Below are 244,750 nucleotides of genomic sequence, written 5' to 3' on the forward strand. Positions count from 1 at the left end.
TGTTTGTGGAACAGCACACAGACCAAAACACCAAACGAAGTGCCTGGGATTTTGAGACATTTTCTAAGTCAATATGCAGACTTCATAATTTCTGAAGCAGTGTGCAAGTCCACTGCTAAGATGATAACACCCCCAAATAAAAGTTAAAGTAGCTCCACGGTGTGCAGCTTTTGTAAACTTAACTGAGAGGGGGAACAGTCTGCTGTCACAAAAACTAAATGTGGGCATGCACTTCACAAATGAAAAGAAGAATAATTTAGACACAAAAATTTCAAAACATTACCAAAAAAAATAGACTTACAGTACTTTTAGCTGTCTTGTTTCACTGTGGTGTTTGTTTAAACAGTATGTTCTGCTAAAAAAAAGGCCTCTCTCCTCTTTTGTCACGGAAGTAAACAAGCAAGATTTTCATGTTGTAAAGGAATCTCCGCACAACCAAAATCAGAACGGACTAAGGAATTAATCACCTTCCTGTATTCCTTTTCATACTGTTAAAGGCTTAATTTGTGATAATTTCTGTTTTCTGCACGATAAAGTTGTTTTCTAGAATTCTTTTTCAGGAAACACAGTAGTGTTTGAGCATGCAAAAGCAAATACTAGTACAAATTTCCAGCCTGTCCCTCCAAGAGGAGGCTGTACAAACATAGTCTAATCAAAAAGTAAAGCTAAATGTTAAGAAGAAACATTTCTGGCCAGAGGATAAAGTGAATTTCCCAAGGGCAGTCATTCACAACCACCTCATACTTTCAGTACAAAATCTTCAATGGCTCCTTCTCACATTCCTTCTGTTCAGTCTCCAGTAACTTGTCTGCTGCAATTCAGCCAGCTAAGCTGTCACAGGCCAAAGTTTCAACAGGAAGTGCAAAACAGTGCCCTTCAGAATAATCATCTGGAGAAGCATAAAATAAGAAAATCTGAGTAGGCAGGAATTACATGGAGAAGGACAGGGAGAGACAGGAGCTACAAAGTGCAGGCAGTGATGTGTTAGGAAAAAGGAAGGACACTAAATTTGATTGATGGTGTTTTTGTACACACAAAATAATATTTTCTTTATTAAAAGCTGAGGTTTTAACTGATCACTCTGTGCAGCTTGGGGTGCCATGCTTACTGGAAAAGGGGACCAAAGAAGGAGGCTGCAGGACAGTGAGACTTCTCAGAGATTTACAAATCATGATCCACAAGGAAAAACTGAAATAAAGCATTGTAACAGTTTTCAGACATCTAAAATTGCTTTTAACAATACAAACAAAACACATAATCAAGAGTTTGACTTATAGCAATCTCAGGGATTAGAACACAGTACCTGTAGCCATCATTCAGTATCCAGGAAGAGTTTCAACAGTTTTCTGTCAAGGACTGACAAAGACATAGGTGATCTTGGATTTGGGCAGAGTTGTCTGGCAGGTCACATTCCCTAGGTTCTCATTCAAGTGTCATTTCATCACTCTGTTATTGCAGAAGACCCACAGTTACCTACAGAAAGAAAAGAGAAATTTTAGGCTACAGGAAGAATGGTGAAAATCAGAAAACCAGGAAGACTATGGAGAAGCTGAACAAGGGGTGTTTAAAATTTTGCAGCAGAACAAATAATTAATTCCTCAACTCTGATTCAAAGAATTACAAGCATTTTGGATACTTTACTGGTTTTGGATACCTTACTGTTGCAGAGAGCTGGAGGAAATAAAAGTGTAACAAACTGGCTAGTGGTGAACTGTGGATAGAGTTCACTCCTAGCAAATTCAGGAAATATTTGAACACGGCAAAAAGTGAAGCTTCAATTAAAATTTAAAATTAAAATTTAAAACATAGATTTCTGTGTATTGACTAAGCACCACTTGTTGAAAGCCAGCCCAATTCTTGTGTCCCAAAGCCTGTCAGGAGGACATGTCAGCATGTCACACTCTACTCAAACACACCAGCTTTCCTGCAGGAACTGTCATTTCTTAGTATTCTGCTATTGGGAACGTCCCCACCCACTCTACTCACCCAATTTTTTACCTACTGACATCTTTTCTTACTGGCATTTCCTGAGGATATAAGAAGAGTGAGAATCAAAATAACTCAGCAGTAAAGCATCTGCTATAAATCACCTGAGAGAAACAAACCAGCCAGGAACATTTTTGGGTTATCTCCATATAATCTACTGCAACTAAAACCATTCCTGAGACACATGGCCTAATCCGCCTTTCAAAGCCTTCAGCAAATGAGATTCCCAGATAATCATTTTCAAATGTACAAAGTACATTTCCAGTTTGAAATAATTTCCTAATGTCTACTTTAAATCTCCAAGTCCATCACCTCTTGCTCTAGACCCACTGAACATAAAGAAAAACTTATTCCTTCTCTCTGCAGAGAAACATTTTACATTTTGAAAGATAATTACCGTTTTTCCCAACACCTTCCTTTCCTTCAGACTAAACAACCCCAATTCTTTCAATCTTTCCCCTTAGATCATGTTTTATAGGCCTCTGATCATTCTTGAAGTTGCCACTGTGGCAACATGTGGTACAAGGAGAAAAAGGAAAATCGATTCCTACACGGAATTCACCCAGAAACTGGGTGACAGAGGGTTTGTTTGAAGGGGTTACTTTTGTATGATGACTGCCTGCTTTGTTGCTTGCATGTTTTAGTGCCAAAATACACGTTCTTTCTGTTCTTTGTGGCTCACAGTGCAGGTGCCCCAGTGCACAGAATAGGCAGGCATTACAGTCCTTTCTGAAAAAACATTTTGGACCTGGGGAAAACCATTGTTATGGAAGGTAAGCTATGCTTGCCAGAAATGGAATACTTCTCTTTACCAAGATGGTATCTTTGGGATAAATTGATATAAGTGGCATATTTGTGATACCAGCATAATTTAGGCAGAAGCTTAAGTAATTTTTAGAAACATGAGTAAAATCCTGCATCACAAAGTACATTTCAGGGAAATATATTAGTTCCATAATTGCTTTCTAGTGCTGCATTCACTCTGTCCCAGAAAGCAATATGCAGTTGTAATATACACTGAGAAATGTCTATGGTTCAGCTAAAATCAACAAAACTAAAAATAATCATGTGCATTTTAGAAGATGCCATGTTCTTTATAACCAGATAAATTAATTCCACTGTTCCCATAATCAGATTCACATACATAATAGAAGAATGTAATTTACTTCCATTCTCCAGAGGTATACAAAGTCTTTTTTTTTCCCTTCCAGAAAAAGGTTTTAAAATTGTATTGTGTTCTGTTCGCCAACATTACCCAAGCAAACAGAGTTTTATCTCTGAACCTCTGGGTACCATGGCATGGAAAGATTGCACTCAGAAGTCAACTGGGCTTCTGTGTATGAACTGGGAAAACAATAATATCCAGAAGAAAGATAAGACATAATGAGAGATGATAAGTCCTGGGAAAATAAGCTTGATGGAAGAAAAGGAAGTGAAAAAACTTTTCCATGCTGAGGACAGAAAAGGTCTTTCAAAAACCTTTGTTAAGCATGACATATTAAACATATCCAAAATGTTGTTCAACAATAACATGAGCATGGATCACGTAAAATGGTGTTATCAAAGGGTCTTTCATCTAAAGTTAGGCAATTTATGACATAAATTTTGCAGAGGATCTCTTAACAAGAAGGACTTCTTATGTCCTCAGTGGATTTTAGATTTTTAGCACCAAAGGAAATAGATATTTCAGATAAATAGTTCATCATCCATCTCTGGCTACCTCATATGAGCCTTAAGAATACATCAATATGTCACTTGCCTCCTCTCATATCAAATGCCTGTAAAATAAAACTGCCTGTAAAATAAACTTGGTCTGCATAGTTTAAAACTCTTTTTTAAAAAAAAAATTCATTCTGTTTTGAAAGATAGATTTCACTCAGAAGATGCTAGCTGACAGAAGGTGGTGAGGACAGACCTGTGTATGACATCGTTGTATTGAAGTGTACCAGAACGTGAATTCTGTACACTGGCAAACTTCAGAACATCCTGATTTCTATTCTGACAACAGATTAAAGCCAACTCTTTAAATGTCCACAGGTGAGAAAAAGTTTCATTGACTTATGTTGCCACTTCTGTACTGATACTAGCCTGACACAAATTTCTGTATTTGCTTTATCTTTTCCATCTGCGTAGTATCTGTGCAGCCCTAAACTCCTACATGAATCTTTCTTCCTCTATAGGAGTATTTTAAGACACTAGAAAATCCCTTCTGACTATTATTTTTTCCCCAAACTAAGTAGAGGAAGTATAAACCAGACAGAACTGAAACAATCAGTTAAACTGCCCTGTGGTTCTGCTAAAACAAAGAAACCATACTCATAAATCACATCTTCGGAGGACCCATCCCTCTGCTTCCTTGTCCCCAGCCTGCAAAAATTGTGGTAGCAAAAGGAGTAGGTTCACAGCTACACCTCAGCATACACAGGGATATTAAAGGCATTTGTGAACACAACAATTTTTCAATTTTCCATCTCCTGGACCTTTGTACAACTTTTGAGCTGGTGGTGCAAAACCATTACTAATGACCTATCTGACATAACGGGAGTGAGTGGCTGGGAAAAGCAGTGCCTTCAACCACCCCCTACTTCAAAGAATCCAGGCATGACTGGTAGAGCTCTTCCCCTTTCAGAGCTCTCACAGGTGCAATCTGTCTTGTTGCAAGGCCAAACATGAACCTCTGCTTCCTCTTTGGTGTCTCTGAGTCCACCATGAAAAGCAGTTCTCTTCTGGCACTTGACAAGTCTGCATTTTTTAAAACATGCCCAGATTTAGAGCATCCTGTACCTACTAAGGGGAAAGTTTTAACTGGGCTTAGCAGCCATTCCTTCTGGAGATCTGCCTCAAGGTAAATAAATGCACCTATACCATGAGATACAGGAAATCCCACCTATGTCCTGACTGCATACCAGGATAAGACCAGTTTGCACTCTGATTTCCAAAGAAAGGCTATTTTGGCACGTCAGCTAGCGGGGAGGCACCACAGGTTTCCATAGGACCTCCTGACTGTAGAGGATCACAGCTGTGATCACAGCCTCACACCAAAGCACAGTGTGACCTGTGGTTTTTCACTGAACTACATCAATGTCACAGGCCCGAGCCTCAGAGAGAAAACAAAACACAAGATAACAGCTGAATAAATAAGGCTTTCTAGTTGCCTGTAATCTCATTCCCAATGGTGCCACTGCACAACTGGAAATACCAGTGACAACACCGGGGTTCCATCACCAGGTTCTCACAGCTCTGACATTGCCTTAACCTTGAAATCGTGACTGGGTGAGGCAGTGGTTCCCTGGATTCTCTCCAACAATTGCTTGCCTAATTCTATTAAACCAAACCAACAGACTCATAGGATAAACACCCAAATGAGCAAGCCATGTACAACAGTCATTATTTACAATGCACCATTGCAAAGCCTATCTTGAAAAACACTCAGAATCCTGCCCCATTTTCAGTTTCAGTTTCCTTGAAAAGCCTGAAACTGTGTCAGAACACCATAAATGGCAGCAATCACAGTCTTTACACCAGGGTTGTTTAACTTACCCATCGATAAGCAGCAAAACAAACCACCCTGAACAGCAATAAAATGAAATCTCCAAGAATGAACTCATAAGGATAATCAGCAAAAAGTCTGATCCCAGACTGAGGTCCACTAGCAAAGGTTGTGGAGCAAAATATGTCACTGTGAACAGTCCATAGATACTCTGACCCAGGATGGGAGGTCTGGAGCAAAGCAGGTCTGAGCTGCATCAGCAGAGAACTCGGTGATAAGCAGCAGCCATGCTACTTTACAGACTGGACTTTGCAGCTGCTGACATCTGCACCACATTTGCTCCACTTTAAAAAGTACCTAATTTTAAAATTGGATTTTAAAGTATTTTCTGTGATGTAAATCTGAAGGCCAAGGATGCATTTTGAGGAACTGAAGAACACTGATAGGTCCATCATACATTCCCCTCTGTGTGGGTCAGTGCTGGCACTCAAACACAGTGACACGGGCATTCGCCATCCTCAAATTTGCATTTATCAGTACTTACCTATACTTGTATCCAAGTATGAATACATTTTTATGAAGGAAAAAAAAAAAGGAGCTAAATATACGGCTTATTAGAGTACCTGCTCATCTCAAAAAACCTTTAGAAACGCAAAAGCCAAATGCCAGTTGCTGATTTTGCTCCACTCTGGGGTTCACCGCCCTGTGCCTACACTGACCGCTCCTCCCCTCACTCCAGCGACTAGCACAGGGAACCCCCTTCCCTGCCGCGGGGGAACCCTTGGGAAGGTCTCGCACAAACCTCGCACAAACCCCTCAGCCGGGGAGGGCCGGGTGGAGCGGGGGGTGCCGCTGCCGCCCCGTCCCGCCCCGCCGGGCCCGAGCGGCCGCCGGCTCCGCCATGCCCGGAACACAAACAAACACCGCGCTCGGGGGCGGAGCGAAGCGGCTCCCACCATTTTGGGGCCGGGGGAGCCCAGCAGGCAGCTGGGTTCCCCAGCCCGTCCCGTCCCGCCTCGTCCCGCCGGGGGCGGGGAGGGCTGTCCCCGCGGCGGGGCCGGGGGGCGCGAAGCCCAGCGAGGCCCCACGGCTGCTCCCCGGGCCCGGCGGGGAGGGGTGAGAGGAGGAGCCAGGGCGGCCCGTGCGACAAAGCCCAGTGCGCAGGGAGCTGGTGACCGGGAAGCAGAACCGCGCCGGGCAGACGCGGGGCGGGCGGACCCACCGGAGCCCGCTGCCCCACGGGGGGTGGGAGGCCCGTCCTGCCGCCCCCCCCGCTCGGGGGTCGGGGCGGCTGCGGAGCGGAGCGGGAGGCGGCCGGGCTGCTGCTGCTAAGCCGCTTAGGGCCGGGGCTGGCATGAGCCTCCCCGGCGGGGCGGCTGCGGGCTGCGCGCTGCGGCGGGGAGGCTGAGGGCGCGGATCCGCCGCCGGAGCGGGAGGAGGCGGAGGGGGGGCCGCGCTCCCCCCGGGAAGATGGGGAACTGCCTCAAGTCCCCCACCTCGGATGACATCTCACTGCTCCACGAGTCACAGTCGGACAGAGCTAGCTATGGAGACGGGGCTGAGCCGGATCAGGAGCCGCCGCCGCCATATCAGGTAGGGGAGGGGGCGGCAGCGGGGCCCCGCCGCGGCTGGCGGGGGTCGCGGGGCCGCTCGCCCGGGGCCCGGCCCGCACCGCCCCCGGGGCCGCCGCCTCCCCACAGCCGCCGCTCCGGCGCTGGGCGGCCCGAACCTCTCCCTTTCCGCCCGCACGTAGCGCGGGGGAAGCCGCTTTGTCTCGGCCGGTGCCGGCACTCCGGGCGGGCGGGAGGCGCGGTGCCGCCGGCGGGGCGGGGGGCGGGGGGCAGGGGCCGCCCGGCCGGGGCCGCGTCCTTTGTTGCCGCCGGCGGTGACATCACCGTCTGGCGCGGGGACGCTCCGGGACGGGGACCGCGGGCCCTGCCCGGGCTTTGTCCGGGCCCGCTCGCACCGCTCCCGTATTTTTAGCAGCATCTGATCCCGGCTAAGTAACTCCCCCAGCGCAAGGGATCCTGTTTCCCTCCGTCCTGTGGGGCACCGGCGGGGAAGTGTTTCTCATTGTTCGGTGGGGTCTTGTTTTTTTTCTGTCTCTGAGAGAATCTGTTAATTTACATCTTGATGACGAATCAGGGGGAAAGAAGGAAAAGGCCGGGTATTTGCTGTGATGGCTTTGCTGACAGCGGAGGATAACGCCGATGTGGAGGGGGGATGGCGTTGCTGTGAAAGCCTGCGCTTGGCCGCCTCTGGAAGGGATGGACACGGAAAGAGAACCTGAACTTGGGGTTGCACTTTTCTGCTCCCGGAGATCTCCGCCCCTGCCTACAGAAATGTGTATCGACCTAAACAAGCGGTCTATAGCACTGAAAAATGAAAAGGAAAACCATTCAGCGATAGACCTGCACATTCTGTTCAAGTTTTGAAAGTATTTTCCTATCTGGGATAAGAGCATACATTCCAGAGGGATCTGTAGAAACGGCAGCCGAGACACACATTCTGGGGAGGGGGAGGTGACTTGAGGAGAGCTGTATGTTTTCTAGGATGGGAGTCATTCCCTAATTGCAGACCTTGATGTATAATTAACAAAATTGCAGGAAGTATTTAACCGGACAGGCGTGTAATCTACAAATGCTTTAGCAAGTTCAAGAATTCCACCCTGGTAGGAGCCTTATAAGTGTTGAAGAGAAGCCCTACACGTAGCAGCCCTTGCTGGTGCCCTGAAGCTGCACTGATGTTTCTTGGCAGTGTGTGCCTGATTGTTTTGTTTGGGTGTGAAAACTGAATGTCACAATACATTCCGTGATACGAGGAATTTTTTTTTTCTGATTTCTGAGCTATGGCTGCTGAAGACCAGTAAATAGAAAGTGCTTGGTGGCAGATGAAGTTTTTTAAAGGTTGTGTTGTTCTAAATTAAGCCTTCCATGGTCCATGAGATTTAGAAATGCATTGTATTTTTGTCAAATCAGCATAAAAAGTTTAACTGTGCAATTTATTGCATTTTTATTTGTGGTTCTAGAAAGACTTGTGGAGGTTTTTTACTTCTTGTTCTTCCCTTTGAAAGCAACCTGTTAGCCCTTGTAAGAGTCACCAATCAGATATATGCCTTATGCAGACCTTCTAGTGTGGATGTTGGTGTAGATAACAACTCTTCCCCTGTTGTCAGATGTTTTAAATTTTTTTTTTCTTGATGAAGAACTTGTCTGTAAGTGTGGATGGTTGGCTGAGAACATGACAGACAGTAAAATAAATGAACCCACAGGTGTCTATTATCGAGTAAGTGTATTCATAGCAAACCTTCCCTCAGCTGAAGAGCTGTGCAGCATCAGGTGATGTGCCCACAGGCATTTGGCTGTGTCAAACATCACTGTCTGTCCTGAAAGCTCCTCCACTGATCCTGGCAGCTCCTAAAGATTCACCTTAGGGTATCCTTTAGCATCTCTTAGTCAAAATCAAAGCTACTCTTCCCACAGATTTCAAACCACAATGGTTTGTGACTTTAAAAATAAAATAGGCCTTACCTACAATATTATGCTGCATTTTGTGCACTTTGAGGTTGAGGGAATTTATAATTTTAAATGAATGTTTACAAGATAGAAAAAGCTCTAAATATGAACAATTGCTGATGCTCCAGTATTTGCTTTTGTGCTAGAGATAGGTCACTCATTTTAACTTTCAAGTGGCAGCTCAGAGTTAGTGTTACAAATGGGAAAATTGTGCCCTTGTTCCTGGTAATCACTTTCTTAAGTAATGTCTTAACCAGAGTTAGTGTATAATGTGTAGACATTAGGAATGAAAGCAAGGAAGAGGATAAAATAAGTTTGAAAACTTACTTGTGGCAGCTAGCCTTGAGAAACTGGAAGGTGAACAGTTTTAAAGCTGAAATTTCAGCTGCAAGTGGACATATTTTAGAAGAGAGTAAAATCTGATGTGTCTGTTGCTCTTGGGTTTGCACTTTGTCAACTTCCTGAATAGCTCTTGCAAGGTATGCAAACTAAGGGAAGGAGGTTTGTTGGGGGAAGATACACAGTTGTAGGAGAAGACTTCTGTGTTAATTTGACATTTAAAGTACTTTTTCATGTTCTGACAGGATTGTGGCATTCATGTGGGACTCTTGTTATGCCATAATTTTTATTTGCCTATCGATTTCCAACTGCAAAATGTACCCCCAGTAAAAATTGCAGTACAGTATGTCAAATTCCTTTGATCAGTGAGTGCTATTAACCTGGCTGTGTAAAATCCTACTTTCAGAAGTGAGGTTGAGAATTGGATTGACAGTATGGAAAGTTATAATAATGGGAATAGAATAACTTCCACTGAGAGGGTCTGCAAATACCTGTCTCTTGGTTTCTGTGACAGTAGCTGCTACCAGCTGCTGCAGAAAGGCCTCAGAGAGGAAGCATCATTTTCATTTTAAACAGGTATCTGAATTAATGAGAAAGTGTCCCATTAAAGCATCAGATATTTTCCACTGCATTGAGCTTAACCACTAACATGAGAAATAATGAAAACACACCAAAAAAGAGTGTGTTTTGATGGCAGGGAGGAAGGAAGTGATTTCAAGAGTGGACCAACATTTTCATAGACACGCTAATTTTGAATGCCTCCATTTTAGGACCCAGAAATTACAACTGCTTTTCTAAGTGTTAAGAACATGCAGCTCCATATTTAACCAGGGAATCTGTGATTAGGAAGGAGTTAGCTTTGGTTTTGTTTTTTTTTCTCAGGTCCTCAAAATCGAGTATGCTTTCAAGTTTGTTTTCCTTTTTGGTGTATGACTTCTTCACCATCTGTTGGCAGTATGCCTTCTGCTGTTTTTCCGTACAAGTTCACTGGGTTTTTTTCAGTTTCTCTTACTTCTGGTAGTTCTTTTCAAAGACTTTATTTTGCAGAACAGGTGTGTCCCTTTTCTTAATCCTTGTTTTATATTTCTGTTCTTAAATAATACCTTAATAGCTGTAGGAAATAATTTGCCATTTTATTCAATTTTGGAATTTTTACCCATTTAAGTACAAAATGCTTTACACCTTTTGTCCGTAAGTTTTTTGAAAGTATTACTGTGGACAAATACACTGCAGTCTTCTAAAAAAGATACATGACACTTGCTGAATGACTTAGCTAAAAGCATGAGAAATAAGCACAAGATCTTGGTGTTGATTCTAACCACATAAAAACTCATTTGATATGTTGACCTGACAGATAGACTAATAAAATATTTTACCCCGTTACCTGAAGAGCTCCAGAGCACCCTCTGGTTCTTCATACCACCTTGTGTTGTCTTACAGGCCCAGATAAAATGTTTCAGCAGATCTAGTGGATTTATTTTTTTTTTATTTGGAGGGATTAATTTTAAACCTTTTGGCCTGGATACTGATTTGATTTGGCTGTAGGCACAAAATGAGACGAGCGATCACAAACATGAGCTTGACCCAGTGCTGTGCTCCCGTAATCCTCCAAAAGCTGTTGAGGACAGCAGGTTTTGTAATTTAGGATGTCTCATGGCTTCTCTTAAAACTGAGGTTGCTGCAGTAGCCTCCTTGGGCCTCCTCTGAGCTGAGTGTCACCTGTACGTAGTGTACACATCCTCATCCCTCTGGCTTGGGTGCTTCATTCCAGCTGTTCCCAGTTCAGGGGGGTGGCACATCAGCCTGTCCTGGCTGTGCCACAGACCAGTGAGGAGCACAGCACAGTAGGTGCAGCCCTGGAGGTGCTGAAGAAGTTTGAACAGTCAGAGAATCTTCTTGAAAGAGTCCACTGCATTTCTGTGTGAACCTTGCCCTGTGGATGGGAGTGTTGGATGTTTTTTGCTCAAGAGAGAAACCAAGCCTTTGTTACACTCTCTTCATGCACACTTTCCTCGTGACTTAAGTAATTGTTACATTGGTGTTCTGATGCTATCTTTTCAAAGGCATAGTAATTAATATAATTAAATATTGCTAGCCAGATTAATTCTGATCTAAGAGTTGCACCCATTTATAGAAATGGCTGAACAAAAATACCCTTGGGCCCCAATAGAAATTATCATCTGCAAGTGCGTGTATTGTACAAGAAAAACTGAGGTAGTGTAACAGGGGAGGGGTTGTGCAAAGCTGCACTTGGTCTGTGTTGGAACACTATGAAAGGGGGAAAGATGAAGTGGAAAATGTTACATACAGAAAGCTATCCATGAAAAAAAGCAAACCAACTAGTAGGGTTACTTTTATAGATGAGAAAGCAATATATTTTAAAGTTGCATATGCATGTCTTGTCCTTTTTTCTGCTTATCCTCCACATCTTGGTGATGATGTGTATATATTATGGTTGAACTTGTGGATGTGAACTGAAATATCACTCCAGTCCACAATTCCTTAGTCTGGTGGAAACTTCAAAGGGCTTCAAACCCTTTGTTTTTGTTGCAGTGTTGCTGGTTGGTGCCTTCTGGCAGCAGTGCCCGAGGTGAAGATCAGCTGCAGTGAGGAGGAAAAGTGGTGGAGGAGCTGAAGTTGAGAGTTTGCTGCATGGATAAGAAATGGTAGCATAGCCAGTGATGTTTGGTGCTTCTCCTCAAGGATGAGATTGCTCGAGTGACCTTATGTAATTCATTCTCAGAAATGAAGAAGTCTTTTAGTAGCTTTCTGGAGTAACATTTTATCTGTGAAAGACCAAGCATTAAGTGATAGTCACTCCTGATAGTTATGATACAATTTAGACCCGCATTCATAAAAGCTGTAACTATTCCATGTTTTATGCTGCAGTTCTGGTATATCATATGTATGTGCAATGCAATAAGCCTTTTTTTTATATCAGGATAGGGCTACACAGTTCATTTTCCATACAGTAATCAAACATATGTTTTACTGAATGTCATTGTAGTAGTATTCAAGATTATTTGGTTAGTGAACAATATACCATGAACAATATACCACTTCTTATTCTTCCACAGCTGAAGAATTTAGCAGGTTGTCCAGAGAATTATATTTCTGGTTATGGGTTCTAGGTGAAAAGTTTCCTGAGTGTGCTAAGTCTAAACTTCCTTTCTAGACAACAGTTAGAAAAAACCTGCACCTGTATTTCCTGTCTCAATGAATATTGGTTTCAGCATAGACACTGGCTGTCTTTGATTTTGCTGGTGGAGCAGAGGGAGAAGAGAGAAAGGAAGACAGACCAGAAAGTAAAGGATACCAGATGGTATCACAGAGTTAGGTAACTTCTATCTTGAAAATACCCATTCATAAACAGTTTAAATTAATATTTTAATTAATATTGGTTGAATATTGTAATGCTTTATCTGCTTAAAATAGATTTTAAACTATAGTTGGTTAAAAATGTGTTAGGCATGGCTAGAGGTAGCGGGAAGAATATGCTGATGTTTGAGTTATCTGTGTTACCACCTTACTTATAAAATTAGAGCTGGTTTCTAGATTCACTGTTGTTGAGTTGGCAGTTGTTAAGGATCTGTTCCTAACCACTCTGACCAGAAGATTTTCCAAGGGGAATTCTGAAAAGAAGAGAATATGTTTATAATCACATTTAACAGAGTATTGCTTTCTGCTTCACACCGATTTCTGCAAGAAGTGTCTTAAGTTGGATCAAGATACTCTGCAGAGTCTGTCCCTGTCTGCCTGTGTCCGAGTTCATCACTTCAACAAAGGAGGGAGGCTCAGCTTAATGAGCACTTCTGCAGACCCTGTTAATGGCTGTAGTCAAACTGGTTGCAGAATGTAAGGCAAAGAAACTAAAAATAACACCTCTTGCTTGTGGCAGACTTGTGTCTTCCAGTCTTTGTGCTTGTCCTTATTTCTGCCTCCCCATATGCACAAAGTGAAACCTATTTGTATTTTGGAGGAGTAATAGTCTGTGGAATAGACTAAACCAAATCAGCCATGACTTTTCTATGAGCTAATGAAACAGTTCCTCAGAGACTGAAGAGTTACAAAATGAGCAGGTTTTTAGAGATGTCATGGTTGAGTAATAATAAAACCTTTTCAGGGGAAAAAGCTGAAGAGTCACTGTTCTCTTGACTCTGAAAGGCAAAGCAAGCTTCAATTTTGATTTGCAGCACAAGAAAAATTGGCTCTGACATTATGAAGGTCTCAGAAGCAGAGCCTTGTCTTGCCCCCTGAAAGTAGGATATGTTTTTGTAGAAGATGCTGTCTTGTCCTGCCCACCTCTTGAGGGACAGCCATAGCAGTGACCTGCCCCAGCTGAGCTAGAGTTGTGTAATTTCTTGCTGGGTAAAAGTGCACTTCAACCAAAAAAATTCCCAGCCCCAAGACTAAGCAAAATGCACCAAAAAAACCCCACTCTAGCAGCCCTAGGATAAGCTATCATCTTCCTTATTTAATGTCTTCTGTTCTGTTTGTAACTTTAGCAAGCCACTTAACTGGTCTGTGCTTTAGTTCCTTCACTGTAAAATGAGGAGTAAAGGAGTAATAAAGTTTATCTTTATTGTGGGCATGCTTAGTAATTTAATTCAAGTTTGTAAAGGGTTCAATGGTAATTTGATTTTAATAAAATAATGCTCCTCTATTACAAAAGGAACCTCTGCAGAAATTTATGACAAACCTGATGCTGTAGAGAGGGAGCTTTATCATAAGATCTGTTTAACGCAGTAGATAAGTCTCCTAAAATCTGTTTTGGAATCTGATAGTTCAGCATTTATTTGGCAGCCTGCATTCCAGATGCTTGATTAGTAGGAATGAAGAGTCTGTGGAGATGGTGATAAGAAATCTTTCCTAATCAGGGTGATGAATCTTGGCTATGTGGGAAGATCATGCATTCTTTTGGACAAGCCAACCCAAACATGCAATACCACCCTCCCTAAAATCTAGGACCACCATGCACTTAGGAAGCTCTTCTGTTTCCCGTATGTACCTCGGGTTCTGTGCTGTGATCAGCTGTTGCTGGCTGTACATCTGGAGTCAGTTTCTGACCCACGGAAAATAAACCACTTTTATGTTTTGAAGAGATAATGATCTGTGGAATGGACTAAAGCAAATCAGCCATGACTTTCCTATGAACTAATGAAACAATTTCCAAGAGACCGAACAGTTACAGAGGGCGATTATTTTATTTACCAGCCCCTCCATAGGAATCTGCCAACCACTCTGTTTCTCATCAGTGAAGAAGAAAGTCAGAATGCCGGTGGCATAAAAGCTGCTGGTCCAGGATCCACACACGGTGACACGGACAAAGAGCAGATGCGTGCAGCAACTACAGAAGGAGATAAAAGAACCATCCTTCAACCGCAGTTGCGTCAGCCAAATCACAACCAGCTGGGTTATTGCACTGGGCATTTCTGCTGATCCACCACAACGCTCACGCATGCTCTGTGCACGTTTGCACGCACACGTACCCTCTGTCAAAGGCTGGGCTGATTTTTGAGCCTTCTCGTCCTCCCTCTGTTTTTAGCCATTGGTTTAGTTGAGGGAAGATGTAGACCTGAGGTGCCCGGGGAAGGACTGAAACTGTTGGAAGGATGAGAGAAACTGTGACTCAGGAAATTTGGTTCCTCCCTTAGTGCCAGCATGCAGCGATGAATGTGCACACTCTTATCCTTGCAATACTGAAACCTGTTTCCCTCCATTGTATTTTGGACACTGGAGTGGCCTCTAACCTGCTTTTTGCTCAGAGGGAGCAATTTGTATTTCTAGAGGCAAGGTTCAGGAACATGCATGTAGTGCCCTGCCCTCCAAGGCCAAAAGCTCATGCAGGTTCAACTTCATCCCCAGTCAAAGACAAGTCTCAGCTGGCTGACAGGGCTGAGTTTCCCAGACTGTAGCTAGCCCACATGCCAGTAGAGTTTGGACTGCTGAGAGAGGTCCTAGAAGCATCAAGGAAACGCCTGCTTTATGACTAATAAAATTTAATGAAGCTGCTTGACTATCCAGTTGTAAGCAGAAAATGAGTCAGTCTGTGTTGGTTTGGACCAAAGCAAGGAATTTACCATCTTGCAGCCATGATTAAAACCATTACGTCTACCACATGCCACCAGTTTCTAATCTGTCATGGCAAAACTGCTTTAAAATAAAAAATCAGAATAGAGTATATCCCACAAATATGTTTTAACATAACTGCTCTCCATGTATAAATAGCTCTGTGCAGACTGTAAGGTATCCCTGTAGTTCTCACTACTTTCACTCTGTGTGGCTCTCCAGATGATTTGGGTACAAGCTCTAGCCAGAAGGAAATGGAGCAATATTTTTCTGTATTTATTCGCATAAGATGTATCTTGGTAGCAGGGATACAAATCTCTAACAACTCAGTGTGTGAGCTTTACAGAATTGGATGAGGTTGGGTGCTCTTGCCCTTTCTGTTTCAGAGCTGTGGGAGGCTTATTTAAGAGATCAAAGTGCATCAGATTCCATTATTTCAGTATCTGTGGGACAGTATAATGCATGAATACTCTGGGACGATGCCTGTGTCTGACTTTTATTCATCACTGTAATTAAAGCCAGAAACAGAGCTTGTTCTGTGCACTGAACGTTAATCACATTGTTTTATTAATACAGTTGTCGAAATCTTTAATTCAGACATCATATAATTTTGCAATATAGATTAAGACTAGTATTTATTTTGCCTGAATACATTAATTTTATTTCAAGTTCAGAAAGAGAAGAGGTTGCTCTCAGGTTTTGGACAAATGAGTGCAAGCATTGCTTGACTGCAGACGTACCAAACTGCTAAACTGGTTTGGTCTGTACTGTAGCTTAACAAAAAGCAGTGAACTGCTGTATTCAGTGGAAAATATATGAAAGGCTCAGCAAACTAGTGCTCTAAATTCAGTTTTAGTTAAGACACTGAAATTAATATTTTAACAGATGTAGACTTTATTTTATGCTCTGTAGTAATACTTGCTTAATTGCCATTGCCAGTTTCTGATGTTTTGGGATTTGCCTTGGTTGTTTTCTGTTTAAATATTATGATTTTTATTGCAGTTGCATCCATATATCTTCAGTTTAGCTTATGAAATATGACTAAGATGTTGCTTTAGTGTCTGCTTCATGGAGTTCTTTAATGTTGCATCTATATATTTGGAGACCTTGAGGCAGTTGTGGATTTTCCCATGGAGAATGGTGTCCTTGAAAGTATATTACTATTCTTGGAAGGGAACAGAATCAGTTTTAAAAATTCAAGCAAAAATACTTAACTTTAAATTAACTGTTAATTCTTTTCTTGGTTAATGCTTTTTCACCTCTCGGCTCCTGGCTCTCTGTGTCTCTGTGGGCTGTTTTGATTGTGCTCATAAGAGCTAATGAAATCCCCTAATACTGAAGTACAGGCCCACAACTCTACTTGACAATTTTTAGGGATCTGCTGATTGGAAGCTGGTGAGGAACACTGAGGTAGTGTTGCACTGAGGTTTGTCCCAGCTGAGGAAACTCTTCCTGCTGCCCTGGTGTCCCACTTTAACTGATGGCACCTTCATGTTGCTGCAGTGGCTGAGCTGGCCAGGTGCCCCAGTGGCTGGGCTGGGTTAGATGGTGGCTCTTTGCTGAAACCTGAGTGAGATGCTTGGTTATTCTCCCACCTGCCCTCAACTGGAGGTGGGAATGTGGTATTTAATCTGTTGGAGGGGATTCATATGATAGCTTGCCTGGAGCTGTGCTGGGTTGTGTGTAATCATTCCAGCCATCTGTAAGAATCACAAACAAGGTGCAGGGAGGATTTTACATTGTCTGAATATATAAAAACTCCCTGAAATTTCTGTGCCCTGAAGTTGTATTTGCTTTACTTTATGGCTAAACTACTGAAAGTGAGTTTACCAAAGAATGCTCATTCCTTCTGTAAATGTAGTGGGTTTCTCAGTTCAAAGTAGATGGAGTCAGGTATTCAAAGAGACAGTGTTTAATGGCAAGTTTTGTTTTTAAAAGTTCTTTAGGAAACATAAAAATACTATCCACACAAAATTTCATGCTCTAGGTAATCTTTTATCTCCTCTAGAAACTGTATTCTTGTTCAATGAGTAACCTGGTTTTTCCTGCCTCCCAGAAGAAGCAAGATGACCTAGATGTAGAGCTTCCTGGGGAAAAGTTCACCCTATATATAGCATCTCCTGAAGTGTCTTTATGTAGCTGTCATTTACTCTGAGCTGATGAGCTGAAAGAGGAAAGAGCTGAAGTTTTAGGCTGAGGTAGGAAAGAAGGGTGTTTTATCCCTCCTTTTTTGGGGGGGATCTATCTTAAGCTCATGTCACTGACTGGACTACAGCCAGGTGAAGGCCAGGTGTCCCAGCCTCCAGCTGTAACACTGAATTTCATGTCTCTGTGTCTCCTCAATGTGCTGTGGCTGAGAAACGACCAGCTACCTCTGTTAAAGGAGTGGATTGGATCCTGCCTTTGTGCCAGCAGGAGCTTCTGCACAGGACTCTGAACGTGATATCCTGGGGTCAGTGTGTTCTTTGCTCCAGTGAGATCATGCAGATGGAGACCCTTCCAAGCAACCCTGCTGGCACAGTGGTGTTTTTACTGGAAAGTAAAAACTGGGAAAATGGTAGTAACAACTACATAACAGATGCTACCAAACAGGCTGTTGGTGTTGAGGGATCAGGCAAGTGTTGCCACCTCAGGGTGATGAGTCAAATGGTGAAGTGTACTGCAGGCTGAGGGAAATCTGCCTGTCCTTTTGTCAGCATAAGGCTTTTTTTTTAGATACAGGAGAGTTTATCTGAGTGCATCAGCAATCTGAGTGATTTGGACTTCTGGGGAGCCTTTCTGGGGAGAGAAGGGTATTTTCCAAGTCCCTAAAGAGAGTGCCACTGCCTAAGGACACCACATACTTCTCTCCTGGGGCCTTCACGCTTGGGCCAGTGGCACTGGAACCCATCAGTGCTCCTGTGGTGGGCTGTGTACACCTCTGGCATGTGGAGAAAGCAGCAGCTGTGTTCATTTGACTTGATGGCAGGATCCTGCTCCAGAGCTTGAAAATAATGACTTCAACAGGCCCAGCTCAGGAATGAACACAGCCAGGGCCCAAGGAGAGGCTCAGAGGTTCTCTGTGTTTAGCAGATCCCTGGCTAAAACCAGGCAAAAATGTGGTGTGCCTTGTACTCAGTGTTGTATGTATAGATGTTTCTGGGACAAGGAGGTCTGATCTAACCCTCCACTGCTGCCAAAAAGGGGTTGTTTCACTTTTCCTTCCTGTTTTCCACATGGAGCCCTGTTCTCTGCAATCACTCCATGGTGGCTCTGGTGCTTGGTGGGTCAGCTCATACATTCAAGTGTCTGAAATGGGTTGTCTTATTCTTCTTCTGGGCAGATTAGTGAAATGAACTGACTTCCTGGTGAAGACTTGATTTATCAGCACTTTTTGCCACCTGTAGATTGCATTTTACTTAGGGATATGTATGGGAAGATCTAGAGGTGTCACGTTTTAGATGAGTGCTATTACTACCAAGTATTAGAGAAGTTTTGACTTTTCCATGTTGAAATAAAGGCTATACTTGGACTTTACTGTGTACCAGAGCATGCACAGGATGAGTATCTGATACTGGTTTGGGCTGTGAGTGCATTTGGGAATGGTCTGTGCGTGAAATGCAGTTTAAAGTTGCCATTTTTAACTTCAGCAGGGAGGTGATTTCAGTTGAAGGGATTTTACTGCTTCAGGACAAATGTCTGATGTGGACAAAGCCTTAATTCTTTATTTATTAAATATCATCTTTCTGGTTTAAAAAAAAAAAACAAAACCAGGAAAAAAAAAATAATCTAAGTTTGTCTACCACAACCACCTTTAAAGATTGAGTGCTTTTATTTGCTATTTTTCTTGCTAGAGAAGCTTCATTAACAGTTCATGAGTAGGCTTGGTAAGTGCAGGAGTGTCTGAACACTTTGACAGCCTGTTCATATTGTGCAGCAGACTGTGATGTCCCTTGGGACACAACTGACCCCCAGTAACATCATTGATCTGCTTCGTGGGTGCTGCTCTGCCTCTTTCTTCACACGAGCCTTCCAGTTATGACTCCATGGATGGTTTCCAAAGTCTGAATGTTGCTTGGCAAGCTTTGTCACTGCTGTTAGGAGTTTGATTACCTTTGTGCATATGTATGTAAGGACTGCCAGTGTCTGTGGCTTTTAATAAAACAACCTCCCTGTTGTCTAAAATGTTTAGAATTAAGAAATTATGTAAGTGTGCAAGAGAAGGAGCTAGGTTGGCTGCCTCAATTTGACTGTCTTATTTTATATGTTGTGTCTCCTTATTCTAGTTCGGCATCTTTCAGAGGAGGCCACTGGCTTCCTCTTGAAGCCAGTCTTACTTAAGGCAAATAAAGGGACAAAACCATGTTTCAAAAAATAAATTTGGGAAGCAAATCTTGCTGCTTCTTCATGCATCCACTCATGCAGCATTACCAATTCTTTTTGCTGGAGTAGTGCTGTGCTCTTATGTAGCTCAATCACCCTTGCTCAGAACCTTTCTGAGTTCAGAACTAGGAACACTGAATACAAGCATTAAATACGATCTTTACAGTTTTTTTGCATCTCATTAGCTATGTTGGGTCAGTTCTTGGCTTGGAAACCTACCAAAAAAGCCCTCAAAACCACAGGAGATGGGGCTGCTGGGGCAGAGAGGACATCCTTCCTTGTTGGTCACATTCCACATTGCCAGGGCTGTGGGGCACGGCAAAGCTGTAGAAATAATTTTCTGAATGAGACCACTAAGGTTCCTTGGATTATTTCACAGAATATGCTGGCCAGGTTTCAGTTTGAATACAGTTTTACAGCATTTCAGCTGGACAGAACGTAACTATTTAAATTAGAGCAGTAGCTACTGCCCTTTTTGCCTTAAAAAGACTTAAGTAATACAGCAAACTAAAGTGAGACAAATGCTATTTTAAATCCTAATTGCAGAGTGGTTACCAGCGGTACAGTGCCTGTAGATTGACACAGACTGCAATAATGCCATGTACACTTGTCACTGATGACCTTACATTTTGCTTGCCATGGGCCAAATCCTCATTTGTGGCACAGCTGCCTGGTGCTACTCAAGCAACACAAGTGTAACTTCCAGCTAGCATATGTTCAGCAGAGAAAACTTTATAAAGGTCTTTTGTTCAGCCCTGCCTTCATTCCTCCTTCTGCCTGTAGATTGTGCTGCAGGAGAAAGGGTTTGGCCCAGATTGTTTGTGTTCTGCTGTAGGTATTTTCCACCAGTGGGCTATCAAAACCTTCCCTGAGATCAAACAAGAATTCCTGATGGAAAATCATTTTGCCCAAAATTTTATTCTCACGTTTAAAACTTTGTTTTGTTAGTGTCTTAAACTTCCAAGTGAGCATGATACTGTTTGCTGACCTGGCTTCAACAAAATGAGGCTTGGATTTAATGAGCGTTATCTTTTGTATTTTATTTAAATTAGCATTGAGTTAAACATGACAAGCATTATTGCTAGTTTTTACACTGCATCAGAGATTATATTAATTTGGATAACAACTGTTTTCAGTACAGTCATGAAAATTGCATATTAGCAAGTGTGTGAATTGGACTGTTTTCTGGTGTCTGGACAAGGCGGTATATGGATAATTTTGCATATACTCAGTGAAGTTATTTTTTGCAGACCATGGATGATTTTGAAAGACACTGGTTAAGCTTTGCCCTGTTACCCCTACAGGGAGCCTCTTTTGATCAACCAAGAACTAAGGCTCAAGAAGCTTATTTCACAATTCTAGATTGTTTATGGCAAACTTGAACCTGTTATTCTTCTGCCAGGTAGGTCTCTAGTTGTTTCTCTAACATTCACACTCCTGATTTATTTAGAGATCCTATATCCCTTTCAGCCTTTGTTTTTCTGGGCTAATGCTTCTATTTTTATTTTGTTTATTAGCAGAGATGATATTCAAACAACTTGGTTTTCCTGAAAAACAAAATGTCTCATCTATAGTCAGTGAAACCAAACAAAAACAACAGTGAAAAAAAGAAAATATTAAAATAGGGCACGTGTTAAATGATGGAAGGAGCATTGAGTGACCTCTTGGGATCTTGCAGTGAATTTGTCATGGGGGCCCATAATAGAAGTTAGAGGCAGTATTTAACTCCAGATCTGCAGAATGTGCAGCTCCGAGGGGTAAGCACCTTTTCACATGCTGCTGCATGTTATCCTCTCTCACTGGGGTAAACCATTCTATAAAATGGAACACCAGGAGTGCAGCACTACATGGAATGATACAAACAAATTAGAACCAGGCCTGTAAGTTATTTCAAGGCCAAGTTCAGTATAAAGCTTCAGCAGAGTGGAGAAATTCTCTTTAACCAGATTTCTAGTCTGAAATTACTCTGCAGGGTACTTGCTTACAGTGTTCAGCAGACTTCATTTGATGAACACTGGACTCCTTTTTGCTAAAGTTCACCGAGAAGGCCATGCCCAATCTTTTTCTGCCCCCAAGGAAGAACACAGAGCTGCCCATCTCCCAGAAGGATCGACTTATTTTTGTTTCTACTGTGTGATTCAAAACATCAAGTGAAAGAACAAAAGATTGTGTGCTGCAGTAATTTCTACTCGTGTCTTTACTGCACTGGAGATTAATCTGTAAGAAAGTTGGTATCCCATTTAAAGACAGGAATTCAGGTTCATCTTGTTACCTTGGCTTGTTTGGTTCAGCAAATCTTTTGGTGTTCCCAGGGAAGCATGTTCCCTGACTTCATTTAACTGCAGCTGACTGTAAGGAGACAAAGTGAGTTTAGTCCTGAAGACTGGCAGGAGTGGCACTAAATGCCATCTGCTTCCCAAGTTACTCTGCTGCACCCACTGCCTCTTGGAGAGGTCTCCATTTGGGGGTCAAAGGGTGAGCTGACTAGAATGTCAGGAAAGATAACAAAAATGTTCCATGGTCTTTGAGTCATGATATTTCTGTTTATGAAGTTATAGTCTGAGCAACAAGCTGCTTTTTCTCTTGGAGCTTATCTAGGTATTACAGTTACCTCTGTAGTTACACCCTAATGACTCCCACAGTGACAAGACTAGATGTCTAGACTAAATGTCATAAATTAAACGTAAAGAACTTGCAGGTTTTCTTAGTTAGCTGTTTCTTAGATAGCTGTTTTGCTGGGGCTGTGTGTATTTTTTTTATCTCCAAAAAGTCTCAGTGTTACTCCATTCTGGCGTTCTGTTGTGACTGCAGTTTGTCTGTGCAAGTATAAACTGACAAAACTTATTTTAGTGAGCGTGTAGGTTGCAGCAGGACATGGTTATTCCACCCTAAACATTAATGCAGGAGAATACAGTGAGTACGAGTGTTTCTTTATATTTTCACAAAGCCTGAGACTGTTGGTAGTGTAATGTTAATGACATTGGGCTCTCATTTCTGGCTGAAGGGGACAACAAAAGTAGCATGAACCTCACCCAGAGTGGTGGAGTTACACTCCAGTGCAGGACCTGAGCTGTAACCTTGTATGTGTGTGTAAATGTTCTTGGTAAATTAGAGCTTTTAAATCTGCACAGACAAATTTTATATTTCCATGAGGCTTTCTCAACTCCAGCTGTGAAACTGCCTCCTGTGTATCACTGTATGTAGTGTTCAGGGTTTCTGGTGCTCCTCACACAATGTGAAAGATGGATTGTTGCGTACGGATGAGCTGAGGCTGGAAATCTCCAGGCTTTGCAGCTGCCCTCGTGTGGGTGTGTCGGGGTGAAATGGGGCTTTGTCTTCCAACCAGTCAGTCCATATTCAGAAAAATGACCTCTCTGTTTTCATATCCCTCCTCTCAAACAGTTTTCTGTTCTCCTGAGATTTTGTGGCAGCCTGAGCCATAATTCAGGCAAGTACTTAAGTAGGTGCTCAAGTGCCATGTCCCTGGTAGTATTTGAAATCCTTACTAAGTGTGCTGCTGGGGCTGTAGTGGTAGATTGGTAGATTTTACTGATCCATGCAGACAGCAGGAAGAATCCATTGTGGAAACTTCAAGTTTTCCTTCAGAAAGGCATTTGCATGTAAACAAAACCCTGTCTTCCATGACAGAGGGTGTAAACAGGGGAATGGGCTGACAAAATAGAGGTTTTTCTTCATCCCACTGGAGCTGAACAGGATGAAATGGGAGCTGCAGAGGCTGGGTTGGGCTCTGTGCTCCCCATCTCCCCCCTCACCCTTGCAATACCTTGGATCTGCTCCAGTTCCCCCTTCAAACCACCTACTCCAAAAGCACCTGTGCTGAAACGGACATGGGTATTTTTGGTATGAAACTAGGGCAGGCAAGATCCAAAGATGAGTGTAAAAAGCCTCACTACACCATAGATTGAAAAGGTTGATTAGCCAGGTGTTTGAATGTGCAGTTAGTGGTGGGGGGTTGTACCTTATTTATCTGTGAAGCTGAACATTTACAATTTGTCCTGCTTGCACCAGCAACTGGCTGTTTCATACATAGCAGTGAAATGAATCCTTGTTGTCTGGTGACACATTAAAGAGATGACCAGGTACCCACTGAACTGTGTCTGTGCATTTAAAACTTTAAAATAGTAGGAAAAACATGTTCTGGAAATATTTCACTTGTATAACCAATTCCTGAGAGAGCTATTTATGATTTCTCTACCTGTTCTTGGCACAGGCTTTTTTTCTGTTAGAAGAGGTTTGACAGTTGCATGAGATCACACTTGGATTGGTGCCCTGCGAGCTGAAAACGCAGAGTCATTGCTTGCGAGGACAAGACTTAGCTGGAAAAAATAGCAACATTGCCCTTGTGTTCACTGCTAATACTGCATCGAGAAGTGGAGCTCCATCAAGCTTTAGTGTGCCTTGATATTCATGCAGTCATTACTTGCTTATAAATAGAGAACTGCTTAAAAAAAAAACAGCAAACCAAGGAATTTAGAAATATTCATTTAATGCCTTGGACGTTCCTTTAAGATTAATAAATGACTGGATGAGATGAGCCAATAGGCTGACTCTGTGCCTCTAGCTATTTACAGCTGCTGCTTATTAACTCAGAGATGAAATAATTAATGTTATTATCAGATGAAATAATTAATGTTATTATCAAATTATGCTAAACAAATAGTCAGATCACATTTTTTGTGTGTGCTCATTCTCCCTGAAGCAGGAGATGGCAGCAAGTGGGTGCCTGGGGGAAGTGTTGGTGTCCACACTATGGAGCTGTGCCTCTTGTGCACAGCCCTGGCACCAACTCAAACCCCAGCTCCAGCCTCAAGATGTGGCTGAAATCACAGAAAACCCCAGTCTCCCAGGATCTGGTGGAAGGGAGGAGCTCTGGGTGGATGCTATGGACACCCTCTCCAAGCCCCCTCGCCAATGACACTGGGACAGCGGCGCACAGAGATTCAGACTGTGTTTGAGGTGCCCCAGCACCTCAGATGTGTACGTGAGCCACATCTGTCTGTGGCTTTCCAGCAGGCTGATGCAGAAACAGGTTTAAGAAAAAAGCTGTGGTTATGCTGTTGCAAAATGCAGCCTTGATGTATCCTTTAACTGGCCTCGGGAAGCCTCCTGGCTGCCTGTGCACAGTCCCCTGCTGCACTGAGGTTTCTCGCACACCTTGATCTTGGGGTATCCACTGTTCATTAGAAATTAAGACGCCAATAAGAAAATAAGAAGGCCTGTGGAGCTGATTGTACCATCAAACTGCCAAGGTGTGGCAGCTTTCTACTTGAGCAAGCATTCGTAACTGAGGATGGCTTTGTTAAAAAGGCAATTAAAATATTTCAAATGGAGTACAAAGTTACGATGCAGTGAAGTTTAACACAGATTCCTGGGTTTTGGAACAAACCCTGCCATCACAGGCTGCCTCACAGACACAGTCTCACAGCAGGTGCCCCACACCAGCAGTCTCTCTGCTGCAGGTTTTCCTGCTCTGTGGTTACACAGACCCAGCTCATCACCAGTCCCGTCTGCTTTTTGAAGCTCTTCTGCAATAGTGTGTGGACTGCTGCCCCTTTTCTTCCCCCAAGTCATTTATCCTTACTAGAGCAATCTGTTTTCTCTCCTTTCCTTATGCTGTGGCAGAGCTTTGTATGTCATGAGAGTCCTGCTCTCCTGAGTCTCCGTTTGCTGTGAAGCATGATGGAAAATTCTTCTGTCAGGTGTGGCAGAGATCTTGCTCTTCTGAGTCCCTGTTTACTGCCAGTCCTGACAGAAAAATGTTCATCAGGTTTCTGCTTGGCTTCCCTTGCTGGGGGAGCCCATTGATGGCCCATCTTCCTGGGCTGTGGCACAGCTTGGCCTCATCAGCTGAGCCCCAGTCAAGTGAAGGTCCCTGTCAGTTTGCAGAAGCATTCTCCTACCTTGCCTCTTCTGTGTATTTTGGTGAGGTAACTTTTCATTTCTCTATGAAAAGAACAACTGTGTCCTCTTTCAGACTTCTTTTCAGGGCTTGCTTACAACCGTGTGGCTACAAACAAGCAGTTTGTGTCGTGGCCTAGGATGGTGCATGAGGAGCAGATGATCTGAGGGAGCTGCTGCTGTGCCTGTTTGTTTTTGTTACTTGTGTTACCTCTTCCCTGAAGCTGAATTGATGCCTCACAGAGACCCTACATAAAGGTGATGTTCTCAGTCTAGCTGGGACTGTTGTGTCTGTTTTAGGAACCTGATGTAGGAGCACCTGAGCTCCTTGATAGGATGCTTTCAGATGTCTGTGGAAAGGAGCTTTAGGCAAGGCTATTAGACTTTAGGCAGGCTGTTACTGCATTCTGGAGTCCTCTTTGCCCAGGGAGGGTGCTTATCATGTTCAACAGTAACACTCAGCCTAGAGATGAAAATAATTCATCACTTGGTTTCTCCAATCTTTTGATATCCTACTCACTCTTTTTCTAAAATGCTTTCCTAGTTCTGCATATTTCTCTGCTATGTCTTATGATGTTCTCATTAGTTCACACTAGCAGCCTTAAATACACACCTATACATGTCTATTTACACACTGAAGTACAGCATTTATGCTGTATTTAAACCCGTATTTATGCCTCAGCAGCACTCCCCTGATGGACTGACTGCTCGTGCCTTCAGCTTATGTGCATTTTCGTGTTTGCTCCCTCGCTTGGCCCCTTGTCCCTTGTCTGTCCTCTTGGCTAATTAGAGCTGATTTCCATATTTTTGCTACCTTGTTCCTGAAGTCCTCAGAGGGGCTGTTTTGTTCTTAGAATTGCCATCGAACTGACCTAATTCTTGCCAGAAAATACATTCTAGCACTCTTTCTGTTTTTTAAGTGTTTGGAGTCAGATTTTCACAATTGGCTTGAGTCCCAACAGGGTCACTCCTCCCGTTTTCCTCTTGCGTGCCTGTTCCCAACTTTCCCAGCAGCTGCAGAGATCACACTGGCAGTGGCAGCGGCTTGTTTGCTTTCCACGAGGGGGAAGAGTCAGTCGGAGCAGTGTCCTTGGAGCCATTGCAAGGGACGTGGCAGGACCCACAGTCCTGAGGCAGTGCTGTTTTAGACCAGCTGGAGTCAGCTGTGCCCTAATCCCCAAATTCCCTGAAATGGCACCATAAGTAGGGACTGCGTGTGCTTACTCAGCTGCACTGAGTCTGTGGTTCAGTAGCAGTTCAGGGCACAGAGTGCACTGCTGTTCACTCTTAGTGCCTTACATTGCCCATCTGAATCCTTTATATCCTTGTATTCTTCCCTGGGACTGCCTGTCCAGTGATCCATACCCAGCCCTTCCTAGTGAGGACTTGCACACACTTGTCAGGGTGATGCAATGCTTTGGGATGGGAGCTTTGGGCCAGGCCCCTGTCTCGGGTGGCAGAAGCACGTGTGAGCTTAATGTACCCAGAGGTGAGTCAGAGCCTCGGGCTGGTTTGGGGTGTGCATGGGGATGGTGTCCAGGACAGATCCCACGTGTCTGTCCCTGATCCCACATCAGGGAGCAGGGCTGGGTGTGAGCAAAGTCTGTTTGCTGCTGTGCTCAGGGCCTGGCTCAGTGAGAGTCAAACTCTGTGTGTTCCCCAGCATGATCAATACTACCATTTTTAAGCACTTACCCCTTCAATTTATACTGTAAACAAGTTGTACTGACTGATATTTACCCTTTGCAGAAAGCCAAGGTGTCTAAAGGAAGTGTGAACGATTCCCCTATGTCTGTGTGGACTGTTTGTGTTCTGTCAGCTTTTCCATCATAGTTTCCCCCATCTCTTGTGCTTGAATGCAGCCTCCAACAAACTCATTGGCTCCATTCCTTTGTTTGGGGTGTTCTTTTTAATTTTTGCTTCCTGCTACCCAGCAGTTCCACAGCAGTAAGTGGGTGGTACATAGTAGGTTCATAGTACATAGAAAGGTTTACCTTTCTGCAGAGGAGACAGTCTGAGAGATTTGTTTTCAGCCTTTTCTATCTCAGAACTGTTTTCTTTGCCCCAAAACTTCAGGTTTTTATCTGCTGTTAAATCTCCTTCTCAGTTTTCCAACAGCCATCTCAGTTGAACCCGAAGTGCTGTGTTTAATGCAGCCATAGCACTGTAATAACTGTCTGCTCTTGTCAGGCCTAAGGAGGGGTTCCTGCAAAGAACCACTTGGCCTAAGTGAGAGAGAACATGTACCAATAACACAGGTGTGGGTTTTCTTATGGGGTAGGATGATCCACATTCACATGCTGTTCTTCCACCACCAGCTGCAGAATTGATTGCTGGTCCCTTCTGCTACATTTTCTCCCTACCCAGCTGCTTTGCTTTGTAGTCCCAGGGGTGTTCCAGTCTCAGGAGGCTGCATTTTGAGCCTGAGTATCCTTAATTTAATGTTTAGGTGCAACTCTTCTTTCCTGGCTTTTCTCACTGCAGCAGCCTGACAGAAAAGCATGAATTTTTATAAATTGTTTATGAATCTTTTCCTTCTCAACATAAAAAAAAAGCCTATTAAAATAAACATGCTGGGAGCTGTAACAAGAGGGCTTTGTTATCTCTCAGAAGTTGTGCCCTGATGCTGTAAGTTGAGCTGTCAGTGAGGCTGTTTGGAGGGATGGAATCAATTCTCTGGTGGGCAATTTACTGGTGTGGGACATGTTGGTGTATAAGTTACTGACTTTCCTGAAAAAATTCACACTCTGATGTTTGATGAGATCTCTGGAGAAAGGAACAGGGACACCTAAAACTGACACAAAGCTGGTGAACAAGAAATCAGCACTTGGAACCAAGTACTCAAGGTTGACGCCCTTGAGTCAGAGAAACCTGCTGTGCAGCCTGGAAATGTAAAAACTGGCTGTGTCAGGAGATTGTGCTTCCAGGGAGTAATTACTGCTTTTTAATTACAGCTTTTTCCCTACAACTCTTTCTTGCTAGTCTTTTGTATTTAGGTTTGCCTTGATGGTTAATCAAATTTCAGAGCAGGTGACTCTGCAGAGCTGCAGGTGATTCCCATCTGCCAGGTGAGGCTGGGTTTGCTCTGGCCAAGCTGCAAGGGCACTGCCAAGTGTTTGTCTTGGCAGTAGGTTGATGGTCTTTTTGGGTTTGTGTGACAGCACAGGGACAAAACTTGAAAGTCCTTTTCTCACAGCCCTTGTCACTGTCTAGGAAAACAGCAGGCAGGATACATCTACTTTGTACCTCCTCTCTCTGTCCCAGCCCTATTTTTGGTAGCAAAGCTGAGCTCAGGGGACAGGTGATATTTTAGGAGTTGGCAGTCAGGAGTCATTTTCTTTCATGGTTGCTAGTCTTTCTCAACATTTTAGATGCATTTATTTCCCAGTACTTTCGGTGGAATAATTGTGAAGAACGCACAAGACAGTTTTACAGTTTTGGTTACAGTGTGAATGAGGCTGTGCCATCTCTGCAGAACCACCGTGGCTTTCACCAAAAAACACTTCTCTGAAGTATGATCCGTGACTGAAAACAGGTGTTGCTTCTTAACTGGGGTCAACAACTGGACATACACAGCACAGGTCCTGCAGGTTCTTCTCCTGTGTGCAAACTGGTTCCTCAGTTATTTTATCAGTTACCAACCTATTTGCAGTGCCCAATTCCTACAATGCCAGAATTCTTAGTAAACTTTCCTTAGGAGCACCGTGGTGGGAAGTGTGTGTGCATGTGTATCTGATCTGTCTGTCCCAGATGTTCCCTCCAAAAAGGAGAGGGAAGAGGAGGAGATTTTTCTTTCAGAAGACCTTTTTAGCATTAAGTGCCCAGCTGTTGCAGTTATTCATACTGAGCGACTGACTAGTTGGAAGCAGAAATATAAAAAAAATGGGTAACAATTTCATTACATGATGTTTTATAGCAACTGCTTTTCACCTTTATAAATTAACTGCTCTCTTCTGTATGGCAGAAAAAGGCTTTTATAGTTGGCAGGCTGCTCATAATATTCTAAGCATTATTAAAGTAAGCTGTAGTTGTCATATAATGCACGTTGTAATGGCGCGTGGTTTTTTAATGTGTCTTGGGGGAGGATATTATTTCAGAATGTGTATTCACATATGGATGGAGTTTGAGATTTTTCACGCTGATCAGAATGACATTCACAGAAAAGGTCCCTGGATCATCATCCCAGCAAGTTCCTTGTGAGTAATGAAGTGGTGAGAAGAGAAAATTTCATCAAATTCAGCAGGAATTTTCGAAACAGACCTTGAAGAGCACAATTTATTTTTTTTTCTCACCTCCTGACTTTACATTTATAAACTGAGGTTGTTCATGTTTAGGTGAGTTATTTGGGCTCCCTGCTCTCCTTAGAGGTGAGAAAGCTGGGGAGCAGCCAGGCTGAGCTGTGTGTAGGGGTGATGAGTGCTGCAGTGGGGCTGCAGTGTGATGGGGGCTGGTGTGTGTGAGGCAGGGCAGCTGCCTGCAGACATCCTGTTCCAGGCAGGACATTTGCAAGTTGAAGGGATTTCAGAACAGAGCTGTGGGAACAGCTGGGGAAATGCAAATGGAACTGTTATATTTGCATTAATTAATTAGTCAACGACCACAAGGATGTAAGTGCTACAGCTACTGGTATTTAAAAAGTGTGAAAAAGATGTAGGATAAACATAGTTAGGGAGGTGTTTGTCTCCTCTGTCGGACTGAATTAACAGATACATGTTGATCTGGTGATAAAATGGAAATTAATATCCCAGGGTGAGACACGCAGAGAGCACTGGATTAGGTGAGGAAGAAAATTTAGAGATGGAAACAGGGCAAGCAGTGAGGCTTTAACTTCTGGAACTATTCAATGCTAGGAATTATCCATCTCACCTTTGAACATCCCGAAAGGATAATTTGGGCATGTTGGTGCAATTATAAAAACAACAAACAAACAAAAGCCCTGATAACATACTGCTGATATGTGGCGTAGAGTGATCTTAAAATAATCTTTATCCAGGGATTAAGAGTTTCTGATCTACCACTGACCTGTTTTCAGAGTACTACAAATTCATGGTACTTGCAAAAACAAGACAAAAAGGCTGTAAAACAAGAGAAAAGCAGATATACAGCAGCATAAGTAACTAAAGTAAGTTGCATTGATGAGGAAACTTCAAACTAAAAGCCATGTCTGGTCAAACCTCCTTTTTCTCGTCAAGAATGCAAAGTGTGCTTGGAAGTCTGTGTGTAGAAAGTTTCTGGGCCTTTTAGGCCATGTGTGAAAATGTTTATTTTCATTAGGAGTGAAAAATGCAGGCCTCCAGATGCCCTCTATGATTTTTTTTTTTTCCCCCTCAAAGGAGGAGGAGCTGGGGTGAGATGGAGACACAAACACTGATTTAGTCCTTGAGTCTGAATTAATGCTGCTGTTTTTAAGGGCTGAATAAACATTGTGAGTTATTTCTGTGCACAGAAAGCCAGGGAAACTTGTGCTGATACCACTGACTTTGTGAACAAAGAGAAAGTTGTGTTTCTCCAGGATTATGGACATCTGAGGTGTTTCATCATTACTAAATGCTTATGGGGAAAAAATAATTGACTAAAGCAAATTAAGTGCCAGAAAGTGATTTTTATTTCATTGCCTGACAGTAATATGTGGATTTGATTATTTGTTTTGGCCTCTTTTAGGGTTTTTTGCATGTAGTAATAGAGTTAGCATGAAATTTCATCTTAGTTTGAAGTGCCTTACATCTTTATCAAATTATAAATAACACAGACTTTCGCTAGAAGTTCAGTATTTTGTAATTTTGTCCGCAAAAACATTTTCCATAGTTGATAAGAGAAATGTGAGACACCAGAGCAATAAATTCATGCTTGTCTTTGGAGTAAAATAATAATTACTTGGGTAATACAATCTTTTTTATATACACACATGTCAGGGGGCACCTAGCTACAAATGTGAGCTGAGTGAAGTCTCGAGGTTCCCCTTGAACACCCACCCTGGAGGAGCAGGACCTTGGTCAGTGAAAGCAGCCTTTATAAACTGTGAAGGATTTGCAGAGGGGTGATAAACCCACACGGGACCGGCAGCTTGGAATCATTGTTGGATGTTTTAACTCCCAAAATTGCTGCAGAGATTGGGTGGTGGAGAAATCCAGGGCTGCAGCTGCCACGTGGCTGCGAGCGGGGCCAGCTGGGTTTGTGCCCAAGGGGCTGCCAGGGGGGCAGGAGCCCTGCTCCACTCAGGGCTGGATGGAGCTGGGGATGTCACTTTGCAGTCAGAGAAACCCGGCCTCTCACGTTCTCATGAATAAATAGTTTCAAATAGTTCTAGAATCATACAGGTATGAACACACCATTTTCTTTTTCCCTGTTGGAGGGGAGAGGGCTGGTTTGAAAGGGTCAGTGTCCGTGTACCCGATAATGTGACACTGCAACGTGTGTGGCTGTGTTCTCCATTTCCCTGGTACATTCATGTGCAGGGCTCTGTTTGGGCAGGCTTTTAATAGCAGTCGGGAGGGGAGATCAAAGTGCCACTGAACGCTCTGTTCAGTGCCTGGGTATCGAGTGGTCTCTGTGGTTTATTTACAGTAATTTGTTCTGCATTTTTCACAACCAACCCCAGCTCTCTGCATTCACCAGCGTGAGGACATCGTGCTGAAAGACGCCACCATTTTCACCCAGTTACTCCTCTGACAAGAGGTTCTTGTCTGGAATGTGAAACTGTAGAAGCCCCCAGCTGGCGACTATAAATTCCTGCCTTAATGGGCTGTGTCAGACACGTCGGGGTGGCTGTGCTGGAGGGAACCTGAGACGGGATGCCAAAGGGAGGAGTTTCCATCCAGTGCTGGCAGTGGGGAAAGCATTTGTGTGTTTGGCACGAGCTGGGGCCCGGGGGTCCCTCCAGCCCCTCTGCAGGGAAGGTGACACCCAGGGCAAAGGGGCGCTGCAATAATGCACAAGTGGCTTTCCCAGCTGCAGGGTCCCTCAGTGGTCACTCACAAGTGCCTGTAAAGGATGAGAACAAGAGAATGAGGTTTTGTTCTTGTCTGGCCTAGCACAGGTTTAAAAGTTGTGTTGATTTCCTCTCTAAAACTTAACCAAAGCAGCTGTTGATTGGGCAGTGTGTCTGTTGCTCACTTCAGAGTTGTCCAGATGTGACTGTTCTACCTCACGGCAGATTCTTACTTAGCTGTTGTTTCCTTTTGTTGTAACATTTTTGCTGAGATCATCAGTTTGCTGTTCTTCTGCTACAGATACTCAGCATCAGTTTTCCTTGCTACTTTCAGACGTTTTGAGGATTTCTTGGATGTTTTGTCCTCCTGTTTTTGCCTTTCGTTGAATTTCTGCGTTATCATCTGCAGCCATGGCTTAGGCCAGGGGAGCTGTGTTAAATACACTTCCCCTCCCCTCCTCCTGCCCACGTTGGCACCAGCTTGTGCTGTGCCTGTGGTTCATTGTAATGCTCCTCTTTTTTTCCTAGAAGTGAAGGAGGTAGCAGTAATGTCCTGCTATTGTTTTTAATAATCTGTTCAAAGAAGTGCAGCAACGCCCTGGGAAAAAAAGTTACTGATAGTTTGTGGTGTTAAGTTGTTGAAACATAAAACCAGGACCAGGCTCTGCTTCAAGCTGAAGTGTTCAGTGCAGAGGTTCTGCGGCATTTATCAGGGGAAAATGCTTTATTTTGCTGGTACCAAAGGCTGCAATCACTTTCTGAATACTGTTATATCTGACAGGCCAGCCCTAGGTTCAGCTACTGCTTTTCTCTGTCCAAATAATTATTAGAGAATACTTTAGATAATTTAAAACACTAAAAGGCAGCTGTTCTGAAAGAATTCTGTGATTCTGTGAAATATGGTTCAGAGTAGTCAGGAAATTAATCACTTTGAGAACCCCTGGCATGTTCTGTCTTTTGAACCTTCTCATAATTTCTCTGAGTTCTGCCAGGAAATCAGAGGGGGAAATCCTAGGACAGCTAAATTAAGAGCTGACTGTGAATTTCACCCCACAGCTGAATTGCCAGTGGCAGGCACTGTGTTCAGTGAAGAATTGCCAGGCAGACTTGCATTTGTAATTAGCATTTCTCGCAAACAAGGGCTTCTGCTGCTGGGTGGCACCAGTGAGAGGCTGCTCACTCCTGGGACAGCTTCCTCCTGGCCTTCCAGGAGTCTTGGCTGGCTGTCCACTTGCTGTGATTCCTGGTAGTGAAAGGAGAAGGGCTTTACTGGGTTTGACAAATGCAGTGTTACATGTGGGAGGTGACCTGTGCTGCCTCAGCTGCACACACCTGCCCTGGGCTCAGCTTGCACCAGTGTCCTCTGAAACAGCAAATTTGGCATTTGCCAAACAGATGATTCGGTGCATTGTGTGTCTGATGCAGCAGGTTTATTTTCAGACACATCTATAAGTTGAATTTTTTTTCTGCTGTTTAAGAAGAACCATTAAAATGGGTCTCTTGCAAAAATTTGTCTCCCTGTTAATAGCAGATTTATGGCTACTGGCCAATACTGTCCTAATAGTGTATCCTGTTCAAAATTGGTATTTATGTACCAAAAAATGCTTTAAAAGCAAGTCAAAAATACCATGTTAATATAAATGTTAGTAAAAATACCTGATCTAAAGTTCATTAATATTCAAAAGAAGCTCCTCAGAATGTGGTCGAGGAAGAACTGCATAATAGCTATAGGTTGCTTATGTTTTTTTTTAAAAGATATACCTCAAACATATCCATAGTTGAATCCAGCTTGGAAGGACTTCTAAAGTCATATTAGTGTATGAGAAGGAACATAAAACTTGGGTTACTTACTTAAGCTGTTGTTAGTTCTGTCCAGGTAACATTCTTTTAACACATGAAAATTAAATCCACAGTTCTAGATTTAAGCTTGTGTGGCCCAAAACAGTTCACATAAATTTTAATTATTGCAAAATAAATAAACCTTCCTCTCTGAAAATTTTGAGAGTAAGCAGTGTCCTTGTCTTTCTATAGAATTCTTCCTAAAAAGAAGAAAAAAACGTAGAATCCACTTTCAGTTGCAGGTACTGAAGCCCTTGCATTGCTCAGTTCTGTACCTTAGCACTTCACCAGGTGTCTGTAAGGTTTATTTGCCTGCTGGCTGGCTGGTGGAGTTTCTTGTCCATGTGTCTCCTGTATGAATAATTCCCGGAGATCAAAAGCTTTTGCAGAGAACAACCATGAGCAGGTCCTTGCTCAAATACTGCCCTCAATTCCCTATCCTGTTCTCATTATAATTAGAGCCCCAAAATGGCAAAGCGGGAGTGGGAGTTTGTACAAATATTTGTAGCACTGTGAATTGTACTGTGCTGTGGAAGGCTAGGAAAACCTCTGAGGTGGTTTTGAACAGAAACATTTTGCTTTCAGGAGCAGGTGCCTGTTCCTGTGTATCACCCCACGCCGAGCCAGACTCGCCTGGCCACGCAGCTGACGGAAGAGGAGCAGATCCGGATAGCGCAGCGGATCGGCCTCATCCAGCACCTTCCCAAAGGAGTCTACGACCCCGGCAGAGACGGCTCCGAGAAGAAGATCCGAGAGTAAGTCCTGGGGATTGAATGGATGTAGCTGTTGCCTTGGTTTGGGATGCTACCCTGGGAAACCTGACCTTGTCATCCTGGATTTGCCTTATTTTCAGGGATTGTAATTTAATGTAGCTTTTTTTTAAAAAAAAAATGAAGCCCTGCAGAAGGCTGATGTGCTGAGGAACATCCCTGCTGGGGGCAGGGGTTTGGAACTCTGTGGGCTCCAAGGTCCCTTTAACCCAAACCACTCTGTGCATCTGAGGCTCTTTCCTTTATCTAACACAAGGCTAACCCTCACAGAATCTACAAATACTAGAAGCATCCAGGAACAGATGTTACACTGTTTTTCATTCCAGGTTGGTAACAGCAGCTTAAATATTTTATTTTTTTCCCCTCCAGATGTGTCATTTGTATGATGGACTTTGTTTATGGGGACCCTATCCGATTTCTGCCGTGCATGCACATTTACCACCTGGACTGTATAGATGACTGGTTGATGAGATCCTTTACCTGTCCATCCTGCATGGAGCCAGTGGATGCAGCACTGCTTTCATCATATGAGACTAACTGAGCCAGGGTTTCTCTACTGAACCTTCAAGGAGACCATCCACTTCAATGGGTTTGATCCTTTTGTCATTCAGCCCAAAGAGCCAGGAATTAGGAATTAAGATCATGCACAAAGTATACATTTCCTAATAAATAAATAAATAAAAAAAATATTCCTGAATGGCTGCAAATATTGGAAAACATAGTATTTTAGAGACTATAGAAAAGTAGGTTGTTATTTTTAATGTAAAGCCTTGACCCACCATTGTCTTTTAATGTTTGTTCTTACACCCATATATAGGAATTGTGTAAAGTGTTACAGCAACTGTAAATGTTCAAACTGCGTGTATCCAATTTTATTAGCAGCAAGATAAGAGTATTTTTTTCTTAAATAAAGTAACCAGTTTTGTTCTGATTCTTTTCACAAGTCCTGGCATTTGGGTCAAGGCTTTATTGAAGTCTACATTTTATAACACTGGCACAAAGAAATAGTTTTAAGCTTGTTTGCACAGTTCTTTTTCTTTTTTTTTTCCTTTTTTTTTTTTTTTTCCATTGGAGATGGAATTCATTGCCTTAGGTCTTTTTAATAGTGTATTGTTATTGTTGGGCTGGCTCTATGCTTGAAAACCAGTTTATTTATAACCTGTTTAAAGTGCTATATTTTGTTTGCAGTTAGGAATATGCAGACTTCAAAGTGATCTCCTAGCTTGTAAGCAAACTGAGATGCATTATCCCTTTTCTACAAGTGATGCAGATTATGAAGATACGACACAAGTCCTGCAGTGAAACTGTGGTTTCATGGGGTTTTTTTATAACTTCCTTTGGTTTTGATGAAATAACAATCCTTAAACTTTAATGTGACTTTTAACTTGATCAGATTAAAAGTGGGCCAGATGAACAATAAATAGTTAAGCTGCCATAACTGAAAAAAAATACATTTGGAACTAATGTAGTATTAGCATTGATCACTTATTCTACTTTTTTTCCCTAAAAATGGTTGTCTTGGATCATAGCAAATGGATACTGCATCTCTCGTTCTTGTAGTTCTTAGGTTATCAGAAGTTAAGAATAAACATACTGTATCTCAGTCTCCTGTATTAAATGTATCTGTTGAGCCCTGCTGGCTGACACATCAGTCCACCAAACAGGAATGAACGCAGAGAGGAGAAAAATAGACTTTGTTCTGCACAGAAATGCAAAGTTTATTTAAACACAGAGTGTCAGGGTAGCAGTGGAGGGGCAAACAGTCTTGCTATAGCCAGAATGACACAGTTCCCTGATTTCTGTAGCAAACAGTATGTGCTTGTTAAGAGAGGCTCCAGCAAAGATTGTAGCTGTAAAGATCTTTTTCCACTTTGCATGATTTTTTCCTTTTTTCTTCTCCCCCACTCCCTTAATGTACCTACTGTGACTTCTGTGCATTCAGTGCCACCCTTAACCAGTGAGAAGCCCTGGTCTCATGAAATGAAACACAATCTCAAGTTAACCACAGCAAATTGGGGGATGTTCTTTGATTGTGTTTCAGCCATAGTTTAAGTTCTTGATACAACAAGTTCTTTAAGACCCATGTCCTTTGAGGACTTAGTGCATTTACAGTAGAGGAGAATAGTAATTCTGTGGGTTATGGATAATTGGTCAGCACAGTGGAGAGTCAGCGTTTGTTTATTATTCCTGCAGCTGACAGCACCCTGCTTCCTTAGAGAAGAACTCCAAGGAGCAGTCAAAGGGATCTGAAAACACTCTGCAGTTCTAGATTCACTCAAATGGCCACACATTATCTGGACACAACGTTTTGCTGAATTCATACATACCTAATTACATGGATCAAAATCTGGGAAGAGAGACGCAAAGTTGTGCAATATCATTGTTCCTTTTCATCATTCCATGTGTGTTCCTTTGTGTCCTGCTTTTTGTCTGTTTGTTTCAGGGGTTGGGGTTTTTTTTGTTTTGGTTTTTTTTTTTTTTTTTTGGTAAAACAATGTCCACATTAAGTATTCTTTTCTTTATCTTGTTAAAACTGGCAAATGAACAATTTGAAAAAAACAGTGTTTCCATGGTGGTATTAGTCTTTATTTATTACAAGACTTGATTAAGAAAGATTTAAAAGAAGTAGGAAGTGATGGGTTACTGAGCTGAATGCTTTCCTAGGCAGCTAACACCTGAGCAGCTGAACTTTTAGCACTGATATTCACTGGGCTAAGGGAAGAAATTACTTTTATTAAAATACTTGTTAAATAGCAAAAAGGTGTGAAGGGCTACAACTGGAGCTGATGACAAAAGAACATTACAAAAATTTTGAGATTTTAGCTTAAAGAGAAATGTGTAAATATAACAAATAAATCAAATTATTTTTCAAGTGTTTAGGTACAATACTGTTCTTCTAATTCAAAGAAGAATTGATCTAAATTGAATGCAAAATAATGTATAACCTGAATTTTAGCTAATTGTGGAACCAGATCTGTGCCTTATTTCTACCATCTATAAGATGGAGAGATATTTAGGAACCTTAGAGGTGTCTAACAAATTACTTGCACTTCAAACACATGAAGACAGTCCAGTGCAGCACAGCTGTTCCCAGCTGGAGTCTCCTGCAGCTGAGTGAGGGGAAGGAGTTGGCTCTGACTCACCTGGACCTGTTCACCCAAAGCCAGGGTGGGCAGGCCCATAGGAAAATGTCTGCAAAAAAACAAACCAGAAAGCCTCCTAGAGCCACTGTGTGCAAGTACCTGGGTTGGGAAGCTGTTGCTTTGAAGCATTTTCTTAGGGCCTGTGCAGTGTGATGGAAACACTGAGTGCAATGATGGCATTTGTAATTTTGGGCTGGAAATGGCACAGCAGCCCTGGCACAGACCCAGCAAGGCTGAGGGATCACCAGGCTCCATTTCAGCAGCACAAGGGACACCAAGTGTACCCACACAGCCCAGGTCAGTGTCACCACTGTCCCCTCCACAGCCAGAGCTGCCACAGAAACTGCAGGGAGGGAGGGCAGCGCTGCACCAGGAGGCACAGCAAGGACGTGCTTGGGTTCCACTTGCAGATTATGGTAGGAAGTGGATTTTGTCTCCTACAAGAGAGGGGAGCTCCCACAAACCTGAAACTTAGGTGCAATGACGAGTAAGAAATACTCAATTTTGTACAGACCTTCATGCTTAAAAATTCTTGCATGCTACAGGAATTACCACTTCAATAATTTTACATCTAGGGTTGGTAATCCTTATTACTTGTTGCCAGTTCATTATGTAAATCTGGGGGAGAATTATACATAAATAAACCCAGCCCAGAGCATTTCTTTCTAAGGAGCATGAGCCACATAAGGGTTTAAAAACTCCTCAGGTCTTGCAGCTTCCCAGGGCTGAAAGCAATTCTGTGTTTGGAAGGCTGACAGTCTCCCTTTCCAGTGGCAGAAGGGTACATTTCTGGGCTGAGGGATTATGAAATACCTGAATTTACTTCAGTTGCCACAGTTTCAGGACTTCGACATTTCCTGTCCTTGTGCAATTGTGGTAAAGATGAGAATTCCTTTGAGTCAGACTTCCAGTGAAATAAATAACAAGATGGCTGAAGCTAAACATACAGTGTCTCTCAGCAGTTAAACCCTGGATTAAAAGGACTCAGAAAAAATGTGGATGCTGGCTGATTACACAGTTTGTTACAGACACCACATTTTTTTAAAAAACATACATTCTAGTTGACAACCTATAAAACACATGAATAAAATCTGTTCAGAAGAACCCTTCTTGACTTAATACCCAGAATAAAAATTAGCTTCAAGGATTAACTTTTCCTTTTATATACTATTTAACTTTGAAGAATATAATTTATGCTAACCATCCTTTGCAGATTATCTTGCACTTAAACCTGTTCTGGGATAAGAGTTTGGGGCTTTGGAATTCTTGGTATGAAATGCAAAGTTAATGTTTTGTGATAAAGAGAACAGTCTAAATGTACTCTGCTAAAGCATCTTTTTGATTTAAGCAAAAGAAATAACTGTGTTTTCATGCTAGCAACTGATTCATTACAACATCCACTCTGCTCTGACACTTTGCTAAGTAAAAGCTGCGGAGAGCAGTTTATAATGAAGAAATCCTTTGTGCAAAGCCCTTTCTGTGTTCCCACAGCACCGAGGTATTTGCTTACTCAGCAAGAGGGGCCCAGCCACACGGAGCCTTCACAGAGAGCCCCCAGCCCTTCTCTGTCCTGGCTGGAAAACGGCAGAAACTTCATAAACCTGCTCATTGCAGCACCAACCCCTACAAAACATTTGCCTTTCTTACCAAGAAGGCATTTCAAGAGCTTTGCACACAGCAGTAAACATTGGATTCACCACACACACCACACGTGCCCCGGCTGCCCACACCAAGCACTTTCCCAGCCTCACTTTGCTCCCTTGCTGCACTTTTGCCAGGGTTCTCACTGCACCATGACAGACAAACTTCACCTTTTCAGCATCTTTTGCCCACGTTTCTGCCACGTTAGCAGGACCTGCCTGTGTAATCCAGGATTCACGCTGGGGAAGCAGATTGAGGGAGGCAGACGAGTCAAGAATTCAAAGGGGGAAAGGATGAATCACTCCAAAACTGTTTTTGAGCCATCCCAGGCATTGTCCCACTGAGGCAGAGCTCTGCTAGTCCAGAGTGAAAACTTAGGCCCTTCAAATCTAGAGCATAAAACTTAATTTTTATGAGGTTATGCCACTGAAGGGCTCTTGCTAGATTGCCTGTTTGCCTTGGGATTTCTTTTAGAAGGCTGCAAACTGCACAGTCCTGCAGTGTGATCTTACTGCAAACCATTAGTAAAGGCCTTTCACCTCTGCATTTCCCTCAGCCGTCATCAAAGCTTTCTTTTCTGTTTCAAGTATCTTGCCTTTTAAAAGTCCTGTCCTTTAAAAGCAGTTCTGAAAACTTCAAAAAGCTTTGGCTCCAGAACCTGTTACCACTGTGTGTGAGTATACATACATGGATGTTTTATGTATATTTATATATGCTTTTCTTTATGTATGTGTGTGTGTGACAGACCAGACAACAACAGAGCTGTAGCAAAGGCACTTTGCATGGAATTCCTGCTGTTCCTTAGAAATACCAACATTTATTTGCATCAGTGATGAGCCCAGCCAGCATCACAGAATGGAAACCTGACATGGGTATCCACAAACCATAAGAATGAAAGGAAACCAAATTTTTCACAATTGCATCAGTCATTGGAATAATCTCCCCAGGTAATGGTAGATCTCCCAACACTGGACATTTGTAAGATTCAGCTGGACAGGGTCACCTTGCCTAGCCTCTGCTTTTGGCAAGAACAGTTGGAACAGATGATCTTTGAGGTCCCTTCCAACCTGGAATTGTATCTACGACTGAAATACCAAAACTGTAACTGGCCCTGATGTTTGCTACTAAAAACCTCTACACCTGCAGAACCTTAGTGGTGGTGAGCAGTGCTGGGTACTGTACCCAGATGAAGATGACACTGAACACGAGCCATGTAATTCTAGGATCCTCTGGAGTTAACAGCCTTGCTTCACTCCTCAGAATGATTTACTGAACTCCACTGAGATACAGCTCCTGTTCCACATCTGCAGAGAGAGCAGAGGCAGCTGCAGGCATCTCACACCATCACCTTCCCCAGAACATCAGGGAAAGCACCACATCCACAAAGCTCCAGCTCCTCCTGGGACACAGCTGACACCAAGCATGGCCCTGAGGCTCCAGCACTGCAGACAAACATCCCACACAGCTCCAGCACCAAGGATGTTGTTCTTACCTTCACACCCTGTGTGCTGCAGGATAAAAGGAAGGGGAAGAAGAAAACAATCCAGAGTATTGCAGCTTCTGCCTATCTTCTCTTTCTACCACATCATTACATTACTTTTAGGCCACAGGCCTGAAACTGCTGTTCCTGTACTTCACTAGCACAAGATAACTTCTATTTGCCTTTTTAAAATTGAATCAGCCCATAAAAAGAGCGTGCAGGGGGTTATGACTACTCTGTTTTGTATTCTTTCTGTAAAATAGCCAAGGAGAGAGAAAGCAAGTAGATTTCCCTGCAATGCATAATTCTAAATAAACATTTTTTTCTGTGCTTAGCCAGCAATATAAATAAGTAAGTCCTGAGGTTTAAAAAAACCACAGAAGATAATGGAGCACAGCCCAGTCCTACTGTCATGACTGAATCTGAGCAAACACTGTGCAGAACTTTACCACAGTGCAATGCAGGTATTTATTAGCTGTGTTGCTATTCATAAATCTTGAAGACAGGGATTGACTGGGCATGTCCATAAAAGAAAGTACTTGGATTTATTTTTTTTAAACACCTGAAGCAAACCTAGATAGCATCTTTAAAAAATACTCTATGATGACAAATCATTCAATTAAAACACTTGCTGGTACATGCTTTGCACATAATCTGCCACCAAAATGTATTTGCAGAACATAATGAGAAAAGAAGCAATTTCATTTCTAGTCTGTTCAGGTTACCCAATCTCATTCATCAGTGATGTTGCCAACCATTACCCATTTTCCTGTAGAGCAGTAAACAACATGACTCACCTCTTTATCTTCTCTTCCTCCCAGAGGGGAATGGTGTTGAATATGTTGTTTTGGTCATTTCATATACATTTGCTTTGCTGCTGTGTTTTTGTGCTTGAGAGTGCAAAGAAATGCCTCTTGGAGGTGGAACTGGAGGCTGAATGTTGTATTTAAACTCCTGGGAGTGCTTTTTGTGTTCTGGGACTGACATGTAGGAAAGCCTTGTCTCACATGGAGAAGCATCACTTGATGCCTCTGTTGGGCCAGAGCACACAAGCTGTCAGCCTGTGAGCTTTTAGTCTTGGACCCAGACCACAGATAACTAAAAATACTAAAGCATTCAATACAGGATTTAATGCCAAAACCAGTGTGAGATGGGAGGAAATGCTTGATATGATCCTGTTCTACACTGCTGTATTTCATAAAATGCTGTTTCCTAAGCCAAGTTTTGAGGTGCAAACAGCCAGAGGCCAGGCACAGTCAGAAGGGGACCGTCCTTAAACTATCCATCCCTGACAGCACGTGTGAACTGTGGATGGCAACTGAACCACGTGTCAGTAAGCAAAGCAGGCTCCTCTGACACAGGTAGTGTTGAACAATCTAAAATGTGTTTCCAGATTACAGTAGTTCTGTATCATGTTTATGACCACCCAGAAAAGCTGTGTCCAGCTTCAGCTCCAGCCTAACACCCTCCACCCCACAGTTTGTATCTCATCTTGTGTGACCTACAAGAGCTGGGAGCTGATGCAGTTACACCTGACCAGACCTCAGCAGGAGCTGCTGGTTCTTCAGCCCTTCTCCTCCCTCAGTGCACTGAGACCTTGCACACAGGGATTCCACATAACAGAGCTCATGATAAAAGGAACACCCCTTTTACTGCCTCACCCTTCCTGCCAGCACCACTTTCAGGTGACAGCATTATCCCACGGGACACCACAGCTTCTGCTGCAGACATCCAGGAAACTGAGCAGGTATTTCTACCCCTCCTTGGTTACTGGCAGGAAAGCACTTAATAGTTTAAAACAATACATAGGAAAAAAAAAAAAAAAAAAGTTTGTAGGTTTTATGATAAAGGTCCTGCCAAGTGCAGAAAACTTTTCTGCTGTTTGAGTTAGTAATTTTTGTCTTTGGGTAACATCTCTGGCTTTGCTGAGGATGGGGAAGAGCTGATTGTTGTTGACTAAAGCAGCAGCTTGAAGTGAAGCAGCAGTTGTTGACTAAAGCTGGTGCACAGAGTGGGTTTCTCAAGCATTGCTCAGACAGTTCAGTGTCTGAATGCAGAAGGAACCACTCCTTCAGCAGCTGAGCTATGGACTATATCCATCGGCAGTCATACTTCCATTTCCTGAATATTGGGCCATGCTTCAGCCTCTGATGTGCAATTCAATGACAATATCTGCTATTTTCTGCTATAAGTGAGTACCCTGAGGTGAGAACTCAAACATCTGTGCTTCCCTCAATTCACTGCATTTGAGTCTCCAGACTGATGAAGCAATTTAGCAGCAGAGCTGCTCCAGGCACCAGGCACCAGCTTCTGGAGGAGCAATGGAAAAACCAGCCCAGCATCGACCTTCCAGCCCAGACTGACCCCATGGAGTTTGGATCTCTGCCATGGAAGAGCACCAAAATGAAGGAACTGATGAGCAGAATGATGTTGGGCAATTGCAAATGTAACATATCAAAAAACTTACACAGTGACAATGCACCAGCCCTTCCACTCATCTTTTCCTCCAGTGAATCCACACTATTACAGTCCATAAATCCTCATTGCATAAGGAAGGTGATTATTTGCTGTGGCTTGGGAGCCAAGGAGTCAGAGTGAAACATCCCAGTGAACTACAAAGCACCCAGCTGAAGCTGGAGATCAGGTCCACAGCGTGATTGGTACTGGTATTTGAGTAAAAATTACTGTGAAAATCTTAGGAAGGTTATGAAAACCTTAGGAAAATTTTGTGATTTTCATTGCTGCAAAGCATCAGGAAAGCTGACTGAGTATCACACAGTACATCCTTTGTGTGATGTATCTCAGATCAGGCAAAATTGAGTTGTGGGTGAAATTTCAAAGATGAAAAATGAATCTACACTCAGAAGGATTGTTCACTTTCTGCAAAGTACAATTTATGCTAATTTTCACATGGCATTGCCTGCTTAAAAGATGCTAAGGCTGCCAAAATACTTGAAAAGGACACAACTGGAAGAAGAGGCGTTATATGCATGAAGTAGAACAAGAAACTTTTTATTCTATACAAAGAATGACTGAATTTTTACACTGAAGTTTTGATGTGCAGCATGTAAATAGCATAACTGTTTATACTGAATTTTATCTGAATCGAGAAATATATCGGAACTGAATTTATCTGAGAAAGTCTTTAAACTTTAAAAAATGCATACTTTATCTATGATTTTTAACTTGCAAGGACTTTTATAAAGGATATCTATTTTTAAGACAATGCAAGTTCTCCTTGTTGAGGAACTGGTGGTTCTGTCTCCTTGCATATTAAACTACAGTTATAAAACAAATTTATTTCCTTTGAGGAGGCAAAAGCAGAGCTATAAACTGTCAATTTTCTCTTCTGCTGGGAACAATCACTTTAGAAAGGATATTCACTGTGAGGTACAGAGATATGAATCTTCCTGACAAACGTCTCCATTGGAGAAAAAGGGCTGTCAGAAGACCTCCCATCTCCACCCATCAGAATGGGTAATGGGGAAGAAGCTCTTTCAAAAGGGAGGTAGAAGTGTTCCCCAAAAGCCCAGAAGCATACAGACATGGAGCTAGCCTGGAGAACAGCAAACACGAGGCAAAGCTGTGGTACCACTGACTTCACCAGTTTTCCAGCAAAGCAGGAATTCCATGGCCCAGCTCATTGCTCTATTCTCAAAGCCCCTAGCACAGAAAATCTCCCAAAAGATCAATAAAGAGCAGAAAGATAAAGGGCTGTCCTTTGTGCTGAGGGAGCCTGCTCCAGCCTCAGCTTCCTCCCACAGGGAACATCAGCCTTGTACAACAGGGACATCTCAGCTTGGGAATGCTAAAAGCAGTCACTGTAGGAAGGGCTGGGCTGTCACAGTAACTCCTGAATCACTCCAGCCACTGCAGTGTTGCCATTTCCTAAATGACCTTCAAGGACTTGCGCTTTCACTTTGACATAAGCTTCGGATCATGTTCATTCTGACAAGAGGCATTTCCTCAGAACCTTCCATTGTCAAAGAAGTGATAGAGCTTTATGCTGTCACCACCTTTCCCCCTGGAATCCACAGTAAATTAATTCAGCTGCTACGAGCAGCAGACTTGACAGGAAAACCAAACTAAAGAAAAAGTCAAGGTACTTGCATAAGGGACACCATTTTTTTCACCAGCAGGTTTCTTACAGAAGCAAAAATGTGACTGGTAGAAGCTGGTAAAGAGAAGCTTTCTGTGCACAACTAGAAATGCCCAGGATCCAGAGCCCCTCCCTGCTGTGAGATTTTCTCACACCATTCCAACTAAGCAGGTACTGTGAAAAAGCAGTGCTTCCCTCTCAGCTGCTAGCAGTGTGGATCCAAACAAACATTTAGAACCAACTGAGATTAAATCCGGAAATCTTAAAGTTTTGCTGTTTGTTTTTTTTCAAATGTTCCCCTTTCACTAAGCAAGCTACAACATAATGTTGCAAATGCAAGAAAAAGGCACACGATTGAAAAATGAATTACACAGATGTAAGTATTCAAAAAGCCAGTGTTGGAAAAACAATATTTTTCAGGGTTATGGTTGGTTTGAGAATTTTTTTGCCATGTTATTACAATAGATTAATGTTTTATGCATCACCTTTGAAATTTTAAGTTATTTGGTTTTTCACTGACTTGAAAGAAAAGAAAAAATAATTCTAAAGTGTCAGTAATTTTCTGCACCAAAGTTTGCAACAAACAGAACATCAAAGAAGAAAAAGTTACGACACTGCCGAGGCTCCACAGTGCATTCCATTTTCTGGGCCGGATTTGGCTTGGTGCAGGGCAGCTTGAATTCTGAAATGTGTCCTTGTTTCCATGGAGTAATTCTTGTAGTTTTGTCTGAAACAAAAGATCCACTCCAATGAATATATATTTTAAAAACATTTCTAAGTTATCTTTGTATTACTGTTTTAAGCAAAACAGTAGACAGCAAAAAATCCTTTCTTCACAAACTCCTTTGTTGCCTACTCTAAAATACAAGGCATGTGTTCCTGGCCAAACAATGCAGCTCTTTGTTCTTTATTTGTAGTTCCACTGTCTGGCAATTACCAGAAAAATATAGCTTAATAAGAAATTGAATCTGGTCCACTCAATCAAAATATTGAGTCCATATTAATTATCTGTAACGTCCACTTAGTTTACATTCAGAAATTAGAAGAAATTTTCTCCCTCTCAAAATGTAACTGACAGATTTGAATACAAATATTTTCAGCTTTTTAAAAAATCATTTTAATAAGGCAGACTCAATGAACACCTCATTAAAGAGGAGGGGGAAAATAAAGAAAAAAGAGAGAAGGGCAGCTGTCCTGATCCAGAGGAGGGAAACACCCCATCTCCATCCTATGGTTGGTAACAATGTGAGAATTCTGCATGTAGGAATTGAAGGCAGACAATTTGCTGCTCCAGAGCTTGGAAAGAGAAAGTGGGCACACACCAGATTCCATATCAGCTTTTGAGGAGCAATTCACCATCCCAGGGAAAGACTGGCAGGATTTCCACCACACACATCTAGTGCCTAGCTCTGCACTGTCATCTGCCTGTAGTTCCCAGTAGTTCTGTCATGCTTTAAAGAGTTACTGGAAGATTCAAAGAACCTGTATTTTCATGGAAAAGCTTATGTAAAATAAAGAAAATTTGCCCCAGGACCACATAGAAATTACAGATCCTACTTAGTAGGAATTAACATGTCAGCTCCTACAGGATGGATACAGAATCCAGATACAAAAGAGGATTAGACCATACTAATTTACTTGTAGAAGACATTTGTCATCTTTACAGAAACATAACATTAAGTATTAAACTCTGTGTATCTTAACAGCATTTCAGTTTTAAATTCATAATTCAAACCAAGCATGGCAGTGTGGTATCTGTCCGTGGCAGTGCCAGTCTCTTGGTGAAAACAAGGAATTCCATGCCCATCCTACAGCAGCTTATAATTTTATGTATGCAACACCCAAGAGGCTGACTGAGAAAAGGAGGTGGCTGGGTTCTGCTGTGTGCTGATCTGAAACCCCTTGGAGTTTTTCTTTTAAATGAAATCGATTTTGTCATGCCGAGCCTGTATTTCTCATGAGTACACTGATATTCTTGTTTGTAGTTTACAGTCATACAAATAGAAATATTTCCATGCATGACCAAGCCAAAACTGTTTATCATCTCATCCCACTCTTTCTCCCAGAGCTGAGCATCCAAGCCAGCAGCAGGACATGGATTTAGGTCAGGCAAATCAAGCGTCATGCACCAGCCAAGCGCCTGCCTGCGCTCCTGCCAACTGCAAACTGAATTCTGCAGCCCCAACCCCACCAACACTCTGCTCTCCCTCTCGTGGCTGCTGAGACATTCAGTGTTTGTAGCTGAAAGCTCATAAACCCAGGGCATTTTAATGCCACAGGTGGAAATGTAAGAGCTGCACCGTTATTTATGACTGACTGAAACAAGGAGTTGTTTGTAATAAAGCGGGGGGGGGGGGGTGTTGTTGGTTTTGGGGGGGGGTTTTGGTTTGTTTTTTGGTTTGTTTGTTTTTTGAATGTCATTACAGTTCTCAAGAGTTCTTTGAGCACAGCAAGTCTGAGTAGCAGCTTTCATACACTGGGCACAGCATATTTTTCAAGGCTGCTGTCTGTTAAGCCAAACACCTTCTCCTGAGACACTCAGAGCTGACAGGGAAAGGTGCAATGGCCAAGCAGCAATGACAGAAGTTTCAGCTGGAATCAGCAGCTCCAAGTCACTCATTTGTAGATCTCTTGTTAAGAGAGATTTGGAAAAAGGAAATGAGGACAGGAGAGGTGTGTTTTGAGGAACATGAAGCCAATTGAAACATTTTCCACTACACTTTGCTAATGCAATTTTTGCTGCTCTTAATATCTTCCATGAGTCTACAGAGAACCAGGCTCAGAAGCACAGGAGATTAAGGACTGCAATATTTTAATTTTGTGCTGACAGGCTTTTGGCATAATCTTTAGTAGGTTTGATTTGCTACTCTGACTTGCAGAGCTGCCTGACTTGGACAAAAAGCAACATTAAAACTCTATCTGACCTCTCTTACCCAGGGGCAGGCATCGGTTTTGTAGCTGCTCACACCTGTGGCAGTGACTCTGCACATCTGGACTCATTCAGGATCCAGGCAGAGGTGAACTACCCTGCTGCTGCTGGATGCTTCAAGAGGGGGAGAGCTGTTTGGGTTGAATTTCCTCCCTCCCCATCACAGCCAAAATTTTGACTCAGCAGAGAAATAAAGGTTCAGAGGTAAACCCCATATTTTGTTAATTTTACAATAAAGAAATACACATGATCAAGTCCAACTTCCCACAAACCTACTGCTAGAACAATCAATCCCACAAACAGTAAAAGCAGGTGGTTTAGCTGCCTTGATGAAGATGAAACAATCAAAGATACCAAGTGTAACCTGAAGCATTATCTTAAATGTATTTCATCAAGGAAAGAAACAGGCACTGCTGGCCATCAATTTAAGTAATGCTATTTTAGCCATAACACAGAGCCTTGATTTAATTTAATACATCTTTTATATGAATAAGCAAATAGACTACAAAGATTATTAAATTTTGTTACACATGGATTATTTCTTGTGGAAGCCTTTGACATTCCTATTAAGATATTTAAATTTTTTGACTGAACAAATGTAACACCTACCACTGGAAAGGTCCAAAACAAAGCTAAGGCATGCACGCTCCCACTGGAAAAATGAAATGGGTTTCTATGATATTAATGAAATGATTCTGCTTCCTGCTAACCAGTAAAACACCAAACTGATCCATCAGACACCAACACAGGCTTTTCGCTTACTTTGCTTTTTCCAGAAGTTTTATTGCTTCTTCTCTTCTATCCTGGTCCAGATACAGTATCGCCAGCTCCAGCAAGGCATTTGGAATTAGATAATGGTCATATTTTATCTTCTTCTCACTGCATTGGAAAAGAAATAGCCTAGAGACCTTGAAATGATATCTTGTTTCCCTCATTTAACAGCTCCAAACACAAATAAATAGGAGATTACCTAAGATCAGAAGGAGCTATCAATCAATCTCTGTTACAACACTTGTCATGTTCTCTATCCAAAGCTCCCTTCTGGGTTATTAAATGTGTATTTTGCTTAAGCATTCTACACAGTATGTATAATCTCAGGATTAGAAAATAATGCCTTTATTATCAGGGAAGTGTTAGAAAAGATGACAATATCATGAGTTCTATCCATGTGAGCTGACAAAAGAGGTGCCATTCACCACATGATGTGCAGAAGTTCCCAGTGTAATCATGCTCCCACCTGTCTCTGCAGAGTGCATTTGGCTTTTTGGGTACAGCTTCTTCATGACTGGGAAGAGGAAGGGACAATAAAAGCTAAGTGGTATCTGAAAAATTTTGTGCACCTTCAGCTCCCCAAAAAGGAGAAAATACCTCAATAAAAATTTATTTAAAAATAAAAGTATAAACTGAAGATTTGAAATTCTTCAACACATGGCTAATAACAGTGGAAATTAAAACTGAAATACCTTGAAGCAAACACTAAAGATACTGCACTCCTTGCCCTTCTATTCATATCATGGTTGCATCTCCTCTTACTTGAAACTCAAGAGCTCTCCTACATGCCAGGTATGAAAACTTACTTTAAATAGATGTAATTAAAATGGTCTTCTGCTTCTGAGATCTTGCCCAAATGCTTGAAGCATAATCCCTTTAACAGCTTTATCACACACCGGTCATCTGCCAGTAGTTCTGTAGCTGCAGAAGGAAATAAATGGCACATTTTAGAAAACTCTACAACAGAGGAGACTTTTCTGCCTGTAGGGAAACTTCAAAGGTTAAGTGTTAGTACAGTCCATCTGCTGAAACACAGGAAAGAACTAATTGGTGAATTTAATTTAATGCAGAGACAAACACACATCAACCTTTCCATAAATTGATCCAACTTTGTCCAAAAATTGTTGGGCTGTTCTTTCTCTCCCTACTCCCACTGAACCACTATTTCAGAGTCTTACTGCTCTGACACATAAAAACTAATTTAAGGTTATTCGATCATTTTGTAAATACTGAAGTCCAGTTTACAGTATCTCAGCCCTTTGCCTTTATTGCCCTGTACAGCTCTTCTGCTTCCTGACATGGCCCATAGGCAAGAATGCTGTCAATTCTCTACCTTCATTTGGCTAAATAAAAATATGTGAAACTTCGCTATCTGTACATCGCATCTTACCATACCCTTCTTTGAAGTTTATGCTTCTGAGAGCCCAGAGTGTTACCCGTTTCACCTAGTTCAAAATCCTTACTATCAACACTTCTTCTCCATCAGAAAGTTTCTGCATAATACATATTAAGGAAAACATCTGGGTTTTTCATAGCTGATCCATACAGGCAGCTTACTCTTAAAAATTTACAGGCAAAATCTTCAGCTTGATTGCTCATTTCCAATTCATTAAATATGCCTGAAAACAGCAAGTCAATACCTTGCAGGTATTGAACAGGCAGCACTTTATATTGTTATCATTTTTAAAATATATCCCACTTTTCAATTAAATGTCCTCATAGTGTTCTACAAACATGAATCTGCTACAAATCCCTGCAAAATGCAACCTGAGCCACAATTTTCCAACTAAGAAAAAAGGGAACAGGGAAATACTTCACTTATTTAAAATGATGAAACAAAATGGGTGACAAGGTGAAAAGGTCAAAGGCCTTTTTCTAAGATGTCACCTTCACTAAAAATATTTTCCCATTCTCTTTTTCAATTAATTAAAAATAGATAGTTTTAGCCAGTCTTTCAAGCAACCCTTTCAAATCTTGTATAACTCACTGCACAGGAGTCCAAGGCCTTAGAAAAGACTGCAATGCAGTGTTTTAGCCTATATTCCTTTGTTAACAGGGGCTTGATCCTTTTGTAAGAAGGTTGTATATAATAGTAATAAGATCAAATATTGATCAAGGAAAAACTCTGAGAAATGCTGTGCAGAATGCTTGCACTCCCATAGGAACTGGGAAGGACTGACAAGAAATAAACACCGATTCAATTTTGCCATGGATAGCTAATTAAGAGACTGACAGAAAATGTGGTAACAGAGCCTGTTTCAGTTTAATCCCATATTGTGCTCGTTGAAAGGCCATCCCTGGTGTCCTGGATTTCTGCAGCACACTGGTGACATCAGAACACTCAGCCCAAAGGTCACGTCACAAACTGACAGCACTTTTAAAACAAAAAAACAACTCCTCTCCTATTTGTCCTTCAAAATTGAGGATAACAAAATCTGAGGATAACAAAGCTTCAGGATCCAGGTAATCAAGTCAATGAACATGATACTGATTTAGCAAAATAAACAGACCTTTATCACGTCATAAACCATTCCTAACACACATCTTTGGACGGAAAATCACTTGCATTATTGTAAGTTATTGCTATGTTAAAAGTAAAAAATATTCCTATCGGCTTAAACAGTTTATGGTTTCATTATCTATGTTCCTCCTGTGACCCAATTAACTTTACTAATGAGTGTGTCTCTATTCACAGATAAGATCCCTAGCTATCTCTAGCTATTAAAGTGTAAAATAACTGCTTAAAACCACTGGTTACCTGAACTTCTTGCCAATGCTTCTTCTGCTTCATTTAAAGTCTCTAGCATGCCTTCTGTTAAGTTTGGACATTTTCCAATTACAGCGTAGCCATTCCAGATATACATCATTTCCTGGGGTCAGGGAGAAATGACAGCACTGGATAAATGTAGTTGTCAAATACTTCAGTTTATCTCTGCATGATGAAAAAGTTACAGGTTCCTTAAATAAAGTCAATTTGTCAAAATGTATTTTCATTGCAACTGAAAACTTGTTACGCTGGTTTTCAGAAGAAATTAGCCCTGGAAGACACCTCAAGAGCTGCTTACTGCACACAATGCAAAGGAGATTGCTTGAACAGAATGCAAACATATTCTCACTTAGAGAAGAAGGCAAGTACCAACAAAACAGACTTAAAACATTCACAGCACATGTTAATTGTCCCTTCATTAAGGTCACCTCTTGTTTTTCAGTTCTATCCTAGCAAAGGCATTAATATCCATAAATATCTGCAATGTACTGCTTCCACAGGAAAAGTATGAAATCTCAGGACAGCAAAACAAACCAAAAATAAAACCAAACCCTTTAACCTTTAAGCCAAGTTTCAAACAGACAGAATTTTAAATCTGAACTGTAAACCTTTTACATTCCTCAGGTTTGTTTGATGTTCCCAAAGAAAGTAATTTCTTTATTATTCAACTGTCCTTAGGGTAAGTTTTATTAAAAACTACTGGCCGAATTCCTATTTGCTATTGTGGTTCTTAGAGTATATCACCAAATGTGCCCATTGCTACTACCAATCACTACGTGAAAGATTAAAATATTATATAGACTTACAAGTGGCCTTCATGACATATTATTTAATCATAAAATCACAGAACATCCTGAGATGGCAGGGACCCACCAGGACCATTGAGTCCAGCCCAATTGCACCCCAGGAATGCCATCCTGTGCCTGAGAGCGTTGTCTAAAAACTTCTTGAGTGCTGTCAGGCTAGTGCTGTGCCCATTCCCTGGGGAGCCTGGTCAGTACCCAACCACCCTCTGGGTGAAGAACCTTTACTTAATACCCAGCCTAAACCTTCCCTGACACAGCTTCATGTCATTCCCTCATGTCCTGTCACTGACCACCAGAGAGAACAGATCAGTGTCTGATATACTAGTTCTATTTATTTACATTATCTTATCTGCATGTGATAATTTAAAGCATTTAGATAAAATTTCTATATGGAAGAACTGAATTGTGGAACTACAGCAGAGAAAAAAAAAAAAGCAAAAAGAAAAAGCTCTCAGGCTAGAATAGCTGAAACAGCATGTTAACTCCAGTCACTGTTGCTTTCACCATCTGGTCTCTGTCGATTGGAAAACCTGTGCTGAGTTTACAGGGCCTGCTCCAGATTCATTAACATGGTTTTCAAACAGAAGTATTCAAATCACATTTATTCAAGCTAAACCTCTGAGCTAAGACTTGCTTAAGGACTCACTCTTTCCAGTAAGTCTCCTGATAATGAAAAGAAAAATCCTGGAGATGAGACTCTGTCCCCAGTTCCACATCCATTAAGCGCTTTTATCTGTTCAGCTGCGGCATCTGCTGCCTTGGAAACGCAACTGCACAGCAGCCAAGGACACAGTGCCCAGCCAGAGAGCCCCTGGTACAGAAACCTGCTCTGTCAAAATCCCATCAGTACAGCCCAGCCAAACCTCAGGTGTGTGCACTCCTTCCTCTCTGAAATCTGAAAGGCACATCAAAGTAATCTAATTATTTCTCACTTCAGTCTTACTAGTGGAACGTGGCCCCTGGTGAATACCCATGCTCTGCTGTAACAACTATTTCAGGAGGCACAGTGTCACGTACCCCTGGTAGGCTGGGGAGTGGTCTCCAAGAGGTTCTTCTTAATCTGGAATTTCCTTAAAGAGTATTTACTAATTATCCATCTCTTTCTTAAAAACACAACAGCTCAAAGCGCTGCGTTAACACTGTACTTGGCAAATCCCTGGACTTAAAGCCCTTTCATGTTCTTTTATCCATGTTCTTTGTAGACAGATTTTTCTAAGTGCAATGGGTGCCTCATGCAACTGCCCACAGGGAACAGGCCAGCATTACAGGGTTAAAAAAAATTTAAACAAAAACCCCAGCAGCCACAGTGGTTTTCTCACAGAGAGGCCAAAGGAATCAGTTGTTTCATCCCAGCACCCATGAGCTGCTCTGGAGAGCACCAAACTGCAAACACTCAGGGCACATTAAACAGCTCCTTACATGCAGTCCCCAAACCCTCCATTGTTTCCTTGACACCGACCCTCCTTGTACCTTATAGTCCTCTGTTAGCAAATGACACGACAGAAGAGACCCAGGGCAAAGTTCCTCCAAAGGGAACCAAAAGAAAGCTGTTGGGAGCACGCTATTCTATAGCTGGAATAATGAGTTACACATGCAACACATTTACGTGTCACAAACAGCTGGCTGGGTTCCCTGTGGCTGGTGCATGCCCCAGTTTTACAGCATTCCTCGCATTCATCTGGCTTCGCTTTGGGAACATTCCAGTCTCCTGCCAAGGTTTTACCTTAGAAACATGGAAAGATACTATTCCAATTATCTCAGGTTTATTTCTCTAAATTAAAAAAATGTTGAAAAGGAGGCATGTTTGGGTATTTCTAACTTACCAAAGGTGGGACAGGCAAAGGAACAGGGTTTGAAGAGAGATACCGTCGTGCTTTCCGAATTGCAAACTTTTCTGTGGGCAGAGATTTCCCCGCAATTTTCAGTTTCAGACTGGGAACAATCCTGAAAGTTTAAAGGAAAACTTAAGGAATTTTTTCCCTGTGAACCTCTGAGACGAAGACATTCAAACTTAAAAAAAAAAACAAAAAAAACCTAACAAAAATCAAACCAAGGAGAACTTAAAAAAGCTGTTGCACACTGGGCTATTGCTACCTCGGGGAAGCTGAGCAATACATACTCACAAAAGCTGTCTTTATGCAGGGCACGTTTATCTCTAGGCTTCCTCTTTAATCAAGCAGGAGGAGAGGGACTCTTCCCCACTGAAAGATTAAATTAGATGATGCACCTGACTTATAAAGGGCTCATCTCTCTTCACAGACTAAGAAAGAGGCAAACTAGCTTTTGTCTTTCCATTCTCCCAAAGCCTAAAACTATTTACTTCATAGTGGTTTCCAAATTAGGTGAAATCTGTTTATAATGATTACAAAAGACAGAGAAAACTTGGAAAAAGTACTGTAATTACATTAAAAAAAAAAATCTCATATAAAAATTGTAAACCCTAAAGTAACCAAATTCTCTTTGCCCCAGCAAGCCTTTTTGATTTTAAACATTAGACTACCACAGTGGGGTTATCTCACTGTGTTTATAATGCATAGATTCACATGCACATTAAATAATTTCTTACTTCCCTGAGACTCAGAACCCAAGAATCAAATTGTGCTGATGTTCCCACTAAGGAAGCACACAACTTGCAGCACAATCCATTGAAGGCTTTCACATCTTACATTCCATTTTGATTAAAGGAAGCAAGTGAAAAAGAATGTATTTACATGGAACAGCAGCAGCCACTGTATGGCCAGGAGAAATCTGCTGTCCGAACTCAGGGTCCACTTTAGTCTAAAAGATGTTGAACTCTGCAATTTCTTACCAATCCAATGCTATTTGCACGATTCTTCAAATCTGCATGATGAATAATTTCTCCTCTCTTCCCCCAACACTGTGACATGAAAAGATTGTAAATTGTTGTAACTGTGAGTTTGCAAATTTTACCTAAATAATTCAACTTCGCTGTCTCCAAAAGGACTGCAGTCATCTGGTCCAAACATACTGAGATAAGCAGCTTTCATGTAAATGTAAGTAGCCTGCAAATGCAATGAAGAATATCTAAACAGAAAAATAAATTTACATCACCTTTATTCATATAAAGCAAAAAACCATTTAGCAACCCCTTTATTTATATAAAATAAAAACCAGCAACATAAAGGGAAGAAGTTTCTGCTTTTGCTCACAGTCTTACAAAAACTTAAGTAAGAGATAAGTGTTTTAGAAAGTGAGCATAGAATATTGTTTTTAAATCATGTATGTGTTATTTTAGTATGCATTAGTTTATAGTTTGTGTCCAAATTCCAAGAAAAAAACCTCATACTTAAGTAAGTTTTTAATACTCTTAGGAACACATGCTAGAAAACCTAAGATAAGGTCATGCTCAGAGAAAAAACTCAATATTATACAGTCTCTGTGTCCCATCACCACTTGCTAACATATCCCAAATAGTAGGTTCTAGAAAACAGTCACTCCCTGGAGTTCAGGGGAGCAGACTTTGGCCTCTTCAGGGATCTAAGTGGTTGAGCACCATGAGATAAAGCCCTGGAGGGAAGAGGGGCCCATGAAATCTGGTTAATATTGAAGGATCAGCTCCTCCAAGCCCAGGAGCAATGCATCCTAAAAAAAGAGGAAGTCAGGCAAAAACTCCTGGAGGCCCATGTGGTGAAAAAGGATCTACTGGACAAACTCAAGACACAAAAAGGAAACCTACAGAGGGTGAAGGGAAGCACATATAGCCTGGGAGGAATATAGAGAAATTGAACAGCCAGGTTAAGAAAACTAAAGCCCTGATGTCTGGTCAGGGATGGAAAGAAGAAGAAGGAAAGACTCTATAGGTATGATGGCGATAAAAGGAACACTAGAGAAAATGTGGGCACTCTCTGGAAGAAAACAGGAGACAAGGCTACCCAGGATCTGGAGAAGGCTGAGGAACTCTGACTTTTTCTCCTCAGTCTTCACCATCAAGTGCCCCAGCCTCCCCGCCTCAGGAAGGGTCAAAGAAGGCAAAGGCAGAGAATGTGAGATGAACTGCCTAGGGCAGGAGAAGTTTGGGTTCAAGACCATCTAATGAACCTGAAGGTCCACAAGATCATGGATTCCGAGGGAAATGGTGAATGATGTTGCTAAGCCACTGCACATCATATCTGTGAAGTCAAGCCAGTCCAAGAAAATCCCCCTTAACTGGAATAGGGGAAACATAGCCACTATATGGAAAAAGGCAAAAAGGCAAGAGAAAGGGAGGAAAACTACCAGGTTTCTGGATTGAAGAGCTGCTCCCTTCCAGATGCACAGGGATAGGAGCCACTTCTAATTGTGTTTATTACCCTGGAGGCATCTCCATGGCTAACCTCATTCATCAGCACAAGAGCTTTTATCCACAGCATAATGAAAGAAATGGCAACTTGCACCATTAATTGCAATATTTGATGACACAACCAGTCAATACACAGCATCTCTAACAAGCTGCTCTTCCAGTTGGGCCCAAAAGATTTCTGCTTGCTCACCATCTGTTCAGATTTGAATGCTTGCAATTCACATCATTCTGTAGCACTCACAGCAGGCCAGGTTTTACTTTGCAGTCTGTACCTTCAAAGCTACAAAAAGTCAACTCAATTTGCCTGAAAGTTAATAGATGCTACAGGTCCTCCTGTTCTGCTGAACTTACCTTTGACCAAGTGTTTTCCTTGCTCAGCAGGTCTGCGTAGAAAAAAGCCATTTTCCACTGGCGCTTGTAGGTGAAGCACCACATCAGCTCCCAGTAGCACATGTGATGAAACTGCTTCCAGTACTGCTGAGCTTCGCAGCATTCCTCGTACCTATTGACTGCCTGCACACAGAGATTTCCAAACACTGCCTCAGTCAGGTGTAAATGCACAGACAGAGGAGCTGGAACACACACTGGGGCTCCAGGATCTGCCTGCATGGCCCTAGCAGCTTCCAAATTATTGACAGCCCAGTGTTTCCCAACATCTCTTGGCTACACAGAGATTCTTGGCTACACAGTCATCCTTGTGGTAGCAAGTTTACCCTGCCACAGAGCTCTGCATTCCTGAAAGTTATGTTTCTAAGCATACCCAAAATGAATGCTTGTGTCTCAGGAAATTAGGGAACTGAAGGCAGAGGACAGATGCACAGCTGACATTTATTGCTGCACTTCTATGGATTTCAAGGGAGCTACTGCCCAGAGCACCAGCTGATACTCTGGTCTCAGAGTATTTTGGACATGCTTTTCTCATCTTAATAATTTTTTCAAGTCTTTTATGACTCTCTGTTCACACTGAAGGCAAAGGATTACCACTGGGTCTCATTAAAGACACAATCTGCTGCAGGATGGAAAAAACAATGATAAAACTGTGTCATTAATCCTGGTGAACTAGATTATCACCAGAAATTGTGAGGAGTAGCAAAATGAGGTGGAGAAACAAGTTAGTCAAGGTAGTTTAGAAAATTCCTATTTGTAACTCAATAAACTACAAATTACACATAGGCCAAAGCCAAAGGAAGCATTAGCCATAAAGGAAACAACATTCCTGGAGGAATTTTTCTAAAGCCTTTGAAATTTACTTTCTCAAGAGAAAAATGATTACTTACCGCATCAATATTACCCTTTAGTGTTTCTATCCTGCCTGCAAAAAACAGGAATATGGCTCCCTGTAATAAATAATAATAAAAATACAAGTATTCTATAACAGTTTTCAATCTGACCATACACTCTAGATCTTTGATTTTTGGCACGAAAACATTAAATGATCACACCAAATAAATTATGATTCATTTTACCTTTGGATAGCGTGCCAAGTAAGGCTTAAGTAGTTTTTCTGCCTCCTCAACATTTCCTTTTCCTGTCCCTAGAATATGTAAAAATGCAAGTAATAAAAATAGTTAGAAAACAAAGCAGAAAAAAAAAAATAACAGGAATGCAAGTTACTGATTTTCAGTCCTCAACTGGCCAACATGCTGGCTCCTCTCTCCACTAAGTAAGCCACAAATACAAGTCAGTGCTGCACTAAGGCAGCAGCAGGAAGCCCTCAAAACATTGTGCTTCCTGACTTGAAAACTCAGGCACAGACAAACACATTTTGTAGAATGATTTAACAGGAGATAACACAGAAGTACACATTAGTGGGAAGCTGACACAAAAATCCAGTGTCAACAAAGTAATTATCACTTATAGCCATTATTTTAACTTCCCCAATAATGCACCTGGCTAAAACAGAGTTAGTTCTCACAACTTTCTTGGCCATCCTCAGAATCTCCCTTCTCACGTGGAAAACACACATCCATCTTAAAAACTAAAACACAGTCTTCAGTTATGGTCATTACTGATCATATGACCCACAAATGAGCTACATTTAACCTGGTTACAGACAAACAATTCACCAACAAATAGGTGACAGAATCATCTTTTCCCCCTTGTGTCCCACAAGAGCTAATCAAATCCAAGGGTTATTATAAGCAATCTTACCTAACACAAAGGTCATGAAAGTATGATAGCAAAGCAACAGCATGGTACACAGCACCGACCTAAAGCTGTACGATGATGCTCCTTCTTGAAGCTGCAGCAGACCATGTTCCTGTGCAAACAGAGGGAGGGGGACAAGGTGTTGGAAAAGAACCCGTGCTGTGTTTTGCTGGCTTAACTTCTGCAGGGTCAGCTGTGGGTTGCTCACTCGCCAAATTCCCCAAAAAGCACTGACAAATTCCTCAAAAGGCACTGATTGCTTATCCAGCAATCAAAGATAAAAATACATCTATTCATTTGTCTAAGTTTTTCATGGAGTTACTGCTTAGCCTGGAAAACACCCAGTGACAGAGCAGCAACTTAGGATGTATTACATGGTTAACATAAGGAAACAACTTATCACCATGACCCAAGTGCTGCTAAACATCATTCCAGAAACAAAACACGGGGTTTTGAAAAGCAAGGCAAAACCCACAAATCACCATTGTACAGTGTATTCTTCTTTGCTGTGGTTCACTGCACTGAAGAGTTAAAGGTATCAAGAAAATAAAATCTGCAACAAGCAGAGCAAAAGATACCAGGACAAAAAGACATTTTAAAGTATGCCAAGAACAAAAGGAGCTTTGCAATGATGTTGGCCCACTGCTACAAGTGGAAAAATATGATGAAAAGAAGAGTATTTCTGTTCCCTTTGGGAAGAACTAAAGCAATCAAGTATAACACCGTGTTCATAGTCGATGACAGCATGATGGATAACCAACTATAGGGATTCTAGTTCCTGAGGCAAGAGCACTTATCAGCCCATTCTAGGACTAGTTCCATGATATCAGCAGCAAGAATATAAATATGCAGATGTATCAAACAAGAGATCTGCCTACTTGCGAATATGCACAGTAAGATATCCACTGTGTGCTGGGACAAAATCTGTTTAAAAGTCACTCCGATACTGCAGGTCAAGGTCACTGGAACACGATGTGTGTGACTACAAGGACACCCTTTCAAATCAGCTACTCTATAAATAGGAACCCTGAGGGATGTCTATCAGAGGCACCAGGAAAGGCATTGGGGAGAGCCCTCAGAGCATGATCCCAGCACAGATTTACATCTTTTGTGTGTCCTTGTTGACTGAGGGGTGTTACACCACCACACCTTCATTGCTTACTGTGTAAACACTGAAGCCTGTAATCATATTCTCATTTTCCTCAGACATATATTTTTATTATTGCACTTAATAGTGCACTTAATTGTTTTCACATAAATACAGGGGGTTGTGATTTCTCTTTGTTTTTATTTTTAAAACCCAATGTATTACATTAATTACTGCTATAAGGAAAAATATGACTATATTTGCAGATCAATTATTATAACATCTAGTTGGGACAAAGTAATGAAAATACTGACTTGCATGTCACTACAAAAGAAATTAAAAGATAGTAAAATCATTACAGAAAATCAGTGACTTAATGGAAATCAAGTACTTAGCAAAATAAAACCAGTTTAATTTTCTGCTGAGAGAAGTTTGGCTGACACAAATAAGTAACAAAATATGATGTATTCAACATCTTCAAACTGCCTAGATGAAACCCAGAAATATTTGTATTTTTAAAAAGTAGCACTTCAAGGTAGAAGTAAAACAAAACATTCCATGGAATGAATTTTGGCAAAAAAATTCCAAAGTATATTTCCAAAGTACACTTTTTGCAATAAAAAAACCTTCAGGCTTGATATTTCACTTAGCCTTTACTGACACTAGGCCTTACAGCATTTAATATCTTTCATATTATATAAAAATATATATTTAATTAATATGAACAGCACTAAGAATGATTCAAACAGACTTTGTCATATAAAATAATGTAACCTTTGTCAAGTTGATCTCAATTATGTTTTAGTCTCAAAAGCATATTTGAGTGCAGTCAAACACAAAGTTATAATCTGTATGGACAAGGAATGAACCCACACCCACCTTACACAGGACTGCATCCTGGATAGCAGTAACTGGATTAAGAATAATGCCCAATCAGAAAAGGAGTGCAAATCTAAAACACCCTTAATTCTAAATTATTGAACTGAGTAGTTACACAGGCATAAGAAGCTCACTGAGCAAGTTAGTTCACTCTGTGGAATGTCCATAAGCCTATCTAGTCCAGCAGAGGTATTAAAAGCTGTTTACTTTTCACTCTGCCACCTGAATATCCCAAACTTTCTGTATTAAAGTAATAACAACCAATAGAAGACACAGTCTAAATAAAATAAATCTATTAGTTGTTATTAGCATTGCTCGTAGAATACATTGCAGCAAAGCTGCTTCTTCTCAAAAAATCTCTTTCCAACTGCTTCTCTTACAATGGGATATCCAGAAAATAGGAATATGAAGGGTGTCACTGGGAATCATGCTTTACATCCCACACTCCCTAGCTGGCCTCCTGAGGCTCCCTCTGTGCCTGGCTGAGGCAGAGGTTCTCCTCCAAGGAACAGTTTGGCACAGCAGCCTGGATCAGGCACATGAATCACTTTTCAAGCACCACCCTTTCTCCAGTGGGAGCCTACAGGGATTAGCCTACAATCCCCATCAGCCAAGGGAGTGCCAGGAGCTGGGCAATGCAAGGCTCTCCAGGATCAGACGGAGGATCTGGGAACCAAATCACAAGCACTTGAGCCTAAGGAGTAACTCTGCAAACACACTGCACTCACTTAGGGATTGGCACCAGTGAGTACATTATATTTAATTGTCAGGACACACCTTCTAACCATAAATGACCCATAACTATCTCCCACACCTATGTCACAACTGATAGAAGCAATCCCAGAACACCAGGAATGAGTATCCAAACATCTATTACAGGGCATTTTGCAACAATATAAAGCAGATGTCAAAGCAGTAAGTGTTCATCATTTTTCCAGAAAGATATTTTTGTAATTTCCCTAACTGACACTAACACATTTCAGTTTTATTTTCACACAAAACATAAACTGTTCTGAAGGATATAAAGAGGAGCACAGAGCAGACATGTTCCAGTGTGGTAACTCAGCATTCTGTGCAAGCTCCTCATGACATCTCACAGTCTAATTCCCAAGACTGTCACTACATTATATTATATCAGTATCTCATTGATTGAATTGGTGTCCCAAGACATCCAATGCTCTGTCATTCAGGACTCCCCACGTGAGCACCAGGGATTCCCACAGCAGTTGCACGATGAACAAGGTCAATTCTCAAAATCATTATCAGACAACACCGAGACTGGTTCATATTTATTTCAGCTGTTACTGACTAAAATCCATTGATTTTCCTGAAGCAAAAATAATTGGCTGTTATTTTAAAATAATTCTTTTTATTAGGGATCTTGACCATGAAAGCAAAGCAAGGTCATTTTTCATGTCCCATGGCCTGATCACATTGCTGCAGGTTTAGCAAAGAGGATGGATACTACTAATAGCTTTACAAAGAACTGACAAATTAAGCTGATAGACAGGGTATTTGAATGTACTCCATTAAACAATATTAGATTTAAGCTTCATTTAAAATTTGAAGAGCTCAAAATGCAATTCAAAAGAGATACTTAGTGAGAAACTGGAATTCAATTTATTAGAAATTGACACATCAAGAACATTCTTCAGCTTTGGAAAAAATGTCCTCCCACATTAAAAAAAAAAAAAAAGTATAATTTGAAAGAAATTGGTTCTATCTGACAGTTTTCCTGCCTTCCTGTGAAATCATGCTGTCATCTGACCCTCTGACAAATTGCACTTAACATATGGTAAGCTCATGTCAAACTGTTCTGCAGTTTAGCAGCACAGCATTTGTAATCACCTATAAAATAAGCACAAGAGTAAATATTAGCCTGGGACCTGGCAGAGGAGCCAGTGAGGAGGATTCAGGCTTCCAGGGAGACAGTGCAAGGAGTCTCCTGCTCTCACGTCACTGGGCACGTCACAGGTTAGTCCCAGTTTAACACCCAAGTGCAGATGGGACACACACTCCACCTACTGCCCAGTGAGGCTGCTGTGCTCCCCAGCACAGGGTGCCTGACACACCTCTGCCCACGAGGAACTTCTCTCAAAAGGGAGCAAAACTGCACAGAACTTCACTGCCCAAATGTGGGGCCTGTGCTACTAAACACAAATAAACCCATGATTTGACTAACGATGCAAAGGAAAGGAGCTTAAACAGTGTGAAGGGCACAGCTGGCACATCCTGGACTGGAAGGGAACAAACATGGCCACAGGCTACTTTTTATATTTTCTTGATCTTATCCCACCTACTATTTTGAGACTCCAGACTGCTGTTAAGTTGATCATGGTGTCCACAGTACCCACAAATGGCTTAGGAAGTGCTGGAGCTCTGGGCATGTCCTCATTTGCTGTTCCCCACGACATGACTCAGAGATGAGGAGAGTCCCCAGGGGAAAACCTGCTGGCTTTGAGGCACATTGGTATCATGGAGGATCACATGATGTAAATTTATATCCAGTTCTAATAAACACATGACCCACACCAAAATCCAGCTGTCCTGCAGTGCACTATAGCTCTCCCAGGTAAACAGCAAACAGCTCAAGGCACTAACCATGACTCTGCTGCACAATCTAATACTCAGAGTAAGCATTTAAAGGAAAAGACTGCAGCATCAAACACAGGTGTATGAAAAACTCCTGGACAAGTGCAGCACAGATGAACAAATTTTCCTCTCCTCCTCTGTCACTGTTTCTTTCACCCTCTAGACTCCTGTCTACTGTCTTGTTGCAAACTTTGGAAAACCACCAAGGAAAGGACTGCACATGCAATTGCAGTTTTGCTTTTGGCTTTAGGCACCTGACTCACAAATGTTATATGCAGAAAGACTTTTTTAGGATGTTAAAATAAATGGCTATCAATGAACTTTGATCAACATGTTTAAAATGTTCCTTTGTGTGGTGCGCAAACAACAGGGTTTTGCTCAAATTTATGGTAATCTAGGTCATGCTTCAGTGAGTTATTAAGGAACTGTAATAGGAGCTGACTCATCAACACAAATATCAGCCCACTTGCAGACATTCAAGATATCCCAGGGTCAAATGAAAACTCCATTGGAGGGACAATTTCCATCTGCAGGAGTAAGATGAGTGTTCACCAAAGTATTCTCAGAACTCTGCTCAGTACGTGAATTGCCTTTATGTTTCTAAGAGAATATTTTGCTTTAAATGCTCTGTTGTTGAAACTGACAGGAAGAACTATTTGATTTGTGCTGTGAAGTAGCTCCTGGTCAGCTCCTGGAAGTTTCTAAATTGTAATCCACACTCTGCTCCTTGCTTTTAAGTAAGACATTTTATTTTCCAATATAAGATCCTGTAAACCAGTAAAATGGTGATGACAGTCATTCACCTGCCATGTAAGGCTTCAGCTCTGATAAAAAAAAGACACTTTTTTCCCTTAAAACTTGTTTTGTAAATAGAAAGTATTATAAAAGAGTTAAAACTTAACTTATTCTCATGGCTTTTCTAGTGCTTGCATCAGACATTGACCTTACCCAGCATTTATGAAAAATGTGGCTAGTGGTTTAGGTTAAAGGGATCATGTTCTGCATCAAGTTTTCTTAACCCAGGAGCCCTGCTTTGAGTGAATCTTGTGTTCTGCTGGTAGAGAGACAAGGGCAGGTAAAAGGTAACAAGGCCAAGATACTCCCAACAATTCAGTATTCTTTTGAAACTGCAGATCCATAAAGCAGTAGCACAGCTCTTTCTCATCATCATGTGACTTTTCTGGTGCTCCATTACTGAACTTCTTTCCTCAAACAACATAGATCAGACTGGTTACTCTACAGGCAAAAAAGCACTCACTCCCTTAGGTAGGAGAATTTAGGTGCCACACTCAAATTTCCAGTTGCTATTAAAGCAGTAATGAAATAGATTTCCCCCCCACCCCATCATGCAAGAACCTGTCAAGAACATTCAAACCCCATAATGACAGTAACTACCAAGGAAGCTATATAGATATATTAAAGGCTAAGAATACACTTTTGGCTACAGATTTCTGAGTACAAGTCTGCATAAAAAGACCAGTAACTAAAACCTAAATATGTTGACATCCCTGTATTAGTAATTTCCTTTACCATGTTTCACAACTGTTTCAACACTGAACAATTGTATGAAAACCTTTCAAGAGCAATAGTTCAGACAAAAATATAAAACAAAACTGAGATGTATGAAGCATCAGTGCCACAGTGCACTTGTGTGATACCAGAGGGCTACAGCTAATGTGAGAAAGAGGAAAGAAACTCCTTTGTTTTTTAGTTTAAGAGTGAGGGGAATGTACCAATAATATTTAGTTCACATTTACCTTATTCCCAGAAAATCCAACAAACTCCAGTAATCTCAGAATCCGTGCAGGAAACATGGACAAGGTCTACAGAGAAAAATATAAGAGTTATGCAATAACAGACTTTCTGCCTTTCAGCTACCAATTGCCTCCTACCATTTTTCCAAGCACAATAAATGACTAATAAAATTACTAAAATCATCTCTATATGACAATTTTCAGGGTAAATGTATATACCTGCTATATTTTACATACAATTTAAACAGAAATATGTTTAATATAGGCACCTTGTGTCTCCAGGATGCCCTACACAGAAATGTGTACACAGCACATGCTTAGTAACTCCAGTAATTCTTGGATGTTCCAGAAATGCTGGGTTGATACCACACAGTCCATATTTGTTTTTTGTGCAGTAAATCTAATATTTGAGAATGTGCCAGACTCATTCAGAGCAACGCAAGCAAGAGGAAGCTCCAGGCACTTTCTGCAGCCCATTCCCTGAACAACCACATCATCCCTTGCCATCTCTGGGTCTGTGCCTCCCCAGGAACCATCCTGCACCATTTGCTCACCTGCTTTTCGGCCAGAACACAAGCAACAACAGCCAACAGTGGCTGGAGCAGCACCCCAAACTTCATTCATGTACCCCACCCCTTCCAACTGCCCTGTTAACAGCCTGGATCCTGGTAGTTTTCCAAGTGTCAGGTAAAGAATAAGTGGAATTTGACAAGCACAGGCAACTGGTGCTCCTGGGAAAGGCTTCTCCTGGCCCTCACACCACGTTGTGGGCAGCAATATCTTTATTTTAAAGTGTTATTATCTGATGTTCTCAGACCAGACACTGGGATCCTGCACTGTCAGAGCACATAACTAATTTTAACCACATGATCAGTATGATGTCAGTGGAACTTCTCAGGAATTCAAGTTAGGGTTGTTTTCAGGAGGTAGCAGCTCAGGATAAGAGTGTTGGTACATACCAGGTTAAATGCTCCAACTCCAAGTTTTACACCTCCCTCAAAATGAAGATGGTTCTCTCCTTTGACATAATGTGGGGACTGTATGAGACTGTCCAGCTCCCTGGAAATGCACAAGATTCTGTTAACATGATTAATTATGATTTAATAAGAAAGTAACCCCATTACCTTGAACTACAGAGTAGTTAAAAAGACACCAATTGGTCATCTCACTCAAGTGAGCAACATCTACATTTTGTTGGATCAACAAATCATTTCTGTCACATTACTATCATTAAATTAAATTAATTAAAAGCCATGGAATCCTGGAGAGGACTTCAGAGGACCTGTCAAACAGACACAGCCAATATTCAACCACATTTCAGCCTGAAAATGTTTCAAGGATGGCTGTTGGGAGCATCACCAAATTTTACTACTGCAAAAAAAGATGATAGGGCAGTGCACCAGACTTTAATTTAAATTAGCAAATTTGACTTGAGTTTCACTAATCCCTGAATTGAATGTTCAAAAGAATGTTTTGTTTTATATAGGAAAAGACAACTGTAATAAATATTCTAAAATGGGTAGATGTATCAGAAATTACTTTCACTCAGTTTTCTAACTTTTATAGGTCTCAGCTTTGAAGTGTCCCTTTATTTCCCACATAATCCAGCTCAGTTTTAAATGAATTTGCCTCCAAACCTTCTGTAGCTATGTGGTTTTTACACTATTGATTTTTTAAAATATATTGTTATTATATTAATAATATATTAATATTATATAATATTATTAATATTTTGTTAATTATTAGGAGAGGAAAAACATTGTTTTAATGGCAACATGCATTTGTGTTCAGGCTGTCACATTTTTATTGAATGGTGGTTCCTAACAACACTATTCCCTGTAAGTGCAGCCTATTGACCTACATTTAGAGTCACCTTCAAACCACACAAACATTGACACTGTCAGCTCTCTCCCTTCCAGTGGACTTCTGGAGAACCTGGACTTGTTGCTGTTTTGTGTCTGCTGGGCACAAGACACAATTTATAATTCTAAAATAAATAAAATATGATGTATATTTAGCCTTCACTTTTTACTGTGCTTCAGGTACTGGTATTAAATGCTCCAAAAAGCTGCAGTTGGAACTATTAAAAAATGCCATTTCATTATGCCTAATGTTTACAAGACCAGCAAATTGTGCTATGCAGACACAATGAACTGCACATCATTTAAAATGGTTTTCCTTTGACATGATTTCAAGGATATAGTACTTGAAGTAGGCAAACCTTGGGAATTAACAGAGCTAGGGTCCACTGTCTCCACAATCCAAATCAACCTTAATGTTAATGTCCTTTGTTGTGCAAAGGAAGAGTCTGTGTGGGCTGAGCAAATCTGCAGACGTGAGACCCATAATAAAGACTGAGTCAATACAACAGTGATGAATCTGTGAACTGGATAATTTCACCACCAGCACTTTTTCCTGATAGAGTGCACTTAATGACATCATCACTCTGACTCACCTGTAGGTTTGGTAACTGTTTCGGACTTTGATGCCTCCTTTTATGAAGCTGACCATATTCTCATCCTGTTGGAATGGAAACACATTAGCAGTATGAATTTGTAAGCATTACAAAGGCCTTTTTTCTTCTTAAGATTAATACACACCTGGAACATAACCAGCATGACATAGACAATATAAGCCTCTAAGATATAATACATGGATTTAGGATTTCCTTTCTGTATTAACATTTTTTTACTCTGTTTAGACACAAGCATTTTATTTTAATGCTTTCTGTAATCAGTTTAACCCTTGTCACCTTTGAACCATCGCAATTTGCATTAATGAACATAGGACTCAGCTAATAGATGACACCTAAGGTACATGCATTTGTGGCTCTTTCAAAAAACAGCTTTCTCTCATTTGTCCTTGAGTGTAGTTAAGATATATCTGGTGCTGAGCCAGAAAATGTTCACAAGTAAACTGCCTGTCCTTAAGAGTCTGCAGAATACAGTCATATCCTAAGAGTGAAGCAGGGTCAGTAAAATTATGCAGGATATGTTCTTTCTGGTTTGAATATTCATATATATATTTGAGATCCATACTAGGAAGATAACATGTTACATGAAAAGCTATAACAAACTGAGAAATTACAGAAAAAATATCTGGGGGACCATTAGTTAGGGGATATTAATTTCATAACTTTTTGGAGGCATTTTCTTGCCTCACTTATATAATCTGTCATTCTGGTTTGTTTTGATTTCTGCTGTTACTTAAAGACAGAGAGTCTACATGTGTTTTAACAGAAGATACCATCACAGAAAAATCATAAGAGGGCATTGTGGAGAAAATAGCGTGGATGTGATTAATTAATTAGATGTACTAAGTACAGCATATTGGGGGGTGCAGCACATCCAACTATGTATAAAGGTTCAGTTATATTTTCCTTTGAACAGAAAGCGGAACAAGGAAGAAAGATGGTTTTAAAACATTAACACTCAGAATGATACCAACAACAGGGATAACCAATGTGAGAATTTTTCAGCCCTTGAAAAATGCTGAGACCACATTTCATTGGTTTTGGTAATTTTTCTAAGCATCAAAACTAACCTACATCAGTAGCTGATGGAACCAAGTGTCTCTGTTAAATTTTTTAAACTAGTTCATGTGTTCATGAAAAATTAAACACAGAAAAGAACATGAAGCAAAGAGATCTTTGCAAAAGAGGACAAGAAATGGTTTTTGTACTCGTAAATCTCATGTTTCTATAAACATGTTCATAAACAGATATCTGTGAAAATAGTGCTTAAAACCAAGAGACACAGCTTTAAAATGCTCCTTTTCTATGGACAGAGAAGTCTCTATCTATAACAGAGAAGTTCTCAAATGTGTTCCTTCCATAGTTTAAGCTCTCACCCAAACTGCCCCCAGTGCTAGAGGCTACTCATCCCAAAGGAAAATGGAAACGGGTAGCTACACTTTGGTCATTTCAAAGTCCATCAGCAGCATTCTAGAAACTACTAGAAGCTCCTCTGATTAAGGGTGTTGCTATGAAGCAATGGTTTCTAACAGAGGGACTTAGCAGATGGCTGAAGAAGGTTACACGGTTCATAAACTGTTGTAAGCAACATAAATCAGAGCCCACCTGGCAACTCCCAAACACTATAAAACCACCACCTGCATTCCATTTCCTATCAGCATCCTTGAGCCAAGAAGCAGGAGCCTTTTTCTGACTGTGGCTGTTATTATCCCCTCGATAGATGAAGAGGCCCACTTTCATAGAGCAAGTGCAGCCAAATCAAGAAGAAAAATCAGTTATTTCAGCTGTGACTAACAATTTAAATTGCATTCTGGAGCCCTAGCAAGCACTGCTAATGTTGCTCCATCAAACAAATTAAGCTTCATTAGGACAGACAGATAAAATCCAAAGAAGAGGGAGAGCTCCCCTTTGTTAAAGACAGACAGCTCTGTTAAGGAGAAAGCATGTGTGGAGCCTAATGTGTAGGCCATAATTGCTGTTCAAGAACAAACCAGTGAGAAAGCAGCCTTGAGAAAGCAAACACCAGCCAGACCCAAACAAAAGTCTTGCTTGTATTCCAGCACAGCTTCAATGAACATCCCATCTTTTTATTTTCTTTTTTTTAATCTGATGTCCCAACACATTTGAAAATTGGTGCTTGCTGCAGTTACATTTCACACATCCAAAAGGGAGTGCGGAGGGGTGTCATAGGACACTCAGCATTATGTGTGTTGAGGTAAGTATTTTTTAATAATCCTGAGGGAAAATTAAGCATTCTAATATCTGATGAGATAGCCCAGATAAAACCCAGACTTGATCCAGATGAAAGATGCATTAGGTCAAACTATAGCCTGCTACCAGTCCATTTAGGAAAAGAAACCTCTATGGTGTTTTTTCCCCCCAAGAGCCATGCAGGAATTCATACCTGGAGGAATGTGAGCGCTGCTCTCTGAAGTAAACATTCAGCATAACAAATTTCTGCATGGATTTCCTCTAATGTCACATAGAGAGAAGAAAACAAATCAATCAGTCAAAAAGTAATTAAAAAACACTTAGCCCATTAATGTAAGAATAAGATCACAGAGCTCAAACTGAGAAAAATATTTTCCACATTTGCTGTGGTATTTCAGTTCTAGACTACTGATGTAACTCCAAACAGAAATGACACATAGCTACAGAAACTTAGCAGGAATTTTTCTGGTGCTTTCCATAAATGCCTGGATCTAGAACCCTTACAGAAATTTCAACATTCCTTTCTAGATATTTCTTTACCCAGCAAATTCTGGGAGTGCTGAGTCAAAAAGCAACAAGACCAGTGATTTTGGATTGGTTACACAGCAATGGTCAAAACACTGACATTTGGTCCAGCAAATGCCAGATCAGTGATTTTGTCAGTGAATTCACAGTTTGCAAGCACATATTGAGTGAACAATTCTACAGGATTTAAACTGCATAAATAAAGGAAAACATTACATAAGTGAAAGATGTTACCTTCAGTGAAGTGTTCAAGGCTTTGCCTATGCACAAGGTTGTTGATAGAGTCAGCTACAGTAGATTTCTTCCTAAATCTGAAAAAAGTTATTTTGGTCATCCTGAAGAAGAAGCATCAAAACAGAGAACTGTATCTTTCAGCTGGCCACCCACACAGTCGCTACATGTCTCCAGAGCTCACTACCCCCCTGTCATCTCACCACACACAAACTTCAGCACAGTCCATAGAGAACTTAGTCAACATGGTCCTCCTGGGATCTGTCTCTTACCCTTCATGTGCAGAAATCTGTCTTGATGAAGGACAGGTATAAGGGGGTGTTTTGATTTATTTTGTGTGCGTATGGGTGAATGTGGGTGCAAAAGTGGGAGCACAGTTGACTCAGACAGACAACTGCAGTACAACCATCACCCATGGGATATTCTACAGTGTTTGAACATTGTAAACAACTTCCAGACACTGCAGAACCAGGACTACAGGTAGGACAAATTCTAATTGACAAGAAAAATCAGATATTGCAGTAAATTTAAGTTTTCAAGACTAGACTGCTGAACACCCTCATTTATGTGCTATGACCCCACACTGAGCAGGAGGCTGGTGACCTCCTGATGCCACTTCCAACCTCAGTTTTCCTGTGATTTCTGTAAGATTTCATTTCCTTTTGTATCCCGTAGTCCTTCACTATTTTCCCATGAAGGAACTATTTACTGACTGAATTGCTCTATTCTTACCTTTGACAGGTGGCTTGAGCTTCCTTCATTGTGTTCCCTGCATTCAGTATGTCCTGAGGATCAAATGTCATCATAGCTTGCATCTCCAGTATGGTGGCATAAGTCAGGGCATGATACATGCTGTCTTTAGTTCTGCAGGAAAACACAAGGTGAAAAGCACAGCTGACTTGATTGGATTACTGCTTTTAAAAAGCAAATACAAATCCAATTCTAGAAATACATCAACCTCATGAGAACAAGGGCTAAATGAACTGGAAATCGAACACAAAGGACATACAAAATAATCGAGAAACAGTGACAGACTGAGATTTGTACAAGAAATCATGTCTACAGTTCTACATACTCTGCTAAAATGTATCAATTCTGAGCTGAGGATAGATATTTAACAAACATAAAGCACAGGAATTAACCTCATGGCTCACCATTCAGAAACAATAGAATCATGGTGGGGTTTATTTTGGTGGGGTTTTTTTATTATCCAATGAATGCTACAACATATGACACAAATCCAGCTGATATTCTTCTAACTTGGGACAGTTACTCAGTACAAGCTCAAGGAGATAAGTAACCCAATACTATAACCATGGCCAAAATAGAATCTTCTTGAAATAGATCTTCCCACCAGAAGCATTAGAGTCTGTATCAAAAACTACAGCTTTTTTCTCCTCTCCCCTTCTGCCAACCTCCACCCCAATCTGTTCAATATTATTCTGTAGGGTTTCAGACAGTGCCACTTTGGCAGAAAGTAAAAAACATTGGCATTAGTGCAAGGAAAACAATTAATTCCTATGTGCAGCCATTGCTGGCACCTTTCCTCTGACAGGAAAGAGGGTTTATATATTGCACACATTTAGAGCATTTACCTGTCTGGTGTAATTCTCTGCAAGTGAATCAAAGTATCTTCAGGCACAGAGGTCTAATAAGGATGACTTGAGAAATATGTTGAAGGACAAGCTCAGATAAATTCCTGACACAGAAACTCTCTGTAGACCTTGCTAATCCACCCCTGACAAATAGCACTTAAGACAAATACTGTTAAGTAGCAGCAATTGCTATTTCAATTGTTTACACTCTAGAACAGATCAGATAGCTATATATGGCACGGAATATTCAAAAATACTTGCAGTCAAACAAGGATATCCTTTCAAAACCTCCACCCTCAACACACCTGTTCTTGATGTGTTTACTTCAGGTGCTTTTTTTCTTTTTCTTCCAAGGAAAAAGTGGTGCACCAACAACGTGCTCTTGACAAAGACAGGGCTGCATTTAGAGGAGTGTTGCTGCCAGCAGGGTGAGAGAGGGGCTCCTTCCCCTCTGCACAACACTGGTGAGGCCCCAGCTGGAGCGCTGTGCCCAGTTCTGGGCTCCTCAGTGCATGCACACACTCAAGAGCAGGGTGGTGAGGATGGTTAAGGGATTGGAACATCTCTCCTATGAGGAAAGGCCAAGAGAGCTGGGGCTGTTCTGGTGGGAGAAGAGAAAGCTCAGGGGGTTCCTATAACATATAGAAATACCTGAGGGGAAGAAACAAAGAGGACAGAGACAGGCTCTTTTCACTGGTGCTCAGGGACAGGATCAGAAGCAACGGGAACAACATGAAGCACAGGAGGCTCTGGCTAAACATCAGGAAACGTTTTTTTACTACCACGCAGTGGCACACATCTTGAAAAGCTGTAGAGTCTGTATCCTTGGAGACTTTCAAAATGGCCCTGCTAGAGCACATGACTTTCTGAGGAGCCCTCCAATCTCATCTCCTCTTATTCTGTAGGGGTTTTTTTTAGGAGAAAAGCCAGACTTTAAAGACACCTCAATCCATATGATTTCTCACCCCAGAAATACACTTGCCTCCCTAAGTTTTGGTGTCTGGACTGAATTGAAAGAAAATTTAATGGATAATTTTAGCTCACCCTATATTAATCAGTGATCTAATAATTCACTGTGGTGACTTGGGCCTGGTGCTTCCCACTCCTCACACAGATGATAAAGGGCTTCTGTTTCCAACACACAGGGCACAGAGCAGGATGGCTACACTGCAGGAATTTGCAAGGCACATCTTTAAACTTCGCTGCAGTCTGTGCTCTGCAGCTGCCCTTAATTCCTACTTGCCCTCACCATCTAAACCAATCTAGCAGAAAAGCTGTTTTGGGAAATATCCTGGTGCCAGAAGTGCTATAAGCCCCAGACTATGCTACCATCCATCTCATTTGCAAGCTAAGAAGAACAGAGAATAGAGAAATTAGTTTAAAATCCAGTGGAGTTAGGAAAGCTCTTTCTTGGCCTCATAGATCATTATTCTTTCATTAGACTGATAATGTAAAGTAGAAAATATGAACACACTAAAATGCCAATCTGATTAAGTGTTTCTGTTCATTAGATAATTCATCAGCCACACTGGGTGCAGAAAAACACACTCCATCTTGTATTTACTAAACTAAAACCTTTCCAGAGGCTCAAAAGCACAGGGAAGTGACTGAAATAGCACCCTTTCAAAATTGTAGAAACTTGCTTTCTAAAGCAAAGCAGATAAATATTGAATTCACTGCTCTAAAAGGAAAATTGGTACTTTTCACATACATGTGGTGAAGAGGGATTTCCCTCTCCAATAATTTGTTTCTGAAACCAAACCACCCCTTCCCTAATCAATGGTTTCATCTATTTTACTCCTAATATTTAAAAGAGATGATAATTAATGTCTGCCATTAGCCAACTGGTATTTAGCAACATTCAAATTTGTTCTTTTTAAGGGGTGGGGATGCTGGCAGAAGCACAATTTAACTACGCTATTTGTATTAATCAGTCAATTGAAGTTGCCAGCTACATCCTGGCATACTGCCAGGAATTTTAAGGCCTGGGTTTCATATGGATGGATACAGAATGAAACTTGTTATCTTTTTACTTTTCTTCTTTTGATTCCTCAGCAGCAATTTCCTCAGGACATTGTTGGAGTTAACAAGCCTGTATGACATCAGTGCAACTAATATTGTGATTAATGACTTATCCCAGTAGTTGGTATCACATGACTGAGTAAGAGGATTATAAGCAGTATCTTTGGGCACTTATGGAGTTCTGCCACATGCCTCTTCTCCAACTATGGTGCAATCATTATCTTGCAGCACTGCCCTTTCTCGGAGTTGTTGCAGAACTCTTTTATTCCTGCTCTAAAACAAGTGCTTAAGTGAGGACAGTCATAGCTTTCCAGCTCAGGTATGAAAATCAAAAAGCTTGACTTGGTTTCACCTCAGAATTAACCCAGGGCTAGTAATCTTTTGTGAAAAATAGTACTCAAATTTTTTTTCTGTAGATCCTTTAAAGTAATCCAGCAGACAGGACATGCATTCCTAAATTACAGAAACCTCAGGCTCAAGTCCATATGTTGATTTAGTATCAAGATGCTTCCAACACTTAAAACAAATCCAACAGCACGGAGTGAGAAAGATCCTCCACAGATCAGTGAACAGTCTGTTCATCCAGGGGGACTCAAGAGTGAGAGGCCAATGCCCAAATCAAACCTGCAGCAGGAGAATGTGGTCACGAGGGGCCTGGAGGCTTTAGTTCCCAGGTTCCACCCAATGGCCAAACAACCCACTACACCCATGGCAGAGGTTTTCACAGAAATGCTCATATCTGATGAACCAACATTTTCTGATAAAACCCCTTTTCCTGCAAGACTCCCCAGTAGCAATAAGTTAACAACCAGCAACAACCTCTCCAGTCAGCCACCATCACAGCTCCCTTGCTACCACAAGCCACCAGGATGGTCCAAGACAAAAATCTGTGCTTCAACAAGAGAATCCCTGAGCCTTTTTTAATCAAAGTACTTTTCCAAAATTCAGAATCTGCTAAGTTCTTCCAGCAAAGAGGTAAAACCAACAATTTAGTTAGGTTTTGGTAGCAATTAATTTATTTACAAAGACTGTAAAAGTTGTGTTCTTCCAGACCTCAGGTATAAAAATAAAAACTCCCTAGAAATAACAATGTTGCTCTTGTTCATGGCATTCCTTACAATAAACAGCTAACCCAAGCTTTGAGCAACATATTTATCCAAGCACCTTCTAGAGCTTCATTCTACCTGGGTGTGCTTCCCCCAGTTCTCCCACCATTCTCCATTTGACAATCACACCTGACCTTTGGGAGATCAGCTCCCAGGGAAAGCTTTCAAAGCACAGTCATTCTAGAGTTAATATTCCACCAAACACCCAGTACTTGTTGGAGGCTATTTTCAGAATAAAATCAACTGCCTGGGACAAATCATTGTCTTATTCTTCCTTTAATATTGCAAGCAGCAACACATGTGGTGCACCTCATCCAATGGTCCAGATAAATTCATAACAGAATTATCTTATTTACCATCCTCCCAACGGATCTGATATCAGCAACTTATCAGGTGATTATGCCATGTTTTCCTTCAGGATAATTATTAAAATATTACACATTTGTCTTGGGAAGGTAAGGGGACATGTCACCCGAATCAACTCTTAATTTATTACTGTCTGTTTGCAATTACACAAGGGCTAAAATCCAGTCAGCATTTAATGGATTTACTGCATGTCTCAGGGCTGAGAAGGAAGATGAGATTTTTTTTCCTTGCTCCAGTGACTGGACAGTTTCAGTGTTATGCCTGGTAACAGTTAGCACATTACATATTGAAAATCTCTGCTGTGCTTGGAGACTGAACTTTAGGAATTTCTTAAGAGTTCTTAGATGCCATCCGAATACTCCATATAAAAGATAAATTTAATTAAACTTATTGTAGAAGGCACAAGATAATCAGAAACCAGTATTATACAGCAATTGGTAATAATAATGAAAACTGACTCTAAAAGCCAAAAGGTAGTTCAGGACAAGAAAAGTTAAATAACATGAGTCAAAAACACCAGATGTATTTTTTCTATGAAATGAGATCTCATCTTTATAATGGATTTGCTTTTCTTTATGATGGATTTGCTTTTCTAACAGGAAAAAAAAGAGCTTTACCTCAACACAAGTCTAGACACCATCCTCAGATATTTATTTTTAAGCTAGGAAAGCTCTTTGGATTTTAAGCCTCACACATTGTGCCAAATCTGCTCTCAGTTTCACATGGTACAAATTAGTTGAAAATACCCTTATTGTGGAAGCCAAATATGAGTAATTTAGTGAATCTGCATTGCTGTAATACAGAGCAGAGTATCTCCTACAGCAGAAGCATTAAAGTCGCAAAAATCTAAGATATTAAATTCTTCACAAGCATGTAGAAATTGAAAAGTATTTATCTAAACACTTGTAGCATGTTTATGGACTGTGAAAACTAATTTCAAATCTCAGCACACCAAAAGGGAACAGTGAGGAACTGGTGGCTCTGAAAGAAATAACTCAGTACTACCACATGTGCCCACTCCACAACTCTTCTCATTCCTAAAGAGATGGAGTGTGTCCATAATGGATTTCATCTGGGGGGAAATTCAGCATCCTGTTTCTTCATTGCACTCACAAAGATCATAAGTCTCTATTTGCCTCCCTGCCAAAGGCAACAGGAATAAGGGCCTCCTCATAACAACAGGCTAACATGAAAAATCAGTTTCAAAATGGTTTTGCAGTATGGAATAGAGTCAGGTACAAAAACAGAGTATCAGCTCACGAAATATGTTCTGCAGAGCCCAACAAAAGCTGAATGAAAACCATATGCAATAGAAGAAAAACGGATTTACGTACCCATAGCCTCACTAGCTTTTGCAGTGTTTTGGAAACCTGCTGCAATAAAATATCCCCTTATTTTATGCTAAGCACTGAGTGAGCCTTCCCAGATGGGCACGGAGGCTTTATTGTCAGGATTTAATGAAAACACAGTTATTCTTCTTACCATTTTTATTATATCTTCTAATGATATATGAACACTAAACGACTTTGCTGTGAATAAACCCGGCATTATAAATACAGCTGATGCTACAATTTATCATTAATGTCTTTCCCAGAGTGTACTTACACGGCTAAGCTACAGATTCTGGCATCAAATATGAGGCTGATACCTCAGCAAAGGAGATATGTAGTATTCATTGTGGTTACCCGTGATACATATCAAATACACACCATGAATTTTACTCGTTTCATATTCCAGTGTCCTAAAAGAAGGCATGATGCTATTTGCTGGTGGCTCAAAAACAAATGGAGCAAATTGGGTGGGTGGGGGAGAAATTTAAGTTAACCACAGACTTCAACAAGCCAAGAACACAGGTAACTTCAGGACAGGGTATGACAGATCACAGACATTGTAAAGACACAACAATTTTTAGGAACTATTTAATGAACTCACTGCCTGTAGCAGGGCCACTCATTAGAAGTTGAGCTGCAACATAATTAGGAAACAGAGTATATGACCACAACACTGAATTGCAAAATAAGCTGTGAGAAAGTTTCTACAAGTGGTTACAGCAACAAAGAAAGAATTCATACCTAATGTTCCTCAAACCTTCAGTTCATGGTCAGTTGCTCATTTAGACACAAAATTGTAATTATTCAGGTTCTCACAGTGTGCAGAAAAATATGGGAAAGGAGACAAAAAAAAATGTGACAGAAGATGCTTTTTACTCTTCCAGGAGGAAGAATCTCACATATTGTGCTACAGATGAGGAGTTATTTCTTTGGACATCAACACTATAATTTTAGAAGACAGATAAGTGCTCTTAACAAGATTTACTAACACAAGTGTAAAGCACTTATCTGTCTTTCCCAAAACTTAACACACTAACTTACCACTCCCTTCTGAACCAAAACCATACAGACTTATCAACTATTAAAAGAGAACTGAGCTGTCTGGTCAAAATCTCCTGAGAGATGGTGAAGCAAAGAAAAATAGAGAGAAAGTAGGAAATCTTATCAACTTACTTCGCTTGTAAAGAAGCCAAAGCATCTGAGAACTTGTTGTTAAGAAATAAATCCAGAGCTGCCATACATTCACGCAGTGCCACGTTGAGGTCTGACGTAGATGACCTGCCAGAAGAGATAATAAACTCAGCACATCTGTTCTCCTTCTACCAGTGCATTCCTGCTGCATTTGAACCCCCCTTCCTCAATTCTAAATTTATTCCCTTGCATAACCTGCTATTTTTTCTCTAGTGATTGCAAAAGGTGAAAGTGACTCCTATTATGTTTGTGGATTTGGATTTTTGGGGTTTTTTTAACTATGCTTTCACCAAGGAATATGTAAAAAGCAACTGAAGTCTTTCATTTTCTGAAACAAAAGAGACAAACTGCATGTACTTTACATAAGAACCTGGACATGCAGAATTTGCCACGTGGGAGCACAGCAATTTGATGAGCTCAGGCAGCAGAAGCACAGAAGCACTGGGTGACAATGCACATCTCATAGTAAGGCTGCCAGACTCCAGCTGGTGACATCATGATTGTGTTATCACTTTGAGGATGAGACATTGTCAATCTACATCAGAATATTATACCAACTGCTGCTGGAACATCTGCCTTCATTCAGCTCATGTTCAGAGCAGTGCCTGAGCAACAAACCACTACAAACTCACAGGTGGGGTAAAATTTCCCATTGTGGATATTTGTAGGAACATCACTGTTCCTAGGAAGTGCTACTGCACCCAAAGAAACCTACTGTGATATCTCAAAGTCAGAAGACTCTCAGTGACTTACCCTAGCTGTACTTTTCTACTTTACAATATGCAGCTGTCAGCCTGACCTGTCACAAGGCTTCTCAGCTGGTCTTTAGGATACTGGCAACAGGATAACACAGACCAGCTGAGTTAGTTTGGCCCAAGTTCATCACCAGCAGAACTGCTGGACAAAAAAAAAAATCCACAAAAGAAACAACAAAGCCTTGCACTAATAAAGTTAAGGTCACCTAGCCAGTGTTAGGACAGTTGAAACATCTGCATCTAAAGATCAAAGAGCTGCACTGCTCTAATATATTGTATACAAGCATGTACAAAACATCCTCCAACAAAACACAAATAAATCCTCACCATGTTCCTGATTCTGAACAGCTCTAACTAATGTGATCTATCTTGTGACTTAGAGACTGTGTTAGTTCCTTAAAAAGTGGCACGACACAGAATGCTGAAAGGAAAACCAGAAAGCAGAGTCCTGATAACATCTTAAGGAAAAGGCAGGGGAGCACAGCACAAGCAGATAGCATCAGTAATAACCACCCACTGCAGCAGTGGTTTGGTTTTGGTTTTAGGAATAATGACTGCAAAGAAATAAAGAGTATAATTACATATACGAAAAGCAGGACTTTAAATTTAAGAGAAACATTATGTGACACTATGTTTCTAGTGGCTTTGTTATCACAGCTTCAGATACACTGCAAATCCTTTTGCACCCAAGACACTCCGTGAGTGCTTTGCAAGCATTGATTAACCAAGTTTTGGCATCCGTCTCATACAAAATGCAATATAATGTCTGTCTATCCTGAGCTATTCTGAGCCCTTCTTAATAATTAAAACATAGTCAATTATTGCTTATTGTATTAAAACGCCTACCTTCCTGTTTTTAAATCTGTGTGTCTGAACCAAGTAACATATTTAACACAAATCAAGCACATCTTCACCCGTTTTAAAATATTTAGACTACTAGTATTTTACATGTTTTTTTTGTTAGTTCATTTCTTGTCATGCAGGAGAATTACCCCGTTCAATACAAATCAACCTTTTCAAAATATTCCTTTGAAACAGAAAGATGACAAAGAATAAAACCACTGCTGAAGCTCAAAGCAGAAATAAGATACAATAATCACTTGGCATCTTTTCTGGAATAACAATTAATGACACAGTGCTACCCAGAGCAGCAGCAGAAACACAAGCTGCGTGTTTCCCTCATACTCCAAGGAAACCTGCCTCAGGATGTAGCTCCCAAGTCGAGGCTTTAAGACCCGGGCAAAATACACACCTCACATAAATGCTACAAACCATCACTTGTCACTGTTAACAAAAGGGCAGAAATACTTGAAACTCGAGGGTGCTCAGCATTTTAGCGAACTGATTAGTCATGCTTCAGTGGGCTGCAGATCCCTCCCGCTTCCAACAGCAGCATCAAAACTGCCTCTAAGCCAAACGTAAAATGCTGTGTGCTGCTACTCACCTCTCTGCTGAGTCTCCTGCGTGTTCTGACATAGTCATTGTAAGCCCACTCAGCTTTTAGGCTCGAACATCAGCAGCAGCCAGTGCTCCTGAGCCAGCTGCGAGTGACAGCCCCGCTGGGAGCGCAGGGCAGCGCCCGCCTGCGGCACCACACTGTGCGATCGGGCACCGCCACGGGAACGGGAGCACAGCTAATTCACCGGCCACATCCTACAAACCAGCCATTTGGAAGCCAGCCCGTGGCACACCGGGTTCTTGTGCCACCGGATCCAAATACAGCTGGATACCTCGAATGTAGGAGGGGCTGGCGGCTGCCAGCCTGTCTCTGATCTACAGACCTGTCTGGAATGAGCAGCAGCATCAGCCACCTTTTCTTCTGTCCAGACCAGGCAGAAGCCAAATACCCTTGTAATTACAGAGCCGAAACAACAAGAATTACTGCGTGTGGCCGTGGCCCACATCAGAAACCTGCGAACCAGAACGGAGAGCCAAACGAGAGCAGCTGACAGGCGGCACTCAGGCAGTAATTGCTGCAAATGTGAGAAGCACACAGGCGAGAGGCACGAGCAAGTGCTTCTTCCCAGCAAGGATTCTCCACAAAACGGGCTCCAATCCAGAAGCCAAACTGCTGCTTTTTGTTAGTTCCTGTACTTTTGGGAGGAACTGAGACTTTACATGCTCTTTGTAACAATCTCTCTTTAATGCCATGGAAAATGAGGCGAGTTGGCACTAACAATTTAATCAGTGGAGTGAGCTCATCTGGCTGGTTTTGCCCAAAATGAAACAGTGTATTCCCCTGAAATGCTTTGCTGGCGCCTCAGTTGTACCAGCCCTGTACACAACTACAAGAAGCATTACCAGTCCTTCCACTTATTATGAGAGGTGGACCATGGAAATTGATCAGCCATGATCTACTTACATAAATTAGTTTCTCCAAGAGCATCTAATCAGAAATTATCTGTTTGCTAGATTACACAAAGCAGTACCACTAATGAAGACATACACTGCTGAAGAAGGACCCAAAAATGATAAACCAGCTAAGGACAATTCCAGGAAGATACTCTTAATCCATTAACATACCTGATTAAATCTCTTGCTGGTTTTATGGCATCCTGTACAGGAAAAGCTTGTGCTGCATTTGGTACAAAAATTACTGTAATACATCCCCAGGCTGCCCCAATAATGACTCCATTATATGTTCCTAACAGCATTGTGTACCTGGGCCACAGCAGGAGACAAAAGACATTACTGGGTTTTTTTCCCCTAGTTGGGAATAACTACTGGTTACAATTTAAAATTAACTGGCTGCTTCCAAGGTAGGATCCCAGGATACTCTGAAAAGATTTTTCATCATTCTCACTAGCTGTTTGTACAGTCTCTCATTAATACTGAATTCTCCAAATAGCCCTTAAAGTCCTGTATATGGTGAAAGCTCTGGCTGTCTCTGCCAAGTTCTTCAAGACTTGATTTGGCAGGTTTTATTTGAATACCACTTCTCTAGAAACAATTATATGCTCAGACAACCTTTGGTATGCAACCTCTCCTTCCCCACATATATGTATGTTTTCTTGTAACTAAAGAAAACAAATCTAAAAAAATCAAATCTGAAATATTTCCACATTTAGGCCATTTCCCTGCTGGTTTTACAAGGTTCTTTCCTTTTTTGCTTTTGGGCAGCAGGTTTTGCAAGGGCAGTCATATGGTTCTCCTTGTGGTTTTGTTATTTATGAAATCGTTGTTCTCTGCCCCAGGGACCATGAGTGGGGTTGCTTCACAAATCACAACCACAGTATATCCTGGGAGTTGCAGTAAGAACTGCTGTCAACAGCAGTATCAGACAAAATGAATAAGCAGAAATAAGCAAAACTAAAATCCAAAATATTAATGAAGAGGAAAGCATAATATAAAAAATAAATTATGTTTTCCGTGGACAAAAGGAAAGAGACATGCAATTTTTGAGCATGGGAGTTATGATATTTATGCATAATTTTATTTCACTGTGTGCATGATGTTGACTGGTTTCTTACTATGAGTCTGCAGTGCATAAGCTTTGTCATTTGTCACTGGGTTTTACAGACTTCTTCAATTAAAAAAACATCTTGAACTTTATACTGTGCAAAATGCTAAACCTCAGTAATTATCAGAACTTTACAAAAAAAGGTAAGTCTGAGGTTTGTGCCTTTGTAGTAATGCTTTTAATAGTAATTCAAGAGCTCCTTCAGTACTGTGAAACATTAAAAGCAAGTTAAATCAGTCATATCCTAAAATATGGATGCATTTCTCTGCCAAATCTACCTTATCTGCATAAGTCAGCTGAGGTTGTGCGCATGGGTGACTTCATTTGAAGGAGAATAAAATACAGAGTCAAACGCCACTTAAGCTTCACCAATGTTAACACTTCAACTATTCACAGATGTGAGGAGCCTCACAAAGCACATTTCAAAGGTCTCAGTTTCAGTGTTAAGGAAACTTCCTTGTCTAACCATCCAGGAGCCACACTCCCATCACCTGAGCTGGGACCAAAGCCCCTTCACAGCTGCACATCCCACACTCACAGAGAGACAGGCTCCACCTCAGGTTTCCTATAACAGTCTCAGATATCCCAATCCTTAAAATTATTTTATCTTGGTGCAATAGCAAAATAACAGCTCGAGCTGGTGCCTCCAAGAAGGGACACGGAACAAAGGAATCCCTGGGCTTTTATCCCCTCATGGTCTAAACAGGAAAAAGTCTGGGGTTCTTCAGCCCCTGCTGTGTCCCCAAGCGTCCCTCCCTGTGCCTTTTCTTGTGCAAAGGGTCAGCAGTTCACATCCCATGTACTGTCACTGACACCAGAGTGTCTTTCCCACTGCCTGTTTTCAAAAAGATACAGAAATATAGAAATTCTAGCCATGACACCATTTTCTGTTCTAATGCTGGATAATCACAGGGACATGAGGAGATATCAGGGCACACCTGGGGTTACCTCCTTTAGCCTTTTCCAGTTCTCCAGGTAATTCCTAAATCCACTAGTACTTCTGTGAGCAACACTGCTTTACAAGTTGTGAGCCTGAAAAAAATCTCAACATTCAAAGAAAACAAAAAGCACATCACTTGGGAAGAATTCTTTTCTTCTGCAAGCATTTCCAAACCCACATGAGATCAGAAGTAATCTTGGATGAAAAGAACAAATAAGCAATTCTCACAATAATTTGTTACTATTCAGTTTTCAGACAATACAGAAATGTCTTCATAATTCAAAAGCATATAAGTTAATGCAAGAAAATTAATTCTCTCATATCCCTTCCTGTTCTATGTGCCAAGCTGTTAATACCTCAGCATTTATCTTTCTGTGTTCTTGAACACTTTTCTGGCCCATGTCTAAGACTCCTTGGTGCTGCAGAAATGCCATTATTTCAACAACAAAGCAACTGGAAAGGTTTCAATAGTCGTGTTCTCCAAATATTCTGCATAGAGACACAACAGTGATACAGTTCTGGAATTCAGGCTATCATAGTATTTCAAGCTGTACATGGAGTATGACACCATTTATTTTTGAGGTTAATTCAGCTCTCAAATCACTGAGTTATTGATGCCTCAGCACCGTCGAAGGTCTTTTAAAAAGCCTTTCTGTTCCAGCAAAGGCTCACAAATCAAAGGGATGTGGCAAAGCAGTCCAGTGAGCAGCACAAAGACCAGAAAATTGGCAGACTCGTGTTCTGCCCTTGGTCCCACCATGTTTAACTTGGACCAAGCAGGATCTAGTTTGCATTAGGCTCACAGTTCTCATCCTGTATTTGAATGGGCAAACAATGCAATAAATTCATTAAGATAGGTTTGTCCAGACAAATAAAATGCACTGGTGTAATTTCTACCATTCCCTTTCCTTGTTGTGCTGCCATGACTGCTCAGAGGACAAAATGCGCCACTGTGGGTCAGCACTCCCAGTCAGTAGAACTGCCTGCATCAGACAGAATGAAAATATATGTATAAAGACACACAATCCAGTCTGGCATATTACAAAAATAAGCCCAAACATCCTGCAACATCACTGATCTATCAGAATATACCAAAAAAAGTTACCTCACACAGGATCAACAATGAAATAAAAGAAATATATTCAGCATTACAGAAATTAAGATGATTGCTGCAATTAGGAGTAAATTTTCATCATAAACCAGGCCAAGTAATATTTAGCACCCTTTAACAGTTCTTCTTTTTAAATTCAGATGATCTACAATCTTTGTCACTTTGAAGGTAACGTGTGATTGATATCATTGCTTTTGGGGTTCTTAAGGGTCTTCAGACAACCCTATAATAATAACCCACTTGCTCTTTTTTCCAAGTCCGCTCACTTTTCAGTTTTACTGCCTCTGGTCCACCTGCACTTCTGACATAGATACTCTCAACTTTTAAAGGTCTAATTCTCATCTCACAGGTGAGAATAAAACTCACCTAAAACTAATGAGGGAAAAAAAAGTCAGCAAGAGCTGCACTAGACCACTACCATACAATGGTATTGAGCACATTTAGGTACCCAGCAAACAGACAGATAAAGCTTGAAGCAAAATGCAAACTCACTTTGCTGTGCTCATGGTAAGAAGCCAGACAAAATCTGTGAGATTTGTGTTCCTAAGGCCTGCAAGGTCAGGGTAGAGATCTGTATTACTTCTGAAATCAGACTTGGTGAGAACTTTGGAAGGGATGTCAGGAAATTCCCCCTTTTGTCTGGATTCTTCACTTCCCAGCAGTGATGCAGGCTGAGTGGTAGGCAGCAAGCAAGTTACCTGGGCATGCATGTTTCTTCAGCCGTTTGTGAAGTCTGCTTTGTACTGGTTTATGCTGACTTACACTTCTTTTCTTTTACACTTCAGTGTGGTGACCAACATAGAAGGGACAAAATACACATTCTGTCCCATAAAGCATTTTCCTGCAGTACTTCATGTGAGTTGAAATTTTTCTTTGTTCAGTTACATTTCATCTACTTGGGTTTGGGTTGGTTTCTTTTCTTTTTGTTTTTTGTGTTTTTTTAAAAAATTAAATCTAAGCAAAGCATTTTCAAAATAAATTATTCTGTAACATGTTTTGTTGCAACTTTTTTTAAAAAAAATCATGCTTTTGTTTTCATTCCACTGCTGAACAGTATCTTAGGCTGTCATGAAAATAACATATAGGAGTGACACAAAATACTTGAACGAATAGGGGATTGCTGCTTTGCCTTTAATCATTGCTTTACATAACATTCTAGACTATTTTTCCCTGAGAGCTTCCAACAACCTGACTTTATTCTTCAGAAGTCATCTGTAAAGCGTACTTCACCATACATTGACCAATAACAATGCCATTTTTTCTCCAATTAAATAAAAATTCAAGCATGGCACTTCAGTACACCTTTACAGCTCTCCTGAACCTGCCCACTGAATCAATACTCAAGAACAGAAAAAGAAGTACCAGTAGCAAGTTGTCTTGGCACTCAGCATTGCCAAAGCCACTTTGAAGAGTTATTCTTTGGCACAACGTCTTCAAGAAGAAAATAGTTATTATTCTCTCCATTTCAGAGTGCAAAACCACTAAGCAAATTACCCGAGGAGAAAAAACAAATGAAAACCAAAATAAGTGAGGTTGATGTTGAACTCGGATTCAGTTAGTCTGGGATCTTTCTGTCAGTTTTTCCCTTTCTGACAGGAAACAAGGATTGGTAAAAAGTAAAAGCTTTAATGCAGATGCAGTGAGAAGATTTCATCAGTTCAGGATGGCAATTTTAGTTAGAAAGAAATGTAAAATGACATCCAAACTCAGTGCTGCATTCTGTTTGATACATCTGAGGTTCCAGACATTGAGTCAAGTATATCTGAATGACCATCCTAAGACTGAGACTTTCTTCTGACAATTTCTTTTTTACAACAGATGACTGAAAGCTTTATTATCAAGTTGAAGACAATAGCTGAAAATCTCCAAAATGGGAGATAATTTTTCGTCACCTCAAAAACCTCTTTACTTTTCAGTTCAAATCATTCCGCTAGATCATTTTTTCTTCCAACCATGATCTGATAATCTCAATCTATTCCCAAAACATACATGATACCTAAAGAAACCACAAATTCAAATCTGTGGAAACACTCTCTGGAAGCCTCATTTGGGTTTTAAAGGAGTGATTTAAGTAAAATATGAACAACAACAGGAAATAGTAATCTTTTCCCACAAACTAGCTAAAATCCTGACATACGCTTTTCAACACTTTGTAGCACAGTACTGGAAACATCTGAATCCCTTTAGATCCCAGTGCAGTGTCACCCTGAGATGGGAGAGCTGGTTCCAGCAGATGGAGCTCCAGAAAGGCAATGAAGAGCCAGCACCAAGTGCTCCAGCAGCTTCAGTAACACAGATCTTTGGGACAAGCTGCCCAACCTGGCAAAATTCACCCAGCTCCTTCTTGCTTCTAAACATTTTCACACACACTGTTACCCACATTCAGAACTTCCTGAAGAACAATATAACTGCAGTCCCCCAGCCTGCTGCTATTGTCAGTACAAACACAGCACCTGGAGGTCATTTAATGATATAATTTAACAACATTATTACAAACACACAGCCCACCTTTCCAGCCTGGAGTTTAAAAATATTTTTAAAGTTGCTGAGCCATCTTTTAAAGAATTATCAAGACAGAAAATGGCACAGAATCATAGAATGGTCATGGCTGGAAAGGACCTTGTTATCTCATTCTGAACCCATGCTGTGGGCAGACACACCTTCCTGTACGCAAAGTTCTTCAGAACCCCATCCAACCCAGTTCTTCCAGGTAGGGGTTATATATATGAATACTAATAGGTCATTTTTGATCATTAGCAAGTCTAGCACTCTGGATTTTTAAATCCCACAGGGCTTTGATGCTTAAAATGCCACTAGAACACCTCCTTTGGTCTCTAAAATAACTCTAACATTAATATCAATGCTGCCAAAAACCAGCACTATTGTACGTCTTATATAATCTAGAGTTCAGGAAATGCTTTTTTTCCATCATTTCTTCAGCAGAAACAAAGTCTCAGGTAAATATTTGCTTCTTTTCAACTTTAAGATAAAGGGGAAGTGTGCAGCCAGAGAAAGAGAGAGCACACCACTGCTCCAAACACTCTATGAAGAACCATGAATAGAGCCATTGCCACTCTTCTAAGCAACAGTTTGCTGACCTCTCCAACAACTCCACTCTCAAAAGCTTCTACTCCTGCATAGATTATAAAGCAGATTATTATAAATGTCTTGTGTCAAATACAGAGCCCACAAGCCAACCTTTAATGCAGCCACGTCTAAAATTTAACACGCCGTCATCATGGAGGAAGAATGCTATTTGCAGACTGATTCAGCTTTTAAAGAAACAATTCTCTCACACACACGCAATGGAAGTTTATGTATTTTAGGGGCAGTGGGAGTACACACCTGGAATGGGGAAAGTTATCCACCTGCAGCTCGTTCTTGAGGGTGAGCAAGAAGGTATTGAGTTACAGAGTAATGAAACGTCAGCGTTTCACTGTCAAGGTGTGTTGCAAGCTGTACAAACAGGAGCTCAAGCAAAAGGACCTGGTCTTCCACGCTCTTCAGCAACCCTTTGAAGCCCAAAAGCAATTTGCATACAACTACTGAAGGGCTGCTGCGCAGGTATGTAATTAGCCCAAGCTAATGCTCTTGTCTAAGAAAAAAGAAAACCCCCTCAAAGTGCAAGAACCAGTTTGTGCCCGCGCAGAGGCTGCGCTGGGGTGGCTCAGCCGGCAGAGATGGGCACAGCCCCAGCCCACAGCTGGGTCAGGCCGGTGGCCAGAGCGGTCCGCAGGGTGGCCCGGTCCCGGTCTGGGCGGTCCCGGCCTGGGCAGCCCCTGCCCACGGGCCGCAGGCGGCTCCGGCCCCAGCCCCGGGGGCCGAGCCGCCCTCGGCGGCTGCAGCACCCCGCGGGCGGCGAGCCCCGAGCCCCCCCCCCCCCACCCCGTCCCGCGGCCGGACCCTCCGCTCCGGCCGGCGCCGCCACGGCCGCTCCCGGCCCCTCCTCCCACCCGGAACGGAGCATCCCCAGAGCCCGGCGGGGGCGGGGCTGCCCCCGGCGACCCCCGGCCCGGCCCCCCGGCCCGCCCCAGCCGCGTACCGGGCGCCGGCGCTGCCGGCCGGGCGGGCGTCCATGGAGGCGTCGCGACGGGCAGGGCTGAGGGGAGGGCGGCGAGCAGGGCTGAGGGCAGCGCGGGAGGGCGACGGGCAGGGCTGGCGCTGCTGCTGCTGCTCCCCGGCGGCCGCCGCAGCCGCCTCGCATGGTGTGTGCGGAGCGGCGGCAGCCGGAGCCTCGGCGCATGTTCGGGCAGGGCCGGGCCGGGCCGGGCCGAGGGGCCGCCCCCGCAGGTGAGCGGCTGCGGCAACGCCCGCCCTCCGCCGGCGGAGGGGGTGGGAATGGAATGGGATAGGATGGGATGAGATGGAAGGGGATGGGATGATGCCCCGGGGTTTCTGTCCCACCCAGCGCTAGGGCGGGACCCGGGCGTGTCGCTCCGCACCGGCGCGAAACGCTCCGGGAACCGCTGAGAGGAGCGCGGGCATCGCTTCTGTGTGCTGGAATTAGAGTCACTAATTACTCTCCAGAAAAAACATGAGGAAAGCACAATTCGTACTTCGCCAAGTTTTCAATTAGCTGCACTCTGCACCTGCTGCCAAGGCAGGGCTTGCCAGGGTGCAGCCGTCTACCCCCAGCACAGGGGTCAGCGAGTTGTACCACAGGAGTAACACCCCACAGGGCTCACACCTCAGAGGGACCAGGTTATGACCAAATCACATAAATAAATAATTAGATCTAAATAAAGAAATTCTTTAATTTGTTCATTTACATAAAATTCACAAACAAAATAAATATTTTAAATTTTAACTTGTCTCTTCCATTAGAGAAAACCAAACCCATTGAAACTGCAAACAGAAAATGCAAGACTGAAAAAAAAAAAAATCATTATTTTGGCTATTATCTGTACTATAATCATAACAATCACGCAGCTACAGGGTTACGGGGATAACAGCTCAGAAGAGATTAACAAAAGAAAGGAGCCTGTGGAAGGAAATGCACAAGGCAAAGGAAGGCAAAGGTATACGTGGCCAAGGGAGTGGCAGGACAAACAGAAGGACTGGGTTGACATAAAGAAACAATGGGCACATTAACGGGAACAGTGGGTGTATAAGGTTAAAAAAAGAAAGAATTTATTAGCTGCACACCGACAATGTGGCTCGTGATGTGAGGAACAAGGGGTGGGTGGCAGGACGGGCTCACGCTCCAGTGCTCGCGGAGCAGCTGCTCCCAGGGAAGAGCCAGACATTCAGTGATTGAAGGATGATTCCCTCTTCTGACACCAGCCAAGAAGTCATGATTGTCTCCACTAAATCAAACATTTTAGCTCAGTGAGGGATAGCATGAGGAGTTGTGACAAGCACCTTCCCAGAGCTATTTTGGTACAAATGCAAGCTCATGTTTTCCAGCATAAAATACCTGTTTACACACATTCCATTTTCTGAATTGTGAGGCTCATACATTCCAGCTCACAGCATTCACAATGAAGCCAATTTCCTGTGTAGTTCTGCACTTCAGCCCATTGTCAGTAGCCAGTTATAGCTAACTTAAAGAACATTTTTATTAATAATCACCCCAGAATATACTCCAAATTGCTTTTTACAACTTTTAGAATTATATGTTGTAGAGACAAAGTTGAAAAAGCTAAAAAAAGGACAAATTTGCTCCTCTGAGCATAGTATTGTATGTTAGAGAACAGTTATGGTTTTAGTATCTGACAGTAAAATAAAATATTTTTAGTTAAATGGATAGCATATTAAGGAAAATTATAGAATTTAAATATATGAGTTTAATACTCAACAAGTACTTTACCTGTAGTTTTCAGGATTCAGGATCAACTGAGTTATTTATTCAGTAGAAGTTATTACTGAATGGGTGCCCAAAATGAGATTCACACTTCAAAATCCTCAGAACTGTTCAAGACCCAAGGACCCTAATTCTAAAAATAAGGAGGTATTAACAGACCTTCAGTAAGTATTAAAAAAATCCTACAAAGATTTTACCTAAAAACCCACTGAGTCTTTTAGAATTACTTTTTTTTTGTATAAGTGACCACACCTGTTCATGTAGGACCTCAAGAGAGACTGCATTCTATGGAAAAAAAATCCTTAGGACCTTCTGGCTTTGAATACAAACATTTCAATGCTACATAGTCTCCACAGGATAAACAATTAGTCAGGCCACACAGGAAAATCAGTTTGTGTATGATCAGATGAGTATGGCATGTGTAAACCTGAGACAGCTGACAATCTGCAGACAGTGTTACAGGATCTCTTGCTGGAATAGACCTCTGAAGCCAAAAGTAAGAATTTCTCCCTGTATTACCAACAAACTAAATCCTCAAGTATCTTGTTTAAAACAACACTTGTGTTAAATTCTTAATTTATTTCCAGATATTTGTATAGTCCTGTATAGGACTGCAACTGGCTGCTTATACCAACAGAGAAAACACCTCATAACATCACTCCTATCTACAGGATAATAAAGTAAAATGGGATAAAATTCCTTTTACCCTGCACAAGGTTGTCTTTCCAGATTAGAGCAGTTATGTAATAACTATGAGACCTGTTATCACTTACAGAACAGGAAAAGGCTTAGCATTAAGTGGTTTGTCCATACTCACTTATTAAATCAGCAAAAGATAACTAGAAACAACATCCTGACCTCTTGAACACACATCCAAACAATGCAGCATTTTCCCCCTCTATCAGCAGATCACCTGCTCTAAAAACTAACGCTCTTTGTTTTCAGTAAAAATAAAAGTTGCAGGCAGCTCCAGATGTCTCCATTTTAGCATCACAGGAATTCTGAAATATTCTGAGCAAGGAATGGGAACGCAGCTGGTGTTATTTATGTGTTTTACTATTCATGGTTCTTTAAAGAGCTTGTGGATGAAAATTACTTCTGTTTCAGGATATTACTGACTGATAGCTTGTCAGCTGATGAATTACAAGTTCCTTCCCACGTTTTCTGGAATAACATTATGCTGTCTTCCCTCCCTTTCTCTTTACTTCTGTGCCTTTCCTAATTTAAGCCTTAGAGGTCCCTGCAAACACAACTCTGCAGAGAATTCAAGAGTTCAGTAACACTCATATGGGCAACTAAATTCCACTCTACCTTCCACAAAAGATCAAAAAAGATTTTTCATTAGGGAAAATCACTGTCCTCTTCCTTCTTGTAAGAAAATATGGATGCATCTGAAAGCTAGTCTTCATTTTCACTCTAGTTAACAAAGGAATTAAATTCAAGAGCATTCACTGACATGATACAGAATTCCATAACAAGAAAACATAGGACTTTAGCTGCCAATATTTTGAACAAATACTTTACTTTCCTAATCTTACCCTCCATTATCTAAATCCAGTATCATCTAAATTACCATTCTGTCAGTTCTGCAAAAACAAAAACATGAGGTTGCACATCAATGCACACAATGCCTTTGAAGATTCAGGCTAAAGCACAACTAAAACACTCCAATACTGAAGTCATAGATTTGCTAAATATTCAAATTCTGAAACAGCCAATTTAAACTTAAGTATGTAAATGAAACTGCTGAAAAGTTACTGGGGAAATAACACAAGGCAACACAATTCTGCCACTGGATTCTATTTCTGTGAAGGTGAGCCATGGCAGGTATGTCAGGTGGCAAAGGCCACAGACCAGTTGGGACACCTCACACTGCATTACATTCACACAATGCTTTACATCTCACAGGACCCTCTTGAAAAAACAGGCAAACAGTTCACATTTATGTACTTAAACTTTATTTCTTCATAATTACAGGCTATTGTTAGAATTTTTAAACAAAAGGGAAGTCTATAAATAGAGGCTAATCCCACCTGAACAAGTTGTTTAAAAAAAACAAACAAACAAACAGTTAAAACTTCATAAAGTAATGCCTTTTAGCTCACAGCAGTGGTTTGTTGGTAGTCTGAGTAAAAGTCCTATAGTCAGAGTCAGTAACATGAAATGTAACATCAAATGACTCAAAACTTTAAATTCCATAAAGGAAAGCAGGAATATATATATAATATATACATATAATATTGTGTTGGTCCACTGAGTATACATTTTTAACAAAAGATAAGACACTATGTAATCCAGTTAAGCATATGATTTGTAAGATTAGTGTACGCTCATTACAAAGATGTATAAGTTATAATTATTTAATACTTGCAAAATATTAAGTTACTTTTCTTTTGAGCAGGTGTTTAAATGCTCATCTCCCAGTGCAAAAGAAAACCATCCCAGTCAGCTTACTAATTTTTTCCTGAAAAATTGAAAACCTTCAAACTCATGCAACAGCAGCATTGACAGATAATGGGAAGAGCTTAAACGTACTGAAGCATGGCTGAGTTCTCCCCCTTTGCCCCAGTGCAGTGTATTGAAACACTTCAATTTCCTCAAAAGAAATACCACAGGTTAAAAGTGCAAGAAAAAAACCCTTCTAGATGTTTATGCTGCTGCCATCCATTTTTCTTAGATAGGGCAAAAGATTATTCTTTTTGGAATTATTTTAATGAAACTGATTTTCCAAATAGAATTCACTCAAAATGAACAATAAGTTATTTTCATTAAGTTATTTTCATTAACATTCTATCAATCCTACTCTGACTCAGTGACCATTCAGAAATCATTCAGTTTAAGGTGCAACTATCAGTTGGCATTCAATAAATTACATATACAGAAAACAACTGTGGTTAAAAAAAAAATAGAAATCAGACTACCTGTTTTTTCTTTCTATTCTCAATCCTATTTCAAATGGAACTCATTAACTTGCCAGTTCAGCTGCATATTTCACAGGCAAAAGTGGCTCAAATAGCAGTGGGGTCTCACAATTTGACAGTCACCTTAGCCAACAGCAAATGCACATGAATGTTCAGCTTAATTGCTTTATAAAACAAAATAACAGGTCTGTCTTAAAACCTATGATCATGCAGGAAAATCAATAAAGGTTTCAGAAAGACATACTCTTTCTGACGGAGACTCCATGAAGAACATGTTAAATTCAACATAAAATCTTCAGCGAGGAGAAAAAGAATCTATATGCATACATATAAAATAAAGCACTCCACAACTCTGGCATTACTAAAACCCGTTCAGAAGGATAAAAGATTTCCAGTGACTAACTGCTTGATGGGAGACAGTCAGCCATGACAGAAGAATTGCTGTGTTCACTTTATGCTCAATTACCAACTGCTGATAGATTACAGTCAAACCCCAATCTCTGTATCTGCATTTTAAACTGATTTGCTTTCAGCTGGGAAAAGTACTTTGCTCTCCTGAAAACTTGAGAGAAATTGACTGCTAAACTTAACAATTATTCAAACAATAACCAAAAGGGTTGAATTTAGCAGAAACATTCACATCACTTTCAGAAATTTAAAACCTTTTATAGTTTCTTGTATATATGCATTTTCTGATTAACATTTAAATAGGTTAGGTACTCAGGAAAAGGGACAAAACAGTTTACGTCAGATAAAATCTTATTCTAAACTTCATGCTTCTGATATTTCAGATTTACTGAGTGCAATAGCCAGTTCCAAGTCTTCTTGCTCTTGCTGTTTTAGTCTTGCCAATCTTTCTTTTTCTTCTCTCTCACTTTCTCTCTTAGCCCATTCAATCATGTCTTCCTCAGTAGAATACTGCATGTTTAAATGACAAAATAAAACAGATTAATAATACAGAATAATAATATAAAATTAATAATATTATTGTCCAAACACTCAGTTTAAGGAACAATTAGTTTTTCAATAATTGTACATATTCTAGTCTTCAAATATTACTTGTTTTGTAGTTGTAATAGACTAAATTGGCTTAGTCTAAGGTTCAACTACAAAGAAGCACACCGAAGCCATCAAATTGATGTATTTTAATGAAATATGCCATGTTTCAAATTTCAGTATTAAGTATATTCAAATAAGTATATTCAGTATGTTCAAAAACATTACTGAGCAGAAAGTGCTATAATTTAAATACAGTTTTATTTTGGATAAACACCAGTCTATGTGAGAAAAACTTTGAATAAATCAGGAGAACATTTTGCAAAGCACACTCCCATTCACACTGTAGGCCATCCTGATTTATCCTGCTTTCATTAGGGATAACTTTTCCAGGTGAAAATGACTGCAAAAATTTAGCTGTAGACTGACTGTTCCTGAATGTGTAGATGAAAAATATTGCTGCCAAGAATCAAATATAGTAAGGGTAACTGCAGGGTTAGAAGGCTGGCAGTAATACAGAAAAAGGTCAGCATGATATGAGAGGGGAAAGAAAAAGAACAGATTATTTCCATGTAGATTGATGAGAACTGATTGTGAACTAAATACCTCTGGTACAATGATTATAAATCAAAGACAGCTAAGGGTATTATCTTAAATAAAATACAAAAGGTTATGCTAAAGTTTCTTCCTAACAAACATGCAGAAAAATTAAGAGGTAAGTGAAGCTCCTGTCCTCATGGATGTCTCAGCATTAACTGGAAGGGCAAGAGACTCCAGGTCTCTGCTTTGAGCTGCTTCTTTGGGAAATAAAAGCAGAAACATCTAAATTGAATCCACAGTGCACTCAGTATTTTCAGTAATTGCAGCTGGAAAAGAATACAATTTCCTTCATGAAGATAATAAACATTTTTGCCACTCCTCCAAACCGGCTTCTCGGTCCCCCTAACTACTACCATGGATGGATAATCACATTTTAGAAGTTACCATGCTCCAAGACACACCAATCAGTGCAGGTCTACTTTGAGAACCTGACAATCCTTAGTTTACTTCAATCAAGCATGTAGTTTATTAGGCCTGAACAGAAAAGGAGCACTATGGTCAAGATACTGTAAATGCAAACTGCATTTAACAGGTATCAGGCTTGAAAGTGAGGTGGTGCCTTTCAAAACTTCTATTTGCAAAAGCTCAAAAGAAAAAGAAAATATATAGGCATGCACAAACCTTTAGATTTGCTTCTACTGCTTGGACACCACGACTTCTATGAAATGAATTCTGGTTATAAAGAGACACTTACTATTTTACTTCACTGTGCCTAAGTCTGGAATTTACTAACCATTCAAAACTCGTCAAAATATTTCATTAACATACACTGTTATGAGGCTGTTTATCAGTTTTCAGTACATTAAAATTATGACCAAACCGTTCAGTGATAGTTAAATTGAAATAATATTTTGGTTTATTTTTAATTGTGTAGTTAACAGTGTGCTTGTTATAGATCTAAATTTATAAATTTATATCTGCTGCACACACTGATAAAATGGATAATCCCTAGAATACAGATATTTTTAAAATTCTCTCCTTTAAAAGCTAGGAGGCCTCCATGAAAAAAAGGCATAAAACCAATGCAATTTAAACATTAACTACAACATTCCGCAGCATTTTTTTTTAGGACAGCCTCAGCTGTAAACTAAATGTAAACATTGTTTTAACAGTGCAATATCCCTTTCGTACATGGGATATGTTTTAATAATTTAAATTGGACTGAAGACTTCAGTGTGAACATTTCAAAGCTGCCGTTATACTGAAACAAATGTAAAAAGTGTTTACTCACAGTACTGAAGTTTGCAAAATTGTTGGGGTCAGCCTCTTTACTGATGCTGGTGGGAGCAAATGGATCACAGAATAGATCTGCTTCTTGTTCTTTGGGAATGTCTGGGGTGGGGAAAGGCTGAAATGGATCGCTCGACTTAAAGGAATCTGAAGAGTCTATTTGATTGATAGGTCTTTTCCCTTAGATTAAAATGAATTTAAAATGAATTTAAGATAGCAAGTAATAACATGCCAAAACTAGTAAAAAAAAAAAAAAACATTCAAAAGCTACTTGGAATGCAACCTCTTCCCACAAACTAGTGGAGCTGTAGTTTCAGAGGAAGGGTTGCCAATTTGAAAAATGAGGTTACAGCCCACACTTTCTGAAAGGGTAATCAGGTAAAAAGGAACACATGTATGTTAATGAGTCAGGAATACCACTGTGTATTAATTAACTATTTTGGAAAGAGAATTTCTAACAGTTTTGAGCACCTATTCTGTTGGCACAGTATCGTTTTCTGGTTATCAACTGTCTTTGATCATTCCAGCAAGGCTCTTTTATTATTTCTTTGGATCAACTTAACACAATTTTATTCAGAGATCAGAAATCCATTACATTTATAAGTTTTCAAAACACCACGTCCTCTCCCTATGCTAAGACCAGGAATTTCTGCAGTTTAAAACAAGGAGTATGATAACAAGCAATCACAAGCTGAGCTGTTTTGCTAATTCTTGCCTAAGTAGCTGCAAATAAACCGAATCAGGGACAAACCCCCACTTATTTAGTTGGGTTTTTTTCAGCTAAACCCCAGTCAACTTTCAACACTGTTGAGGACATTAACCAAAGACTTCCAAGAACAGCTGAGCTCAATTTCATCCCACCACTTCCTCTGTATGTTACTGTTTACACAGGAGGTTTCAGGGCAATTTCTAGAATTCTACTACCACATTCTGCAAGTGGTTCCATAATTGCAGTGGTTGTATTTTAAAACTTACTTCTGTTTCCATTTCAGATTAAAACTACAGAATTGAACAAAGGTGCTTATTATTTCACATACCACTATTGAAAATTAGTCTAAAATTACTTCATAAGAGTAAAAGAGACTCTCATCTGGCAGTGATTTAAAGATTTGGAGAACATCCCCTGGGAAACATATGATTTACTTAGACACTTCCCAGGTAATCCTGCCATCTCTCTCACTGATGATGTTCTATCCATGTATCACTGATGATATTGTGCTGCTCCATCCCTGGAAGTGTTCAAGACCAGATTAGATGGGACCTGCTCTAGTGAAAGCTGTCCCTGCCTGTGGCAGGGAATGATCTTTAAGGTCCCTTTTAACCCAAAACATTCTGTGATTCTACAATTCTGTTACTTGTAAATAATGCCTGCCTGTTTCCTGAAAAATGTGGGAGAAGCAACTCCAAATGACAATCGGGGAATTTCATTTCTGCATGAGAAGGGTTAATAACTGTAAGAATATGAAATACACAATCACCAAATTTTCCCCAAAATCAAGAAATGGGGGTAGAGAGGCAACAGAATTCAGAGACAACAGCCCTTCCACACAGTTTCAGTAGAGAAAAGAATTAAAAGAAAGATTTTTGGGTACTTCTTTGAAAAAGCATTCCATTGTTTCAAATCAGACCAAGGAAGTCATTACAAATAATTACATTTAAGTACCTCAAGTTTTATTTCCATTAGGAAAATAATTAATTTGGAACGGTTATCAATATAACCACATTTTTAACTGTGCATATCAAAACCACACATTTTTTTCTAATCATCTGTTGCTAAGGATGCTGCTGTTCTACCCCTAGAAGCCTGCCTTCCAGAAGTGCACCATGTCACAGCCACTCCCATACAATCAAGTGAGAAATCCTTTTTATATTTAAATAAGGACCAACATCAAACATTCAAATTATCATCACTTGCCATGTCAGCTGTTTTACTGCTATTTACAAAGGAAATTTTTACTTGCAAGGCATTAACATGAACCAGATCTCACACCAACATTAGGAACTAAACAGCTGAGTTGAAACTTCATATGAGCACTCCTGTATCTACTGTGTTCCCCTTCTTTTGAGGAAAGGATGAATACTCGTTTAAGTTTCATGCCACAGTTTCTCAAAGCACCTTAAGACTCATCCATATAGTGCAACAGTGAAACAAATGACGCAGTAGAGTTTTTAAAGACAATGAAACAGAAGACAGAAATTTTTAAAGGAATACTAGAAATACATCCTATGTTTGCAAAAGTAAATTGAGAGAAATACACCTGATGTCTGCAAAAACAAATTGAGAGTGAGGAGTCTGTTGTAATATGGTCTTGTTGCAACCACAAGAAGATGTTGTTATGCATGATAATCATGGCCTTTTTTGATAAGCAGAGAGGACTGTGGAACATGCCAGAAACTCCTCTATCACTGAGGAGAGAAGAGCCCAGGGAACTTGGGTTTATTATTGTTACTGCTACAAACCTCTGGCAAGGCCACCTAGAAAAAGTTAACCTGAAAACCTAAGGCAGTTCTTTAGCCCTATTTAATTCATTTTGCATTAAACCTGTGTTTGCAATGTATAAAGCACACTAAATTCTCAGTTTAAGCATAATTTAGTTTAAGATTCACAGTATAGCACAATAGTAACCATTTAATTTGCAGCTATGCTGTGTTCTTGCACACATTTGTAACAAGTCTTTTTTCCTGTTTTCTAAATCCTTTGTCTCTTCAAATTCGGATCCCAAACACCATGCAAAACTTAACTCTGAAGAAATGACCAAGAGATCAGGAATGAACTTGTTTGACATCTTGCTCATTCATTTTAAATTCAGACCCTTTACCCTCCCCTCATAATTCCTGTCCCTCTGCCAACATGAAGCAGCTGATTGTTACCACATCTCAGTGTCAGCTCTTACCGGGCGGTGGTGGGCAGGGCCTGGTGGGAGTTCCTGTCTTAGGGGGCAGTGCAGGAGGAACATCCTCATTTTTAGCTGGTGGTTCCTCAAATAAGTTTTTAGTTATGGTGACACTGCTGACAGAGCCTGATGTGGAAGAGCTAAAGGGATCCTCATTGTTGGCCTTCAACAAAGAAAACAGCAACACACACATTTTCAGTGCAGTGTTACCAGACATTCTCTTCAATAACACAGTATTCAATCAGAACTGAAAGTTTACACTAAGACTCCAGAAAAGACTTCTGTTTGTTTTTACACATATCCACACACTCCAGAAGACTGAACAGGAAGAAAAATCAGGAATGGCTACTGTGCACAGCACTATAAAGTTGAAAGCAGTTAAAGATGCAAAAGTTAATACTTTTGCTGCTAAACTCAGCAAATTTAAAAATAAATAAACAAATTGCAGTATCACTGAAAATAGAGAGAAAATACTTATCAGGCTGAAAAAATGACATAGCATTATTCACAGAATTGCAGGATAATTTTCTATCAAGAACTCTTTTTCAAGCAAGTCAGCCATTACGAATGTTTAGTTGTGGCAAAACTGTAATGAAACTGAGTAAGCTTTGTCTTGTCACAGCAGTTTCATGCATTTTCTGTGAGTAGCAGCAGTTCCATATTACCTTCGAAAGAGTGCTGAAGTCAGCAAAGCCACCTTCAAAGGATTCACTTCCAAACAGGGAGGTAAAGGGATCTGCAGCTAAAAAAACACAAATCAGGCAAAGAATAAGATTAAAAGTTAAATATGAAGGACTGAAAAAAAAATTCCCACTATTATTACTAAATAGTAATAATATGCTGTCAATTCCCACTATTATTACTAAATAGCAACTATTACGTATTTTGCAACATAAACTAATTCAAGTGAAGTATTTCATGAGGTGAGCACTTGAAGTTATTACGTAGTTTTTTCAAAAACTCTAAGTGTCAACTTCCAATTAAGAATAATAAATCTCCTAAACACGAAGTATTTCAATAGAAATACTGGTATGTTTTCCTACATAAAAAAAAAGTTAAATTCCACTGAAAGTATCAAATAACCATACTACTGGAAATGTTCTAGTGAGATACGTGTATGTATACACACAGAGGTGTTTTTTTGTGTGCATACACCCATAAATATACATATACAGACATATTTATGGAGATATATATATATATATATATATATATATATGTATACATATATATATATGTACATGAACCAGAGCCCTTTTCTGACTGCAGACCCACTTGTGGAATCAAGCATCTGAACTTCATATCATCCCAGTCTAATTTAACAGTACCTCTTCACTCTCATCTGCCTAAAATACATGAAAACTACTAGTGTACTGTATAGCAGGAAGGGCCATACTCACTTCTGCATCTCTAAAAAGCACCATTTTTTCCCTACAATTAAAATGAACAGGTTTACAATACAAAATCTCACATGGATTCCTGTTTTGTATTAGCACTTGTCAGTGCAGTTTAGGAAAATAAGCCCAAGCCTTTAGCCTTCCCTAAAAAATCTTGAACTTCTTTGCACAGAAGCAAACTCGAGCAGTAAAAAATCTCGATGGAGAAGTTATTCTATTCCACATCTACTCTTGTGGTGCACAGCTATCCTGATGTTATTTAGAAAGTAACATGAAATCTCTGAAAACAACAGTAATGGGAAGCAGTACAAAATATCAAAATAATCAAAACACTTAGATCAGGATACTGTACCAGTTTTAGCAAAGCAGTTTTTGTAGAACCAGTTTTCAGTGATACACACTACAGACAGTGTCAATTTTGGTTTATGAAATTCTACCCTGAAAACAGGCACCTTATGTCATACTTTATAGGAAAATTCAGAAAACATGAGAAATCCCTGTAACACTCTGTTGCAAATTCAGTTAAAAGACTAGAAACAGAAGCAAGTAAAAGCAAAAATAAAACCCAAGAAGCTTGATATGTACAGTCTACTTTTACCTAGATCATTTGATGTAGTAACAGTGGTTCCACCAGGAGCAAAAGGATCATTCTTCTTTGATATCTCTGTCTAAAATAAAAAATTCCTTTGGAGGGAAATTTGTTTTTCAGCTTAAAAGATTCTTCAATCTAATAATACAGTCACCATTTATTTTAGTTTAGAAGTTTTAAGATAACACATTCTGGAAATAGCTTTTATCAGCATCAGTAAACAAGTCTGTTAATAGAAACTCTTCCTCTCTCTTTTGATTAATACTTTGAAAGGATGGAAAAAAGGTACAATATGTGCAATATACTTGGTAACAGCTAATGCAACAGTCAAAAATAGCTACCACTCATTTTGGCCTCAGATTTCTACAACCAGAGCCCATCTTCATGAAGATCTAAGATTTCAACACTCCAGAGATGAGTGGTAAAGCATTTAGGATGAATGCATAACTTTAGTCCTGAAGTACAGATCTCAAGAATCCACTGCTAATCCCACACCACAGCTCTGACCTCCCTTTGGACTATAATAAGACCAAATATTGGTTACATTAGAACATCAAGAGTTTGAAATGGATAGTGTACCAAGTATTACAGATTGTAGAAATCTAATTTTTAAGGTTGGAGGTGTAGGCTGTGGTGTATAACATGACCTTGAGATCTGCACAATGTGCACACCATGGGGAAGGGCAGGACCACCACTGTCAGGGGCAGTCATTTCTCACTCTTGGCTGCTGTGGGTGTGCCTCAGGCACACTCTACAGCCACTTAACTTCCTTCTTAATCCACATGTATCTGAGTTTTATATATGTCTATGGAGATTTTATGCATACACAAAGCTGGAAGTGAGGCATGACCAGAAACAGCACTGAAAAGGAAAGGGGATGGCAAAAGAATGGAGACAAAGTTAATGGCATGAAGAATTTCAGCTGCTTAAATTGCTTATCTATCAGCTTTAAATATTACATATTCAGCAAGTTCTAGCCTGCACCAGAGAGAGTTTTATGCCCAACTCTATCTTATTAAAGGCTCAAGACTACTCAGTAACTGCTCATTTATAATGCAAGCTAAAAGTCAGACTGAAGTACACTTGAAAGAGGTACATTCAGAAGGCAACTCCACATTATGAGAGACATTTGCTGATTCTTATTAAAAACAATCAAACCACACTAAGACCTAAACATTGTGAAGATCCACAATGAAATACTTTAAAAATGTTTTTATTTTTACTTCTATTTCATCTGTGACTATTTCTAGAAAATAGGACACAAAAAGACAAGACAGAACTGGGGGATCAGAGGTAACCTTTATATGATTTCTGAATACCAATTTTTTAAAGCATGTCTAAAGGTACAAAATAGGTTATTTTGTCCAAATCACATAGAGAAAGCAGTAAAAGGTGTGACACCAAACTTACTGTGGTATTACTACTGTTGTCTGCAGAACTAAATGGATCAGTGAGAGCAGTCACAAAAGGGTCGGTGGAGGATTGTTTGAAGAAAGAGTCAGCTGCAAAAGGGTCTGAGCCTTTGAAGGGATCACCACCAAAGGGATCTAAAAAGTAAACATCTCCCTTATATTTCTCCTTGCTTTACTTAGCTGATATCCTAAAAACTAAACAATGAATCGCTTTTTCATACTGCTACAAAGTGACACATTTAAGACCAAGGACCTTTGAAGTATGAAATTCACCTGTGAATAATTTGTATTCTGCGATTCAAAATATCAGACAAGCCAACATTTTCTGCACATCATGAAAACAGCAGTTCCAGAACCATCTCAGCATATAGGTTCTTTAACCAAGTCCCCAAAAATTAAGCATTTTACAGAACCTAATGTTTCTAAGATCTCTCCTTCCCGCCTCTCCTGCACTCCCCAAGCCAAACTGATGCTTCTTATTGGCACTTGGTGCTCAACCCTATTTTACTATTGCTTTCCCACTGGTTATCTGGCATTTTTGCCACAAAACCACTCGAGACCAAGCAAACAAATCAATGGCATTGCCTATACAGTCCACCTAAACAGAGACTTCCCACCTTTTCAATACTTGATTCTAAAGGAAGTTGGTATGTTAAGAGCCTTTAAAAGAGCACAGTCCTACTACTTTGCAAATAAACCAGGCAGCAAGTGTTTGGGGCCTTCTGTTCATAACCTTCACGTCTTTAAATCCCAGCTAAGGAACTTCCAACAAGAGCAAAACTCACTGGCAATGGACTTCTCTGAAAAGCTTTAATGCAAGTGGCCAGGTGCTAATGTCACATACATCCTATCACGACTTTTTGTGGCATTTCCACCTACTTTTTTCCTCTGAAAATGCTGACAATTTTCCCCACTAATAAACATTTAGAAAAACAAACACATTACTGTGTTAGAAAGTTACTTACCAATTTTCCCAAAAGGGTCATCTTTGAAGGGATCATCTGCTCAAAAGAAAAGCAAATATTCATTAATCAGCTTATTACCATCACGAAACACACAAAAAGCAGCCATCTCCAAGCTGCATTTCCGTTGGCTGTTGTCCACAAACACCCACACTATGCAGTATTACTACTGCAGTAATCCAGGCCAGCTACTGAGATGAGTCCCAGTTTTGCTTAATTGTCACAGACATTGTGGATGGTAGCTCCTAAGTGCTCACTTCAGTACTGGATGCATGATCCCAACTCATTTCTACTTTTTCACGTACATCTGAGAGAGAGAATATCTTTCTCTTAGCTGTGGGTATCTACCCCTGAATATACTGAGTGTGCAAAGTCCAAAAGTTTGGTTCTTAACAAACAGACCTTTCTCTTCTGAAAGAAAGGCATTGTCATGTGCTGCAAAACCACTTCAATATAAACAAAAATTAAACAGTATCTACAGAAACATTCAAGCTGTTTTAAATTAGTTTAATTTATTCATTAAAAGTATTCAATCTGCACTGACATTCTTTCAGAAGCCAAGTGATCTGAAACAAATTTATCTTACTTTCCTTTCAAAGCAATACAAGCGAAATTGATCAGACCATGTTGATACAAAAGCATGTAAAATCATATTTATGTGGCTGAAAACATCTGCTTCAGCAGTTAATTCAAATTAATGCTCCTTCCCCAATTGGTTCCATATAGGCAGATCATCCCTCCCATAAAAAATAAGAGCAGAGCAACATCATTCGTCAATGGCAAGTTCTTAAAATAAAGCCCAGCACTTCCACAAGACTAACAGATGGTGCAGTTCCACATTACCTTGTTCTGAGAGCCAAACTCACCAGAAGTAGGCCACAGCCATTCATTTTGAGCCACCCACAGCCTCCCCACTGCACAGCCCAGAGAACCCTCCACTGACCTGTTTGTGGATCAGGGCTGTCAATCAGATTAGTGACAACACGCATATCAAAAGCCTGCCCACACCTTTACAGCCAAAATGCCACCAGGGCACAGGCAAGGAGGGGATGGGGATGAGAAGTCCTCAGGAAGAGCAGTGAGGGAAAGGAGCAACTTTCAGAGCTTGTTAGGAAGTCCAAGGAAGGAGAAACACCCTGAAACTCTCATTTCTAACACTTCTATTTCTGTAACACTATTGGCTCCATGCTCCTGTCACTCACACATTTTCAGATTTATTCTATAAAGAGCAGTCTCAAGGTGAAGATGAGTCTGATGCATTTACACAAGGCCTGTTTCTCTAAATCTGCACATAGAGAGAAATGTTTACTTACTGCCAACAAAAGGGTCAGACTGGAAGAACTCTAAGCTGGCTTCAGAAACTAGATCAGGCAACGGATGAGATTCAGCATCAAATGGATCTTCCTGGGCAATGCAGATGGAGAGAAACGTATTAAATTTTTAAGACTTGCAAGGATGGAAAACACTTATGTCATCTCCTGTTACCATTCAGTGGTTTCTTAAAGCTTGAAGCAAAGAGACAGCTGGAATTCTATATAATTCATCAATGGAGATACAAAATACTTTTCAACAACCTGCCTGCTACACGAGATGAAATGTTTTCAAGACATCACACTAAATAAAACCAGTAGGAAGTGACAATTATTCCTCTATTGTTGTATGACCATCATGCAAGCCTGAAACAGTTTAACCGGGGTTTTTTTAAACCTACTTTTTTCCTCCCCCAAACCTGAACAAACTCACTTTTTTGGTAACAGATGCAGCTGGGGTCTCTTTCTCTTCTCCAACAGAGACTGCTGTTTCAGAACTATTCCTTATCTGTACAAGGATAAAAGCAATTCAACACAAATAAGTAAATACAAGACTGCACAATAAAATTTTAAGTTTTAAATATAATCACAGAATATACTAAAGCATACTTCAAGAGGTACATACTTTAGTGTTCCATAAACCCTGTAAAAGTTTTAAAAAAAATAAATCAATCATGAATCTACTGAGACATAAGGAGGAACATTTAAAGCAAGACAGTTTTAGATTTTCTGTACTTTTCCTTATTCTGCTCTCATTGCACCAAATGGAGACAGCTGCTCTCCTTTAGTGTTAATTCTGCTATTCAATTTATGGTATTTTGCTTTGGAAATAAGTATAGAAAAAAATGTTACTGCTACTTCCCAGGCAAGCTAAAATTACCTCCTTTTCTGCTTATGAACTTTGAGGTATGTGGAAACACAGTCCCTCAGAAAAACACCCTGAAATTTCAGTTGTTCAAGTGTTTAAAAACATAATCAATCTTGGTACATTCTTAACTTATTCCAACTTCACAGCTGCAATGCATCGTGATCAAGCAGGCAAAACATTACTCACTGGAGACACACTGTTTGTTTGTTCCTCTTCTGCTATACTTTCCCTCTCAGCATTCTCATTTAGGTTTGCAGTTTCACTGCTGCTGTTGCTAAGACTAAAATGATCCACAGTTCCATTAACAAGTGTACTATGAGAGTGCCAATTAAATTGGTTATTTTCCAGTTCTTTCAGCTCAAGAAGCTTTGTCTGCACCTGTAAATAGAAATAAATGTATTAGCATCAGTATGGCAGCACATGGAAGCCAGTAAATGGCAATCCCCTCCTAAATATAAGGTGGGTGATATATGTCTAAAAATCTTATTTTCAAAAGCAAATATAGTAAAAACCTGTTCTGTCAATCAAAGGGTGAAATTTGTGAGATAAGCAGAAATCTTATTTAGCAGAAGTGGAGAGAGGTTGAAGGACACACCTTTTGCCAAGGAAGAAGACTGCGTCAGTGGCAACACCAAGACTTGCTGCTATTCAAACTCATCGGAAAAGTTGCAAAGGTTTCAGGGTTCTTTTGTTTGTTTATTTTTGCTGGGGAGTTTTGGTTAGGCTTTTTTTTCCTTATTTTTCTTTTGGATTGGGGATTGTGTGTGTGTGGTTTGGGTTTTTTTCCTAGATTGTGTATTTGCAATTTCCTTAAACTCGAAATTAAAAAGGCTGCTTTATCAGAATTCTCATCTTCCAAGAAGGAACAGTACGATTTAATTATCATCTCCCACATGACTTCTGAAGTCTACAAATGCCAAGTATATCTTTCTAAGCAGACACTTACATTCATATGTTATTAGTTCAGCAATATGCTTCATGCAGTGCCTTACGGCAAACATTTACAACCAACCTGCCAGTTATGAAGGAATTACTGGATCCGGCAGGTTATGCAAAAGAATAAACCTAGTCCAGATATTCAGGTGCCTAAATCCCACTGAACTCTGCTACGTCAGTTACCTAATAGAGTTATTGGGATGTCAGCAAAGACACCACCAGGTGTCTTTCAAGTTAACTGACCTCAGACCAGCCATTAGATAATCTTGCCTAAAGCACCACTACTGTTCCTTATTTAGGAGTCAAGAGCAATAAAATAAAATACTAGGTTATAAAACCTAGTTAAAAAAAAATGTCTGTAGTACAGTCAAGCATAACCACTTATATTATCAGTCTCAAGTCTGTTCATGGCAAGCACCTCTTGCCACATAAAAACACTGAAGTGGTACAACCTTCTCTCCACCTGTGATGAAATTATGAAAAAAATCTATTTGTTTACTTCTCAGTTTCTAAACTAAAAGCAATTATTTTAAAATTCTGAATGTTTTGAGACTTGTTAGCAAGTTACAGATGTGAATTGTGTGAAATGACCTGAAGTCAGCCATTTCTAGGATTCAAAGGTAGGCTTTGCCTTTTGTTTTCAACTTGGTATCAGCATGAGTGGCTAATACATAACACAGCTGGCAACAGGGAAGGAGAACCATGAGGAAATGGTGTGCAAGCTCATGCATCATCGAAGTAAGAACAAATCACTGATTACAGAGAGAAACTGAGAGTGTTCATGCAACAGCAGCCACTTCAAAGCATGGGGTTCTCTGCCTCTCAGTGTCTAATTCAACCCAATTTCTTCTTCCATCCACCTCCCTTTCCCCCTTCAACAATGTGTTAAGTAAATACTATCAGTAATTTTATACCATCTTCAAATCAATTAAAGAATAGTGATAGCATGCCCCAGACCACGGAAGATGAAAACTTAAATAACTACTGGACATACAGAATTTAAGTCTGCATTAGCCATTTTTCATCCATTATATTACAACAAATTATTTATGGAGTGAAGTAAATTAATCCATTTAATTAATAAACTTGGAGAAAGACCAGTAAGTAACTTAAGTGACTTAAGTCAGCCTCTAAAAATCCTAACAACTACTAGCACAGAACACATGTGTAAGTAACTAAAGACATGAACAAACAGTGAAGAAAAAAGGAAACAACGCCTTCCCCTTAAGGCAAACCACACTAAAGGTTGCCAACTCAAAATATTTTTGGGGGGGTGGGTCTTTCACACTGCCTTACTGAATTGATTTCCTGTTGTGAATCCTGCAGATGTTGCTGAAGAGGTCCCAGCTGTGCTTTCCCAGACTCTATGCATTGCTCAAGCTCTGCAGTTTCTTGCTGCAGGCGACTCAGCTCCTCTTGGGCTTTGGTCAGTTCATCTTCATACGCTGAAATCTTTGATTCCTGGCTTGTTATTTCAGCCTTCAGCATGGCAATCTAAAGCATGAACAATATTTCAAGTAAAAAAAAACTACTAAGACCCACACCCAAAAACCCAAACAACACATCCAAATACTATTATTTATGGGCAGAATAAAAGTAAAAAATCTCATAGGTATTGCAGAGATAATAGATCATACCCAAATGAACAGTTAATTCTCTCCTGGTCTCAATAAAAACAAAGTATTTTAGCTGTTCTTCTGACCAACACAGATATTTCTAGTATTGAAATGATAATTTCAGACCTTAAAGAAACACAATAGCCTTATGTTAGAAAAAAATTAAGTAAGATTATATTTTTTCAACCACTAAGAAATCAGTCCTAGTAATTAGTGGTTCTAACTACATTTATATTGTATCATAACTTTGATAACTGCTTTGTGTGCAAGTACATCTCAATATGTTTGTTGACACAGACACTAAATTAGGAACACTGAAGCAAGTGATGTATTTCCTATGCTCTGTTGGTCACAAAGCCTTGACACTCAGGCTATTTATTCATTAAAGCTTTTTTCTCCTGCCCCAACAACTGTAACTCTGCAAGGCTGAGTTCTTCAAGACAAGGCATTTACTCTTCCCAAGGGCATTGGCCACCAGACCTTACCAAATGGGCCTCCTCTGCACACTTCTGCCTGATGTCATTAAGCTGTTCTTCCAACTTGGCCTTCTGTTCATCAAGATCATTAAGGGTTTCCTGTGCTTCCTGTTTCTGAGCTTGCAGCTTTTGCAGATTACTGCTCTCCCGCTTTACTTCATCCTGAAGATCCTGAAATAAAACACATCAGCTCGACATTTGTTCCCTCTGTCCCCCTAACCACTAAATTCCACAGTACAAGCTGCAGTGCTGACCCAGATTTCAAAGTATCAACAAATTATCTACCAGAAGCCCGCATGGATATCAGACAAGCAAGTACTCTCAGATTTTAATTCAATGACATGAAAATAATCAGGTTGGTTGCTTTTGCTTTTCTTTAAAAAAACAAATCTCACTGAAGTATTGAGATCATACACCAACACACAGTTGAACTGTTTTCCTCACAGAGCATTCAGGTTTTCATTTTGAAGCTCTCTTTTTATTCAGGCTGCTGCAGTGTGTCTGTCCTGTGCTTTAGCGCTGTGTTTTACTGAGTTTCTCGTTAAGAACATGGACCTGGTGGAGTGAGTCCAGAGGAGTCTATGAAGATGGTCAGAGGGCAGGAATACCTCTGCTATCAAGCTGAGAGAGCTGGGGTTGTTCACCCTGGAAAAGTGAAGGCTCTAGGGAGATCTTAAAGCCCCTTCTACGGACTAAAAAGAGCTTGCAAGAAAGTTGGAAATGGAAGTTTTATCATGACATGGAATTACAGGACACAAGGGAGTGGCTTCACACTGACAGAGGGCAGATTTAGATGGGATATTAGTAAGAAATCCTTCGCTTTGAGGGTGGTGAGGCCACGGCACAGATTGCCCAGAGAAGATGTGACTGTCCCATCCCTGGAAGTGTCCAAGGCCAGGCTGAATGAGGCTTGGAGCAACCTGGGATAGTGGAAGGTGTCCCTGCCCATGGCAGGGGGCTGGAATGAGATGAGCTTTAAGGCCCCTTCCAACCCAAAGCAGTATGGGATTTTGTGATAATAGAAATCCTTTATTCTGCTCCTGCCCCCTTTAAAAACATATGGCCAAAAATAAGAACTGTTTTGGTGAAATGGTGAAAGACCATTAGCCCAAATGCTCTGCCTCCTAGGGCATTTCTGCCCCCAGTTTTGCAAAAATCAGCCAAAAACTTATGTTGTCTGTACCAGTACAGGTAAAAAACGCACATTTCATACACAACAGTATGGAATCTTTTGATTTATGAAAGAACAGCAAATATGTGTCTTGTGTCTTAAGTACATTAAGTAGCATCTTAAAATAATTAGCTCATTTTTGAGCAACAGGAATGGTTATACTTCAACAAGCTGCAGAGATATCACTGAAAAACATGTCAAGGAAAGAAATTAGGAAGAAGAAAGAATCATCAAAGTCAAGAGAAAGAGATATTACAGGGAGATCAAAAAGGATTAACATAAAAGGAAAAGTATTAGATAAAAAGAGAAGATTGCAGCCTGAGAAAAAGCAGCAATTTCAGGACGAATCATCAACAACAGTAAGAAATGAACAGAGAGCAAAAAAAATTAAGCAGGATAAAAAACAAGCAAACATGAAATTCTGATTAGATCATACATTAGTGTGCTGCTCTAAGCTACAGTCCTGCTCCCCTTTTCTAGGTGTGTTTTGTTTGGGTTCTTTTTGGTGAGGGAGACAGTTAATCCATGTGTTGTATGCTAACACCTCCACATAATGAGGACCAAAAGCCAGATAGGAATAGAAAGGCATATGGTGCAGCAGTCAGATGCTGGGGAATTAGGTAACCTCAAAGCAACTGGAGGGCTACGCAAAGATACATCACAGATGCTTCTACGTTAAAAATCAACCACTACTAAAAATCAAAAACTATGCAAAAATATCTCCCAAACCAAAACACAAAATGCCCCCCATAAAAACCCTCCAAATTGAATTTGAATTTCAGTAGAAGTATATGTCAGTATACAGCAGTCAGACTAGGAAAAATACTGGTTATTTCTAACCCATGAGAGAAAAATCAGCACACACACAAAAAGCTCTTAGAGCAGCTACCGACTTGGATAATTGGGACACTCTTGATCCATTCATTTTCACATGGCTTTGAAAAGCAAGGATCAGCTGACACTTAACACAAGCAGTGGAGGAAAAAAGTAACAGCTTAAAGAGACTTCAGCCTCCTTTTCCCTAAAGGAAGCAAGAATTCACATCCATGTAAGCTAAATATAGACCACCTCCACTTTTGTCTGTCCTAGGCACAGCAGTAGAGAAGCACTGAAGAGAGCTAACTAAGCCTGATGGCTGCCAGAAGAGGAAAGAAGGAAAAAACTCAACCAAACCCAAAACCTGTGGTGGTTTTTGTTCACATATGCATCTAACCTCTCCAGAATTAAAATCTGGAGTAGATATAAGACAGAAAACTGGCTATAATACTCTAAGATGCCTCTTCATGAACTAAACCAGACTCCAATTAATCTTCAAAGACCACCCTTCAGCAAAGAAGCAACATCTTAATGTTCAAGCACTGAATGAGGTTCTAAATGAAAACCACTAAGGTACTTGAGGTGTTACAAACTGGCATTCTGATGGTAAAAGTAATCCTTGTATTAGATTTATGATCATTGTAACTCTTTATGCCAATATAGTGTAGGATAAGGAAAGGTTAGGAATCCATATCTCCATGGACAATGGATTTAATAGCTTGCCAGTCTATCCTTCCCAAGACAATTCATGTGCTAGAAAAAGTTAAACCTGCAAGAGGACAGAAAAGTAAAACTTCACTCACTTTCTAATGGCATTGGTGCACTGCAACAGGGAAAAAGAAAATCCAATTCTGAGGGATACTCAGTGCACCTAACTTTGAGGGAACACCCCTTAGTCTCTGCTACTAAAGAGCTGATACTCTAACAAGCACATTAAACCCCATCAATATGCTATATCTTCCTTATAACTCTTTTTCTGCCATTGCTTTTTAGTACCAATTTACACAGTATCAAAATTATTTTACAGAAGAAAAAACTGTCATTCTTTCCCTCCTCCTATACATATCAGTCTGATTGATCACTGACCATGGCTTTATTTGAGATTACAAATAGGTCTGTGGAAGGAATTCTGGTACCAGAAACTGAATTGTCCTTCCACAAAGCTAGCTTAAGCAAGGAGGCAGGTTAGAGCAAACTGGTTTTGTAGACCATCTTTAGAAATGTCCTCATTAGAATAAAACCAGAAGAAAACACAAGGCAAAGATATCCTTAGTCTGTCACATTATTCTCTGAAGTTCTAGTAAGTTTTTTGAAACATGGAGGTCCTCCACCAGTCAGAAATAGGAAAAGGTAAAGGGCTACCAGATTAAATAAATGCTGCGGCCATTTCCTGTTTGATCCTGGAGGTTTCTCGTTTTTCTGACAAGCCAGTAATAGATTGTTCCTTCTCTGCAGACTGACAAAACCCTGTAACTATATTTAACAAACACCTTGTGTGACCACTAACAGGTTAAAGACCTGAGACAGCTGCTCCCAACACCACTGCTCAGGATACAGAGACTCAGGGGATTCTGTGATGCCACAGCCTATCAAACACACATGGATGACACTGTAACATTCAAGGTAAGGTTTTTATCAAGCTTAAAAGCCTTTTGTGCAAAGGAACCAGAGAACTCAACCCTCATATGAACAAACACAGATTCCAGAAGACATCAACAAAATAATCTTGTGTCCAAAGCCAAGAATACCCCTGAGAATTCTGTGAAGAGTGGGAAAGGGAATCTGCAGGGTGGGGAGGGGAACGACCGTGGAGCACAGGCATGGGCAACTTCCACATGCATTCCTGCAGCTGCTGGAGCTGCTGCCAGCATGACCAACAGGCCAGCATCTGATTATCTCCTCAAAGGTCACACTATTAATTATCATCCAGACTCCAAGGATATTAAATATCCCTGCACAAAATTCACAACTCTTGTAACACATTAGCTCCTTTTCAGGCCAACTGAAATTGAAATGCCAAAATCTTGCATTATTTGCTCTTAAGTAAAGATTAAGGAAAACAGTAGATTCTTAAAATAAATTTAGAAATGAATATAAGTGGTCAGTTATCACACTGAAGATTTTTTTTTTTTAAACAGCAACTGAAAAAATGTAACTGAAATATTCCTTTGCAATATTTAATTCAGAGCTTGGCTAGTCTGTCAGCACTCTAAACACTGATGCTGACTGCATAATTTTTAACGTCTGCAAAACACTTGTAAATTTAAATTTTCAGATATTCAAAAAATTCAGTATCATCCTTTCAAATAAAAATCAACAGATTCCTTTTAAAATTCACTTATATTAAGGCAAAATTAACTTGAGGCAACATTTCTCCCCAGCTGGTAATTACTGCGCCTTTTAAGAAGCAGCCCTATACACAAGCCCTTTTAATTCAGCCACTTAAGTTTATTAATTAATTTACAGTGCTACAGTGTCCTCTCTAGTTTTAATTACACAGTAGACAGTCTTGCTTAAAAAAAAAAAAAATAGAAAGAAAAATCTATTCTTTTGTAATATTTTTCATTTAAAACTCCATGCATGCTATATATCCTATAGGGGCTTGCACATTATATAAACATACACACCTACACAAGCCCAAAATTATATAGAAAATACATTTCAAAGTACATTCTTTTTCTTAGCCACCAGTCTTTTTTCTTTTTACTGACAAATGATGTGATCTAAAGACTCAGTAATCCCACTATCATTAAAACAGCACATGGTGCAATATCAGGTGTCTGAACAATAAATTATTATTTTATTTACCTGGACTTCACTTGTCCTCTGCTTGATAGCATCTTCTTTCTCCTTCAGGTCTTGCTCTACATTATTCTTTTCCCTGGAAGACCAGCAAACAATGCAAGAATACTTAAGAACATCGGCTACAGCAGGTACCGTTATCCAGCCCCCTAAGCCTGTATCTCTCTTTAAATACATAGTGAAACATTAAACACAAAAGATGTGAAGGATTTCTGCTTTCCAAATTATTTACAAGACAGAAGCCCACATAAGTGTTCTACATAAACCCCCTTGTCTTTCCACCAACTGCACTCCAGTGATAAGAATGGCTCAAAAATGGAAGGGGGCGGGAGGCAGAAATCAATGAAATACTGTCTCCAGTGATCTCACTGTTGCTATGGAGCACTTGTCTAATGAAAACTGCTAGGAAAAGTGGGAGGGATTGCATCAGATTCCATCTATTAACCCCTGCAAACACAGTAATGTCTGTGCTCACAGCAGCCAGGGAGCACTCCCACAGGCCAATAGAGCCATTAATGCCCTTTGCCTGTCAGATTTTGGACCTGTCTGTTGGGAAGCTCAGGCAGGAGCAGGAAGGTTGGCTTGGCTTGCTGGAATCATGATCTGCTCAGACACTCCACATGGAGTGATTTGCTGTGTCATATCAAGCCTACCTCTACAGACATTTATTCAAGATTAAGTGACTGCTGATAACAGGGGAATTATCACCAATAAATTCTCATCAGTCAGACGTAACAATAGCTTTAAGGGAAAAATCCCACAGAACTCAGAAGAGTTACTGTTACAAAAAAACCATGAGTGTTTCTCTCTAGACAGCATACGGAATCTTTTCTCCTTTCACAGATGCAGAAAAACATTAAGCATTACAGTTTTTACACAATCTTCTACAGATATTTACTTTATTTACAGGACTCTGTTAATAAACGAACAAACACACTAAAGCTAGAATTTTAACAATAAACCTAACATTTCTAAATGACATACTAGAGTGAAAAGCTATTAAGTTGTATTACTGATATAAACCGAAATTAAGAATCTTCATAGTTTAACAGCAGCAGATTGTTAATCAATCTAAAACTATTTATTTGTTTACTCTTATTTGATACAGAAGAAAGTATTTCTGTGTTGAAGTAAACAGGTCTACTCTAAGATCTCTTTACTCAAGCTGAGAAAGTTTTGTTTACTGCTAAACCACACACAATGGAAAATAAAAAGAACCCAGATGTCAGATCTTAAATGAACATTTGCTCTGACAAATAATTACTACAGGTTATCTTCTGCTATTATTTTTCTCATTATGTGATGAAAGAGCAACTTCCTGATTATGCCCAAAGGGGAAGTTTAAATTGAAGGAAAAGGAAAGATGCGGAAAGAGGAATTCTGAAGACCAAGGCTATTTATTCTGTTAAGTGTGATCCTTCAACTTTCATAAAATTCCTCACTCACCATTCATCAGAAACTGGAAGTTCTAAAAAAACCCTTACCTTTTCAATCAAAGCTACAGCACACTCCTCTAGCTCAATAAGCATCTGTAGCATAGTTGTACTCAGCTATTGAAAGCACTGCAACACAGGCTTTAAACAAGCTCTGTTGCTTTGGCTTCCTTACTTTTCCATGAACAAAGGTCTCAATAAAGCACTTCTAAAGATCTCTGTACAAATCAGGCTGAAAAATACCTCCAAGCCCTCTAACACCCATCAAGCACAGCCAACATTCGTTTATATTCTTCCTGATTGATGATAAAAGAGAGTAGGAAAACAAATACTTGTTTTTTTTTCCTGATGGGGTGGGAAAACTGAGCAAGAAATAGAACTGCAAGCAGGTGTGTGTGGTCAATATACAGCCTTTCCACATTACTGTCACTGATGTGCCTAGGACTGTCAGAGAAACAGATTTCAACACACTTTGTATTTCAACACAAGCCAGGTATCTAAATCCTTGCAATCTGGACTAAGCAACAGGATATAACACCCACCCACTGGCACTTCCATGAGCCAAATCAGAGCACAAACAATGAATTGGAAAGAATCAAGTGAAAGAAGTATTGTCAGGCAGAACAAGAAAAGCTTAGGCAGCAGTCTCAGGCAAAAGAAAACAAGCTGAGTGTATATAGTCTGCACATAACACATCCCCTCCTCCCCCAGAAATGCCTCTTTGTTTCAAAGAAAACGCAGACCCACTAATTCACTAATTCTTCTGAATACCTCTATTTCTTTTACAAACTATCTTGCTATGCCCCTGTAGGAATACTCAGCAACTGAAAGAACCAATAACAAGTAACAAAATTGATTTATTGGATATGACAGATTTCCTGGATCATAAAGTCCCTTACTACATCCAAAAAGCAACCCAAAAAGAACTGTGGTCTTGCCAACAAAGGACACTTGTAACCAATTCAAGTCCATTTTTGAAAGCAATACAATTTCCCTATGCATTTTAATAGGTCAGGAGAACCTCATATCAAATAAACTAAAAGCAATGACTAATAGATGGTTTCTCCCATACAGATGCTTCATGTTTTACTAAAATCCCTAAATATAATACTAATTTGTGAATGGAGTAATTTATCAATGGGAGCCAGCACACTGCAAATATCTGTCTTAGCTGAGAACTGCAAAGTCCCCATGTCAGCAGAGGTGCTCAAGCCAAACATTCAACCCTGGCCAGGCTGAATCACCTTAGGTACAAAAGCAAAAAAATCACAGCTCTTTTCCATAATAAGATGATGACTACTCACAGAGCTGGTAGGATTATCTACACTCATAGTTGCCCAGTATTTCTTATTTTCACATTCATCTGTAGTTTTGGAAATTCTTAATATAGTAGTACTTCAATTTGGCAATACTAGAAAACATGCCAAGGGGTTGCCTTGTTTCTTCTAACATTTGTTACTCACAACCTCTTCTGCTTCAACAGTTCAGTTACTTCCAAACCAGAGGTTGAGAAGAAATTATTTATTCTACATTACGGTTCTTTGCTTTGCTAAGTGATGTAGATGTCTGAAATTTGAAACAAAGATTTGATGCAAGTGTATGGCAGGGAGAGATTGTCCTGTTTTTCTGGGGGACGTTTTGCTTTTTCACTGCTATTGAGAGACCACTTCACCAGCTTTATAGTCCTTTCAAACTGATTTATAATTAAAGACAATTTAAATGTTGCTATCCATCATACGTGAAGGATGACATCTCTGGTGAGATATCCCAAGTTAAGCTCAACTACTGCTTATGTTTAGAGAGCAATGTAGTGTCAGTAAAGCTTGAAGAAATTCTGTGAATTTGTGGGCCGTAACTAATTTTGAAAGCAAGAAAACAAAGCTGGGTTTGTTGGGGAAGAAAAAGGTTTTATGGCTCAAAAAAGAATATTAGGAACATCTGGCCTAGCCTCCCACCATGCTGATCAAGAAAAGCTTCAAATAGCTTTCTAAAAATATAGTGCAACTGAAACAGAATTTAGAGACAGCAGGCCCAAAATGGTGCAGGTTCCACAATGTCCCAAGGCAAATCATTCCCCCCACCAGAGGGGTATTATCCTCCCTATGAAGTGTTCTGCAGTTTATTCTTGATCTGATCCTCAGCCTCAACTTCCTGACACTGTATTTATCAAATTAATAATAACAAAGCTATGGGTCACCAGACCTCTTTCCCACACAAACTGCTGAGCCACAAAGACATCACCTCTGTATTCTTTGCTCAGTCTCTCCAAAAGCTGTTTTCCACATATTGTCATTCTTTTGACCATTTCCTCTCCTGCCTTTTTATTTCCCCTGAAGTGCGCTTCAAAAATAGATTCAAATTCTATTACTGGATCTCAAAAATGCAGCTCTTGGACACTTCTCAATGGAATCAGAGACTAGAATTCTTATATATTGACTCCAACAGCTGAATAATCTATCTTGTTTAATAATGAACAAAAATAACTTCAGTTTAAATTACATTTTTATATGACAACTATCAAGTCTGAAAGTGTACTTCACCAGTTGTAATAGAAATGTGGATTCACCAAAGATTAAAAGTTTCCTACTTTTAGCACATTGTTAATCCCATTCTGCTCTGAACCGCTAAATCATATAAATTTCCCCTTTCTAAAAACAAATACACACTAAGAGTTGCCCCTACCCTATCTTCAACAATCTAGTATCAATCAATTTTTCAATAATTGTCAATGTATATTTGCCCTTTAAGAAATGGAAGTAGTGACTTTTTAATGGTTCCTTCCTACCTCACAGTAAGAAAAGAAAACCAGACTCAAACAGCCTGGCTTGCATGTCAGGCTGTAAGCCCACCTACTGAAAACCAACTTCATCTAAAAATTCATCTCAGCCAACAATTTATTTCCCTCTAAGATACCAACAGTAAATATATACAGTTGCAAATCCTATTTCAAGTTAATAAATATGAGTGTCCAAAACTGGAATTAATATGACCTGAAGAACAGTGCAGGCAGAGCAGGGAGAAGCAAGGAGGCAGTGGGAGTAATAAGAGAGAGTAAGCAAGCGAAGTGAAAAAATATTTATGCATTTAGGAAACAGACTGTGCTCTGACACACTGCCAAGTTAAATCATTCCCACAAGTGACATGAATTAGAGAGGCAGATTTCATCATGACAAAGCACCTGCACTTAAAAAATAGGAGCATTTACTGCTCCTAATAGAATTTTCAGTAGATTTATGATAGTAACAAGAAAAACACTGAAGAAAAATACTTGCTGTCTCGAGAGCATGACCAACACTATAGAAAATATATTAATTTGATTTTCTTGAACACCTGAAGTCGTCTTCATTACCTCAGAAATAATTAATGGACCCAAGAGTCTGCAGACATCAAAATAATTTTTCTCAGTCCAGCAGTTTATTTTATTACATGAGAGGCACGCCCATCTTTGCCTTCATCGAAACCCTAGCAGAGATTCATGCACAGCTTCCCACACCCTATCCTGCATACTTACTGATCTTTTCCATCTTACTTCTCTTACTACCACCAAAAACAAGTCCTTGGAATGCCCTCTACAAATAAAAGACAACTGACACCATTTATATATGGTTCCAGCAGACTAAGGATTTGCTCCATTCACATCTGCCAATAAAGATGAACAATGGAGAATATTTCCATATTGGGTTGCTGAGATACACACCTCTCTGAAACACACCTTGAAGGCAGGAGGGACAGACCCTTCACAGTCCTGCTGTCATTAAGGGCATATGAGTGAACAGAGAGCAGCAGTGTCACACTGTACTACAGACATGCTGACCCTTTACTTAGCAGAGCATTACCACCTGCTTTTCTCTTATGCACTGGACTGTTTTCTAAAGAACAATACATAGCACAACTGAATCCAAGGCAGCTCTGGCTATTCCTCCCTTACGTACCTCTGCAGGTCCACAATTTCATTGTTTAATGTATCAAGTTCTTTAATTGCAGAAAAATCTGCTACAGAATTCGGTCCTTGAGTACTCTGAAAGATAAAAAATAAACATTGTTAGTCAAGAGTTTATGCTGTTCAACTACTACATTACTTTACTTTTTGTGGCAACATGAGCTATCCTCTTGTAACAACTGCTGGTAGCATTTTATTTCAAGCTTTCAGTCTTAGAAACCCCAAAAGAGTACAGATGCTGTATGAGCAGAACACAACATACAGCCAAAGCAAGGAGACAGCTCAATTCTAAGAGAGTTTGTCTCCTGCACACCCTTGAAGAACCCTTCCACAAAAGCACAGGACTACCTAATCATAGAAAAAAACATACAATCTTGTTCTAAAATCAGATTTATCTTACAAATAATATTTAGGTGGTTTTCTAGTGTTCATTTGAGAGAGGTTTGCTTACTATTTTTGTATTTCTTCACCTTAGTGATCCTTATGTTGACACTGATTTGCAAGGCTTTAAGCAATACTGAGCTGATTTAACAGAACCTCCAGATATTCAATGAAACTTTGATAATATGAAGTCACACGATAACTTACACCCATGAGCTCCCATTTACTTAATGTCTTTATAAGACAATGACTGTAATACAAACGATTTGTTTCTAAAAAAGTACACATAAATGGATAGAGAACAAAAGCTGAAGACAGAAATTACAAATGCTGTAAATATACTTCTGTGCCTTGTCACAACACGAACATGCTTAGAAAGTAACAGCCATTGTAGCTACATCCTATAAATACATCAGTTCCTTCAAGTCTTGAATAAAGTCATCCAGGACAAACATAACATTCTGAGGATAGGTATCTACATATAATTTAAAAAGGCAAATGATACCCCAAAATAACACAGAAGTTTTTAGATGCTTAAGTTTCCCTACAGATAAATCAAGATGCTATTAACCATGTGCTTATTCAAACTGATACTCTGGGGAAGAAAAAAAAACAAGAGCTATGAACACCTAAACTGTGAGCACACTGTGGCTGAGAGTATTATTCAGCAAAGCTACAGACTATTCATGCATATTTTACTAGCACAAATGGTATAAACTGAGAACTTAAAAAAATGAAACAAACCCAAAACAAACAAATAAACAAAAAACACACAAAAAACCAAAACAAACAAATCAACAAAAACTGCACACGAAGAAACCCTACAACCATACAACTATTCTTAAACTGGTTAGTGTACAGCTTCTCAAATGGGCAAACTAGCTATGATGTTCAACCCTGTCCTACAGGAATTACTCAGGAGTTTTGCAGAGTTGATCATCGCATTCCAATGGGGGTTTTTACTTCTCCTAGGACAAGGATAGAAGGAACATGTGGAAATATTAGCTGCAAGAATTTTTTTTTCCAGGCCTCCTCCTTTCACCAGTTAAAGAAATTCTGCATACAAATGCCAGCATCTACCTTGAGGAACATGAAGCTCAATCTTATTTTCAATTGTTCAGGAGAACTGGTGGGGGGCAGAACCATAAAAGCCAACATCTTTTAGCTTCAATATGCATGTTATCAAGGACAAGTTAGAACCATAGGCTGCCATTACTAGACTGTAACATGCATGTAAAACAGCACCTCCAGTTTTAAACTCAAAGTCATAGTAAAAGGAAATTTCCATCAAAATTCTTTGAGAGGACCTTACATAAAAGTTTAATTTTTATGGCTTGTCATGCAAGTTATGACTACAAACAGTTCTAGGTAAAGAAACACAGCAACAAGTCTTAAGCCACAATGGAACACCATTTTACTTACTAACTGATATTTCTGCTATCACCTTTGTACAGATCAACTCAGAATATGAAGCCTAAGTTGGTGTTTTGGGATTTTTTTAACCATGTAAGCCACTCCACATCAAGAAAACCAACAAAAAGCCTGTCTCTGCCTACTGACTCAATCCTTTGAGTTCAAATCTTGAGCAATAATCTTGGACAAAAAAGTTCTTTCATATCAACAAGACAACACCTCTTTTTAAAAAGCTCAAAATGAGCTGGAGGTTCAGCTCGATTTAGTAAAAAAACCTCTTGTTAGGGATTTGCAGGGCTAATTGAAAGCTAACTTACCTTCTTACACAATATTCTTACTCATCACATAAGTTAGTAATGAAAAAAAAAATCACACTGATGTCTTCGAGAGTTTTATAAAATCAACTTACATTCACAGAACAGCATTAACCAACACTGAGCTCATCTAATGCTTTCTAATCACTAAATTTTCTGTGATATCATCAGTAAACCCATGGGTATTAATCCTAATGACAACTGCCAAATGCCACACTGGGCTACCACTACTCTGTCACCACTTCCCCAGCAGTTTCACCAGGAAGACACAGCATTTTCTCTTTACAGTTTAAGCAGCCAACAGGAACAGCCCCAGAAGTCTGGGCTCACAGGAGAACCTTGGGGTTATTCTGGATTAACAAGACTGGAAATCAGCAGAACTTGAGACTGCTAAACACAGTGACACTAGAGAGAAATGCTGAGCTAATTCATGACTATGCGAGAGTCTTAGAAGGATGTTCATTATTAAACCAACAGACAGTAAATATTAGAAAAGCAAAGTTTCTCTAACCTTGAGAAAGCAGAGTTAACAAACTGACAGAATAATAAGGATGAAAAGCAGAGTGGTGCAGAATGGAAAAAAGAGTCCAAACTAGAAAAGAGACATAGAAAGGAAAGCAAACATACAAAAAAGATTAGTAGAGTTGCAAATAAAACAATTACTTTTTAAAAACAGAATGCAAAAACGAATTAGATACCAGTTACAGAAACTCAAAAAAGTAGTGTCAAATTTTGAGTTTCATTTTTCCAGGTGTGAATTTTTCATTCTGTTTAAGAAAGCTGTAGAATTAGGTCAATGTATTGCACAACCAAGAAAAGGTAACTCACATCAGACTTCATGATGTGTAAAACACACTAGAATTTGTGATGACCTCTACCATTTTGATAGCTACAAATTGGACAGCTGAGGTACAGCTCACTGCTGGATTAAGATAGATAGCAGCCAATAGACTATGAAGATATCTAAATGATCTGTGAGTTATAAAAAGCAGGACCATTTACTTTTAAAACTTGAAATAACTCTAAACTTTTAGTTTACATTGTTTCCAAATGTATTAAAAAAAAGATTGATGTAAAAAAGGTAACTGAATACATTAGGAGAAAAGCAATGAACTTGTGCGTGTCACTTCAGATAGAAACTCAAACTTCTTTAAAATGGCAGCAGAAGGATTATTCTTTCAAAAGAGAAAATAATGCTTTCCCAACATAAGATCTCTCTGCTTGGTTGGCAGGTGTAATAAATGACAGCTTCATTTTGAAATATGGATGGAAGTTTTTTGTCAATTCTTTGCACCTAAGTTTTGTTTCCTTCCTGATATTATGATAAATTTAAGGTATGCCAGCACTTGATGTTGCTTCTTGCGCAGCCTTTGAAATTAACATTATTTGTTTGAGATTTACACTGCAAATGCCAAACCCATCCTTACCTTCTGTACACTGACACCCCTGTCTGAAGGTGGAATCATCTCTGGAGTCAGAGCCTGAGGTGGATCAATGCCCTTTGTTAACTTCTGATTAATTAAATAGAAAGCCAAAGCAAACTGTTCCTTTGAAAGCTTCCCGCAGTCCTTGGTGTCACAGAGAGCCCTGTACAGAGATGCAGATGAAATAAAAATATCCTCATTTCTCCAACACAGCCCTATTTAGTGTAGTTGCTGTCATTTACAAATGTGAAAATTGCTAGGGTGTATCTTGTTTTCTACAACAAAATAGACATAGGAAACATCACTCAAACACATACAGCCACTTTCACTTTGCATGTTGAGGCCCTCAGCTGTGCTCTCGTAAAAAGAACAATCAAGGCTGTAGGTCACTAGCAACACCTTCAGAACCAACACAAGTTTATTTACATTTTCCTGATTTTCCTAAATTAGCAGTTGTGTTAACCACAACTTGGGAAAAAAACAGTTGTTCCTATCACAGCAGCCTGCAACAGCTCATAGCAGGGAAAGAATTAAAAAAGCAGTGAGTGTAATGAAGGCATTGCTGTAATGAATAATGCTAAATGAACACACAGCTGTAAAGAAAGACATAGAATGAGATGGGACATAAATCTTGCATGCTAACTATTTTATAGAAACAATTTCCTTTCCCAGTATATGGGTAGGATCAGTGATCAGACACCTGCAATGATGTGATGTCTTAAATACACAGGGATGGCTGAAGTGCAGTATTTGTATCAATCTATGTTCAGGCATAAACCTGATTTCCACCCATTTCTGTCCCAGAGCAGAAGCAAGTTATCACTGATTATACAAAGGCCATGCTATCATATACAGAAATGTCACTTTCAGAAATGTCAGCATAGCAAGAAGTGAGAACTATGCCATCATCTACACAGCTGTCACAGGAAAAAAAAACCTACCAGATATGTGCAAGGAGAGCAGAAGGCAGCCCTGTTTTCAGGAATAGTTCTCTGGCTTCCACACCTGACACAAATCCATCCATGTCCTTGTCAGTTTTCACAAAGATCTCATCGTACTTAATTTTGTCTGCAGGCGATACAACCCACTGAAGGGGGGTGAGGATGAAAGGGAAAAAACCAAAACCACAATACTAAGATACAGGCAAGTTCTGTTTCCAGTTCAGACTTACATAATTCAAGGACTACAGCACAGATTTTAACAAAGTGATACAGGTGCCTAGTTCATGAACCAGTTTTATCCTCCCAAATAGACATGCAGAGGTCCTCAAGCAGCTGCAAAAGTAGAAGTGAAGTATTTCTCTCAGTGAAGCACCCAGGCTGCTTGGTGCTGCTCTACCCCTTTGCCTATGCAACAAAGGCATTCCTTGGAGGCTGAATCTCCTTCCTCATCACTGTGCCCAGCCACAGTCCTGCTGATTGGCTCTGTCAATTTTATTCCCCTTTACACAGCTGGAAACCTTTAGCTGGAGAGACCAGGGAGCTGCTCAAGCCTATTGTTAATAGCTGGGCACATTCTAACTTGAAGAATTTACATCTGAACAAGGTAAAGATGGGAATTAGAGCCACTTCTGTTACTTGAGCAATTTTTTCACAACACTCAACTAATATAAAGTTATCTGGAGTTTTTTGAGTGAAAATTGCTGCAAGTGCATGTATGGATGCTAATTAATTTCAGTGCACACAGACAATTAACAGATAACTCCCAAATGGTGCTGTATACAAACTGACCCAGAATGGCACTGCTCTGCAATACATACAGCAAGACTTACTCTCAGGCAAAGAAATTTCCAGATTAAAACCTTGGCACCTCCAAAATTAAGATGCCATTTCTTACTGATTACTCAAATAAGGGTACCCAAATGTACAAGCTGCATCTGATGCATTAAGTACCACAGTTCTGACTTTAAATACCCTTAGCAAAAATTTTTTTTTTCTTATTTTGAATACAACAAGTTATATTTAAGCTACTTGGAAAGACATTTCCCAACTTCTCACTGCAAAATGATGAGGAGTAAATAAGATGCCTGGGTAGGGTAAGAGGCACCAAAGTGCCTAATAATCACATTCAGAACAAAAACCAAATCTCCTGTGTCTAAGTGGATATGCTGGACCTTTTGTTTCTTTTTCCCATTGCTTGCATTTATCAATTCCATTTTAATTCATGTCTTCTCCAAATTGCACAGATGCACACACATACATGACTGCCATAATCTGTTTTAAGAATGTATTCATATTCCAATTAATCTTCATCCAGAAGACTTGTGCTCTGTAGATGTGTACCTGGACTACTATTTTTATTTTGAGCTTGAAATAATTTGTGTCAAAAATATCTTCAAAATCTGTATTAAGCATTATTATTTTATCCAACTGTTTATTTCCGAAGACATCTAGGAAAAGTAAAACAGGGTAAATTTTACACCTCTCCCATCTGGTCTTCCCATCAGCCTCCTAAAACCAACCAACAGGGCAAGAAGCAAACCAAAAACCTGTATCAAGTTTCTTCATATAGGCAGTCTCTGAAGAACAGCATTGAGAGCAGAAATCTTCTAATCTCCAGTAACTCCAGAACTGTACCTGTGCTAATGGTGTTTTGGCAGCTAAAATGCCCACAGGTGGCAAGGACTGATGAGACTCTTTGGTTGAAGATGGTATTAATGGCATTGCTCCTGGAACACTGAGAGGTTTTCTCTTGGATGGTGGCACCAAAGCTGCAGGCAAGGACATTGGCACTGGTTCTTTCTCCAAAGCACAGTATACCAAAAACATGGCCTGAACAAGAAAAAAAAGGTGTGTGGATGTAAATATATTAGAAATATATATATATAGAGAGAGAGAGAGACTAAAGAATTAATTAACAATTAACTTTGTAGCATTTTTTCATTATGTTTCCTCTTTACAAGCCCCTCAATTGATGCAGCTCATTGTCTTCTAAATTGTGTTCTTCATTATCACTTTCTTTTGGGGATCACTGCTTAGCAAGTGAAGTTCAGTATCTTTTAGAACATTAATTTTTCAAGCTTGTGCCAGTACTTATGGAATTTTATTTGAGAGAAGACTTCAAACACTTTAATTTATCACCATTTCCCCAGAAATTGCTCCACTTAGCATTTAATTCTTTTGTTGTGGCCATGTCTAATTTAACATTTCTTACATTATTTCATCAGTCCTGGCATTAATAATGTTAAAATTCTAACTTACTACAAACTTTCCTCAAGGATACCTTGAGGCATTCAAGTTCTATAAATACTGAAGGTTAAGGTAAAACTCAGTGAAAACACTCAGTGTCTCATGGGACAGCAGATCTCAGGTGTAAGTTTTTAATGGCTCATCTAACCCACAAAGAAAGTTACTGCTTTGTAATGAGACACATTCAACAAACTGACAGAAGCATTAAACAGCACTAAAACTTGATTAAGGACTCTGAATAAAGATAATAGATGAACCACACAGTCAGAAATTAATACACAGTGCATCTATTTTAAACCTTGCCATCAGGCTTTCAAAATCCCAAGAGGCAGAAGATACTTACAACTGCAAACTCATCTCGATCCAACATTCCATCGCGGTCAATATCACTCAACTCCCACACCTACCAATGAAAAGCAGAATACTGGGATCTTTGACTAAACTGCAGCAGTTTCCTACTTAAAACCTCATTAATAAAACCCATGAAAACAGTCTCCCTCCACCACTTCTCAAGCTTGATTAATAGCATTAGTTTTTTTTGTAAATTATGTAATTCACATAAACCACACAAAAGCAGAGAGATTCTTAAGCTGGAGACAGAGGCACCCAGCCCTGACCCAAGTTAAAGAGTACACATAACTGATACACTACAGTTGGAGGTGATCTATCCAAATAGCAAAAGAAATTTTATTTTTCAGTTTAACAGTTGCACTCCATGAGATCTTGTTTAATAGTTAGGCTCATTACTACAAATCTTCAATTTGAAATACAGGTATTATTGAGTGCAGCACAGGTATTACTTGTGAACTGACAATTAACAAGAAAGATATTCTTACTCGTCCTAAGATATCCACTGGCAGTTTTGAATTAAGGAGCACAGGTTTCACCTTATCCCCTGACAACAGTCCATTCACTGGATTTAGGCTGTCAAAAATAGCATCATACTTGACCTTGTCTTCCAGCTGCAGGGGCACAAGAAAAATATTACTTATGCAAACAGTCACATTCATAGCCTAAGAAGCAGAAGTTCTTTCAAGAGTGTTAACTTTTTTTAATAAATACACATTGCAGTTCCTGATGCTTGTAAGAAAACATCAAAAAGATATTATTTTTAAGTCAGAGACTCATCAAAACCCTGTGAGATTTCTAGATTTCTTCAATTATTTTCCTGGCTTCACATAATAACCTTTTTTTTTTTTCTATAGCTTAAATTTCTAAACATGAAGAGATTTCCCAAGGGTCAAATGTTCTTATTAAATTAGGCTTATTAGCCCAATTACAAATTTGACAGGAATGGTAACTATCATACTTTAGAAATGTAGCATTAGATTTTTCTAAGAAAGACGGGTTTTCCTGTTCTAGGAACAGCTAATATTTAGCTTACCTTTACAGCCCATGGTAGATCACTTGATGCTGTTCCACTGAGTAGCAAAGGACTACTCGTATCAGTCTAAGGAAAAACAAAGCAAAAAACCACCACACATATTAAAACAGACATGATTCTGACTTTGCAAAACCATCCCCTTATTTGAGAAGGTGCTTCTCAAAGGCAGAACTTAATTTTAGTCATTCATATCAAAATTTAGAACAAAAAATTAGAAATGTTTATTCCATTAAGGACAACACTAATAGAACAGATACCACATATCTTCAAATTATACACAATTTTATATTCAAATCCCCATTAGAACATGTAACAGTTTATTCCATGTTGCATGATTTTTTCCCTGTTGTAGGGCCCCATTGCCCTACAACATCACCCTCGGAAGTGTTTGGTATTTGCACCAAACCTTCCCAATTTTTCACTTAAAAGCTGTTCTTACTAATATGTTCAATTAAAAAAGAAATCTTACAAATCTTGGTGGAGGAACAGGCAAGTTAAGACTACTCAGAGAAACATCCAATCCATTCTGTGCACACGCTACAAGTCGCAAAGCCACAAAAAATTCCTACAGGGAAAAGAAAAGAAATTTTGAAGCGTTTATTATATGAAAATATAATTTTAAAAGATAGTAAAATTTCAGAAGAATTAAGAGCTTCTCTAGTATTGCTATATATATGAAAAGTTGCACCAAAGGCGGGTCAGAAAGTGACAGAAAGCAGCAACCAGGAAATGCTGGATTCCTCCAGTAAGAAAAAGTTTCCAATTAATTTTCCAAGAATTTAGTAACTTCCTGGCCAGTGTAGTAAGTTCCCAGCACTCAGTTCTTCTGTAACAAACAGTGAAAATTTGAAGTGTAATTACAGCTGTTTATCTTGGAGGAACTGAGCTGATCCCACAGATGATTAATGGAAGTGGAGGAAAACACAAAAATGAACCAAAAGAAGCCCAAAAAACCCCAAAATTGTTTGGTAGACATTACAACCTCCTCCTCTTCCTACCATGTGAAGAAGCAGTTCCCTTTCCACTGACTGTTATTTATATTTCAAATCAAACAGCAACACACACCAGAGCTTGTGGTAGCACCACTGAGATGTAAAGTCTGTCCCCACAGTGCTCATTGCCACAGCTTGGGAAGGACCAAACAGAATGTACCAATGTCAAGTCCACCAAAATTAAAGAAATAAGAATTTTGAAGACTTTACAAGAATTTTAATTTCTGCATTGTTTCCTACAAGATTATGAGGAAAAAGTCATCTTCTTCATAAATACAGTACATTAAACCTTAAATTACTTCTCAGAAAATTGCACAGCTACACATCAGCCCATTTTACAACCTGCAGAAAAGCTGATGAGGCAGCTGAAGGCTGTTTAATTTATTGTAGTTTCCACTCAAATGTGAATTACACAGCCAGTCAAAATTAGAAAAATCTGTTAGAAAAACTGCTTTCCTGAACAAAAAATTTCAACTCTCATCTTGTTTCAAGGCTGGGTAATGGTTAAGAGTCATACACAATGTAAATAATCATACCTGTTTGTTCAGGATACCTTTGCCATCAGTATCAGCTAGGTCCCAAATCTGAAACATAAAAATAACAGCGTTCACAACACTTGAGAGGAAGCTGGCAAGTCCTCCCTCCATTTATAATGGACTCTTGGAGGAAAGTTCATGACTTAACTTTCATGATAGCACTTAATTATGATGACAAATTTAAATATTGCAATGATTTCCATGACTGGAGAGAAACTATTGGAACTATTGGATAGAACAATTGAAAGCATATTAGGGAAGATCATGTATCCCGTAGTACTACTAAATATTTTAATTTAAACAGGATACTAACTAAGCAAGAAGACAGTATAATTAAATAAATTAAGTAATTGCCATTAAATACCTTTCCAAGCACCAAATCTGTCAATCCAGACTTCTTCAAGAAAACTGCTGCATCAGAAGCTAATACTCTTCCAGCATTAGCAGAATCAACCTGGGGGAGGAAAAAACCCTCATATGACAAACTGGCTTTTGAATTGATGCCATCTCTTTACATAGGCTCTCAAAAAGCTAGCAAAGAAGTTAACAGTCTAGTTAACAGTCACTTTGAGGACAACCTTCTGAACCTATCTAATTAGCCCCTCCTAATCACAGGCTTTTCCTCTTGATGCCATCGAAGCAAGTGATTTTTAAGCAACAGAGAATTCCAGTGTTTGATTACATTTCATTGTCCAGCTCTACATTCCTTACTGTTAGGGTCTGAAAAAGAAGACTCTGCTTTGAAGATACCTTTACCACCACAGCAGAGGGAGATACTTACTCCCTAAAGTGAAACTTATTTACACAATGAAGAAGTTGGTGATATTGGCAGAATACCAGTCAGCATGCATTTCTCCCTGGATCAATAGAGAGATCATTAAAATAGAGTTATTCAAGTTCTTAAGTGGAAACGTATCTAAACTAAACCTTTCAAGTGGGAAAAGGAAACCTTACACCGCCACATGGTGATGATTACATGATGCTAACTGAGCTACAAATGCAAGAAATTGAGTTTCACTCGTAAAAAGTAACCAAGAACATATCAATTCAGCATTTTTAAAGCATTTACTCCATCCCAAGACCTCACAGTCTGTTAGAACTGTCAAGTGATGTAGGTCATACATACCTGGCAGCTCCCTAGAAAATAAGGGTCATCTTACAACCCATTTATACAGATACAGCTCAGACCTAAGTGTTAGCTACTACAAAAATACATTTTAAAGCACTATAATTTTTCTTGAACTTTTAGTTTACACACTGTTGGCCAGGCTGAGTCCATAGCAAAAGAATATCAATTCTTTAAAATCCAAATGAGGTCTGTTCGTTCAGAATATACACACCTGTCGATAGAATTTCTCATATAAAGGATTTGCACTCGATAGCTGTAAAAGAGACACAGAGAGAAAATTAGCCCTGGAGATCCATATTTCAATTTCCCTCTCCCCAGACAAATAGAAATATAGAACACTTTAAACTGGTCTTCAAAGAAGCATTAAGGATTTATTCTGTACAATGATGAGGAACTAGGACAGCTCTTGGTGCTGTAACTTTTAGAAGACTGACTTCTTGTTTTGCAGTCATTGACACCACCCCAGATCAGATTTCCCTCAGCCAGGTCACCAGGTGAGGCTGTGTGAAACAGGAACTCTTAGGCAATGTTGCCTATGGGCAAAAACAGAAACCTGAAACGACTCAGGCTAGGAAGTGCTTTCTAATATTAGAGTACAAAGCAATAAAATTTTATTTCACTCTCCACTGCATCATTCTTTAGAATTTAGCATCATATTCAACCAGTCTGTAAAATTTTCAGTTACCCAAATTAATCCCTGGACTCAAAACTAAACCCACGGCAATGGTACCACACTAAAATAGAATAATATTCTAACTTTGGTTTTTGTAACTTGAACCCTTGTTGGGGATAGCTTCTGCCTTCATTCCACTGCCCTCTACCAGATATTAATGGCTCACCTAAAGTTAAGTGGACAGTTAAAGCTAAGTTAAGGATAAAACAGCTTCTTTGGAAAAGGCTCTTTCTTTATTTTTAAATTATTCTTAGAAACTCCAAGAAATCTAACACCCAAAACAATGGAAAACCTAATCTCTCAGCCTACCCTAAACACCTTTGCCCAACAGACTGACAAGAAATGAAGTGTTAGGGTTACCTCTCCTCCCTAATGTAAAAACAGACACAAAATCAGATCCTGTTTTCGTGAAGTACATGTTGCCTATACCAAAGGCATTTACACAGAAGATAGCCCTAGAATTCACAGTGTGTTGCCCTCACAAACCCTGTGGGAACAAATGAGCATAATACAAGCTAATTACACAATACTTAGTAAAAAAGCCCAGAGCACATAACTTCAAAAATCATCCAAAACCAGAGTTCTCCCCCTTAAGAGGAATATGGTGTCAAATGCCAGGATTTGCAGACCTTTGTACAAACAGAATCCAACCAAGTAGCTTCTCCAGATCTAAAATTTAGACATTCAAATGAAAATATGGAAACCAACAGTATTGCAGATGTTGTCACTCACATCTTTTTTAAAACCTTTACTACAGATTGTATAAATGGTTGATTTATAGCTTAGATAACACTACATCCATTTTCCTGCTGCTCTTCTGGCTGGTTGTTCACAGGTGCTGATTATCAGAAAATTATACTAAGAGAAGATCTTTGGCAGAAATTAGTTTAGTGTGATCTTCTGCAATTACAGATAGTGTGCAGCATCACCAGAATGTCCTAAAAGGCAAATTATAGAGTACAGCTAGAAATAACAGGAGGGCTTCCATTCAGAGCTTATTCAGAAAGTATACTGCCCCAGAGCCTCAGCTTCTGATTTTCCAGCTTTTTTTTGGTTTTGTGTTTGGCGGCTTTTGTGGGTTTTGTTGTTGCTGTTTGTTTTGGGTTTTTTGGCGTTTGGGGAGAGGGAGCAACAACACGGACAGAGAGCTGGTAAGGTTTTATTTGATTGTTGGAAAGTGGGTGGGAAATACCTCTCCCACAGCCAGACATGAAAAATTATATATGCTGGGAAACCATCATTGGTATTCACCACAATACCTCCATTTTTATAGCTTAACCTTGTTCTGACTTTGCATTGGTACCCAAAGCCTTTTATTATTTCAGCCATCAACTAAGCATGCAGTTACACATCCCTTAAAATAGCCTGACAAAACATATTCAAGTTCTGCTGGCCCTCAGACTGCCACAACACCAATACAACAAACAACTTTCAATAATTTTCCAGCACTCCACAGCACACTGTATTTTCTTACCTAAACCTCACATGCTTTATTTACCCACTCAGCTACACTTTGCACAGCAACCTAGTGGGGTAGATCTCCCAAATATTCAAGTATTTCACTTACTAAGTGTTACTTCACTAAAATGTAAAAGTCTAGGCACAGGACAAAATTAAAGCTGTGAGCAGAGAAGCAGAACAGAGCTGGCCAGCGCATCCGCTGGAACCATCGATTCTCGTGCATCATCCCTCTTGCCCAATGTCACCCTTTGTTCAGCCAAATGTTCCCTAATTACAGCCAAACTGATCGTGGTCACTCCTGGACAGGAAACATCATGTTCAAGTCCTCCAATGGAAACACTAAGTGCAAAACAATCTTTTCATTCAGTACTTAAAAGCAGGAGCCAATAATTCTTTAATTCATTAGTGTTTCCAATATTCATTTTAACATCACTATCACTGCAGTAACTGGAATTTCCTGTGAATAGAATAACAGTAGTAAAGAAGTTTCCCAGACTATTTTACTAGTAATAGACTTGTTTTTCCTTCAAAGTATAACCCACAATATACCAACAGATGCAAATATAATCTAGGATGTTTTTCTGGGATAAGAAAAAAAAACCACAGTTCAACACCTTTCCAAGTGTTGCTGCAGAATTTACCTGGAAAAATTATTTTTATGGGATTTGTAACAACCATTTCCAGAGTAAATTCAGCTTGTTTTAAATGCAAAGTGAGGGAGGAAGAAAAGGTCAGATTCCACAGCATACAAAAATAGAAAGACATTATTATGGCTCCATTTCAAAGTTGATCACTTCATAAGGGTAATTCCATGTTGTAGCAATTACAACCTCTGATACAAACCTCTGAACTTTACAGTGCTAACCTAGGAAATAAAAAATACCTTCAGAGACACCCATCTTTTTCATCTTCTGTTGTCAATCAATCCCCATGTTTCATGCCTCTGGCACATCTGCATTTAGGTGTAATAAGATACTATTACCAGTCTGTCCACCTCATCCAGCCACAACATTCCTTCCAAAAAGGCTTAAAAACAAACAAACAAAAGCTGTCCATTGAGAAAAACAAAAGTAATTTCCCCTTCCAACCCCCAATGAGGTATCAGAGGAGAAACAAGCTATTCTATCCTGATTAAAATCCAAAATACCATATTCTATCACAACACAAAGCTCTGGGACTCCCTTTAAGAGTTTCCAGAAGACACAATCTGGCCTTAAATGTTCTACCTGTGGTTAGCCAGCCAAAAAGCAGGTAAGTTCAAGGCAAGCTCATTTCCTTACAATGCCATTTCAAAACAATAATCAACTTCTCTCTTTTTCCTCTATTGCTTTATTGTCTTAGCTGAAGTGTTTCAGGGTAAAGCTTTCTACCACTTTCAAGTACATAACCAAGAACATCTCCTACAGCAATAATACATGTAAAGAAAATATTTACTATAAATTTCTATACAATTTACTTAAATTGTACTTAAAAATTGAGCCATTTCTTTCCCATTGAACAGCTGAAGCAGGCACAAGAACTGCTGTCTTCTCTCTGCAGAGATGTCTGTCACTGCATAATTAGAAATGGTTCCATTTAATTTTCAAATTGCTACCGAAAATCTCCACCATCTTCTAATCAGTACTGAACAAAGCCTGTGCAACATAAAAGATTAGCTGCACTGCCTCAGCAGCTTCTCTCTAACATGGTGGATGCAATACCAACCAAAAAAATTAGGTTCTATGTGCTTTAGGAGCAGTCAGCCTTCTCTATATGCAGATTAAAACATACACATGCATTGTCTGGTTTCTTCAGCTGCAGGATAGAAAGAGGAACAACAGGTTCCTCATTCCACTAAAAATTACAAACAATGATCTTAATTTGAAAATTTTGCTGATTTCTTGAAAAAAAAAAAAAGAAACCAGAAGTTTGCCAGAGACCTCAAAATCTCTGGCTCTACATTATACATAACATGTGCATTACTATGAGGGTATCATTCATACTGCAAGTATTTGGATCCTGTGTATTCCAGTAACAAGACATTAATCCTGGCAATGTGTGTACAAGACAGGAATCCACCCAGCTCTGCCTCAGTGTAATATTCCATGTTTCCCTTCAACAACACAGCACAGCATTCTCAACTCTGCAACACAGTATGCAAGTCTAAAATGAGACTCACAGTTAATTAGGATACAAATTGATATTACATGATTTTGTCTCATTTACCAAAGCAGCTCATAACTATTTAAAGACAACTACATTTCTCACAACTACCACATTTCTCACAAAAAGCATTTCATCAGGAAGACTAACACAGTTATCTTCCTTTTCTTCCTGAGTATTTCTTTACTGTGCTTCCCTAAACTGTGAGATTTCCCTTCAATCACAGGCAGTTTTTCAGAATAAACAAGTTCAATTTTCAAGAGTAACAAGAAGTTGCTGAATGTCCACATTAATCTACCTTTCAAGAAACACCTCTGTCCCATTCTCAACATCCATTTTCCACATCTTCAATTTTCTGTTCTTCCTCCCTAAATTCCCCATACAAAATAGGTCGAAATAGATAAACAACCATTGCTGATAAGCAACCATTCTTGGAAGGTCCAAACATACAACCCCTTATACCGGTTGTAATTTAATTTGACTGTTCCAACAACAGATGACAATCTGTGAGATCAGTCAGTTCCTTCTCATTGCTGTTGTTTGCTTGTTTCCAAACTAAAGGCAACCACAACAAAACACTCCTGCGGTAGAAGTTCCCTTGGAAGTCACACATTAAATTCAGTCATGCTCAGACTGTAACACTCACTGAGCAAATGCAAGTGGCAACAAGACGTTGCAGAATGGGTTCAAAATGGGGAGATAAAAGATACTTCAATTAAAGGGAGAGAGGAGGGGGAAATAATCACCTTCAATTTGCAACTGCAATTGTTCAAGCATATTTGGTGTAATAAATTTCACTACAGCTACACAGTCCTGAAGTATTTTTACTAATCAGACAAAAAAAGACAATTAGTACAGAAAAGGTTCAAATTACTGAAATTACAGCTTTGATATTCAAACAAAGAATGTGCAGCCCTCTCAGGCATTGCAGCTGCAAAGTCATCTGAAAATACCCTCAAGTCACTTGGAAATACCCAACGCCCCAGCCATGCTAAAGTAGTGTCAAACTGAACACAGGAAAGGGAACAGAAAATCAGTCCCAATAGTGAATTCGAGTGCAGGTTCATTGCCTCTTGCTCTCTGCACATGACCTAGAGCAGATTGTACTGATCTGCACACCTTTACTGCTGGTGTCAGTAACTGATCTCTGTGCAGCCACCACTGCACTCCCCACCCCCATGCCCTCATTTTCACTTCCTCATGCTCTTCAACAGATTCTGAACGCTTCAACACTTGTGAGGACTTTTTATAACCCAAAAATTCCACATGTTAGAACCTATGTTGAAAAGAATTATCCTCAGGGTTGCTTGACTTTCTAAGATGATTCTTATGCAATACAAGAAGAAAAAACAAACAAGCCAAAAAAAGAAATCCCCACACAAATGGTCAGCACGCAGAAATACCTCCCTCAGTTCAACCACTGTTGTAAGCTGCAGCCACAATGGTTTTAAGGATACTGGCAATTTTTCTGCTTCTGTCAACATTATCACATTTGTATTTAGTCCCCCATCCATGTGATCAAAAAAGTAAAGAAATTCTACAATGAAAGGATTACAGAGCCTGTAAGCAATAATGTCTTGCTGTAGAACACACCAGAGCTGACACCCCACTCCTCTACCCAAATCAAGAGCCAGAGCAGCTCTGCGAAAACTTCTTTCCCTTCAGTAAGCAGATGTTTAAAGCTTTCTAATTTACTTGAAGACTATTGAGAGACTCAGACAATGCTAACTTAGCCATTTTAATATAAAGCAAGCTTTCACAAAAAGTACTATGCTCCATAATTCTGTATGTTTAGACTCTTAAAGATGCATTTGTTTTCTCCACATATTTGTTCACCTTTTCACTGAACTACCCTTTCTTTCCCTGAAATGGTTGATACTCTCAAAAGCAAACTATGTAAGTAACTGCAAACTGTGCAGCCTTGCTACAAGCTTTTTAAGTTTACTTCCATGTGCTTAAGCAATTCAGTAAGCTCATTTACCTGCTTTGCTTTCTGTAAATGTCACAACTGGCTGTCAGATTGAAGCATCCCAAGCCAGGAGGGTGAACCAATAGGCCCACCTCAGCCTTATGTCAAGTAGGAATGGAAATTTCTCATCTCACTGCTAAATGAAATTAAAAAGTATCAAAGAGTGCCGTTCATTAGCTATCGCAGCTCTAGGGAATAAGACATGATCCTAACGGTATAGCATAACCTGTGTGAAGTGATTCCCTACCGTCAGGAAAAAATGCGAGCAACAAGGATTGAGGTGAAGTGAGATCACACGAGCACGAAACACTGCCAAGAGCCTCCAAGTTTTAAGGCCATCACCTGCACAACTCTTCACTATGAGGCACCTTTATGGGCACTATGTGACAACAGCGTCCCCACACCACTGGGCCCACCAAAACCAAGATAAAACGACTTGCAAGAGTACCTGCAGAGACAGGTTTCTGTTAAATCAAGGAATTCGTTCGTTCGTCCCTCTCAGGGTCACCTGCCTATGGCCTCGCTGCCCCGGAGAACCCCTCGATGCCGGGTGTGCCCGCGGGGCTGGCAGCGGGCACGGACACCTTAACCCGACGCTATCGCCTTTCAGCCCCTCCGCGAACGCTCCCCGAGTCCGCCCGCCCTCGGCGTTCCCCGGACAGGGTTCACCGGGCTCCAGCCCGGCGCCCCGAGTCCTACAGAGACAAAAGACGGACGGCGACCGCCGCCGGCGCAGCCCCGCCCGCCCCGGGCCGCTCCCCGGCCGGCTCTCCCCAGCCCCGGGCAGAGGCACCTGCGCCCGGGTGGGACCCTGTTCCCCGCCCGTGGCACCTCCGGGTCGCGGCGCGGGGCTACCCACCCGCCTCCCCCAGCTGCCGTTCTCCCTCCCTTCCTCCCTCCCGCAGCCACGGACACACCCCCGCCCCACCGCCACCTGACAGCGGCGGGGCAGCGCGGCGGGGCAGCGCTGCGGGGCGGCGGCGGCCGCACAAAGCGCGGGCCCCCCGGGCAGCCCCGCGGCGGCCGGCCGTGCCCGCGGCGGGAGCGGGCTGTGGCGGCGGCCCCGCGGGCGGGCCGGGCGCGCAGCCCCGGTACCTGTGCCAGGGAGAGGCGCGCGGCCATGCTGTTCCATCCCCCCGGCCGGGCCGCAGGAAGGACGCGCCGGGCCCCGCCACTCGCCGCACAACTTCGGCAACTTCCCCAGCCGGCCCCGGGCAAATCCCGGCACCGGATCCCCGCCCGCCCGCCGGACGGAGCCGGAGCCTCCCCCGTCGCGACACGGCACCGCAGCCGCGCGCAAAACCGGGCGCGGATTGCCGGAGTCGGAGCCTGCTCGAGACAGCTGCAGCGAAAACCCGGAGCCGGAATCCTTGTCCTGACACGGTGGCCAACATCCCCCACTGCCAGCTCCTGGCCTCTCCTTCACCTTCCCTGTTGGCCATGCTTCTGTTGGAGATGCTTTCAGCATGGTGAACGGTTGCAGTTCTCCACTCTAGTCATGACACAGGTGGGGGAAGTCCCAAAACAGGAGGTGAACCAGTTCTGGGCTCAGTTGCAACAAAATTGGGCACAAGGCCCAGGAGGAAGCAGCACGTGAGCCCAGCAGGATGTCCTGACCCGACGCATCCTCACAGCAGTGAGGAGCAGCCCTGGGCGCAGCCTCCTGCTTCCTTCCACTTGCAGGAAATTAGATGCCTGCCCAGGCAACTCATCGTTGTACATGTCCTTCTGTCTGTCTGCTTGTACTCAGGGGAACAGTGGCTCTTCTGGGGGAGGGTAACCAGAAGAAAGGGATGAGTAACCCTTATGGCAGGAGAAACTATGAGACATCACAGGCAACAAGACACTAAAGAGCAAGCTGGAGTGGGGAGTAAATTGAACCGTATTCTCCAAACCTTGGGAAACAATTGTGTACGGACCGGCTGAAAACAACACTTGTGTCACCACTCATTCTCCTGCTCGTCCTTTACTCGCTCACCTCCTCCCACTGGCTTATTTCCACTCCTACTCTGAGCTCTGCACTACCTCAGAATACATCAGTCACCAAGGACCAAGGGAAAACACTCCTATTTTTATACTTTATCTCGAGGTGTTTTAGGCACACATTTAGATTTGAAATATGCATTCGGACCAATAAGAGGAAATTAGCTGAAGTCATACTTGATTACTGGAAAGCTTTCCCAACATGCTTTGATCCCTTTATCTGTTCATAATTCTCTACCCCTCTGCATTGTTTTTTGTACTACTCAGATCAGTTGTGTGTTCATGCCCCACCTCTGCATCCTGTCATTCCTCAGCTGGCATTCATCCTGAGCTGCTAGTGCTCATCATCTGTCATGAAATGTGGGATCCCTCCTTCCCACCTATTCCTTAATAAAGGTTTTATAAAAGTTCTGCTTTACTGACCTGTTTCTCAGCTATTTTTTCAGCAAAAAAAAGAAGGTATGGAGGGGAAGAATATAAAAAGCAAACAGAATAGAATAAAAATATTCACACCATTCACATACTCACTGTCACCTCTCTACCTCGCATTTCTCTCATAAGTAAAATCCCTAGAAAACAGCACAAACTTTCTATTTCTAGGTTGATTTTTTTCTTCTTTGATTAAAATTGGAATACTATCCCAGAATAATTAATACCTGGAAATTAAACCAGAAGATTGTAAAGCTACAGCTGTGTCCCCTGGGGAGAGCAGTATCTTTGGAAGGGGTCCCTTGGTAGGCATTTGGAGAGCCTGGGTTTCTGAGCTGCCATGAGCTCATGTTGGGTGCCCTTTGCTCTGTCAGTTTTTTCCTTCATCTCTCAGTCTTGCAGCTTGGCAGGGACTGGTGGCCTCTCAGGAGAGAGGTTACACCCAGGCTGATGTGTTCTCACTGCAAAGAGAAGGAAAATGCAAAACTGGGATCTGGGACCTGGCTCTGGAGTTGGAGGCTTGATGCCAAGAGCTGCTGTGAGCAGGATTTTGTGAGCAGGCTATCTGGCTCAGCAGTGTTCTTGCTGCTGTTCCATTTCTCTCCTGGGTGCTGCACCAAGTATTTCCCACCAGGTCCAGGAAGAGACCCAGAGCTGCGGCAAGGCTCTGGAATGAAAGGATTTATGCAGGTCAGCCAGTAGAGTTGTGTCACCCCAGAGCACAAATAAAAGCTCTAAGTCCCCTCAGAGCAGAACACTTGTCCACGAGGGAGGTCTGTTCCAATGACCACTCCTGAGGGCCTGACCTTCCTGAACCTCTATGCTGGAAAATAAACACAACAACCTCCCTGTTTTACTCCCTCAAACTGTGAAGTGCACAGCAGTCTGCATCCAGAGAGCCTTTCCATAGTGTTCTCCAAAGCTGCTGTGGCAGACTCCAAGTTGCATTGACTCCAAGGTGCACCTGCAGCTCAGGAACAAGCAGGAAGTGCCAGGTACATGGTTATGTACCTTCACCCTGGTTGTGCACACTCACAGTCATCAGGCATGACCACTGTGCCCACAGTCAGAGGGCAAGAATCACTCAAGGTAACCACTGTGGCCTGTAAAAATTAAAATAATAATGAGTTTCATAGTATCAACACTGAATTATTATGGTCACATAGATCTCTGCTATTGTTGATAATTCTGTGCATCTTACAGACAAATTGGCCTGGATGCCTCCAACCACTTGAGTTAAAACAACCAGCTCAGAGCCTCAGATACCTCTATAACAATTACAACAACACTTGTCAGCCTGCTGATGGTGAATGACTGTACTGCAGATTTTCACGAATCTAGAATGACAGGTCTCAGAAGAAAAACAGCTCTCTGCTTCTCAGCTGGAATTGAGATGTCATCACCTCACATTGGATCATAAAACTGGACTTCATACATACTTTCAGCCAAGAGAAAAATCACAGCCACTAAAATTTACTCAAAGCTGTTGGCAGGTTTGCAAAACAATGCCCTCCAATGATCTTCTTGGCTTAGCCATGAGCAACTCACCAGGGCTTGGCTAGGGTGGAAGAGCTGAAATCTGGAACAGGTGGATTTTCTAAATGTACCTCTCCTCTTATTTTCTCTTCAGTGGAAACCCCATTCCTCTCTTTCCCTTTGCTGACCCCACAAATCTTGACCTTTTGCAACATCTTCTGTGAATTGTGTAACAAGTGGAATCCTTTGCTGGGTTTTCAGGAAAGCTTGTTGGGAACATAAGAAAGTCAAAAGATCAAGGAACTGCAAGAACTTTAACAGTTTAATTTTATATCTTTTTGCATTCAACATGAATTCTTCTGCAGGAAATTTTTATCTGCAAACTGCTCTGTAAGAACTGCTATATATTGATTTTTTTGTTGCAAGATCCTCCACTACAATGCACTTGATACCCAAAGGACATGGAAAATAGTATTAGCATGCTTTTATTTGTAAGTATAATAGGATTTTCTATGATTCTAAGTAGTGGCATTTTGAAAAATAGATACCAGACCTCAGTGTTCTTTATTGTTTCTTTAAAAGTACAATGGACAAGGTTATGTTGACACTGGACAAACAAGGGACTGCTAACAAATCAAATCAAAACTAGCCAAATGGCTGGTGAAGACTGGGCTTGCAGCAGTGCAGTGAGCATAGCAGCAGCACAACCATTTTGGTGTAAATCCCCACCGTGAGACAGTGTGTAAGAGTATAAAATTACTTGTTTCTGGTACAGCTGAATCTGAAAATGTGCTGCAGCAAGATAGCACAGAAAGGGCATCCACCAGTCAAACACTAACGACCTCTGTTTCACAGATCTCCAAATACATTTGCTAGTAAAGCTGGTAACATTTTAATCATATCCACTGGTCTCCCCGGAAATAATATCTTAAGTGTCCAGTTCTTCCTTTCTTAGAGCTTTGTTTACCCTGTGGATCAGCACACAGGAAGCCCAAAACAGCACACAGGCATTTAGTGTGACTCGTTCTGCTCGTTCTAGGAAAGGTGTTACTACAGCCTATGAGCACTCCGGAGGCTGAGAGGAATGACTCAGTCCTGCCTCCTGCATTCCTGAGCACGAAATGAGGTACCCAGCTCTCTGGAATTCCAGTGAAAAACAGAGCAGTAGCTGCAGCATTGAATATACAGAATCAAGGATTTAAAGGTAAGAAAGATTAAGCCACTTTGAGTTTTACAGAACAAAAGGAAACATATGTATCAACACAGAAAATCCTGGCCAAAAAAAGGAATCGCTGTTCTATGATCAAAGACTGTAATGCAAGGGAACCTGCCCACAGGCAAACAGAATGTCTTACAATGCACAGGTTTCAGAGAGGCAAGCAACACCCATGCTCCTGATACAGAACAGCATTTCCCACACCCAGGTCACTGAAAGATCCCTCCTGAGAAATAAGATCATCATACAAACTTTGGCAACCTTTGGACTGAGGGGATCTCTTATCAGAAATCTCAGAATACTTTCCAGGATTAGTGACACAAGCTGGTCTAGGAAATCACAAATGCCTTTATCTAGAATTCCACCCCAGGATATGCTTTGTGTGCTCTTTACATTTTATGCAGCCACAAGTTTTCTAGACAAAGGGTTACAGATAGGCTGCTAGGTCTTAAAGCCACAAGAGAACACTACAATCATCTATCCAGACTCTAATAGACCTTCTGTAGAGATGTGTTAATTTCTGTGCTTCTTTTCATAAAACATGTAATCTGTGAGTCCTACAGTGTATCTTCTGGGAGGATGTCTAGTTACTAGAATATGTATATTGATCATTATGAAAACTGCATAGGAATTATCTGCTGATTCATCTTGTGCTGTGTTCTTGGCTTCTTAAGGTGGTTTGCAGACTTTCAAAGTTATAGCAGCTTTGAAAGTATTTCAAAATGGGTTGTGGGATGATCAAATTTATACAAAACTGTAGCATTATTGGAGAAACACGAACTAGGATGTTGAGGTAACTACATATTTCTTCATCTCTAAAATGTTTTCTGTTCAGATGTTTGGAAGCATTTGAATATATCTGAATTTACCTCCTTCATCTGGCAGAAACAGAGTACAGTATGGCATCGTTGTATCTCTTTGTTTTGTAAAATGATGTCATCTATATTGCCAGTATTCAGAAATCCGAAGGCTAAAATTATTTTTGAACTACAGTAATTAGAAAGAACAACCTTGAATTTTTATTAAGAGACTGGTAAAATTGAAAATAAGAATAGGGCTTGAGTGAATCTCTTTAATCATATCTGATGGAGGAGCTGGCAAATCTGAAATGCAGGAGTACAGATCCACACTATTTTAAAACATACACAATTTATCTTTTCATTAAGACTGTAAGCATGTGAAAGCATATCTTCTCAAACTAATTTATATTAGCCAGTTCCATGGGGCTACACCTCATGTTGTAAAAGAATAAGAGAAAATGTAGATACAAGAGGTCACCTTGACCTCTAGATAATTAGCTGGATGACTGACAGCAGAATGACATTTTTCTTTCAAGACCATATTTGAAACCCAGAAAAATCTTCAATATGCATTAATTTGACATGTCCAGCTAATGCAGCAGTTGGAGATTTTGCTGTTCCTTGAACAGCTTAATACATGTTCTAACAGAAATAGAACAAGCAATAGCACTGATGAAACAGCATCAGTCTTCATTATAAATTAAACACATCGATATCGTAGTGTGTAGTGTATATTAAACCAAAATGAGGATTGAAAACTAATATGTTTACAAAGTAGCAGGCAGAAAAGATTTTCTTGACAGTTTCTTCTGTTCCCTGTTTCCTTTGGCATGTTGTCTATACAGCTCCAGGGAACACATTGTTCACCTTTCTGAAACAATTAAAAGATTATTATGTTTTAAGAAAACAAAAAATATTTAAAAATATAATCTACACACTGAATTCCCAACATTTCCCTAACTTAGAATTAGTTCACTCTGCCCTTCACAAAGATTATTAATTAATTTCAGAATTACAAGATACATGAAGTAATTAGATAAAAGGGCATTTGGTATTTTTTCTTCTCATTAAATGGTTTGTTTTTCAGACAAACTCATGACTGTTAATGGTAAAAGACCATTTTTATGGCATTACCGTAACTCTTGATACTAGCAAGTGTTTCTTCTTGAGATTTCCTTACTTGTCCCCTCAATTATTTTCATCTTACCTATTCTTACCTTCTCCACTTTCTTTCATTTTCATCTAGTCTTAATTACAACCATAACAATGTCAAAATGCTTCAGAAAGTATTAAAACAAAATAAAAACAATGCAGGAACATTGGTCATAAGACAAAAAATAATTTTCACAAATCATAGCAATCCAGTCCTCAAGCTGAGCAATTCAGGTACCAACATTTAAATAATATTTTTTAATTCATCCTTCTTCAGGACAACGCAATATTCATATTTAATTTTGCACCAGTAGTTAAAACATCTCCTAAATGTAAGTCATGTTCCACTTGCTTTCAGCAATGAGGTCTCTCAAGTATGGGAGCTGCAGTCACAGAACAGAGATCTCAGCTGGGTTAAGGTAGTGAGTGCCAAAGGTTCAGTGAGGAGATGAGTCAAAAGCCTCAACAACAGTGGAAAATCAATCATATTTTAAAAGGTGTTAATGATTTAGCCCTCACAGTAGACAAGGACAGAGATGATTTGACCATTTTAGTTAACCTTGATCAAGTGACATTTAAAACTGTGTTTTTGCTGCTATGGAAAAGATCACAAATTATTGACAAATACAGTGAGAAGCAAGAAAAGCATTACTTGCCTACATCTGTATCAGAGCGGTAAAGGAGTCTGCAGGTTGCACTCTGAAAGCTATCAAATACTAAATTGCAGTGCTCTTTCTGCAGGCAGAAGGAATTTCCACAGATGCTCTTTCAGCTGCACTTCTCAGAAGCACAGTCCTGCTGTATGTCCATAAATGAGAAACCACCATGTGGGATTTTTTTATTTACAGCCCTGTAGCAGGAAATGGAATCTGTTCTGTTATTTGGCCAACTATTGCACAACATCAGCAGGCAAAATGTTCATTTATGTGCAACACATATAATCCCACTGGTGTCAACACATAAGACTAAGGAATGTTCCCTTAAAACTTCTCTTGGCTTTTTGGACTCCTGAATAATTAACATTGTAATGAATTTATGTTTTTTCATTCTTCTACATCATGTTGGTACTATCAATAATAGAGTGTAACTTGATTGATGAGACAGTACCAAAAATATTTGCCTTTATGAAAAATGTTTTAAACATATACAATAAATATCATTGCTAAGTATTAAAGACTGAAAATTCTCTTATTGCTGTAAAGTACAAGAGTGGTAAATAGTTCACAATTCAAAATATGTTCTCATTTGATTGCATACACAATGCAATTAAAATACGAAATATCCTTTAAATATTACCAAGTTATTGGCTTAATGACTGCTTTGTTTACTGGTTTATTTGGTTGGTTGATTTTTTTGTTTGTTTCTTTTTTAAGATTAAGTTGCAGAAGTAATGCAGCAGTGATTCTGCCTCAATGGAATTGTTAAGGTGTGCATGTGACTGATCAGGTGCAAAAGGGCATTAATGGAATTTGAACTCCATGAGCTGACAAGAACTTGCTTTCCTCTGTGTCACCTTATGTTCCTGTCCTGTTAGCTGTAATAAAAGGTATCTCACCTGTTGAACAGGTGAAGCTAATACAGCTATAAACAGATAGAGTTATACAGCAACTACAAAATGAAAGTCTGGTGACCATTCATTAAAAAATGTTTCTTTAAATGACTTTTAGTAGTATTTAAAGCGGCTGTGGTAAATAATTCCAGTGTAATCATCACTGTGACTTCAAAAAATACATCATGGATTCAGTGGCTTCACAGCAGTTTTCACTCAAACTTGCTCTCTTTACAAATAAAATTCCATTTAAATATATTCTGGTTTTAAAAATGCACTGCAGAATCTTAAAGACTCTTTCAACTCCCACTGTTATTGGTAATGCTAATTTAAATGGGATTCACAAAATACGAGAAGCAATTGAAGAATGTTATTCATAAATATCTACATCAGATTACCAAAATTATTGACAATGATGCACAAGCATAAAACCACCAAGATTTTTCAGATCCCTATAACAATTTAATTCATTGAATCAGTTCAGTGACAAACAAATTTGACCATCTCTAGAAGGACAATCCCCCTGCCCCCAAGACAGATAATACATCAGGTATAAAACTGACACAAAGAACACCGAGGTCCAAAGGAGAAAAATATCAAGGTTTTAGGTATAAAACAGAGGCAGAAGCCATGTAAGGTAGGTAAGGTCAGATAGCTGGACAAGTTTTGCAGAAAGAGAAGATGTATTCTTCTTGAAAGAATCTCCATTATTCAAAAGACATTCAAATTCCATCCAAAACTGAAACATTCTTGATTGTCAGTCTCTTTATGTTTAGCAAAGATACAGAATTTGTTCCTGTTGAAATCAAGTTTACTGTAATGATTTTCCTTACAGAAATATCTGTACAAAATGATTTAATGAATTTCTCTCTCCTTTCCTTGTGACAGCATTAATGATGGTAAATTACATATGTACAGATGAGCATGAGAAAAAACCACTCAAAAATCATCAGTAGAGCTATTTAGCTAATTATAAAATGAATATATAGATGAGTTGCTTAATTTAGCTCAACTCCAATTCTTCTAAGCAGGGAAGAAATAAAAAAATTAATTAAGGCTAAAAATTAGCTGTGGGTCTCCTACAGAGGACTACAGAACAGATCCATGTTGTGCTAGATGGCACAACTGCCAGCCCAAAAGCACAAACTATGCAGGTACCTTGTAGAGATACGGTGAGGAAAACCTGCATTGTTGTATTTATAAATACAGGTATATAGTTACTAATTAAAAGAATGAAACAGAAGACCTTAGGTGGGAGTGTGTGGAGGTTTTATGTGTGCTTTAACTGTATTTGTCATGTACATTGGACAAAAAAATAAAGCAGATCCTACAGCCAGGACTTTTTGCTGCCAGTGAGGCTTGAAAGGGGAAAAGTATCCAAAGATTGCTTCAGGGCACGGATGAGAAAACTTCTGATCAAAGACTCTGACAGAAGCACAGAAGCTTGGATTGCTTCCTTGGGTTTTTAAATCCCCTCATGGATATGTTTCCAATCAGGCTACTGGAAATTACTGTATTTTTAATTTAATTTTTACTTCAAGAAATGTGGTACAGGCAGGACAGGCGGCTTGGCATGTATAACAACTGGCACAGACAAAAGCCAGCCAGATGGCATTAGGCTAAAAGAGTTCTCTTGCCCAAAATATAGCACCCACGTCCTTGGCAGATTCTAAAACCAGCACAGAATCTGTCTCTATCTCCTTTTACCATTATCACACAGCTGACTTTTATATATAACTGCAGTTCTGATCCCTGCCCTTACAGCTTTGCAATAACTCCACAAATTTCTTATATGAGGCAAGCACTTAACAGGATTCAACAAGGAAAAAATTTTAATTAGTCCTTTTTTTCTTTCAGGTAATTCAATTTTTTAACATTGATGGAATAACATTCATCAATTCCTGTAGCTCTTTGGGGATTACTAATTTAAAAAGTAATAGAATTTAATACTTGAATAAGCAATGTAATATGAAGATCTATTTTTTAGCACACGAGAAGATTAAATATATCACAAAAAGTAAAACGCCTCAAATTTTAGATGTTGTACATTGAATTGCACATATGCAGTTTTTTGATTAAATTAACTTTGTGAGCTACTTGAAGCAAGAAATATTTCCAAGCTCAATCTGATGTCATAATTAAGACTTTTCATGTACATTGAATAAGATCTGCCCAAACAATACAATATATCTACATTTGGTCATTGTTCTGTTCACAATTTTTTATAAACTATACTAAAGTCTGATGCTCATTACCAGCGGACTCAAACTTTGCTAATAATGCAGTGTGGGTGTTTGCTTAATGTGAAAACCTGTAAAAAAGAAATGTAATTATCTAGAAAAAGAATCTCTGACAACACTGCTTTTATCCCTCAAATCTCCTGGTTGGTTCTAGATTTACCATTCCTTCCATCGCTGCACTATGTGAGCCAAATTTTCTTCTCATACACAAATGCACAATTGGTATCCAAGTCCACAGGTTCAGAGAACTTCATGAAGAGCTGATGGTCTTATGTCAGTCTCTACTGCTTACACAGAAACCTCCTCCATCTCCAGCCAGCATGAGATTCAACAGCCACAGGAGTTCTGCACAGTGTTCATGATAGGGAAGTAAAGTGTTCCCCTGAAAACTGGACAAGGAAATGCCTAAAATTGCAAGTATTTGACTGACTGAAAAAGTAAAAGGAATTGAGTCAGCACTCTGGGGAAAGGAAGGAAAAGGGAGTGGTGGAACAAGCAGTATATTCTTTAAAAAAAAAAAATGCTCAAAGCAGATACCATGAAAAAGATAAGTGCTACTACTATGCCATAAATAATATAAGATTCACATAATGCACCATTAAAGTTTATGGATCAAATCCTCTTTCCTGGCCATGATGTACTTAGGCATAACAAAGACTCTCACTGAGCTGGTTACAGCTTTCTGATTCACCACCCAGCCCAGTTCATCTCTGGCACTGAGATGGGACTGGAGATGATTCATTAACGGAGGGAGCCAAACTGCAATTTCTCTACCCTACAATCCCTTAAGACACTGTTTAAAGGGGCTGTAAAACTGGCTAATATATTGCTTCTTAGTTCATTCAGAACTTTCCAGTCTAGAAGAGAAATTTCCTGGACCTTGGATGCTTTTCTCTTGTTTTACCTTGCCTGAGCTCTGACAGGGGGCCTAAGGCTTTCCCCTTCTAAGCCTCCTCATGTTTCTCCAGCTGTGTGACTGCTTCAATTTGTCCCAAATGGAGTTTATTTAGATGTGTCATGTGCATGTACATGCACATTCATGCTTACTGATCACTAACTGCAAAGCCAATTCAAATTTCTTGTGTTCAGGGGAACTGTAAGCCTGGGTGCAATGTGCCCTCCAAGCATGCATAATCTGAAACAGATGGCTCAACATTTGAGCTGCCAAACACTCAAGGCCAATTCAAATGCCATCCAAAAGTAAAAGTTATGTGGGATAAAAGTTTTCCTTGTCCCACTTTAGATAAACAAGGCCTATCTGCTTGGAAGATGATTCTTTCTCATTTTCTGCTTATCTACTTAATCTTTTCAAATATGGCATGCTCTAGAAAACAAATTCAGTTTTACCAGCTGCCAGCATTTTCCAATCTCTTGTTTGGGTTTTTATTAAATAAAGTTTCATACTCTGAAGTGAAGAGATTGCAGGGTTATTTGAGCTTAAGTTAAAAAACAAGAAAAGGAAACAAGGAAATCCAGCAAGGAAAGAGCAAAATACAGGAACTTTCTGGTCTTCAAGGTTGCAAAGAAAAGGCTGAAAATATGAACATTTCAGAAACTAAAATTCCTTTTTAACTCATGCTTTGGTTGGCAGGGCTTAAGCACAAATAAATAATTTAAATTGCATGGAATATGAAGTGTATTGATTTCCCATTTATACACTGATACATGGTACTAGAGAGCTCTCCCCAGCCTGTGATAATTCCTAGCTGTTCCACAGGACTCTCTGCCCATAGCTTGCCTAAGTGGAGGCATTGTTCCTGCAGGCATTATTATGCCTTAGGCAATGCCTCCACTGTAAAGTAAACCTGATTTGAAGCTACTGTGTCTTGATTTTTCCATAAAGGCTGTTTTTTGACACCTGGATTTTTTCCTGAAGGTGCACATACACACACATACACACATCTATGTACATATTAAGTCTATTAATCTGTCCATCTCACCAGACTCTGTAACTAGGTGTCTGAATTTCTTAACATCAGGAATCCTGACACAGGACTGTTAAATACATTCAAAAACCTCAGACAATGGCAGATTGCATACTGCAGTTTCAGTGTGCACGAAAAAAAATGAACATTTCCAAAAAGTAATTACATAGTCTGAGCACTCACAGTACAGAATGTGCCCATGTTGCTGCTGGGAACAGAAATGACAGCCATCACTTCAGTCAGCCAAGCACCACTGAGATCAGTCACACTGCAGAATATTACCTATGCTTCACACTGCACCAGCTGGCACCGCACTGATTATCCCCTGAAATGTTTAAAGTATTACACTACTACAGTTAAGGATTTGTGGGTGTAGAAGACGCAAGATGAAACACACAAAGAAATTGTAAGTTAACTCCACAGTCAGGACAAAGGGTGTTAAGATTAGTCCACTACCTACAAGAAAAAGAAAATTACCATCTCTGTGTTTTAGAAATGCTGTGCAATGAGTAAATGTAATGCCGGGACTGTAGCAATTAAATGTAAGATACAACTGCTGATGTTTAGCAGATTAAATTCTCATTCAAAAGCATGAAGCCAAATAGATGTAATATTTTACAGAGAGATGGGTTAATGTTATCAGTATGTAAATGACAGCTGGATCAGGGAAAACTCCGTGTAGGATTTTGTTTTGTCTAAAATTGACAGATATGTAAGCCAAAATCTGAAAGACATATAAGACAAGAGCTCATTTGCTACCGGTTTTGCTATACTGAGAAAAGCTATATCTGTCCTCTATTTGTCAGTCTAGAAACATAAACCAGAGAGTGTAATGCTAATGATACACTCAGATCCTCCTCTTTTGCTTATGCATTATGAATAGCAGAGCTTAACTGAGTATTTACATGCTTTAATCTCTAAGTCAGTGTGATAAATATTGCTCTTGATTATGTACATGTAACCACATCAACACCAAAGGAACACAAAAGTGTGAACAACATTTGGGCCGTTTGGCTTGGAGTGGAAACACTCAACTAAACTCGTGCTTTTATTTGCTGGTACCTTATTTCCAAAGGCTCAAGGCTGCTAATCTCCAAACTATATTGCACATTTGGCCAGTAAATTAGAACAAACTATTGTTCATACCTCAAGTAAACACACCACTGGAAGAAACGACAATGTTCTAAACATTACTAACTTCAGCTTATGCTATACAAATCAAAGTCTCACTGTACACTGCAGACTTTTATTGTTAGACTCCTTGTAAGTACATTCCTTACAAGCTTATTTTCAAAAACTAATTCTCTTGGGCAATGGAAAGCAAATAATGTAACTCTCCATTTTGTCAATTGTCCAGAGAATTTGGTTAACTCCAGTAGCATTTAGAGATTTTAATATTAATGTTATTGTAGGATTTTCTTAGAAGTTAAATTGCAGTTATTGCTGCAATAGTTTATTGGGGCACTGAGAAATTTACTGACTGAACTTTTGAAACTCGGAAGCAAACAGATGCAACAAGGCCTGGATTTTCTTGGCTAACAAAGTGAGTAACAGAGCTGCCCTGTGTGCGCTGCTGCCCACGAGCTGAGTAGGATTTCCTTTGTTTCAGTCCATGACATCTGGGTGTACTTCAACAGTGCTGAGCAACCTCAGCTTCAGCAAAAATCAGCAAAACTGTTCATGCTGGAGAAGGGGCAAAGTAAGGTCTGACTACTAAAATGTAAAAATTAGGCTATGATATTATTAAAGATCCCACAGAAATCCAACTTTTTTACTGAAAAAAAACCTTGACAACCAAAGACTCCCCTTGAAATAATAACTAAAGAGCCCCTTAGTGAAAATAAGTCTCTAAATGAAAATAAGAACATAATATAAAAATAGCAGTAATGGCTCAGAAGAAAGGTCTAAACAGCCCAAAGCCCTGTCTCCAGCAGTGGCAATAGCTAAAAGCTATGGAAAATGGTAGGAGTGGAAAATGTAGTGAGACTTCCCAAACTTTCAACAATTTACAGTTCAGAAGTCACCTGAGATGGAGTTAATTCTTGTGAGTGGTTCTTTTTCTTTAGATTTAGTGTTTAGCAGCTTAACATGTCCAATAATATGTCTGAGTTTTTTGTCTTCATCCTACCAGGACTGAAACCTCACCAGGGTGTGCAAGGGCTTTCCCTGATCCTTGCACCTGGGTTTTCTTCCTGCCCAAACCAAGCTGATGGAGCTGCAGGAGGTGCTGCTCTGAACTGAAGTCTCACTTCATCTGGAGATCTGATGTAGCTGCATTCTGCACGAGTCTGTGAGTTCACACATAAATGGAATATTCTCCTGACAGCTCCTGAGAGCTGACACAATAGCAAAGCACCCATCTGCTTTCTAAATCCTGGTCCAAGTCCACACCATGATTTTTGGGGAGCAATCTGAGTATATTCTGCCTATTCTGGTGGCTACTTATTTTTCTTCTACTAAATTAGTTTTCCCCCTTTGTCATTTCTCATAGAAGAGTGAAAGAGAGAGAGAATTGAGTAGGATGAAAAAAATAATTTCTCTTTTTTTGCTTTCATCAGAACAAGAAGAAAGCAAATCCTTTAAGCAAGCATGAAAAAAGGATTTTTTCGTTCTCAGAAAAGAAGAAAAAAATCTTCTCCAGTTTTTGGTAGGATAAACTTTGCTAGTTTTGTCTCTCATTCTTACACAAGAAACAGTAACCCTAAAGAAAAATCTTTTTGGCATCCCAAAACCAGGGCAGCATTAAATGAGGGCTTATACTGTTCATGGACTCCTCCTACGTACAAATCCCCAGGAGTGATGCTAGACTGCAAGAAAAATTATTTTACCTTAAATTCCAGAAGAAAATGTAGAGGAGACAGAAACTGATTCTACATTGACACAATGGAAACCAAGTTTTAACAGATTCCCCTTTAGTTATGGAAATCAAATGAGCAAAAAAGGCACACATTGTACTTCTATATTATGATGGATTATGATGGATTGACTTTGCTTCAATCCTTCCTTTCATCACCTATTTAATACCGTAAAAATTAACACAGTCATATGTCTGTTATTTACCTGGAAAACAAAAAACCAAAAAAACAACCAAAAAAAACCAGGGGAAAAAATTATAGGGAAAAATATATTTTTCGTCCAGATTTTACCAAGTGTGGATACTGCTAATAACAGCATACAAATATGCATATATTTTAGAACCTACTTGTATGTATAAACACCAGTTTTAGATACTACCTCTGATACTAATAGATATAATGTATCTATTGATAACAAATAAACACAGTGTCTAAAGAAAAACAAGCAGTCTTTAACTGAAAATAAACACAGCATATAATCCTTGTGATTAATGACAATACTCTAAAATATTAAGTTCTTACCTTTTCCCTTACTAAATTTGCTACACATCAAACTCTAATGTAAATCTAAATTTTGTGAGAAGATGATGATGGGTACATTGCATTCTTGCTAAACTGACTACAAAGAACAAGTAACCATACTTGAAATATATTAATAGGGCAAACACCATGAAAAAAAGGTGATGGTGAGAAAGCTTTGGGAAAAGAGATTATGCTTATTTGCCTTTTTGTAGCAGTGGGCTGCATACCACAGCTGTAATGAAGGAAACATTCCAGTTGAGCAGCATTCCTTTGTATCTTTTTCAAAGCCTCTGTGAAGGCTAAAGTAGGAATCACTTATTTGTGGTTGAGCAAATAGCAGGGACTTCTGCATTAAATTTTAAATACATTCTGCCCAGAGGATGATAAGGTGTTTAAATCAAATGATGAGACATTACCCATCTAAGCAATGCATTAGGAGTATGAAATGGGATTCAGCATGCTGTGAATTCTAAACTCCTGTACTCAGCAAAGAATCATGGACTCACACAATAACAGGTTGGAATTACCATATTATCCTCAAAGATAATATGGTCCATTCTTTCTTGGCAAAAGTACAGACTAGACAATATGGTCCAACACCCTGTCCACTCTGAATTTTAGAAGTGTCCATAACCTGTTGATGTCAAGAGTAAATTATGATATTGTAAGTTTTATAATAAAATAATACAAAGATTACAATTAATTGTTCACCAAAATTAATTCCAGCATTTTTCTATTTGCTAGATTGATTTTCAGATTACCAGAGCTCAGCCAATGTAGAGATGGAAAATAGCCTGTTACTTATAGTAAAAATAACTTATTTTTACTTACTGTTACTTTTAGTTAAAAATAACTATTTCTTCACTATAAAGGCTAGGTAATTTTAAAAACTATTTTGCATCAGATTTTTACTATGTTTAAGTTATAGAATTTGTTAGAAGGTGCTTTCCCCATTAATTTGATACTGCTATTAACAGCTTCCTCTCAGAACTCTGAAGATCTCAAGTGCAATTGGGATATGTGGAAGGAATTATTTGTCCTCTGAGTAAAGTGAACACAGAAGATAATAATTTCTTAACTAGCCAAACCCAGAAATGTACTTCTTGAAGAGATGTTGAGTCCTAAAGTGTCAGTCTACACCCCTGCAACTCCCAGATAACGTTATGTCAAACTGTCCTGCAAAACCTGAATTTACTCTTAAAAGACCACACAAAAATTTTAATTTTTGTTAATGTTTCAAAGCTGCTCCAATTTATAATGTCCTCAAAATGTGTTTCTATGTCGACATTGTAACAGGATTTGGCCATTAGGTGAGTCACTAGAGCTGCTTAACTGAACACCTCCACGCCCTGCTTTTAACACACTGCAACATCTGACAAACTCCTCCCAGTCCTGCCGAGTGTCGGTGCCAGCGAGGTGAGTCAGCTGCGTCTTTGCTGCATCATCCCTCTGACAGACAGCGCTACCAGAGGATTAAATAACTACACACTGAATAAATCTGAGTTTCAGCATCATCTCTGTCTTGAATGCAAGACACAGTTTTCAGCCCTGTCTTAAACGGTATCACAGTTTGGCTGAACGTATTCGATAGGTTTTGTGGAGCTGGCTCCAATATTCCAGTGCTCTCCAGTGAAGCTCTAAACACACCATGGAATGATGAGGAGCTGTAGGAAGGCAGATATAATGTGTTCAAAAAGAAAAGCCCCTTCTCTTGTGAACTAACACCAAACACAGTCATGAGCAATAAACAGAAGCAGAACAGGGATTCTGAGACTCAATAACTTGATTCCCATACAACCTGTTGTAATTTGTTTTTTTTCCAGAATATACTAATATGGAGTCATTTAGAAGGCTCAGAAAGGTCTGCTTAGCCTTCAACGAGGTTCTTTATCCCTGACATAGAGGAATTTATGACAATTCATTAAAATCAGAGAAAAACTAGATTAAAATGGACAGAATTGGGGGAAATGTATTGCTAATGGGTTTTATTTCATAGAATCATAAAGGAATTGGCAAGAAAAGCCCAAGAAAATTATTTGCTTGCCTCATAAACCAGCTACTGTCCTCCTTCCACTGTCTTGTTGACTTTTTTTGTAAACATTTGTATTAAAACCAGTGACAGTATAATAAATCTATTCAGAAAATCTACTTACAATGGCACTTACTGTCATACTTGATTTAATTATCCTCTTTGAAGAATGACTGCCTGTAGGGTGAAGGTGATTCTCTCCCATCTATCTTCCTCTCTGTAATCCCCTAAACCAAACAAAATTCTGAGGGAATAAAATAAAAATGTTTAGGCTCGGACAGTGCTCCTGTTCTTAGTGTAGTTGGGATGTGCATAGAGGGTCTAGAAAATACCTGTAAAGGACAGTAGCTGGAGACTGAGGATAACACAGAATGCTCCATCTTCTACTTGATTGTAGTTTATTACTGCATTTGTTACCCATAAAAAAATAAAATGGAGGGAATGTTTCCCTGAAGGTACAAATAAAAGACATTAATTGCTACCAACAAGAGAAAAAAGAATCATGCACTATCAGGCTAAAACATAAATTTTTAATTACAATGATTACTTTATCAATAGTTGACATACTGAACTTACAGGACAAGCAATACAAAATTAAACTACCAGCACATTTCTGAAGCTGGAAAAGAAACTGGAACAAAATGTTATTTGTTCTCTTCTCAAATGCCTTCCTTATGTTCCTCAGAACCCCAAGCAATTGCAGCTGTTGGGAGAACCAAAAGCCACTTTCACTGCTGCCAGTCACACTCCCAGACACCCTGAAGGAAACCCACAAGCCACAACTTCATCACTGAGGTTCTTCTGAGTTCAGCCATAACTTCAGCAAAATTTACAGCAGAAAAGCATTTTCCTCTTAAAGAATCAGACTTCCGGTGTTCTCTTGCTTCCATTGTCTACCCTGACCCTTCACTGGTATTTAATCTGATCAGCAGTTGTCTTCCTTTTGGCTAGAAACCATGCAGATTTAAACAGTAATGGGCAAAAATGTAATTTACTGGACAAGCTTGGAGAAAGAAAAATAACATAGAAGAAATTTTTAAAAGTAGGGTACAAGTTGGGATGTCCTGGAAAACACAGAAAAGACTGGACATACATGAGGTTTCCCACTACATTCCTGCTGGGACAGTCTGAGTACGCTGGAGGCCACTTCAGGTCAAGAAATGTGTATGTGGCTGGGACATTATGGCAGGATAATAGAACTGAGACCTCTGTGAGGCAAGAGAATGGTGCTGGACAAGATTTTCAGCTGATGGAGCAGTGTATGAAACAAAAGCAGCACAAGGTAACAGCTGCTGCCTTCAGTCCAGTTCTGTTATCTCTGTAGTACATTATTCTCTCAGATGACAGTAAGTACTAAATGCTACAGAGGGTGACACTCCAGTCTGAGTTAAGTTGTGTAAAATATGGAGAACATCACAATAAAACTGTCTAGAATTACAGAAAATAACAACTCTTTGTAACTGATCCAGATGGAACTCAGACAGAACATGTAAAAGCAAACTAAATTCTTCCATTAAGAAATTACTCACTAACTTCTATTTTAAGCCATTTTTAATTCAAAATCGTTGAAACTAATGATTTAAAATACAAAGGATATAAAAAGATATTATGGCCCACTTGTGGCTGATTTCAGTCTATTGATTTGTTTAAATGAACTAAAATGTTTGCATTGATCTTTCAAAAGAATTTGAATATGCCCCAAGAATCTTTACCAGAAGGATCTAAGTAGTTCATCCTACATCCTTCAGTAGTGCCCTCAGGATCCATGTTCAATATAAGGGAGTTATCTGACACAGAAGACAGAGCATCTTGGCATGAAAGTGCATAAACCTGTATGATACACCCTGGATGCTCAAAGATTGTAATTTCAAATGGATTTATTTCAATTTTTGTGGGGCTTTCTGAAAAACAATGATTCTCTGATCTCTGTCAAATTACTTTAAGAGATTATCCACACTACTTTTCTAAAAGAAACCTTGAGCTGAATTCCCCCTTTTATACCTGTTAACACAATTTTTCCTACTCTAAACTGCTAGCTAAAATGAGATATCTAAAATACATGCTTTTTCTGGTGGATACACGTCTTTGTCACATTTCCCCCCAAAAAAAGAGTCAAACAAAGAACTACTAAGATATTCGGCGTAAACCGAAGTTCAGGAAATTCAGCCTCTGGCAAACCAACATAAATAAAAAGCTCTTCTGTGGAGAATTTCCCGTTGCGAATGCTCTGCCTACACACAGGTTTTTCAGGGTTAAGCCAAGAGGGCTTTTTTTCCATGAGTTCTTTGCATTGTTTCGACTTCTGTGGCGTAAAAGAGCCAAAGGAGTGATCTGAGATAATAAAGCTCCAGTCCAGCTACAGCTTTAACTGGCAGCACTAGTAATGTTCTGGCACCATCTGATGTTTTTTGTTTTGCTTGCTTGGGTATAATCTCTAGGCAGCCCTGCTTTGTTTAGTCAGTGAAACTAAAGAACAGAAACAGACTACTAAGGTCATATGCAGCTTGAAAAAGAATGTTATCGAAATTAACAAACTGAATTTCAAAACCAGATTGTGCATTAGGCACCTTAAACTGGTAACCCCATGCATAAACACACCACCAAGTGACTCCAAGGAGAATTTGGAGCATTCCCATTGGTGACAAACTAGTGTAAAATGTGAAATGGGGAGATAATTAGAAATCTGGAATATTTATTATTTCCTAAAACCAAACACACTGCCTTTGAGTGATTCTTTTTCACTAAAGGGGTGATTTTCTATTATGTTTTGTTTAACTTAGTATAAATTTGCAGTGTGGTGAGACACTAAACCTACTTCAGCGCGACTATAAAAGCATTTAAATAGTAAAGAAAAAAAAGGGCTATAAGGGCGAAAAGAAAAAAGTTACTAATGAATACACTAAAGACTGCATGATAAACACTAACCTCATGGTAAAAGCACTACTTCTGCTGCTTTATTGTTGATCCCTAGGAACATGAGTATCCCTGTGGGTCCTTTGAAGATTTCATGTTAAAGCACAGTTCAAGTTCTGTACTTATGTCAGAGGAGATCAGCACCAAAACCATGCCTTGTGCTGAACAACAGATTTGCCATTGTCCGTAGCTCCTGGGGAATTCATTCCACATTGTTGGATCAGTCCACAGGAAAGCTGTGTCACATTGAAGCCTTAACTTTTAAAGGTCATCTCGAGTCGTGAATGGGCTTTAGACATTGTGGACGTGGAGCACTTTGAAGGGAAGCCCCCTCGGACTCCATTGTTAAGCCCACTTTGGTTTAGCACTTAAAGCTCTTTGTACATGCAAAAAGCAGAGGGGCAGAGGGACAAGTACAACAGCGAGAGATGGTCAAAGCTTCCAAGCGGTGCCAAGTGTTTTAGAAAGGAACTAAAAGGTTCCAAAGTGCTTTAGGGGACAGGATGACGCCCTCACATTCCGCAGCGCCAGCGCGCCGTGCCCTCACCACACTGCCTCACAGCCTTCCCTCACGCCTCGCCCTCTGCCTTCCCCGGGGCCGTGAGGAGAAGCCGCGAGGATGGAATCCCTCAGGCCGTTAATCTCCGTATCCCAAACTCCATCTCTCCGGACACCGAGGCCACCCCCGCCGGGCTCCGCTCCGCTCCCCTCACGCTCCCGCGCGCCTCACAGCCCCTCCCCGCTGCGCGCGCAAACACCGCCCCCGGGGCAGAGTAGCCCCGTGGCCCCGCCCCCTCGCTGCGTGCCCCGCCCCTCCCCGCCCGGCTGCCGCCGAGTCTCTCCCCCGCTCCCCTCACCGAGCGCGCGGCGTGCGCGGCGGAGCCGGTCCGGTGCTAAGATGGCGTCTATCATGGAGGGCCCGCTGAGCAAATGGACCAATGTGATGAAGGGCTGGCAGTACCGGTGGTTCGTGCTGGACTACAACGCCGGGCTGCTCTCCTACTACACGGTGAGGGGCGGCGGGCGGGCCGGGCTGGCGAGGAGGCGCCGGGGACCGGCTGAAGCGCAGGGTGGGGGCGGGGAGGGGACTCGGGGCGTGCGGGCGCCCGGGCGGCCAATGGGGAAGGAGGAGGCGGCGGGAGCGGCCAATGGGGGAGGAGGAGGCGGTGGGAGCAGCCAATGGGGCGGCGCTGCGGGGAGATCGAGCGGCGGGGGCGAGCGGCGCTGTTGTTGTTGGCGGCGGGCGGCGCCCCCGGCGGGAGCGGCCGCGGGACCCGCCCGGGCTCTCCCGGCAGCTCCGGGGCCGCGCACCCTCCCGGGCGGGCCGCGACCCCCCTGCCCCGGAGCCTTGCTCGGTACTGGCCGCGCGCTGCCGGGTCCCGCTGCCCCGGCGGTCCTCTCCCTGTCCAGCGGGAACTCCCTCTGGCCACAATCTGGGGGCTCAGCCCGGCCGGCGGGCCCGGGGCGGTGCCGCTTTCCCGGGTCCGTGTGCGCCCAGCCGCGCCCGGCGCTTCGTTCCCGCGGCTCGGGGTGCGTTCCCGCCGCGCTTGGCGGGCTCGCTGCCGCCCGGCAGGTGCTTCCCAGAGCCAGATCGACTTTCCCGTTTCCGTTCAGGACTTCCCACTTCCCAGCACGAACTTTTAAACTGCGATGTGTTAAGAAACAGCGATGTTTCCCTTAACTTTTTTTTAAATTTTTTTTTATGATCCCTAGCATATCCTGCCTTGCTGGCTTGTTCACTTTCCTTATTCATATTTTTACATAACTTACAAGTATTTTAATGGTACGAATTAATTTTTTTAAAGGATGCACCCTGAAATCTGGAGGCTGACTGGGTGAACTGCATCTGTGCACCAAGTTTTCTTCTCATGGACCAGTTAGTGTATCAGGCTGAATAAAACATATAAATTAAACCTGTAGTAAGTTGTAGTAGATTTACAGCAAATAATTTAACATATCACATTGTCTATGAAGCCTTGTTCATACAGAAGCATTGTATATAAAACTTTTTTCCCTAAATCTGGATTTCCACCATACTGGGAGATAGCTTCTCTCCCCAGATGCAGGACATAAAGCTCTTGCCACAGAACTGTCACAAGCTCTCAGTTTTGTTCATGTGAGTTCAAAATCACTCTGGGATTCACATCACACCTGGGATATAGATGGAGAAATGGAAGTGCTTTTATAGTTGCTATTTAATGGCTCTTCAAATGTCAGCTGCTTGACAGAGATGAATTAGTCAGTGTGGTCTAAGTAGCCATCCAAGGTGCAAAGTCATTTAATGCTCAGCTACAGAAATAGAAACATTTACTGATGACTAGTGTGTATAATTAGAATTCTGGCTATTGCACTGACTTTCATCCTATGGTCTTCAGCTGTCTACTTATATTATTTAATTATTTCCTATTACTGGGTACCTCTCGTCATACATTACACTTTTATTTTGTATTATTTATTATGTGATGCCTTGAGAAGGGTGACCTAGGACAGAGTCTAGACAGAATTAAGAATAAAGTAGGTATTTATTGGGTTAGAGTTCTCTGTTAGTGTAACAACTTCTAGTTTAAAAATTTAAAAACCCTTTTATTAACTACCTATCCTAAAAAGCTCAAGTTAGGTTCAAGGAATAAAATCACGTTCTCTGCTTTATGTACCTTTACCACTAAGAAGTGGCTGCAGTTAACATTTCCTTCAGAATGCTTTTCCAACCATGAGCTGTGTTTCTCCACATACGTCTCTGAAGTGCCCGCTAGGCCATTCTCCAGCCATCTGAATTCATTCTCTTACCTAAGGCTGTGTCATGCTGAAAAGATCTTCTCCTCTGGCATGCCCTCCTCTCCATGTGTGCTGGCATGGTTCTCTCAGGGTGGCAGGGTCAGCAGGAGCAGCGCTTGAAGGATAACTCGGATCTATTCCAGCTGATCACACTCTTCTCAAGAACCAAGCCTACCAGTGAGAAGGTGGTAGGATGCTGTTTGCTTCAGCTTTAGAGTAGTAACTCCTGACTGGTAATTTATGAGGCTCATAAACAGCATTAATTTGAAATATTGGCAGGTTTGGGGGTTTTATTTATATGGGGCAGTGGCCTGTTGTGCTCTGCACAGACAGGTTTGTGTTTGGAAGGAACTGTGTGATCAGGTACACAGAGCTGTGTGCCGTGCTCCCTCTGAACCAGTTTCATTCTGAAGCACTGGAGTTGCCTCACTCTGCCTGGGTGTGTGACTGGGTTGGTGTTTGAGCCTGAATCTGGCCCCTCCCACGAGTGTAATGCATGGCTGGGGTGGTTTCAGCCTGGCTGTCTGGACACACGGTCTGGAAGCAGTTTTGTTGATACGAGGGATTATGGGTACCTGATCAGCCGGTACCTGCTCAGTGTCTCGCTAGGCTCCTCAGCCCATTGCAATCCAATAAGTTCTGCAGACAGGAGACACATTCTCCAAGAGATCCCACAGCCTGTTAACCTTTGGCTGGAGAGCTGTGGAAAACTGCAGGCAAATAACTCCTGATGCAGCTGAACTTTCCATTAGAGCCTGAGCCACAAACTTGTTTCTTCATGGGCGTGTCCTTGTTCCCTTGCACTTAGCCCTCCTTGGTATTTACTTAAAATAGACTGCAGAAAAACATTCTTAATGTGAAATAAACATTCAAACAGAATTAGTGTGCAATAGCACTGCACTCTGGGGGGAAAAAAAAGGTTATGCTTTGTCTTTTGGTGGAATGAATAGCTGTTATCCTAAGTATGTTTTGGGTACATACATGAGAAGCAAATTAATTCAATGAAATTCCATTTCTGAAATGATTAGAACTTTAAAGGAGCAAGTCAAAAGATTTTATATCAACTCAGAGTCAGGAAAAAAGAAAAAATGTAATGGTCACATTTATTTCTGTTTTCATTTGTGTGTTTCATCCTCTGTACTTGTGTTGTAGTGAACAATAGTAGTACTACTTGCATATGTGAATGTGAATCTTCTCACATGCATATACAAGGTGTTTTACAAAGACCTTTAACCCAGTTTGCCAAATTGTTGGCTTTTTTCCCCCACTTCTGTAGTCCAGGAGTTTTTTCCCTTGTTCAGAATTTAAATATTCATCTTCAAATTGAATTACAATTACTTATGTGTGAAGTTACTTATGAATTATGTAATTTAGAGAATATGATCTGGACTTGTCATCCAGATATTCTTTTCACATGGTTTTGCTTGAACAAATGATTGTCTGATATCAGTAAATGGCCACTTTTGTTCCTCTTTTTTTTTTTTAAGCAAAATATGAATTAAATGACAGTGTGCCATTTATGCCATTTTGGATCAGTTTGACCAACGGCTTGACAAATTATTTCTTTTTTTCCTCTCAGTATTTGTTGATTTGTGACTCTACCCATATTTCAGTGTTTTCTCTTAAAGGAATAACTTACATATGTAAGTTACTGAAGCATTGTGGGTTTTCAGTATGTTGTTGGCTTCACTGAAATGTTTAGCAGACAAGTCTTGAAGTGGCTCATTCCTGCCTTCTGCTGGTGCAGGAGCTGTAAAGTTGTTCCATGAGCTGGATTCCAGATGAAAAATACCTTTGTGCTGGTTTATTTTTTCAGCTGAATTTGTTCTGTTGCTTGTTTTGTGCATGTCAGTGTAGAAACGTGTGTTGACATTATACTGGGAAGAGAACATGAAGACAAAGAAATGGTCAAGGAGGAAAGGGAAGTTGAATGCAATTTGCTTTTTGTTTGTGTTTTCTGGCAGAAGTGCTGTCTTAAATACACATCAGCTATAGCTTTGATAACCCTTGGGAATCCTGTAGAAATAATCCAGAGAACCACTCAAGTTTGAAAATCTGATTTAAATCCTAGCTTTAAGTGTACTCTTTAAATAAATATTTAAATTGTATAATAAATTGAAAGGAGAACAGGCATAGCTGTGCAAACAGTGCTAAAAACAGCACCAGGGGAAGGTCAGTTCCTTAAAGTATTTTAAAACTTCGTGGATATTTGACATTTGGTGATATTGAAAGGAGATCTATTCAAAATGTTGCAGGCTTAAATAACTGCCTTGCACAGTGAATAAAGGCTGCCAAAAAAAAAAAAATAAATTGTGTATGACAGCTCTGTATTGTGTGCTCCTGAAACCAAACTGGGGAGCCTCCCATCATCTTAATGGTTTTTGTGCCAGTGAATGCCTAAAAAATGGATTTAAGTGCTATTCTTTTGTTCATCCTTCCATCAAACTACTTTTAAAACATTTGCTGGTCGACTGCTTTCTGGAGCAAGAGCTGTGTGAAATCAATTGTTAGGAAAAGTAATTGTGGCAGTATAACAGTATCTTTCCCCTCATGTTTTTCAAGACTACAACTAGTTAGCAACTTTAATACTGGTTTTATTGAAGAACTGCTTATGGGTTGTACAACCCAGCTAATGAGGAGAGGGGGATTCAAATTTTGGAGCAGTTTTATGAATCTTTGGTGGTGAACTGAAAGCAAACATTGTTGACTTGATTTCAAACGATGCCTCCAAAGCTGCAGTCATGGCTCAGTGGCCCCAAGGTAGAGACTTTCAGTTGAATACTTCTTTCAAATACAGTTTCTCAATCAGCAGCTGCATGAAAAAATCCCAAGAAAACAGGAAAAAAACACATCTGCTTTTGCACAAATGTTCCCTCTGAGGTCTCTGTTTTCCATTCTCAGATGAAATGACACTTTTTTCTTATAATAACTTGGTCTGTCACATGTCCTGAAAACAACTCAGTGAGTCTATGAAAAACAGGCAAAACTGTAAGTGAACTTGTAATAATAAAAATAATTCTGAATTTATGGTCACGGGATAAAAAGTATTGTTGGTTATTATACAGTACTAAATTGAATTTTTGTACACAGTTTAAACTTTGTATCCCAGGTTGTGATGCACTGAATAAACTGTTAAAGGATTATAATTCAAGTAGTTGATTCCTCTTTAGTAGTTATGTTGTAGCTACAGGCAGTTTGGTCTGTAGCTGTGCATTTTTGGGGAAGAGGCTCAATGGAGGGTTCCAGGACTGTGCTGTACCTTTTACACCTTGATCCAGTTAAGGCCTCACATGTATTAATTTCTCACAGGATTCTCTAAAGAAGTGTAATGCTTTTCTATGGCAGGACCTATAAAATGTTGCCTTACCTATTTCATATAATCCTGGTATCTGCTGGGGTTAGATGAGCCCCAGTAGCAGCTCAGATCTTGCTGCAGTGTTTTATCTCCTGTTTTATGACCGCACCCACAGAAGTCCCAGGTTTAGCTGCACAAACAACAGGGCTGTGTGATGCTGTCCCTGAGCTCAGGGAGTTTTTCCTCTGAGACTTCTGTGTGCCTTGCGAGGGAGCTGGAGAAATGGTGGGCTGGGAACAGCCTGTAAAGTCTTTAAATTGTTGAGGTCTCTCTCTGCTTAAAAAAATGAGCATTGCCTTAGGATTTGATGAGAAAAATGACCATTATGGAAAGTAATCAGAATTTAAGCTTCTCTTGTAGACATAGATAAATTGCAAAGATTACTGTTTATAGATACAGCTTGTTCCAGGTTCTTCATCCCTAACAGGAAATAAATGTCCTAAGTGGTTTTGCTCATCTGTGTACTTAAGTTAGGGATTTCCATGACAGCACTGAGTCAGAAAATGCACCTCTTCAAGTTCTGTGCCCTTCTGCACAAGCAGAACTCGTGCCTGAGAGCTTTTGGAGGCAAAGAGCAGCTGGGTTTTATTTGAAACCTTAAACTTTGCACACAGCATCTAAAACTCAAATGAAATAATAGTACTGAAGATCATGGAGGGCTGGGGGTCTTTGGGGCTGGGGTTAAAGATTCTAATTTTGTTTTCTTTAAATAGGCCCAATCTTTATTTTCATTTCTCTTAAGAAGTTGTAGGTTACCTGAAATGCCTTGTGTTAGACCAGTTCTGCATGTGATCAACTTCCCTGTGTGGATGTAAAAGAGAAACCAATAAAGGTCACATCTTTTTGGGAGATACCTAAATTCGCCCTGCAGTAATATTCTATAGCTTTGTTAATTTTTACATTTGATTTTTATTTGAGTTTCAGCTGAAATTTATCTCATACCGCTGTCTGCTTATAACCTGTTCAAGTCCTTTATTATCACAATCAGTACAGTGTGTATTGAAAGCTTATGGAAAATGTAATTTTGTCTGGTTATAAAACTGAGCACTGAAAAAGATAGCTGCATATTAAAATTTTAAATATAAAAGGAAAGTAAAATGTGGCTTTTTTAATTAGCCATTTAGAGACATCTTTCTGCTGTATGAGTTTTTGTTCAGTAAAATGGAACTGTTCCTCAAAACAGTTATGGGTTGGCTTTATTTTTAATAGAATATATTGGATAACCTAATTTCAACCAAAGAATAATAAGGGGAAGTTGGAAGTATTTGAATTGTATTTTTATAAAATCTTGTTGGCGAGGGTGCAAAATTTAAAATGTCAGCTGAATTGTGTTTTAAAGTAGTGTCCTGCAGCAGCAGAGGAAGCTTTGCTGTTGCCAGTGAGAGAATCCAACTCTGTGTATGATGACAGCTGCCTGCCCTGGAGCTCAGGGAATTCAGATACTGGAATGATGGGTGCTTTATTGCACTTAGGTAGGATGAATTCAATTTTGTGCTTTCTTATAATTGGTATTAACCAAGTAAAGCTCTGTGAGAAGATGGTGAAATTGTAGGTATACAGGCCCACACTCTGACCTGTTATTTATCTTGTGATTCTTTTTGCAGACTAAGAGCATTATAGTGTTTAAACTAAATTTCCATTCCATTAAAATGTGGTGAACAAGAAAAAGGGAGACTTTTACTGTATCTTTTGCATCTGACTTGATGATCAGTGGAAATGGGGTTTGTTGGGATTCTGCTCTCCATTGCACTGGGACGAGTCCTCAAATTCCCTGCATGTCACTAAGGGGTTTAAACCCAGCCAAAGCCAGTCTCTTCTGCTGCCTTTGCTTTTTGTCTGCTCTGGTTCTGTGCCTGTGCCCAGCACAGGGAGCTGGGAGGGCTTTGCCTGGCTCGGGGGGTCTGGCCAGTCAGACCTGGTTGGGTCCCTGCAGCCACTGCACTGTTACAGCCTCAGTCCAGATATTTTCTTTCCTGCTTAGATTATGCCAATATTTCTTACAGAAACCACCAGAGGGAGTGATAAGCTCTCAGGAGTGTCCTCCCATTTTGAGAGAACTCTCAAGGCAGTGAATATAAAATTAAAAGTGTACTCTAGTGAGCTGTGTCCCAAAAATACACCATTACTCATAGGAAATTGTTGGAGAAACTTTGTAGCTTGATCCTCACTTGAGTTTGAGGTTAAAAAAAAAAATACTAAAACAAAACAATGCTCCAAAAAGTCTTCCCTCTGTACTTGTTGTCTAAAAAGAAATTATATATCTGTAGGATACATTACAGAGGCACTGCTGGTCTTTACTTCTGTTTCACTTCAACCAGCTAATATATGCTGATGTGAAAACAAGTAGATTAATACTGATGGCTTCTCATGCTCAGAAGACAGCTCTGATAAATTGGAGCCTGAATTGAATGAGAGATCAGCTAAAACATTATTTGAAGCTCCAAGTGCTGTACTTTTACATTATCTTTAGTGAGTAGAACTTGCTAGGACTGCTTCATTCTTTCCTTGTAGCTGTATCTAAAACATGTTGCAGATGAAGAATCATTTGTTATTCTTAAGACTGATACTTCTTGTCCTGCCTTTTCTTTTCCATTAATGTCAGCAAGATTTTATTGTCTAATTGCTTCAGTGAAAATAGGTCTGGTGATAGTAACATCAATATATTGTCTTGATGGAATTATTGATAAACTGCTGGAAAGAAGTGGGTATTTCAGAAGGTGACAGTAAGAGAATCTGATCATGAGACACCAGTGACAGTTGTTTTCCTGACTTGAAAGAATGTAGTTTGAATGTTTGGATGGCAAGAGAGAAGGGGTTTTATTAGACAGGACTACCTTTCAGATAAGGCTACAATAGCAAGTAATTTATTATTTAAAAACCAGGGAGTGTGTGTGTGTGGGTAGTCAAAAAACAGCCCTTACCAGGAAACCGAGTATTCAGGATGACCTAAATATTTTCTTTTTCTTCTTTACCTTTAATAGTTTGTGTGTGCTACTTGGGCTTGCCACTATTACCCAATAGCAACGGCTACTGTCAGCTTTGCCTGGGACAGTGGTGGGAATAGCTGAAGGCTCAAGTATCACAATTTCAAGCTGGAAGTGAGTTGACTGTTTAGAATTCCCTACTTGGAGGAGGGTTTAAGCTTTTTTTCAGTGCTTCAAACAGATAAAAAATAAGAGATTGAGTAATTTTGCAAAGTAGGTTAATGTGCAAGTTTGAGCACTGGTTATAGACATGCAAATCCAGTATCTGATCTGGGCTCCAGCAGTTTAAATGACTACAAACATTAACTTTTTTAACTGTAATAATGACAGCAGACTGCAGGAGGAATCTGTCTAGGAAGTAGATTTATAAACATGTCTAAACATGAATTTTATATCTGTCTAAAAGGGGTATAAATCAGGGAAAGTTTCTGATAGATATACAATTTCATTTGTGCAATTCTGCTTGCTCAACTGGATTTTGTTTTATGGACACTTCCCTGAGAACAGGAGAGAAAGGAGGAAGATAAGAATCAGCATACTGCTGGTTTTTAATATTTCTCAAGCCCTTTCTTCTTCCTTTTTACTTTCTAGAAAGGCGTGGACTGCATCTCATAAGTGTTTCTTGAAGGTATTTAGAAAACTTCTTGAATTAGGATATTGTATTCTTGTTTTTTGAAGGATTTATTTTCCATACCATGGTGGTGGGAACTAACCTATTTTGTAACAGGAATTTATCTTGTTTAATCAGTCACTAGAACATGATGCAAAAATACTTTATTCTTTCTCTGTTGGTTTGAATAACTTTCTTCTTACTGTATTTGTTAACCCACTGATCTGTTTTTTTTTCTGTTTCAGTCAAAAGACAAAATGATGAGAGGTTCACGCCGAGGGTGTGTTAGACTCAGGGTAAGTGTTGTTTTATTCAGTACTTAATGACTTACTGTGTATAATATGTCCTAATGGAGAGAACTGCAAGGAGATTTTTGAGGTTTGGGCTCTATTCCTGACTCTGCAAAATGCCAAAATAGTGAAATTATTTAAAGAAAGAAAACATTAGAAGTCAAGTGACATGCTGGGCTAATTACATTCTATAATTTATATATGGTATAAAGATTATACATTTTATATGACATATTAGAAGGCATTCTGTGGCAGAGTAAGGTGGGTTAGTTGTAGGATGCTATGAAAAATTTGCTCTTTGCAGTTCTCATTTCTCTGTGTGTGGAGGTCAATATATATGTGTATATATTGATCTGTACCTACAGAAGTCACCGTGAAACTGATTCCTTCTGTCCTGATTTGTTTTTCTTCTCTTACCATGTCCTTCATCCTGCCAGTTTGGACACTCCTTAGGTCCAGGCTTGAGCTTAGTGAAACACAGGAGGACTGGAAAGGGAAGGGAGAACACTGCTGGCAAAGTTTTTGAAATATCGTTGGAGGGGGTGTATACAAATTGGGGAAAGAGAGGTGGAAGATGCAGGGTGGGGAAGCTGAGCATTACCTGTTTGAGGCACTCTGGTGTGGGACATTTAGCCTCGACTGCTGCTGTTGTAGCTGGAAGTGGCAGTACTTAAGTGAGGTGAGTGTGCTGTGATGTCTTTGCAGAAGTCCTTTTCCTATATTTTTTCCCATTTCTCGTAGAATTTCTGGTTCTAGCATGCAGCAGTCTTGTGGAGAGCTGGAGCAAGTAGGGGGATGGAGTGAGGAGAATGATGGCTATGAATGGGAGCATTTTGAAAGTTGAAGTAAGAGAAGTCTAGAGAAGGGGATCTGTGGTCTTACAAACAATGGGATGAGTGTTGAAGGAAAACTGTGCATTTTTCAGTTACTCCTTCCTTCTGCTGTTAGTCCTTTCTAGTCTTTTTGTGGGAACCTGTAGCCTTCCGAGGCTCAGAGAATCCTCATTAACTCAAATTCCAGATGAAGTCTTTGCAGTTTGCCTTGCTTGATGTATTGATATCTTAATTCAGAATTTCTTTAAGGGAAATGTACACTCAAACCACTGTATAGAACAAGACATTCCCAAAGATTAATGAGGAAGGTTTTTATATTGTGCAGAAGAATTCAGTCCAAAATGCCATGCCTGCTTTAATAGTGCTGCGAGCCTGTCACTGTGGAGGTTGGCCTCAGCCTGCCAGTTCAGGAAATATTAAAAGTGAACAATCCGTTCAATATTGCCTGGTCCATCTTTATATGCAAAGAAACTGAAAATAAAACAGCCCCTTTCTCTTCTCCCATCTGCCACTCTACCATCACAAATTGTTCTTGGGAGTTTTCTAAAAACTTACAGACTCCCCCAGCCTTTCTCTGAATACATGTGGTTTGTTTGTTGGGGGATTTTTTGTGAGGGAGGAAGGAATCATCCTTTTTTCTGCTGCTGTAAAGCAGCTCCCCTGGCAGATGACAGTGATACTGATAGCTGAACAGATGGGCTTCTGCAGTCTGAAATTCTATCAAAGAGGTTTTATGTTTAGAGTAATTGTTGATTTGTAACTGTAGGTGTGAACATAAACAAACATGTAACTTAAACATTTTGGCTAAAATATTTCCTTTTCTCTTGAATGGATTATGAAAAGTTTGTTCCTCACCTTTTTGCTCCTGACACACATTTCATAGGCGTGAAGTTTCATCTTCAAATTCTTTTGCTGATTGTCTTAGTGTACTTAGTAAAGTTTAGTCATAAAGCATTCTGTGTCATCTGCACTATGCTTATGTCCTGCTAAAGTTTTCTGGAATACCCATAAACTTTGCCACTCTTACTTCTAATTTTACTTGTTCATATGTATTATCTGCATGACAGAGGAAGCATTTTCTGTGCTTCTGGCTCAGACCCTTTGCCCCAGTGTTGCAGTGACAGTATGTGCACTGTACACAGGTTTGTGCTGAGTTCACAGGCCCAGGAGAGCTCTCCCTGCTCCCACCCTTAGGACGGGGCAGGACTCAGCTGTCTCAGTCTGTGTTTACGTGAGTTTTACCTATATCCTCTGGGGAGGATATCTTGGTCATCTTCCTGATGTCTGACTTACAGGCTTTTGGTATCTTTAGCCTGGAGAAAAGGAGGCTTAGGGGTAACCTTATCACTCTCTACAGTTCTCTGAAATGAGGTTGTAGTGAGGTGAGGGTCAGTCTCTTCTCCCTGGTAAAAAGTGGCAGGATGAGAAGAAATGGTCTCAAGTTGCACCAGGGGAGGTTTGGATTGGATATGAAGGGAAATTTCTTCACTGAAAGAATGGTCAGCCATTGGAACAGGCTGCCCTGGGAAGCAGTGGAGTCACCATCCCTGGAAGTGTTCAAAAAATGTGTGGATGTGGCGCTTGCTGAGATAATTCAGTGGTGAACACGGTGGCACTGGGTTAACAATTGGACTTGATAATCTTAGAGCTCCTTTCCAGCCATATTGACTCTATGATGCAGCTGCTAAGAACAATAATGTACAACTTGCAGTGACCTTCTGATTTACTGCATAGCAAAACATGTAATTAAAGTGCCAGGTATTTCTTATCTGCTATATTTTAAATAAAACCTGGTGGTTGTTGTGTCCTGGCACTAAAAGTATTCATAATACTGGCTTGGATACACTTTTTAGGTGCCTTTTTTATAGTGATCACAGAGCTGTCCATGAAAAGCCCATATGGAAGATACTCTTGGAGAAGTTAAGTGGCACATTTTATCAGTGGAGGGAAATAAAAAAACCAGCTTGGAGCTATCCTTTCCTGCTACACTGCCTTGGATGACAGATGATTGCTGCTGTTCTTACCTAGGACTGCTCCTGCCACTCTGTTGTGGGGCCTGTGCTGGTCCCAGCCATGCATGACCTGGCCCCACAGGCCAGTGATCTCATGTAGGGACTATGAGGAACCTGTGTGGGTAACACTGATTCAGCTCCCTCTGCCCCCAAGTCTGGACCCAAACCATCCTTAGCTTTTGGCCAGCCCAGTGTATCCCTGACCCCCAGCGTGGTGTATCCCTGACCCCCAGCGTGGTGTATCCCTGACCCCCAGCGTGGTGTATCCCTGACCCCCAGCGTGGTGTATCCCTGACCCCCAGCCCTGCAGCTGCTGTGGGGTATTTGGCTGAGTGAAAGGAAGCACTGGTTGGAATTGGCTCAGGGCTCCTGCTTGTGCTGTTACTCTTTGTGTACTCTGAGAGTAAGGGCAGAATTTCCCCTTTAAATATGTGCACCTTCCAGGGATGTCTGTCTCTTTTGTGGGAGGGGGAAGGATGCAACAGATCCTGGTGCTGTGTCTCCTTGAAGAAGGAGAAAAGAAACTCAGTAAATCCACTGGTGTTTTTTGAGCTAAATATTATAATTTATTGGAGTTGGCAGAGACTTGGAATTGTCCTTTTTTTTGGTGTCTTCTCCTGGGTGAAACTTACTTATTATGAGTGTTGGAGGGGGCAGGAATGAAAATGCACATAGATTTGTAAATAGCTAAGCACAGATGGTCTTTAATTTATTTGCATTTTCTTGTAATAATTCAGGAAGAATTAGAAGACAAAGCTAGTTGCTTCTGATATATCCTGATTACTTACTGTTAATATTTGCTATGGGACTGAAAATTAGATCATGCAGTGTACCAGTGACATGACATGATGGGCCAAATTCATTCTGCTAGAATGATTTATTTTTTATTGTAGGCTGGTAGATAAAATCAGGTCAAGAGCTTCTTTTTGTAGAGTACTTATGAATTATTATTTTTATACACAGAAAATACATATAAAATATTGCTTCTCACTTAAAATATAAGTTGGAATGTAGTAGGAAACTGCTGCAGCATAAAGCCACCTTCATTACAAAAATAAAATATACATATTATTATCCAGATAATAGCTTTATAACATCCACTGTTTTTTTCTGCAGCTAAAAATTTATTGTTTTAAAGAACTGACTGCATCCTATGACTGAACAGAGAATCTTTCTGCTCTTTACTGTATTCAGTTTCCATCTAATTTGTCAAAGCTTTTTAAATTCCAGTGGTGTAGTGATAGAGTGTCTGCTGCTGATGTCACTGCTTGCCTTATCAGGATTTTGTTCTTTGTTTCACAGGGAGCTGTGATTGGTATAGACGATGAGGACGACAGCACCTTCACAATAACTGTTGATCAGAAAACCTTCCATTTTCAGGGTGAGCTGAAAGAAGAGATTGTGATTTTTTCCTATAATAGATTCCACTTGTATTTGATGGATGATTTTAAATGTTTGGCAACAGAACAGCATGAATGAGCACACTGAGAACATTCTGGATCCAGGGGTGCTGCAGGTTAGGCAGGGATTTACATCTGCAGTGGATACATATGTGCTAGAAAGAGACTGTAGCTCTGGCAGGATTTGGAGATGAATAATGTAAAGAATAAATCACTCAAGGGGAGAAAGTAATGTGCTTCTGATTATGGGTTTCGCTTACAAAACGTTTCTGATCTTCGTTTTCAAGATACAATTATGCATTTCTTTATGAAGAGAATCAAGACTGGTCTGAAGGTTGCAATTTGTATCCAAATAGAGCTTAAAGCTCAGTTATGAGGAGGCTAGAGGCAACGTTTGGCTTAACGGTGGAGCTTTGCTTCAAGATTTACCAGCTTGCATTCATTTCATCTACATTTCTGTGTCTTGTCTGCCAGTCACCATTTCTCTGCTATTATCCTTTTATTCACATTTCCTAACACCAATGCCATCTGCCACTGCTATGTTTCGTCATTGCATGCTATGGCTCACCGGTAGAAAGGGTAAGGCTCTATATAATTGCTATGTATTCCTTAAATTATTTTGTCTGCAGTGTGGAGGACAAAATACTGTGCTGATATTGAATAGAAAACTTCCTTTTTCTGAATGTTAAAATCCTAGGGAAGTGTGCTGAAAATATTTTGCAGCTAACATTCATCAGTCCTTTTGCTTTTCCTCTAAAATGCAGCAACTAAATAATTGCTTTGTATAGACTGGAAATTGTAAATATCCAAGAGGCACACTTGCATTTAAGCAGTCATTTTAATTTATGTAAACTGAAATAATTCTATAACTTATATTGTACTGTACATATTTTTAAATCAGTGATTTGCAAATCTGAATTATCATAAATACTGTTGCTTTTGTTAGGTTATTTCTAATGATAAATATTCATTGTACATCATATTGACACTGGCTTCTGTATTCCTTGTGCTGTAGTTTTTCCTAAATGCTGCTGCTGTCCTCTTGCTTTCCACTGCATTAAGCCTTGTAAATATACCTTCATAATGCTGAGCTCACAGTAACACTTAGATCTACTGTTCCCAAGGATAACTGTTAAAATGCAAGCTAATTGCTAATGCAGTAATGGAATGCTGTACTAGGGCAGTCTTTCAGTACTACAAAGCTAAATACTGCTGAATATTTGAGAACTTGATACAGGTAAATCTAGAAATCTCTAATCTTTAGTTACTAAGATAAACCTTTTTTAATACATCTTGTTTTCAGTGATTTGTTATATGCTGTATTCTCCTTTGGGCAGCCAGATGTCTTAAGAAAACTGATAGTATTTGACATAAGTAATGTTTTACTCTAAGTAATATTGATAATTTTTGAAAGCAATGGTGTCGCACCTTGTGCTTTATAATTTCTCTTTCCCTGCATTTCATATTAGGCCAGGATTTATGTATCCTCCTTTCGTGTACAACTAAGATATTGTACACTATTTTCTGTATTATGCTTTTTCTATTAGCATATTATGAAGATAACATCTCTGATACCCAGGAAATTACAATGATACAAGCACAGTATTAATATACATGGATTTAATGCAAAAATGTATAAAGACAGGTAAGATATCAGTCCTGTGGTATTTCAGTGTAAAAAAAGCTCTGTGGAACTTTATATTGTAGTTCTTACAGCCCCTGTAAATGCATTCTCACCTCATGCACCCTCTGTCATATTTATGTCAAATGTTTGTATGTTATATTAAATTAATTCAGTATTACACAGGTTTTAACTTACGGAAAATGTAGATCACATTCAGTCATGAATGGTGAGTGGTTAGTAATGTAAATATTACAAAATATATGCTGAGACTGCATATGCAGGGCAGATTATGCGAATAATCCAAGAAAACATACAAAAGTCTGAACAATTTATTCCTAACTTTTAATACCTGATTAAGACAGAGCTTTTATTCTGCGAGATAGTCATAGCCATAAATTCATTCACCCTTTATAAAAGAAGTCTTGGACAAGAGAAGCCTGCAGGAATGACAATTTAGTCTCTTTCGTCCTTCTTGCAGTCTTCCTTCTTTCTCAAGGACAGACAGGGGTTCAAACAAGCCGGAGCCTCTCTGGGGAAAAACCAAACTTTAAAAATCCAAGCTTTCAATGATCTCCTGACCTATGCTGGGGTCCCATCTGCAATGGAACAGTTTCTTTTTCAGGCTGTCCATTCACTCAGACTTTTGGTGCTCAGTGAAATTTTGCTGAGAGCCAGTGATAGAATTTGAATTAGTGAAAAATAAAGGAAAAACTTCATTCTGGGTTAATTAATTATTTCTTTATGTCAGTTGCTCAAAATTGCACATCTGACTAACGCTATAGAGATGGAAGTAATAAGATGAAGGGCAAGTAAGTAATTTAAAACTGTCTGACCTGCTTCTCACATGGAAGTTAGTTCCATATGGATATGTATGTGTGTAACTGAATTTCTGAAGTGCCAAAGCTCCAGCATCTCCCACTAAGATTTGCCTGTCACTGGATTTTGGCAACTTCTGAGTCATTCTCAAAAGAAAAGTTCATATTTTGTTTCTGCCTGTGACAATCTCCCTCTTTTCTCTCAGCTATGTTTCCTAGTGCCACCCCTGTGTTGAACATCAGTAGAAGTTAAAAGGTTTTCATTGTAAAGATATTGTAGGTTTTGAAAGATGACTGGGTACATCCCAAATGGGATCCATATCCTTAGCACCTGGGTATAAAGGAGAGAAGTTAATTGAATAAATATAGGCAGTAAAACAAACAGCGTGTTTTGTTTTTACTCTCAGCTTGATTTTAGCTCTGCCAGAGTGCCCAGCAGATTTTCTTCCCCTGTGTTTTATTGTTATCTACAGGTATATTGATTCTTGTTCATATTGAAGGGGAAAGGGAGGTAGAATGACCTCAGAAATTTTAAAATAGGTATAAAAGTAATGTATTTTATCTCCTGATTGGTCCTTGTTTGGTCATGTTGAATATCCAGTTTCATGGTTTGCTTGTAAGGCTTCTGAATTAGGTAGATCTTAAGGTATTTCCTTGTGGGTTTTTTCAGAATAGGTGCAAAAATCCACTCAAGTTGTTGTAAGACAGTTGGGATAATACTATTAGTTTAATTTACCTTCCTGTCAGGAAGCTTTTTCTAGGTAATATATTTTTCCTTGCTGCAGTACATGTCCCTGTTCTAAATGTTCCATAACTTTCAAACAGTGTGGGGGTTGGGTTTGTTTTTCTTTTAACATCTTTGTATCATCACCAAGCTTTAAGCTCTTCCCATTTGGAAATTCACTTCTTCAATTCTTCATATTACTTAGCTGCTCTTTCTCCTCACTGGGATGCTTGTGACTTAAATTCAAGAGTGGGAACATGATGTTCAAGAGACTCTGGCAAGGGTATTGTTGTATTTCTTCTTGATATTTGATTTGCTGTCTAACCTGAAGCAATAATAGCTTTTATCTGGACTGAAATAATTCACTAAATGCACATTGTATGCAGAAAAAAGAATTCATATTTAAAAAAAAAAAATCAGATTTTTAAACTCCTACCTGAAAATCCAACTCTAATTCTTACAGCCTGCAGCACAGTTCTTTGGAAGGCAAATCAGTTTTGTCTCCACTGTTTTGTGTAATAAAGGATGGAGAGATTGGAAGCAGTCCAGTGCATTGATCTAAGATGATTTTGCTTTAGCTTTTGTCTTTCCTTTCCTATTCCTGCCACAAAAGTATCTGAGAAATGAAGCGTGAATGTTGCTGTGCAACTTATTCTCCTATTACATGAAAGCTGTCAGCTGGTAAAGGTAGATTTCTCCTTTTTTCCCATCCTTTCCTGTTTTTGTAGCTTAATTTGTGTCTGCCCACCATCCCAGCTGAGGAAAAAGGGAGACAAACCCAGCAAGAGGTTGCCATAATGTTATAAAAGCAAGGATTTTTTGTTAATGTGGGAAGAGTTATTATTGAGGAAATACTGGGGTCCACAAAGGCCTTAGTTGCTGAGCAGTATCAGAATTTGAGATTTTAAGTATTTGCATTATGTATCAAAATTAATTATGTTGGTTTTATACCTGTGTTTTAACATTACTTGCAGAAATAGTCAATATTTATAGCCTTCTAGAAATCTTTGACATTGTCCACCTAATAGATGACAGGAAGCTGACTGCTCTTGTGGTAAAAAGAGGCACTTAAATCTATCACATTACCTGATTTAAATAACGATTCACAAATGCAGCCTTTAAAATCAAAAATTTTTAGAGCTTTTTAAATTTGATATTGAAAAATGCCTAGAGAGAGACTTTGGTGTGAATTCTTGGTCTATGCTGCTTTCTTCAGTGATGTCTATAACTGCTGTGACAACATTGTTTGCCCTAAGTTAACATTTTTCTGGGTTCTGGTGAACATTTTAGGCTTCTGGTGATGCTGAAACAGTGAATTCCTCTGTGCTATGCTCAACTGTGCTTTTATATTGCAGAGGAGGATGAGCAGCTATGATCAGAGTAAAGCTGAGCTTCCTGTCATCCTCCCTTTACCTGACCAGGTCTGGGCTGCATCTCATCTTCTCCTGATTGGCATAACTGCAGAAATTCCTCTGTGAGCCAGAGCTAGGTTTAGCTTTTGCAGTGATTTTTCTGTCTTTCCCTCCCTTCCCTCTGCCTCCTTTTTGCTACTGATGTACTGCACTGGTATTTTGAGTAGTTGGAACATGTGAGCAGAGTGCAGGGAATGGTGCATGGTTGTGCTTTTCCTGTTTCATGCAGGTCTTTCTTGCACCAGCAGCATCCCATGTTGTAATTGTTTGTTTTCAAATCACTCCATGGTTAATGCCATTTTTAATGTGACTTTCTATACTCAATTGTTATAGTCATATATAAACACCTCCTGGTTTTCTGTTTTTAAGGTTGAAGCTGAAGTTTTCAAAATATGTGTTAAACTTGAGGGTAGCAAAGAAATAGTGCCATGAAACAGTATCTGTGTGATGTGTTGATTTGTTTTCTTTTTTTCTTTCTCTGGAAGAAATTGTTGCTTTTGGTATCAATATGTATCTCATATCTCAACTGTATATGTGATACATGGCAAGTATTTTGTTGGGGAAAAATGGCCTGAAAAGGTCTCACTATAAGGAGGGGAGGGATACTGAGTAGGTCAACACTCTTTTTCTTCTGTTTTAACAAGAAATTCCAAATAGCAATAACCTTGAGTTTGACCTGTTAAAATGACAATTATTTTATTGGCTAAGAAAATGCCAATATGTTTTTGTTCTTCTATTTTGATTTTTTTTTCAATTCAAGCCAAAATATGGTTTCTACCTTAAACTAGTGGTTTGAGAGCTTTATCAGTGGGATCTGCAATGGAAAACATCCTTTACTGTGAAGGTGGTGGCACAGGTTGCCAAGAGAAGTTGTGGCTGTCCCATCTCTTGGAAGTGTTCAAGGTCAGGTTGGGTTGGGCTCTGAGCAACCTGGGATAGTGGAAGGTATCCCTGCCCATGGCAGGGGCCTGGAATGAGATCATCTTTAAGGTCTCTTCCAAATCAAACCATTCTGTGATTCTATGATTAATTTTAAATGCAAACATACCCTAAAAGCTATTTCCATAGAATTACCATATGAAGTATTGTTTAGTGTTGCTATTATTAATATTTAAGTATTATTCTCTAGTGAAAAGCCATATGCTTGCAGATTTGTCCCACACTCAGAAATGTTTAATTACAAAATTACACATTATATATGGATTTCCAGAGAGAACTAATGTCAACTTGATCACGTGTTTCCTTTGTTACACAAGTTTCCACCCAAAGCTGTGTTTCTGGGCTGATTATAAAGCTTGCTAAAAAGGCTTTTGAGCTTAGGTAACAATAAAAGAACAGTTTAGTTGATTTCTCAAGATCACAGATTATTCTTACCAACACATGGTACACAAGAGACCTTTTGATGCCTTTTGTTTGGGCATGATTTTGTGTCTTGTGACTGCACAGGAGTTTCCTGTAGGGACCGGGAGCTCAGGCTGGTCAGACACCTGCAGAACAAAAGGAGGGTTGATTTATGTGTGTGGGTGGAGAATGGCATCAGGGGGAGGATTAGGAGGAGGGAGAATAATGATTGTGACAACTCTAAAATTATGATATACAGGAAATAATGTTCAACCTACTGCCAGATGTGGGAGCTGCATGTGTTAAAAGGGTATTTGTAAGCAGTGGAAATACAGTGTTTTGCTAGGCTTGTATGAAACCCTGCTTCATCTTGCACGTTTTTCTATGATTGGAAAGGCCTTCAGTGACTTTAAATAGCAATTTATTTAGCCATGGAACAGTCCTGTGATGCGTGACTTTTCCACATTATTGAGCACTACTGATAAAATCTCTCTCCATTGAGACTGGTGGCAGAAATCCTATCGATCTCAGTGTAGCCAGGATTTCATCTTTATTATCTGGCGATTTGTGTGTAAAGAAGCTACATTAGTTCTGCACTTGGCTGAGAAAATACAGGAATTTTGCATACAAATCAGTGAAAGTTCTGTCAGAATAAAGGCTGCATAATTGACTCTATTGACTCTGTGGGTGTAATAGACTCTTCTTACTGAGTTCTGCCTGTAAGTAGGTCACAGTGAATGAAAATAAAATATGCATTTCTTTTTGTGACAGCATGGTGTTTTTATAAGTAATCTAGTAATTTTTTTTCACTAATTCTTCAGGTTTTTCTTTCATCCTAATGCCCATGTAGATGCACACACACACACAAAAAAATAAGCACCAGTATGCAGATTCTGAGGTGATATATTTTGTGTGTATTCTGTCTTCCAAGTACTGCTGTGCATGACCTAGAAATGCCGGTAGTAAATGCTGTATCGTGGAGCAGAGTTGTTAAACTTGTTTATATCTAATCTTTAGATGCTATCAAGCTTAGGCTGGAAAAAGTAATCTGTTTTATGCTGTACTTTAACATTTGGTATACGTTATATAAACACATATAATCTCTCCACAGCAAAGTAAATATTATAGGAACTCTAAATTATAAAATTTATTCTCTATTTGGGAAATTAATAGAGGCTGAGAGCATTTAATGTAGTTGCATTTCATTTACCTTCTTATCTCCATAGAACAGAACTTTTAAAAATCCCTGACATATCTCATTTAGCAGCTTGGGAAGTTCAGAGATAAAAAACTATTTCATAAAACAAAAAAGAGTTTTAAACCACAATTTTTCAGAATTACAGAAATTCTTCAGTAGAAGCAGTAATTCTTGTATTTAGTAGTTTTTTTCCTTGTATAATTTTCTCTTTGATCAAATAATTGCTCTTCTTTCTTTGGACCTTCTCTAGAAAGAGTTCAGATTTTTATTTTTTTTAGCATAAGATTAATGTTAAAATATCTTAGGAATAAGCTCAACTAGACAGATCACAAAAAATACACATAAAAAAAATCATATTAAAACTCACTGTAATGAATGACATACTTTTCAAGTCTGTTTCTCTGGACTAGTCATAAATAGGACTGTGATCATGCTAAGTACCTTGTGGTTGTCTTAGATATGCCTGAGATGTCACAGTAAATTATACAGGTATCTTTCAAAGGATGCACTGTAGACACAGAGGAGTGAGGGCTTAGGCATATGGGAACAAACTGTAATCTAGCTCATAAATACTAATTCTAATAGCAAAAAAAAAAAAAGGTAAAAATAGCTTAACTGGCATAATCACAGTAAATTGCAATGTTTCAGCCATTAATGATTCCAGTCTCTTGCACACAGCAGTGATTATGCAGCTCTGTGTGGATTTATCTTCTTTCACGTGCAAATCTTCACTGTTAAATTGCAGTGAAAACTGAATTAGAATTCTAGCACTTAAAAGAAGAGAAAAACACAGGCACTGTTAGTGCCCTCTCAACTGCAGACATAGCATGGCTATTTTTGTGAATAGTTAATGTTCTAGTACAACTTGAATTTCAGCTGACCAGGTAACTCTTACATTAACCCCTCAGACTAAGAACCACCTTTATGTTTTTACGTGTCAGGTATTTCTCATGTCCAGGTGTCCTTCAGTGCTTCTTGTTTGTTTTTTGTAATACTGTTATTCTAGAATCAGCCTAGGGAAAAACAACTTGTTTATCTCTCTTGCCCTTATTCTCTTTTTATAAGTTTTGTGCCAGGAGGGACCAGATAATACTCCTCTATTTTTGTATAAGCACAACACCAGCGTAATTCTTTGGACTAGATAAGAATTGCCTTATCCCAAATGTTTTGTCAGAAACACATTCTGGAGTAGCTTTCACATAGGAATTGAGGAGGGGATTAACTTTAAAGCGGAGCCCAATCAAATAATGGAAAAGTTGGAGTGATTTCAGGGTGCTTGAGGCACAGGACTAATGAGCAGGGCATTTTTGTCCCTACCTGCTGAAGAAAGCATCTGCAGATACAGAGTGGATATTAGATAATGTGCATCACAATCTTCTTAGGTGCAAAGGTATTAGAGCTTTTTCTTTGACCAAAGTTGCCTTCTTTAGAGGAAAAACAGCTTGGATATTTAGCTTTCCCTACAGATGCATAGATAATGATCTCTGACCATTGTGTGTAGATTTTTCCCATAAATTCTTTCTGAGTGTGTCGGCTAATCTCTTTTTTGAATGTTCCCATTGATTTATTTTTTTTCTTTTTTTTTCATCAGTGATCTTTTGGCAGCCGTTCAGTTCTAAATTGCTTTTACCATTAGGGAGCTTTTACTTGCACCTAATCTCACAGCAGCCATTTTGATTAGATTTAATATAACTTTTCTTGCATCTTGCTTTACTAAAAACTGCATCCTGCTGGTTTTCTCTGTGGTTTTCTTAAGAGTCTGTGGAGGAGGGCCAGGAGGATCTGCTGTTGATGATAGATGGTCTGAAATTAAACCAGTGTCCTGAACAGAGAGTGCTTAAAAGGTTTTGATGTTGTGTTTCCATGCAGTAAGCAGTCTTCTCATGGCAGTGTTCCTGGATTTATTGTGCCCAAGACTTTCTCTAAGTAGCAGGATTGATGAGGTTCACGTGTGCTCCCTAAGGATTGATCATGCTATGCCAGAAGATTGCAATGTCTAATATATGAGGAAAAAATACAGCTTTTTTTCCCCCTCTGCTGAGCCCTGGTAGAGAGAGCTATAAAGGGGTCTTTGGACAAACGGAAGTTTCAAAAAATTTAGTTTATTATTGAGCATAGGAAAGTTAGTTTCATTTTGGAACTGTATGGATTGATTGGTTTCTAGGTCTTCCCTGCTGCTGTAAGGCCTCTCTGTTCTGGTGGGGGTTCAGATACAAGTCAGAATGTGATAACCTTTGTTAATGGGCTACTGTATATTGAGATTAGTATTTAACTAATACCGTGACCTCTTTTTGCTGGCAGTATGGAAGATCACAGGAATCCTGCTGCAATACAAGGATTAATTCACTGGTCTGCAGCTTAATTGTTTCCTTTTTAGTTTAAATAATCGTGGGAAAACACCCTTCAGCATAGGATATTTGTATCCCATGAATTACTTAATAGCTCCTCAGTAGCTTGTACCCTGGCTCCCCAGTAAGACGTTTTCTGGGACTGGGAGATGGTGATTTAAAAAAAAACACCAGAGGAAACCAGAAAACAAACCTGAGAAACCTTATATATTGAAATAATGCTAACCACTGTTGCTTTGGACAAACCTTTGAAAATGTAAAGCATTGATACATTTCAAATACTGATAGATTAATGACACAGGTAACTATATATTTTTAGTGGTGACTGGTATAGGAAGAATAAACTTAATTGATAAGTCTGGCACAACTAGGCCAATGGGCCTGGTTTTGGTAAGCAGAACCAAAGAAACTAAGAAGCATTAAAATTTATTGTAGTTGACTAGTTCAGTAATTGAAATTAGTGTTAAAGTGTAAGCTATGCTATGCTTATTAAAAGAACAATATTTGTGTGTGCATGTGTGTACAGAATGTGAAAAGAAAAACTGTAATTTGCATGTTGCAAAATATATTTAGTGTAGTGCAGTCACTAGACAGAGTTCACAGGGTCTCTGTCCCTCCATCCTGTCTGCTTTCACTGCATTATAAACTTGTCCTCAGTGCCTGCTTCAGCTTCTCAATTAAAATACGGCTCACCAGTAAGAACAGTCCTGTAAGTTAAAAGTTCTTTCTAATGAGCTATTGAGTGTATCACAATGGCAGATCCAGCTTTTTAATACTTGCTGCATTTCCTGCAGGAAAATCACCTGCTGTTCTGAGTAACATTTAATTACTTTAACTTCTTCCTCTTTCTCTGTGCACCTGAAAGCACTTTGGTAGCCACTTTCCCTTATGTCTAGTTTTAATTTGTTCAGGTTAATGGTATTGTGGCCAAAATACCTGTGGCAATTTATCATACTCTACTACTTTAAAAGAACTGTGAATAAGGATTGACTTGTAGTAGATTGGAAAAATGTATATTTTTAGGAAAAAACTGGATAGATTTCAATCTTTTACCTTGTGTGTAGTGAAGGTTTTGCCCCACTATTTTGTGAGGCCACCTCATCAGTTGGGCTCTGAGCAAATTTATGTATTAAAAAGACATTGATAATTACTTCTCACAAACACATACATTGTCAATTCTTTCCTGATGGTTTTGTTAACTTGACATGTTTAGTGTATATAAGCTGAAGTGAACAGTGCAGTATATTTATCTTTAAACTAGTAGTGTTATCTTTGGGGAGTTTAGAAGAATCTACATATTCAGAAGACTTGGGACATTTTTAAGTACTAATAGGTTTAAGCTGCAGAATTCCAAAAAAATAAAAGCAATAGAAACAAAAGGGTGAGGAAGGGAACATTGAAACAAAGAATTTTGAGCTGGAGAGTACATTTCAGTATAACCTAAGGATATTTCCTCTGAGCTACTTAAAAATAAGTGAGATAGAAATCTCAGTTCGCTGATTCATAATAGGTGCTAGCTCACTTAAGTTTTCCTTGCTTTTAGCAGGCTTCCTGTTTTTTTAGTATCTTCTATTTGAATGAGGAGCTAGAAACAATTGTTAATAACTATTCTCAAACTGTGTACAGGCCAGTTTGTTTAGTCTATTTAATGCCTCTGGAATATTCCCTTTTTTCTTTACCTGGAGTCCACTGACTCTGCTTCTTTGTTTTTTAAGCACTCCTAGAGCACAGCAAGGAGTTCTTTCAGACTAGTGAAGTAAAGGTGGCATTTCTGTAATGGGGGTAGGGTGGAAAGAAATCAGTTTTAGAGTAGGATTTTCTTCAATTTAATATTCGTTGTATATTTAAGATTATTCTTTGTGCTTCGTTATTCACACCAGTGACCTGTTAGGGGTGTTTGTCCTGTATTATGAATCCATACCTGAAAGTTACTATGTCCACATTGAAGTAGAATTACTGGATAATTTATTACAGGTTTATTTCTTGTAAATAAGAAAATTTTAAAATTACTTAATGAATTGAGAAATGTCTGTGCAAACTCTTTGCACGTGTTTCCCCAAAGCTGGACAAGGGACAGAGCTGTAACCACAAAAGAAGAAACAGAATAAAGATAACTGTGGAATTATGTGGTTGGTGATTAACAAAGACATATGGTTAATTTCCATATTTAGTGTGGACATCAGATCTGTTTGCCTATGCTTTTTAGTATATAAGACTGCATGTATTTTAACAATATCTTTTGAATACTTTTTCAGCTCGAGATGCAGATGAGAGGGAGAAGTGGATCCATGCTTTAGAGGACACCATCCTCCGCCATACCCTCCAACTTCAGGCATGTTTCAGTTTTCACTTGTACTTTTTTTTTTTGAAGCAATGAGATACAGTGACATAACTGCTAATATCCAACACATCTTGTATAATATCTGGCTGCTCTACAGCCTGTACAATTGGATATAGTAAAACATTTGTTTAGGTTCGAGTCTGTCATATTTTTCTTGTCCCACCATAATGATAAGTCAGAATGAGACTTCCTTTTATGAACTCATATTTATAAGATATATACTTATCATTAACTCATATTTATTTATACTGTATATTTATGATAAGGTTCTGGATTTATTATTGTACATTTAATTTGTGTTTCAGTTGGGGTTTTTTGGTTATTTTTTGTTTAAAACTAGGAATTAGTCCTTTTTGGGTCAAGACTCTTGTGTGCTTGTATGCCACCTAAGTTGGAAATGAAAATGAGACAGCAGTAGACTGTTTAAGCTGGGTATCAGTGTTTTTCTGGTTCTAAAGACAGATGGTTGGATTGAAGATGGTTCTTAACTTTAGTTACCTAGGAGTTGGACTCTGTCATCCTTGTGGGTCACTTCCAGCTCCGGATACTTTGTGGTTCCATGATCTAAGATCAGTTTCTGGTGATACCCTAGAGCTGGACATGTCTATAAGACATGCTGAACATTTATTTTTGACCTGGAGAGAAACCCAAACTCAGATGAAAGGGGTTTGGGTTGTGCTATATAAGTGTCTGGTGCCAGTGTAGAAATCTTAAAGCAGGAGTTCATTATTTGTTTTGAATAAAGCTTTGGTTGTGCTTTTGTAGTATGGCAAGAGAATTTAGTCTCTTCACATTGATCTGATTCAGTGTGAAGTCTGATTCAGTGAATCTGATTGATTTGATTCAGTGTGAAGAAAGATAAAGGAAAATCTCTAATATCCCATACAGAGAAGCTTATGAAGATTGATTTAGATTACATTTGCCTGATGTAAAGGGTTAGAACCAGCCTGAATTTGACCCATCCAACTTTAGACACTTGTGCTATCTTGGTCAATTTACCTGTTAGACAGTGAGTTAGTGAGTTACTTGTTAATGAGTTTCAACCTTCTTTCGTCTATTAAAGACCACTACAATTTTTCTAGAGAATAGCAGATCCCTGGATAAAAATTCCCATTTGACAATCAGCTTTTTACTCTTCCTACCATGCCATGGGTCTGTCAGAAGTAATCTCTCCATCTGGACACAGCAGCTGACCAAGGGCTGAATAACCCCACTCTGCAGTGGATCTGAGGAGACAGGGATTACCTAGGGAACAATATGTGGATGTAGAAAGGCTGAGCTCCCCCCACAAGGGATGCCTCTTTCCCTTATAGGTTAGTGTGAGTTGTCCTGTTTAGGGTCTGAAATGAAGTAAAAGGAATCTGTGCTGTTTTCTCCATCTGGAAGACTTTTTATGACATGGAGCTACAGAGTCAAGGAATGAAATACCAGAATATACATTGATTTTATCAAAATGTACACTTACACGCTCTCTAGAAATTGTGAGTGTAGTTATATTGGCAGAAATAGATTTCATGATAGCAGCTAATAATGGAAATGTTTCCCATTACATAACTGTTCACGTTCCTGGAGTTTTTCAAACATGTAAGGCATATTTAGAAAAAAACCCAAACAAACCCAAGTTAGTAATTTATCTACTAATGTGTGAGGAACTGATTAAAACACCAGAACTGAGTATTAAGAAACGTATCCTCCATCCTTGTAAATATGTTCACCATTGAATGAAATTCTTTGTGGGCCACTGCTGTGTCCTCCCCACTCATTTTCAAGAACCGTCTTCAGTGTATGAGTCGTGTAACCTTTTAACCTCTGGCCCTTGTTTGTGGAATAGTGTCCACTTACACCCCCATTCAGGGACTGCCAAGGTTTGCCACAGGAACAGGCACTGATTTAAGAGTGAAACACGGCTGGACCGCCTTGCCAAACCTCTTTCTTTCATGGCTTAGGAAGTGTGGTCTTCATTCCGTTCGCCCTCACCGGTGGGACGTGCGGGCGGAATGAACAAGGGCCGAACTTTCGGGGAATGCTCGCAGAGCCGAGCGCGGGGTGAATCCAGGCGGAGCCGTCCCCGGGCCTCCGTGGCCGGCCAGGCCCTGCCGGGCTTCACCCCTCCCTTCCCCGGCCGCGGTTCTCTGGGCCGGGCCGCCCCCGCTCCAATCTCCGTTCGCCTCGTTCGTGACGCGCTCGGCGGGGCCGCGGCCCGGGGGGTCCTGCCCTTCCCATCCCGCCCCTTCCCGCCCCGCTGGAGGCGGCGCTGCCGGGGCCCGGCGGGCGGGCGGGCGGCCAGCCCCGCTCCTGCGCTCCGCTCGTAGCACCTAGGGATGGCCGGTGTGAGTACGGGCCGGGGGGCGCGGGTCGGGGCTGCGGGTGTCCCTCGGGCCAGCCCCGGTCGCCACCCGGGCGGGCAGCGAGCCCCTGCCCTTGGCGGCCGAGCGGCGCTGGCGCTGCCCTGCCCTGCCCTTCCGGGCACCGCGGGGACGGGAGCGGGGCCGCGGGGCAGCGGGCACGGAGCCCCGGGCAGCAGCGAGTGCCGGCCGGTCCCGTCCCGCCCGCAGGGGAGCTGCTACCGGATACACAGACATGCATTGGCTTCAATAGCCTTGGAACAAAACGGCGCTCCATGCACTTGAATGTTCTTTCGCTTTCCTTTTCCTTCGGGCAAAACAGTCAAACGGCTTCTTTGGGGGATTATTGGCTCAGCGGGATGGCGGGGTCTGAGCGCCGCTGCAGAGATTATTTTCTGTAAAGGCATTTTCTTAGGTTCTTAGTTTCTGTCGCTAACGAAACATGTGGTTGACAGTCACTTAAAACCTTTAGGCGTCTGGTTTTGCCCAAAATGTTATATCTTTTCAGAGTATTTTATTCATATTTCCATGCTGCTTTCAGTCTGCCTGTGCTGGTACAGGAGTGAGTGTTCAAGTTTGAAAGTCAGACTTAAAGTTGACCTTGCTGTACCAAAAACTCATCTGGACTGTGAGAAACGGTACCAAACCCCAGGTGGTTTGTGTGTTGTGTGAACCAAGTCAGGAAGGATTATGAGTTAATGCGAGACGTGGTGTCTTTGTGTTCTCTAGTCTGATTAATCTTGCTGTTTTTATTTTTGTCTAAATGTTCTGCTGTGTTGTCCTTCACTATTTATAATGGAAATGTTTTTGAAACACAGAATAAAACACACTTCTTCTGCCCCCTCCCCCAAGCCTAAAATCAGCTACAGTCAAGGAACTGAGTCATAAATACACATAATGTGTAAAGGGACCCAAACTGTCCAGAGAGCTGACAATTGCTAATGTTGTCTCCAAAGAGAACAACAATAGGGAGGAGACGTTTCAGATACACTTGAAGCCTGATTTGTTTGAATTTTAAAACTGAAGTGTGGTGTGGTTTTGTATGCACTTGTATTAAAGCTATTGCTAAAAATACACCTAGTGGTTCTAGTATTAGCTTTGTCTGTGGAAGAGTCATTGAACAGATGGTGCGATACTACTGGAAATGCCATTCTGAACCCCCCAGGGTTTTTCCCCTTATCCCCCCAAATTGTTATATCGTGGCATTAGCAGGCCTGTGGCTTTGCAGTGGCAGCACAGCAGTTGCCTCATACCCACAGGAGGGGGGAGGGTGTGCATGGGATGAACGTATATTGTGGCTAAAGTTTTGTGTTTGTGTGGGGAGATAAGTTATCTCACATTTTCTTCAGCTCCTCAGCAGCATCTTATATCAACCAGCAGTCCCATTCAGACAGGACCTGCTTCTTATCGTCCTGCTTTCCTTGCTGCCTGTCAAGTACACCCTGGCAGCACCCTAGTGCTACAAGTACTTTTGGGCAGTGGAATTTGGTTCTGGAATTGTCTTGTGAGTTATGACGGATAGCTCATGTCTTTTAGGACCACAGTAACACAGTAACTTCCTTATTTGATCTACATTAAACTACTTCAGCCTCTAAGTGGCCTCTGTAGAGACAAAGGAACTGAAATTACGAAGGTGGGCCATTTCTAACCACCATAACAGTGGAAGGAATAAGTGAAAATTAATTGCTTTCTGGGTTGATAAATCCATAATTTAAACAAGATGTTTACTTCCTAAGGAGGAAATGATAAGAAAACTTGATTCTAATAAGTGGGTCTGCACTGGCTGCTGTGAAGAGTAGATTCAGTGGCTTAAACACTGAGTTACACCATGGCTTCACCAAAATGTAGGAGTTGGTGCTGCTGCTGGAAGCACTTCTGTCTCACTTCTCCTAGCAAAAGAGAAGAGGCAGTGTGGCAAGAAGGGTAGAATTTGGAATTTAAAATTGCTCTTCCTGCTGCTCTCTCTTTCTGAGTTTATTTTTAACCCTGATTAGTTTCCACATTGAGTTGTTTATGTGACAAGGTAAATGTTTATGCTGACTCAAAAGAAAGAGCAGAGTAAAAGCTAGAGTAAACAGCAGGGGAACTGATTTGTTTCCCGTTCATTTATGCTGGTGCAAAGTGTTTATGAAATGTTGATAGTAGCAGTTCACTTAGTATTGCATTAACCAGGATTTTTTCTGACCTTCCTAAAACTGCAAGCAAGAACACAAAGTAGAGTAAAACTTTCTTGTGTGTTAAGTATATTACACTCTATGTTGTATTGTTTTTAACTGGCTTTTCAGTGCTGCTTCCAGTGTGAGTCAAGAACTCTTGCATAAAACTAAAACCAGGCTCTTTTAGATTAAGACTATATCCAGTGTAGATGTTTTTCAAGCACTGGTGGGAGGACATGAGGTTGACAGCCTTGCTGCCCTTTTCAGATTTTGTTAATGAAATAATCAGGGTAGTGTCTGAATACCCCAGAACATGTGCATTGTCTGCATTGATTATAGATTATAAGGGTAAAGGAATGGGACTCTAAGATGTTTGTGTTTGTGAAGCTTCAGAATTGTAACCTATGCTTTAAGACAGAATTTTACACCAGTGCATTAATGTTTCTGCCCTCTGAACTTTCTGTTCTCCTTAAAGATCTGATACTATCTACAGCTGCACAGTCTTTGCTAAGAATTTTGTGTTTTGCGAAGTAGAATAATTTTTTTTTCCTGTAAGAAATGCAATATTCTGTTTGGAAGGGTTGTATGCTTTCCACTAGCCATATATTTGTTTTCAAACACTTACATTCTGAGCTTCAAATACTGCATAAAAATCTAGCAGAGGAAAAAATAGAGTTGTTCTTGCCACAAAAGTGCTCTTGTTTAGTGGCTTACAAGTTGATTTCTTGTTTTTCTTCAATTTTTTATCAGTGATCCTTACAGGCAATGTCCAGCTCACCAGAATCAAGCACGATGTAGGCAGGGGATATGTTTCTGATGAGATATTGTGGATGAAAGGAAAACATTCACTCCTTCAAACTAACTTACACAGGAATTTTTTGTTGGATTTGGAATCCTAATTAGATGAAAAACATCGAAGCAGTGTCTTCATGTCATGGGGTGCTTGCATCAAAAAGATGAGAAATTCCACTCCTACAGCTTTCTGTCTTCCTTCCCCAGGCAAGCTATAATTGTAATGCTTTTATTTGAGAAATATAGTTGCATTTTTCTGGTATGCTTCTTCTAAGGATGATGCAATCTTTTCATCCCATCCGAGTTTGAAATGACTGGTTCAAATTAGGCTGAATTACTTCTCAGCATGGACAAGTTTAGAATACAAATGCATTAGAGATATGTGTGACTTCTAATTTGGAGGACAAGGAAACAACATGAAACTCCCTTGGTGCTAGCAGTTCTGTAATGAAAATAAAGCTCATAATACATATTTTCAATTAGGTTATGTTTTGTTGTTGCCCTCCTGTTTACCTTCTCCAAAAAAAAAAAGGGTTGTGTATGAGGGGAATAATTTGGAGGACTGTTAGCACGGGAATTGTTTACTCAGCTCAAGACCAGCATGGAAACCCTTTCCTAGGAAAACCATCCTGTCTGGTCACTCCACATCACTGGGGATCACAGAGATCCCACTGGGACACCTGAGGCTGGTCAGTGCTGCTGGGCCCTGCCTTCTCCTGCAAACATTGGCATTGGGATGTGCCCTGGAGAGTCTGGGCCTTAAGTTTTTGCTGTGTCCTGAAGTGGAGGGACATTCCAGAAGTTGGGGGAGGGAGGGAGGATGATGGAAAGAATGCTATGGTACCTTTTTCTCTTTTCTCCAGAGTTTTTATCAGTATGGTTTTCTTGGTGGGAAACAGTCAGACATCAGACAATTTGTTTTGACACCAAATTTCTTGTTTTGAGAGGTGGTGGGCAGAGTAAATTTTTTTAAATTACTTACTTGTGCAGCTATTTCATCTGTTAATTCTTTTAAACTTACGTGAACACAAAGTTAATAAAGTTAGTATTAGGTTAATAAAGTCTACTTACAAATAGATGTAGTTACTCAATGGAAAAACAAGTCATACTTCTTCAGATAGATGCTGACAGTGAGAGAGTCAGTGTATTTCTGAAGATCAGAAATAGTCTGGATTCCTGTTCTTTTCCATAATTTGAAGATACTTATTTCAGAGTCATGGGATGGCTTCAGCTGGAGAAGACCTCTGGAAATCAAGGTTGTTCCAAACATCTTCTCAACTCAAGGCAAACTTGTACTTTAGATCAGGTTGTCAAAGGTCAAATCCTGAGTTTGAAACTCTGCCCTCCAGGGGTGGAGGTTAAACAATGTCTGCAGGCAACCTGTTTTTTCAGCCTATGAATAGGTGAGCAGCATATTTTACAAGTTCCTCATAAAAATTTGATTGCTCGTTGAGATGTGCACATTCTTAATGTTGAAGTTTACCAAGCTGTTAAATGCCATTCTAGTGGCTCTGCTCATCTGTTTCTTTTGAATCCTCATTTCCATCATGGCAGAGAAGAATAGAAAGGATCCCCATTTTACCTTTACTGTGGCTTTGAGTGACCAGAAAATCAAGAAATAAACATTTGTTGTGCAAATCTGCACTTTGTATATCTCCTCTTTCTAAATTACTGCTGGGTTTGAAATACTGATTGATTTTGTTTGCTATTTATGCAGGTTGTTTTTTTCTACGGTATTGCTCAACTTTACAATTTTCTCAAGTTTTTCAGTTCTAAAACTGTGTGAGAAATTATTAACCTAATTTCATATAACACAGACTAATACATTTGCTGAGAATATTATCAAATTTCATCTTAACTACCTAAGAGCAAACTACTGAGTTGCTGCAGCTTTAAGTACCTGTGTTTTGCAGAATTATTCTCATGTTTCATCTCCGTTATGTTCAGCTTGACACTTTACATGGTTTTATGGCTTCCTCTTTACATTGTTTGAAGTTTTAATTTTCTAATAGAACTTCTTAGATTACAATTTTCACTCTGTGTTTTGTGTGGGTGTCTGTGCTCAGTTGTAACACTGAATGTTTTGATCAGCTTTTCCCTTAGTTCTAAGAGCCTGAAATTCAAGAATGGAATTTTCTCTTTAAGCCACCACTAAAAATACCAGATAGTTACATATTAGTAGTCATTGAGTGAGGTCTGAAATAAAAATCAGTATTTTGATGCAGCATACAGATAACATGCACTGTAAACTTTATCTCTGTGTATAGTATCTTCAGCAGAAATTTCCTGCATAGTTCATGTGGTTTGGTATATGAAACCTGACCTCCAGAATTTTAACTGAGCTTGCAGGACCATTTGCTGAACTGATGAGGTTGGCTGATGGGTAGCTGTAGAGACAATTCCATTTTCAAGAAGGAAATTGAATACTAATTTCACATTATTTCAGATGTAGTTTCAGTGTAATTTAAACTAGTTTGAGGGAGTATCAAAAGTTGTTCAGTTGAGAGTGCTCTCCCTTCTGCTTATTAGGTTTTTTTTGATAACTTGTTACACTCTGTGCTTTTTGTATTTATTTTTTGTTATAGTCAAAATGGTTTCTTTTTTTCTCATCTTCTCCTCCATGCTCTTTGTTTCACACTATTTCTAAATTTGACCTGGTTCACTGTTTAATAAAGTGAAGTATCTTTTTTGATTACTAACCCACCTGTATGGATAGATTTACTCCTGTAAAGTTGTTGTCAAGATCTTCATGCCCACCTGTAGCAAATGAGTAAAGAATATTTTCTACTGTCAGTAGATGGGTTTATGTTTTAGGCTGTGTGTGATACTGTGCAAGTCATTCCACTGCTGCACAAAAGTGCTCACACCTCTAAAGAGCCCTCAATAAAACTCTTAGTATGATGGCCCAGTATCATACAAAAATAAGAGAAATTGTTCTGACAGAGCAAACCATGCCAAAGAAAATGCTGCATTAATGTGGAATTTTACAAATACAGATTGCCTATCTTCCATGTGAAATGTTTTCCCCACTGGTTGATCTTTACATGCTCAGACTCTTGAGATCCTCAGCAGTTCAAACTGCAGTTAATGGTTTCATAAGAGTTTGAAGTTGTCCTGTTTGAGATCAATGTGAGTACAGGTGAAAATATCGAGGCTGGTAGCAAAGTTGTCACTGCTGTGATGTTCTCAGGATTATGTTCTGTTAAAACTGATGTTTGCTTCTTTATCCTTCAAGAGGTTTTCCTCCTATATACATTCATCTTGTAGTGTATAATCTTTTCTAACTGGGTGTGCTTCAGTATTTGTTTCACAGTTCCATTTGCATTAAAGGCATTACATAAATAAACTTCTAATGTATTTACATAGCATATGTGCATGAAGGCAGAAGTAATCAAGAATCCTCTCTTTTCATTCCTCTAATTAAAGATGTTGTATCCCAGTGGGAATTTGTTTGGGTATCAGTTTAAAGATAGGGATTGTGTTATATACAGAAGCGTGCTCTGAGTGTTATATTGTAGGAGAAACAAGTTTCCAAGCAAGAAAATATAAAAGTAATTGTTATCATTACATTGATACATTGTCTGTGGTGGTGTATGTGCAACAAAATGTCAAAATTCAGATACAGTGACAAGGATGCAAATCATTATAGCTGTAAAGGAACTGGGGCAATCAGGACTAATAATTTTGAACTTTTCAGATCAAAGGTATTTAAGAAAAGATTTAGCAGCCCTTAGCTAGGGAGCTGTGAGTTGAGCAATACTGTCTGAAGTGTGAAAAGTGCAGTTATCCCATTGGGTGTGATTTGGGCTTCCCTAGCTGCAATGTAAGAATATGGAATCACAAGCCAGTTTTCAGAAAAATGTGAATTCTCTTTTATATTTTATAAAGAAACTTTAATCAGTGTAATTTAAAAGGATTTGCTCAATCATAAGTAATGAAATACTCTGGTGTGTGATGATTATACCCCCTCTGAAAATGTGCAGCAGTTTTCTGCTACTGATTTAGCTGCAAATAGAAGCCAAATGCATTCAGCTGTGTGCCTGTGTTTGCACGTGGCAGGATGAGAGACAAGGCAGCATTTTCTCAGTCAGATGGCAGGCAAAACCATATTGTTGTTGTGGTTTTTTTCTCCTCTGAAACACCAATTAAATATTTTATTTTTATTTGTTTACTTATTTCTAGGGTGTGGATTCAGGATTTGTTCCCAGCGTTCATGATTTTGACAAGAAACTTACTGAGGCTGATGCTTACTTACAGATCTTGATAGACCAGTTGAAGGTATGGTAACTAAATGCTGCATTTACTGTGCTGGGGGTCTGTTTGTCAGGCTGGATTTCAAGGCCAGCTGGAAAGGAAGCTCAGCAGAGAGAGAGAGAGTCAGTCAAGATGAAAATGCCTTTTTCTTTAGATTATTAAAATTAGAATATCTCAAGCAGACTTACATAACATGGTTTACAATGGATGAAAGATTCTGTTTTATATAAAACCTCTATGGAAATGGCAAGGTTAAATATATTAAGTTTCATTTTAAAACATAATTAAATCATTATGCTCCTCATAGCATTTTAGAATCTATCTTGAGAGGATTTTGTCAAGTGATGTGTAACTGCAGTTGCAGATAGTTTCAGACTTTGTGGCAGTGGTGGTAGATAATCCATGCTTTGTCCTTGAGTGAAAACATTCTGTAGAAATGTTGTACAATACACCTCTTTTAAACTTTGTATTTTAAGAATAGATGGAAATGCAAGGGACAATGAGGTAGTTTCTCTCAGTACTCACCTTATTAAGAGAAACACTTTTTGCTGCTGCTTAGGACACCTTTTTCTCATGACTCAGCAAGTTAAATTTGCTGTTAAATTGCTTCAGTTCTGCTGGGTTGGATTTTTTTTCCCTGATATAATGTGCAAGTATTGCATGTGGGATATTCAGCAAAAATTCAGTTGAAGGGTAGGGAGGAGAGGGGGATGAGTACAGCAACAAAAATGAAAGTAGGCAGAAGAGATGCAAACAGAATTCAGAGCTGCCCTGCAAAGACTTGATCAGGAGCTGTCTTTGTCTCTCTGGAGCCATCACTTCACTGACAGAAGGTATTTAAATCTTTACACCCTCTAGTTGTGATTTCAGGCCAGCTGGGGGGAGGGGGATAGAAGTTAATTAATAATGAAAGATGAGTCAGTTTGAGGATGGACAGAGACCAAGATCACAGTCTATTTTTAGAACTAGAAATCAGCCCTCAAGGGAAAGGGAACACATGAGTATGTTTGAGGCAAGCAATTGAGTGAAGAGCTGCAGCTCACTTCCTAAAAATTACATCCTCTTCTCTAAGCTACAAGGGTGGATATGATGAACTTTTAGCATTACCCAGTCTTTTCCTTCAGCAACTTCATGGTTGTGTGTGCACCTTAGAGTGCCCTTGGAGGCCTCTGTTAACTCATTTCAGCAAATGCACATGCAGGCTTTTCAGTGAGGGTTTGTTTCACTTTGTTTTGTTACATCTCATATCCCACTTCTAAGAAAATAAACATAAATTGATGCTAGGAAGTCATATCTTCCCCCAAAAATGCACTTCGAAATCTTACATAATTTGGATCATGTACCTGAATCAGGGTACCTGGAGGGGTTGATGAGAGTTAAAGCTCTTTTGTTTAAATGCTTCATATGCCCCAAAGGTTTTTGCTGAAATAGAAGAAAGGCAGCTGGAGGTGTTCTGATGAGTTCAGTTATGTTATTTAACCATGCCTTTTTGTTCAAATTGTAGTAGAATTCTCAGGCTTAGCTGTGAGATTTGGTCTCTTGCAGGATGGGATGATGTGAGAAATTAGTTACAAATCTGTTATATCATAAATGCTGTAAAGAAATATTTGGCCAAAACTCCTTTGGATCCAAATACCAGGGTCGTATGACTTTATACTTATTAAATGCTAGCTTTTTAGTTTTGAAATGTTGCTGTTTCTGTATGATTTTATATGGAAAAATAACATTTTCAGTATTTTCACAAGTATCTCTTTCTTTTAGCTCTTTGATGAAAAACTCCAGAACTGCAAAGATGATGAACAGAGAAAAGCAAGTACATTTTGTCTTAAAAATTGCTTGTTTATCAGGAGGTGTTGTGCATCAGTTTGCTGTAGTAGAAATGCTAAGTACACATCTATTGAGTTGTCAAAATCACTTCAAGCAATTTGAATAACTTAAAACAGTCGTGTTGTGACTAAGTTACCAAAAAAAATTTTAGTAATAATGGGCATCATAACATTAAAAAAGGTTTCAGTCTGTCAGAAATAATTCTAACAGTGTTGGAACCGTTTTAACCTGAATTCATTATTTTTTAATCTTTAACAAGGGTGGGTGTTTAATGTTGGTAGGAATTACAAAGCTATTCCCAAGGAAAAGAATACTCCTAATCATGTATTTCACATAATCAATCCGCATCCTGTGTAGGTCTGTGACACATTGGAAGTCTGAGAACACCACAATTCATTCACTGAAGTGAGGGTGCCAGAAATGTAGTAGTGGGGAGCACTGCTCTTTAATCAAGGGTGTAATTCAAATAAATGGTTTGTGTTCTTTGCATCCCCTCCTGTTCCATCCCAAAATCAGCTCTGCAGGTCCGAGTTCAAGCACTGTTTAAGGCTGGCACATACCTTTGATGGTGTGGATTTGGCATTAGGTGTCATGCTGGTTTCATATATTAATTTGTGTGTGTGGAGGAGGGATTTAACAATTCCTTATGAAGGGTTTATTACAGAGGAGTTGCTTCTCTTCAGCAAGTGCAGTAATTTTGATATGAGCAGTGGTGTACTTCATCCTTGTCTCCTTCCTCAATGTCTCTTGTGGAAAACAAGCTGTGTTCTCTTGGTGTTTGGTTCCTGTTTTGAAAACTCCTTGATGCTTTCTGTGATTAGTTTTACATCTTCATAATGCCTGTGACCTTTCAAGTGTTATTCATCTTGCCTGATGTGTTAGGTGGTGTCTTGGGGAGCTCTTTCTCATGTACAGGCTTTTAAAAGAACTTTGAAGTACATTTCTGTCAGTGTGTTTAATCTGGCTACAAGAGTGAGGTCTGAGGGTTTTGTACTTCTTCAGTGTGTCTTACTGGGAAGAGTTGTCCTTCAGTTTTGACCTCCCTCCAGATGCTACTTTGCAGATCAGGCAGTACTTTCTTTTTTCCTGTGGTAGTGCTCCTAATCCCTAGAGAATTTCCACATGTTGTGCTGACTTCTTCAATTATCTCTGCAAAGTATCTATGGGACAGATGGATTGAATTTATAGAGAAAGGAGGAGGCTCATTTAGAAGAGGTTGGCATCCTCTGGTTTTAAATCTTGATGAGGATTGCTATTACTACAGATTCCATTCATTCTCTATTAAAAATGAAGAAGACTTGACAAAGCACTCTTTTGATCACATCTCTTCCTGTACTGAGAAGTTTTGTGATACAGTATTTAGCAGTTTCCCTGTTTGTTTATGGATGTATGGTTCAGCTATCATCATCAGATTATGAGCTGAGTGTAATCTGCAGGGTACTTCCAGCAAACCCTTAGTTCTTTCCTCTGAGGAAACAAATTTTGGATATTTGAGTTTTAAGTGCTTCCCAACGAGCTGAGTGCTGTTCTGCAACTGTTTATGGCCAGGGATTTCAAATCTGAGTTGTTTTTGGAAGTTCACAGAGCACTGGGTGAGCTGGCTTTTAGTTATGGAATATTTGGTGTTTTGAAGGTGATGACATAGGTTATGGGTGTTCTGACATGCCTCAAGATCTCCTGTATATCTTCCTTCTGAGATGTGGTAGTCTCTTGAATTTGGATGAAGACATTGCAGATGCAGGTCTGATGGAAATACAGGGATTGTCATGAGTTCCTTGTGCTGCATTGTTCTGGCAGAAGTGCAGCCAGCAGGGTCTGGTGTGATCGTGCACAACCAGCAGTGCTGCCAGTTCTGCTGAATCTCCTGGTGGGTGCAATGTTTGTATCTGATTGCAGAGGAGGGGAAGGAGGGGTCTGATCTGATCTGATCTGAGGGTACTGGTGTTTCAAGGTGAAGACAAGACAGGACCTTGCTTTCTTCCAGTGTTACCAATATTACTGGTGGGAACTCCAAGACAGTTTTTCTGTTCAATTTTGTGTAGTTATCTTGACCACACATCAGGGAGAAGAAAACTGAAGCACTCAAAGGCATCAGAACAGCAAAGAGGTGCATGTTTGCAGGCTGGAACAAAGCTGACATTACTTAACAGGATCTGGGAGGCACGTGCAGCCTGCTTAAGCTGTTTGGTTCAAAATAAGTGCTTTTTGTGAAGTAAATCCAAGGCTGAACACACAGATTTGGGTTGCACCTTACAGATTTAAACCATGAGTCAGCTCCTGCTATGTGCCTCTGCTGCCTCTCTGCTGGATTAACTGATCCCTCTGTAGTCACATGATTGTTGAATGAGGCAAAAATCATGTTGGATGAGATAAAATTAGCTTCCTCAGTGATTTCCTAAAAAATCAGATGTCAAGAAGATGTAATGAGCAGCAAGTAGAGGGAGTAGTTTCAGCAGCAGCCTGCAGTTTGATTAGATTAAATATAGCAAATTGCATTCTGCAATTGTAGATCTGCATTCTACAAATGTAGATCTGCAGGAAATTGGGGTTTCAGATGAAAATATCTGTGTTTATTACCTAAAACTAGGGGAACTGTCTTACTAAAATCTTACCAATTTTCAAGGACTAGGGATGATGAGAAGAGAAAATTGTGATAAACGTTAGTAATAAATGTCTGGGGATTTTGGGGCTTTTTATTGGCAATATGTTTTATGTTCAACATACTTGCTTATGGTTTTCCTTACAATTTCATAGTGTTTAAATTGACAAAGTTCTGTGTGCTGTGTTCTTGCAAGGTGGTCATAGAGCACAAATGTGAAAAATACTGGATCAATGCAAAATATCACTGCTTAATTTGGCCAGCTCACAAAGGATTCATTTCCATGGAGGAAAAAACTATGGTTTTATAATTTGTTGAAAGGCCTTAGAAATCTGCTTGTCTTGAGATTTTTTCCCCCTCTCAGTCTTCCACTTGATCTTTGACAAAATTATCCTTTTGTCTGTACCTGTGTGTAAGAATAACAACGTCCCAGTGAACTTCTTGGAAAATTACAGATGGGTGGGAGAAACCAACATCACTGAATTGCATCACATGGCCTGAGGTCACTTTCTTATTTTCAGCAAAAGGTGATGTCACTGAAGGGACTGAGATCTCAGTTTATTTGGTGTGTAAATACTTTATAACAAGTTGGGGAAAAAAAATGGGTAAAGAATGATCAAAGCTGCTGATGGCTGTCTCCAGCTGGCTGTACAGCCTTGAAACTGCATGATCTCCTTCAGCTGCATCATCTTTCATCCAACAAGATTTGTGTGTTTTTGCCTATTCTATTTTGGTGCTATAAAGGCTCAAAACTTCTATGCTGTCATATTTAAAATGCTTCCTTCAATATGTGTTGATAAGTTTAGACTAGAAGTCTCGTAGTGAAAAACAAACAAAAACAAAGCCAAGGAATTTTTAGCTGTTGGCATATTTCTCTGCTAGCAGCAGCAGTAAATATACCATAACTTCATGATATAACATCCCTCATACGATGTATCCTAGATAAACATGGTCCAGGCTTTCCAGTAGGAAGGGCTGAGTCTGGGTTCTGTTTGGCTAATTAATCCTGAAGAAAATGTACAGCATCCTTTGAGTAATATCTAGAGCATAGCTGAAAATTTTCCCTCAGGAATTGCCTGAGAGGCTGTCACTGTATTTGTTTTCTTTTTAATCCACAAATTGCAACTGTTCATTTCTGTGGATTTGTAGCTGCATGTTTTTCTCTTATTGCTTGCAATGCCTGTTGGGGGGAAAGGATCCTTTACACACTTTGATTATTCAAGAATCAAGAAGATTGTGACTCAAATCACATGGCACACTCAAATTAATCAAAACAAAGATGACCTGTAATTGCATTAGTAGAGGTTCAGTGCTGAGTCCAGTTTAGTGATTTTGCCTTCTGCAGACAGAGCCAAGGACATCAACAGGAAGCATCTGCTCCTGAACCAGGTCTGATGTAGAACATGGCATGCAGATGTCTTTTGCATGCCTGAGGTGCAGTTCCACACAGGAAATCTTTATGAACCAGTGTTTCTAGATAAAATTAAGTAGGCAGGTTTCCAGATGCACTTTTACTGGAGGCGTGGAAAGAGTAAGAACATGTGTGCACTGTCGATTTCTGTGATTTGCATCAAGCTGTGCTTAACTGCAAATGTTTATTGTACTTGAATGATGGTCACTTCATGTAATAGTGTTGAAATGTTCCACCATTCAGTACAATTTATAAGGATACAAAATGAACTTAGAATCTTCATTCTGCATTTAATTTTTGTTGGTGTTATGCAAAAATGAAGTATAGATTTTAATGGGTAAATGTGTATAATGTCACTGTTAAGAAATTCATAACCTTGTCATCTTTAAGCTTTAGTTACCAGTTGGACTTCAGTCTTGTCTTGAAAATTGTCTATATGTGGAAATAGTCTTTAGCATGTTGGTTCAGGGCTTTTTTTCCTCCCCCCAATTAAAAATTAAAATATTGTCTTTATACAGTATTTAGGTCAAACCAGATGCTGGAAATTCTGTCTTTAATCAAGCTATTTTGATTTTTCTTTTACAGAAAATTGAAGGTCTCAAAGAAACAACTAGTGTAAGTTTCTTTAATTTTTGTAACTATTATATATTGATTCTGAAATTCACTTTATTTTCTTCAGAAGGTTTTTAAAGCTTTTTTACAGAAAAATGAGGATCCATATTCGGTTCAACATTGTGATAGCAGAGGCAGGCTGATTCTGGTGCTGTGTTCGGGTTTCTGTCCAGCACTTTGGAATCATGGAATGGTTGAGGTTGGAAGGGATCTCTGAAGGTTTGTAGTCCAACCCTATGCTCAGAGCACCATCAGCTGGAACAGGTTGGTCAGGACCAAATCTAGTTTAGGTTTTGAGTAACTCCAAGGCTGGAGGCTTTACAGCTTCTATGGACAATCTGTTCCAGTGTTTTATCATTCATAAAAGAATAAAAGTTGTTTTCTTTTGTTTAAGGTGATTTTCCTTTATTTCTGTTTGTGGCCATTGCTTGTCCTGTCATTGGGCACTACTGAGAAGAATCTTGCTCTGTCTTCCTCTGCCTTCCCAATCAGATATTGATCCCCCTTGATAAGGTCTCCCCGAGCCTTTTCCTCTCCAGATTAAACAAGCCCTGCTCCCTGAGCCTCTTTTCCCATGATAATTTACCTGCCTGTAGCACTCTGGGAGCTTGGAGTGACCTCCATTTCACCCTGACAGCCTGACTTGTGTGTGGCTTTGGAAACTTCAATTTTCTGCTGCTGTGGTTTTGTCTCTGGAAAAAAAAAATGGGGAAGGGAAAGTAGGGGTTCTACAGAAGTGAGCGTCCATTTAGTTCACACCCAATATTCTATATAACTAATAAACACAAAATATTAAGGGATAGTAACACAATTTTTTTTCTGATATTTTTCTTTCCCTAGAGCATGGTAGAATCAATAAAACACTGCATTGTGTTGCTACAGATTGCTAAAGTAAGTACACTGTAAACTATTCTGAATCTTAGTGATACAGCATTAATCTAATTGAAACCTCAAAGTGCCTCCTATATGATCCAGGAACAAGAAAACAATTATAAGTTGATTTATACTTTTATTTTAATGAAGTTTCTGAAATACTGAGTTCCATAGCAGACAATCCTGTTAATGCTCACGGTAGCAGTCACATTGGTTCAAGTTTTCTTTCAGATGAACTTTCTTTTTCAGAGTTTGCCATTAAACTAAAGATGAACTTAGACAAATGTCAGGTTGACAGAAAAGGAATTTAATAAAACTCATTTCTGCTTCATTTGAGAGTATGGCTAACAAATAAGAAGGGGAGAAAGATGATGTAAATAATGAAACTGGTTTGGCAAGATCTGTCACAGGTCTGAAGTTCATGATGATGTTGGAAATTCTTGAAGTTAGACTTGTTTTATTTGAGAATGTACTTGTGCTTTTCACCTACTTCTTTCATTAGATTTTAAAATTTGGGGAGTTTTGGATTTACTTTTTGTTGAATTCTGCCCTTACAGGTTTAACCTTCTATATTTAGGATATATTAATTTTGAACTGCTGATTTATATCTTGTGACCAAAGTGGAGGGAGGTGATACTTTGCAAAGAAATAAAGGTATTTTCAGAATTTCAGGCTGATTTACTCAGAACACATACTGATTTATCCAAAAACTGGAGTGGGCTCCTCAATTATTTTTTTTTTTCTATAATCTAGATCAACTATTTTTTGTGGCTTTGGAATGCAAGACTGCTGTTTGTCTTCATTTTAGATGCCAGATATGTTGTACAAAATTTTGAGTGCAGTGAAAATTTAAGTATTTAGAATCTTAAAGGATCTAAAGTCATTCGCTGAAAGGATCAGTGCATGTTTTGTAAAATTCAGTTTTCATACCTATTACTTAAAAATTCGTGAAGAAAATGCTTGTTAATTAACAGGTCTGTACAAAACCAAAACTTTTACAAGCACTAGGGTTGAAACATTGAAATAATTTTGTGCCACATGAATTTGAAGCTAGTACAGTCTTTATTCAACATGCAGTGATGCTACTTCATCCTTCACTGTAGTCCCAACAAGAAAAGCCTTTCAGTTTTTTATTTACTGTTATTTAGTCCTGGGTACATTTAGAGCTGTTTTTATACAGTGAAGTTAGTAGATTATATAAATTGTAGATAGGTTAGATGGTAATATGCTGATTTTTTAATCTATATGTGATTTGCTATATTGAGGAAACTGTTGGAAAAACTGCAAGGAACTACTAGCTCATTTTTTCTTAATTACTGTATAAATGTATTTAATATTTCTTATTTAATTCCTATGAATTTAATTCCTATGAAATTTTACTCTTTTTAAAAAGCTCTGCTATGTAATTAGCAATGTGAAATTGCAGAGTTATAATCTGCTTTTCAGGCTGTTGATCAGAGCTGGTAATAGGTGGCTGAGTTATCTTTCTTGTTTCTGTTGAATATCAAATTTTGTTTCTGCTCTGTGTGAGTTTATTGAGAGTTAGACAAACATGACCACTTCTGCTGATGCTAAGCATATTTTGAAGTTCTTTCGGTGGTTTGCTGATGATGGACAAAACTGATGGTGGCAGATGCAGTCATTTAGATCAAGTTCAGTACTCTACTGCTCCAGCTACCATGTGAGTGTAAAGACAGCTGGAATTTGAGTCCCCCAAAGGTGCTAACACTTGCTTTTTGTTGCACTAAACCAGACCTTTAAGATGTTCTTTCAGTTCACTAAATATTAACCAGTGTAAATAGATGAGCTTATCCACTAAGGAGTGGGGATTTACTGTTTGGTTTTCTGCTAAACCATCACTAAAGCTCTTTTGGAGCTGTTGAAGACAAGGTGGGTTAAAGGGGTGCCTTATGCACAGCTAATTGCAAGATGTTGATCCACATATAGTGAAAAAAAATCCCAGTACTTAAATAATCTTTTTTCTGCTTCATCTCTTCACCTTCTTTCTCTCTCAAGCAACTCTAGTTGTTGACCACAAGGGAATTCTGTCTTTGTTCCCTCCCTTCCTTTTCCATTAACTGTGTTAGTATCCTGATTTCCTACTGCTTTTGGGGATGTTTGGGGTTGTTTTTCCCACAGTTCTGTGAGTTGCTTGTGTATGATGAAATCTCTGTGTAAAAATGAGTGTAGCTTTGTGCTCTCCATTAGAGACCTTTTAAGATTCTGCAGGTTTTTTTCCCAAATCTTTTGGGCAGGTATGGCTGCTGACTGACACTGCTGAAAGTAAATCATCTTAACACCATTTGCACCCCATTTTGACTTCTACAGTGCCTTTCTCATCAGAAGACAGACTTGCCAATCTGTGTTCTTAATAGCATCACCACTTATATACTTAGAACTCTGTTTCCAACACACAACCATTTATTATGTGAATTATTTTGGAACATTGAAACAAACCTGGATTTTTGGTTGTCGGAGTTTTGTTTTGTTTCTTTTTTTAATTGTGTATTCAGTTGTCCTGTTTCATTGATTTTTACCTTAGTATTTGGACTGTTAAATTTTCATTAAACTGCTGATAAATCAAGTGTGTAGTTATGCCACTTGTGCTGAGGTAACTAGTGACATTTTCAAAATAATGAATACCAGCTAAACAGGAAGATGTGATAATACATGCATTGCTTATCAAAAAGCAGTCAAAATAATCAAAGTTGGATGGGCAGGTGGAGCATTTGGCTTGTGTTGTCCCCTTTGTGTGTGTGGCAGTTGAAGAAGTCCAGCTTTGCTGGTGTGTGATGTAAAATATAAGAAATGTTCTGCCAGTGATGTGGTAAACCACAGTCTTACAAATATATGTGCTATGAAGTACCTTTTAAAACTTAGATATTTAGTTTTGCATCTTTGCCTTCTCTTTTTGACTTCATTTCTGGCAGTCTTGCCTGCCCAGTTTTGTGGAATTTCTGCCTCCTTTACCTTATTGATGCTGCTACTGGTGCATTACTGAGGTGGGATAGCAAGCATCAGTACTCATGCAGCATCTTTGTGGTTTATTTCTTAGGTCTTAGAGATGATGGACACAACATGGGAGTTTTATGTGTTGGGAAAAAATGATGTCTTGTAAATTCGCAGTCCAGTGGAACTTCTTGTCTTTGGTGTTCTTTTTATCATGGAAAGCCAGGCTTCAAAAATGTTGACTAGCAGACACTGAATTTGGACAGCCTATTGCCAACTGTATAAGCTGTATAACTGTGTAAGCTAAGGAAGGCTATGTTAAGTATCAAAACATAAATATGTCCCAGCCTTGTATATACTACTTACATTTTTTTTTTTTTTTTTCTCCTTATTCCTTTAAAACATAACTGGAAATTTGGGAGAAATATTTTGTAGACAAGTCTTGAGGTTCACACTGGATAAAGTTATGGATTGATGTACTGTCTAATACAAACTTTGCAGCAGAAGGGAAGAGATTTGGCTTAGAGTACAGTAAAATTTATATTGTTGCTGTACAGTGCTAAAACTGTGCTGGCTGTAGATTGGCATTAACTGGTCTGCTGCTCGTGTCATTTCCCCCGAGGACAGATGTTTTCCATACATTGCCTGCTCTTTCACTAATGGTTCTAGGCAAAAAAAAACCCAAAATCTGAGATAGAGAATAATCTAAAAATATTTTAAAATATAGCAGATGCCAAAAAGCAAAGGTCAAAACCTTTCAACTTACTTTAACTTCTGCCTTTCTTGTGTGTTATTCACAGAAACTGAGAACTTCCTTTTTCAGGGACTTACAGGAGCTGCAGAGCATATTTTGGGGATCTATTAGGTATTTGGGAAGCACCCACGTTATAAAACAGAATTGTACTCTGCAGTACAGAAAGGATATTTTAAAGTTGTCTGCATTCACATGGACAGGCCCTGAGAAAATGCTGATCTTCAGAGATGCAGTGATTGTGTGTGCAATTGTGTCTTCCAAGTTTAGTTACTGTATCACATGATGAGGAACATTTTATGGCTGAAAATGTAAATATTCCTGAGGGACACTCGCTGTTCTAGCTTAGCACAGAACTGATAAGTCATGCAAGATTGTTATGTTGATATTTTTAACATTTTTTCCTTAAGGACCAAAATAATGAGGAGAAGCACGCAGATGGACTTATAGTAAGTTTACATCTAATCTTTATCTCCTTTTAATTCTGCAGAACATGTGAACAGAGACCTGAATTTCCACTCACTTTGCAACATGCTTCTTCCTTTCTCTAATTTACCGCTTCCAGTGTCTTGTTAAAATTCCTGTTGAGTCCTTAGCTCCTGAGGTTGGCTAACACCCTTGTCTTTAGCAAATAGAGTGGTCAGTTTTGTATGGAGTGTCTTGAACAGCAGTGTTGTGACTGAACACTTAGATAAAAATCTGCCATGTGAACAGATGAAAGGGAAATTACTGGCATAGAAATAGTTCTGTGTTCCATCTGAAGTATCTTTGTGTAGGAAATAGATCTGCTCTCCGTGTGCTTCAAGTAGTTTGTCTTTTCTACAGTGCTGCTCCTTTGATGCAGAGTTGTGTAATGTCTGTCTAAGCAACATTTCTTCTTTAATAGAACTTCTGCATTTTTAATGTAACTTCTGTCATTTTTAGTTTTGGTCACATGTGATTTCTCTTTCTTTGTTCTTTTTTTGTCACTTGAGTACATTTCAGATACTTTTAATAGGAGATTGGTTTCAGTAAAAATTATAAAAATCCTAATGTGTTTTCATTGGAGCTGACAGTAGTTCCAGGCTTTAGTTGTTTTTCCTCTACAAACAGCCTTAGCAGTAGGATTTTCTGGTGTGAACCTTGGACTGAAGATGCACATGCATATTTCAGTTTCATGCTTGGCATAAATAAGATTAATTATTACGTGCCCTACAGATGTAACATAATTCAGGTCTTAGTACAAGGGAACAGGGTCTGTGATTTCCCCTGGAAAAGAGAAGCTGTGCAGGTAGACACTTCCACAGGCACAGGTGACCTGCACATCTGATCTGCATCTCAGACATTTCATAGAGATCTTGCAGCTTGATATAGTCTGAATTTGATTAGCCACTGATGTCATTATCTGTGGACTGGCTTATGCTGGGGAGGAAAAAATATTTCTGTAAGAATATATTAACTGTAGATCAGTGATTGTGAAGTCTAAAATTGTGGTCTGTGGAGGTCAGCATCACTTGGGCTAAAGGTCAGGATTTCACTTTAAATTTATGCAGAAATATAATCACTGTTTGCTGCTATGGTGGGATGAATCTTGTTTCTGTGTAATTGTTATTCAATTGTTATTAAACTCAGAGTAGGAGACTTTTGAGTCTGCCTTCTTCTGTTTCTAGCTCATGAAGGCATCCCTCAAAAAATCCAACAAGAAGCTCCAGTTCATGTTGCAGCATGGAGAATTGTTTAAGGATGAGGTTACAATCCTGAATACAAAATCAGAGTTACTTAGTTCTTTCTTTATCATACCAATGTTCTGTATCATATGGGTTATTAGTTTCCCTAAAAAATAAAAGGGACAAAGATAGCAATAGCATCCTGTGTGGCATAGAACCATCTTGGGTTTTAACTCTTAAGATGGGACCATAATTTTAAGCTGTGAACTCTGTGGAAGTGGGACCTTACTGTGTTGAATTCCACAAGGAGGTGAAGTACTGGGTGAAGTACTGGGTAAGGGACATTCCCTTTATGCTGAAATACAGTGGAGTAACAGTACCTGTACTGGATTATTTATATATTGCTTAGTAACACCAATGAATATGTAAAAAGCTATTTTTATGGCTGTTCTTAATGGAGATTTTTTTTTTAAGTGATGATCAGAGAATAATAGTTCTGTTTTCAGTTAAATAAATCTTTGTGCTATAAAAAAAATAATAGAACTCTTCACTGATTTTCAGTCATACAGTGTCCTGAGCTGAAAGGGATCCACAAGGATCACAGTGTTCCAACTCCTGTCTCTGCACAGGACAGACCCAAAAGTCACACTGTGTGTCTGAGAGCATTGTCCAAACATCCAGTTGTAGGATAAAGTTCAGAATTTCAGGCAACCAGGAAAGGAGGCAAAAAAGGAACCTGGTTTTTGTAGGAAAATGGGAAGAAGGTTAAAATGAGCCTATTTCCCTCAGTCTGAATACAAATAGAAATTAATGGACTAAAGGGAGAGGAGAACAGTTGTAGACACTTCTTTTAAATACTGGTGTAAAAAAGAGGATAGGGATGAGCATCCTGACAATTTCTGAGCAAACTGAGAAAAAAATTTCATAGTTCTGATAGAAGAGGCATTTAAATTGCAAGATGTTTGGAAAAAGGTTTTGTGTGCCTTTTACTCAACTAACAACCAAGAAGTACTGGTGGTTGTGTGTAAACATAAATACCAAACAGTGCTTACATTATATTTTGGATTAAAAGACATGGCACTTTAGATTTCCAAGGGTCTTGATGCATAAAAACCAAGGACATACACTGAAGTCGGTGACTTCTGGGAGCACTGAATTGACCTGGTGCTTCATTTTCCAAGTGCCCACATTCAGAAGTAGGTGGAGATGTCCTCTACTGAGCTGCACTGAAGACTGTCAGCTTGCTTTTGGCAACAAAGCTGCTTCGTGGCTCTAAGCATGCTGATGATTCTTGTTTTGATTTATGGGCTGATCTGCTGTGGTCTGGACAAATTAATTTTTTTGGAAAAAAAATAAAATTGAAAACACAGATTACTTGTCCTAATTTTGACCATATAATTTGCATCTAACTTTCCACTCTTTGCATGCATTATTAATTAATGGACATTGGGTGGCATACCAGAAGCAAGAACCTGAAATAAGAACTCTTTATAAGACGCTTCAAATCTGCATCAAATTCAATTTAATGTGCAGTCTGTGTAAAGAATCAAAATATCACCACTTCGAAAGTATTTCTCATGTCCTCAACTGTCAATTTTTGTTTTACTTCCTTTCTCAGGAATTCGCTCTCTTGCATTTGGGCATTTCTCGTGCTCACAATGTTCTTGCTGTCTGTGCTTTATTTTGTTTTAATTGAGGGAAAAAATGTGCTTTCCCTTCTCTTGCCTAGAGCACCATCAATCCCGTGGACGCCGTGTATCAGCCCAGCCCCTTGGAGCCGTCGGGGATCAGCACGATGCCTTCCCAAGCTGTCACACTTCCAGGTAGGCTGGGGACAGCCACGAGCAGAGCAGTGACTGCAGTGGGGAGGGGACAGGGCTGTGTCACACAGGACAGGGCTGTGTCACACAGGACAGGGCACACTCAGCTCAGAAGGGCACGAGCAGGAGGCACAGAGCATTCTCACCAGCCTGCCCCTGGTTTTGGGGATAAGCTGATGTGTTTCACTTGTTCTCAGTTACTGGCTTGCATTTCTAACATTCTCTTTAAAAATGAAGCTATAATTTTTAGAAAAGGCAAATGATTTCTAGCTAAACAACTGCATTTTGTTTTAAATGCCATCTTTGCTTAATAAAAAAAGGACCTAGGTAAAAGTGATGGTTACACGTTTTTCTGTCCAAATGGCTTTTGTAGAAAATGATTTAATTTTTGGAGGTTAGGTGAAATAATGTGAAAGCTGCTTCTGAATTTTGGGTTTAACATACCAAAATATCCCGTAGAACCTGCTCAGTTGTGCAAGTCAGAGCAACGACCCTCCTCCTTGCCGGTGGGACCTGTAGTAGCATCGCTCGGGAATCAGACTCCAACACCAAATAGTACAGGTACAGCTCTGGGTAACTTTTATTGAAATACAAACAACCCTGCAATTAGTCATTGAGACAACAATATATTGGCCTACGTCTTGCTTTTAATCAACACCAATTTCAATGTTTTTTTTAAAACCAGTAATGCTGCTCTTTCTCCCCATCATGTATACGCAATGTGTACAAGTTTTACCAGCTTCACTTTGTCTCCCCAGCATTGCAATCTTGCAGGAATTGGAGAAAACATGTCCCTTAAATTTTACTGGTGTCCTGTGCTCTTCATTTCCCTCGTGACTTTCCTTTTGTCATCTGTTAAACTCAGTATGAACCTGCCTAATTATTGCTTTTAATTTTGTATGTTCCTCCTCATGAGTTCCCGTCAGTCTTTATTGATTTGAACAATTCTTGTTTAAGTAGATTCTGAAAGAATTTGTTTTTATTGAATCTGTAATTTTTAATACTCCACAGGGAGTGGGCAGTCAGCACCTAGCAGCAGTCTCACCTCTCCAAGCCATGTCAACCTGTCTCCAAATACAGTCCCAGATTTTTCTTACTCAAGCAGTGAGGATGAGTTCTATGATGCTGATGAATTCTACCAGAGCAGTTCTTCCCCAAAGCGATGTATGGAGTAAGTAGCTGACGGTGTACAGAGTGTACTGAATGCAGTTTGTAGCTACAAGGACATGGCTTGTCTGCTTGCAGAAGATGGTTTAAAAAGGTGGTGGGGGAGGTAAAAAAGCCACTTTGTGTAACAGAGTGAGATTACCCCAGCCCTCAGCCACAGACAGGTGTCTGTGAGGGAGGCAGTTTCTTCCTCTGCTCCTTCCCATTCCATCAGCTACATGTTGACAAACTCTAGCAAATTAAACTTTGGAAGCCCCCAGCTGAGAGCTGTAATATGAGACCATGGTGCATTTCACCTGCATTTGCTGCAGCTTTTGGTAAATGGCCAATTCCCTCACACATTTACTAAAAGACATTCTTTGAAGTTGGCACCCTTTTCCCCAAATATCTTTGCTCTTCATTTTATATTAATCAGAAAATTAATTTTAACATGCTCCACATTCCAAAGAGGGATTAATCAGCTGTTTTCTCCCTTCATGTGTTATCTGAGGCTGCAGGCTGTCCCATTCCTTCAGCTACAATCCATTCTGAGCTTTCTGTGAATTAGCATGCAGCATGTATATTAATGTCTGCCACTGCACATATATTGATGTCTATCACTAAATTCCTTGTCTGTGAATATCAAATGACAGTTATTTGGTCTGAATTACTTAATTTGAAATGTGAAAATTTATTCTCTTCTTTAGTTCTTCAGGGTCTGCTGCAGTCCTGACTCGGAGCAGCACAGGGAGCAGCCTGAAACGTCCAGATACCACAGAGTCCCTCAATTCTTCCATGTCTAATGGCACAAATGATGCTGGTAAGTGGCCTGGGTGACCTTTCAGTAAGGAGTTATTGATCTGTGTGTAAAGTGGGTCAATATATGCAGGACCATATATATATATATATATATATAAAAGCAAGGTACTTATGGGAAGTGGTTTGTACTGTTTCTTTACTAATGGAAGATTGCTGAATTGTAGGATTTAAATCCTGTATTTTTTGACAGTTACATATATGCTAATTAAATACACTCTGCTTTTGAAAGTTTAGAGGAAAACAAAAGCCATTTGGTCTTTCAGATCTCTTTGATCCTCCCGACGATCGAGAAGATGATGGGGAAGGAGAGTCGGTGGAGGAGCACAAAAGTGTTATCATGCATCTCTTGTCACAAGTGAGATTAGGCATGGACCTAACCAAGGTAAACTTGCTGGTGTTCATGGAAATAGGAGGGGCAGTAACCCAGAGCTCTGTGTAAAAGAAAGGTTACATAATTTAACTACATATTTGTTCTAAGAGTTAGTTAAGTTGTAATCTCTTAAGCATGGTATTTTTGAATTGGAGTTCTTACTGGAAGGGGAAAAGTAGCTGCAGAATAAGTATATCCAGATGCTAAAATGTGTTTGGAAAAATAGTTTGCTATGGAAAATAGCTGTTGGTTCTCTTTGAACCTGATTCTTGGAATGTTGGTGAATCTGACTTAAGAAGAATGCTAAAATGTCTTTAGCTTCCTAGAACAAAGAGCTACAAGATCCCAAGGCATGGTGGAATTCAATGAAACATAAAATAAAAGGGAAGAAGTAGCTATATAGTGAAAAGCTTTGCTTAGTTGGGATCTTAATGAGTAAATAAATTGCCTGTTTATTTTGAAATGCTACATTTAGGTCTGGCTAGTAAAGGGTTGGGTTCTTCATGAGTGTGATTCATGCTGGTGTCTGTATGAAGGCAGAATGAACAGCATTTTGAAGGTGTTGGTCTTTCCAGGCAGCTTGGATAAATTTAAACAATTAATTCCAGAGTGAGAAAGTGCAGGAGAGATCAGTCCTTATCCCTAAGCTTCCTTAGGTGGATGAATTTAACTGTCCAGCCTGGAATGAACAGTAGATAATAAAATTATAACTCTTTTCTGGGCAAAAAGCCAGCAGGTCACAAGCAAACTTCTCAAGGTTTCAGGCAGTTCTGAATAGGAATTGATCCAAACTGTGTCTGTTCTGGGAATTCCTGAGATAGCTGAAAACTATAACTGATCTCAAATTAAACTGCCAGGAATCTTTATGAGCATGTACCTTGTCAGTAACAGTAATTGACAGGGGATCACACTGAGCAGATCCACAAGAATGGACCTTTGGGGGTAATAGGGAAGAGCTTAAACTTCATCTGGATAGAGACGGGTAGCAGGATGGAACTGCAAGTGAGTGTTTGCCTGTAACTGAAAATTGACAGTGTTCACAGAGATGAAATTAAATCAGCAGTGATACTGTAATTCAGAATTTGATGTGCTCTGAGTGGGACTAGAATCCATGCAGGATGGGATTGTTCCTGTTGAACCTTAGGGTTTGTAGAAGATGCCAGCTGACCTGCATATGTCAGAACTCGTTGGTGAGCTCGAGCTCACAATCAGCTTAGAGCACAAAGTGCTGTGGGTGCTGTTTGCTATTTACAGTTGGCTTTTGCACAGGATATTCAAATACCTTCAGCTAGATGGGTTGTTTTTCTTCACTCAGGTTGTTCTTCCAACATTTATCCTGGAAAGAAGGTCACTGTTGGAAATGTATGCTGACTTCTTTGCACATCCAGACCTGTTTGTCAGGTATTTGACTTCGAGCATTCACTGATTCTTGTCTGGTTATGGCCCTTGTGGGCTGCTAGAAGTTGTTAGTTTTGAAAAATATTGCTTGGATTTTGGTTTAAACTTCAGAAGTAGTCAAATCAGTCAAAATTCTAGTTGCAAAACAACCAAGCATCCATAAAACTTTTCTGTATCCAAGGTCCCTGCTTATATTTCACTCTGCCTGTCTTTTTTTCTCTCTCTGTAGCATTAGTGACCAGAAGGATCCCAAGGAGAGGATGGTTCAGGTGGTTAAGTGGTACCTCTCAGCTTTCCATGCAGGAAGGAAAGGGTCAGTTGCTAAGAAGCCTTACAATCCCATTCTGGGGGAGATCTTCCGATGCCACTGGGTGTTGCCTGGCACTGAAGATGACATGGTGAGTTTCTCATGGTGTTTTTTGGAGCCCAGAATGTAGAGATGCAGCCCAAAGCTTTAAGTCACTGACTGAAATGGATTATGCTGTGCTTAAGTAACAAATCAACAAACTGTAGCAATTTCTTAACCAATTCTTCCCCTTCCTTCCTTGTTTTCTTTGGACAGAAGTATAAAATACCTTATTTTATTGTTATTTTTATATAAAATAACAAAATTTATTGTTTTTTAAAGAACTACTTGACGTTTTGAGAATTTCCATTTTCCCTGCAGTGCTTCATAGCACTGATTATGAATTCATTTATTCCCAAAGTTCTGATTTTTTTGTTTTTATTATTTAAACCAATGCAGCCCAGTGGGGTTTTTTGTTGTTTTTCTTCTTTGGCACCTCATTTGGGCTTCTTGCCTTAGGAAGTTGCCAGTGATGGTGTGGGAAGTGCTCTTGTGAGGTGCTTCATGTTGCCTCAGTGTAACACATCTAAGTCAGTGTGATTATTTGGGTATAAACCATGTCTTTTTCCCATTTCCTTTTATTCCTACCAATATATTTGCTCAGGTCTTGTTTCTGAGGTGAATATTTGCACTCCAATTTGCTGGCATCAAGGCAGTGTTTCCATTTGGGTTTCCATTGCTTCTAACCATGAATTAATTACACTTTGCATTCTTTGTCACAGGAAATAAATATTAGTTTATGGTTTTGTGGTACATGAAATCGTATCATTATTAATATGCAGATCAGACTTTTTCAGAAGCAAAACCAAAAACTGTTTCTGTCATTTAAATATTATTTTGTAGTTTGGTTTATATGTGAGTTTCAATTTAATGTTTTTTCTTTTTCTGGGGACAATTAAAACAAAGACATTTATACTTAAAAATAAGAGAGTAGAAACTCTATCCTTTAGAAAGGATCATAGCTCCCGGACTAAGGAGTTCTGCAATACATTTTTAGAAGCCTTTAGAGATGGAGGCAGCTTCTCTGGGAAGCTTCCAGTGTTTGCAGGCACTGAGTGATGGAATCCTCTCCCCTGTCCCACAGGAGCCAGTCTCAGAAGGACCAGTCCCCTGGGTCAGTAAAAGCAACGTCACCTTTGTGGCAGAGCAGGTCTCTCACCATCCTCCAAGTAAGTTGGGACAGTACCAGGAGAGGTGGCAGCTGGAGAGGGATGACAGTAAAATCAGATCTTGGCTTAAATCTTGGATTTACAATTTCTCTGCAGATTTAAAAGCTGCATATTTATAAAAGCTGAAAAGTTATAAACTGCTTTTGTGAGAAACCAATTGCAAACTCTGTTGCCACATAAGTGTGAGGCACCTGGGGATTTTTCCCAATAAATGAATTTGGAAACAAAGGTATCAGTGTCCTGTGCTGCTGTTTTTAATACCTGTCTCCTTCTTCAGTTTCAGCATTTTATGCAGAGTGTTTTAGCAAGAGGATACAGTTCAATGCTCACATATGGACCAAGTCCAAATTCCTAGGAATGTCTATTGGGGTCCATAACATAGGGCAAGGTATGTGTGTGTAAATTGAGCAGCAGAGGAGAAATTAAATTCTGCAACTAGGATTTTTCATAGAATAATTTATAATTATTTATAATAAATAAAAATATATATTAAATATAATATATAGGATGAAATTTATAATTATATACTATTAATATTATAATGATGATGTGTAGTGTATTGTATGTTATTATGTAATTCATAATAACATAATAAATAATTTATAAGTTACTTAAAGTCATCATACTAAATGTAAGCAATGGTTGAATTTATGTAACTTGAGCTTATGTATCTGGGAACCAGAGATTCCTTCCATACACTCTGTGTGCTGAAAACACCTAGGGCCCTAGTTTTTCCTAAAAATACAGCCATCCCTGTCTCCTCCAGAAGCTGGGCATTCTCAGCATCCATTAAAAGTGAAGCTCCTCAGCTTTCCTTTTCATGGCATATTTCATGAAATCATTATGAAAAGCTCTGTAGAGGTTTTGCTTAATGTTTTTTAAATCTGTTTTTATTTTTAACAGGGTGTGTTACATGCCTAGATCATGATGAACACTATATTTTGACTTTTCCTAATGGCTATGGAAGGCAAGTAAATGCTCTAATTGGTATTTTTATTTTTAATGCCTTGTAATGTTTCATCCTTAGTATTTATTGGTCAAGAGCTTATAATTATGTGCAATTATATGTTCCCTCCTATATGCAGGTCTATTCTCACTGTGCCATGGATAGAGCTTGGTGGGGAGTGCAGCATTAACTGCTCAAAGACAGGTTACAATGCTTCCATTGTCTTCCACACAAAACCTTTTTATGGAGGAAAGAAGCACAGAATTACAGCTGAAATTTTGTAAGCAGCTTCCTTCATCTCACTTTTTCCTTCCTTAAATGCCAACAGTTTTAACAAGACAGTCAAGAGCGTAAAATGCTGAAGCAGCAGCACCCAAAAGAACTTAGCTGATGATTACCTGTCCTGGAATTGGCCATTTTATAGTCAGATTTGTGAGAGGAAGCTGCACAGGCCTGTGTCCTACTTTATCCTGCTTGAAAACATCCTCAGCTGATTCCCAAAGGGAACTTTGCTCTCCTGAATTAGCAAAAGTGTCTCCATCATTACCTTTCCTCAAAATACAAATCTGCAGCAAGCCTTGGGATACTGTTCAGTGTGTCAGTTAAAGCTCTGCTGCAAACTTCATGTATTTTCACCTGTGGTTTGGATTTTGGTTAAAACCTGTGCACATACCCAGCACAGAGAATTCAATGGAGATTCTCATCATATTTGGAGATGTGCTATGATGTCAGCAGGTGAATGCTGATAAAATGAGGTTTAACTTGGTTTTAAATCACTGACACATTGATAGATGCCATTTAAAAACTGGTGTCTTGTGTTTCCCAGTAGTCTGGGGAAGAAGTGGATTTTGAAACCTTTTTAAGCTTAAACTCACCACCCTAAATCTGTGTGGAAGGCCTGTAACTGCTTTCCTAAACTCTAAATGCAGATCCAGCCCTCGGCAAGGCCTGTTTTACCCTGATGAATGCTCCTTGTTGAGGTTTATATAACTCATTCATGCCAAACTGTCCCCTTGTAAACAGAACCCTCTCTTCTGTGCTGGGCATGGACACTTTGGCTGATATAAACCAGGCTTTACGGAAAGTAGGATAGAGTTTTTGATCCTTTAGGACTTTTCAGTTGCTAAAATACAGCTGAGAAATGACTATTTGTTTCTCTTTAGTTCTCCAAATGACAAGAAACCCTTCTGCTCCATTGAAGGAGAATGGAATGGGGTCATGTATGCAAAGTACTCCACAGGGGTAACAGCTTGCTTTCTTTTTTCTCTTTTCATCAGAAATACAAGATTGTACTTAGGGGGTTTGGGGTGGTTTTGTAGATTTGGTATTTTATTTTAAACAAACATTAATAGTTGGAACCTCCTATGAGGCTGCCCAAAAGAATGCTGAATTGGGGATAAAACTTGTTCATTTATTCTTAAGGAAGCTTGATTTCTATACAAGAAGAGAATCTGAAGAATTACCACGTTTCCTGTATTTCCTGCTAGCTAGTGTACTAGAGTGTGAGGGTGTATAAATTTGAAGTCTAGCTAAAGAACTGATTAGGTTTATTCCTTTTTCATCTTCCACTCCAGGAGAATTCTGTCTTTATAGATACCAAGAAAATGCCTACAATAAAGAAGAAGGTAAGGAAATTGGAGGACCAAGACGACTTTGAGTCTCGCTGGTAAGAACTTAAGTTAACTGGGAACATTAAGATTTTATTTTAGTTAGATTCCAGTTTGCAGTACAGGGACTAAGGCTGCACTGATCCAAGCACTGCATGCTCTGTTCTCCCTGAGCCCAGGTACAGGCAGGCTGGGGATTTAAGGGGGAAGAGGAGACCTGGAGCTCTCAGTCACATCCTAATTGGGATCAAATGTTCAGTGAGGTCTGGAGAGCTCCACCACATCCTCCTCCCCCCTGCTGTAGCAGCACAAATATCAAATATCCTGAGGTCTTTTCTGCCCTTTCTCTGACCTCAGATCTACCTTTATTCACTGCTGTATCTACAGCTTGTAGCACTGCTCCCATAAAAGTCTCCCTTGCCCTTTCTCTTTCAAGCTTATGGAAGGATGTAACCTACAACCTGAAGATCAGAGACATCGACGCAGCCACGGCTGCAAAGCACGCGCTTGAGGAGCGGCAGAGAGCCGAGGCCAGGGCCAGGAAGGAGAACGAGACCTCGTGGGAAACAAGGGTGAGCTTTATTCCAGCAGGGTAAAGTTCAGCCTGCAGCCTTTGCTCCTTCCCGAGTCATGAAAAGCTTACGGGTGTTTATTCCTTTGCAGTTATTCCATGAGGATGGGGAGTGCTGGGTGTACGATGAGCCGCTGCTGAAGCGCCTCGCTGCCAGCAAGCACTGAGGGCTCCTGAGGCCAGAGAGCCTGGGAGCCTTGGCTGAGCAGAGTTTGCAGCTGAGCCCAGACACCCCCGATCACGTACGTACGTACACAGCCCCACCCCTCCAGCTGCAGTGGTTCCTATCTCAGGGATACTGGACTTACTGAGACAGACAAAGCAATTCACGAGAGGCTGAGCGTCCTGGCTGAGCAGCTCCGGGCAGGGACTGGCTCTGGTGGCAGTGCCCAGGCTCAGGCCCTGCTCCTGCTGCTTCTGGGGCAGGGAGAGGCTGGGCCCCTGGGGCACAGACACTGTATAACCACTGTGAAGGCCACGGCGGTGGGAGCAGTCGCCTAATAATCCTGGGTCCTACATATTTAAAAAGCAAGAAACAAAATGCAAGATGTCATTTAAATCTCGCTGATGTTTGCAATGTGTAAATATGAGGATTCCTCTGATGGGACAATTTGTTAGAAAATGCTACATAAATGTTATATTCCACCTGTATGATAATCAAATCTTTTGGCATTTCAGTGTCTTGCCCAAAATAACTTTGTTATTTTGAGATTGAAATGTAACCATAGATAATTCTACCCAATGCATCTTAAAGCTTCATAAAATAGATTTTTCAAACTTCTCTTATGGACTTTTTATTCATTTCATAATAAACCTTTGCAGGAAGACTGTTTTTCAGTTGAGTCATGATAAATTGATTATGTGAAATGTATTAGCGGTATTTCTTTTTCCACTGGAAAAATCCTTGCAGCTAAACCTACTTCTTAAAAGTAGTTAATGAACAAGCAAAATGAGCATTTGCAGCATCCACAGGAGAAGTTTTCTGGACTCTAGATCCAGCCTTGCCAGCACTTCAGGAACCCCTGCATTGTGTTTTTGCTACAGCTAATAATGATAGAGTAAGTAGCCAGATGTAGCAATCAAACTACTTTTCTCTCCACAGTTAAGTCTAGCTTTTATTTGATTTCATCTGAATTTTGTCTATGTTGCACATACAGAAAAACTAAAAAAAGCAGTGTGAGATGGAAGCCTTGGGCTTTTCTCTCCCTCCCACCCACTGTCACTGCTCCGGGAGCACTGCAGATCCTTTCCTGAGGAGCTTGTAGATAGATCCTTTCCTCACTGCTGCTGAGGAGCTGCTGCAGCACTGCAGGGATGGTACAAGCCAGGCTGAACACCAAGCTCGAGACAGCTGGAGAGGAGAGCGTGGCACCCGTGGGGAAGTCGGGGCTGTGCCTCTTCTTGGTGAACTTGGGAAGGTGATGAGAGGTTGGCTGGAAACTTGAGGAAAGCTTCCTCAGTGTCTGAATGGGCATCTTCATCCCAGCTACCACTACAGCTCTGGTTTAATAAAAATAGGTTTGTAATGTTGATGTTGCAGAAAGCACCTGTATTACACAGCAGGGCAGGGCAAGATATCAGTTTTATTTCAATATTTTATGGTAAGGGAGAACATTCAGAGTTGATGTGTAGGCTTTGATGTCCTTGATGGAAGTAATGTCACTCATGAAAGAGGAGGGGGGCAATAAAACAAGATGAGGTATTTCACCAGATGAAGAGTTCTGTCCTGAGACAGCTGTCACCTCTGAGTCCCCTTCATGCTTTCCATATCCAATCACCTGGAAAAAAGGGTACCAGAAGAGAAACTGGGATCTCATTCAGTGTTTCTCTGCCCTGACAATTAACTTGAGATACTGAAATGCGATTCTAACAAGAACACTGCTTATAAATGTAGAAAATGTGGGTAACCACAGTAAAAGTTACAGCACAGATCTCCTCTCCCACACCCTGACTGCACTCTGCTTATCACAGTTGGCAACAAGAGCTGACAGACACTCACATGTACACTGAGCACTTTCCTCTGGTTGCTTCTGTGAGCTTGGAACCAGTTGACCAGGTCTGCTTGTGTAATAGACTTGAGAGCTTCAATCTGAAACCCACAGGAAGGAGGTTTTAGCAGCACAGTGGTGATTCAACTCATTTTAAACATAAAAATATTTTCTCTGCAACCTCTACTCCAGTGGATAAAAGAACCTTTTTAAAATAACATGTAATTTTACACCCAGTGTGTCACTAGTAGCCTAAATCCCATTTATGCTTTTGAAACTGGTGCAAAGCCAGTGTGCTTTTTGTGTCCCACAGCTGCAGGACACCCACCTCCCGTGCCAGCCTGTCAAACAGGTACTGCTGGGTCACCACTTCATTCCAGTTCCTGTCCACTTCTTCTCCAAGGTGGGAGTCTTCACATTCTTTCAGTTTTATCAAAGCTGTTACCTACATGGGAAAAAGACAATTAGTTCTAATGGATTTAAAACTACCTTAGTTTTACCACCACAGTCACTGCAGTTGAAAGAAAAGCTAAATTACATTAATGAGGTAGCTCCTTGCTTTTTGAACTTGACTGCAAATGGCCAGAGAATGGATGTTTGGAGAACAACAGCAGAACAGAGCAAGAGACAGGTTTTAAAAGGTGAGGCCTTTGTCCAGAAAAATCTCAGAAAATCACCAGAGAGATGTAACTGAATTATACAGTTGAAAGTTCAAGATGAAGTTTTACCTGGGTGCTAAAAGCCTCTTCAGTTAAATCCTTGATTTTCTCTTCAAAGCAAGAAAGAAACTCCTCTATTTTCCTGTCAACCAATTCAGAACTAAAAGGGAAACAAGTAATTAATTAAGGCAGGACAAAGCAAAAAAAAAAAAAAAGAAAAAAAAAATCCTCAAAAGAATATAAGAATATTAAGGGGTAAAGTAGCAGCCCCCAAATGATGATGGAGGGACAGGCTCACTTCTCTCATCCCCAGAAAACCTCACTCATCTGAGAACACCTGGTGGTCAGTTTCTCCTGGTATCAGGGCATAAAGCCAGTGCCCTCATTTTTTGCTGTACACAGGGACTTCAGGAGCCACTGCTGTGATGCTGCTGGGGACCTGCTCTGGTGTCCCCAGCTGCAGCCCTGGGCCCTGCAGAGTTACGGGCTGTAGGAGCAAGACTGAAAGAAAATGCGATGTGATGGGGCCTGAGGTTTCTGACACATTAAAACCCTCACTGATGACACAGACCTCAGTAATAGAAGCATCCAAATGTAAAAATTAGAGGCAGCAGCACTGTGCTAATTAAGCTTTCCCTGACACAGTGTTATTTTTCACAAGTGGCACATTTTTCAAGTAACCCTTTAACTCTGACAGGTCAAATGCTTGACAGTTTAAAGGCCTAGGTTTAAATAAAACCATAACAGTGTTGTGCCTGCTGAACATGAGCCACAGGAACAGCTACAGAGGATTTATAGGATTACTCCTGTCTTCAAAAAGGGAGGGGGATATTTTACTTAGTCTTGAGATCACTTTTCACTATTCAAGTCAGGACCACTGCAATTTTAAGAAGCCTACAGCTACTGTTTTATTCAGGTGTTGCTTTTGAGTCAGGATGTTGTGACTGTCAGCACTGTCCCTTCTGCCATCCCCTTGAATTAAAAAAACCCTCTGTGGCCTGAAACAGGAGTGAACTCTTAACTGGGAGCAGGTGAGTCCCACAGCCAAGGCTGGGAGTGGTGAAGAACTTTCCCCAAGGAGCACTTACTTGTATTTAGTTGCCTGGGTTGCCACTGTGACTGAGAAGCCAAGAATCCCAGAAGTGTTCCTGCAGGTGGGGTACACGTGGTAGCTTCAAAGAAAAAAGGATGAAACAATGAACTCAATCCACAATTAACTTTCCATTTATAGGACGTGCTGCAAGTTAAAATAGTGTTGGTACTTTAAACAGAAAAATCTGAAATCTAAATGTGCAATAGTCTTATTTTCTTCATTTTCTGCACTGCTGCTTTTCAGTGTTTCCTCAGCTTTAGGGAATCCTTTTAAACTTGGAGTGTTTGTATTTGCCTTCCTGCAAACTAATCCAAGCAGAGTGAGAGACCCAGAGCTGTGAAAAGCCTGCTCTAGTTTCCTGAGGTAGCAGAGTGCCTCCGAGGGAGGCTGCTCAGCACCACAGAGCTGCTGTGAAAACAGCCCTGGGGAAGGGGGCTGAGTGTGGAAGTGGAAGGAACAACTTTATGCTGAATAATTCCACATTACCACACTGATAATAGATGCAATTCTTACAGAAGTCAAAAGCAACTTGGCTTGCAGCTTATATTGATGGATGCTTTTGGTTTTTAAAGTGGTGATGTTGCTGTTTCCATTAAAATAACTGAGGATTAGCCACTGTGCAGGAAGGATTTCCAGAGTCAAAACACCAGAGAACAGTTAGAGCAGGAGTGTAGGAGCAGGTGCAGGAGAATTCCTCCCCAGTGAACTCACCCGAGGGTCTGCTTGGTCCTCAGGAAGTCAAAGCAAGGCTCCTCCATGTGCATCTGAAACAGCACAAAGTTAGAGCAGAAGTGGCACTGCCTGCAGCCCCTCATGGGCTCCTCACAGAGCACAGGAACACTCAAGTGCCCCCAGCCAGCTACAACCACTGCACTAAGAGGGTTGGGAGCTACAAGAAGTCTCCTGCAGCGTCCATCACTGCAGCATTTGGGGACCCCCACCCAAAGATTTCAGCCAGGGGCAGCAATAGGAACATGCTGGGGCCAGTTGGCCTCGTGGCCTCAGCTGTTTTCAGGGGAGACACTGCTGAATTAGGAGGCACAAACAAACTTACCACAAGCAGCTCCATCAGGGTGTATTCCCGCAGGTTCCTGGCACCTGACTGGAAAGGGAACCAAGAATTTAGGGTGGGTTTAATGTGATTGCTCAGGCCAAGGTGATTTGTGGCACACACCTCAGCCTGGACTACAGCACTGAGGAACAAATCACAGCAGGGACAGATGGAAAGTTCTGGTTTTCCCTGAGGCCCAGCCCAGCCCCCACGATCACAGCACTAACCCAGCTCCCAGCACCAGTCCAAGGAAGGGAAGGTGCTGGTTTTAGGGAACCCCCCACAGGGAATTCTATTTGGGTTCAGCCTTGGGGCACAGGGCCTGTGCTCACATGAGGTGTCTGTGTCCCCTCTGTGCCCTCCCTGTGCAGAGCCTGCTCTCAAGGAGCATGGGCAGGTGCCAGAGGGACCAGGCCAGCACAGCCCCAGCACACCTTACCTGGTAATAGACTGTCACCTCAGAGTTGGCATCACCCTTGTTGAGAGTTTTCACCTTACAGAGCAGGTGAGTGTTTGGCAAATCCACCACCCGGAACTGCACAGGGCAGGGATGGGCCAGGGGAGCAAACTGGAGCTTTCTGGGGGGAGCACAAAGAGCACAACATCAAACACCTGCTCACACCTCGGCCAAAACCAGAGCAACATCCAGACATTTACACACTTGCTCTGACATTATTTTCCCCTTCCCCAAAGTAGAACTACATCTGCCTCAACTGCCACCATCAACAGCCTCCTGCAAACACCAGGGGGAAGCAGGGAATTCCCAGGGACTCCCACTCTGACTCCCTCCTCCAGAAAAGAATCTTATCTTGATTATAGTTTCCATATAATAAGCAATTAAAGAGTCAAGATATACTCACTGAACAACATAATTCAGGAAATCCTTTGCTTCCTAGGGAAGAAAGCAAAGACATCAGTTTTATTTAGAAGAGAATGATCACCCCATTCACAACCACACATCTCAGTGCAGCACTTGAGAGAGTGAGCCCCAATCAAAGAACAGCTGAGCTGTCCTGCTCCCTACATCCCTGCTTCCTCACGTTGTTCCCAGTCCCTCCAGCCTCCTCTGCACCACACTGCAGAGAGAGTCTTATTTTTTTAATGTCTCCAGAAGAAGGCACAAGCCAAAGAAATAGCAGCAGTTATCCTTACTCCATGTGTCTGGCACTCAATGAGGTTTAACCAAACCATGCAGGTAATCAAATTCCCAGGATAAATGTGCTCTGAGGGAAGCACCTGTGGCACCACTGCAAGAATTTCATATCATATCAAATATATCAATACAACAAACAATAAAAAAAATGGTGGCAACAGGAGAAATAGATTACAGGCATCTACTACATTTTTTCCTATCTGCAGTTTAAATCCAAATTCCTGGAAACTTCTGTTCAAAGTGGCAACTGTGGACTGCCATTGGCTTATCTGGAGGAACACTCCTGAGGTGTTGGAGGTGAAGCTGCCCAGTACCCATGAGACTCCAGACTGCCAGCACAGAGGCAGCATCAGTTGCCAGCTGAGTTCAGTGTGCTAAAGCCCCTCTGAAGCAGCAGTGTGAGCACTGCAGCTGCCAAGGCTGCACTCACCCTGCTGGTGAAGTTCCCTTGCACAAGACCCTCCACAAAGAGCTGTGACTTGAAGGCGGTGACGAAGGCAGAGAGGGCCTCGATGGAGAGCCCCTTCATCAGCGTCTGGTACTTGTCGATCATGGACCACCGGCCGTGCTCCAGGATCAGCAGCCGCACGTCCCTGCAGGGCCACGGGAACACAACCACAGCACATCAGGAGCTATTTGATGCCAGAGGTGACATTCCTGACTGCAGGCAGGGAGAGGGTTCCCAGGAGCCCATGGCTGACTGTGCCCTCCCCCAGCAGCCGCTGCTGGCTCCAGGTCACGGCCAGACAGCAGCTCCCTGGGTGTCCGCTCTGGCACCGTGTCTGAGCTGCTGCTTGCAGAGCTGCTGGGGCTCCCTGAGCTATGAGCAAAGCCTGGAACTGTGAGCACAGAGCAGGGATCCCTGAGCTCTTCAGCTCAGCCTCAGCACCTGCTGCTCAGCCACTGCTGCCCTCCCCGAGAACTCACTTGGCCAGAGTCTCGGGTTTAATGAGGATGTTGTAGTATGTTTTCTTCAGCTGCTCTGTTATCATTTCAAAAACTGCTGGAGTAAAGCTGAAGTCAGACAAGTAATCGATGATGAGCTGAAATAGAAGCTGTAAAGAGAACAGTTTTAAGTTGGGGTTTTTGTTGGTTTAAGAACCAATTTCAATTTAATGCTATACAATAATATAAAATTATCATTATTAAAATTATCATTGAGACGTGGAGCATTACCAAAGCACATTCCTCCATTCTACCAGATGTTCTTCACTAAACAGTTCTATCCCAAGTGTCCATTTCAGAAGGACAGTGTTTTTATACAGTGAATAAACTCAATATCCCAAATCAATAGGAGTTTCCATATGCTATTGAAACAAATCTAGCCTGGAACCCCCAACATTTCTGTATTCAATATTCCATTTTTTCCTTTTACAGTTGATCAGAACAATGACATCACAACAAAGACATCATTCAGGATTAAAAGACCTGCTGCTTGCATATTTGTCTTTTTCTGTTAAAACTCCTATTAGTAAGTCTGACAGGTAATTAATGTTCTTAAAGCTCCAGCAAAGCTCTTGCAATGAAAGTTGATGGTTGCCTCCTCTTCAGTGTCCTCTCTGTGCCTGCCATGTCTTACATGGCCAGCATTTAGGGAATGGGAACAGGGATGCCCCAATCCTGTCAGCAAGCCAACACAGAAAATCTGCACCCAAAATGTGCATGCTCAGAAGCTGGATCTCCACAGTCAAATTGAAACCAAAATCTCTTTATAGAGCCATCTCCACACATCGTGCGAACAGGCACAACTTAGAAAGGCTCCAATCCCCTTCATGGCCATGGGAAAAGCTCTTTTTATAGGAAAAGCTGTTCAAATTTTAATGGAAGTACAGTTATTAAAGGAAGATTTAAGTCAGCCTGAAGTCAGTAATTTGAGCTTGTGTAAGTTCACACAACTCCATCTTTATACACGTAAGCACAAGAAAAAGCAGCACATATGCTGCATTACCCTGCCAGAGACTGATTTTTCTGGTTAAAACACCTCATCCAACCATTCAAGGCTCCAGAAAAGCACACATGCTGCAAAGCTGCAGGCATAAAAGCAGTGAGGATATGAGCAGAGCTTACAGGTAGTTTGTGATTGAATCCTTTCACTCGGATGATTAGGCCGTACTCTCCAGCCACCAGCTTGTACTCCAGCTGAGCCACATCTGCTTCGTAGGCTGGCTCCCCCAGGTTGTGGGAAAGGATGTTTACAAATGTATCAAACAAGACTATGCTGGAGGGAGAAAAGGACAGGGGGTTAAAGAGAAATTTAAAAAGGATTGCCGTAATATGAAAGTTAAGCTTGATGGTACATGCAGTGAATTCCAATAGAAATGGAATTTGTGTAAAATGAGATTAAAAAAAAAAAATTCCGAAAACAAACACAAATCAAGAATGCAGGTTTCTCTTTGTGCAGAAAGCACATGACACTACTTAAAAATTATCTGGACATTCAGCTATTCCTTGCAATTCCTTGCAATCTCCAGCTTCACAAGATTTAAAGTTTTTTCAAGGTAAGAATGCACATTTTAACAAGACAATGCTCAAAGCATGGAAAAATCACAGCAAACTGAATTATTTTACTTTGTGTAAAGGTACAGGGGACAGATAAACTCAGTTATCCTCCATACTTGAGTAATGAGATGATTATTTATCTACCAAAGCAAAAAAATAACAGTAAGCTAGAGCAAAGCAAGCTACACAACCAGGAAATTACAGTCCCTGCTTTCAGGTTTTTGTTATTGCTGGGATTCCAATTCAAAGATTAAACTAACAGCCCTCATGAAAACAGACTTATAAAGGCTTTCCCAAAACATGATTTGTGCAGGTCTTAGCAGGCTTGTGGCAACAGCACTGTGACAAAGGTTACAAGTGGCAATGGCAGCCTGAGGCAAGGCAAGTGCAGCAGACCCAGAACTGCACCCAGAGCTCTGCCTGACCCACAGCTGGTTTCTCAAGGCTGCTGCAGCCTCTTCTGCTCCTGCAGACTCCCCAGGATGCTGGGACATGCTCAGGACATGACTGTGCACTGCTCTTTTCAGGAGCAGCACTGCTGCTGTTAGATGACTTTTTCCCAGACTTGCCCTGGGAAATACCACACCATGGAACTCCTTACACTTCTGTTTGCTACAGGCAGGACCTGCTGCAGAACCACCATCACCAAACTGCAGATAAAACCACAACGAAGTGGAAGGACATGAGAAAATGACACCTTATTCTATTCCTGCTTAAAATTAAAGTCTCTTCCCAGTTTTTCACTAGGTATGGTAATTTAGTTACTCTGCAAGGTAAGCATAAATAGCACAATCCTCACTTCTCTGCAGACTGCTGTATCAATGGAGAGATCAGATGGAATCGAACATAACCTGGTGAGGAAAAGGAAATTTAAATGAGAAATTGTGTAGAATGTGACAACTTTCTGAACTCAAATATATTTCCATCAAGTTGCTCTTTGGTGACAATTCGAGTTTAATGAAAAGGGTCATTAATCTATAACACTTTTTTTTTCTTAAGTCATCATTAAACGTCTTCTTATTCCAAAAAAATCTTCCCTTTGAAGTACCAAATACTAGAAAACAAAGCTGTGCTTTGCAGAATACTCCCATGGCATGACTATAAATAGAAAATGAAACTTCTGGTTAAGAGACACTAAAAACTGTTAACATTCTGCTTGAAAGCAGCAATATATTTTACACCCTTGTTTCAGATCCAGGCTGTATTTTTCTCTTTCTGTAGAAGAGACTATGCCCCTTCTAATTAATGTGCTCCTTCCTTCTCAAGCCCTTGTCTCAGCAGCATATTCTGTCTGCCCAGTCTTGTCCTCACACAGACTGTTGAGAAGTCAGTAAATTCCAGTGATTCCACTTTTCAACCTGAGGTATCAGCAGGGTGTCTTTGTTGCCTTGGTTCACCTGCTTCTCTTTTATTGTATCTAATAAACATATCAAAAGGACCATGGAAGAGCTGACAGCAGGCACTTCAGTTTAAATGGTGAACACCACCAGGGGTTATTTGCCTTCAAATAAATTCCAGCTGGTAAAAAACAGAGTCTTGCTATTCAGAAAGCCCTCAGGGATTTACCTTTTGGGATTTTGAATTTATCATCCTTCCTGTACCAGAGACAGCCTTGTTGTGTGCTGAGTATTTTGACAGGATATTCTGTCTCAGGGCAGTCAGCAACTTTCAAAGCAAAGTCAGTGGCTAGCAAAGAGAAAAACCACATCAAAACCACAGGTTAGTGTGTTTCACAGACACAATCAGGCTCAATTCATCTCAGTCTTCTAAAGTAGCAAAAAATACATTTTCCCCCTCCACTTTTCTAAATTATTTTGACAGTACTTTCCTGGACCCAAAGAACATCTCTTTTTCATTTCCACACCAGAACAGTGGCTCAGAAGCAGAGCAGAAGTGGTGGCATCACATTCCATCCAGGACACAAGTCCTGGCTTTCATTTAATTTGCTTTTGGCAATAAAGGCAGATGGTATTTAGATGCCTTCCGAAAAAGGAGGATTAAGCAAATAAAATTCTCTAATAAGATGTCTGGAGCTCTGTGTTAACTCTCACTGATTGCAAGGCTTGCTCTGTAATGGCATTATCATTTGTAAGTTTATATGCCTTAAAATAACTCAGTTCTTAAGCTTATAAATAAAAGAATAGTAAATAAAATCCAGATGAACAGAGAGTGCTCATGTTTTTTTAATTTGCAAAAACCAGTTGATACCAGTTTAGGTTGTTTCTAAACCACAACAAATTCTCAAATAAATCACTGGGGAAGATTTCACTCATGCCCAGGTGCCTTACCTATGTATTTGTTTTCTTCTGGAAGGTGTAAATCCTGATTTAACTCAAAGTCACTGCTCCATAAATCACTCCAGTACTTGTCAATATCTGTTAAAAACCATGAAATGCATTAGTTCAACAGGAAGGGAAGGCCATCCCATTTTCCAGACATCTTTTCCCTATCTCCAGAAAGATTTGCAGTATCACAGGAGTTTTGCAACATCACCCCATTCCTCAGGACTCTTTCTAAATCCCTTCCTACAAAATCTTCTAGAGCTGGACTGAAGCAGTCCTATTAAAAAGCAAATCAAGTCTGCCTTAGGAACCCAGCTCCCCCTACACCCTGTGCTCCATTGTTGGTGTTCTTTCCCCTGAATGGCAGCCAAGTGCAGCTCACTGGGACCTCTGCCTCCCAAAGGAACTGCACCAAACAAAGAGCAGTTTTGGGTGCCACGGAGACTAATGGTGAGCTCAATAAAGCACTGAGGATTCATTTCCCTGCCTCCATGCACATGTATTTTGTGTTGTAACCCTTTCACTTCCTTTAAGGCAGAAATCAGACATTCTCAGCTCCTGCTGCTGTTTTACCTTCCATGCTGTACTGAGTCCCAAACCACTTCTCTTTGAGGTGACACTGGCCTTCATTGGCAGCAGACAACAAAACCAGGTTGGCTCTCTGAGGGCTGAGCTGGTTCAGGGCATCAGCAATGATCTACAAGTTCCAGACAATACTTCAGTTCAAATGCAGCTCTGACTGCCTGACCAGGCAGACTTCTCAGATGGAATGTAAGAACAACAAGACATAAGCTTACAAAACAGATTTGCTTTCTGAATACAAGTGCTTCCATTAATATAAAACCTGTGCCTGCATCATGTTTAATTACAAATGCCTATACACATCCTGTATTACACAGTATGCACATGTTTTCCTTATAGCAAAACATATAATCAGAGTTCAAAGAACATTTACCTCAGGCTTGTATTCAAACAAGAGCTGGTCTCCTGTTAGAAAATCTTCCTTCTGAAACAACTGCATGTTCTCACAAAGGTTTTCCACATAGTCAACTGGATCTGTCTGCAAGCAAAGAAATAAAGCTATTTGTCACATAATTAGAAACCCAAGATATTGATTTTCTGTTCTGAGAAGAGCTTGACTAGTCAGATCTGTTGAGCATGATGGATGTTGGATGCTGTGCTTGTTACAGCATTTAGTTTCAGTTATTAAATTAAATGTATTTCATAACCATATCTAATGTTCAGTCTACTCTGAGAATCCTGAAGTTTCAGACATATCTTTGTAGAAGAAACCTTGATTATGCATTTTACAGTCGTGGAATCTACTAAGTCAAAGACCCAGGAGAATGGACTCCTTGCCTCAGGGGACACAAGCAGAGTCCTGCAACAATTCAAGACTTGAAGTGACCTGGAAAGTACAAGGCAAGGAACTGCTGCTGCTGCACGAGTACCTCTGGCTCTGCTCCCTTCCCCAGCCCCCTGCCATGATGTGCAGGGTGAGGAGGAGGAGGCTCTCCTGTTTGGACAAGAAACACACATTGCCTTTTAGCAGGGTAAGGCCGCCTAGAGGACCAGGCTGCTCAGCTTTTCGCTAAGTGCTTTTGGGGTGTTTACACCAGCCAGCATCAGACTGTACAGATTCTGGGTCAGACAGAGAGCACAGTACATCTGGAAAGAGCTGAGTTTGGCACATCTGTGTCTTGTAAATGTGGTGGGAAAAACACCCAAGGATTTCTTAAGACACCAAACACCTGAGGAATCATTAAACCTCTCCTAGGCACCCACTAACCAATTATGCCAAGCCCTGCCTCTGAGACCATCACTCCTTAGCACAGCTCCCATCCACCAAGCAGAAAACTGGGGTGCCATGACTAAGTCATTCTTCTGCCCCTGGGATTCACAACCCCGTCACAAAAGCACACACAAATCTATGTTCCTTCTGTATGTAGTATTTGTATGGATGGATCTGTTTTCCCAAAAGGAATTTTCAGTGCCATTCAAAGGATAAAAAAACAAGTTACCTAGTAAGAAACAGAACATGGCTAAATGTAGTAGGAGTAAGAAAGTCTAAACTGAAAACAAGCCTACCTAGCAGGTATGGAATGAAAAATCAACACTAAATTCCGTTAGGGAAAAATCTCAGTATTTCTCTGCTTATAATACATCTCCTTTCAGCCAAATACAGCCCCATTAAGTGCACAATGTATTTCTTCTCAAATAGAACTTGGAAAATGTGTTTCAAAATGAAAAAGTAATACTTTTCACGGTTTACCTATGTCAGAACAGTGGATAAATACCTGTTCCTGGTAGTGAAATTCATTAGCTTCAATCTTTTGTATTTCTTCCCATATTCTGCAAAGGAGGAAGAAGATAATAGAAGTGGATTTTCTCCATTATTCTACAGCATTTACCAAGAATATTAACAAAGAAGCCTTCTAGGAAAGGCAACAATGCTGAGATGGATGATTCATTCAGGTGCAAGACACAGAAGCCAGTATTGAATGCCCTTCCCAAAACAGCTTTTCTCAGAACTGGCAGAAAGTTCTTCTATTTTCCAAAGAGAAGGAGAGTTAACTAAGAAGAGTCAAAGTCTGATACCAAATTAACATAAAAGCTAACACCAGAACCTAACTTCCACAGATCTGGCTCAACAAATTCATTTAAAATGAACACAAAACTGCACCTGACATCTATACTACCTTACTAAACAAAAGGAATCACATCACAAGTGAAACTAAAAACACTAAGAAATAAGCATGAACAGTTAGAAATTTCTTTTTAAACTGACATGTTCTCCACACAGACAAGCTTTACTAGTGACTCCCTGTTTATGCTCCAGGAACTCCACAAAAAGTGCAGACACTACAAATAACAGGATAATGGAGAAGGACACCACCACAAATATCTGCAGGAGTGGCAAACACTTGCCTTTGATCTGGCCCCCTTTTCTGCAGCATTTTCACATACTGAAACACAACGTGGGCCACCTGCAGACAGAAAGGAACAGATTCATTTTCTCCAGACATTAGGGAAACAGCAGGAAAAACAAGCTGCAGGACACCATACCTCGTAGAAGTGCTTGTAACCTTCATCAGTCAAAGTCACAGAAATGCTGAAGATGGAGTAAGTGGAGTTCTGTTCAAATCCTGTCTCTCCATTTCCTCCATACAATGCAAGGGCCCAAAACCTATGGAAGAGTGAAAGGCACTCATTAATTAATCATTTCAGCTTTGAGCCTAGTTACACCCAGTATATCACAGTCCATCTTTACTTCAGAGGCTTTCAATCCATTTACAGTTTACACAAAGCTCTTCCAGTTTAAGGATGTGACTTCAAGATACAGAATTCAAGAAAAATATTGAAAAAGCTAAGTAATCTTTTGGAGAACTCAAAGATCAGTCAGAGATACTGCTGATCCATGAATATCAGACAAAAAGCCCATTTATTTCTTACTTGGGTTTATCATCACCTTACAGAATATCACTACAAAACACTGATACAAAAAGGCAGGCTTGGCCTGCTTTTACATCTGTAGAAAATATAAATACACAAAACAGAGTTTATCTGTTTTTGAATGAGATCAAAGCATTTAATAACCGTGCTTAAAAACCACATACTTTTTCCTAAGGAAAGAAAGAACACTGCCTTTGCCTTCATGTCCCACCAGCCAGGAAATATAATGAAGAGGCTTCACCCTAAGAGAAAGTTTGGAGGAGATTAGATGCCAGGAGGTAACACATTTCACAGAAAGAATTCAAATCACTGGGTTAATGATTAAAATATGCACTTGTCTCTTCCTTCAGGGCAAGTTTTGCATTTTCAGGCAGAATTAAGATAATAAGCTGAAAGTGTGGGAGTTCAGAACATAATGACTGATCTGAGTCAGTGAGGAAAGGGAACCATATCTGCAGCAGTTTAATTCATTTTTAAAATGCCCCCCTAGCTGAACCAAAGTAATCTGTTAGACAAGTAAATGAGATTCTTTGGTTTGCTGTGAAAGTCAATAAATTATTCACAGCATAAACATGGTAGAAGTAAAATGCAGCACAGTGTACCTGTAATACTGTTCTTGTGGGGGAAGTGCCCAAGTGATGGTCAATGAATGAACTTTCCTGATTGGAACAACTGGACACAAATAAATTGATTAATTATAAATATACATGATGAGAAAGAGGTAAGAAAATTTACATAATGCAGAAAGAAGAGTTAGAAGATATTTAAACCAAACAGAACTATTCTACAAAGTATCTGGATCACCCAGAGAAAATTTCTTTCAGTATTCAGGTATTCAAAATATTTAAATTTGTTTCACTTACCTCTGTAAAGTTTGTGAAACTCCGGTGTGTCGAAAGGCTGAGTCAGATGGCCAAAGCTGGGTTTGGGTAAACCACTTAAAGGCAAAATGGAAATGTGATGTTACTGGCAGGGGTTCAAGGCTACACTGAGATATTCAAAGGCATCAGGACCACAGCTCTGCAGAACACCAGAGCCTGGAAAGGGCCCTTTTCCAAGGGTCCAGCCCAGCACCCCCTAGCCCCAGGGAGGTACCCTGGGAGGCAGCCTGCCCACACAACCAAGCCATTAACTGAGATACCACCCCAACACCTCCCCTTCCCTCTGTACAAGACAGTAACAGCACAAAACTTGCTTCCGTACAGCCAAGAACAGTAAACAACATCCCAAGTTCATCCTGGACCCAGAGAATCCTGATGGATTGTCTTGTGGGGTAGGAGGGATGAGGAGGGGGGTGGCCAGGACAGACAAATGTGTCTCTGAATGGCATTAGGCTCTCACAAGAGCATTTCCAAGCACCACAGACACAAGCATCTTGCAAAAGGGAAATAAAATGCTTTTCAAGTTGGCAAAACTTTTGCAGAACCCCCTTTTTAGAGGGCATATTGGAGTGAAACATTAAAAAAAATATTTACTTCTAACCCATTGCCACCCTAAGGACGATACTTAAATTCCAGATACAGTGTTAATTAATTCTGCTTCTAATTATTTTTGACACAAAGCAAAGATAGGCAATTTGAAATGATAATCTAGGTTTGAATGACTTATCACAAAGTCAAGGCATCAGCATATATTAAGCAAACACTGCTTCAAGTTAGCACCACACAGCTCAAAGCCTGAATAATTGTTACGCAGAAACAAAGTCTTCCTGGAACAATTAACGGTGGTCTTTCATTTTAAAAGTTGCCTCTCTTTTTCCCCAGATAAGAATGTTAATTAACAAATGATAATTTCCTTTGTTTCTCCAGTAAGGGATTTTTTTAATGTCATTTTAAGAAGAGATAATTCTATCATCTGCAATGTCTTCATGCATCAAATGAAACTTACTTATTTGGGATCTCAGAGAAGATTTCTGTCACCCACTTTTCCAACGTATCCAGTGTTTCTAAAAAAGAGAGAAGAAAGACAGAAATACAGTTTCCTGAAGATCTAAGACAAGTTACCTTATCTCACCAGTTCAGTTATTTCAAAGAGGCTGCAAGTCAGTGTGTTTGAAAACAGCAGAGTTCTAAATTACAAACTTCAAAGCTGTTGGTTTGAGCCAATTCTTAACATTTGCTGAGCTGTAGCTGCAGTCACAGCTCTGGGTTTGTGTAGAGTGCTCAAATCCCAGGCTGACACAACTGGGATTTAAAGTTCAGTAGTGTCTGGAGTGACTGGGAAAAGGAATTACTGTCTTAGGGATCTACAAAATCACCAGTACTTGCAATTCATTCCATGACTCTCCAGATTATACACAGGAGTTCTCCCCCTCAAACATAGTCCTGCAGTCTGAAGGATTCCTTCTCCCCATCCTCTTTTCTGAGAGAAATGAGTCACAAACCAGAATTTTATTTTAAAAATAAAAACTTTGCTTGTTTAAGCAACCATTCTGAACTCCAAAAGTGGTGCTGCATATGTAAACAACAGCAGTAAAAAAAGGCTGGATGGGATAGGGGGAGGATTCGCTGTTCGGTTTAACAGAGAAGGAAATTCAAAGTTGACTTGGCTGGCTATCAGTTACCACCATTTTCTTCCCAATCACCATAGAAAATATTACAATCTATCCCTGGCTTAATGACTATTTAAGAGGCATGCAGCACCCCTAAGTATTTTACTGTCTAGACCAAAATTAAAAGCAAAGGAGAAGAAAAGAAAGAATGCCTCTATTATTACCATCTCCATTTTAGAGATGGGAATTGCAATCAATTTTAGTATTCAACAAGACTCCTCCCTAAACACAAACCTAACTTGAATAACTTCTGAGAAATGTGTTTCTTCTATTCTCAGCAGAAACAACCTATAGGTCTGCAGTTCTCCACTGAAATTAAATTCAAATCCATTTGCAAAATTTTTTTCAAGCTACGGGGGAAAAAAATAGAACCTCTACTCCTCCTAGACAAACAAGACAATTGGGAGATTCAGACTCAGTCTCCCCATCACTTGCTGAGGATTTTCGCTGCTGATGGCAGAGAAATAAGCAGTATTAACTCATTTAAGTGACTCTTCATTGCTGCAAGATTATTTCTGAAATGTTATCTTTGAGATTTTCCCTTCTGTGCTAATACGGAACCTATTCAACAGCTTCAAAAGGTTTCTCAAGAAGCAGCAGGATGACAATAACACAGCACAATTGCTCAAGTCTTGTTTCATTTGGAAACCAGGCTAAAATCTACATATAAATACCCTCTGCAGGACTGGACAAGCCACTAGACTGGCTTGGGCTACAGCTGGACTAGTTCCAAAAGCACCAGCAGCAGCAATGAGGATGTTTTTAAGGAGTTACCTTTAGACTGGACAACCAAAGTCATGTAGTGAGCAGAGTAATGGCGCTGCCAGAATTCCCTCAGCCTGGTGTAGGTGTCGATATTGTTCATTTTGGGCTCATGTTTGAGCGTATCTGCATTACCTGCAAACATCAAAGGGGAGGCAGGGTTAGTTATCCACACACTTACAGCAAGACTTACTCAGACATCCTGAGAACTTCCTTTCCTCCCTACATCTAATCATGGTAAAGCACATTAAAAGTACCTAACAGAGATTTGGAGTGAAAGGAGTGTCAAGTGGAACTGGGTATTTTCGATTTTTGGTTCTTATCCAAAGGACAGCTGATATTTTTATGACAAGGAAGAACAGAGTCCTCCTGCATTATCACATCTCCCACAGGCTACACAGCTCACTCTGTGTTGCCAGCTATTCCCTCATCAATGGAACTTGCAGAATATCAGAGTGCAAAAGAGGAGGAAATATGAAGTTCAGTGTATGTCACCATAGAAATTTATAAAAACAAGCTACACTTCAAAGCTGGTGACTGTAACACCCATCAATCACACTGCTATTTACACAGTCACCAGCACCATGAGGGTGAAGGAGCGAGGACTGGATTGTCCCAGAGAAGGACAAATTTCCATTCTGCTCCCCTCACATGCCTGTGAAGGTCTAACTTGTGGAAGTTCAACAGCAAATTATTTACTGTGAAAAGCCTCCTCAGACATAGAAATTATTTCTGGTTGTTTTTCCAAGAAATTCTAATAGCAAAAAAACCAAGCTTAAGCAAGATGGAGATGACTCAAGAGAGCACCACCTTTGTGTTAAGAGATAGTTCCGTAATTATACACCTTGGGCAACCCAGCTGTAACATCAGCAAAAAGGAGTACCAGAAAGAAAAGTATCTTGAAAAGGAGACAGCTGCTTTTATTCCCAACCATTTTCCTGTAAAATGGATAATTGCTTGAACTCTTCTAAACAAGTTTAATGGTTGCTGTGATATGACAGCTCATGCTGGTGCATCTAACCACTCAAACTTCTAAAGTGGTTAAAAGTTTAGGTATCATTACCGTTTTATAACAGAAATTCAGGACTTACCCCAAAAAAATTTCTTCATAGGATGTCCAGGCCTGGCAAGACTCCCAAATAACATTTCCTTTCTGTTTGCATCAGAGGGCCTTGCTAGCTGATACTCTGTTAATTACAAGAATTTGCAGTGGCATGCATCAAAGTTTGACATCATGCTCCCACAAAACAAAGCACAAATCCCAGCCAAACTGAAAAGGAGACATACCACACAGATGCAGCCTGGAATTTCTTTTAATGTATGAATGAAGTAGTGAAAAAAGAAAGAGGACTTGCTAGCAGTAATGAATGTAAGAGGAAAAATGGAGCTTGTTGCTGAGAAGAAAGGTTAAAGCAGGAAAATCATGTAAAGCACCAACTTGTCCTGTCTGAATGCTCTGAATATGTTAAGTTCAATGGGGACAAAAGGCCATCAATATTACAGAGGATCAGGCCCTGCAGTGAGAGCCAGAGAACAATTACAAACCTGTTTCTACTATACATCACACAGAACAACCTCTAGTCTAATACTGAAATAAGCAATTGAAAAGTAAGCAAGATAAGTTTCTAAAAATGCAGTTTTACAACCACTTTACACTAATATAAATATGGGGCTCTGCCAAAATCAATTCAGCTTCCTGAACTGCATTTTCTTGCTCCTGTTTTACTGGTAATAACAAACACATACAGCAGAGCTGAAAACTAATTCCTCTGGCTGGGTTCTCCTGCAGCCAGCTCAGCAAGCTGACACCATTTCCTGGGCAGCACATTATCACGGTGTCACTGCAAGGGAAGGGCTAGTTCTGCACCACCAAGGTGTAAAATGGCTGAAGCTGCTGAAGAACCACACCTTAACTCAAAGGCAGGTCCTTATTTACACTGACATTTATCGAAATTCAAAGATCAAATTTTCCCACTTTTCCTTGCCAGAAGACAGATAAAGAAAATTAGTTGGAATAAATATTTGAACCAGTTGGGATAATAATGTTTTTTTTCCTAAAACAGTGACATTTTAGAGGCAGTCTGGGAGTATTCATCACATATTAGAAAATCAACACTCCACTCACTCCTTTGCCTTGTTTAATTTCCTTCTGGGAAGAGACTTTTTAGTTATTCAGGTGTTAGAATAAGGAGACAAGTAAAATCACCTCAACTTATTGTGTTAACTCTGCACAGGATTGGAGAGCACTCTGGGGCTGTGCTGGAGTTAAAGTTCACTGCAGAGCACCCACAAGCTCACGTAACTGCCAAACCACATTACTAATTTCTCACTAATGAAAACGTGAGGAGAAACTCTCAGTGCTGGCACTACCATCCAGTCTTCCTTCCTCTAAAAGCCACTGATGTCTAACAGCCACAAAGCCTCAATTCAAGTGTTTAATCTCTCTGGAAAGTTAGGTGAAGTTGACTGAAGTGCTCAGAAGGAGAGTTCAACACAGAAACACAGTGTTAAAAATTAGGTTTTGCTTTAAGAAGCTAAACACACCGAAAAAGATGCTCTTACTTACCACTGTCTACAGCCTCCACTTCTCGATCTATTGCATCCCTGATCATTAATGGGTGAATAAAGAATTGTGCCCACCTATGGAACAGAAAAATCCATACACTTTTCTTCAGTGACTACTAAACTAGGGCAAAAACCCAGTCATTAGATCAAACAATCTACTATTTTGGTTTACAAAGTCACTTGACTTAGTACAAGCTATGTCATTCTTGACTAAAATGTCTAAAGAAAGATAAAAGCCATCAGAAAGCAAAGGGCAGGGCTTCCCAGCTCCAGAGTGGGATTGGATTGGTTGGATGCAGTAGGATACAGCACTAATGGTGCAGAACTATCTGAGTTACATCCGAAGAATGATCACAACAGATGAGGCAAGTCTGGAATCTGGAGCCAATAGGGACCAGTATCAGATGCTTCAGAGGAAGTCCCCAATTGTTCCTCAGGAACAACATGACCACAGGGGAAGTTACTTCCTAACTCCAGGAAACAAACTGTCATGAAACACAAGTTTCTACATCCATTACAATTTTATTATCTACTATAGAAGTCATATATAGAAGTGTTTTCATCCAGATAAATTTCTTCTGTATCCACAGAGAGCAGAGCACTGGAAAGGGACAGATCTGCAGTGCATGGAGACTCCGCAGAAGGCTGCCAGAGAATCTAATAGTTCTATTTTATTTGCTGAGGTTTTATAATGAAAACCTGAACTGGCTGAAGCAAAAGGTTAAGAGCAATAAAAGGTTCAAGTATATCCCTGATGGAGTTCTACGGCCAGAAGACCCATTATACTCAAGACAACTGAAAGGTGAGGTCTTTCCATTTCTTCAGATCCACAAGTACTTGAATGAGCAGAATTCATTCCCAGCACTCATTTATCTCCTTTGTACGAGACGCTGTTCTACAGAGCTCCTAATTTCTGTTTTCCTCTGCACTAAGCAAGTTGCTGTGACAAATTGCAATTATATTTTTTTTATTCTTCCACACTTTCAAACATCTAAAAAATCTGCATTAATCTGCAAATGGAAGCTGAAATTTGCCTAGTAAAGTAAAATTTAGGTTATACTCAGAAAAATGTGCAAACACTTGCACTTGTGTCAAAGTAAATTTGCAGCACAGCCTACTCTCCTCCTGAGATATTTTATGGCATCAAGAATATTCAGCTATGCCCCTGTGAATGAGAAATTCCTCTTGCTAAAAGAAACCCTGACAACCAGTGGAGGTCTGTTGTTCCAACAGCACAAAAGAGCAAGTCAAGCACTTTCTGGCAAAAGATACATCCAGCAGTGAATAACCTGCACTGGGTTAAATGTCTCCTTGTGAGACACACATTGTACCATAACTTTGAAGGCTGCCTGAAAAAAAACCTAACAATTTAGAAAAAGCAGTAACTCTACCAGGACAAGTATTTCAAAGGATGAGTCACTGGGATTCTGGGAGCACTTCCCCTCTGATCAGTTGTCACACTGCACAACAACATTTCTCCTGGCATGAATGCCACTAGTTTAAGACTGCTAAAACAATCAAAGAGCTGCATGCATTAAGACTTAAACATGGGTCCTACATAATCCCACAGCAAAAAAAAATAGCAACACATCCAGAGGGAAAGAGCATTTTCCTATATTCAGTATCACTGCTGCAGTGCAGGTAGCTATGAAAGTTCAACAATAGCTTTGATCACCCCAAAATGAAAACTGGACAACCTCACCCAAGCTCCTGAGGCACACACAGACATTAATTAACACCTAATCACCATTCATACAAAGTTACCTATCCAGGGCTTCTTTGAAGTACTTCCTCTGCACATCAAACTGGAACACTGTCCTCTCACAGTCCGTTGAGGCGTTGTCACCACCCCCGTGTTTCTTCAGGAATGCATCAAACCCATTCTCATCCGGGTACTTCAAACTGCCCATAAAAACCACTGCAACAAAAAATCACCAACAGTAGCAAGATGACATTATCTGTTAATCCTGACTGCAGCTATAGCAACCTCTCTGTGACTGACCCACAGCTCACAGGCGGAAGAAATTACTGGATACCAACAGCTTGGATATCTGCCCAGTAACTGCTGTAGTTTGCCTCTGACAGTGCCCTCCCAGGCTGGCCTCAACCAGGCAAGAACAGTATTTTGAAACACACCTGGTCAGAAACTTCACGTGGTTTCTGTGTCCACATTACTAATTCATCAGCCTTTACCAGGAGACAAAGGTCTGTAAGCTCCAACCTGGTCTGTAAAGCCACAGGTAACATAATTCCCCTCAATTTAATGGGTAACAAATAAAGTTGATATAAGCTAATGCATAGCTTGGCAAAGTGTATGAGACTTTCTCCCATATTAAGAACTCCTTATTAAGTCAGTATTTGTATAAAATCACAAGCTCATGAAATTAATTTCTCTAATAGCCAAATTAGGAAATTATACTAAATACTTCAGAAATGAGCTACATAACACCCATTCTGCACTGAAGCTGGAGAAGATGAGCAGATACATACTATGTTCCAGGAAGTGTGCTAATCCAGGCAGATCTTCAGGATCAGAGAAGCTGCCAACAGCAACACAGAGAGCTGCTGCAGACTAGAGAAAATACAACATTCTCAGTAAAAGGTGCTTCAAGAAACACTTCAGGAAAATGAGAAGTACAAGATGAATCAGTTGGGACAGGCACAATAAAAAGGTCTTGTCTGAACACCTAATCACAAGGTTTCAGACCTTGAGAAAGTTCACTGCATATTTCTGCACTCAACAGCTTCAAGTACATACCTGCTTTTCTGAACAACCTCTCTTTCTTGTCTCTTCCTTTTCAGCCAGCTCTTCTAACTCACTGTCATCAGAATCATTGAAATCCTCATTATCTCCATCACTGTCCTCACTCTCATCCCCCGCATCACACTCATCATCATCTTCTCTACCATCTTCAATCTCAGCTCCAGAGTCATCATATTCATCACTGCACTCTTCAGAATCATCATCATCATTATCCTCCTCCTCCTCTGAAGATGTTGGGGCACCATCCAAGTAATTCAAATCCGAAATCAAAAGTGCACATAAGCCATTCTGCAGTTTGATATACCTGAAAGAATAATTATATGCAATGAATACATTAATTTCCTAAATCTGAATTTTCAGAATTGCAAATATTTCATTATTTCCTGTAATACTCTGAGAATGATTTCCTAATGAAAATCTAATGGTAGCATTAGACTGAGCAGTTTATAGCCATTTATACAGGAAAACATTCCTCTGCTATTCAACAACTCTAGGAATAAGAAGCAGTTTGGAGCAGTAGCAGAAGCCGTTCTCTCCATAAGGTCAAGCTTACCAATTTTGGCTTTTATTCCTCTCTTTTTGAAACATTCACTCAGAACAGGCAAACCCGAACTTCAATCATCTTTTAGGCTTGTCAGGCTCTTGGAAACAGATATTATGTGACAAAATGAAGATCTTAGTCTTTGCTTCTAAGTAGACCCCAGAGCATTTGATTTTGTTTTCATCAGTGGTTTCTAATAAGTGGGATCTGCAGATGTAGCAGGGATGTGTTAGAAAGGAGAGAGCTCCTCTGCAGGCTCCACAGAACCAGTCACAGGGAACAGGCTGGGCTCCAGTCAAGAGGCAATAAACAGGTCTGTGTGTGTGTTTATACATGCACAAAGGTTTTTAAATGTGCGTATACATATAAATAAAACACCACGAGCCCTCTGTGCAGCACTCTTCTACAGCTTTTCACTCTGAGGACTGCAAGCACCAATGCTCTGCACTATGAGAGCCCTCATCAGTATTCATTTTCCATCAAATCTGGAACAGAGTCACAATCTGTCAAATTAGCCAGAGCATCCCTGCCAGGAGCTTGCACTGGCTAATACAGCAGCAGCAAAAAGGAAGGAATGCAGGGTCCAGAAAATACTTCATCCACCCTATGAACTAGTGTGATATCTGTAGTATCTGATCCAGCAAAAACACACAAAAAAAGCAAGCTAGAATAAAACAAACCCATGGTCACATCCCACGCTCCCAGAAAAATCTGAGTTATAGAGCACAGAATCCCAGAATAGTCTGGTGAAAGGGGCCTTTAGAGGCTATCTACTGCAACCCCGAGTTTGTTCCAGGTCAGAACCCTGCAATGTGCACACAGCTCTTGGACTATCAAGTCTATGAAAAAAGCTAATGAACAAACATCTGATAATTGTGTTAAGGTTATGACTCATGACCAGTCACCCAAGGGGAAGTGACAGCGCTTACTCTTGGCCAGGGTTTTGTGATCACACCCAGTTTCCTTGCTGCAAGACTGCTGAGCAGGACAAATTTGCTCCAATCAAAAGCACAAGTGCATTTTGACTCAAACTACAGCACACAGTGTGTAACTTGCAGGGATGCTCTGATGAACTGCAGGAGACACAGACAGTGCTGGAATGTCTGAACAAAGTTAATACCTCCTGCATTCTGAAAGCATGTTTGCTTCCTCTCACCAGGTACATGTGTCCCACTACACAGCTGCAGCACTCCTGAACGTCCTAAAACACACGCTGCACACGTGGGTACTTCAGCCTCTGGGCAGCTGAGAGCCAAAGCCCCAGACAGCACCTTCCAGCACAAACACCACCTCCTTCTCCTTCACACACAACTCTGCTCTGCAGGTTTGCACAGCTCCTGGAAAAACCCAGCCTCCCAGGGAGCAGCAGGCACTGGTGGAAAGCAGAGGAGAGAATGGGGCTATTCTTCCCGAGGAACAATGTCCTATAAAGCTGTTCAGCCAGGTGCATCCAGCAGCTCTTGTTGATCCCTTCCACACAGCCCCATTAAGCTAATGGAGCAGATTATACTAATTTTACATTGCTCATCTGGAGGCCCGTGGGTGTTGCACACAGGACAGAAAGCACCCGGCAGCAAGGACACGGCTGAACCACGGCGCTGTTGGAGGCTCTCGGATTTCACCCCAAGATGATTTAAACAGCTTAGGTTATACAGAGCAGAGACACCACTGACACAGGTGTTCTTTACTTTTTCCATGTTTTGGTCCAATGGAAAAGGACAAATGTAACTAATATCCACTAGTATGCAAAATACAGTACAAAAAATGCAATTGCATAAGGTAGAAACAGAAGCAAGCACAGAGCAATTGCTTTTTTGAAGGACTATACAGCATTGATGCAAGGCCAAATTATAAAATAAAATTCAAATTCTTAAAAATACTGCTTAAACCTCCTGAGTAAGTTTAAATAGGATTGTTCTCACACAAAGTTTTTCGTTGACACTTGTTTAGAAGATAATATTGAAATATATATCAGTGCATGGTAAACACTGAGAGAAATGCTCTAATTTCCCAAATTATAAGAAATATAAGACCATGAAATTCCATATATGGATGAATGTAAATAAAACACACATTTTTGGTAAATGTAACTACACACTACAGTTCTAATGATCAAACTTTTCTCATGACAAATATTTTGTCCCAACAAACCCTCTTCTGAAAATACATCCTGCAATCTATGTCAGAGCTCTTTTGATTTAGTGATCATTATTTGAGAAGGCAAAATATGACATTTTCCATCAAGTTAAGGCTCAAGCCACCAGACACAGACACAGCGGGCTCGCTGTGACTGGGCTGCAGCACATATCACGGAAGTGTGAAGAGGAGAAAATGTGACAGCATCATCACATCAGCTGCCAGGACACTCCCTCAGGAGGTCTGGGACATCACACCTGGACACAAGTTCAGTGTGGCTTTGCTTCCAGACACACTGAATTTCTCTTCCATTAGGATAATGTCCGTGCTGTGTCAGGCTCACTTCACACACACGGAAATCAGTCTAAAAGGATACAAATCTCTGCTTCTACCTGAAAAATTCTGTTAAGGATGGACAGTAGGATTTCTGCAAGATTTTGCTATTAGTTTATGCTATAAGCAAATGCCCTCCCCAGTTCTCACGTGCAGAGGAGGTTCCTGAGCCTCAAAACAGGTAGTGATAACTTTCAATGGATTTCCTATGCTTCATCCACCAGTGTGCTGCTTCAGGCAGCAAAGGCAGAAGTTCCTTAAGCTAACAGCATCCACAGCTGTGAGCTTTGCAGGAGGACAAGCCTGCCAGAGAGGAGCATGAGTAAGAATGCCATCAGGAGAGGCAGGCAAAGATCCAGAGGAAGCAGCAAGGAAGTAGGGCAAGAAGGGAGGGAGCAAATTTCTCCCTGAGCCAATGGGCACAGTCCTCTTCAGGCAGCCAGCACGGAATCTGCAAATCCAAAATTCAGTTCCAGGCTCAGGCAGCAGATTCTCCACTGGCTGCACAGATTAGACATCATGAAAAGTAAAGATAATTTTGAAAAAGCAGCTCTAACAAGGGCTGGATAATCTTCTGTCTTACAGGAAGAAGTTATCAGAGTGTCCCTTCAAGAACAGAATGCCTTACAACATCCAAAAAGCTCAATCTCTGCTGGAGCTCTCATCCAAGTCTCTCACTGGGCCACAGATGCTGTGGGTTGTGCTCAGGGAAGTTGATCTTTTTCATCACTTTTCGTGGTATTTCTCAGAAATATTGAAATAAAAACACAAGCAAAATGGTAGCCTAAAAGCATTTTGCCTCAGCTCACAGATACATTTGTGTTAAAACTTAGAAACTCATCTAAAACAGAAGAGTAACTGTTTTTAAGCTGGAATCTGCTCTGAAATACTTAAACCACACTTTGCATTTAACCCTTTCGGAGAGGAGCTGCCGGGCCGAGGGCTGCAAACTAACCCTGAATTGGGCATTGCTGTGTGAGAACACCCAACCCCGAGCAGCCTGAGCACAAGGGCTGATCCTCCCGCCCCGTGCCCACACACACATCAGGCAGCCCATCTTCAGGACAAACACACACGGGGGGCCGCCAGCCTCCTTTTATCACAGACAGGACCCAACTGTCCCGGCCACCGTGACCAGCCCGACTTCCATTCCCCGGGCTCCCAGCAGTGGCCGGGACAGGGGCCGGGCAGACGCCGGCCCACCCCACCGACCGGCTGGGCTGCCCCGGCGGCAGCTCATCCTCCCGCACCTGCCCTCCCGCCCTCACCGGTACTGCTTGGGGTCGCTGGGGGACTTGACGATGTCGGGATCACCGAGGTTTTGTTCGGGACGGGCCCCCGCGCGTTCTTCCTCCTCGTCCCCATGAGGCGAGCGGCCCCCGGCGTCGCGGCCGCCCTCCGCGGCCTGCTGTCCCACCGCAAGCTCCTGGCTGCCGTAGCCGCACGTCGCCTTGTTCCTGCCGGGCATGGCGGCGCTGGCGCCGCTCCACAGCGGCCGGACAACGGCCCGTCCCGGCCGCCAGCCCCCGGCCACGGCCCGCCCGCGGGGACCCCCGGCCGCCGCCGCCCGCCCGCTCCGAGCGAGGGCGGCCGCGAGACTGCGCATGCGCATGGCTGCGCCGGGCTCCCATTGGTGAAGATAAGGCTGCTGGCGTAAGCGGGTGGGGGAAACCAAGATGGGGGAGGGGAAAGGGGTGATGTGGCCCCTTTCAAGAACCGGGGGGAGAGGGCAGAGAAATCAGAGGGATGAGCAGAAGGCGAAAGAATGGATCCATATTCCGGGGACCGCTCTGTGCGCCGTCACGTTTCCATGAGTATGCCCGCCCTCCGCCTGAGCTGTGCTCCCCTGCTTTTGCCTTGGAATAGTCCAACAGCCAGCTGGCGGAAGCCAGCCTCCTGTCCCCAGCTCCTTCACCGATTGGTCGGGCTGGCTGTCGCTCAAGCCTATAAGCACCAATCAGCTCTCGGGGCCGGCTGTTGGCGGCGTGGCGGTCCGGGTTTGCCCGGGTCGCAGTTGCCGCTGTGGTGGAACGCGGTGTGTCCCGAACAGCGGAGCACCCGCGGCTGCTGAACAGAAACCACGCTTTGTTCTGTACGCGGCCACTTCGGCAGCTCTCTGCGCTTTCCGCTCCGTGGATATCCATGCCGATGGAGCGGCAGCGGGAATGCTCCTCTGCCTCCCGGCTCGGATCCCCCGGCGCTCCCAAGGGCACCGCCAGGCCCCTGGGTTATCGTGGCCTTTCTGCATCGCTCCGCGTCCTCCCGCCCCGCTCCCCGTGGGCCCCGCGCTCCCTCCAGAGGAGGTGCTGAGAGCCAAGGTGCGGCATCAGAGGCCGAGCCTGAGGTACAGGGGCGATAATTCAGCCTGGATGTCCGCCCGATAGCCCAGTGCTTTAGTTCTCCACCAGATGGAAGCCAAGACCGTCCCCAATCCCAGGGTTTCCCTATGGCTCTGACTGAGCACAGCACGCTCGCTACTGTTTGGTACAAACCATAGAGACGCTTGTGATGAGCTGTCGCCTTTCTTTTCACCTTGTAACCAGGCTGCTTTATTAACAAAACTATCCTCCGCAGCTGCCGATCAAACGCAGGACTCTCCCCCAGCCCACATCACAAATTCCCAGTTTGCCTTCAGCGCAAGCAGCTTTATTTCCCTTGCCCTGACAAATCAGTGTCTCACATTATGCCATCCCCCTACAAGTTAATACAAGTAGCAATTACTCCTGATTCATGGCTCATACTGAAACCAGCTGCAGGCCATTTAAGGCAAAAGGCTTTCCCTGTATTCCTTCACAGCAAACATAAGGTGATGGGATACACAAAATATATATTAATGCAGATAGGTGTCAGTTGCCTGTGATGGTTTGATTCATTATTGGAAATAAATTCTGCAGGATTTCTGCAAAAAGTATTAGGCTTCTCCATGTATGCAGTATCAGGCAGGGTAGAATTCCCAACTCTCTTCTTCAGACTGCCTTGTAGCTACTTGCTGGCTTGTTCTGTGAAAACCAGTTCTGCCCATCCTAGCTTGAAGGGCGTGGAATGCACTTGTATTCTTTAAAGAAGCCAATCTGACCTGACCAGAACACAACAAAACACAATTATATATTGGTTAAGAAAGGGAAATGTTTTCTTTGCTAGGAAAAAAAAAAAAAGAATAAATGAAAGAAAAGAATTGAAATTCCATTTCTGCTAAATCAATTTTCTTTTATCAGGGAGCTGCTGAGCTGACTAATAATTATTTGCATTGAAG

At 40.3% G+C, this 244,750-nt stretch overlaps 5 protein-coding genes across 19 annotated transcripts; 2 read left to right on the top strand and 3 right to left on the bottom strand.

Annotated features, from left to right (window-relative positions):
• The first annotated feature begins 6,777 nt into the window (after nucleotides 1-6,777).
• On the top strand, nucleotides 6,778-36,820 carry RNF11 (ring finger protein 11). The gene is made up of 3 exons (XM_005521143.3): nucleotides 6,778-7,069; nucleotides 35,033-35,202; nucleotides 35,587-36,820. Exons 1-3 carry the CDS (start codon nucleotides 6,947-6,949, stop codon nucleotides 35,756-35,758), a joined length of 465 nt encoding a protein of 154 aa, XP_005521200.1. The 5' UTR covers nucleotides 6,778-6,946; the 3' UTR covers nucleotides 35,759-36,820.
• A 9,137-nt stretch (nucleotides 36,821-45,957) lies between these two features.
• On the bottom strand, nucleotides 45,958-89,114 carry TTC39A (tetratricopeptide repeat domain 39A). 7 transcript variants are annotated; one of them, XM_088060593.1, is made up of 19 exons: nucleotides 88,973-89,114; nucleotides 78,647-78,751; nucleotides 71,786-71,917; nucleotides 71,057-71,133; nucleotides 70,491-70,558; nucleotides 68,069-68,133; nucleotides 66,573-66,672; nucleotides 65,617-65,682; nucleotides 59,305-59,413; nucleotides 58,620-58,687; nucleotides 58,431-58,490; nucleotides 57,505-57,666; nucleotides 55,785-55,876; nucleotides 54,677-54,797; nucleotides 52,039-52,150; nucleotides 50,087-50,201; nucleotides 49,747-49,794; nucleotides 49,272-49,388; nucleotides 45,958-46,307 (listed from the first exon to the last, which is right to left on the bottom strand). In XM_088060593.1, exons 1-19 carry the CDS (start codon nucleotides 89,005-89,007, stop codon nucleotides 46,187-46,189), a joined length of 1,773 nt encoding a protein of 590 aa, XP_087916719.1. In that variant the 5' UTR covers nucleotides 89,008-89,114; the 3' UTR covers nucleotides 45,958-46,186. The 7 variants fall into 7 exon arrangements, with proteins under 7 accessions (XP_087916719.1, XP_087916721.1, XP_087916720.1 ...); XM_088060595.1 differs by lacking the exon at nucleotides 88,973-89,114 and adding an exon at nucleotides 88,276-88,305; XM_088060594.1 differs by lacking the exon at nucleotides 88,973-89,114 and adding an exon at nucleotides 88,129-88,247.
• A 3,554-nt stretch (nucleotides 89,115-92,668) lies between these two features.
• Nucleotides 92,669-158,185, bottom strand: EPS15 (epidermal growth factor receptor pathway substrate 15). 6 transcript variants are annotated; one of them, XM_014250651.2, is made up of 27 exons: nucleotides 158,056-158,185; nucleotides 154,618-154,734; nucleotides 154,422-154,529; nucleotides 130,076-130,117; nucleotides 129,100-129,189; nucleotides 128,736-128,783; nucleotides 127,677-127,772; nucleotides 127,208-127,273; nucleotides 126,660-126,785; nucleotides 126,167-126,226; nucleotides 125,212-125,406; nucleotides 123,577-123,722; nucleotides 122,639-122,798; nucleotides 119,096-119,181; nucleotides 113,737-113,809; nucleotides 108,951-109,112; nucleotides 108,146-108,343; nucleotides 106,100-106,291; nucleotides 105,479-105,553; nucleotides 105,049-105,139; nucleotides 103,739-103,774; nucleotides 102,772-102,908; nucleotides 101,370-101,439; nucleotides 100,040-100,116; nucleotides 99,375-99,537; nucleotides 96,482-96,660; nucleotides 92,669-94,572 (listed from the first exon to the last, which is right to left on the bottom strand). In XM_014250651.2, exons 3-27 carry the CDS (start codon nucleotides 154,488-154,490, stop codon nucleotides 94,426-94,428), a joined length of 2,784 nt encoding a protein of 927 aa, XP_014106126.2. In that variant the 5' UTR covers nucleotides 154,491-154,529; nucleotides 154,618-154,734; nucleotides 158,056-158,185; the 3' UTR covers nucleotides 92,669-94,425. The 6 variants fall into 6 exon arrangements, with proteins under 6 accessions (XP_014106126.2, XP_014106124.2, XP_014106125.2 ...); XM_014250649.2 differs by having other exon boundaries at nucleotides 154,410-154,529; XM_014250650.2 differs by lacking the exon at nucleotides 158,056-158,185 and adding an exon at nucleotides 157,211-157,322 and having other exon boundaries at nucleotides 154,410-154,529.
• On the top strand, nucleotides 158,075-216,448 carry OSBPL9 (oxysterol binding protein like 9). Of its 4 annotated transcripts, XM_005521147.3 has the most exons (24): nucleotides 158,075-158,207; nucleotides 167,168-167,218; nucleotides 171,360-171,438; nucleotides 183,175-183,251; nucleotides 192,736-192,831; nucleotides 194,569-194,616; nucleotides 199,230-199,259; nucleotides 200,097-200,147; nucleotides 204,240-204,278; nucleotides 207,205-207,298; nucleotides 207,755-207,856; nucleotides 208,307-208,466; nucleotides 209,149-209,261; nucleotides 209,524-209,642; nucleotides 210,946-211,031; nucleotides 211,258-211,426; nucleotides 212,459-212,543; nucleotides 212,821-212,931; nucleotides 213,447-213,510; nucleotides 213,629-213,769; nucleotides 214,653-214,731; nucleotides 215,064-215,155; nucleotides 215,533-215,668; nucleotides 215,760-216,448. In XM_005521147.3, the coding sequence occupies exons 1-24, from the start codon at nucleotides 158,097-158,099 to the stop codon at nucleotides 215,832-215,834; spliced, it is 2,208 nt and encodes a 735-aa protein (XP_005521204.1). In that variant the 5' UTR covers nucleotides 158,075-158,096; the 3' UTR covers nucleotides 215,835-216,448. The 4 variants fall into 4 exon arrangements, with proteins under 4 accessions (XP_005521204.1, XP_005521205.1, XP_014106129.1 ...); XM_005521148.3 differs by lacking the exon at nucleotides 204,240-204,278; XM_014250654.2 differs by lacking the exons at nucleotides 199,230-199,259; nucleotides 200,097-200,147; nucleotides 204,240-204,278.
• A 783-nt stretch (nucleotides 216,449-217,231) lies between these two features.
• NRDC (nardilysin convertase) lies at nucleotides 217,232-243,109 on the bottom strand. The gene is made up of 31 exons (XM_005521150.3): nucleotides 242,766-243,109; nucleotides 238,482-238,791; nucleotides 238,214-238,295; nucleotides 237,488-237,641; nucleotides 235,725-235,798; nucleotides 234,250-234,345; nucleotides 233,171-233,293; nucleotides 231,733-231,790; nucleotides 230,709-230,782; nucleotides 230,448-230,517; nucleotides 230,010-230,087; nucleotides 229,459-229,579; nucleotides 229,321-229,379; nucleotides 228,690-228,744; nucleotides 227,348-227,452; nucleotides 226,966-227,089; nucleotides 226,399-226,485; nucleotides 225,677-225,796; nucleotides 224,910-224,961; nucleotides 223,679-223,829; nucleotides 222,539-222,666; nucleotides 222,042-222,204; nucleotides 221,319-221,350; nucleotides 220,898-221,036; nucleotides 220,462-220,509; nucleotides 220,119-220,171; nucleotides 219,403-219,486; nucleotides 218,384-218,474; nucleotides 217,984-218,100; nucleotides 217,667-217,756; nucleotides 217,232-217,445 (listed from the first exon to the last, which is right to left on the bottom strand). Exons 1-31 carry the CDS (start codon nucleotides 243,107-243,109, stop codon nucleotides 217,251-217,253), a joined length of 3,477 nt encoding a protein of 1,158 aa, XP_005521207.2. The 3' UTR covers nucleotides 217,232-217,250.
• Nucleotides 243,110-244,750: the final 1,641 nt, after the last annotated feature.

The sequence above is a fragment of the Pseudopodoces humilis genome, chromosome 10 (assembly GCF_049639895.1).
Source record: "Pseudopodoces humilis isolate 2021_Gansu_Grassland_sample_001 chromosome 10, ASM4963989v1, whole genome shotgun sequence".
NCBI lineage: Eukaryota > Metazoa > Chordata > Aves > Passeriformes > Paridae > Pseudopodoces > Pseudopodoces humilis.

Bases quoted from the DNA above. Each gene is read 5' to 3' on its own strand.
- RNF11 (XM_005521143.3), top strand. From the start codon at position 6,947: ATGGGGAACTGCCTCAAGTCCCCCACCTCGGATGACATCTCACTGCTC. The intron at 7,070-35,032 runs GTAGGGGAGGGG...TTTTGCTTTCAG, and splicing joins AGCCGCCGCCGCCATATCAG to GAGCAGGTGCCTGTTCCTGT. The intron at 35,203-35,586 runs GTAAGTCCTGGG...TTTCCCCTCCAG, and splicing joins TCCGAGAAGAAGATCCGAGA to ATGTGTCATTTGTATGATGG.
- TTC39A (XM_088060592.1), bottom strand. From the start codon at position 80,901: ATGACTATGTCAGAACACGCAGGAGACTCAGCAGAGAG. The intron at 58,688-59,304 runs GTAAGATTGCTT...TACATATTCTAG, and splicing joins TTTCATGACCTTTGTGTTAG to GGACAGGAAAAGGAAATGTT. The intron at 52,151-54,676 runs GTAAGTTAGAAA...CCCTGACCCCAG, and splicing joins CTTTGCCTGTCCCACCTTTG to GAAATGATGTATATCTGGAA.
- EPS15 (XM_014250649.2), bottom strand. From the start codon at position 154,490: ATGGGAGAGAATCACCTTCACCCTACAGGCAGTCATTCTTCAAAGAGG. The intron at 129,190-130,075 runs GTGTGTATATTC...TTCCTCCCCCAG, and splicing joins ATGAGAAATTCTATCGACAG to GTTGATTCTGCTAATGCTGG. The intron at 106,292-108,145 runs GTAAGGCAGTGT...TTCTATTTACAG, and splicing joins CACAACAGGAAATCAATTCA to GTGCAGACAAAGCTTCTTGA.
- OSBPL9 (XM_005521147.3), top strand. From the start codon at position 158,097: ATGGCGTCTATCATGGAGGGCCCGCTGAGCAAATGGACCAATGTGATG. The intron at 192,832-194,568 runs GTATGGTAACTA...TCTTTCTTTTAG, and splicing joins TCTTGATAGACCAGTTGAAG to CTCTTTGATGAAAAACTCCA. The intron at 207,299-207,754 runs GTAGGCTGGGGA...AATATCCCGTAG, and splicing joins CCAAGCTGTCACACTTCCAG to AACCTGCTCAGTTGTGCAAG.
- NRDC (XM_005521150.3), bottom strand. From the start codon at position 243,109: ATGCGCATGCGCAGTCTCGCGGCCGCCCTCGCTCGGAGCGGGCGGGCG. The intron at 226,486-226,965 runs GTAAAACAGCAG...GGTTTTTAACAG, and splicing joins GACTCAGTACAGCATGGAAG to ATATTGACAAGTACTGGAGT. The intron at 221,037-221,318 runs GTGAGTATATCT...TGCTCCCCCCAG, and splicing joins TTCCTGAATTATGTTGTTCA to AAAGCTCCAGTTTGCTCCCC.